Source organism: Tachypleus tridentatus, chromosome 2 (assembly GCF_004210375.1).
Source record: "Tachypleus tridentatus isolate NWPU-2018 chromosome 2, ASM421037v1, whole genome shotgun sequence".
In the NCBI taxonomy this organism is placed as follows: Eukaryota; Metazoa; Arthropoda; class Merostomata; order Xiphosura; family Limulidae; genus Tachypleus; species Tachypleus tridentatus.
The window spans coordinates 124,019,280-124,307,637 of record NC_134826.1 but is presented as its reverse complement, the minus strand read 5'-3'; the positions used below and the strand labels follow the sequence as shown (position 1 = coordinate 124,307,637).

Below are 288,358 nucleotides of genomic sequence, written 5' to 3'. Positions count from 1 at the left end.
GTAAAAAACGACGGCTCAGTTGTAAGTTTGAATAATCATAATGCATAAAACTAGGTTTCAATACCTGTGGTAAACATAGTACATATATCATTTTGAGAAGTTTTGTGCTTAACAAACAAACAAACCATACAAAAATATAGTCTGTTGACTAACATACTGAGGTCATAATTCATTTAAGTCAATTCTGCTGTGAATATGTTTGTTACATCTAAAAATAAAAGGATATTATAAGATATATTACATCAGTCAAAAAAAGTGATGTTCATGCACCCCATTCACCAGTGTACCTTAACCGAAGCCTGTTTATCTCTCTTTAGAATACCCAAAGTGCAAATTTTCAACGCCAGTTCAAATCCTAATTTCTGTTATTAACAAATCCAATCAGTGATGTTTTCATTAGCTGAAGAAGTTATTCAAATATAATTTGCGAACCTTCAGCAATGAAAGAATTCTTTACAATTGAACCTATTAAAAGGTTGAGCTCATGAAGCTTCTAATCAATTTTACTAACAGCCTGAAATTTAAAAGATAAACAGTCATCTTTTTATATGCCTCTTGCAGAAATCAGAGATTTAAACCTGTAATTGGTAAAGTGACAAACGCGTTCACAAAAATTATGTATTTAAACTAAAGTATCGAGTGTAGGTAAGTTGTTAGCGTTTCTGGATTGTGAATTCGATCTTTCACGGCTCATAGCTTCTTGTTTCGAGAACGCTTTCCGTCCGAAGATCCAAAGTTTGTATCCTGTTGCTGTAAAAATATGTCTGCAGTTTGTAGTAGCATGTGTGCTACAAAAGTGACGATCAAATCCCACTATTCGATTAGGGTAGCCCAAAACTTGGCTGTGGCACTGTTGAGTATACATATATATATATATGTTTTTTCTAGTCTCTCAGCTCAAAATTACCTATGAGTATCAGTCCTTGTGAATCTTTGAGCAAAAAGTTTAAAACAAAACCAGCAATCGGACCTACTCATCTTACTTACCACGACTTTATGATAATCAAATCTCTGAATCTCAAGATGTCATTAGTAGGGTTTCGAGGATGATTTTGTTTTCTGTTAAATTTCACGCATAGTTATACGAAGGCTATCTGCACTAGCCGTCTCTAATTTAGCAGTAAAAGACTAGTCATCATTTGGCTACTATTTTACCAATGAATAGTGAGATTGAACGTCATACGTTTCACGGCTTACAGAGCGCAGATAACTGGTGGGACGGGAATTGAAATCCGTGACCCTCAGATTACGAGTCGAGCGTCCTAACCACCTGAACATGCCGGACCTAGAAACGTTTCAACTCTGACAAATTGATAATGATTTTATTGTCGTTTCCATAGAAAACTTGTTATTATAAACTATATATTAAAGGCTTTGGAACACTAAACTTAATTGTTGTTTATAAATACATCATACTAAATAAATAAATATATCGAAAAATCAGTTGCGTGGCACTGAAGTTTTAAGTAGTTATCGTTTAGATTAACATAGAAATAATTATCGTAAACATTTATTGAAGCTGGCTTCTTCTTCTTGGTCGTAAACATCTGTAAACAGATGTGTTCAAAATAAACTAATAAAAATAAAGGGAGTTGTTGATTTCTGAAACTTGTAAAGAAGGACATCTACGCAGGTGTTATTGAAAGTGCGTGCGTTATGATCACATTAACAAAACTTTTACGACTAATTATATTTATGAAGATTTTTTTTTGTTTTGTTTTCAAAAGCAAAAATAGATTTCTTTCTTAAATAATCTAAAAATATAAGAAAGATTCGAAATCTCAAAAGGATAAAGAAAAAAGTTGTTCCTATTCATACTCAAACTACACGAGATTCCTATAAAATCAAAATACTTCTGACATTGGAGGCTTAATATCGTGTCTTCTCCCTTACCTTACAAATCTTTACTTCAAACCAATTCACAAAATTCATTACTCGTGGTTAATCACATGATGTTTTATTCTGACTAAAGTGTTCTGCATATTGTATGTAGGCTTTGGTACACCTGAGAGATACTGTATGTTAGCTTACAAGACTCGAACTTCCGAACTTTGAGCAGTGTCATGTTTTACAATTCACGCTCTTTGTTCAACTCGCTAATGTTCCTAAGTTACAAACCAGATAGTTAAAAAAAAACTGTATAGTTCTGCTGGTTTCTAGATAGCCATGATAATGTTGACAACAGCAATTGTTCGTTCCCGAATTTTCCCAGTAAAACGCTGAATGAAGCCACGTGACTTAATTCATTCGATGTCGAAAATACAAGTGCTTTGACGACGTCTTTTCAAATGTAATGACCCGTATTACCATACATCTTTCATACTGCCTGGTCTTCAATTGAGCCTATACATATGACTATGTTTTCTCTGTGCATTTTTATTAAGGATGTACATCTGCTTCAGTTGGAGTTTAGGAATACAAAAACAAAATTCAGACGTTAATAATCTCTAACCCTGCAATACAACTTACCGAAGTCGCCACTGTAGTGTTTGTTGCTTTAATTTCTGGACATTTTAGTTACTTGAATATTTAAATACTTAAGAAGAACGTAACAAAATAATAGCAGTCATTTCACGATATTAATTTTTATCACGTGTTACTCTGCGAACACTAATAAGTCAAACATAAAATAATATTATTTTTGCTTAACCTTTCTTTGCCATAAAGTATAAAACCGCGTAACGAGATATTAGTGCTATATATATCCCTTACGAAAATCAAACCTTGAATTTCAAATATAAAGTTCCCAAGCTTATCACTGAGCCTCTAGAGGACAATTAAACCGCGTATTTTCATATTAATGTAGAACGTAAAATATGTTTGAATTAAAAAATATAAAAAGGAAAACTACCTAATCATACAGTTTGTTTGTTTGTTTGTTTTGAATTTCGCGCAAAGCTACACTAGGGTAATCTACGTTAGCTGTCCCTAATTCAGCAGCTAGTCATTACCAACCACACCAACTCTTGGGCCACTCTTTTACAAACGAATAGTGGGATTGGCCGTGACAGCTGTGACACAATAACGCCCTCATGGCTAAAAGGGTGAGCATGTTTGGTGTGACGGGGATTCGAACTCGCGTCCCTTTGGATTATGGGTCGAGCGCCCCAAACTCCTGATTATGCCGGGCCCTTATCATACACAAATTCTCTATTGTAACATTTTTTTCATACAAATCAAAAATACCTTTTTTCTATGGTATTAAATTTTGTAGATTTTATTCTTATTAAACTAATTAGACAAAATTTAAAGCCTTCCATGTTCCCCCGTAATCAGCGAAAACTTTCTGAATTGCCAGTGATAAAATCGGGCGTTCGTTTTCTAGCGATGAATACAAAACAGCTGATCTATGGTGTAGCTTTTTACTAAAAGAAAAAAAAAATCCTTCTCACAATTAAGTTCAACTCGATATCGCAAACTCATCAGGTAGCAAATATAAACAATAAATTTCCATTATCATAAAACAATTTGAATATAAAGTCATGAACTTAGTTTCATTTTTATTCTTTATTCTATGAAGTTCGTGAAATACACACATAAAAAATTTCCATCATAAGATACAGAGAGTGTATAAGATTGTTTTTAAGTATATAAGATTGTAATTCAATTCGAAATCACTATCCTAATTTGTTCATTATATACTTATATTGTCTGCTTCGGTTTTAAGTTGTTCCACGTGTGCAGTTCACATCGTAAAGAGATAATGTAACGAAGAATCAACAATGTTCTCATCATTATCACAACATATTTTGATGTAAGAATCTTCTACCTATAGAAATAAAATCAATTTTGAGGCATCTCCACAAGCAAATATATCACAGTACCCTTTGCAATTACGAATGGATTGGTTTTCCAACATGTTACCCCAGCTAGGATGATTAAATTCAAATTTAGAACTAAGATATATATATATATATATGAACATGAATTACATAGAAAATAAACATAAAGTTTAATGCAAAAATAAAACAAATGGGTATTCGTTTGACATTTTACAAGTCATATATTCTGTTCTTAAACCCAAACTGAGAAAATTACTTTGATTGAAGCTATCCTTGTTGTTTCGGTTCCGCCGTTATTAAAGACGCATATACACAAGGCTTCAAGAATAAAGCGTTTATTCTCATAATACTTAAAGCACCATATGTCATTACTTTTTCTTTTGCTGAATAAAATAACACAGCCATACTCTTCTCTATTACAAATTTCTCTTTCGATAACGACCATTGCACACCGTTATGTTTAGCGAACATTTAATGTCCCTATTTTATTTGTTAATATTTTAACGCTGATCTGAATGTAGGTCATTTTCATCTCCCTCTGCAGGCTTATATATGTATCAATGTTATTCGTTCAGCCCTCTGTCATTCTAACTCGTTTTCCATTTCTCATTTTCCGTAATCTTGGTTAATTATTACGTATACATATATATATATATATATTTAGTTTTATCTTTTGTGTTGCTTTACGTTCAGAGACTTTATTCGTAACAACGGTTTATCTTTAAGCGCAAAACTGCACAACTGAGTAAATATAATGAGCCAACTACATGGTACAAACCTTGATTTTTCACGTTATCATCTCTCGAACTTACAGCTGAGTTCACATGGTGGTGGTAGGGTATACAAACGAAAGAAATTTATACCTACTGCTGAAAGTCACAGGAAGTCTCTACTCTCATATCTACTGATTTTAATTGAAGTCATTGTTTAATAAATACGAAAGTTCAGTCGAAAGATCAAAAGTAATATCCAAGTGTTTAATTTCCCTTTTATATATTGTATAACTGTCAATTTACTTGCTTTACTGTATTGTGTAAAAACTATATGTAATCTTGGTTCTCTGTAACTGGAGAGCAATATAACCGTATCTTATATCAATTTTTGTGGCTCTTTAGTGAAAATAATTCATAACTATCTATACTACATAAATTGAAAAAATATGCAAAAGATGTCGCTATGTGTAGTAATGTGTAAATAAATAAAAAAATTTTTTGTTAATTAATTTTGTTAATTTTTAAGCACAAAGTTATAAATTGTGCCATCTTTGCTCATTTTGAGTACTTAAACTTGAATTTTAGTGTTATGAACAATAAGATGTACGGTTGAGAAACCAGGAGGAAATAAATTTAGTTTCCTCTAATTTGATTAACGATCGAAGAATGTTTCCCAAGAATTAACTAACAGTATGTGTATGTTTGTTTACTTAGAGCAAAGCCACATCGGACTATCTGCTGAGTCTACCGAGGGGAATTAACTAACAGATGTAATATTTCATTAAATTTGACAACTAAAATTCCTGATTCATTTTTATTTATTTAATATAACCCACCAGTGGCACAGCGGTATGTCTGCAGACTTCAAACTTTAAAAACCGGGTTTTGATGCATGTGGTAAGCAGAGCAAGATAGCCCATTGTGCATCTTTGTGTTTATCTAACAAACAACAATAATTATTTAATAGATTGTTATATATAAAATGAGCTGGTTTAGAACAATAAAACAAATTTAATTCGTACACATAGGGTCATACTTAAAGCAAAAAGTGCTCACTTATTTTAATTGTGTTTTGAAGGAATAAAAGACCACTTCGTTCAGATCTGGCTTCCTATTGTTAAATTTTCTGTAGCATTCTAATCCCGTCCAACCAATCAACTTTAACATGTCGGCGTTCTTGGTTCCTTGCGCGTTGATCAATAGACTACTTAAGCTAGCAGCAGGAAAAAAACTCCCCTTACAAGGTAGCCGATCAGGCCAAAATTAAGTGAAGAGCATACTCCTTACTTGCAGCAGCCTCATCTGAAATATTCTTATCCCGAAAGTAAATGACATAAGACTTAATTAGTTTAACCTCATTTAAAAGTTATGACAAAATAGAGACCGTACATTCAATCCGTTGTATTTGAAAACACACAAAATTTTACTTTATAAATAAGATGTTTAGTTTTCCTTTGAACGCTATCTAATTACAGAACAGAGTGGTATTTTAACGTAACGCTCTTTGTTTTCTATAGTAAAATATAATTATGCACAAGAAATTTCTCTCTTATCCCGTTTCAATTGGTTTTGCAGTAAGTGTTATTCCATTAGAATAATTGGCTGGAATAAACATTAACTGGCATTTCCCTTGGAAGAGAATAACAATAGTGCAAAAGGTTTACAGCAGGTGTTCCATAGTTCACAATGAGCTACATGTCTGAAATGACTACTCAGCACAAGTGACGCTATAAACATCTCTACGTGCAACCAAGTGAAAATCGTGGTACTAAATAGAATCTCATTCAATGAGGTAGAACAAATACACGATCTGGATTTTATGTGTGACTTCAATCATTGAATGAGAGAAAGTAGTATTAGCTCTTACTGTCGTAAAATTGAAGTATAGGTGAAAGTTTTTTTACTAAAGGCTCCTATTTCGCATCATGTAAATTCAAGTATTATTATAGTTTAAGAAAAAAGGGTCATCAAATATACCTACAATATTCTATTCTAAAATCTCTATTCTCAGCGATTTAAAGTAGGACACCATAAAGTGAGGAACTCTTCAATTTGTATTCAAAGTATCAAGACAATTATTTTAATAACGACTAAATATTTTGATTTAATTCATAAATAAGGTCACTAATTTTTTAAAAATATTTAGGTAGCCCCCACGCGCCAAAATTTAAACTGATATGTGTACTTCTGAATATGATGTAGAGATAAGCTGGAGATATATATATGTGCAATTTTCAGATTTATGTCATTTTTGAGGTTCTTCTGAAATCAAGCCATTCAAAATAATTTGCAATGTAAAATGTTGAACAAATTGTTCATTCTATGTCTTTTTTTATGTTCATGGAAAATTATTTATAGCTAATTGTATTATTTTAAGCCAGATTTAAATTCGTGATTCGTAAATTAGTTTGAATTAATACATTTGGCCTGACACATTTACTTAAGTTGTTCGATCACATGGATTACACCCCCCCCCCCCAAAAAAAAATCACACCTTTTATAGTAACTTTTTCATCGATTCTTTCTAGGGTAAATGTAGGGTATGCTAAATTTAGAATGCTTTTTGAAGTGCCTGCTTTCTAGTGGATTACATGAATAGATAACTAGTTTATATAATTTCCGTCGTATGTGTCTTTTCTATGAATGCTACTAGAGAAGACTCGGGGTGATTTAGTCATGTTAACGCTTAAGAAAATATCGTATAATTATTTTCAATTTACACTATGAATTGTATGTTTTTATGTAAGGTATTTATGTCTTGAAAAAATTTGTTTTTCATCTTTAACACTAAATATCAATGCTTCACTAACGTTGACCAGTTCCCCATTATAGTACTTACAAAAACTATTAACGAATTCAAAGTACACACAAACAAAAGACACTTAATAAACACACAAAATAAAATAACATCTCACAAAGCAAAATAAACTTAATGACTTGCACTGTCCCGGCCGGCATGGCCTAGCGCGTTAAGGCGTGCGCTTCGTAATCTGAGGGGCGCCCGAGTCGCGCCAAACATGCTCTCCCTCTCAGCCGTGGGGGCGTTATAATGTGACGGTCAATCCCACTATTCGTTGGTAAAAGAGTAGCCCAAGAGTTGGCGGTGGGTGGTGATGACTAGCTGCCTTCCCTCTAGTCTTACACTGCTAAATTAGGGACGGCTAGCACAAATAGCCCTCGAGTAGCTTTGTGCGAAATTCCAAAAACAAACAAACAATGCACTGTCCCAAGCCCCCGCTAGTACAGCGGTATGTTTCCGGATTTACAACGCTAAAATCAGGGGTTCGATTCCCCTCGGTGGGCTGAGCAGATAGCCTGATGTGGCTTTGCTATAAGAAACACACACACGCACTGTTCCATAAATAGAAAATATTAAGATACCCCTAAGTAGCTACCCCCTCTCTCGCATGTTACGTCGAAAGAGTTCGCCAGATATGTGTCAAGAGAAGGGAGAGGGGATGATATCATCAGAGTTACCGAGTTAATAATACAAAGTTTTGTCATTAGATGACATGTCGTTATGGACGCGTTGATAGATCCCCATGGCATATTTATGTAATTGTAACACAAAGTAGAGAATCTGTGTTTAGGCCACCATGACTCATACAATATATGTCTCGTCATATCGATAATTAATTGTTAGTTAATTAAAGGCCCTAAAATGTTTGCACACTTATTCACTTACAACTAATTCGATCTAAAAATATTGTCTAACACTAATTAGTTAAATCACTTATAAGTAATCGTCCTAAAGAAGATACTTAACACTAATTAATTGAATCATTTATAATTACATTGTCGTAAAAAGGAACACTTAACACTAATGTATTTATAATTAGTTAATCCTGAAAAGAATAATACAATAATTAAAACTTATTGTTTAAAATATTTTAGTACTAAATTTTAGTTAATTAATACAATTATAACTGATTCACCCTCAAAAGGACAAAACAGTAGCTAAAACTTAATCAACCAGGTATTTTCAATCACATGAAATATTATTTATTGTAACTTGATCACAACATGCATTTTACCAGACACATAATACATGCCTGTAGGTTCAAATAAATAATATGATGCAAAAAATAGCACTTATTCAACAAACACCTTATTAAAACGTTTATTAGTTTGTAACAAAATACTTTACATATGTTACACGAAATATCCACATGTCAAAACCATTATTTTGATAACTGTCCATAGATAAATCTTTAAAATTTAGAATTAAATAAGTTAAAACAATGAAGCCAAATAAAAGTAATAAATAAGTGACTTACTTCGACCATTTTCTATATAACCATTGATCACTGGTGAATGTACACTGCTTTACTTTCACAAATCAATCATATTATAACCAATAACCACCCTACAGCTAAATATAATAAACAAATGGCTAACTGATTATTAATATTCAAAATGGCCACTATCATGAAGCACACATACAGATTTCGACACGTAATTTCTATTATAATTTTAAAAACTAATGAACCCATATCTGACGCCAAACTAGAACACACATGTAAACAGTTACTGTGATAACACGTAATTAAATATAAAGCTTTCCTCTATGACACCTCGGAAATACTGACGTCACAAATAAACAGTTTACAAATACTGACTCATTCAAAGACACTGACCATCGTGGTTATGAAATACAGAAGTTTAGAACAGTCATCAAATTAGAATTGTCAAACCTTGATATTGTTTAACTTTACTCACATGCATACAATTTGGTAAAGACTTTTAAGAATTACATGGGTTAGCAAGTGGTCTCATACACACACATATATAGCACACAAACACACTACCGAAATACTGATTTCATTATTATCTATACTCTAACAACCTAGAAAGAGAGGATGGTCACAGTATGAAGTGTTTGATATTCAAGGCAACTGAACATCTTTGTTAAGAAAATGTACAGAATTAAAAAAAAAACATAATGTTAGAATAGCCAAGTCCATTTCACAATAACAGGCTAGCTAGTATAAGGGCCATAAATTATAAACCAAATTATTAAAGTTTTTGGTAACATTAATTACATAATTCAGTGTTTGTTTTGTATTATTATACGTAGAAAACATTAGCAATCATAATAGAAAAGTAAAAAACAACTCTACATAAGATTAACACTCACTTTTGCAGATTGATAAATATATTCAATTAAACAGTAATTATAATTTTTATCTTTGAAAACTAAAAACACCATGCACTTTACTTACAGTTTAAAACTGACCTTCAATATACAAATCAAAGTTTCTAAAGAGTCACACGTTAGGAAAATGTTAAATGTTTATTTATATGGCAGTATAGATAAAAAATCTATCAGACATAAATAGAGAGGAAATGCACCATAAACAACATGTATTTCGATCATTTATACAAAATGGACAAACAATCTACAACTTCTATTTCAGTATCTTTTAAGTTTGTTATAATAAAAGAGAATACATGCTTTTTCTTTCACGTTTTATATATCCAGTATGTTTAGAATCCAAGTAAGCTGTTATGTCCATTGTACTGAGTTTTGATGTAGAACTCATGTATTTGTTGTTTAAAGATAACACGCATAGCTAGATGCACGGTTTTAACATCTTGGAGGTGTAATCATTAAAGCATATAAAGAAACATCAGTTTCGCACATCTTACACTTTGAACAGTTTTTATCTGACACCATAATATCCTCAAATGAGGATGGTTCAAATTAGTTTTCATACTTCTTTCGCTACTTAGAAAAGTCAGCCTGCTTAGAATAAAGTGAAAGTTCTATCTCCTTAAATGTATGACATTTACAACATTATTGCCATGTACATATTAACAATATGTTTAATAATTACATAAAATGTTTATTAAAAGTAAATTACAATACTGTCTCTATCTATGTATTCAGAATGTACTTAGAATAGATGGTTCACTTTACAAAATTTAAATATTTAGTGACACATATTAGTTAAAGACAACTTTTACGTTTAATTTAAACTGTACGTTTTTAAAATTTAATTATTAATGATGAAACATCAATTATAGAATACAGGGTATGGCATACAACAAATGGTCAGACTACATCAGTTGGCTTAGTACGTGCGATATGTGCAATCATATCTTTCTCTTTTCTCATAATTTGATGGGTCCTAAAAAAGACCTTTAATTTTTTATACATTTGAACTATTGTTTTCTTGAGAAGAATAGACTTCATCTTCACCATTTTCTATCTGAATTATTATCTAACATACATCACGTCTACATTATGTAAATGGCTTAGTGAAGTAGTAACTGGGGAATATTTAAATGTTCAATCATAGGACTACGTAAATAAAATACATCTCAATAAACAAAACAAATAGGATACTCATCAAAATGATTAGCTCTGAGATGCTGACAACAGGATTGATTGGGTTTGGTTTGTTTTGAATTTTGCCCAAAGCAACTCGAAAGCTATCTGAGCTAGCCGTCCCCAATTTAGCAGTGTAAGACTAAAGAGAAGGCAGCTAGTCATCACCACCCACCGACAACTCTTGGACTACTCTTTTATCAACAAATAGTGGGATTAACTGTCACTTTATAACGCTCCCACGGCTGAAAAGGCGAGCATGTTTGGTGTGACGGGGATTCGAACCCGCGACCCTCAAATTACGAGTCGAGTGTCTTTACCACCTGGCCATGCCGGACCCATATGATTGAACATTTAGAAAATATTCTCCACATAGAATACACTCATAATCCATGACTTTGTCTATTTTTGTTTATTATTTCACACAAAAGCACACACACGTATATATATCCAGAACAAAGAAACTTTCTGAAAAGAGACACCAAAGGATGACCTTGTTCATTAGTCACACGTTGATTAATATCTTATTTAATAATGTCGGCTGGAAATAACGCATCTAAGCTTAAGTACCTTAATAAATTATGTAACGTTAATAACAGATATTGTGTTATCGCATCTAAACGTAAATATTTTAACAAATGATGTAACGTTAATAAATGATATTAGGTTTTGACATACATTTTGATTGAGAAAAACAAATAGTTCGTTCGTATTTTTATAAAACTGACAAACAAATCAGAAATTCTATTTTCGTATCTTTTAATCTTAGTAGGATTAAAAACGAGGAATATTAATATACTCTTCAAAAAAAGAAACGCAAAAGGTAAAATTTGAGACGTATTGTTAACAAGTTTATTCCGGGTAGTTCTGTATGACATGTGTGAAACTTTGCACATTCACTGCTGAACATCCAAAGTCTGCAAAGGCGAAGTCCACGCTCACCAGTTGAAGTTTAACGTCACTCAACGTCAATAACGAGTATGACCCCCGTGAGCATCAATAACTGCTTGGCATCTCCTGCCCATTGAAGCGATGAGATGACGAATCACATCCTGTGGAATGGCTGTCCACTCAGCCTGCAAAGCTACTGCAAGCTGAGGTAGAGTCTGCGGTTGAGGTTGTCGCCGTCGCAGACGTCGGTCCAACTCGTCCCAAAGATGTTCGATGAGGTTTAAATCTGGTGATCTGGAGGGCCAGAGAAGAACGTTGATGTTGTGGTATCTCAAGAAGACAGTGGTGAGTCGGGCTGTGTGAAGACGGGCGTTGTCATGTTGAAAAACATCGTTGACGTTCACCATAATGGGTTGCACATGGGGCCTAAGAATCTCGTCGACGGTTGCGTACGGTCTGATCGTAAATCCTACGCAGCCCTAGTATGGTTGAGGCAGTAGACGTCGCAGTGGTGGTCCTATCCCGAAGGTGACGTAACCGGATGTAGCGATCATGTGCGGGCGTGGTCACACGAGGTCTGCCAGATCGTGGACGGTCACGAGTTGATCCATGTTGTTGGTGACAATTCCATAGCCTTCTGATGGTGCTTGGGTGGACATTCACAGCTCTGGCAACATCTGATCGAGATTCGCCTGCTTCCAAGTGACCAATGGCGTTGTTGCGTTGTGCTTCAGTCAGTCTTGGCGTAACTGTATTGCGTGTCGGTGGCTTAACACTGAGCTGTGGAAACCGAGAACCCGTTACTTTTATAGAGATTTTGCACATGTTGCACTTTCAGAACATGCAGATCTCTCAAACAAATTTATTAGACACGAATGCGTTTTGGCGAAAAATCCGATGTTTTCCTCCGTTTTCAAAGTGCACAACTTTTATTGTCATTTTGGTCTGACAATCAGTGCCTTAACACGTGTAACATCACATACTCTGAGCTTGTAACGTTATTACATATATTTCTCTTTAAAATAACAAAAATATCCCTTTTGCATTTCTTGTTTTGAAGAGTATATATTTTATTACACATTTTATAAATCCAACATGTTTGTATTCCAGACAAGATGTTCAGTTAATGTACAGTTATTGCTTACTGTGCCCAACATACAGTAAATGATCAGACTGTGTTTTTTGTTTTTTTCTTATAGCAAAGCCACATCAGGCTATCTGCTGAGCCCACCGAGGGGAATCGAACCCCTTATTTTAGCGCTGTAAATCCGGAGACATACCGCTGTACCAGCGGGGGGCAGACTGTGTCATTCAGCTCAGAATAATTTTCAGAGTAAACGATTGGTTCAGTTCTCATTTATAATATTTACTTAGATTGCAGTAACACGTAAAATGTGTATGATTTAATTATACATTATGTACTTGTGTGGTAATAGAGCTAGTTGTTTCCATGCAGTATTGATAAATTCATTCACAAGTTACAGTTGACAAATATAATCGCAAAAGAACCTTTAGTTATAAATCAAGTTATTATTCTTCAACAGTTAATACTTCCTCACATGTGTTTTAAAATTGTCATTCATTTACACTTTATTAAATGTCTAAAATCAACAACTGCAAATAAGATTTCAGTGATTCTCTTATATGAAACATTATTCTCATCGTAGACTAATATATTATATTTAGTATATATATATAAAAACTCATACTTAATTTATCATACGTATTGAAATATTCATTAACCAAACTTCAACATACACTAAGACACTATTTACGAAAACTTCTTAGTTATAAATAATTGTCAAGCCTAGTATTTTATGGTTAAATTACACACCACGAACATTAGCTTCTAACAAACCTTATTGTGACAGACAAAAACTTATGCTTCATCATAACTCGAATTAAATTAGTTATTGTATGTATGTAAAATCGCATATTTAACAAACTTACTCAAAACTTCAAGATATATTAATATGTTATTTAAGAAAACTCCTTAGTTTATGAAACGCACCTCAAAGTAATAACGATTGTTAATATAGATTACCATAAATGAAACATAACGGACAAGAAGTTAAAATTTCTTTATTTTAGCCATTATACAAAAGATTTCGTAGATTTGAATATAAACTGCTTCTCACTTGCTAACTTTAAACACTAGGTTGATAATTTATGGTTATTAGACTAGCTAACCAGTTATTGTAAAATAGGCTTGGTCATTCTAATCCTAAGTTGTTTTTTTTTAATTTTGTATATTTTCTTAATCAAGGTGGTCAGTGACTTTGAATATCAAACACTTCAAACTGTGACCATCCTCCCGTCATAGGTTGTTAGAAGTGTAGATAATAATGACACCAATATTTCGCTTTTTGTGTTTGTGTGCTATGTGTGTGTGTGTAACCCACGTAATTCTTAAAAGACTGTATCAAAATTGTATGCATGGTAAACTATACGTTGGTGACATCAATATCTCCAAAATGCTGTAGAAGAATGTTTTACATTTAATCACATGTTATCACGGTAACTGTCTATATGTGTGTTCTAGTTTGACGTCAGATAGTTGACGTCATTGGTTTTTGAAATTAGAGTAGAAATAACGTATAAAAATGTGTACGTGTGTTTCATGATAGTGATCATTTTGAATATTAGTAATCAGTAAGCCATTTGTTTATTATATTTAGCTGTAGGGTGGTTATTGGTTATAACATGATTGATTTGTGAAAGGAAAATAGTAACTGTTTTACAAAACATTGAAAGAAGTTATATATTTCATACTTTCACAAGCTTTTCAGTACATTTTTCAATAATCAATGGTTATACAGAAAATGAACGAAGTGAGTCACTCATTTATTATTTTTATCAGACGTAATGGATTTTAACTTAATTAAATCTAGATTTTGATAACTTTGTCTGTGGACAGTTAATAGAATAATGGTTTTGAAATGTGAAAACCTCATATGACATGTGTAAAATATTTTGTCGCAAATTAATAAGTTTTAATTTTACATAATAAATGTTCGAATAAAGATTTTGTTGTATAAGTGTTATTTATTGCATAATATTGATTTAAACTGACAGGCATGTATTGCGTGCCTAGTAAAATGTATGTTGTGATCATGCTAAATAAATAACATTTCATGTGATGGAAAATAATTGATTGATTGAGTTTACTTATCATATCATTCTTTTTAGTATTAATTAATTATAATTGTATTAATTAACTAATAATTTAATACTGACACTCTTTAAACAATAAGTTTCATTTAATTATAAATAAATTAGTGTTAAGTATCCTTTTAAGGATGGTTTATTAATTAATAGTTAATTATCGAGATTATGAAGCATGTACTGTATGAGTCATGGCAGCCTAAAAATACGTTCTCTACTTTGTGGTGCTATTATATAATCATTCATCATGGCGCCCTAGAAACGCGTCCCTAACGACATACACCACTCCCTCGACATGCGTGTGGCGCTCTCTTTTGATATTCAGTGCAACTTTGAGGGTAACTATTCCCTTTTTAGAAATTACGAAAAGACTATGACATAATATAATCTTAACATAACTCTTAAATTCGTTTCCACCATTGGAATGAAAATTAAAACGTGCTAATGAGTCACCCTACCCAAAAAAAAAGTTAAATGTTCATTTAAATACCAAAATTTTATATACCGTTAACAATTGTGTAATTGAGAATGATCGCAGCAGTGATTGAAACGTGTTAAATTTTCCTGTGGCACAACAGTATCTTTGCAGACTTACAACGCAAAAAACCTGCTTTCGATACCTGTTGCAGGCAGAGCAAAGATAGCTCACTGTGTAGCTTTGTGCTTAATTCAAAACAACAAAAACTTCCTGTGAAAGCTGTAACTTGCAATAAAATAAAAATACTTTGTTTGTTTGATAAGCTCAAAAACTGTACAAGGGAATATTTGTGCTCTACCTATTTCGGGTATCGAAACTCGAATCTTAACGTTACTTCTGAGTCATTGGCGCCAGAAAAGAAATAAAAATTACACCGATAAAATTTTACGGAAATGCACGAACAAGCAGTAAATAACTACAAATGTTTGATTAGCTATCATCATGCTTCCTGTTAAGATCATGGATTTAAGGAAACGAAGTAGTAGGTGAGAAAGCTAGGCTTGCCTCACATTCTACTGTAGATAGTTTGGGTTACTTTTTGTATATTATTTCCAAGTGAAATATTGAAACTCTTAAAGTTCAAGAATATATATATATATATTATATAAAAACAGTTCCTATGTAACTTTTGATTATATTCAGTTTGTCTTATATAATAATTACTGTTTATTATTGTTATTACAACCAAAATTATATTCTGAAGATATCTGTTTAGTTTCTGATATGTTGTTACAATTGCTGATGTTTTATCATTGTTTGTAACAGGACTGTGGCAAAGATAGCTTTAAAATTATTAGAATCCACAGTTGTCAATCGTCTCAGTCCTAATACCGACTTGTATGACACCTTGTACTTGGACTTCCTTCCCTTCAATTGTACTATACTAAGGGACACACATTTTTGCATAGTTAAGAAATGTGAAGCATTAAAATGTAACAGAAGTACAGCAAAAGATAATTATAATATTTACATGAAAATGACAAAATAAGTAAGAAAGTAAAGTAAAAAGTTTTACGTCAGAAATATTCTTACGCAAAAAAATACTCTTTAAGTGTGCTTTTCTTGATCAACAAAAAAGGGTTATTTATGTTTTTTTCATATAAAATGTATTTTGCAAATTGCTCAGAACATTAGATTTTTCATAAGTTCGATATTACAAGCACAATTAAATGTTTCACATTAATCTGTTTACTATTAACAGTTTATATAAAATGAAAATAAAATTTCCGAATACAGAACAAAAGCCTTTACAATTGCTTGAGATAAAACAGCAAAGTGTTTGAAGGATTTTTTTGAAACACCTGAACAGATTTTATTATGTTGTTTTCCCGAGATTATTCACTTTTCAAGTTCAGCTAATACTAATTTACAGCAACACGTGTTGGAATATTTTAGCTGAATAAAATAATTTGTTGACTGCGTGGTTTATTAAATGGTTATTGACAAAAATATTAGGAATAACTTTATAATAGTACAATATCATGAAATAGTTTAATATAACAATGTAATTTAATGTCACGTTACCGTTCATTTCTCTAGGCAACAAACTGTTTATTTCAATTGAAATGCAATTCCCAAGTTATGTTGATTGGAATACAAATACTTTGTTCGGCCTGCCATATTTAATTTGTTTCTAAAACATTCTGAAACTCACGTGACATTGCTTTAGTACTTTCATGGATTCCAAGAGTTCCTGAAGCTGTTTTGAAGTTAGTTTGTTTGTTTTTTTTAATTTCGCGCAAAGCTACTCGAGGGCTATCTGCTTTAGCCGTCCCTAATTTAGTAGTGTAAGACCAGAGGGAAGGCAGCTAGTCATCACCACCCACCGCCAACTCTTGAGCTATTCTTTTACCAACGAGTAGTGAGATTGACTAACATTATAACGTCCCCACGGCTGAAAGGGCAAGCATGTTTGGTGCGACGGGGATTCGAACCCGCGACCCTCAGACAACGAGTCGAACGCCTTAGCCCACTTGGTCATGCCAAGCCTTTGAAGTTAGTGTAGAAATTTAATAACAGTGTAATAATCATAGATTTCAGCACAATGCATATTAAAACTTTGTAAATAATACAAATGTATTTAATCATTGATTGCAAATATATCTAACCAAAATGAATATGGATCAACTTGGAGCACCAGGATCATGCACAAAGAAATGTACAATAAGTCGTGTCCCAGTCGTAGTAAAGTGTAGTATCGTGTGACAGGTGAGAAGCCACAAACATGAAGATCAATGGCAAAGTCCATCCACACACCCAAGGCAACAGTATGTAGCATAATAATAACAGTAAAGAACCTCTGCCAAAGATGAGACACAAGTCATATTTATACAAGCTGCCACCACGACATAGCTATTGCGTTGTCGTTTACCTTAAGCAGATGGAGAATGAAACGAGTTTCTGTCGTATTCTATAAAAAGATATACTGTCCAGTTCCAGATGAGGCGCCTATGTATTTCTGTGTGAGTAGCCTATTGAAAAAAGGCACTACAAAATTGCCATCCTTTCTATATTAGACAGCTGGAAAAGTGGTCCGTTTTGGACGCAATAGCCTTTTGCAAACAGAGATTATATTGCAGGAGTATTTTCAAGATTCATGGTTGTCATGTAAAGCATAATAGGATTGTAATGATATAATGAGATTCCAAAATCATTTTAATAACTCACTTAACTTCTTTAAACTATGTGTCACCTTATTTTTTGAAGGTTATTCGAAAGTTTAGCATATACCATTAGAACAAATTCTCAGTTTTGCTGATTCAACTGCTCATGGGCAATTTTTAAGTAAATTTGAATAACATGAGAAACAAGTGTCACTATTATCTCAGTATCCAATAATAACAATAGAATAAAGTGATGTCCAAATGCAGTGACAACAACTCATATATGTTCAATCGATATCTTAATTATATGGCAACAATTCCTGCGTTAAACGAACGTTTACGTACCATGGCAACTACAGATTCTTTGGTAGATATTAAAGTAGCATGGTAACAGCACTTGTGTGTGTCAATTGATGCCCATGTCTTCAGTAACTGTTCAAGAATCATGGAAACAACTCCTGCGGATTTATAGTATGTGTGTGTTTTCTTATAGCAAAGCCACATCGGGCTATCTGCTAAGCCCACCGAGGAGAATCGAACCTCTGATTTTAGCGTTGTAAATCCGTAGACTTACTGCTGTACTAGCGGGGGATAGGCTTATAGTGATGTCGAAGTGTTTTATTTAAAGAAGTGATTGAACACTTTAAATATAGTGGCAGTAAACTGATTTTCTTTCGGGTCAGGACCAGAAACCATCTTAAAATGTCCTTACGTAAGAAGGAAAATTGAAGGGTACTAACCAGTTCGAAAGGAACTTGAAAGCTTATTGTGACGAAAATCTTAAAACAAAACATTGTTTGTTAAATACTTCTATTTATTTTTGATTATTTAATGATTGGTGTAGGTTAATGGGTAGAAAATAATAATGGAGGGAAAATGTAAGATAAACAATGCTTTGGAAATTACTGTTTATTTGAAAAGTGAGAGAGGAGGGTCGGTAAGCGTTAAAAAAAGAATGTTTTAAAATTATATGCGGAGGGATATCTATCAAAATTAGCATTCAAGAAATAATGGGTACTACACAGAGAGAGACAAATGTGTAAATAATGTTGTAACATTGTCCTTTTAATGGAAGGGTTTTCTTGAATGGTTAGGTGAAAATAGTTTGAGCTCTAGTTTACGTAACGATAACAAATTACTTTATTCCTCCCTTGACGATTATACAAACTACCGTCATTTGTAGGCCTAAGGAAATATCACACTATTTGTACTATCTAATGTAAAAATAAACTTACTTGTACAGTTTCATGACTGATTTATCAAATAACTGAATATACATGTTCACTGACACGTATCCAAATACTTCACTGAATCGTAACTGAATTATTGAAACAAAGATAAAGTCAGTACTCGTTCTCTATTCATTAGCAACTGAGAGAAAAACTTAAATACTTCAGTGATTCTTGTGCTTATAACTTATGCTCGTCTCTCGACATTCTTGAAATCTATTAGTTTTCCATGACATAAAATTCATAACTTTACAGGCATACTCTTACGAAGTTGCTTGAATATAACATCACACTCCCTTTAGCTAACATCCGAGTTAAAACACTAAAAATATGACATGATAAGTGATTAATGAAGAAATCGATATAATATAGGAATTAATTAGAACAAGAACAGATTGATCTTGATTCATCTCCGTTATCGGCAAAATATTGTCTGTTTAGTTAGCTTGTTGACTTCATATGTCTGTAAAGATATATTATGAATTGTTAACGACGACTAACATATGAAATTGAAGAAGAGAGATACGTTTTCACAGTTGAATTATATTTGCTCCATCAAGAATTCCAGACATTAAACCAACAGCCAATGAGATAATCTAATAATTGTGAATAATTTTCAGGTGTTTTCTTACAACTGCTATAATCCGAGGCTACAATTCAATATTTAATCGAATTGCTGCTGTCAAAGTTTACTTTTTCAGTTACAGTTTTTAATCTTTAGCTCAGGCAGAGTACTGTAAATGTAATTAGATAAAACGCAATAACCAACACTTTTTACTTTGAGCGTAAGCATTCCACTTCTCTTCTGCACGTTTTGTTCTTTTATGAGTTATATTTCTTTCAGCCCAGGCTTGGAATATTATTAATAATAAAAATTAACTTCAGTTCAATAAAATGAACTCAATATTTCCACATGATAGTTGGGTGCTTATAGCATCCACTGTGACATCAAACTTTTTAATCAAGTGTGTTAAGGCATTCGACTCGTAATCCGAGGTCGGGGTTCGAATCCCCGTCGTACCAAACATGCTCACCCTTTCAGCCGTGGGGGCGTTATAATGTGACGATCAATTCCACTATTCGTTGGTAAAAGAGTAGCCCAAGGGTTGGCGGTTGGTGGTGATGACTAGCTGCCTTCCCTCTAGTCTTACACTGCTAAATTAGGGACGGCTAACGCAGACAGCCCTCGAGTGGCTTTGCGCGAAATTCAAAAAACAAAACTCTTACAAACATCCAAATTTATTGTTCTTTCATTTTATATCACTGGATTGGCGAGAAGTTCGATTTAAAAACAACATAATGCATTATCGTATTTTACTCTAGTGTCAATCTTAATTTCTTAGTGACAAAATTTAAAAAGTATATAGAAGCATTATCTAGTTAATGATTACTATTAAAGGAATTTGTTATAGTAGTACATTTGTCACTTATAGATCGATATATATGGCTTCACACTTCGTGTTTACTTTAAGCAACGTGATGACATCATGTTAAGATTAATTATAACTTTAGAGGTTAGCGTGTTGTCAGGATAATGTAAAAAGAAAAACATTTCTCGCTACAAAGAACTTTCAGTCACTTTCATCACTCACGTCCATATATAGATTTGTTTTATTCCAATTGTCATACAGTTTCTTACTTTCATGTCCATGGACATGACTTATTTTTACAAGGACTATCCGGACTATTGTATTAACAGCAACTTTATAATAGCCATAAATTAGTTAGTACGTGACCAACAATACGTACTGTTTTTACTTACATAACACTACCATAAAGAGTATTTCCAACCACAATCGAGGTACCAAATTGTAGCTAGTTTTAAATTAATTTGGAGCTATTATAGGTCACTTATACTAGATTTCCAGCTGGATAGCGCTAAATATTTTTAATTCCATATGTCTTCTAATCAATTATGTTTTTAACTGTCTTGTCTCTTTTTTAAGTAACATATCCAAACGGTGACCATAGTCTTGAACACATCTTTTCTACTTTAAGCACAAAAATTTCTAATGTCGATACATTTATCCATTTAGATAGACTCTTGACATAAGCCAGCCTCTGTATTGTACGGTTCTTTCTTTTTCCTTTCCAGTTATGACCAAAATTTCAATTTTTTCTTTCCTCACAACGTGTTCGAGAAACTTCAACTATCTTTTTTTCTGATGATAGACAACAGCTTCCTCCTGCAACCTTGACAAAATATGATGTGCGACTTACCTAACATGCCTTCAAGATGCGTCCTAAGTATCGTAACTCAATTGCTTCAGTTCTGTTCCTCATACCTGAAGATATTGTCAAACATTCTAATGCATATGTGACAATTAGCATAACATAGCAATTTTCAACTTTTTAACTTCTTCCCCGTAGAAGTATTATTATTTATCAATAAATTTCTCATTTTCAGAAATGTGTTTTTTGCCATTCCTATCTTCAGTTTTATTTCATGATCACATTTACCATATGACGTTATTCAGCTTCCCAGGTAGTTAAATTTATTGACCTGCTTTATCTATTCCTTATTTACTTTGACAATGAATACAGGAATGATCTTTGTAATTACCATACATTCTGTTTTGCTATAACTATTATTGAAATCCTTCTTCTCTTTCACTAACAGCTCTGTCTAAAATCTTTTACAGCTTCTCTCCTGAATCAACTATTAAAACTGTTATTAGCGTAACGCAAGTTGTTCAAATCCCATTCGCTAACGATCATCTCCGATAAATCCTCAATCTCCATCAGGATTTTCTCACTGTACAAGTTAAAGTAAGGTGGTAAAACACAGCCTTACCTCATGTCTCTCTTAATTTGGATGAATTCATTTCATTTTCTGTCTTAACTGCTAGAGTTTAGCCCCAATATACCTTTCTTAAAATTCTCAAATATTCATTATCAATCTTCAGTTTTTCCCGAATTTTATTAACTTCGTATGCTTGACTATGAAAAGCTTTGGTATAATAAATAAAAGACGACGTATTGTTGGGGAGCCCAATCAAGATGGATTACTGAGATCCTTAGGTATTTCCCCACTTTCATAAACCTCATTGATAATAGTTGAAACCTTTCTATACCAAATTCTTTTATTTGTTCTACATCAGTTTATCTTTATCTAGGGATTTTCGGTTTCTTCTGCCTTAATTTTAATGAAATAACTACCTTGGCTGTTTCAAGTAGCGCTTCTTTAAAAGAAAAATCCTATTTTGACATATTTCATTCATTTTAAACTTCTTGAAAAGGTGTTTAACTGCAACTGTATACCTTTCTTCAATCCGATGTTTTCGAATTAGAATTATTTAAGAGTTTCTTACTCTTCTATGGCTTCTTAAAGTTCATGAATCCTATCTTGATGTTTGTTTGTTTTAAATTTCGCGCAAAGCTACTCGAGGGCTGTCTGCGCTAGCCGTCCCTAATTTAGCAGTGTAAGACTAGAAGGAATGCAGCTAGTCATCACCACCCACCGCCAACTCTTGGGCTACTCTTTTACCAACGAATAGTGGAATTGACCGTCACATTATAACACCCCACGGCTGAAATGGCGAGAATGTTTGGTGCGACCAAGATTCGAACCCGCGAACATCTTGATATTCCATATTGCAGCGAGTGGTCACTCCTGCAGTCAACTCATGGATAACTTTTTGATCGTTTTCTTGCGTTACTGAATTTTCTACTGATAGCAGAGTAATCAGTTTGGTTTCTAATATTACCTCAAGGACTCTTCGATACACGTCTCCTTCGCTTTATCAAGGATTTCAGAGAAACGATAGATGTCAGTTGTTTTGTCATTTTCAACCGTTGGTGCATAGTCTTTTATTATTACAATGATGAAAGGCTTAGCCATTATTTTAAGAAGCATCGCTGTAACAGATATTGCCCCAAATCTATTTAAACACTTTGAGATTTCTTCGTTTAAATCAAACTTAACTCCTCTTTCATACATCGGACCTCTTGGATAAAATATATAACAATAGTTCCATCTCCTTTCCTCATTTCTACTAGAGACCCCTTTCATGCCTTTGTAATTTTTTCTTGGCTATTGAAAGACCATATATGTTTGGCCAAATAATGTAGTAGGTTGTCATTTGTTGGTGTAGGTTACAGTGCTCAACTAACTTGAGCAGACCTCTATCGTTGTCCTAGTTGCACCAGACTAGATGTTACACTGTTCTGTGACCAAAGTAGCTTCGACTGTAACCCTAGTAATGGAGACTAATGGGTGCTACTCCTTAAGTAAGTAAATACTTGTCTCATTGTAACGATAAGAGATAAATGTCCTATTGCTGGATACAGTTTAACGTCACACAAGAGAAAATGTTTTGCAGTTTCTGATAAATATTATATTACCTTAATATGAGATATCATAAGCCCCGGGTGGATCAGAAGTAAGCTGAAACACTTATAACACTAAAATCCAGGGGTTTGATTCCCGTAGCGAACAAGTAAATAGCCTAATGTGGCTTTGCGCTAAAACAAACTTAGAATATATAACCTATCGAGGTTCCGAGTAAATTCCATCTCCAACTGAGATTTTAGTGTATTTTAATTTGTAGAAACTTTACTATCTCTCTCCCACGGATACAGCGATAAGTCTACGGATTTATAACGCTACAATCAGGAATTCGATTACCCTCGGTAGACTTAGCAGATAGCCTAATGTGGGTTTGCTGTAAAAAAAAAAAAACTCACCATTTACCATCTTCGGCGAATTAATTGTTTTCAAGTTAAGTTCGAAGTAAAATCAACTTTAATTTGATATTCTGAAGTTTATTCTATGTTTCATTATTGAGATCTTAAATAATTTATGAGCAACTTTTGCATTTTATATAACAGAAATTCTGATGAGTTAACAGTTTTACACTTTTGTTTTAAGTAGCCGACGTTGTCTCACGCCCACAATAGGTCAGCGATATATCTGCGGACTTACAATGCTAAAAACCGGGTTTCGATACCCGTGGTGGGCAGAGCACAAATAGCCCATTGTGTAGCTTTGTGCTTAATTCAAAACAACAACGTTGTCTCGTGGATAGAGTTTCCTAATAATTTAAAACTGACAGTGCCAATTTGAACATTACACGTGGTATGTAAGTTTTATCAACGTTGAACTAGTAAATCAAACTATTGCTACCTGTTGGAGTGTTTTTGAACTACAATAACTGACACTATATTATTTTATTTATAATATTCCGTTGGTTTGTTCTTGTTTGTTTAAACATCACTGAATACATACGACAAAAGTATGACTTACCTCGCTTATTACTGGCTTATTTCAGTACTTTATGACAACTTTATTCTTGGAAATTATAAAACAAAATCTATAAAGTGGATATTTTTAATAAGAAAAATATCGTTTAAAAATATTTTCTTTAAATTCAAATTCATGCAAGCTTTCGGTATCTTTTGAATATTTCTCATTACAGTAATTATGTTTGAGAAATTAACTCAATACTAAAAGCTTTTAGAAAACATTCTCCCGAGAAGCCCAGGATGACCAGGTGTTCAAGTCACTCGACTCCTAATCCAACAGTCGCGGGTTCGAATCCCGTCACACCAAACATGCTCGCCCTTTCAGCCGTTTAAGTGAAGCACAAAGCTACACAAACTGTACTCGGCCCAAGTAACAAGTCCACAAGTGTTCTGTCCCAGTGGGGTAGGGGAAATGTTTATTATTGAATTAATAGGAATCAGGGAATAAAATGAGACTTCGAAACTATCTTGTCTAAACCAGTTATTTCTGTTCTACACAGTAAGAAAACTGCTAAGGGTTTCCAAGCAGAGTTATCACCATAACCAAAAGATTTATGTTACTACATTCCCACCATCAAAAAACATGCTTATCATTGAAGATAAGAATACTATTATCTATAGTACGAATAAAGCACTCGGCAATTTTAAAAAAGTACAAAATCTTTGATACAAAATTAACGTTTTCTTCGTGAATGTTATGCATCAAAATAACTAAAATAATCGTGATGAGAGATGCTAAGAAATGTATCGTTAAGTCATTAAAAATAAGAGCACAAAAACACAGCAGATCGGAAACAGTTTCTGATAAATATTGAAAATACAAAGCAACTAATTGAGGCTATATGCAATATTTAGAGTAAATTATATTGTCATACAATAAAGACAGTTTCACGTGAAGGAGAAGTACACAGGTCATCGATTAAGAATAGAACGACAGCAATAAAAGATATAGATCACTATGTTGTCTACACAGGAAGAAACTAAATGCAATTTCATAAAACAGCGACACCTCAAATTCCAGGATATCATGGTCAGATTTGACATCACAGATCTATTTACCAACGTTCCAATCTCAGAAACCCTTGACCCACCAGACAACGACAACTGAATGACAACTCTTTACCACACAGAACAGTTATGATAACAGACGCCATGATGGAATTAACCATTTATCTACAATTAACCTATTTCCAATACAACGAGGAATTCTACGAACAAACAGGTGGTCTAGCAATGGGATCACTATTCTCTCCAATTCTAGCAGACATTTTCATGGAAGACTTTGAAGAAACAGCCCTTTTATCCACACCGACAAAATCAAGTTTCTACAGACGTTATGTCGACGACACCTTCATGATTTGGCCCCACGGTCATGAAAACTTACCAGCCTTCTTAGAACATCTCAATTCCATAGACAAAAAAATCCATTGCCCCTATGAAAATAGAGGAACAAAACAGTATTGTTTCTTGAAATACTCATCAGCAAACCAACAAGACAAATAAACAATTGTATACAGAAACCCCAACCACATGATGAGATACCTAAAATTCCAGTCCCATCATCCAACCCCAATAAAACGTGGTATAATCCAATGCCTAAACAAGAGAACAGAAAACATGTGATAATATATCCATCGAAGCAGAACGCCAAAAACTCGTAGTTTTAAACAGAATGGTTACACTTCCTGCTTTATCAAAAACACCTTGAAGAAGACTATGACAAAGAAAAATCAGAAAGTCACCAACACCATTTACCTGTCATACCTACAACATTTCAGTGAAAAACTCAAACGCATAGCCAAACATTTTCAACATAATTCTGGTGGATTTTCTACTATACTTTAAGGTCCATTCTGGTAAAAAAACAAGCTGTGACCTACCAAGTAGAATCTCGAAAACGTCATCTATGAAATGCAACGATGCATACATTTGCGAAATGGGAAGAAAATTCACAACAAGCATAAAAGAACATAGATTGTACAAGAATAATGAAAACAAAATTCAGCCATTGCAGAGAATGCCATCTCAACTGGACACAGAATAATCTGGGAGAAAATTAGAATAATCGACACAGACAAAATCTGGAAAACAAGAAACAAAGAATCATTTTATATTAACACTTAAACCTTCACAGGAGAGATTCCAGATTAGAGGTGAGTAACCTGTGGCTGCCATTGGTGAACATACAAAAAATCTCTCCTCCAACCAGAAACAGTAATAATCCAACCAATCACAACACGTTTTCCCACAATCCACAAAGATACAATAGAAGACCGTCAGCAACCACACACACAGAGAGAAAGCCGACCTATTAGCAGACTACTACAAATCCTCCTTCAATTACCTAAAAATCGACCGACTTTGACACACAACACCAACAACATGTTAACTACACACATACAAATCGATCTTCCTTCACACCATAATTTCTCGGTAAGATACTAGAAAACTATTCAAGTTCAATAAATAGGAAAATCACCACCACAGAACTCAAAATCAACATTAAAAACTTAAAAAACACTTTCCCCGGATATGATCAAATACCTAATATTATTCTCAAAGGTTCCAGTCTTCTATTACAACATCTCGCAAATATCATGAACATCTCACTAACAACTGGTTATTACCCCGACACATGGAAAGAACCATTATCACCACGATACCAAAGAAACAAACAGGAGAAATCGTGATAACTTCCGATCCATCAGTCTGTTAAGTTGTCTTGGCAAATTGATAGAGAAAATATCAAATCGCCTCCTTCATTTCTGCGAAATAAATATCCTTCCGAATCTCAAAACGCTTCTCGAGAAAACAGACAAACAATAGATCACCTCACACGACTCACTGAATCAATTTGCAAAGCATTTAACAACAATCAGGTAACCATAGGTGCATTTTTATACGTTAAAAAAGCATTTCAGTGTTTGGTATAACGCCATTAAATATAAATTAACTTATCTGAAAATAAATCACTGTTACTGAATGGATATTTCTTAACTGATAGAACAGCCCAAGTAAAGGTCAATAAAACTATCAAAATCTTTCAATATAACTGCAGGAGTGCCCCAAGGATCCGTCCTGTCGCCACTCCTGTACATTATTTTTGTCAGTGATATACCTTCCCCAGTTTAACGTACACTTACAATTCACAGACGACATTGCAATCTGGAGTATATCCAGAAACCCAGTAATGGCCATATCTTGCGTTCGAGAAACACAATAATGTAACGAGCTGGAACAATAAGTGGAGAGTAGTTTTAAATCTAAGAAAAACGCAAGGAATCACTTTGTATAGAAATTTAAAAAGACAAACTGACAAAAGTAAGCATCACACTTCGCAATACGCCTATCATCATGAGCAAACATCATATTCCTTGGCATCATATTTGACAAGATTAACACGGAAAAAACATGTCAACATACACTCATCCATCAAAAAACGCATTTCACATGTAATGACCATATCCAGCAAACATTCAAAACTGCACACCAGAGACTATCCGCCAAATATACAAAGGCTTACATCCGCCCGTTAATAGAATACGGATGTCAAGTTACATATATATATCTAACAATACTACAAAAATTAAGTACAACAAATTAAAATACTAAGAACAGCAGACTACAATCATATACACCCGTAAACTATATATACCAAATCAGTAACCTAGCAACTCTTAGGAACAGGTTCAAAGAAATATTATACAAATATTTAAAAGCAGAACACAGAAATCAACTGCATTGTTATGCAAACTAGCCAGTGCACCTACAAAATACATTTCATCATGTAACATTTCAACAATCACAAACAAGAGATTCATGTTTATATTTTTATTTTTCAGATTCGGACATAGGGCAGGTAAAAACTTTCGGCGCCCGTCCTGTGAAAGTAGGTTTTCTCGGGGCACTCCAGTTCCCCCCCACATCCAAATCTTAGGCATTGGATATTTAGATCCCAGCCAAGACTATTGCCCAGCCCTGAATCGGGTCCTTTTGTATTGATATTTGCATTGACGTCTGCTTGTCTGGCTCTGGCCTGGCTAACTTCTTCGGTGCCGTCTTTGTTTCGCTTTTTCTCTCCCGACAATTTTATAAATGTCCCATTTTCACTTAATATCTCAAACAAGCAAAAATTAAACACAGGCAAAGTTTCAAGTACATCAATCTATCATGTGGTAATCAAGAAAAGGAAAAACATTGCAGTATCTGACCTTTCTTGTCCAAAAAGGGACTCAAATAGCAAGTGGCTGACAGCAACATCGAGTTTCTGCGGATATCAAGACTTATGTTGCCATTTCCACTAGATAATGTTTTTAATGAAGTATCTTATAAGGGTGAACAATCGAAAAAAAATCTCTTACCAAAGGACATTAAACCTATTGTTGGAAGTGATTATACTAATAAATCAATGTATAACAACTCGCGTAACAACAACACCGTTCAACATATTTAAAGTTTTACCGGAAGTGTTTCTACAGAGCAATGTAGATGTTTGAACATAATAACAGAAACAATGAAGGAAAAAGGAAACAGAAGATTGTGCCATTTTATAATATACATGTTTATTAAATTTAAAAATGCAAAAATGTTTGTTAAAAGTCAATATAATTAGTATTTTTAAGAGTATATGCTTAAGGTAGAATTTGTGCTATTTACATGTTTTATAATTTACTTTCTAAAATATTTAAGCAAAGATAACAGTAAATAAAAGGTAAAATATGCTTCGTGCCTGAAGAAAACAAATTATTATTACAAATTGAAAAACATGGTAAATGAGCAAGATTAAGCTAATTTAAATTATCGTGAAAATGTGATGATAGTTATGAAATGATACGCAAAATCCATAGCGAAACCTAATATCCAATGGATAGAAAAATCTCTTATCAGGATGCTCTTAGCTATCTAAAACCACCAAAGCCGAAAGTTTAAGATGAGTTAGGGGATTCACGGTGGCTTAGCTTTGTGCTTATTAAACATTAACAATTAAAACGAAATTATAATTATCACAAAAGACGCAAAAACGCGGCCTTGTTTTTGTAAACAGAATTTTAAACAAGCGGCTATGATGACGCATGCTGAGCAATATTTATTTAACTAGGTGATTTAGAAGTAAAATAAGTTACAATGGCTCGTGTTAAGTTTGTTTATATCACAAAGACAATAGTTTTTATATTATTTAATACTTCTTAAAAAACGCGATATCTATACATTCTCCCCCTTTGTATATATTTTTGCAATTCCAGTGAATATGTTACTGGAGACATTTTCCGATTTTAAGTGTAGCTATGGGAAAATGTGAGAGACGGATATATAGCTTATTACAATTCTATTGGTTCTAAGTTATATCTTCAGTTCCAATGGATATTGTACGAACCTTTATTAAACAACAGCTTTAAGAAAATATCCCTGATACACATTACGATACTACTGTATAAAAAGACATAATGGCTTAAAATGTACAGGTTAAGGGAACTGATATCATAATAAAGTTAACTAATGTTTTCTTAAGAATTTGAAAAGCTGTGATTAAATTATTTCTTGTTTAATTACCCTGTCTAGTAGTGCAAGACTACGGTACCGATAGAATTTTTTTCTAAACCGTTTCCATTGTTATTTAATATCTCTGAATATAGATTACAGATTATGAATAATTTCATTTTGTCCGAGAAACAAAGGGCTCTAGTCTAAGATCGAGTTCTGGAATCAACACAGGTATCCTGAGTGGTACAAACTGTGTTACGTTTCTAGAAGAAATCCAATCGGGATTAGAATATAAAAGAAACTGAGACTGATGAAGAAAACCAAGTTCATGAAAGGAAACAGTTACTGATCACTGTAGTAGGTATGGAATGTTCATGACACCAAAAACTATAGATATAGTATACAGAGGATGAAAACTGAAAGAAACAAAAGTCATGAGCCATACAAAGACAGAGCTTGTACGATCTTGGGATCTTGTTTCGATCCTTCCTGGAATTCCTGCATTGATAGCTTGTTGTCTTGATTCTAGGGTAGAAATACAGATTTTATCCTTGTTTGAAAAAACGCATTATGTGAAGGTTAAAATCTTATAAATATTAAGTTCAGATCCAATGGTAAATTTTCAAGCATATTTTACGAATATTACTAAGAAATAGATCGATATTATGCTTACCGTAAAATACTTATTTTCGTTCGTTCAAACAATATTTCAAGATATATCCATGAAATACACGAAACATCTAGCCTTAACTATTCACACCCTCACTGAAGTAAATCAACGTTTCTTCTACTTGTATTTTCTTGTTTTTATAAAACAAAATTTGAATAAATATTTGTCATCCTACTGGAGTACTTTATCTTGAAAATATTACATGTAAAGTTAATGACTAAGTACGACGGACTTGAGCGAGTTTAGATTTTTATGTTGAAGTCTTGGTACCTTTGTTCTAGAAAATTAAGTCAACTCGAGTTTACAAGAGTTCTTTTACAACCACAGATTTTAAAAACATTCTTGGTTTATCCGAGCAGCAAAAGTGTCATGATTTAATGACGCAAATCAATAAAGTCCCTAATAACAGGCGACAAAAAAGGAGATTTTTTTGATCAACCAAACCAACATATATCAAACGTTTGGAAACATAACTGTACTTTGTAGTGTTCACGTATTTCATGGCTGGTGTTACTTCTCTTTACTTCATTAACACACATGTTAACACATCAATAAATACACTTAGTCCTTCGTGTTTTGTATAAATAGGACAATTACACCTATACAGTTGAAAATAAAGGTAGTAAGTTTTCTATTAACAAAGTATGGTAGAAATGTTAAGTACTCATGTGTTTTAAAGCGTAAAGAATTTTTCTTGTATTTTCCTTACCTTATTCAGAGCCACATTCTCTATTATATACTTACCTTGTCAAGCTGTTCAAATATCTTGTCTACTCTTCTTTTAGGGTTATCTTCATCGTCTTCTGGTTGAGTTGTGCTACCCTGGAAATTGTAAGTTTTGTTTGAAATAAAGATCGAATCAATTCAAAAACGTTTAATCGAAGCTTACAGCTCTACAAACTTGAACTCGGATAGCTGACACCCTGCAAACAGTATGTTGGTTTTGCAGATAGGCTAAGAAACAAGTCACAGAAATAAACAAATTAAGTTAACTAACGAACGATAACACGATAGTGAAGCAAAAACAAATCACTGATGTTTAATAATCTCTAGAAACCCTCAAGCGTTTTGTAAGATGTCTAAATACTTCCAATGGTTTACAAAACTGAACATCAAATTATGGGTCAAGTAAAATATAAATTAATTCTCAAGTGAAAAACAATAAAACCACTAGGTGGTCTAGCTTTTTATTATTTGAAGGGAAGGAATGTGTCAAGTAACTGAACTCCCAAGTAAATAAAAATGCAATTGGGCAGATGCTTCGGTCAAGTTTCCAGGAATTTACTCGAAAAATAGGGAGAACTCTGGGCGATCAGAAGAGTCACACTTATCTTCCGTGAGCAGAATGAAGAGAAACAAGGCTTTAAGAGGAAGATTTGGGTTAGATGATGTTTGTCATTTGATACAATCTCTCGACAGTTATTTAAATCGTGAATGGGTGATTTAATAAAATTGTGATTACATGCGTGTTTACATGAATCGAATTATATCAAAACAATTCCAAAAGCTGTGTATGCAAGCCGGAAATAGGACAAGAAACTGGAAGGAAGAAGTATGTTGTTTGCGAAAAGAACCAAGGCCATAATAAAGGTAACAAAGTAAACACGCGATCTGCAAACAAAAAGTTACAAATTTGTATAATTTAAATTTTGTGAAATTCTGACATGACTGAAGTCCCACTTTCCAGTCAACCGATATTTATTCTAAATATTATCGTCAATATATGAGAAGGGAAAAAAAATCAAATCCCTCATACACGCCAGAAAACCAACTAACTGATTTTATAAGGAGTTATATTGCACAGACAACAGAACACTTAAAAAGGTATGTTTAACACTTAGAAAACTTTGTATACCCTACACTTGCTAATTTTCAAAAGATAGCGTCAATGCAGTGAACAAACTGCATTCAGATACTTACCAACATCTGATAGATAGCGTCTACGATACTGTACATTTCTTCTCTTGTAATGAATCCGTCACTATCGACGTCATACAGCTTGAACGCCCCTGTCAGGAAATATTCAGGTTAAATTCCACAAACATTTTCTCTTACGAAAAAAAAATCTTTGCATAATCAAAATACTTGATAAACGTTGTGATTTCAGAGAAATTACTAGTACGCCTTTTATAGTACTTTGAAATCGTTTGGGCTCTTATTTCAACATTCGAAAAAAGACGCTGCCTTATGATAAATAAAAACACTACTGTAGATGGAAAACTCAAGTAAAAAAACAACAAAACAGTTTTATATAATCAAAGACTCATTTACTTACACACAAGTTTCTCATCCAAGTTTCCTCGTGATGTCACGGAAAGTGCCCGGATGAATTCCTCAAATTCAATGGTGCCATCCTGAGAAGACAAAGTAATAAAAAATGTATTTCAATTCTGATTAAGAAGTCTGCACAGAGGATCACAAACGTTTAAATGGTTTCTGAAAGACCTAAAACTCAAGCCCTTTCGAATAGTTCACTATTACTATTCTTCAGATGTATTTCAACTTGCATAACATTTAAAGAAATATGTAACTGTTGGAAAACATGGAAGAATGTGTGCAATACGGTCGATTGATAAACCATTTTGTGTTCACACGTTAGTGACAGATAACATTTTAATAAACCCTTACATTTCATTCGTTTTTTGCTAATTGACTGTAGCTGTTTTATCGTCTTTGAGATTTCCTGAAAATATTCTATTTTAGGCATTTGAAGTTAACAGGAAATCCATTTTATTGCTTTAAACAGAATCGGATTTCTACTCTATTATAATAGTCTACAAACTAGAGTGTTGTGAAGTCTCGATTTAAGTAAAGGAAAGAGCTATTAAAAGATTGTTTTGTTTGTTTTGGAATTTCGCACAAAGCTACTCGAGGGCTATCTGTGCTAGCCGTCCCTAATTTAGCAGTGTAAGACTAGAGGGAAGGTAGCTTGTCATCACCACCCACCGCCAACTCTTGGGCTACTCTTTTACCAACGAATAGTGGGATTGACCGTCACTTTATACGCCTCCACGGCTGGGAGGGCGAGCATGTTTAGCGCGACTCTGGCTCGAACCCGCGACCCTCGGATTATGAGTCGCACGCCTTACGCGCTTGGCCATGCCAGGCCACTATTAAAAGACAGATACCTTTAGAATAAGAGAAATGAGATTCAAATTATCTCAACTGTTTTAATCCAACAACATTAAGAATTTAATTTTCTACGTCAGTACGTTTGAAGTTAAGACAGTAGAATAATGTAATAATAAAACTGTTTAATAAAAGTTTGTATAACACTTGTAAAAAAATTATATACTTCCGATAAGAATTGTATAAAAGCAGATGGCGCTACCAAAAAGTAGTTCATAATGTAGATATAAAAATGTCGCACACATTACACGAATGTTGTTTTCAGTAATCCTAATAAAGTAACGTAGTAAATAAATTACATATATCTAAACCTCGAGTAGAAAATGTTAGGAAAAAAATACAATCTTATAAAATTTGTCGCAGATAGGAACCACTAAATAATGACATTTTGAAACTCAATTTAGTAGACACAGCATATTGAAAAACCGTCAAACTCTTATAGGACTATTAAACTACCTGATTCTTTGTGCTACTTATAGTACCGAAAACAGGCCAATTACATTAAATGCACAGTCAGTCTTCAAATCTTACCATTACTTAAATTATTTTATTTAGTATTTTGTACAATTTTAGAATAACTAATTTAGCTAAACGGCTAGAAAGAACAAATTTTTCTAAAATATATTTTAAGAGCCTTAAAACTTCCAAACATAATAAAAACATGGTCCAGTGATTACACCTATAAGTTAAATCCGAGTGCTCATGGTTCGAGATTCACCGCCACAAAACCGTCTCTACGCGCTTGTCACTTTGAAGTCGTGGTTGCGTTATAATAGTGACTGTCAAATCCAATGCACTATTTGAACGAAAGGATGGAAGAAGTGAAAGTTTGTGGGCTAACTTTCCCTCTACTTCACCTGTTCAAAATGAAGGATGATTATGCGCAAGTAGGTCCTGTTCAGCTTTGCGCTAAATTTCTGAAACAAAGTAAATAAAATCGAGTAGTATAAATATATTTTCATTTTACAAAAGTTCAATAATATTAAATCACTAAAACCCGTGAAATCATAAAGATAGCATATACTCAAATTTATAACATACTAAAACACGTAAAATTATGTTATAAAATCGTTGGGAATAAAAAAAATATATAACTTGTTTCTTTCTCCTCGAAGATGTCACAAGTATAACACTAACAAACTCCAGTTATATCTCATCTCGATATAACAGCGTGTCGTATATGGGATCACAGTACTAAAGATGTACAACAAAAATCACTTATTTTTGTTTGCTTGTTTTTTAAAGCGCAAAAGTATACAATGGGCTCTTTGTTGTGCGTATATAGAACCTCGGATGTTTGCGTTATAAGCCGTCCCCCGCTAATACAGCGGTATATCTACAGATTTACAACGCTAAAATCAGAGGTTCGATTCTCCTCGATGTGCTCGGCCGACAGCCCAATGTAAGCTTACTGATGAGCAATAAGAAGGATAACCTCTTTCAGCATGTGATTTATCTATCCCTCGGTGACTAGCATATTTTTCTCAATACGCATGTGGAAACCTTAGAATGTTTCATAAGGAGACATTAGAATGAAGGGCGTTAGACAACGCAATAATTTAAGCAAAAAACATACATGGATCACAAGAAAACTTAACATGGATCAAACATTCAACTGCACATTTAAATAAATTTCTTCAATTACTGGTAAATGTTATTGTATTAAACAAACGGCTTCAGTATGAAGTCTCATTATCTGATCGTCGTGTCGTTTTCTTCACATCCACTGACAACAACGGCAAAAAAGACATTAAAGATGATGCAAGTTATCAAAGAATTCTTTATCCAACTTTTATTTTACTATAAACTGATACTATTCTGTCAGGCACAAGTTTTTACTGTTCATATTATTACCAAAAACTGGCAACTAAAAAACGACTTTTGCAAATATTGTTTCTTCCACATTGGCTCAACGTCAAGTTTGAGGACATAAAAGGCCAAAAATCTTGCTTGAAACCAGCAGTGAGTAGAAAAGATAGCTTATTGTGCATCTTTTTTACTTAAGGACCAAACGAACAAAAGACGTACATCTATGAACATTAACAATAAAAACAGCAAAATAATTCAATTTCTTTACGTTTTAGGGAAATAAGCAGCTTACACAAACAATATCCACATTTCAAAAGGTTTTGGTTTGGTCAACAGACGACCAAATAGATATAGCAAAAACTTGAAACCAAGCAACACAAGTGGAACAAAACACATTGGCGCCAGAATTAGACAAAACTAAACATTGTTTTTCCTTTTACAGACTCAAAAGCATCACAATACAAAGTGGCCCAAAACAAATTGTACCCATCCTTTAAGTTATGCAACTTCTGTATATCGATTCTAAGTTGTTTTTTTATTCTTATTTTCTGTATATCGATTAAGTTTTTTTTATTCTTATTTCAAATAATCTGGGGTTGTTTAAAACTAAGCCCCAAACCATTGAAGTAAAGTAATATGTTACCGAACGTTTTTCATCAAATCAGGATTGAATATTGTATGTGTACAGCCAATTTCTATGAAATATTCATAAGATACGTTTGCTGGTCTGTGGATGCGTTTACTATTTATTGTCATTTCAGCACTCGAAATATGGATACGCTTTGTTGGGGCATCTTGTATAGTCACAAGGCCCAAGTTCTACAAAACAATGCAGTAATAAAATATTGTACGTAAACTCCAATGCCACTTAATGTAGCTGGGTCAATAAGAACCTATAAAAAATAAGTGACCATTCAGAAGTCCCAGAGAAAAGTCCAAGCAACAAACTGAGAAGGTCAACTTAAGTTACAATGCCACTGCGACCCAGTAATTAGACGACGACTGAGACACCCTACAACAGTGACAAATAACTATTTCAAAGATATTGGCCATTAATTATAGAATATTCTAAATCCAGTTATTTCTACGTTTTATCTAATATTCCTTAAAGATATAGGGCAGTTAATACGATATAAAAAGCTTCCTGACATATTATAATTAGCGTTCCTGTATATTATATAGTGCAAGTTATAATATATACTGTGTTTTTGTGATTGTTGGGATAAGGATTCTTCTACAGTGAGTCACTTGTTGGTAGTAAATTAGAAAAAAAAATCAAACAACTTTCACTTATTTTGAAAATATTTCTTCTGAATTAGGTAAAACGTATGAATAGCTACTTTACTATATAGAAAATTATAGGTATGTCATAAATACAATACATTTTTCTTGTCAAGAAATCCACTCAGACATATTCAATTACTTTAGAATTTCAGTTGACAAGCCGACCTATTTCACTACATTACCATCGCTAAACTAACCGAGTATGTGAACTCGCGTTTCATTCAGTTACCACAGTTGTGTCATACTTCTAAAAGTGTCTGCTCCTCTTTCGTATTTTACTGGAAGTGGCCTGAAGTCTTTTTCTCAAAGCCCCGCCCCCCATAGGTAGGTTCAGTTTGTTTTAACTCTGACAAATAATTTTATATACACATGTTAATCGTTCGGCCTTCCTCTTTCAAAAAGATCCTTTTACGTGAACTTATTTTGTTTCTCGTCTACTATTTGTCTGTCTGCTGTTATCACCTCATACTTATGTTCATTACTAAATAGTCTGCTCGCTATACATGTTCGATATCAAAATTTATACGAAGTTCTATAATCTCCATATTAGCGAGTTAAACACAATGTACGACTCCTACCGAATTATTCAACTAAACTTGTCATAACATTTACTTTAAATAATTGCTTCTACCTCTCTTGTTATGAGCAAAATTAATAAAATATTAACTAAGTTAATAATATCTACACTAAACATTTACCATCCAGTTGAGAATACGTTCTCTAGAATTGATAATGAACCAAACAAAGTTAAGCCATTAAGGAAATCATTTATTCATTTATAAGAAACACGTCTAGAAATATAGTCTTTATTAATGTTCAATGACAACAATGGTCTTTTCAAAACTGCACACTTTTTTTTAACAAAAAAGTCAACGTAAGAGTATTGGATCATTCCCAGTAAACTTGGATGCCCATAAAAAAGATTAGAATGTGGGTACAAGTTTGAGAAGCTAAAGGGTGTAGCCGTCGTTAAGTTTCCTAAATTTGTAGCTTACAATAAACATTTTAACTGCTTATCTGTCATAGTATGTGTAGCACTAAGTGCTAACAACACCTGACGTGTTACGAGAGAGAGGACTGTACTAACATTTTAAACATTAAAAAGAAATGCGTTTTAAAAATTCATAATTTGTCCTTTATACCTAGTAAAGGTATTTTGTTCATAACGTTTCCATATACTAACAGTTCATTGATAAATTAGTTTTCCCAATCACTTAAACAGGTGCTTGTAGATTAGAATCATCACAAATTAACTTTTAAAAAATAACGTGAGAATCTATCATGAAGTGATGATGCCAGGTAAACCTGGTAAAACATTGTAAACAATCATTCTCGAAAATTGCTTATCTTCGAAATCGTCTTCCAGATTAATTATTCAACAAAAAGCAAGCCGATTAAAATATGTAACAAATTATGTAAGAGTTTGGACTTCAAAACTGATGGGAAATTTAATGTTATACAAACCAAGTACAAAAGTGAAGATAAATAATTCAGCAGTTATCCAAATAAAAACACTGCTTAAAAGTACGAGTAAAAATCTAAAACTACTAATCAACTTCTATTGCACGACCCCCCGCTGGGATTGGATTGTTTTAAATTTGGCACAAAACTATATCGGATCTGTCTGCGCTAGTCATCCCTAATTTAACAATGAAAGACAGGAAGGCAGCTATTCATCACCACCCACCACAAACTCTTAAGGTAGCGTTTTATCAACGAACAGTGGGATTTCGTTAGCTCTGAAGTCAAGTTCTAGATGAACAGTTCACTATATTTTAGTTTTAATTTACAAACTCAAATTCCAGAAACTCGCAACTTGCTCACAACCTTGGTATCTGCAGCTATGTAAAGCCACTAAGCCAACACCCAAGCTGTCAACGCCACTTTGCAAAGTCAACTATCGTTTTATTTTTCTCTTTTTTCGTCCTACAGCTTTCTCCCAGTGCTGCACAATTTTAGTTTAGACAGCCTCTAACACCCACTTTATCAAATAATAAAACTCTATGCTCAAGAATATCTCAACTGATTCGGTATGCATCATACCCACCTATTAATTTCAATATTTTTCATACCCAATAGAACCAACCTTAATTCCGCGTGTGGGGCTGAAAAGACAAAAGGTTTTTAGTGCCTCTGGTTGTTTCTCAAACTCCTTCGGGGTTGGTTATTAAAGCCTAAACCATTTCTAATTACTTACTACTGACTGTCACATTATAATACTCCCACGGCAATCAATATTAGGAAACTTAAAGACATTTCATTCTTTGTTTTGATAAACTATTTTTTTTTATAAACTATTGCTAATCACATTCCGCATTTCTTTACATCATATCTAACGAACAGAAATTAGAAAGTTTGTAGCACTTGCATCGAACTTTTTATTATTATTCTGAAAATAGTAATTAAACGAAAGCGCTCGAGTTTTGGATTTCATATGAAAACAATGTGTTATTCACTTCCCATGCAGTTAGTATAACAAAAGTATTAATGATTAAAAACATTACAGAATAGTCCACAAAATTGTGAATTACAGACTTTCTTGAAGTGCAGAAAAAGTAATATGAAGTTCATAACTTATTTACCTTGTTTTCGTCGAACACCCTAAACACCAACGAAGCAAAACTAGCTGGGTTCCCTTGGGGGAAAAACTGCTTGTATATACGCAGGAAATCCTAAGAATAACAATACAACTTAGTATAAAAGGTCATTATGAGCCAGATGTTAATGTTGTAAGTTATACTCTAATACATTTATACAGACCTAAAATATTTGGTTACCATGACACCGTAGAGCGTGTTCATATATTTGTTAATAAAGCAAGTCAAAATTTGCAGTTACTGTTCCTTGGGTACACATTGCAATTGCTAAGTGCATAATATGCTTCAACGTCTACAGTATTCGTCTCTTGACTACAGAAGTATCGGTTGACAGGTTATGTTTAATAATAGTGTGAATAATTTACTATATCTATTTTAATATCGATGTTTAAATTTTATTTAGAAGTTTGCATAACTTATGTTAAATCTGTATTACGAAATCAACCTATTTACTAAAAGTTGAAGATTCGAGTGTAAGTATCAACAGTATGTGTTTACGTAAACACTAGTGAAACGTCAAGAACGTTTATAAGTTTCGAACATTACAAGTCATTTAGCTCCAGCAAGTTAATTTCGAGTTCATTTTGGTATAATTTATTTAACAGGGAGCTAAGCTAGCTTTACGTTCTTCGTTCACCACTTGTCGAGTTCTTCACCGCTAAAGGTATATAATATCTTTGTAAAGATACTAATGCTAAACATGAATTTGTTAAATTGTAACTTAGATTTAAGTTAAATCACTCGATATGTGTCCAATTTATGATACTTGCCGACAAGATTATTAAAAAGAAACCATCGCAAATGTATCTTAATGTACAAACGGTAACAAAATTAACAGTAACGGTTATTACAATGTGTACAAGTTTTATAAACTTGAAGTATCGAGTGATTTAACTTAAATCTAAGTTACAATTTAACTCCGTTTCAGGCTATCTGAAATTGCAATACATAACAGAAGCATGTACCTGACAAATATAAAGACAAGAAAGAACAAAATGGCAAACATTTATACGAATATTAAATTTAAATTAATATTTTGAAAAATACCCAGTGACAAAAATTTTAAACAAAGAATACAGAAGGTGTCGCTAGGTGCTTAAGTTCGGGAGCTCGAGTCCATAGATAAGACATTTTTGGTTTAGTATCATGTCGATCAGATTTTAATTGAACTGGAGGCAATTAGCATCTAAAATGACCTTAAAAGAATTTATGTTTACAAAACTATAGTTAAAAGATTTTTGAAAAAACAATTTAGCAGAATTTGGTTACGTCGCAGGTATGACGCGAAAAAGATCGTACTTGGTTTAGACTGTGCGCGGAGTGAAACGAAGTTACAAACAGGTTTCAGCCTCCGTCCCTTAGGTTCAATTGAGGGACTTATTGAATGTTACAGCAAACTGAATATGCGAGTTTCGCGATTCTTTGAAGGAGCAGGTGAGCGTAGAAATGAGGTAAAAGTTGTGCAAATAACTACAATTACATGAAGAACAAATAGTGTGTGTGTGTGTGTGTGTGTGTACACCGATAAAGTCAATGTTTCAACTTATGAGAATGTATGCATTGTATCCATTATCCCATCTAAGTAAACTCAATTACACAGTATAAATATATTATACTGAGTTGGTTGCATAGTATATCACAGTGCTGATAAATTAATCACATTAAGTAGTTATTGGAGTAATTTTGATTGCCTTTTCGAAATCAACACCAAACTACCTCGAATGATCTGAGTTTTCTCCAGTAGCAAATGTTTATGTTGTCTAGTTGTATTTTTGCTGTATGCTCGTGACATACCTATTCCATTGTTTTTGTGAATACATGAAAAAGAAACTGAACAGTTAAATATGTAGACTTCCTATATTTTTCAACAAAGAGTAGGAGATTAAGACAAAACACTGTTTATGAATGTTTTGTAACTTTGTCCAAAATACTTTGCGTAAAATTTCTAGAACTTATCACTCGGTTGGTCATTTTTAACAGTAAACATTTTAAAGTATGCTTACTTTTCTCTGTACTGATTCAGAATACACGTATTTTGGTTCAATATCCGGAATACTGACAACAAACAAGTATCAATTCAACCAACCTGTTCTGTTAGCTGGCCGTCAGGACAGTCCTTAAGAAATCCTTTATACCTGCAACCAAAACTAAAATTTAATTTTGCAATTACTGCAGACATTGGATTTGTTAAAGAGCTTTTCTAATTTTTCAAAGTCTAAAAATTGAGACGTAAGCTATATTCCAACATATTAATAAATCCCATATTTGGCATTTCTTTTAATTATAAATCAATCTTTATCGAAGGCCACTTGCTGGGGGATTTGGAAATTTTGCAAAGAGCAAAAAAGTGTATATTCCTAAACTGGGACCTTAATTGCAAGACAATGTAAATCCTTAGTGGAGGTTTGAGATGTACTTAGCAAATGATTTTGACATACAGGTTACGAGTATTTGTTGTGCTCGTTTGCTTTTTCGACATCTTATTGCCTCTCCCAAACTATTCTTCCCTACAACTGTAGGGCACATTCTATTCATCTGTTAAATTATTTTCAACGTAGTCCCCACGACTGAAATCATGAAAGTAGCCTAAATTAATAATGCTAAATTTATGTTAGGGCTTGAAGTTTAGTTTGAAAGGCTTGCATGCTGTATATTGTAGCTTGACGATTCCTCACATTTAAAACAACGTAAAAATGTTTGTAGCATTTATTTTGTATCTAGACCTTACAAAATAGCTCGACAAGTACTAAGCATATATTTAAGATTCGCTAAGCATTAACTAAAAATTATAACCGAAGTTTATTTACAAAAGTTACATAGAAAAACGTTGCAGCAGTTTGTATCTCAGAACGGCTGGTATTGGTATTAACACTTATTGATAAGTAGGTAACAACGTTTCAAGAAGAATTGGCTGGTTTACATAGATTATATATCCGGACTCAACCAATCTTAAAAACACTAGATGAGTTGTCCTATCAAAGTAGAAGGATCATTAAAATAGACGTCAACTGCCATGGTATCCAAGTGCAGATAGATACAGTCGTTACAGCACATGCTCGACTTCCATAATTGATAGAAAGAATATTACTTGGTCCTAATTTCCAATATTGAATCTTAAATCTGAAGTGGTCGGTGATAGCCAGCCAGCAATTTAAACGTAGGTTGTCTACGCTAGTGGTCCTGAAAACACGTTACAACGAAAGCAAAAAGGTTGAGAATTTTCTCCTAATTAGACATCCCAGAAGTCTTAGAATTTATTGCTCCATTCAGAATGTTATTTTACGAGAAATTTGGCTCTATAATTCATATAGTAATTTAGTTCATATTGTAATTTTAAGGAATTTACATAGCTAATGCCTTTAACATTGTTTTGAACACAGGGAACCTCTTACCATTGAACTGAATATTGTCAAATCCTGGCAGGTTGCTGCTTATTTTTTCTTACCTTAACTTACTGCTGCATGGGAGGGGGGCATTATGTATGGCACTATCATTAATACAAATGTTTTCTTATGGAGGCTAGGTTTATATTTTATATCTATGAAAAAAGGGTATTCCTTCACGTAACTTTTCAAAATTTACTAGTTTCACATAAGTAATGATATCTTGAAAAAAGTGTATTTCTTTTCCATTGTACACCTACAAATAAACCAGTAAATGGAAAACTGTCCATAAATACTCAATAGTCAGAGCTAAATAGTTCCTGAACAGTAACAATTGACATCTGGACCAGGTTTTACAAAGGTATTAACAGCATCTACACTTAACGCAGTCATACTAGAATTCATATACACAGATCATTTAAATTAAAATTTTCAAATAAACAGTCTACGAACAACAATGCGAACATCGGTTTAAACGTTATTAGAAGGAAATTATAACCATTCGTAATACTTGTTTTATATTTCTTTCCAAATATGGCATGATTAATTCGTACTTTGGATTTTGGAGTATTTCGAAATTTACAAAATTAAAACCATAGTACTGGACAATGATGTGGACATTAAGTTCGTAAAAAGAATTATAGTTTTTCAAAAGGAAAGCATAAAATGTTTACTTTTCATCGACAAATGCAAACATGTAACACTTGGTCTGTTGTTCTCTCAAGCTAACAGTCTAATGCATGGTACCATCAACTGCTGCGGTTTAACGTTAACTTTTTGTTTTTTAAGAAGTTACCTTAAATTTTGCATTGTTTAAACATTAAATTAATTAATCTTCAGAAAATACTATTGTGCTATTTCAGTGTTAAGTCATACTACAGTACACTGGGTTATCCAGTATCTGAAGTTGTTAAGTGTTATTTTACATTATTTAAACATTAATCTATTCTGCAGTCTTTAGAGTAATGTTTCGTATCTCATTTTTGTGGCACATATTTGGGGGTATGAAAGACGTTAATTCTGAACAAAAGACCTACATCCCAAATTTTTATGGGTTTTTAACCGGACACTAAAAGTTGTCCTTTACAACTTCTCCAGAAGCTTGCCATTAAAAGCAAACATTCTCTAACTGACAGTTCAATTGGTTTTTTAAAAAGGAATTCGAATCGATTCTACACCATGCGTTGACATTATGTAGTAAAGTTTATGGTTGGAAATTGAATTTGTTCTTTACAGTAAAAAGTTCCTACTGAGGATAACAGTAGAAATAAAACGTTAATGATAAAAAAATTGCACATTATTCAAATGTTAACCTTTGTAACTGTTAATCTGTTATCGTAGTTGTTGGATGAAAATACCTTTAAAAGTCATTTATGTGTGTAATTCATGGTTGTGTTAAGGATTTATACATAGAAGGATATATTCATACCAAAAGTTATTTAGCTATGATTAGTTCAAAGTGAACCTGTGTTTCACTCACGTTGTAAAGTTACTACATATGATGACAAAAGCGTGATGGAGTTTATTAGAATTCTTCTATACAGTAATTGAAGATTTGGACTGTCAGTTGTTTTGCGTTTTCCTGAAGTAATGCGAAATGTTGAGCGTCCAATAAAAGGAAAACAAAAAAGGCTTAGCGTTAAAGTTATTTCTGGAATAACTAAAACGTTAAATTGTAATTCCTAAGGTCACGAAAGATGTTACAACTGTTTAAACATTGTTAAGTCGAACTAATCTTTAGACGCACAATTTTACACTGTTTAAAAGTCAAGACTTCAAGTTATTCATTTTATGTTTGAATAATTAAAATAATGTGTAAAGTTTAATGTTAAATTGTACTTACAAATAAATATCTCCAACTTCGGTACATTAACGTTTAACTAAATATACTGATTGTGCATATTATGAAGCTAAAAATAAACATGGTACAATACTTATAGGGTTAAAAATTAAGTTTTATAACATTTAGAAGTTACTTTGGATTGCATACGGAGTTTAAAAGGATAATTTCATTGAAGGTTAAATTATTGGTTATACAAAATTGACAGAAAAGTTCAAGTGAATTACTGTAAAGACGTTAATGGTTATTCAACAAGTTTATAACTTAATGAATATATATATGAAACTTAAGATTTAATAGCACTTTAAAAACATTTAATATACGTTCATTTTGCAATAACGTAAACTCAATTTCATTCAACCAGCAAAACAAAAATATCTAACTTACCATTGTTTAATTTCTTTTTCTGTAACTGAAATGAAAACCAAGTCAGTAAACAGGAATAACTCAAAAACTTAATACTACGGATACACAAACTTATATTTTATGTCAATTTATTTAGCAACTCAACGTGTCTCATTCTGTAATAAAATGAAAACAAAATATCTTTAACATGAAATTGAGTATCAGAAAATACTCGGAATTACGCAGATGAGGAAAGAAACGTAACTTTTAAGCTGTTTTATACCCTCCGATAAAAATGCATAAGGTCTAAGGTTTGCCTCTATCACGTAAATGATTTTTGCTTTTGAATGACATGACAAAAAGTTAGTTTGTAATAATCTTCAGCATTGCTTTAATTCTTGAAGTGATATCAGTGGAAAAACACGTACAATTATGCTTTTATATCATTGCAAGTTAATTATACCCAAAATACAACTTTTTTCTATTATAATCATCTATTTTCCTTTCGATTAGTGAAACCAAAAATACAATAATAGCATCACCTTTAAAAAAAACTAACCTAAATAACACTAGTTTCTTCTGCATCACGGTAAACATTTTAAGACTAGATAGCAATTTTTGTTTCTATTTCAAACTTAAATTAATGTAAGTCTTTACTTACAAAAATACTACTAAATTTTCTGTTTCATTGTAAGTTGTTCTCTGCTCACGTTTTAAGGTACGTAATTTCACGAATACATGACCACAGTTTTGCTTAAAATGAAAAAATACATTTGAAATGAATTTAAATACATTTGGAAGCTGAACATCCTATTTAACTGAAGGTGTTGTATAACTAGTTTTAATAAGAATAGTCCCGTATTTTTAAAATATACACCATTTTGTAAATTAGAGATAATTGGTTAAAGCTCTACGACGTGCCAGTAATATAATTCTATTTATGAATCTAGAGAAGATGCGATCTGAAAGTTGTTAAAGCATGTTAGGTTGACGTAATGAGAATTTGTATTTTCCATAACAAAGAAAGAATCCATGCATGACAAAAAGGTCACGTAAGGGTTAAAATAACTTTATATACCACCTATTACCAACTAAACAATCATGCTCATAAGGTGAAGCATGATACTTGATATTTGAACTCGCAAAACATACGCGTTGCAAGAAAGTTGCGTATCAGGAAAAGTAGGGTAAAAGTTATTTGGCGTGTTTTGATATTATCTAGATTAATAATTCTCATGACTGAAACACATAAGCCCAAATAGAACTATGAAATTTTTATAGCATGCAATGTATTAGGAGAGCAAACAAAGCGTGAAACAGACTGGAATGATACAGTGTTGAGTAATTGCAGAGACAATTTCGCTACGTGTTTGTTAAAGTAATTCATTTATGTTCATTCTCCTAAGTATTGTTATAGAAAATTTTTCGTCCGCGATTGATAAATTGCTAAGAGGCTCTTAAAATCTAAAGTAGCTTCATTTTACCAGGATGTTACCATAGCAATATCAAGTGGTGGTTAAAGCACCGCTTATGTTAAGTTAACCCAGAATCGCATATTAAAGTTACTGTTAATCATGAACATTACTTCCCGGAAGAGAACTTCCCTCCCACGGAACGCTTCTATTTCCCATCACTCCACGCTGGTTAATTCATAAGATCCGAAATAAGTTTACCAAAAAAGGCCTTAATCTCCAAAATCCTGAAATTACAAATTCGCTGTTTATTAATACAACTTAAATGTAAAAAAAAAGAATAACAACAAACCCGAAAGTCATTTTTATCCAAAGTATGGTTTTGAATTTGGTCAATGGTGACTGGTAAAATGTCTTAAGACACCTTCAGCACCGGATGTTTGTTATATAAACAAATTGAGAAATAATCCGAAACTAAAATTAAAAAAAAAATGAATTTTTTATTTTACATATTTGCTCTCCCTTTATTTTCGGAAATTAGTTATTCACCCCTTTTTGTACACTTTTTGAATTTTTTCATTAGTTATACATAATTCAATCATTCAACAAAACCTGTCGTTACTAGTGGTCTATTCTCAAGTATTATGTTAAAAGGTCGTTAAATGTTTGGAATATTCGAGCACAGCAACACAAGTCCCTACCAGTCTTAACTTTGAAATAAGGCCAGATATTTATGTATGGAAGTATGTTATGCTAATAAAATTGTACATTACCAAATAGCTATTTATGAGCGCAATGAAAATGTTATATAGAGAACAGAGATGTTTAAATCGAACACACCTGAAGAAAACTTATTGAAAGATTAAGAGGAAGGCAGCTGGTTCACAGTATCCACCAAATATCTGGCTACTTTCATCTGATCGAATAGTTGAATTTCAGTCACTCTTACAGTACACCAAAAGTGTGAAACGTGTTATTTGTTGCTGCGAAGAGATATAAACCAGGCCATCAGATTCACAGTCCGGATACATAAACTAATAGGCCATATTCTGGAAACGAATGGCTGTTTTATCACTCATTCTTACTTCATGAAAGTGAAAAGTGACTTTTGTTTGAAAGTTTCGTACCTACCAAGTTGTTAAGAAGTGAAATCGTGGAAAAAAAACAAAAACGCTATACGATGTGGTTGTTCTCGCTTATCTCTAAAGCAGTACCGTTGATTTAAACTTTGTACTCTCAAAAAGAAAGAAAAACAAATAGTTCCAATACAAATCATAATATCGTAACGGATAACAAAAGAAATATTTTGGCACAACTTCCACTAACATGTAGCAAGTAAATTAGAGTATAGTAGTGTAAAACATGTAGAAGTGTATACCGCAAATTATTAGGAAACCATGGGTTAACCTTAAAGACCTGTACGGGATAAAGAAAACTTTGCGATAGCGCGTTGTAATGCTAAGCACAAAATGTAAAATACGTCTTTCTCATAACTTCATTTATATGAATAACAGAAAAAAACAGTTGAGGAAGAAAAACTGTACTAGTATGAAAAATATGAAGTCTAGATAAATGAAATAAGAAGACAAATTATCCTCAAAGTTAATATAATCACGCTTACATGGATAGAACGCAAGGGAATGCCACTGTGCTGAAGTAGCATTGTCAGTTCCTGTTTGACATGCTTTTGCTGAAGTAAATAGGATTGGAAACAAACGTGATTTAATCCAGTTGTAGGTACCTGGGCACGGCCTTATTGTTACAAAAAACCAGCAAGAGTCGGTACGTATTTATAACAGACTCCCATAAATGAAAAGTGAAATAGGGAAAATTGAAGCCAGATTAGAAATCGCTTTTGAAAACTCATGGTGGAAAAGGAATGATTGATGTGACGACACTTGACATTTCGTTGACTGCAGGAGTAAAGTTTGACTGATGAAGTTTATCTTCAATATACAATCTCTTACAATTCAGAAAGTTCTTAAATATTTATCTTCACGTATATAGCATTAGTTTCACAGGTGTTTGATTTTACAGTTCTAATGTTTTGTTTTCGTAAATAAGCAGTTAGGTTTCTGCAAATAATGGACGTTTGTTATTTTTTGCATCACTTAAAACGTATTTGAAGCTAAATTAGATAAAAAAACAGCCAAATACTTTCTCTAGCAATGCGTGTACGACGTACAAAAGTAATAAAAATACAAATGTTATCGAATGTGAAAATGCAAACAATTTCAGCAACACAAGCCACTGAAGAATAGCAGGTTAAATGTGCAACTCAAATTTAACGTTTATTTATATTGCTTTGTTATATTTAACTTGTTTGTATTTTAAATATGAATTTTACCATTTTGCATTTTTTCGTTATTAATTTAATTACGTATATTTAAGTATCTGCGTAGAAAGAATTTTCTATTGTTTTTTTTTTCCCCAAAATTTTCAATCAACAGCCATTCATATTCCTTCATTTCTTAGCAGACTGATTTGAAAGTTAATAAGGTTATACACGTTCTAATACTACCAAATACCTTTTTCAGTTTTTTGACGTTGACGTAGATTAAGGTATTTTATCCGATCAAAGACTGCGCAGGAGCCAAACATGTACATTTCTGTATTGTTCAGTCATATTTAGAGCAATAAAGATAAAAATTTGTACAAAAACAATTTTAAATTCCTAATACACCGTTATACAAAAACGTTGAATTTCTCCACCGAATCTTTATGGAGTTAGAGCCTACAAAAAAAATATTGGGTCAATTACTCATCTATATTTTGACAAAATAACACGGAATTTAGTACAAGGATAATTTTATATCTTGCATATATGCAAACAAAAATGGTGGATTTGTTCTTTAACTATTATAATAGTTTAAATGCCATAAAAAGCACAAGTTTGGGATTTCATGACGATTTCTCCTCTGTTTCGGTCAATATACAGGAAATTTGGTTTGTTTGTTTTTTTTTACAAGTCCAGTAACTATATACAAAAACGTAGGATATAGCTACTTTTAGTCATTGTAATCTTTTAGTCATTATAATAGATCAAAAGGTCAAATGAACTCGGTTTTCAGAGTTTATCCATGTTTGACCATATTTATAGAATTCCCATGTAAATTGATTGAACGATTCTTTGCAGGTCCAAAAAAAAAATTTCGAAATTTGTCTTTTGACCAATTTATCACCAATGAAAGCACAGTGTGGGGTTGATGAATTATACACGAATATTTCAACGAACTTGCATAGGATTTAGTGCAAAGATACGTCCTTGCCGTTCCTAAGTAGCGATGTAAACAACTCGCTATTTTTCTGTATTTTACACGATTTATGGTGTCAAAATCGGCCATGATGATATTGTTTGATGGAGACGTTGCATTCGCCAACACATGTTAGCCTCTGTCTCGTATGTTTGGTTTGAACTGCACAATATTTAGATAATTATTTGCGAAAACTAAGTTCAGTACGCAAGAGCTTTCCACTCTTGATATGCAATCTTTTCATGTTCTGGAAAGCATATTCATAAACAGATAATTTGAATTAAGTGTGCTTCAGTGTTCCCTTAAGTATCATTCATAAAGTTCCGCATTTCATTATGATACTGGTTAACTCGGGAACCTTGACAGATAAGTAATGAAAACAAACATGTACTCTAAGCGCTAAGTATTATTCTGCAACACATACACCACTGTATAAACCTATTGCTAGTTTATAGCTTAGCTCTCGTGTTTAAAATTTGTTCTAGGCACTGTAGAAATTCCAACAATAACAAAAAATGTTACTAGCTAAATTTCACAAAGAGGCATTGTGGTAATTATGTTTGACGAAAACTACTTTTACAACAAACTTAAACTTAACATAAGTTTTGTAATATAATGTTAAAATAATATCCGTACAAAATATTTTAATTATGGATAATCATATTAAAGTTAGAAGATTATCTCAAAGCATACTTTACGATACATAAAAGTACAGAAGTAGTTGTGAGTAATGCAGCTTCACTTTCTCTGTCAAAATAACAAGGTGTTAAACAAGCATACACAGGTTATCCTCTTCACAGCATAAGTTTAATATTCGGTGTAAACCTATAAGAATTACCATGTTCAATAGACCCATTAAAACGATACAGAAGTTTCCACTTATACCTCACTGGTTATCCATCCTCAAAACTGAATAACTTAGTTCAAGAATTTCGTTCAGAACATAGCTGAAAGATTAATAACTTTGATCGGAATTTTTCATATTAGGAAGTGTAAAATCAAGAGTCTACATAGTAGTAACTTGTCGCTTTAATGAGAATCCTTCAACATTCAATATTTTTTCATTTATTTAATAAATTTCAAGATTTTGCACAAGAGCGTGGAAAAATTTCATTACCGTGTAATTTCTTGATGGTATATATAAAACTGTTTGGAGTTCAAGTGATCACTAGCTTTGGGATTTTACGTTAAGAAACAAGGCAAATCTGACGATCAGCTTTGGTGTAACGCTACTTACTTTTTACAAAAAGTAAGTTTAACGACAGATCAGTGTAAAATTAGCTGTTCTATTTTGATTTTTCAAATATATGTAAATATAAATTTGTTTTGCTCCTTCGTTGAAGTCAAGCATTGCGTTATTCTTAGAGAAACAAGACTGAATTCGTAGGTTGACATCTCATTGGTGCAAAAAAATGCGCTCCGCATTCTAAAACTGTGGGTTAACCATATAAATGATGGGTAAATCCGATTGTTCGTTAAAACAAAAACACAGAAGAGCTGTTGATTTGCTGCACTCTGTTTACCAATCTAATAGGACGGCTATGTGAAGATAGCTTGTGTTGTTTCGCGTGAAATTCTGAAGCAAATTAAACATGCTTAATTTTTCGGCTTATATATCTTTTAAAAGTTGTATATATGACATATAACGAAGAGACTGATTTGGTTTGTTTCGAATTTCGCGCAAAGCTACATGAAGGCTACCTGCGCTACCCGTTCCTAATTTAGTAGTATAATAAAACTAGAGAGAAGACAGCTAGTTATCACCACCCACCGCCGACTCTTGGGACTTCACTTTTACCAACGAACAGTTGGATTGACTGTCATTATAACGCCCCCACGGCTGAAAAGGCAAGCATATTTAATGTGACGGGGATTCGAACCCGCGATCTTCGGATTACAAGTCAAGTGCCTTAAGCCACCTACCATGCAGTACCAATAACGAATAGTTATTCTACGATTTTCTCTCATTTCGATGAAATTAGTTTATGGATTTGTTTGTTTTATCGTTCCCAGTCGCACCAAACATGCTCGCCCTTTCAGTCGTGGGGCCGTTATAATGTGACGGTCAATTCCACTATTCGTTAGTAAAAGAGTAGCCCAAGAGTTGGCGGTGGGTGGTGATGGCTATCTGCCTTTCCCCTAGTCTTACTGCTAAATTATGGACGGCTAGCGCAGATAGCCCTCGTGTAGCTTTGCGCGAAATTCAAAAACAAATAAATATTATACAGTTAGCCTCAGATATATAGAATAGGCTAGCTGCGCCCACCACATATATCGGAAACTATTTTTAGTGTCAAGTCTTTATGACTTAACTCTTAGCCACTAGGGGACTTAATTTAGAGGAAGTTTTATAGAGGATCACTTGATTAAAAAATAGTAGATATACAACATAATTGTAAGATGTATTTAAAAACATGGCTTATTCATATAGTATACGGCAATAGCTTTTTTACTTATGTCGGCAAAAGGTGTAAAAGCATTATAACAAGTTATTGTTAATTCTGTAGTACAGTAAGAACTATAGTAAATTAAGCGATTTTTACACTTGTTTTAATATCAGTGATTATTTATATGCTACTCAGTTTTCTTTGCTGCTGAAGTTTAAGGAAGCCGAATTGCATATTTCTTTCGGTAGTACATGCATGTTTGATTTAGTAATGCAAATATGCTTTAATTAAATTGACCACCCAAAAACTGAATAGATTTTTAAACTGCTAGTGACGTCACACGCCTAACAGATTTTGGCAAGGTTCCATCACTTAGTTCAAGATATAATTCAAGTAAACCGTAAGTCAAAAAGATCGTAACCCTAGCCAACTCGAAGGCAAGCAGAGTCCGCTGGGAACAAAGTTCAACCCTTTGCGATTCTTTGAATGATTTTTCTAGTGAATTATGACGCAATAAAATTTAAATTTAGATGCACCTAGTGGCCGCCAGCTACGAAACATGAATAGACCAACTAAATATTTATATTTAGATGAACATTAAATCCCAAATTGGATAGAGAGGCATATACATAGCCGTTCCCTCTTCCAAACTTCACTACCTATCTACGTCGTTTACATCAATAAACAAACAGAATTCCACTGTTTAACCCATTCTATGAAACAAGTTTTTATTTCAATAAATATGCAAGTTTTAAAACAATTTGATTTTAATTTGAATAATGCAAATAAAAGAACATTTTTTTAAAAAAACTTATTCTACTGTTTGTCAACATATACAGTTGAGTACGTTATACAAAAACAATTTTGAAAATGTAAATCAGCCAGTTACATGTTTATAACTACGTACAATTAAGAGCACGCGAACAAAATTTTGACGCTCATTTCGTACGTAGTATGATGCACCGAAAATTAATCGCCTTTGGAAATGGTATACAACAGCCTCTTCTAATATTTATACATTCAGCTCCTAGAGGCGTGTACATTTCAGATGTTTAACATTTCTTAGACCTATATATTTTTTTTATATATATAACATTGGCAAACAAAGTTATATGAATCAAGTTGGGGCAGCAGGAACATCAACAAATTGTACCTCTGCCGGGATAAACCAAGCGCGGCGGCTTGTAACACAAAAATCCACAAATACACACACATGGCTCAGGTAACAAAACATACAACACAGTCAGACAGAATTTCCGCCTGTGAAGCGAAGCTAATAGACTACTGGCTCACAAGGCTACTTCTCATATCTACCATCCAACTGTTGCATACCTTACGTAGCTTGACAATGAAATAAGAATTCTGACTTTTCCATAAAAAAAGCACGAGCACGTCACCAGATGCAGTGTCAGTACTTTTGTGCAACCGAACTGTTGTAAAACGTTAAGAAACTATTGTCCTCGAACACTAGATAAATTATGGAAAGCATATGGGGAGTTGTGGCGTGATCTGCACATGACAGTTCTACAACAGAGCCTTTTGCTATAAAAGCTACACTGCAGAGCTATTCAAGATCCATGGTCTTTAAACAGCAGAAGAAAGATTGAATAGTTACAGAAAAGAGAAAATATTACAGACTATTGTGATTAGGCTACGATAAAAGCATTATTGGCAAAAAGAAAAAGATGTCAACCCACAGAAATAGCATACAAACAAGCGTGGTGACATGGACTTTAAGATGTGACGATGCTTAAAGACAATTTTAATATAACATGCTAATAACAATAGTACATATCTATAATAAAACAACGAGCGACGTTTAGTGAAACAGACTGCAAAACGTAAGGCAAGATTTGATCCTATAGTGTAGTCAAAATTAAAAAACTGAGAATTAACAAATTTGGTTGTAATATTCAGACAATAGTTATTCATGCAACTAACGGCGCAAAATTTTATCAAAGTACGACGAAATAAATAATTTTATAATTAATAACTGAATGAGCAAAATCGAGCAAAGACTTTCCGTCTCTTGAAAGATATCTCGAATTCCAATATCAGATGCTTAACATTAAAATCTATTTCAGTATTTGGATTCTTGAAGTTCTGATAATACCAGTTTTCACTTGACTAAATCTGCTATTTAGAAAATAAAACGTTATTAATTAAATTACTAGTGAGGCCATGAGGATTTTTCTGCCCTAGGCAAACAATTTACTAATGAACTAATGAATACATACGTAGCAAAACATCTGCTGAAGCACATACTGAGGCATGAACTTACCTCTAACAATAGAGGTATATATATATATATATAGCTCCAAAATGATGCTACTAAATTACAAATAAAAGTAATAATTCCTAATAGTAACAATTCTGCAACCATAGGTTACAGAGCAAAAATTTACTTTGTTAGCATCAACTTAAAATAATTATTCGGCAGTCTCGATAATATAAAAAGTATGCATAAAAAATACTTTAGGATAAAGAGAAAGCATATTAATTCACTGAAATACAAAAGGGAAGGAAACATACTTAAGAAAATTAAATTCAAGAAGCGAACACTTTAAATATCACTATCGAGTTGACGAACAACCAGACTAACCCTAATGTTGATATTTAAAATAGTAATTGATCTGTCCGTGAAGTTGAAGTGGTAAAGAAAAGCAGTTAAAATAATTAAAAACTTCTCAACAATGGTTTGGTAAATAAAAATAACTCCAACGCACAACACCGTTTTTTCGAAAGTGAAAAGGTTTCTGCATTTTCAGACAATTAACATCTTACTAAATATTTAATTAATATGAAAAGAAACACCAACTGCATAGAAGGATAATTAAACTGAGATAAAGTAAATCACTTTTTTAAAACACCAAAACAAGTCTTACTTGGTAGATATTTGGATATGAACAAAAGTGAAGATTGCCGGAAAAGATGCCGTCACATGTTTGTGACTTCAGCTCCATTGAAATGTTTGTAGCGTTTAAAAACGAATAAGGCAGCCACAATTGTAGTTGTATTTATTACTCTAGAACTCAGGTTAGCATAGGTTAAAAATAATTTGCTTGACAATAGAGGTCCTATGCTTTTTTTTTTTTTGGAATTTCGCACAAAGCTACTCGAGGGCTATCTGTGCTAGCCGTCCCTAATTTAGCAGTGTAAGACTAGAGGGAAGGCAGCTAGTCATCACCACCCACCGCCAACTCTTGGGCTACTCTTTTACCAACGAATAGTGGGATTGACCGTAACATTATACACCCCCCACGGCTGGGAGGGCGAGCATGTTTAGCGCGACGAGGGCGCGAACCCGCGACCCTCGGATTACGAGTCGCACGCCTTACGCGCTTGGCCATGCCAGGCCAGGTCCTATGCAGTAAACCTCAAAGAAATACACTTGATTTGCTCAAAAAATCCAGGATCATTTTCTACCAGCAAATACAATAAGCAAGTCTGTGCTTTAAGATAGTTTTAACAGCATAAAAGCAGCCATTTTATAATTTGATTTTCCATGTTAATTTAACTATTTGACGTACTCTGTACATTTAAGTAATGTTTCAATTATTGTATCAGCGTAACAGTGTGAAGTCACAACACATTTGGAAACTAAACATGCTAACGTTAACTAATAACAGTATTAAGTTACAAAAATTATCATTATGTACGGATGCCTATGTAATTACTAATGTTTAAGCCTTTAAGATATCTGTCAATAATAAGTAATAGTTTAAAAACTTCACGACTATCAAAGAGCGTCAAACTGATCGATAGCTCAAGCTTCATCGCACGAGGATTTAATCCTAAGGCTTGTTTGCTCCCAAGAGCCAAGCACGTCATTTTAAGCTGATGCATGCTAATTACAGCTTTAGATTCATCGACCCACTTTGTTTTCACGTGAACACTATTCGAAGTAGAAATTACGATGGCTAATGAAACATCTATACATTAAAATAATTATTCGATACTTAAATTAAAAACAAGGTATAAGAGGAATAAGTCAGTTGAAATAAGATTAAGTCTACTGAAGTATGGCCATTTTGCAGAATTTTTAGATTTAGAAAATACAATTTAAAAAACAGTGAATAAAAATAAAATAATTCAACACTCATGAAAGAATGTAAACTTGGGTGTCTCCTCACATCCTAACCAACCTCACTGAAGTGGCTCTCAGATCCTTAAGTATCCAAAACACTAGAAAATTTGCAAAGTATTTTTCTTAGCCGCTTATACAATAACAGTGTCAGTGAAACAAGACTTTCTTGTAGCTACTTTCGAATATTAGAAAAGATAACACAATAATTAAGTCATTTTCCTACAGCTATAACAACAAATACCCAAGCAAAGCATCCAGGTCTAAGAAACTAACGACAAAAGAAGTATTTTCAATGTTTTTTTTCTTTCATTTGCAGATATGCTAGATAAATTTGCCATACATTTTGATTCGTAACTATTATAGATACACACTTAAGTCAACCTGTATCCAATGTAATAGCCATTTGATTCCTACACAACTTGTTTCAAAACATTTTCTATACAAAACACAGAAATAACTGATACTAGAAAAATGCCATTCTTTCTCTTATTCTAAATAGAGACTGTTTAGAATACCGAAACTGTCAAAATATTCAGATCTTCACAAACAAAATCCATTTTAAGCAAAATTGTCTTAATTTCGAATGCTAATTATTCTTGGAGACAAAGTGTCCCCCATTTATATAATTGAGCATTCTCAAATACTTTCGCTTGTTTGGCGTTTATTGGAGCAAAGAAACTAGGCTATCTGTGCCAAACAACTGGTAAAAGTAATTAATAAAATACGTTAAAAGGAATCATGTTAAATGAAATCAAAGTTCAATTGTCGAATAAAAAACTTAATTATAAAGGCCAATGGTCCTTAAAAATTTCAAAACAACTGAGATCGACAGTGTCGCCGCCAATGGCACTGTCCAACGTCAAGGATGAACATATAGTAAATACAAGTCTAAAATGATGCAGTCACTCAGGGCCGTAACGACGTCACGACATTAATGCATGGACTAATGTGAGTTTAGTATCATATAGACTACATATTGGTATATCAGTCCCAGATTAAAAAAAAAAAAAAAGAATAAATTGACCAATACGTAGCCTAGTCAGAACAATTTCCTTGTTCCGATCGTTACTGACGCAAGTCGGCCAAAGAGCAATAGAAGGTTTAATTTGGAAAAGTTTTTTACCACGTTGCTTACTTCAAGTCGACTGCTAACTGGTCTGGAGCCGAGCCTTGACTACAGGACCAAAGATAGTCCATGTATGGGACAGACAAGACTTAACTGCGATGCCAGCGAGCTCGTTCCCGCGAATACCAATGTGGCTTGGTATCCAGAAAAACTGGATAAAAGATAGAAATAGCCAGTCAGTTTTAAATATCGACGAGAAACAATTTCAGGACAAGTAGAGAGCAAAGCGAGTCGGTATAAATAGTACAATTCGTGTACTGCATAGCTTCTACGTGATTCAGAGCAATAGATGTGGTGTACAATTCAGCACAGAACACAAACTATAGAGGGAATGATGTGTGCAACTAACGAACTATAGCAAATGCTAACAGAGCACACCCAGTCACCTAATTTCAAACCACCTGTATAAATGGGAATGTAAGAATGGTTCAAAATGTCTGGCAAATAGAAGTCAGTACTTCCAATCAGGAGTATCCGCTTTCTTCAGATGACTCAAACAAACGTCACATTTGAAGATAGTAATAAGCCATGGTGTGATGGGCTGACAAGTGGATACAGCAATATTATCCAAGGATAGACCCAATTCATCTAACTATGCCTAGATACAAAGGTCAAAAAGAACAATAACGGACCATCTATTCTGAAAAAGCATGGCCCACTGGAAGAAAAACAACACGATGTAGGACGCTGCAAGAAGGATTGAAGTTTTGCTGGATATACTAAAGACAATTGCAAAAGTACAGGTGGAGAGAAGGTTCATGAAATTCAGTGTACAAGCTCTAGACTGGAGAAGTGCAGAGAATATTTAAGGTCAAGGTCCAAAGACCCATAGTCCAGTTTGAATCAAAGGAGGAAATATGAACAATGATCCGCTCCTCAAGAGGTAGAAGTTAACACAGATGTTCGGTGCCCTTGTACAATCGACACAGCTGCTTGATGTGTAAAACAAAGGTAGCCTACGTTCAAAAATAAGCCCCAAAACTTGCCTCAGGGACGTTTGTAAGTACAACTTCAAGATGGAGCTCAGTATCAGGGTGAATACCCCATTGGCAACAGAAGTGCATGCAAAGAATTTTAAAGCGAGAAAAGGCAAAACAAATCGCTGTGATCCACTTTATTGAATGAAAGCTACAGACTGCTTTCAGTTTACTAAACCTCATGCTCGATGACTGAAAACGTGGAATTCGTCGACATAAAGATAATTTGCAACTGTAGAAGTTGTCCATTGATGGCATTAGTCTTTATAATGAAAAGTGTGGCAGTCAAGGCAGCCCTAAGGAACTCAAGTTCCTGTGGGAAGGAACGGGAAGTGTTGAACAAACATGAACTTTGAATTGCCAATCCATCAGAAAATGGATAATAAATATGAGCAAATGACTACGCAAACCTGTATGAGAGGAGGTCAAGCAAGATGCCATACCTTCACATAGTATCATAAGCTTTCTCTGGTAAAATTACAAACAAGATGTTACTTGAGAAAGGCTTCCTCGATTGACACCATTTCAAATCAGGTGGTCCACGGTAGAGCACTGTTGTGAGAACCCTCTCTGGGTGAGTAAGAGGAGGTTGTTTGATTCGAGGAATCAAAACAGGATGAGCATTCACCATTATAAGATCTTTCAATAAACAGCTCGTCAAAGTAATTGGGCGGTAGTTTGAAGGAATCTTAAGATCCTTTCCTGGCTTAAGGAGAGGAAGGACAATAGAATGGCGCTAAGCATTAGTAAAAACCTTCTCCTGCCAGATCCGGTTAAAAAGAACTAGAATAACAAAAGCAGCAGGAGAGTGATGGCGCAGCATCTTATAATGAATATCATCAGGTCTGACCAATGCATTGTCAGACCAATGAACAGCCATCAAGTTTTACCAGTGTAAAGGGGCGATTAGTTAGAGATAATCAGCCCAAAAGGAAAGAGGCGATCGCTCTGTCTTGATGGCTAGGTACGTGGGGGGGGGGATGAAGCAGAAGTGCTAGATGCACGAGAAAAGCTTTTGCCGAAAGTATTCGCAATGCTCAGGGCATCAGCAACTTCGTCATAAGAGCAAGATCGAAAGGGGTATAAGTATACGGGCTCACTGACCTTTCGAATCTTGTTCCATACGACTTTGAAACTAGTAGCAGAAAAGACGTTACATGTGTATTTAATGCAAGATTTCGCCTGGCTTTGACGTCATCCTGCCAAGCATGTGCACAGGCCTGCTAAAAAGCAAGGCAGTTTAAGAGAGTGAGGTACCCATGAAAGGTATCACAGGCTCATTTTTGAGCCTTCCATGCCATGTGGCAGTCAGAATTTCACCACAGATGAGAATATTCTGAAAAACGTGTCGAGGTATCAGGAATATGCTGAGCCACTGCCTCAACAATACAATCAGTCGCCGCTGCTACTCACTCGTCTATCGATGGCTCACAGACGACGGCTGGATCAAAATACGAGAATAGTGAAAGAATGGTTGCCTTGGTCTAACTTCCATTAAAACACAAGGATCGGGCGATATCGACCACAGCCAGTTTCTTAAAATGATAGGAAAATGATCACTGCCCCGTATGCAAAGCAAGAGAAAAGTGAAGTAGAGGAAGCCAATTAAAGATCAACTGCATTAAAAGACTGACTAGGGGCATCCAAACAAGTATAAGAAACAGTATTGAACAGAAAAAGGTTGTAATCTGAGAGCATATACACTACGACGGGATTATGTCGATTAAAATTCTCCAGGATTAAAGAGACAACTACTCATTGAGGGCATCAAGGTCTTACTTATGCCACTTCAGAACCCAAGTACAGAGAAGAAATAGTGATGATACGACCCAAGAAAACAGATGGTTACAGCTTTCAAGGGTGTATCAAGTGGCAAAGACAGGGTGAGCACATGCTGTTCAACCAGTAGTGCCCACCCCTCCAAGTTGTCCATCACACAACTTGTAAGTTCTATACAAAGAAAACTGCCAAAGGGCTATTACATCAGCAGATTTCAGTAATGTTTCCTGTAAAGAGAGACAGGAGGGTAAGAATAAAACCCTTAATGTCACCTATATTCGAACGAAAACCCCAATAGGTCCACTACATCAAAGCGGCCATTTTATTTATGTGGAGGAGAATGAGGCTGGAAGCCCTTCTGATTTTGACCAAGTTATTTTATTTATTGTACAAAGACTTATCGACCTCCTGGGACGAGCAGGCAAGTTTATGTGAACAAAGATTCCAGCAACTGAAGGCACAAAGGAATAATCGTTTTGCATCTCGGGCTGTAGAGGAGGATGGATCCGAGGAAACACCTAAATTAGAAGAAAGTAGACCTGGGAAGTCACTGAAAGGAGTGATGGAACAGAGATGGAAGTAGATTAGTCAACTCTTAATCACGGAGGGCAAAAGACTTGATACTTTGGAAACGACTCTGCTGGAGGCATGGAAAGATCTGTCTGCACTTCTACTGTGGCAGTAGGACAGAGTGCAGCAGCCTATGTCTGAGATGGAATAGGGAACAATAACTTCCAAGCCTTTGGGTAGGAGATATTGTTTGTAGTCTTCAAGCATTGTACTTTTCTCATCCACCCACATAAGGCAAAAAATAGAGTAAAAAGAGTATGAACTACTACAACTAATACAGTGTGGTTCCAGTTCACCCTCATAGTCATCATGGTCTTTGGCACAACAACGAGCATGTATTAAAGAACAACGACAAGATCTCTTTAAGTGACTAAACTTAACACTGGAGACATCCGAGAGGATTGAGAATGTGTGGCCGTACCTTGTAGCTCAGATAACCTGCTTTGATTGTGGCAGGAGGACGTGATGTAAATGTCTATCAGAACATTAGTAGGCATCATAATTCCATCTTTGCGACTGGAGATTTGGCGCACCAAAGAAACACCTTGGCTGGAGAAACCAGCAAGGATATCTTACTAGGTAAACTAATTCCTCTGATAAAATTCAAAGCTGTATACTCGATGAGTATGTCTCCAATGGCCTTCAATTTCAAGAGGAGTTTAGTATGTTGTGGTAAATCTGTTTACATCAAAATGTCTCCAGGTTAACTTCGACCTAGGGAGCCAGCAAGATCCTCTAATCTCTTTGAATAAAATGTGAGGCATCTGCTTTAATTTCTTGGATTAGGAATAAATAATCAGAAACCAAGGTACAGAATCTGACTGTACAATGGAATCGCCCATGCATTAATTTTCCTGATAATGTTTTTTTCAATTTTTCATAAATGGAAGCATCAACAACAAAAAGGCAATACATGTCAGTGCCCACTGACCTCGCCCACCATGGAGCCCTATGAAGGAATGCAATACAATGCCAAACAAGGACACTGCAGCAACGCTATGGTTTTGAGAGTATTATACCCAAATATTAGCATCAGATAATGTCCACAACACCGGTTGAGAACATCCAACACTGGTATTCGGTTGACTCTAGCCCAAGTGGACCAGCCAACTGACCCTGGGGTGGCAATCCCAAGGCTACTTCTATAGGAATTCAAGGCCAAAACAGTGTGTTAAGGTTAGATCCCTAAACGGCTAGAATCCTCTCATCCCATTCACGAGTCGCTAGCAAACACGTAAGGGAAGTGTACATCCCAGATAAGGTAAACCAAAAGTGCAGAACTTAGTCTGGGAGGTCCCCCACCACATACAGGAATTCACCTTGAGGAGCTTAGTTTCGATTTCGTATTTATTTCCTGTAGGCAAGTCACTGCATTTATGTTTTGAAAGTCTGAAAATGAGGTCTTCAATTTTCACTAACAACAGTGACCAGCCATGTAATTACACTCGGGCAAGTAGGACAACGTTATGGTTTTAGCGTATATAACATTACATTCTATTTCCTGGTAAATCCCCCCCAACTGTAAGAAAAATACAAGAGCTGTCCATCGTTTTCTTGCATTTATCTTTATCTTGTGCTACAACTCAAACTCAATTTTAAACCTGCATGACATTTTCTGCAATCTCTCATTATTGCAGTAATATTATAATATTACTTCTAAGATACTAACTCCAACCGAAAATACCACCAATTAAAGCAATGAGGTAACTTTTTGATGCTGTGACTACAGGATTTGTTTTTGCAGAGTTTTTCTACTTTATGACAGGTACACTGATAAAACTTGGAAATGGTACTTTAGACAAGGCCCTTATATGTCACATACATACACACACACACAAGGAGAGAAGTCATGGTTGGGTGTTAGATTTCAGTTGCAAAGAGTATAGATTTAGAAGTTCTCTATTAGTGTCTGTGCTAAAAATGGCTGTTTGCTACTTCGATCTAGCTACAAACTAAAGAATAAAAACTACAACCTGCGATCTGTAAAAGGTGCTTAACAAAATTCTACCTTTAAATATTACCACTGACTCACAGAAAACATAGCTAAGATCAGCACAGTTGCTTGTCGATCATTTGAATGAGAAAATACAGGATACTTACTGTTGTTGATCACAGCAGTTAAACCTCAACCCCGCCAATTACTACCCACAACCAAATGAGGGTAAAAAGGTACTACCACTGATGGATGAAATTGCAAGTAGGAGTAAACATCAAGTGATGTCGTCGGTACCCCACGAGGCAGGCAGACGTTTTAACTCAGATCTCATGAAGTCCAATGAACCATTTTGCCACGCAAAGCTAAAAGGTGTTTTCTAAAGCAACCTTTCGTTCTTCCAAAGACCAGGAATCAAGTATTCATCCAAACATCGCGAGCCTTACAAAACCTATGCTGTATCCTGACATAAGGGGTTTCAGTCCAGTGGCGGGCGAGACATAACAAGTATCTTGTTTTCACAACACATCTGTATGCAAGGTGAAACATATTTCTTCTTCCATTCAATAGTACAGCCAGGGAGACCCGGGCTGTTTCTTTAACTAATACTTCAGGTAGATTCCTTTTTAAAATTGATTCAGGAACATGGAGTGTAATGACGGTATTGAAATAAAGGGCAAGCAAAATTCCACTAAACACATGAAAGAGATAACTGCCAGTAATACGGTCGTAAGAAAGCTACAACAACGTTTCAATCAAAGGAGAACAGTCATCCATCAGGCTGAGTAAAAGGTTTGTAACAGTGATTCCTCAAGTACCCTGGACACTAATGTGGATGATACAAATCATCCACATTAAAGACGTACCCCATTATGGCATCAGAAGGTCATGAAGATATTATGGATAATTTCAACAATGGACATTCAAGCAAAATAATGTAGCATCACTTTGGTATTAAAAGGAGTTTACTCCAAAAAAAGCAGTGTCTACGATGAGAAGGTTCGAAATGAAAACGAAGTAGTTGTAGTGACCACACCTCAAAAACATTGCCTTTGAGATATTACAAAATGTTCGTGTTTCGCCGAAGGGTATCCAGCTACAAACATATCCAAGTACCACCCCACAGCCCTATAGATACTGGTGGGCAGGTATATCTTACCAGAACCTCCCATAACGGTCCTCCTGCAGTAAATGTCACTAATTCTTCCACCCAGAAATTATTCTGGGGGAGACCCAAAATACCTACTTTGATTGGGAGCTGACAGAACACTATTCATGAAACTGCCCAAATCTTTCCATACAGGAAGAAAAGCTATAACTATACGTTCCTTCTACTTGTTCAGCAGATGAGATTCATGGGCAAGCTTAGCTGCTGTCGTTTTTGTTCTAGAAAGATAGTGAGGCAAAAGTCGAGTATTTCCATCAATCTGTAATATTAAAGATTGAGTACTCAGCTTTGTTTGAAAGTTTAATGGTCAATCAGTTCATTGATGGTTTACTAGTGCATGTTATATGACAATAAAATTACACAGAAATGAGAAAATTTCTGACTGATACCAGTGTCACCAGAACTCTGATCTACTTGTATTGTGTGAAACAATCTTAATTACGCTGCCTGTTTGGCCGGTTGGAACCGACTTCATTCTAAAAAATGGTGATTGACTAGACCGTAATGAAGAAGGACGTCTCCAACAACACACGGGTAATATCACCCATGAGTAGATAATTATGTCAAAATATGGTACAATATGGTGGATTACACGAGTGATTGTTGAAGAACGTATAGTTGGTATTATGTATTATCATCGCCGGCTGCAGTGATGAAACTGGTGAAATGCGCTGTTTCTTACCCACAAATAGGCTGCACTTTTTTGAACATCTGCGAGAGGTGGCATTTTCCCAACAGTGTAGTACAGTAATTATAGATACTCACTTGGCTTCCTACTAGAATGGTTAATGGCATGGTAAGCAAAATAGAACTATGCATAACTAGGGTTGTTTCTGCTACTCTAAGACAGAAAACACCAGTACTATAACACTTGATAATTTGCTGATGATTGTGCAAGTGACTGCATTCAACAGAGTGAGAAGAAATCGGTGTATTGCTGGTTAGATACGTCAATGTGTTCGTAGAACCTGAAAGCCATATGGGTTCAACAATAACTACCACACAGACATGATACACGTCGATTAAATTAACCCTTTCAAAGGTTTTGCTGAGTAAGGAGTACAAGCAGTATGGAGATACAATGGATATTGAATGATGGAATCATATAGCTTTAATAATGTGCTTGATTATCACCAGAGGCAATTTTCACGAAGAACTAAGTTATGCCAATAGCGTTTTGATTTTATAAAAGGTGATGTGATTAGTTGCACTGAATTTATTTATTTATTTATTTATTTATTTAATTTATTTTTGCTTCTGTGAACAAAGAATATCATTCATTGGAAAGAGCCCATTCATTCATCACTTTAGACCTAATTTTCAAATACCGGTAAGGCGAAGTGTACGACAAGTTCCAAACTTCTTTCAACATCCGAAACTGTCCATACGAATTTCGAGTTATGGATGTACTTGCTACTTTCAAAGGGCTTACGAACCATACACTGATGAGATCACAATAGAGTTGACTTTTCTCCTTGCTAATTATTAGTGAAAAAATATCCATCTCAAAAGTCTTCTGAAAGTGTATAGGAGGATAAATAGCATAAATGCAAAATAACTTTCAGAAAAAAATCAACTGAAAATTTAAAAGAAATGTTGATAATGGATGTGGAGTCCAATACATTGAAAATAAAAGAAATATAGGGTTCAAGATTGTGACGTACATAAAAAGAACTGTGCTACCAATCTCTGCAACAGTTCTTCATACCAGAAAAAGAGCATACACTAGCATGTAATAGTGTAAATAAGACACTAACGGATTTATTATTAAACATTTAATATATACGTTTGTTTCAGTTTAATGCACTCAACGAACATCGTTAAATGTGTATTGCGCAAGTTCCGCCTGTTCTCAAAGTTGGTAGAAAATTCTTGATCGTGAGAAACAATGTTTTACAAATTACAAACTGATCTTCGAATACTGTTGCCAAATGAATTTGAGAATCTCGCTTAATAAGTATAGATTTTAGCAATCACAACACGTGGAGAAAATAAAATATTGTTGGTATACTACAGTTAGTAGAAGACTAAGCCTCGGAGAGCACAATTGTGAAATGCTTATTTATCGGAAAACATTAGACCAGGAGTGTTTGTTTATATATTTAACAACCATTCAACTTAAGAAAATTAGCTTCGGACACTAGCATTTCTGCGAGGACATTAGATTTGGTTTCCTCTGCGAAAAGCTTTTAAACAGTGTTTGGTCAAATACGAATAAAAATAGCTAGCATTCATATCAGGTAAAAAAGTGTGTATAAACAAAATTAATTCACGCATAGTGGTAGACCTTGACCGTTGAAATATTCAGTTCTAGGCCAGATAGTCTGAATGTCGTTTGCAAGTTCGTAAAACTTCTATATAAATTTATTTGTAATAACCATTACTATAAATTGTACTGTTTGTATATTAAATATTTGTGTTAATGAAAATTGTGCGTATCAACCTTGGTGGCAAATACCATATATTTAATATAGCAAGATTTAATTAACTTTTAAATTAAAATTTCCGGCTATTTGAAATCCTAATACATAATATAGATAACATAAATTGGAGAGTCGTTCGATATAAATAATACGTAACAGCCACAAGATACAAAAGGGGAGATACAATCCCCTAAATCCACACAAATAACACAAGTTAACATATTCAGCCCATCTACCATGAAAGTTAAAACTTGTACAACTTCACAGGGCCTGGCATGGCCTGGCGCGTTAAGGCGTGCGATTCGTAATGTGAGGGTCACGGGTTCGCATCCTCGTCGCGCCAAACATGCTCACCCTTTCAGCCGTGGGGGGGGGGTTATAATGTGACGGTCAATCCCACTATTCGTTGGTAAAAGAGTAGCCCAAGAGTTGGTGGTGATGACTAGCTGCCCTCCCTCTAGTACATGTTGTAGTACATACTACAACAATACTGACATGCAATTAAATATTATATAATATATAATAAAATATAATATAATATAATCTCGAAATTATATCGGTTGAGGTATTTATATAACAATGTTGCATGCCCTAAGATACTTTTATTTGAATTTCGTATAATGCAGTTAAACACGAAACCGAAATTTTAATTTTATTTATACTTAAGTATTTCTTATGTAATACTCACGTGGCATACATTAAAAGTTTTACGGCGAAAAGCTCTTAGGTAGATTATACATCTCCATTTTCCATCCTTCCCCTAGCAAGAGAGTTCGCCTATAATGGTATTACGTTTATTATACCTTCGCGTGATGCACATGATTACAGTGATGTGAAAAAGATGTTCATGGTAATTTGCGTTCAAAAATTTTGATTGGTCGTGGTCAGTACATAGGGAACATTTTATATAACAAAAAGAATTTAGATTTCAAACACATAAACGACTTTAAATATCCTTGCTTACTTGAGTTTTCAGTATGTTACTAGTAGTGTACGAATTAATTTTAACAAATAATTCGCAAACAATACTAAATGTTGCGTGCATTGGTTTCTAGTTTGTTTTTTAATAGGGCAGTAATTCATAGTTTTTGAGAAAATTAAAGTAAAGTAATGTATAACTGAAGATAAGTAGATAAAAGCTTCGTGCTATAAACGACATGATGTAAAACAGAAAACTGCATTCGCTGAGTCATGTGCAATTTTCCCGTATTTTCAGAACGGTGGTTTGAAAACACTATTAGAATAACAATGTTCCATGTGTCACAGCAGCACGTCTTCGGACTTGCAACCCTACAAATTAGGATTTGATAGTCCATTGTGTAATTGTGTTTAATTACGAACAATAATGAAATTATATTAATAGAAGTTATTCTTTCCTGTACTTACAGTAATAACTAGAATCTCGTACGGATGATTTAATACGTTAACGTTACCCCTTTACGCGAGAGAAGGTGTACCTCACACTGAAGGGGAGAAAAAAAAAAGTCAAACTTCTTTAAAAGTTATATTGTAGATGAAATATTAAAAAATAAGTTTACCATAATAACGTACTGTCGGAAAGTCCTGTAAAATTTAGCTTAAACGGTTGACCGAAATATACATTTCATATTATTCAGTTTCAGATAAACGAGGTAGATCAATCTAAGAATTTTCTTACATATATACAAACATGTTACTTTCATGGTGACATTTACCCCGATCCTGAACTCCGTGTAGATGAAATTATACTTCATGAAGTCCGTGAAGCAAAATTCTTATCTAACCATAATCTCACTTTTATACCACACGGCTACGAGTCAAAGGTACAAGAGCACTGAACATCCTTCATATTCTCTCCCACCTCTTCAACAGATCGATGTTCTATGCTAAAATTCTATTGTGCCCTCCATTGAATGGACTATGGCTCTGCCAGAACCTCGACCTTGAAGATGCTGGATCCCACTCATCATCCGGGGCTTTAGCTCTGCACTTCCCCAGTCCAGAATTTTTTACAATCTCATTAATCTCCTCTACACTTCAACCATTTGCAACTGTCTTTACTGTATGCGTTAAACCTTCAGTTTTTATTATAGCATTCCACCTGGTGTTGTTTTCCTTCCTCAGTGGGCCATGCTTTTTTGGAACAGACGATCAGCCTTTTTCTTTTTGGCCTTTTCCAGGTGCAGTTTGATGAGTGAGGTCTGACCTTAGATGACACTGCTGTATCCACTGGTCAGCCCATCCAACACTGCTTATTACTATCCCCAAATGTGACTCAAGTCATCTGAGAAAAGCAAATACTCCCGACTGGAAGTACAGTCGTATTGGTAGAAGATTTTTCAAACCATCCTTCCATTCTAATTTTTATGGATGGTTTAAAATCAGGCGACTCTTGACTGCCATGGTTTGTTGTGGTTCGGTGGATGTACACAGAATCACCTCTACAGTTTGTGTTCACTGCTGACGTTTATGACATCTCTCTTGCCCTGAAACACAGAAGCTAAGCAGTACTCAAACTGCACTATTTATACACACTCGCTAAGTTCTCTGGCTCTGGAATGGCTTCACGTTAGTTCTCACCTTGTTCTTGCAGATAGTCACAACCGACTGGTCCCTTTCTATTTAGCATCTACTTCATTCAGTTCTTTTGGATACCACACCACGTTGGTACTCGCGAAAACGAGCTCGCTCACACCATAGTTAAGTGCTTGCTCTAGTACTACCACTGCTTTGCATGCTACACATATGGACTATGGCCCTGTATTCAAGGCTCGGCTCTGTGCTAGTTAACTTAGAGTGAGCAACATCTATTGGACAGATTCTTTTGGTTGGTTGGGTGTTTTATGCTGCAAAGCATCTAGGTTATCTGCATCAAACATCCAGTAAAGAAAAAGTTAATTAAGATTCGTAAAACAGAATTAGGGTAAAACAAAAAATTAATTTCTGAATGAAAAACATAATTAGCATTAAATCCAACGTTTATCATCTAGTTTACAGCATCAAGAGAATAAATACAGTAATACACGTTTTAAAGGACTTTCTGCAGCATAATTTTTAATCAAATCACAAATTGCCAGGAAAATTAACAGGTAAGTTAAAACATTTAGTCACCTCAAGTTGACCCTTCCAGTCCTGGTTATTTGATGTTATTCCCATTTCCTAGTTTCAAATCGATCAAGTTGTACTTTAATTCTTCAAATGGAATTATATTAGAAAGGTCTAATTTATGAATTAAAAACAAATAGTGTTAAAAGGTAAATGGTTTTTAAAAAACTAAAATATTTGTAAAGTGGACAATGTCACCATCGCCAATGACAGTCTGACGTTATGGGTAAATCTTAAGACAAAACGTGTAAACTGATGCCATCACTGAGAGTTAATGACAGCAAGACAGCAATATGTGGCTTATTGTGATCCGAGTTTCACGCAGACAGCACATTGGTGCATCAGTTCCAAATAAAAGAAAACTGAGTTAAAACTTATAAATGTATAATCTAGTTAAGACTACTTCCTCTTTCTGATCCTTATGGAAGTAAGGCACCCAAAGTCCAACAGAGTTATTTGGAAAAGCTTATCACGACGTTGCTCACTTCAAGTTGACTGCTAAATGGCACAGAGCCGAGCTTTGAATAAAGGACTACAGTCCATGTATGGAAAAGCCACAGAAGTAATAGTGCTAGAGCAAATAGATTTATCTGTGGTGTCAAAAAGTCCGTTCCCGCGAATACCAATGCAGCCTGGTATCCAGGAGAACTGAATAGAAGTAAAGTTTAAAGAGAAACGGGCCAGTCGGTTTTGAATATCGGTGAGAACAGAGTGAGTACTAACGTGAAGCGATTACAAGGCCAGTAGAGAACTAAGCAAGTTAGTATAAATAGTGCAGTTTGAGTACTGCTTAGCTTCTATGTGATCCAGGGCAAGAGAAATGGTGTACATTTCAGCAGTGAACAAACTGCAGAGGGGATTCTGTGCACAACCACCAAACCACAACAAACCATGACAAAGCGCACAGAGTTACCTGATTTTGAACTATCCATATAAATGGGAATGGAAGGATGGTTCAAAGTATAACAGTACTTCCAATCGGGAGTATCTGCTTTTCCGAGATGACTTAAAGAACGGTCACATTTGGGGATTGTAATAAGCCATGGTGGGATGAGCTGACCAGTGGATACAGCAATGTTATCCATGGACAGACCCAATTCATCCAACTGTGCCTGGATACGAAGGTCAAAAGGAACAATGATAAATCGTTTGTTCTCAAAAAGCATGGCCCACCAAGGAAGGAGAAAAACTCTAGGTGGAATACTGTAGTAAGGATCGAAGTTTAGAAGCATACAGAAAAGATAGTTTCAAATGGCAGAGGTGTAGGTATTGTTCATGAAACTGTATAAACTCTGGACTGGGAAATATGGAAAGCCCCAGAGAAGAGCAAAAGTCCCTGATGATGAATGTGGTCCAGTATCTTCAAGGCTTGAGGTCCTGCCAGAGCCATATACCAGTGATCTAAAGTCTAGTTTTGATTGTACGAGAGCACTGTACCTCTTTAGCACAGGACATCGATCTGATCCCTAACTGGTGGGGGAGAGGACACAGGATGTTCAGCACTCATTTGACTTGTAGGTTATTGATGTGTAGTATAAAAGATCAGCTCATGCTCAAAGATAAATCCTAAAGAACTTTGCCTCAGAGACCACAGGTACAACTTCACCAATATAGAATTCTGAATCAGGGTGAATACCCCGTTGACAGCAAAAAGTGTGTGCAAACGGTTTTAAAGAGAAGTTAAAACCATTATCTGTGGTCCACTTCAGTAAACGATTCAGGGTAGTCTGTAGCTGCCACACAATATACCTAATTTTCAACGACTGACATGAGGTGTGAAAGCCGTCGACTTAGAATTCACTTGCAATAGTAACAGGGAGTTGTTCAGTGATGACATTAATCTTTATACTGAGAAGTGCGATACTCAAAACAGCCCTGATGGACTCCAAGTTCCTGTATAAAAGAATGGGAAAATGTCGAACTTACACGAACATCGAATAGCCTGTCCATTAAAATATTAACAAAAATTGGCAAATAACCAAGTAACCCATATATAGACGTCTTACAAAATTCCATACCACCATGTGGTACCATAAGCTTTCTCAATGTTAATGAATATTGATGAAAGATGTTTGAGAAAAGCTTCTCTGACGCTAAGTCGAATCATGCGGTCGATCGTGGACCACTGTCATCGGATCCTACACTGGGTGGGTGAAAGGAAATTGATTTGAGGAACCAAACAAGATTAAAATTAACCATCCTCTAAGATTTTTCAAAAACAGCTCGTCAAAGTAAATGGACGGCAGTTGAAAGAAATATTGGAATCCATCCCAGGCTTAGAGAAAGGTAAGATGGCACCAGGCATCAGGTAAACATTCTCTTGCCAGATCCAGTTAATCAGAAGAACAGCAAAAGAAGCAGGAGATAGGTGGTGCAGCATCTCCTAATGTAATCATCAGGTCAAACCAATGTACTTCCAGACCAATGAAGAGATAGTTTGAGCTACACCAGTGTAAATAGGCTATTACAGTCAATCAGCTTGAAAGAAAAGAGTTCATTGCTCTGACGGAGTCTTAAAGGCTAAGAAGGTGGAGGATGAAACTGAAGCACTAGATACCCAGCAGAAGCTTTCACCTTGAGTATTGGTGATGCTCTGGGTATCAGCTACTTCATGGCCAGAGATCGAGACGGTGACAGTTATATTGGTCACTAACCTATTGAATCTTGTCCCATATGACTTTGGAACTGGTGGTAGAAGAGATGCTGGTTTGAATTTTATCCAAGATTCCTTGTCTTTGATGTCTTACCCACCGAGTGGGTGCACATGCCTGTGGGAGAGTGATGCAGTTCGAGAGTGAGATACCTACAAAAAGTATCCCAGGTTCATTTATGAGCCTTCTGTGCCATGCGACAGGCAGGATTCCACCATAGACTAGAATATTGTGGAAATGTCGGGGTTTCAGAAATACATTGAGCAGCTTCCTCTATAAAACAGTCAGTTACTACTGCCATGCAATCATATAACGATGGCTTACAGATGATGAGAACCAAATTCAGTGAAAGAGGGCCAGATGGCTTAATCTGGCTTCCACTTCGACACACAGGTCAGCTTGCATCGACTACAGTCAGTCTCTCAAAATTATACGAAAATAATCACTGCTTCGTGGGTTATTGTTAACCCTGCATGAAAAGTGGAAGAATAGTGAAAGGAAGCAAACTGAGAAATCAATAGCAGTAAACAATTGACGAGGTGCATGAAAATAAGTATAAGAACCAGTATTGAAAAAGAAAGGTTGTAATGTGAAAACACGCACTCTACAGAGCAACCCCTCATCAATATCAATACTTCCTCAGAAGGGATTATGCCCATCAGTCTCCCAGGATTAAGAAAGGAGATAACTGTTCAACGAGAGCATCTTATTGATGCTGAGTATCTCCAGAAGATGGGTAGAGAGAACAAGCAATGATGGTACAACCAAAAGGAAACAGATGGCTACGGCCTCCAAAAGTGCATTGAATGGCAAAGACAGGTTGAGCACATGCTGACCAACCAACAGTGTTACCCCTCCATGCACTCGTCCATCACACAGCCTGTCATTTCTGTATAAAGTAAACTGCCGAAAGGTTACTGTATCGACAGGTTTCAGAAATGTTTCCTGCAAGAAAAGACGTACAGGATGGTAGAAAGCAAATCAGTGCTTTGATGTCATCCAAATTTAAGTGTAAACCTCAATAATTCCATTGAATCAAGGCGACAATTTTCATTTATGTTTAGGCGAATTATGTGGAGAGCTCTTCTGCTATCGATCCATCTTTTTTATTTGAAAGAGGTCTATGGAACTCCTTGGATCATGCCCTGGGTCGATTGGGCAGGTCTTTGTCGTTAGAAGAGGATTTTAGCAACTGAAGATGTGAACGAATTTGCATCTGAGGGCGTGAGAAGATGTACCTCGGGAAATAACTGTACCTGAAACTAAAGGAAGTGGATCTTTGAGTTTGCTAAAATGAATGTTAGGAGCAGAGATGGGGGTTGACGTTGATTCGTCAACTTTAACCATGGAGGTTAAGACTATGATTTGAGAACGATTTTTTTAGAGGCAGAGATCTGTCTGTACTCCCACTGTAGTACTGGAGCCTCAGGATAAGTAATGTTAGAATCGTCTTCAAAACACTGCACCTCCTTTTTCCTACCACTTAGGACAAGAACGAAAGTAATATGGATGAGACACATTGCAATGGACGCAATGAAAGTTTGTTTCATACTCAAGCATCGTGGTCCTTACCACTACAACGAACACACGTCAATGAATCACAATATGATGTCTGCATGCGACAACTACTGACACTGGAAACATCCGAGTTTGGAATGTATGATCGTACCTTGCAATTTAGATAAACTGCCTTGATGGTGGCAGCGAGACTGATGTAAATGTTAAGATGAGGATACTGTTCAGCATCATAATTCCATCTTTGTGAGTGGAGATACACCTCATTGCAAAAACTTTTGGTGGAGAAACCAGCAAGAATCTTCCGACTCTGGGATGTTCTTCAAATCCCTCTTAACAGTAACTCCTCATAGCGAATTCAAAGTAGCACGGGCGTAATCTCTATGTGTACATCCCCAATCGCCTTTGATTGGAAGAATTGACTGCATTTAGATGTGGATGTTACTGCCAATATCACCAGAGCAATGTTTTCTGACTGACTTTGGAGAGTCAGCGAGTCCCTTTAATCCCTTCTGAAGATAAGGCATTTGCCCTAAAAATTTGTCTTAAAGAATGTAATAAGAAAATGAGGTACATGTCACGAAGTTGAAGATTGCTGATCTGGATCTTCAGGACATAGGCCTATGAACTGTTTTACTATTTATTGAAATTTATTTGGAGGATCCATAATAAAGAATATTCCAGCACCCACTGACCCCACCCACCATGGAGCCCTACGAGAAGACGCATTATAATGCCAAAAAGGACACTGCACAAACGCCAGGGTTTCGTAAGCACTCTACCCAAACACCAGCAGATACAATGTCCACAACAACTGTTAAGCACATCCAACACTGGTACTTGGTTTACCCTAGCCCAAGTGGATCAGCCAATTAACCCTAGGGGCCCACCCCAAGGCCGCCCTTGAAGTTCTCCCCTTCACGAATCACCACACACGACAGACATTGGGGTAAATGTTTAGATCCCAGAAGAGGTAAACTGAGAACAGAATCTTCCCTCGGAGGTTCCTTTACCAGGTACAGGAATCCACACAAAGAGGCTGACATCTTTTTCCCGTAAAGATTGGAAAGTTGTCCTAACTAGACCATGCATTGGTCAAAATATATATATTTTTTTATCTGGGTCTAATGCGCCAGTGTGGATGTGCGACAGTCAATTCACAATAGTCCACATTTTACTGTCATGCCGTTGTCACGACTCTCAGCGACGGGGCCATTTCAGATACGTTTTGTCTCGAGGTTTACCCCCTGATGTTAGACAGTGTCACCATTGCCAAATTTTTAGTTTAAGGGCCATAGGCTTTTCTAATACTACACGTTTTCAATTCAAAACTTACCGTTTTATTTTAACATGATTCCTTCATAACTATCTTAATAATCTTACTTTACTTTTAAAATTTTTACCAGTAGATTTGAGTTTTACGGCGCAAAGGAACGACGCTATCTGCGCGAAACAAACCAATCAAGCTTCTCTAGTTCAGTGTTGCTAACTCCAAAGCTACACAATATATCAGAACCAGTAAACAATTAGATTGAAGACAGTTGTAGCCAGTTAAATAGAATTTGTACATTTATTTTAGCTGAACTATGCCTAAATACACACACACACACTCGGAACTATTTAAAAACATATGAATCAGTTTACGTACAGTCATGTGAAAAAGTTAAGACACACTATAAAAACGTGTGTATTTTTGTGACATTTTTGGATATATAGATATTTAATCTCACTTTCAACAATACTGAGAGATAAGAATCTAACTAAACAATTAAAACTGAAGAAATGACTAAGATCACCTGTAAAGGTAGTTCTACAAAAATGCATATTCTAACTGAGGAAACTTTAGGACACTTTAGGTTGAGCATGTGGTCTCTTGAGGCTACCCGACCCCACGCCTCCTCGCAGCAGCGGCCACCGACATCCGACCATCGTCGCTGCACGCGAGGGACATCCGGACCAAAGTCCGGGAACATAACGGGCCTGCAAGGTCTCCGCACCTCGCCACTGTCCTCACTCAATCCAGAGAGACAGGGAAAACCAGGGAAGTCCAGTATACTCATGAACGAGCTTGGTGACAGCAGCTCGTCCAATGTCGGGGTCTGAACCTCGGGGGAAGGGGCTGGAACAACCACCAACCCCAGAGCCAGTGCCAAGGATCCCTCATAACCCCCAGCCTCAGCATTACCAGCAGTGGAAGCCACAGACTCCTCAGAGTCCCCAAACAGGGGCCAGGACCCTCCACAGAGGGAACCTCCCCAACACTTATGGGGCAGTTGGATCTTGGGCACCCACACAGCCCCAACCCCCACACCACCCGACAGGGAGGCCAGAGCCCCCACAGAGACGGGAGACGCCTTGGGGTTACCCGAAGCCCACCCTGAACCCCCACAGGGTCCCGAAGAATGGGCTGAAGCCCCCTTAGAGGCCCCCACCACCCGATCAGCACCCAAAGCACCATCCTCCACCACAGAGGACACAGCCTCCACATCCTGGGTGAGCGAGACACGGACCCCTCAGAGGACTGACCCTCCCCAGACGCTGCAGCTGTCGGGACAGGCGCTCCCTCGGGGACTCCACCCACAACTGCCGCAGACGACGCGGGAGGAAGAGCTGCCGCCCCAGCCCGCTTCGCCCTTGCTTTCTTGGGCCGCGCCACAGTCGGCAGCCCTGCAGCCACTGAGGCGTTTTTCGCCACTCGCCTCCGACATCGCGAGGGCGTGTGGCCACCACAAGAAATACTACACTTAATAGCACACGCAGCATCCACGTGTCCATACGCCAGATATAACCCGCAGTGCGGGGTCTGGCATTCGGCCAATAGGTGGCCCTCTTGGCCACAACAGTGACACATTTAACGCATTCCCGGGTAATTACACATGACCCGAACCCGTTCACCACAGTAAAGTTTGGGACCGGCGTCCGCATGTCCAAACATACACGCCGGTTCCCCGTGCAAACACTTGGGCGAGACTGCTACGCCTCATGTTCTATTTTCCTGACAGTCTCATACGCCGACAACACGTCCTTGTCGGCGTCATGGGACATTTCAAATGGAGCTGACTAGAGGGGATCCACTTAATTTTCTGCCCGACTGGCTCCATGAGCAGACGCTAGTCCCCCAAGGGAAAGTCCCCCTGGTCTAGTAGGCGACGGGCATGAGAGGACGACGCCAGCGTCGCCACCTAACGCCCGCCCCCAAAAGAGAGGCCGACGCCAGCGTCGCCACCTAACGCCCGCCTCCAAAATGCTGAAGGCATTCAGTGTGCCTACCCCCGACAGCGGCGTTCGAGGCGTCATAACCGCCGACGGTAGCGAAGCCGCGGGCACCACGAAGTGGATAGACTGCGACCGAACAGGGTATGGTCGGATGGCATTGGCCATACCGACCTACACTGCACAGTCCACGCACACACACGAAACGGCTGCAAAGCAGCACGGTACCAGCACACCACACGACCAAGACACATGGTCGACGGTAAACACGATACAGCACCCGGTAACAAAACACAAACACCCGTAACTGGGACGGCAAACCACTCAGTGAGCAAGAACAAAATAACAAGACGTGGCGCTCACTCTCACTTCAACAGGCAAGGGCACCAAACTAAATTTCTGAGGTTTAAATGGGGCAAACCCCATTCAAAATTCTGAGTAACGATCTTCTAATCATGTGCACCAAGTGTGATACACCTGAGTGCGAGTTGAACCATTTTAAGTGGGAATAAATATGGGGGTGTCCTGACTTTTTCCTCAGTATATATGTATTTTTGTAGAATTACATTTACAGAAGATCTTGAAAAGTCTTCTCTTCGGTTTTAATTTAGTTATACAGTATACCCTCACCTGTTCGTGGTTCCCCATTCGCGGCTCCGCATATTCGCGGGTTAGGCTCTTAACCCTATCGCATCGTATGACGGTATACCGGGCTAGCGTCATAACGTCATAAAAACGAATGCTCGGTAAACCGGGTTTTTGTAGGTCATAGAGACTAAAAGCGCTTTTCGAGGGCATGTCTGTATTTACTCTCAAGCAGTTTTATCGATTGACGTCTTTATCGAACAATGGGCTGAGCTGCTATTGGCTGACTGCCTCAGCTTCCCCCCACAACGCAAACGGCAAAGCAGAGCCGGTAACGCACTACACACGCACACACAGCGCTCGGTCCCAAGGAGGCTAGGAAATAGGTTTGAATTTAGCCAATGGCTGACAGCTTTAGTTTCTCCTTGCTGATTGGCTGCATACGCGTGCTGCTGATCAGCTGTTTCTCTCTTTCATTCGCGCGTGAATTTTCAACGTGGTTTTTTGGACTGTAAATTCAAGTGTTTATTTTTACAATATTATTTACACCCTACAATGCCATTCAAACGCCCTACACCTCCAGCTTCTGGCAAGGAACCTAAGCGCCAGAAAAAGGTTATGACCCTGCATGAGAAGGTACAACTGCTTGATATGATAAAGGAAGGAAAAGGTTATGCTGCTGTAGGACGCCATTACGGAGTGAATGAGAGCACCGTGCGTTACATAAAGAAAAATGAACAAGCAATCAGAGCTAGTGTAGATACGAATTTTTTGTGGAAGTGCTAAGATGGTGAATGTTGTAAGAAACAAGGCAATTGTGAGGATGGAATCTGCCTTAGCATTGTGGATACAAGACTTGCGAAAGAAAAATATCCCTTTGGACACCAAGATCATTCAAAAGAAGGCATTGAAATTATATTCTCAATTCACTGAAGGACAACCAGGACCATCAACAGCAGCTTATGCCCAAGAATTTCATGCCAGCAAGGATTGGTTCGATCGTTTCCTGAAACGTTACCAACTACGATTTGGAAAATCCCACGGAGAAGCTGCATCCGCAGACACAGAAGCTGCAGCAAAGTATCCTGAGGCCTTTAAGAAACTCATTGAGGAGAAGGGATAGAAGCCAGAGCAGGTCTTCAACATGGACGAGACTGGGTTGTTCTGGAAAAAAATGCCTTGCAGAACTTTCATCATGAAGGACGAACTGAAAGCTCCAGGATTCAAAGCACAAAAGGACAGAGTGACACTTATTATGTGTGGCAATGCTGCTGGTTGGATGATGAAACCCGGCCTCATTTATAAATCTGTAAAGCCCAGGGCTCTGAAGAACAAAAATAAAAACACTTTGCCTGTCTTCTGGATGCATAATTCCAAGGCTTGGATTACGAAGCTCCTGACATCCAACTGGTTTCATCAGTGTTTCATCCCTCAAGTGGTAGAATACCTTTGCAAAAAAGAACTCGAATTTCGAGTGTTGCTGATCATGGATAATGCTGGCGGTCACCCTGTGGATTTGTATCATGAGGGAGTCCAGATCGAGTTCCTCCCTCCCAACACAACATCCCTCCTCCAGCCTATGGATCAAGGAGTGATTCGTGCCTTTAAGGCACTTTACACTGGCAACTGTCTTCAACAATTAGTTGATGAAATAGTCGAGAATGAGGACTTCCAGTTGAAAGTGTACTGGCGCAATTTCACAATTGCATCGTGCCTGACAGTCATACACAAGGCACTTCAAGACATGAAAAAAGAAACATTTAATGCATGTTGGAAAAATCTGTGGCCAGAATATGTTCATGATTACAAAGGGTTCTCACCAGATGAAATTCAACATGAAGCTGTCAACAAGTCAGTTAAACTATCAAAGTTAATCGGTGGTGAAGGCTTTGATGACATAACTTATGAAAGAGTTCAATGACCTGATTAACGCCCACTCTCAGCCTCTAACGGACGAAGATTTGGCAGAGTTGACGAAATCTGCCAGTGAAGAGGAAACAGAGGGCCAGGAAGAACCATCACAAGAGGAAGAGGGTCTAACTCTAGAACGGTTGGCTGAACTCATGTCAAAAGCAAAGGATTTGCAAGAGACTGCCAAGTCATGGGACCCTTACATGGTTCGTTCGCTGAAATTCTCAAATGCAATTAACTCTACCATGTCGACCTACAAAATTCTATTCATCACTGAAAAAAACAGCGTAACCAGCTGCCAATAACCATGTTCCTAAAGAAGGTACCCAAGACGTCAAACTAAGCCACACCCGAAGAAAGTACGACACCTCCTCCTGACTCTCCTAAAGAAATGGAGCTTTCTCCTTAAGTGCCTGAAGAGGAGGAGTAATTACCTAAAGTGCTGTAAAGCAGCAGCTAAGCTGTGCAATACCGTACATTAGTGTTATTATCATCATCGTATGGCACAACAAATTTCATCATCATTTTATTATCATTCATTATTGGTGAGTGCACAAACAATATTAAATTTTTTTCAATTATTATTGCAATACAGTACGTATTTTTTTTATAAATGCATACACTATGTACAGTGCATATTTTTGTGACCGTGTATTAATAATGTTTTTAATTGCATATTATTACTGAATTGTACTGTACTGTTACTATTACCTGAACTGTACGTACTGTATTTATCTGTCTAAGTTTGCCTTTAAATTTGTTCCACTTTTTGTCAATTCTAATACACGTGTTGTACGCATAGAAAATGACTTTACGGTACAGTAATACAGTATGGGTACTATACTATACTATACGGTGTTACTGTCCTCTTGTACTTACGTTTCTTTTTGATTAAAACATTGTTGCAGTACAAAATTAAAATGTGTTTACATTATCATTACTACATCAGTGAAATACATGACTGCATGCAATATTACTACATTATTACTGTATTAATGAGTAAGAGTGTCTTTAGAAAGTGTCTGGGAAGCATTTAGTACCGTATATAATCTCATACATAGAAGTTTTAAAACTGCATCCAATATTCGCGGTTTTCGCTATTCGCGGGGGGTAAAGAACGTAACCCCCGCGAATAGCGAGGAAATACTGTATTCCTATAATCTCAGTATTGTTAACATTGAGATTAAGTATCTATACATCCAAAAATGTTACAAAAATATATAGGCTTTCGTAGTGTCCTAACTTTTTCACATGACTGGAGAGATCACTGCATATCAAACACTACGATTCATTTTTTACTTTCAAAAATATATTAGGACTAATCAATTGCTGCAGAATTTCAGTTGACGAGTAAACTATTTTTCTCTACCACTATATAATAATTTTGACAAATCCTAATGGGCATAGCGCTTTAGAGGTAATTCTAATCTTTTTGAAATTCGAATTACTTGAAATTTACACCTAAAATTATTAATTTAACAATGTCTTGTAACATTTCTGATACTGAATTTTATAACAGCATAAAAGTTAATCCAATTAGACAATGTACTCTAACTTAACACGCAATTTTCACATTGATCATGATCGTTGAGCAGGAACACCATCTAATTACCTCGAAATTTTGGAAAAACAAACAAAATAAAATGTAAAATTACGCAAGGAAAAAATGTTTCTCTTCCATTTTCAAAGAATTAAACATTTGAAAATGATCTCGTCACACACTTCCCGTGAAAGTTTCCTTTGTACATGCATCATTTAGGCCAGGCGTTGTCTGCTTACTACCATGTCCAGACTTTAAATACAAAAATTCGTGGTTCGCGACCTATTCCGGTGAAAATACGCTTTCAATTGCGGCCAATAGTACTATAAAAAGAGTAAAATTCCTTTATTCTGCAAGACAAGAGTATCCCAAAAAGTAATGATTAATACTCTTGACTAACAGCTTTTCTTCCTTATGTTTTTGTTCATAATTACGTGCTATTTGCAAATAGATAGCGTTTTGGGATATAATTACGAACACACGTACACTGATAGATTATGCATGATATTTATTCTTACCACGATAGTTTAGAACTGCAAATATTTATTCAGTACTATAAATAGAGAGAAGATATTTCACCTTAGTTTCAGTAAGTTTACTTATTTTCATCAAAAAGCGAGGAAAATTAATATTTTATAATAGTAATTTGACAGGATCAAAAGTGATTAAAAGATGTATGGCTCTTTTATATTTTTCTCGTGTTTTTGAACACAGTTCAATAGTGATCAATTGGCAATTTCATTTTTATCAGATTTATAATGATTAAATTATTTTAAGATATACTTTGAACGTTGTTGGTCTAGTTTTATAGTAGTGAAACTTTCTTTCGCAGTGTCTGATGGAAAATATAAGGGTTAAACATAACGTTACGCAAGTTACTCAAAAAGGGCATAATGAACAACTACTAAAAGTTCACACAAGGAAATGTTATTTATTATTTTAAACCTTAAGTATGTTCATAGAATTTCAAAAAATCATTTAATGTTAACCGAGTCGTTTCGGATCCGATTGATTCACGAAATGAATAGTAAAGCAACTAAGCATAGAAACTAGAAAGTCTAGAATGAGATTTATTTAAAGCAGGGTTTTTCTTATTTGAAATAGTTTACCTAAGGGAAAAAAGGGTAGGAATTCGGTTAAAATTTGCACAATGTTTATGCAATCATGTAGCCTAACTACACTAACTTTTTCTAACTTCACTTTAAAAAATCGCCTGTCATGTTAAACTGCCAATTAATCAGTCTACACATGTCTAATTATCTCACGTAACTTGTACTCGATTGGTCACCCACATAAGCATTGCCAAGTGAGGACTAGAACTTTCTACAAACTGCTAAGACACTGATGTAACATTATTCACTTAAGGCAACGAAAAAATAAAGGTTAGATTAATATGACGTCAATTTACAACTGAACTATACAACGTACGACTCTTAGCGAGTTACGTAACTAAATTTTTCATAATTTTCGCTTTTGAAATAATTAACACTTGTAAAATCTGAACAATGATTAAATATTAAATCAAACTTATTTTATATAGTTTTGTTTATCCAACACTATTTTATAAAACTTTCCCTATGACACAACTGAGTGACATGTTTATCGAAATGGCGTTTTGAAATTGGAATGTACAGAGTCTGTGCCTAGTCTCACATTAAGAGACTATTTTAAACTATGTAGCGGATTTACTGTTATACGTTTATTTTAATAACTACACTCGTTTCAGTAGTTTTTTTTTCATGGGACGTGTATTGTTGGCTGTGTATTGCTTAAGTCCTGCCTGTTCTCTAAATTTTCCACAAATTGGATTTTCGAAAAACTCTTGTGGAGTCGTATAAAAGCGGTAAGGCGCAAAACAGTAGAACATTATTAGTAATCTGCTACCTCGGAAGCTATAACTGATTAATGCCTATTAATACGAAAACTAAAGACTTACCAGGAACGTTTACAAATTTCGAACTGTTTACAAACTGTGTACAAACTGTTTAACTTCTGCGAATTATTTTGGACTTTATTTCTGCGTGGGCATTGGATATTGTCACCAATGAAACTTGCGGGTGAATCAAGCTTAGCCAGCCATCAAAAGAATAGTACAGGTGTATTAAAGAATATGCTCCTCGTGAACCTGGACTGTCAAAAGATTTAGTTCCAAACTATATACAAGACTTAGTATTGTTCGCAAGTTCGTAAAACTTGCACATAAAACCAACATTTGTAATACCTATTAATAATAATCGTTATTATAAATACTATTTTTTGTATATTAAAATACGCGTGTGTTAAAAGAGAAAGAAAATTGTGTACAATCAATTTTCTTGGAAAATAAACTTAAAACATTAATATCTAACTTTTAAATTCAAATTTCTGAATATTTCAAATCTTAATGCCTACTATACGTAATATAAATCCGAGACTGTTCAAGATAAATTATAGTACGTAACAACTAATTTGACAAATAAGAATAGTAGAACAACATGCAAGTGCGAGTTCAACTACTTTAGAACACCCTTTGAAAAAGAAAATTATTATTCTCTCTTCCTGTAATTACAATAGAAGCTGTGAAACTCACGTTAATCATGGATAAACTCAAAGTTAGACTAACTCTTTTTACTTTAAACTTCTAGCGCTAACGTAGTCACCTACATGTATGCATAAACGTCTAACTTTCTGCAAACTACGAGAGGTTATGTTGTAACACTTAAAACAAAAAAGTTTGAAAGGTTCGACTAACGTGACGTCAGTTCATAACTGACTTGTAAGTAGTTACGTAAGCAAACCTACACAAAATTCTCGCTTCTATTTGAAACAAATATAAACAATCACATTTTATAAAAAACTTACCCAACTCTTAACCCCCATATTAAATTTAAATGAAACAAACACGTACATCTAACACCTAATTAAAATATAAAACGTAATCTTTATACATCTAGTTATTCGTTTATTAGCTAACACTATATTAAGTAATGACCATTTAATGAAAATTTTCAGGTATTTACATTGTATATTATCATTCAGTAAATTTTCTTAACATTAACTAAAAGCATGAGCGTTCGCATACATTTCTTAGGAGCGGGGCAAATTATTGTGAAATCATAAGATGGCCTTAAAAAAAACTTAAATTCATACAAGTATGACAAATGAATAAAGTTATTTTTCTAGTTTTCCGGGAAAAAGTGTCCCCTTGTCAGCCCGAGGACCACGACAGGAGGGTTTATTCCCTTTGACGAACGATGTACAGATCACTCACCGAGTAAAAACAAACATTTACCAAGCTTTTTATTTTTCCCTTGAAAATGGTGCATTTTTTTCTTCGTTCTACTGACTTATATTAAACTAACACTCTTCTTCAGTTTAACTGTTTACTGGTTGAAAGTATTCTTGTTTTCTTTACATTCACAAGTAACTAATTAATTACTAAAACATAACCTCGTTTTCTTAAGATTGACTACGTAATATTTTATTTATTGAGGTCGTATTAAAAAGTTTGACGCTTCAAGCCGACTCGAACTGTACAATTATAGGGTGCATAAGGTAACCTGGTGTATTGTATGTAAACACAGCCGAAACATGATTTAAGAAACAGTATTGTTGTAAAATGCCATTCTTAGAAAACGAGATTGAAATTGTTACCTGAAAGAACAGAATAACGATAGTGACTACTGTGCGCTAACAAAATCTCATGATCAAATTTGAAAGTTCTTTTTTATACACTCAAAGTCAAGAACATTAACAGATACATTTTATTTTTTAAGCTTTGAAACAGTCCAGATGACAAATTCTGTCTAAAACTATAGTGTAATCTCGTTCACATATTTCTTCAATATTATTTCACAGTTCGACTACTGTATGCAAATTTAAATATTAGAATAATACTATGCAACAATTTTTACTTTTTCTTGTTCCTGGGCAGAAAGTGTTATGTCCAAATTACTTATGCCTAAATTAGAAAACACCCATTTTTTTCTCTGCAAACTTTGCTTTTGTGACCTGGGTAATGAAATTTAAGTTTACCCACTTTCCAGAACACTTCAGATAAATTCAGTACTGAGTAGCTGATAAATTATTGCAAGTTCGAGAAAATTCTTTCTAAAATGTAGAGAAAGTAAGAACCTTTTAGAATTTTCTAGAACTTTCCGTAGTAATATAATTAATTAATATATTATTAATATATATATATATTAATATTTATTTATTACACACACACACACACACACATACATACATACAGGGGATTACCATTCACCATTTAAGTTTAGGTCTAGCTGCCTAAGTGAACACAGACCTATCTGATTTTATCAGAGATTGCGTCAAGAAGCTTCAAGTATTCTCCAGACGCATTCTGCTATGTATATGGCTAATTTATCAAGACAAGAGCGAAAAAGTACTTTGTGACAGCATTTGTCTTGAAACATGATGAGCATGTCTGGGAGGTTACTGGGGACTTCAAAATGGTGGCATTCGTGATGGTTCTCCAAGGAGGATTTACCAAGTTTCCCTGTTATCTTCGTCTTTGGGACAGCAGAGACACCGCAGCGCACTGCAACAGGAAGCACTGCCCACAACAGACAAAGTTCTCTGTGGGGAGGCACAATGTCAGGTGCGAGCCACTAGTGGACCTCTAATAGGTGTTGTCATCACCATTGCACATAAAATTGGGTCTTCTGAAACAATTTGTCACAGCTCTTGATAAGGACTACAAACTTTAAGTACCTTCGAGACTTTTTCCCTAAGCTGTCTGAGGCAAAGGTGAAAGCTGGTGTCTTTGTTGGACCATAAATAAAGAAGTTCGTGGAGTGCACAGAATTTGCCAAGAAGCTCAGTGGGAAGGAAAAACATCTTGGGGCAGCTTTATCGCAGTGGTTCAGAGATTCTTGGACAAAAGGCCAAATATTATGTGGAACTGGTTGAGACTACTGAAGAACTACGGCAAAATGGGCTGCAGGATATCCCTAAAAGTCCATACCTTGCCATTGATCTTGATAAATTCAAGATAATGGGAGCATACTCAGAGGAGCAAGGCGAGAGCTTCCATAAAGATATACTGGACAAAGGAGCGTAGAACGAAAACATGATGGGAGATTATATTTGAGGGCTGATACGTGAAAGTGATTTACATTACAGTCGCAAATCTCGAAAAACTAACCACTTCTAAACATTTTTGTTCATTTTAGTATAACTTTAGTATAAATACATGTAAATCTTAATTCATATGTTGTTTTATTCAGACCTTATGTAAATGAAAATGTGCAAGTTTACCCGATTTTTACATAGAAAATAGGCTAATTTCCAAATTTCATTATCCAGATAACAAAAGCAAAGTTTGAAGGAAATAATGGTCATTTTCTGAACTTTTATAATATAAGCAATTAAGAAAGAACATACTATCCAGGAACAAAATTTGTTACATAGCCTAATTAGCTTGAAGCAAGTTCTCTGAAAAAGTCCAAAACTGTATAATGTTTGTAAGTTACTTTACATTTACTTTCTTGATACAAAGTTGAAAGAGTTTAATTTATATTATGTAGCTAATTAAATCATAAAATGATTGCTACAAGTCTGAAAAACTTAATTCATCTTGTTCAATATCGCACCATAAGCACTTAGCCTTGCTCATTACCAGTAAGTTGTCTTTAGGTTATACAAAGTGGAATCATTTAATGTTATCTACTTACAGTAAGTCTCCTTAGCGAGTGTTTCGACTACCTCACTTTTCAATTTGCTGTGTTTCTTCCCCATTGACGGAGCCAGTTATGCTGGTTGATAGCAAACTTAATCTTACCGACAACAGATTTCATAAGTTTACTCTTCCCTAACTCTCTCACCTTTAGGCAATTACGTCAAGAACCACACTCGTCAGCATATATACCTGATATTTATTTGCCTGCCATCTACTGGCAAGTAAGAAAGATAAAATTCGTTTTGAACGTTTAATTTTAAGTTTTCGATAAAACATTTGATATGATAAAGAAAAAAATACTTCGACTGAAAAGTTAGAGATGTAATGTACTCAACATACAAAAAAAGACCAAGAAACGAATAAAAATACAGTATTATAATAAATTACATTTTGTTTAAATGTCAATTTGTTGGGAGATAAGAAGATAAACAAGACGAGAATTTACCATTATTTGTTTCAACATGTTAAGGCTTCATGCAGAAAAGCTCTCCTCTCACCCTACTTTTTCGCTGCTTCTGTGTTTCACATTCAAAAGTGGTTATTTGTTGTATGTTAAGATACTACATGCCATGAAGAAAACTACATCTTTTAAAAATGCCCCTAGTGGCTCACCAGTAACTTATAATGCTAAAATTGGGTTTCGATACTCGTGGTGTGAAGAACACAGACATATCCCTATGCAGCTTTGTGCCTAAAACCAGCCCAATGTTTTCTAACTTTCCATTTGGTTTGTCTTTATAATGTTAGTGATCTATATATACTTTTTTCTTCTTTTTTTACAATATCAGTTTTTATAAAACTATTTTTTCCTAAGTTTGTATTTTTGCTTTTCTCGCAAAATTAAAAAAAAAATGTAATAGGGTATTTTCATAAGATCCAAAGTAATAAAACTCAACAAGACAATTTAGTAAGTCGATCTTTCGCAATGGATATTGTGACCTGTACAACACTAAGGATAGTGCTCCGAATATTCTGGCATCAGATATATAGCCATTGTCAGCACTTTTACTACTGCTTTGTGGTAATTCTAGTCCTCCTGGTTTAGGCATAGTCACTTCAGCAGCACACAAATGAAAGAATAGATTGGTTTGCATTCTCTTTTTTTTTTTTTTTCTTTAGCTCCATATAAAACGTCCGAACAGATTCAGAGACGAATTCTATGCTTATTTCGCCTACCACCACACTGGAAAAGTTACACAAGAAATGGATGGATAAGAGACTGAAAAAACATACAGACTCATACATACAGCAACCCCATAGTGCTGTGTTGGACGCTCCAAGGAACTATATTACCAAAATAGTCATAAACAATTCGTTGACACGTAATCTTGGTAACTCCTAAGTCACAGCATCGCCACAAACATCCTCAAATCAGAACTGACAAGAGGTTTGAGAGTCAATTACGAAACAGTTTGTCAGTAAACTTTGTCTTACAATTTCTATGTATGGCAACTACATATACGGGTGTGTTCGGCTGAGGATTCTTCTACAGTAGTGTCTGCGACTTGTTGGCAATAAATCTAAAAACCAAAAAGATGGCACTCAATTTTTATTTTTTCAATATAATAAATACACAAACGTTCACACATATTTTTGGAACTATTTAAACGTATGAACAAAGTTTTCACAGAGATCACTGCATATCATAAAACACTATGCGGTTCTTTCCTCACTTTTCAAAAATATACTAGGCCTAATGAATTGCTTCAGAATTTCAATTGACGAGCTGAACTATTTTTCTATACCATTATACCAAACTATCCGACTACAATTCACTTACTTTATCATCGAGTTACCACGTTTAAAATCGTCTGCTCCTTTTTTCTTTCTTTGTATTTCTAAGAATCAGTCTACCTATTTATCCAAGTCCACTGGGGCTAGTTTAATAACTTTAGAACTCATGCGAAATAACTATTATTCTTATCTCTTACCGTTAACATCACTCTAACATATCAACCCTCAGGCCTTTCACTCCCACGACGATTAACTGAGCATTTTGCTTTTCTTAGGTCTAATTCATCTTCTTCCTCCTCCACTCTGTCTTTTCCTTCCAACAACCCCTCCTACCTTACGCTAGTTATACATTGATTAACCCTGCTTATTATATACTCGACTATCGATAAGCTCGACATCAATGAGTTACAAACAACATATGACTAAACACAATGTACAACTCCTGCCGAGTTACGTTATAAACTCAATATCAGGGAGTTAAACACAAGATTTCCGTGAAAAAATCGAGTACTCTTACAAATGACGCAGTTTACACATTACTAAGTAATAAAGCAGTGGTTTTTATACATATTGCATTGTAAACTTTGCATTTTTATGTAATATACAACTAATTGATTACTTCAATTGAGTTTCCGTTGGAAATGGTTTAAATTAATAATCAATATTATATACATTACAATAATTTATTATTTTAATAGTTTTCCTATAATTATAAGGTTTTTAAAACAATCAAGCGTTTTGGTGTATCATTTCAGTAAAAGTTATTTATTGCTGAACCATTTGTATAAAAGTATTCTACAACTATGTAAATTTCAACCCAATAACAACACTTACGATAAACATTTACGAAAGGTGAATCCTGTCCCGAAGGAAAAACTGTACCATTGTATTAAAACAATTAGAAGAAAAAATTTGCTGCTTTCCACATATTTTAAAGCACTTTAAAGTTGGAAGATTTAATCAAAATGTTTTATTTAATTAAATGTATACATAAATAACTTTTAAAATCGCAACCTTTGATTTGTGGTTGATTTCAGAAAGCTACAAAGGAAAACATTGATGTCTACTCATTTTCTGAATTTTTTTTCTGAAAATTATATGACACTCACAGTCTCCCAAGAGGTAAGTAAAACAGTCTCCCAAGAGGAAAGTAAAAGATTTTAGCAAAATAGCACTAATTTGAACATTGTAACTTCAATACACTGTATTTATATCTATTTTTTGACAATCACAATTTCCTAAATTCAGTTGTTATGGGGAAAAGAAATTGCCTGTATCTCACCTTTGTGGACCCGGCATGGCCAAGTGTGTTAAGGCGTGCGACTCATAATCCGAGGGTCGCGGGTTCGCATTTCCGTCGCGCCAGACATGCTCACCCTTTCAGCCCTAGGGGCGTTATAATGTGATGGTCAATCCTACTATTCGTTGATAAAAGAGTAGCCCAAGAGTTGTTGGTGGGGGGGATGATGACTAGCTGCCTTCCCTCTAGCCCTACACTGATAAATTAGAGACGGCTAGCGCAGATAGCTCTCGTGAAGCTTTGTGCGAAATTTAAAAAAAAAAAAAAAAACAATCTCACCTTTGAAAAATAATGTTTATGAACAACTCCCACTACAGTTACACCTCTGATTTTTTTTCAGAGCTTGCTTTATTATTTTGTATTTCATTTGAGCTGTAATACTGATGGAAAAATCGGTAATTTAAGTCTACAACAGTGAAGCATTTATTTCAATTGCTTGTTTATAAAAGCATATTACAACGAAATATTAAATATTTTAAAGCTACTAATTCGCCTACATATCATCCATAAAAATAAAATGTTTTATTTTTAAAGGTTACGCAATCCATAGAAAGGTCAATTCAAGTTTCATCCATTATTGTTTTTTAATACAATAAAACAAACACATACAAGAAATGCATTACATCGACCCGACATGACCAGATGGTTAAGGCACTCGACTCCTAATCTGAGGGTCACAGGTTCGAATCCCCGTTACTCCAAATATCCTCGTCCTTTCAGCTGTGGGGAGCGTTATAATCTGACGGTCAGTCCCACTTTTCCTTAGTAAAAGAGTAACGCAAGAGTTTGCGGTTGGTGAGGATGACCAGCTCTACTCTAACACTACTAAATTAAGGATGGCTAGCACAGATAGCTCTCGTGTAGCGTTGCGCGAAATTCAAACCAATGCACTGCATCGACGCATAAAGACGTTTTAAAGTGCTTAAAAATTATTGTATGTATTTGTTTGCTTACTAACTGTACGAGGAATGAAGGTTATAATTATGACAAGTACTGAAAATCAAGGCCTTAGATAACTTGAGTAAATAAGCGTGATGATTATTATGCCCAAGTAGACGTAACATGACAGGTGCATCTTAATGGCTTTATTTTCATAAAAGTCTAGGAAACGATGTGATGCCAAAGAGAATGAGTTAAGCTACAGTATATTGATAGTTTATTATTAAATTAGTTAGTGAAGTCTGTTGATGATCAGTTATTAAGTATCTTAGTAAGTTACATTGAATCTGAATAACTAGGAGAATTGATTCAGCTTGGTAGTCAGCACTGTGATTTTTGTGATTACGATAAATTAATAGAACTTCGTAAGAGTGTCGTTTGTCTGTGATTAAGCACAAAGCTACGCAATAAACTGTCTTTTCTCTTCCCGCCACGGGTATCGAAACCAGAAATTTAGCGTTGTAAGTCTGCATACAAACCGCTGTGCCACTGGAAGTGGTGTACGTAAATACGACAAAGAATTAGCAAATAAGTGGAATTACTGTCTTGGCATTTACTTTTAGAAATTGTCGTGACTATACGTATACTCTTCAAAAAAAGAAATGCAAAAGGCAAAATATGAGACACATTGTTAATAAGTTTATTCCGGGTAGTTCTGTATGACATGCGTGAAACTTTGCACATTCACTGCTGAACATCCAAAGTCTGCAAAGGCGAAGTCCACGCTCACCAGTTGAAGTTTAACGTCACTCAACGTCAATAACGAGTATGCCCCCCGTGAGCATCAATAACTGCTTGGCATCTCCTGCCCATTGAAGCGATGAGATGACGAATCACATCCTGTGGAATGGCTGTCCACTCAGCCTGCAAAGCTACTGCAAGCTGAGGTAGAGTCTGCGGTTGAGGTTGTCGCCGTCGCAGACGTCGGTCCAACTCGTCCCAAAGATGTTCGATGGGGTTTAAATCTGGTGATCTGGAGGGCCAGAGAAGAACGTTGATGTTGTGGTATCTCAGGAAGACAGTGGTGAGTCGGGCTGTGTGAAGACGGGCGTTGTCATGTTGAAAAACATCGTTGACGTTCACCATGATGGGTTGCACATGGGGCCTAAGAATCTCGTCGACGGCTGCGTACGGTCTGATTGTAAATCCTACGCAGCCCTGGTATGGTTGAGGCAGTAGACGTCGCAGTGGTGGTCCTATCCCGAAGGTGACGTAACCGGATGTTGCGATCTTGTGCGGGCGTGGTCACACGAGGTCTGCCAGATCGTGAACGGTCACGAGTTGATCCATGTTGTTGGTGACGATTTCATAGCCTTCTGATGGTGCTTGGGTGGACATTCACAGCTCTGGCAACATCTGATCGAGATTCGCCTGCTTCCAAGCGACCAATGGCGTTGTTGTGTTGTGCTTTAGTCAGACTTGGCGTAACTGTATTGCGTGTCGGTGGCTTAACACTGAGCTATGGAAACCGAGAAACCGTCACTTTTATAGGGATTTTGCACATGTTGCACTTGCAGAACATGCAGATCTCTCAAACAAATTTATTGGACACGCATGCGTTTTGGCGAAAAATCCGATGTTTTCTTCCGTTTCCAAAGTGCACAACTTTTATTGTCATTTTTGTCTGACAATCAGTGCCTTAACTCAGAGTAACATCATATACTCTGAGCTTGTAACGTTATTACATATATTTCTCTTTAAAATAACAAAATATCCCTTTTGCGTTTCTTATTTTGAAGAGTATATACACAGGAACTTAAAATTAATAATAAATGTCGTAAATATACAAACTGATATATAGAGATGGATAAGAAGCTTAATATTTTATATAGCAATCTCTTTAACGACCAGGTTAATTATTCTTGTCATGGCTATTTTCATGATAATGATTATAAACTTATTTATTTTATTGTTTCTGGCAGCTCCTCGGTAAGCCTGAGGATTTATAACGCTAACTGCAGTGGACAGAATAAAACAGCTTATCGTGTAACTTTGTGGTTAAACACAAACAAACAAAATTATTTTCGTAATATTTTGTTTTTTAATAAAAAGTTTGATTAATGAGTACCAATTCTAGTGAAATTATTAATCCTTCCTTTTAAATCTAATTTATGTTGGATTTTACAACATTGGATTTTCAATTCCAATTGGTTTTTGTTTTGGAATTTCGCACAAAGCTACTCGAGGGCTATCTGTGCTAGCTGTCCCTAATTTAGTAGTGTAAGACTAGAGGGAAGGCAGCTAGTCATCACCACCCACCGCCAACTCTTGGGCTACTCTTTTACCGACGAATAGTGGGATTGACTTACATTATAACGCTCCCACGGCTGGGACGGCGAGCATGTTTGGTGCGACGCGGGTGCGAACCCGCGACCCTCGGATTACGAGTCGCACGCCTTACGCGCGCGGCCATGCCAGGCCAATTCCAATTGCAAACTAGCCCTTTACAAAATGACTCAAGTTTTTGTTTATATGCATCTCATACTTTATAAGTAAAACTTCGCTTATTTAGCAACTATGGTTTGCTCAATATATCTGCTGAAAGTAAAAGTGTTTATGTAAATTAGTAAAAGTCATTCTTTCTTCAATAATTCATGATCTGAATTAATAGTTGGGTAACATTTTTCCTGACGTTTTGCGTAGCACTTTCAATTTAGTGCAGCTTTAGCGTGAAGTTTACTATGTATGACATAGCTAATTGCAAAAGTTTCAAACCATATATTTCAGCAATGAAAAAATTAGTGTTCTCACCAAACCTCGCCGATATTTAGTATTTTAAATACACATTTTTGTATTTTGAATATTCTTTTGGTATTAGGTTGTTTTCCATAGTTGGATTATCAGATGTGTTTGAAAGTTTCATATTTGAAACAGCTAAGAATTGTATCATTCCATACCTAGATTGGAATATATCTTAAGTCATATATGGTTAGGTAATTCTACACGTAATATGATATTATTGTTAAATGAATACGGAAAGGTAATAAACATGTGCTAATTCTTTCTCTTTGGTGAATATTGCAAAAACCAATAGCTAGAAACCCATAATACTTTGGCCCTGTCTCTGTTTCCCCTTGGGAAGTGAGCCCATCTCAACTGGTATACTCATATGTGTACAGATTTGTATAAGTTAGGGTTTTTTCATTCCATAAAAGTTATTTGGAATAGCCAGTAACGTTTTAAGTATTGGATTACACTTTAGAATTCTTGCACGTGACGTAACAAAGAGTTTCATTCAACGCAGGTGTATTGGACTTTAAAACATTTCCTTCTATCAGTCAACAACAATCCATATAAATACAGCATTCAGTAAAGCTTTACATGTTGTCGATGGCATACATATCGACAAATGATAGAGATTTGAAAATCCACTGCTATTCAGTTTCTTGATATATCTTTTTATATGCACATCAGTGTAATGACTTATAGCACCTAATATTAGAAGACGCATTTGTTACTTTTCACCTAAGACTAATGCAAAATCTGTATATCACATTTTGAAGTTTTCGTTGAATTTGGGTGGTAAATCATAATTCTTTTTATTTCTGTCACATGCAGACAAGTTGAAAACTCTCCGTTCCTAGCAGAATGTTTATGTATAGCTAAAAAGTCTGACATTGAATAAAAATGTTAACACAATCATTATAAATAAACATTTTGGTTGGTTATTGCAAAACACAAAACAACACAATAAGCAATTTTATTGTGTCCATCACCAATATCAGAATCCAATCTGAGCCAACGGAGGATTAAATATTTTGTCTCTTTCATCCATGTGTGGTTGTTTCTTTCCTTTATATCAGAGTTTGCAATCATTCACTGCAATACGTTTCCAGAAAATGCATTCCTATGAATGAGTTTAAATATACTTGGTGGAAATCAGTGTACCTGAGAAACAAAAGAGATGATGGGGTGCTATCACTGCAGTTTTTTTTTCTGAAATTTTATTTTTTGCAGATTTCTACAGTCAGTAAAATTTATCTTAGTTGTTTGTGGTGAATTGTGCAATTTCAATTCAAGTATATAATTTGTTGTATTAAGCTATTTTTCCAATGTTTTTATTTCAGATTTTAGGTAGAGATTGCATGAGTTAAGGTCGAGAAATGTAGACGAATATTCAGATATTGGTACAATAGTTATAAATAGAAGTAGGTAGTAAACTCAGTAAAGTATCCATTGAGTGATAACTGAGAGTTCAGTGAAATATTGAGTTTGTGAAATATGGAGTATCTATCGATTAAGAGATGATTTACCGAGTGAAATTAATAAGTACGTTTAGTCTGTTATCAATCGAGAGTAAATTTCGGTTGGACATTATTACCGCATTAGGCTTTTAAGAGTTTCAGAATTTGTCGAAATTGTGTTTGTGAACTTAGGCCTACTACTGGCGTCAAAATCAATGCAACCTGTAACGAATGTAATTGAAAAAAACGTATTAATTATTTATTGTAAGGTGGACAGAACTTGAAATTGCTTTTGCCAGAAAATTCAAAATTGTCCACCCAAAGATAAATAAGGTACAAACATGTTTATACGTGAAAGAAAAATAGTACCATTAATAACACTGAGACTTTTGATTTATCATTTAAAGCGTTAAATTGAGTATAATTAATTAACTTGAATTACTTTAATTCGAGCATAACGTGTATATATATATATATATATATACATTCAGAACTATACTTGTTTGTTTGTTTTTCTTATAGCAAAGCCACCTCGAGCTATCTGCTGAGCCCATAGAGGGGAATCGAGCCCCTGATTTTAGTGTTTTAAATCTGTAGACTTACCGCTGTACTAGCGGGGGGGGCCAGAACTATACACTGTATATTGACTGGAAAATACGGGAATAAATTATATCATTGTACATTTATAAATGCAAAATTGTGTTTGAATTACATTTGCTTTATTTTATCTTTTATTTTCATTTCATCGTATTAGACTTTTTTTTTTTCGTATAAGATATTTTAACTTATATTTATTCATATTCAGAAAAAAGGATAGACATTTTTTAGATAATGTTTTTTGCCAATAATTAAGGCATTGCGTATTTAATTTTAAATATATGGTAGCTATGTATAATCTTACACGAAATTATTAAATAACTTGTTTCTGGAGATTTTTATCCCTCTATCACATGGCAAGTAAAGGTGCTGTACATGTATATTGTTTTCACTTGTTTATCAAAGCAGTCACCACCAAAAGGGTATTAATTATATTCATTGGTTGTTAAGAATTTGTAAATTATAGTTATCAACGTAAATATAAATAGTTACAAAATTAAAAAATCTGCCTATTAATTTCTTATACTATATGTTGAGTTGTAGATTTGTAATGCTGGTGAGTGTATTTATATTTTCGTGCACACATTGACCAATAAAGTAATAATATTAATGTACTGTACCCGGTACAATCACTGGTGTTATGAATATTATCACTGTTATTGATACCGTAAGTATAAGATGAACAATTGAAGTTGAAAGATGATTTGTCTTTTATTACATGTATTTGCAATTTGATGTTGTTTTTGTTGTATTTATGAACAGTTGAAATATTAGCATTTTTTACCCTTTTGTTAGATAGTAGTATAAGCAAATAAGATCTCTCGCACTAATTATTATTAGATATATTGCTTTACTTAATGTTTTAAGATCAAGTCTGTAATATTAGTTACAAGCTATAAAGTTACTGGAGTAAGTTTGTAAAGTAAATGAAACTGTCTTTAATTTTGAGTTAGAAATAGTTGGTCTAGTTATCAGCAATGAACTAAATTTTTAACTACTCATTAAGTTTGTATATTGATATTTGTCACTTTCTTCAGTCCTGTTTTCACTTTATGCATTTCATGTGATGTTTCTAATGATATTGTAAACTTTGTATAGTCATGTTCATTAAACTAAAGAATTTAATAGATGGTAATTAATTCTATAACCACTCCTGTCTAGTATATTTAGCTTGGTATTAAATTTGGCAAAAATAGTTTATTCATTTATTTAGTTTTATATACACATAAAGAAATATATTTGATCCTTTGAACATAAGAGTGTGCAAAGTAACAAAAAGTAATTTGCCTTGTAAAGGTTACCCTTTGTACCTACCAGTACAACCATCCAAAATTAAATGTAGCCTTTACACACTTAACAAATAATAGATTTGAACACATTTATTAGTTTACATCACTTCATCAGTAAAACAATTGTCCTTGTTTATAAATTTCATGGAGAAATAATTGTTACACCAAACAAAGTTGTTTCTAAATTTTTAGATTATACCATATGCTTATCATTCCTACTATTGAAATATACAACTCCAGTATTTTATTTTGCTGTTTTTTTAATGAATTTTCACAGACAGATTACTTAAGTTCTTTTCAGTTTTACACTTTTGAATCAGTTCTTTAATGCGTAAAGTTCAAGACATTTTTTAAGAGGACAGAAGTTGAGTGTACAGTGTGTGTGTGTAAGTTATCACACAAATGAAGAAAGATGTGGAAAGACGCTGTAGGTTCATATTGATAACACAGACCATTATCCAAATATTATAAGTTAGAAAGGATAACAAAGTAACAGTAGTGTAGAAAACTTCTTCGGATGAAAAATGTAAAGTATATATATGTTTAATAGAGGAAGTAACAGTAGAGTATTCAGTTGTTCCAAATGGTTTGACCAAACTGTACTTTCAGTGGGGTACTTTAACATTAAGTATCCCTTAAAGATGGTTTGTTAAATTAAAAAATCAGTCTTAATCATTAATGTAGCCTTTATTACCTGTGTGTACCCTAAGCATTAGCAAATCTTTAAAAAAAAAAGTTCACAGTAAAAACATATCAGTTGCATAAATCATTCAACCAATGTGAGAATTAACTTTCAAACCCTGCTAATAACAGCTCATTTCTACTAATAACCAAATTATAAACAACTGAAACAAAAAGTAGTGAAAAAAAACATGGAACCTTAAATTTCCACAATGTTTTATATTCATTAATTACGTGAATTATTTTTGAAAAACAGAGAACCTTATTGGCCCTCTTTGTTCCTTTTTTGTGTACTTGTATGTTTTGTTTATTTAGATGTTTTCTAAAAAATTATAATTCATTAAATGCAAGATCAAAAATCTTTTAAATCAAAACTAGTTTTTTAGAGTTTTAAACTGCTATTATTGTAACTTTATTGCTAAGAAAAATGAAATAAAACTTTTTTTCCTGTTCCTGTAAATTAGAGGGACTTTGTTGTAATCTATTAGGTCAGATATTTTGAGGAAAACTAATTATTAAGGTATTAGAAAATGTGTTAATGGTAAGTTGAAGATGGTGATATTGTTTTTTCAGGTATGAAATTGTTTTGTTGGATATCACATAAAACAGTTTTTAAACAATAATGGATTATACTCCCCCATCAGTTTATTTTAGTTATTTAATGTCCTTTTATAGTAATCTGGATAGATTTTATTTTAATCATATATAACCTAATAAAATATTATTGTAACTTGTTTCAAAGAAGTTTAAATGACCTCAGAAAAAAACAATCTTTATTTAGTATGTACATTTTTTGTAGCCATATTGCATTTACAGGCAAGTCAGGCATATGAGTGGTAGTCTTATACTTGTATGTTAAGTCTTTGATTCAAAAGGAAAAAAAAAATTTTTTGATAAACAATGAATAATTAATATCTGTTTTACATTACACTATTTGTTCATGCACTTGCCTCTGTTCTTGTTTAACTTTTGTTCATAAGTGATTTTTTTAATGGATAAGGTTTTATATTAAAATAAGTAAATATTATTTGTTTATATATACTGTATTAGTCAATGTGTGGAGTTATTTGCTAAATAACCAGAGTCCTGGTGTAACATTGGTGCGAGATCACTAATGAGAACTGGGAAACTACACTGGCATTCAACTTGTGACATAAAATTTTGACAAGAGAGATTAATATGTACATTTGTGTTAAAAAGGGACTGTAGTATTTTGGTTGATCAACCTCTTAAGCCCTCCAAGCAATGTGCTTTTGTTAGTGGCAGGACATGTAGGATTTTAGGTTTTATATATAAGAAATATTGAATACAAGCCTAAAATAGAATAATTTCATTGGTTAGACCATACTTGGAGTATCATGTTCAGTCTTGGGTGTCTTACCTTAAGGAAGGGATTGAATTGTTGGAAAGAATTCAGAGGAGGGCTACTAGGATGCCTTGGATGGATAAGAAAGAGTTAAGAGAGGATCTGATTGAAGTGTTTAAAAGTGTTAAGGAGATTGATAGTGTTGATACATAATATTTTCTGTTATTAGTGATTAGAATGGTAGGACTAAGGAATACACATATTTTGTCAGTGTATGAGCCATCCTCAGCTTTGACAACTCTATTTTTGTAACAGGATAATTGAGCTTTGGAACAAGTGGCCTTCAAGTGTGGTAGATGCAATTAATTTAAGGGAGTTTAAAGGAAAGCTTGATAAATTAAGTGATAAGAACTGTGTTTTAGTTTTTTACTCTTGAAATTTAATGTAATGTCCTCTTGTCATCCTTAAATTGTGTGTGTGTGTATATATCTTGGATTCATAATTACACAACATGTAGGATTTGAATAATATGGTTATACAGTAGTGGCTAAGAATTATGCTAAAATAGATTTATGTGTTAAATACTGGCTGAACTCAGCAGCAACTCAGTCTGTTGTCTCACTGTTCTGTGGACTAATAGTGATGGTCTTGTTATTGTCTGTTTTAGGTCTAGGTACATTACAAATACACATGTTCATATGTTTGTTTTTATAAGTTATATGTAGTTTGTCTTTCAATTAATCTGATCTCTTTATCATTCACTTGTCTTTAAATTAACTTTACTTTTATAAATCTTGCATATCCTTTATTTTTATATATGCATGTCTACACACACACACACACACACACACACACACACACACACACACCATTTTCTTTTTCAGTTCATCATCATCTTCTCTGTTATTCCAACAGTACCATACATCTAGCTTATAGTTGTTCGTACACTTACATTTCCTTTCATTTGGATGTATGTTCATTTAGTTATCTCACTTGCCTTTTGCAGGGTATCTTTATTTTTTATGACTTACCATAAACATGTTTAAGGAAATTGAATGAAATACAATGTGACTATTTCATCTTATTTACATAGCAGCCTCGCCTCTCTTTCTAAGGGTTTTGTCTGTTTAAATTTAAGGTTATCTTATTTTCTGGATAAGCTTTTTACCATTTGCTTTGGTATGCAGACAATAAATTTTGCCTAATCAAAAATACCAATGCTATTGAAACCTGGCTGATTGCATTTGAAATATACTGCAAAGTTCATTATATACGTGCATGCAAAAAAACATTAGCTTCTGTTCATAATATATTAGTTTTAATATTGTAGCAGGAGAGATAATTTCAATAGGCTGATTTGACAATTTGTAATCTTAATCTTACACTTTTCATATGTGCACCTCATACCTTAACCATACTCTTAATTTTTTTATTTAACACTTCAAAGAATCTGCATGTTATACATGCATATACATGTATTTTGTTAATATTTCATACAATAATTCTTGAAAAGTATTATTTACTTTTATAAATATAGTTACCAAATTTTTTTTTTTTAAGTGCTTATCATACATCTATGTTGTCGAACTAATCGGTAGTTACTAACAACAAAGATAATGGTACTAGCAAAAGGATATGTCATTTATTGAATCATTCAATGTTTTTCTTGTTTGGTGTACTGGAAATAAAGCTTGTAAGATCTCATATTATTTAATTTTATAGAGTTTAAGAAATGGAGTAATGGTTTCTTAATTTTTAGCATATATTCAATAATTAGGATGTTACTAATGTCTTTCAAAATGAATTAAATGTGATTGTGTTACAAAATAGGTAGTAAACATTTATTGCTATACTCTGTGGTCAAATGCAGTAACATTGTATTGTACAGATGTAAAGTGATTTCTATTAAATACTGAATTTAGAACATTGAATGAATTATTAAAATTCTTCTGACAGTGGAGAAAAGTTAATTCTTCATTTTCTTTACATGATGATATTGTGCTAGAACTAGTATTTGTGAGTACTTTATTTCAGGATAGTTTATTACAATTATATTTTATGATAGTGGTTCCCAGTATTTTTTGCCAATTACTCCAGTAAGTTACTCTTTGAATCAGCATTGTGTTTCTGATACACATAATTTCTTAAAAAAAACCAACAAAGAATGATTTGTATTAATGAAAAGGTAAATGAAATAGTTATCAGACAACAAAGATGAACATTGAATGCTGACTAATGGAATATGGTGGTTCTCTCCAATTTTTACACATGGGGATTATTTTCTAGGGATACAGACAATGTCTCACCAGGTTTTGGACAAAAAAAAAAGGGCAGTGTGTCTCACCCAAATATTTTTATATAGTCTTTATTTTTTATTGGTTTTTTTAATGCATCTTGAAAGTTTGTTTGCAATTTTAGGTTTGTTTGATTCAAAGTGGGAACTTAATTATGTCAGGAAAATTACTTAGTGTTTGTTTTTAAGTCAGAAACTAATTAGGTAGGTAATTTGGTAATTATAGCTTGTATTTTTCAAGATGAGAAATGATATATTTTTGCAAAAAAATTCAGCACTTTGTTGCATCAAATTGGTGTCTCATTAGAAAGAAATTGTTCTATTTCAATAAAACAATTGTGAAACACATTTTCTAGTCTAACACAAGAGACAAGTTTTCAAAAAAGATCAGAAAATGCAAGAGACATACAACAAAATTGTCTGAACACAAAAAAAATTAACAATTCGATTCATGTAAAGAAGAACTTAGAACAATTGAACATTGCTTTAAAACTTCTTGAATATTTATAAAAATTAGAGAAATGTTGGCAGGCAGTTTCATTTTGATTACTGCATTCCAAGTCTTACAGTTACAATTTTTCACAAAGTATGAATCTTAATTTTTATCAAAGTAGTACCAAATTTTTGTTAAACTCTGTACTTATGAATAGGAATGCAGCATCAAAAGTTTGTTTTAAAACAAGAGTCAGTGATTAGAGATAAGACATTGTCCTTTATCCTGTTTTCTTTTTAAAATTTTCAGAGGTGTAGTTTTTAGAATATACTTAACATTTCATAATAATTAGAAAAGATAAATGGTTGCATTATTTTTTAAAGCTTGATATATATTTGTAATAAAATAAAAATTCAGAGTAACATTTCATAACTGTAACAATTATTACAGGGAAAATAATGAAACGAATTAGGCTTGCAACTTTTGATGTTACCAATACATTGCTTAAATTTAAAATTTCAATTGGAGAAGAGTACTCCCAAACATCAAATCTTTATGGTATTCAGAGTGATGCAGCTCAACTAAATGCAGCATTCAAAAGACAGTGGAAGATTTTGAATGAGCAACATCCAAACTTTGGAGCTACTTCAGGAATAGAACCACAGACTTGGTGGACTAATATGGTGGGAAGAACATTCCATGATGCTGGATATGATTATTTAAATCAAACACAACTTCAGACGTTAGCTCGTCACTTGTTTAAAGCATATAGTACTAAAACCTGTTGGGAGATTCAGCGTGGAACACACACACTTTTGCAGAATCTTGCAAAGGCCAACATACAACTTGGTATTATTTCTAACTTTGATAATCGCTTACAAGGCATTTTGTCTGAGGTGGGTCTTCTACACAATTTTGATTTTATTATTGACTCTTACTCAGTAAAGGTCAAGAAGCCCAGTCAGAAGATTTTTGATTTGGCCCTGAAGCATGTAAAACACTTGGAGATTTCACCAGACCAAGCTGTTCACATTGGAGATGACTTGGAGGATGACTATCTAGGAGCTAGAAATGCTGGTTGGAATGCCCTTCTCTTGACAAAGAAAGATAACCTCTCATCAGAACAACTGAAATTTGTTAAATCAAGCCATATTCTAAATGACCTAAGGGAAGCTGAGAAGCACATCCTGGAAACTGATATTTGAGCAACTAACTCTTATTAAAGATTGATAGCTCTGATATTTCTCTAGAAGACAAACTACATGCTTGTATTTCTTTTGTTTATCTTTATATTTTTGATGTGAAAATTTGGATCAATTTTTCCCAGTGGCTTTGTTCATGTAAGCACAACTTATTGATTACTACCAGAGTTCTACATAAGAGAACCAACCACCTTAAGCAGAACTTATCAGTTACTACCAGGGTTTGTGTAAGAGTGCCAACTTTTTCTTTCTCTTTAATACTATACAGGACCAATTGTTTGACAAAATATTGATGCTATTTGTTACTTGTATTTTTAAACTCGTGTGTACAAAAACAAGACTACTATTCATAGTAGTACACCTTTAAATGAAGAACACTGTAGTTTTATAAAGTCCGAGCAAATTATTGCCAATTGAGATATAGGTACTGGCAATTCTAGTATATTTACTATTTGAATTTACAAGTCAAGATTATTTACATTATTAAGGTTTAAAATAATTACAGTAGTTACTACAGAGTAGGTGTGAAATTAATTGATATAGTATTGGTAATCTTAAAATAGAAATATAGATACCTTTTCCTGTTATTTTACAAGAATATCATTAGAATTATACAATTTTAAAATCGCGTATGGACAACGTGCATAACTTTGAAATGTCTATTTGTTACAGTAAAACTATATTTATCAAGAAAAAATGGAAAGAAATTTTAATAGTATAAAGTATCCATAAGCTAAGTTGTTCTAGTTTTGAAGTTCTTTACATGGTGGTTAATTATCAGTGGCTTTTTTATATAAATATGGATATCTCTTGTATAACAACAGATAGCATATATTCTTACCATTTGTATTATATAAGAATGTTTGATTTTGTTATAAAATAGAAATTAAAATTGTACATCTTAACATTTGTTTTCATAAATGCTTTTAAATAAAAGTATTGGTAAAAATTGTATGTATAATACCATGTAGTTGAATCCTGATCTTAAGGAAGTTATGTTTAAAAAAAACACAAAAAACTGTACCAAATTCTTCAGAAATATTTTTTTTAAACCTAATTTCTTGCAAAGTGTTTTTACATATTTGAAATTTGTTTCTTTGACATGGAATCCTGAAGTTAGCATATGACTTTATGATGTTTATTGTTATTTATGTTTCCCACATTCAACTTTTAATAAAATGTTTTGATAGTGAATAGTGAAGAACTAAAGTTTCATTTAACTCTTTCTGGATGATTTCGTGCAGTTTTTTGATATTCCGCGTTGTGTATGTATATTTATGCTGACTGCTCACCTTGTGAAGAGGTAAACATTAAAAATTTCTTTAGGAGCAACAACAATAGTAATTTTGAAGAAAATGTCAATCGTTTGATCTAGTTACTTCGCAGTTTAATATTTAGTGTGTATGCAGTTTTGTCAGTTATACTTTACATGAAAATTAAAATGTGTTTACACTTTTATAATTAACATCCTTCATTCAGCTGGTTTCTACGATTTACATTAAATCTAAAAATGTTTTATAACCGCAGCCTTTTGACGGTGATTTGGGTCAACTTTCATAGTCATTAGTGTTCAATGACATAGTGCTAAAGAAAACCTTTTAATTCAACACTCAGTACAAATTATCTAATACATCGTTTGTGATTTTGGACAAATAATTGTACGTGGTTATAGCTGAGGAGTAGTTGCAATCGCTGATGCAATAAAGATGTGCACCAATTAGAATAACAATATTAGTATTGATGAATGTACATTCACGCGCAGTTAGTCGTACCATAATAAGATTTGTCGAATTACTTTTATACTTTCTTGCAGTATCTTTCTTATTTCTTTGAGTCTTTACTTAAATTTTTGGCAGAGGTCGTTTGGCAAAACAAAAAACAAACAATATTTTTATAATTTTTCACACAACCAGATGATGGACTGAAAAAAGGGTTCAGTTTAGTTATTTGTCATCTGTTTGTGAGCTTATTTCTTTTTCTGGCCTATTTATCTACCATTTGTTTAAAATATCCATAATCTGTTCTAAAAAGTAATTTTATTAAAACGTTATTGTTTTAGGGTATTCTAGACAATATATCAATTTTCAAAATATGCGTCCTTGATTTTCCTTACGATGCTTAGAAAAGGAAATATGTTAATTTCGTTGTGTAGATTTGAGTTATTCTATATCATAATAAACCTTTCAAAATTATTTATAAATATGTTTAGTAACAAATAAAGCAAAAGGGTGAGCTAAATAGCAGACGACTAAATCCCGAGGTCTGTTACTTGAAACCCAGGCGTGGATCAAGTTATTATAGTGCATAGATAATAAATCCAATATTGAGACGACCCTTTGAATAAAAATAAGTGTGTTAATCATTCACTGTGGAATTCCTTTACTCACCAGTAAGAAAAATGTGTTCAAGGATAATATTTTCAGTTTGGCTAAAACGCCCATAAGTTATTATGTTATGATTAATAAATACGAAACAATAAAGTGTGGTAGCAATAGAAATCGCTGTTTAAAAGGTAATTAGGAAACAGATGAACAAAAATTACTGTAATTACATATAGCTGAAAATTGTTATAAAAATGTTTAATGAACGTTTGGTAATAATTTCAAGTCGTGGGTTCGAATCCTCGTGGCACCAAACATGCTGGCCCTTTCAACCGTGGGCGTTATAATGTTACGAGTAGTCGCACTGTTCGTTGGTGAAAGAGTAGCCCAAGATTTGACTGTAGGTAATGATGACTAGCTGCCTTCCCTTTAGTCTTGCACTGCTAAAATTAGGGACTGCTAGTGCAGATAGCCCTCCTGTAGCTTTGCGCGAAATTAAAAAAAAAAACAAAGCAAATAATTTCGATAATGCTGAACCGCAAATTTTAAGATAAGTGCCAGTATTTGTGAATTTCAACTAATATATACTAATTAGAACTAACTCTCGTGTATATGTATATTGTGTATGCTGTTGGCGAATTACAGAACTCTTGTAAATATTCAAAGTAAAATGTAAAACTACACGAACTAGCAACTTTATCAGAACCCCTCTACACACTTACCAGTATCCGATTAACACTTTTTGTTTTAATACAAATCTATATTTATCGTGGTGCAGAATTTCCAAGATACTTGAATGTATTTTGCTCTATAAGAGGCTGATAAAAGTTTATTGAAATGATTTCAGAAACGTCGGTAAGACAGGTTCGATTCCCCTCAGTGGACTCAGCCTGATGTTCATTTGAAGTAAATGTAATTTTGTCTGACGGAATAGTTGGCATTCTCTTTGTTACATTTCTGGTTATTAACTTATCAAATCATAAAAGTATATAGCAGTGAAAGTTGTGAAAGCAATAACAATAGAAAATAAGAAAGAAGTTATCTAAAGTTAGGTTCGATATTTGCATGTAAAAGTAGTAGCAAAATACATTCTTGCTAAAAATATAACACTATAGTAGAACGTTAAACGATATGAAACGTTATCACTGTTCCCGTTTCTGATGTCTCTGCGGTAAACGTAATAGGTTATAAAGGCACAGTTCGGATATACGATACCTGCTGTCGACGCAACACAGATGATCAACTGTGAAAATCCGCGCTCACCAACAAATACTTAAAATCCTCTCGTGATTGGTACCGAATGATAAGATAAATCTCGTGGACATGTTCCATCGATTAACAGAAGTTTGTGTTTAATGTCTTGTTTACACGGTATCTTTTGGTCCTTGGACAACCGACCCACATCTTAAGTGTACGAAGGTTGGTAATGCAGGTGTTTTTGACAATTTTAAAAATAACTACCTTTATCATAAAGAATAAACAATTGTTGGTTGATGTGTTTTAAAAACAAAAACGGGCACATTAAGAAGAAAACTTTGTATGCTAGTGTATACACCTGTTCGTTCTGGTGAAATTCGGAAAGCGAATGTTTCAAACTTCAGTGAAGTCCAGAAACCTCTGTACAATTTCTAAATATAAATACATATTTTATGAAATGTAAAAAAAAAAAAAAAATCAGCTATTGAGACAAAAAAAAAGAATTCCAAAAAACATTTTCATTCTTTCATGCTGAAAAAAGTGTTCATTTATGTGTGTGTGTTAATAAGCACGAAGCTACATAGTAAGCTATCCGTGCAGTGATTAGAACAGAAATAAAAGTCCTCGGGCTTACCATTGTGCTACCAGGGGTTCTTGTTTGTGACTTGTTAGTTTATTGTTAAGCACGAAGCTATATAAAGGGCTGTATTAATCGAAACCTGGTTTATAGCCTTATAAGCCTTAGGACTTACTGCTAGGCTAATGGAGGTGGGGTGGAATCCTTGTCTGTGATAAAAAAATTAGTCATATTATTAAGTTACGTAACTATCGATCATAAGCACCAATATAAAAAATACTAAAGAGATGAAAAATCAAATCATATCGATTGTTTTGACCACACAAAGAATTAATATCAGTTTATGAACATTTCTTACTACTGAATTAAATATAGTTTCCGTTACTTGTTTGTTGTTGTTGTGTGTGTCTTCTTAGAGCAACGCTACATCTGCTGTACCCACCTGACTTTAGCGTTGCAACTCCGAAGGCTTTCCGCTGTACCAGCGGGAAACTGTCTCTTATTAAGGGCAAAAAACAACAACAACAAAAAACTATATAATGGACTGTCTGTGCTTTGCCAGCCGTGGAATCGAAACCGATTTTTAATATTTTAAGCCCTCAGACTTACATTTGTAGCCTCCTCTAGTACAGTAGTAAGTCTGAAAACTTGTAACTTAGAAAAACTGCTTTGTGTCTATCATATGATAGACACTTTTAATCCTATAGTCGATATCTTACATTTAAATTTATGATACTGAGCAAAATGTGAATCATAAGTACTTTCAAAATCACTCAAGGCTCATGTTTTGCGAAAAAATTAACGCCATTTGTCATACATTAAAAACAAAAATAACCTAATCTTGTATATATATATATTATTTATTTATTTCTAATTGCATTAATTTTAATTATTATGCAAATTATAAAACAATTTATTTTAGTTTTGCGTATATATATATTTCATAGCTGATAATTATTACTGTGAACATTTCATTGTTCTGGAACGAGAACAGTCGATCCCTTTTGGTGATTATAGCGATTTTCGGTGTTATTCGAACGTACAGCTGACTTGTTGAAAAGTTATGTCATTAATCCGGTTGTCATCGTGTTTGGCGAGAGCCACGTTTTAGTATCAGCTTTTCTAAGCCCATCATAGGGACCTCGAATGCCAAAGAAACCATTAACGCAATGCCGTAGGACCAGACAAGGAAGGCAGTGAAGCAGGAAACCTGTAAGCAACAACAAATTAGTTTCAACTTTCAAGTTATCGCCATCTTTACCCACTGTTCGTTACAGGTGAGTTTTATTTATTGCACCATGCTGAAAAAATCTTATGGATTTTAATGTGTTACAAAATTCAATTTCAAACCGATCAATAACAATGGGTCATTTTTTAGGTGAAGTACAAAGGAGACCTCGACTATAAATAATAGGATTAATTACAGTATTGATAGTATTTTTGTGTGTAATTTATATGTCATTAGGGACCCCGTGACAAACACTTATGACCTCACAGTAATAGCAAAGCAATTTGACGTATAAAAAAAATAGATAAAATGTGTATAGGAAGAGGTATACGGTCTCCGTCGGTAATCATAAAATTAAGCCTATCTGTTGAAAGCAGATAAATCATTTCTGGCAATATCTGAATTGTAAACTTACAGACGTATTAATTTTGTTCCTTTCTTTTGTGATATAATACTTACGCAAACTTTGGGAACAAAAACAACATTAAAATAAAAATGAAATGGCAGTTAACTAGTTGTATAATATTTGAAAACATTTTTTTCTCATCTCCCTGACCAGAATTTTAAGTAACTGCAGTAATAAGGCTAAACAATATCCCTGTTTTACCAGCGGGATAAAGTGTCATTATATTTCAAGAAGAGGAACCAGTATGTTGTTTGTATAGATTAACATTATCAGACATTTGCAACTTAAATCGCATGATTGTCCTGTGCCACTAAAATCTCTCTCTTTTTCGTGTGTGTGATTACAAAAAAAAAATATACTTTTGAAACAATTAGTTTTGGTTTTAAACTCCATTATACCAGCAGATTTGTTTGATGTAAGTTTTTCAAAGGATATTTGCAATAACATTTTAAATAACTCATATAAGAATGTTCATTGTTTGGGTGATTTTTAACAACAAACAAAACTTTCAAACATGAAGTGCAAGCCTTCGAACAAGACTGTAGAATCTCTAATAATAATGATGTTTTTCACTTCTATTTGGCACTAGTTATATAAATGTTTTGTGACTGAAGAAACAAACAATTATTTTTTTTAGTTTCGTCATTATATTATCTACAAGTTGTAGATATATCGTATTCCGGGTAAGCACATCTGTATAACAAAGAAAGAAAATACATTTTACTTACCATTGTTTCGTGTGAAAAATATAGCAGTGAGTTTCTGCTTTGAAAGTACCAAAATAATATCAATGGATGTATCAAATAAGCGCAATAAGACAGGCGACTTAAAGGAATCCAAAATCCCCAAGACAATATAGTGTTGATAAAACCTAATGGAGAAAATAAAAGGTTGTAGTCATTAAATGTTGTCACGATATAAAACTATAGTATGACAATATTTGGAATATGAATAAAACTTCAGAATGGTGTCACTTCTTCAAACTTCATAAATATTAAATTATGAGAGAGGCACGGCATGGCCAAGTGATTAGGGGGCGCTTGACTCCCAAACTGCGGATTGTGGGCTCGAGTCCCCGTCACATCATACATTCTCGCCCTTTCAGCTGAGGGGGCATTATAAGGTTACGGTCAATCTTACTATTCGTTGGTAAAAGAGCTAGCGGTGGGTGGTGATGGCCAGCTATTAAATTAAGAATCGCTAGCACAGATAGCCCTCGAAAATCTTTGCGCGAAATTCTAAACAAACAAAAGTTCCATAATCACACTAACAAGGATTATCATAAAACCTCGAAGAAGAAAAGTTTAGATAAATTTAAAATTGTCAGTCAGAAGAATGCTCAAAAAACAAAATACTTAATAAAATTCAAACTGGTCCTTAACAGAATATTAAATTATTTTTGTAATAAGTTGAAGTTTGAAAGTATTGAAGTATTTTAAAAATACATTACCATATAGTAAAAAAACAGTAAAAACTGGCACACGAATGGGTGTTCTGAAGGGGCGGGTGTGTTTTAGGATGCAACTCCCTATGTAATAGCAATAAAAGTGATTGAAGATAATGATGGAACGGGATGGTACATTGGGTCCCCTGTAAATCATGAAGGGATTTTGAATGACGCTGGTAGTTTGTGTTAATTGCAACCACATAGTCAAGTTATTTATCATTAAGAATGCATCTTTTTTTTATACTACATAATTTTTTCAATGTATGATTGTGAAATATCGTTCCAAATGTTCTGCACTACTACTCGTAGTTCAACTAAGTTCTTTGATTTGCGTTTAACCTCTTCAGTTTCCATTTAAGCCCATGAGGTCTGATTGATATTAGCATCCCAACTTTGTACAAGCCAAACTATGGTTATGAGTGCTCCATCGGCCTCAGCGGTAAGGCAAAGAGCTTACAATACTGAAAATCGAATTTCTGTACAAGCGGTGGGCACAGCAAAAATTTGTTGGGTGTGTAGCTTTGCGCTTAACAAAAGCTTTTTCCTTGTAGGTTTCAACATTTTCCTGAGAGACTGACACGATGAAAATAAAATTGCTGGTATTTGTTAGCAGTCAGGAAATCATTAAAATTCAAACCACACTTTGCTACTGAATAAATTACCATGCATTGTTTTCAAACAATTATAAAAGTTAACGTGTAGATGACCTAGAAAGGTCGAAATGTTGTTGTCTGCTTAAAATTGTTAATACTCATACCAGCCGTTCTGGTAAGTGAAATAAAGTTCTCCGTGACAAGAAACGAAGATGAAACGGGAAAGTCGTGACCCTATTGTAAATCTACGTGCATATAAGATAAAAATTTCGCGAAGTTGGGGATTAAACAACGCTAATAAGAAAGTTTTTTTCCAGTATCATATAAGCAAGAGTTCCATTATAGTATGGTTATGCTGATATGGCATTGTTTTATTGGTTTGATGGAAGCCAATTACAGTGTAAACTATCAACATGGTGCTTTACTCTATGCAGTTCATTTTCACACAGTAGAAAGAAGGCAATATTTCAGCATTTTATTCACCGTTTCCATAATTTTATACAACACTGTATGTCACAATGGGCGTTAACAAAACAAAGTAAAGAGAGTGTTGAAGCCAAACATTGCAGGATAATAATATTATAGTAACATGTAAATACTCAATGGCATGTAAAGTAATTTACACAAATGGAACAACACCGAATTTAAAAGAAAATTAGTCGTTTCACATGTTTTTTCCAGTCCAACATAGAGTCCAATACAGATAGTTTTCCCGAAATAATTCATCCATATATTCCGAGAGGGAACCAAAGGAACTTCATGCGTTAGTTGGGCAAGGTTTGTTTGTTTCTACTTTAAAACTACACTATGGGCTATCCGCATTCTCAAGGCCCGGCATGGTCAGGTGGATTAAGGCGTTCAACACTAACTCTGAGGGTCGCGGGTTCGAATTCCCATCGCACCAAACATGCTTGCCCTTTCAGCCGTGGGGGCGTTATAATGGGATGATCAATCCCACTATTCGTTGGTAAAAGAGTAGCCCAAGAGTTGGCGATGAGTGGTGATGGCTAGCTACCTTCTCTCTAGTCTTACGCTGCTGAATTAGGGACGGCTATCGCAGACAGCCCTCGTGTAGCTTTGCGCGAAATTCCAAATTCAAACAATTTGCTCTCTCTCAACCGCGATATTCGACACAAAGATTCCATGAACCGTGGTGTCTGTCTGAATGTTCGTCTCTCTCCCATTTGAAAAGCTGTGCACGCAGGCGAAGCTCAACATTCACTTTTGAATTGACGGAAGAAGAGTCGTGAATAATGCTTATACTAAATTGTTTCGCATGCAGAATATTCTACACAACGTTTTTACGAATTAATAACACTACCATTCACATTTCAAAATGTGACGTAACTTATAGAATAAAATGTAGATTTACCGTATGTTATTGTTGAGCGGTTCTTGGTATGACTGAAATGCTCAACCATTTCCTCTTATTGTATAAAAAATAACTTACTTAGTAAAAGGTAATTTTATACAAGAAAATTAAATAAAATTCAGGAAACTGTGTAAGTAATGTTTACGTTTTTATGTACGAGAAAGTTAGTGAAATTTAAATCCTCAAACGCGTTCGCCGAAAATCCCGATTTACCTATCAGATCATGAGAGTTTGAGGGCCCGCATGGCCAAGCGCGTTAAGGCGTGCGACTCGTAATCTAAGGGTCGCGGGTTCGCATCCCCGTCGCGCCAAACATGCTCGCCCTTTCAGCCGTGGGGGCGTTATAATGTGACGGTTAATCCCACTATTCGTTGGTAGAAGAGTAGCCCAAGAGTTGGCGGTGGGTGGTGATGACTAGCTGCCTTCCCTCTAGTCTTACACTGCTAAATTAGGGACGGCTAGCACAGATAGCCCTCGAGTAGCTTTGTGCGAAATTCAAAAACAAACAAACAACTTCCTTATTGTTAGCTTATAATTTTCCACAAGATGTGGTTCCTTTATTTTTTAATCTAAGAATGTCGACGAATCTTGCAAGAATTTTAAACATTTCTGTTGTATCATACACTTTTATCCACTTTTGTATTATTTTTGTCCCAAATGAACATCCCCGAAAATTTGAAGCAAACTTCGAAAAATTGTAATTTCAAATAGCTAATACAACTGTTTAAAAAGCAATAGGTAATATGCTCAACATTATTTATTTTTACTAAACCATGTACAAAATCTTCCTATATAGTAGAATTAATTCGAAGTCAGTGATTTCTCATAATGGAACTACTGAAACTTATACCTTTGAAGTGGCAACAAACGAAACATTTTTATTTTCAGTCGAACATGGTTTATCTCTTTAAGAAAAGTGAAAACTTTGTTCTCCCTGTTCTACTTAACGACATCAATAAAATAAACAAGATGTCTTCCATACACGCACAAAAAAACCTATTATATAGTTTCGGATGGAAAATTAAAAGTAGTAAACCAAGGAATGCTTATACCAATGTCAATAAATCCACGAAAGAAGAAAGTGTTGTTTAAACAAGAAACGAACAACACTTGATGATATCTTATCTTTACAACTCTCCAGTAGACAAGCTATGGTTTCTTGAAAACAACGCAGATAATAACGTATGTAAAGAATAGACACGTAGTCTGTAAATGAAGGTAAAAGCATTTTGTTTAATTTTCAAGAACACTTGGTGAGATATAATGTTAGAAGAAAGGGAAAAGTTTAGATAACGTGAAACATGACGAAAATATTGTGATTAATAACAACAACTGTTTCGAAGGCAGTCGCACGTAAATATGTGGATCGTCCATAAGACACCAACAGTTACGTTAATTTCAATCGAAGAACTATAACATAAACTCGAAAAGAAGCTATAATATATGACATGAGCAATCGAACATTCCAGCTTCTCTGATTCAACAAATAAAACCTTCGTATAAGCGAATACCAGAATCTTATGATCTCCCAAAGACGCATAAACTCAGGTTCCTTGTAAGGCCCATTGTATCAGTGTGTGAATCAACTACAGAGAGTAAACATCCATCATCAAACTTTTAAAAAAATCGAAATGCTAAAGGTAATCTCGAATTATTGACTGATCTAATGGAAGCAGCCATCCGTCGTACTCTTCCTGACATTTACGTCTGCTCTGAAAATGATATTTAATAACGAATGAAAGGTATATGTGTGAGTAATAAGGTTATGGTAGTTGTTTCTTTTGTGTCCATGAACTTTCTTGGAAAGGAAAAAAAAAGCCATGCATGACTAGAAACAAAAATTAACATTTGTTCTAAAGTCTGGTATTATTATTATTATTATTACGAACACCGAACTGATTTACACAACCATTTCAATCAAATGCACTTCAGAATTGTCTTCACTCTTGAAATCTCGATAAATATGGTCAAACTCACCTTCCTAAACATTCTGTTAATAATGGAAGATAAAACATGTACACATTTACACAGCAGAATATCATAAGAAATCGATAATTATAACATTTTGAATCAAACCATTCGCCTTCTGTAAAGATTGTTTGTTTAGAAATAAGCACAAAGCTACACAATGGGCTATTTGTGCTCTGCCTACCACTGGTATCGAAACCTGGTTTTTAGTGGTGTGTGTCCATAGACATACCTCTGTGCCACTAGGGTGCCCTTCTGTAAAAAAAGCAATGATTATGAAATACCTATATAGGATAAAACTAATATACTCGAACACGGAAACACATTATGATAAAACGGCTAACCTTAAACAAATTCTTCTATAACACAGTTTTCCAAATACACATATAATATATTTTTAACAATTGGAAGAAATAATTCTTCAGCTACATGAACGATACATTATGTCAATAATAAACTAACCAAGCAAATACATAAAGCTGTATAAAACATTCGATCTCTTATTTAGATTAATACAGAAACTAAGTTTGGCATTAAAACAGAATAGTACTCGATGTGCTTTTTATATTAACTAAACACTTCAAAATGAAAGTACTGTTTCGTAAATTCGTCAAATATGAGATGATATGTTTAACAAATAATGCCGTAAACTAAATAGAATGCATAGAATGTAAGATCAACTACATTGAATAACGGGAAGCTCTTCCATGAACATATCAATGAACGTACTTGGGACATAAGGAAAGTTGAAATGAGAATAAAGTGAAGTTGCTAAATATTATATCTTGAATCAAGATATACCAAAGACATGTAAAATCTCACAAGATCCAACATCATCTTAAATGTGAAAATTAGAGAACCACTTCTAATGAAAATGAACAAATATAACAGGCTGCCCCTCTCTTTAATGTTACTAAATTACTTTTAGATGATAACTTAAACATTACTTGCTCAATTTCTTTACTTTTATTCACCTTTCCCATATAGGTTTCCTTGTTTGCTTTGTATTTTTTTTTTGATAATATATAGTAACAATTATTTTCTCTTCGTAACACTCCCTTTGTCTATAACGCTTGGCTCTCTGTTGGTGACGTTCAACTTGGCTCAGTCGTTTGTTTCAAGCTAATGTCTAGAGTGGAAATCTCTGTCTGACGTTCACGGTTTGTTTAATTTATTCATTATTACATGTAGTATAATCCAGCCAGGATAACCTAATTTGAAAAATGTAAAAGTATTTATAATATATTTTAACCTACCTCCGTGACCTGTCACACAGGCAAAAATCAACCAGGCTAAACCAACTGCCCACATAGTACGTGACACTGAGAAGTAAAAGGCACTGACTTTGACCCCTGGATTAGCATGGTACATGCCATACAGAATACACATACATATTCCTGTAGCTAGCAACCAGCCGACAAGAACCAACCACTAGAAATAGTTAAAGTCAGTAGAATTTTATACACGAAAAATGAGCCAATCTTCACAGACATCAAATGTTATATTAACTACAATACTTTGTATACTAAAAAGTTTAATTATTATTATCATTTTTGAGTCGAACTTGATCATTTGGAGAAGAAATTTTGTTACTTTAAAAATCGTCTTAATGTCAATGAGTCTTAATTTGACTCTATAGAATTAGTATTTATTTTATACTAGCACACATAAATTGTAATAAAAATATATTTTAAAGACAAATTTCTGGGGACAGTGCAGTAATTATTTTTAATTATACGATATTGATATGTCAGGCTGATATAATTATCAAATCATCCTTATGTAACTTAAAAGAGACAATCAATAAAGGGTTAGAAAAGAGCGAAATTTACTTCTTTTTTTTTTTGGCTGTGGGCCTTTTTGGTATACAACCAGTGACAATGTACTATTATACCTTGTTAAGGAAATTTTTCTTCTTTTCTAATCTGTACAGTATGTATCCGAGTAAAATGCCGACCAGATAAGCACCAATCCGACACCAGGGCTTTTGGTAAATTGTATTGAAGTAGGCTTCTATAAGACTAAAGATGGGTTAAAAGTAACACTGTTTTGTTATTCTATTTCACCACAAATGCAACAGCAAGTTTCACTGAAGACAATTTAAGAAGAAATGCTTACAGAAAATCTGTGTGTTTTATTATTAGAGGTATTAAGCATGGGTAGATTATTGATTATAGAATAAACTCAAAAATCAATAATGTTCACCATTAGTTTACTAGATTATATAATTCGTGTTTTAATGCATCTGCTATTATGCGAAATTACATTATTGTATTATTGTCGCATTTGTAAATGATCACTTAAGTTAAAATTTTAAACTCTTAGTTGAACAAACAATTAAGGGGTTAAATTACCAAATATTATGAATTTTTGTCTTAGCATAAAACAGTGTGCAGTTAAAGAAGATCCATACTAGGTGTAATTCAAATGAAATAAACAAAGTACATTTGGTTAACATTCCCCTTCATCTCTAGTTGGAATGGCAAGTATATAAACATAGCTCGAAATGAGAGTGGTTCTTTATGACCACATATAGAAATAAGACCCAGAGTTTAATGCGATTGCGCGGAAGCAACATGTTTTTAATAATTTATGTATGACTGCATAAACAATGGTTGATTTTGATATTTTTGTCGCCTATGTGGTTTTTAACTATATTTGTCTTTTTAATATCAAATGTACGTCAGTTTTTCCAGACTTATAACTTTTGACTTCGGTCTTGTTCACTTTATTTGTTTCAATACGGTTCGGCTTTTTGAAGGACAACGTGAACAATAAAGTTCGAATGAAACCGAAATGAGTCTACCAGAGAAGATCGTCTCGGTTCATTTTGTTTGCTTATAACACTTTAATGTGAAAAGTGAGAAGTCTCAGTAAATGTTAATAAAACACTCCCATCCCCGTACCACAGTGGTATGCCTGCAAATACATCCGTGGTGGGCAGACCACAGATAGCCCTTCGTGTAGCTTTATGCTTAATACTAAACGGAAGTAACAGCTAACAAAACAAGAAAGTGAAACATAATTAAGAACTTCTGTTAATTTCTAAATGAACTCGACACATTTGTAAATAAGGCATATGCGAACAGTTAACTCACTCGTTATAGCAAACGAATAGAAATGAGGACATTAGGAACAAACGCATTGTGAATGCTGCCTTGGTTACAAGTTAGTTTATTTATTGTTGCTTGGAGAATGGTATTCACTGACCTGTCAAAATGCTTCTAAAGTTTAAAAGTGTTTATTATTATTAAGAATAACGTTGATGGTGTAATTGCATTAATAAAGCCTCACGTCCTAGTAAGTGTTCATTGTTTTAAGATGTTTACTTTAGATAAGGTTGCATAACTTTCATTTTTCTGCATAAATAGCAATTTTATGGTGCAAAATTTCAAATTGACAACTGGATAATTTTATTTTTGATGCATAATAATCAAAGTCCTGAACATAAATAAATATTATAGTTGTTTATTTCGTCACTTATAGTTTCGTGATAGTAAGCTAAACAAGACTATGTGCTCTTTCGGTAGTTTAACAAAACTGTTTCTTTATTAGTGTCTTAAGACAAGTAGTGAATTCTCTTATTTTAGGGCCGAAATTAGCCTGTAGTTAGCGTTTCGGGCTGCGTATTTGTAGTTAGAAATTTCGAGTCCACATTATACCCCTAAAAACACTGCACTTTCAACTGTAAAAATGGTAAATCATTCCGCTTTTCTGTTAAAAGTACCAATATAAGCGGTAGGTGTTACTTATGAGCTTCCCTCCCTTCGATGTGCCATTTTACATTGAGTACAGCTATGTCTGATCCTTAAGGACCCAGACTTTTTTTGTCATTTAGGCAGTGTATCGCTTAAACTGTTGTTTAAGTTAGAAATATTGAATTCACGCATGAGTTTCAACTGTGCCCTCGAATCTTCTGGTCAATCTTCATGTCAAAACATTTCTAACAAAATTAATTATAATTTTATAAATAACAAGGTTATCATATTCGCACAGAAGTAACTGAAAGGTATTTCTTCACCATCTTTTCAGTATTTAATTTTCTCTTTATAATTCACGTTTTATTCGTTTCCGCTTTTCTGCCACGGATATTTATTGTATATTTCTCTAAGTATCTTGAATACCTATGGTATGCCTTATAAGTTAATTTAAATGTTTGGCTTTATTTTTACTTAACTTTAATGATGAAATAACAATTACAATTTTCAATATTTCTTACGCTGCTAATTTTAACTGCTCATTGGGTCCAGACTGCCCTCCACGTGGTGGTGACGCGAAGAATCCGTATTTGATGGACAATAATCCCGTTATTGTAGAAGAGCTCAAAATCGACGCACAGGTAAGTATGATCCCAAAAAGGGGTTGACTAAAATATTTAAAATAATCGAACTATACCTGTTATGTTTGCACATATAAAAACAATAATCAATACAAAAACAGGTCATCAGTTAAAGCTTCAAGTTATGCTTTACTTAGAAAAAAATCACGGTGGTTTAAAATTATTAGAAGCAATAACAAATTCATCTTATAATACACCAGGTATACGTTTTTAAAGTTTCTTATAATGTTTGTGTATCGTTGTGAATAAAACTACATGTATGAAACATCTGGTCCACCTTGAAACGTAGAACTAAAGAACTTACTAGAAAATAGAGACAAGAAATATGGGAGAAACCAGATACATTTGCATGTCGTTGGCCAGGTACCAGGTTGGACCTAAACACTGAAAAGACAAATGCAAAAGACTGCTTTAAAAAATAAAGGAAAGTGGTAACTTTCTGTCAGTACGTAATTCTAAGTTAATCTATCCCTCACAAATTCTTAACACCAAAACATGCAGTTTATTTTTTAATAAAGAAACATGTACATTCAATCTAATCATTTTCGTACTTGCATACTCTAATTAATTATAACATTATAATGGTAAAATAATAAGTATATTACATACCTAATGTAGTATTTCTCTTGAAGCGTCGCGTTATAAATAGATACACAAGCATATTCAACATGGGCTCTCTGTTGAAATGGAATTGTATAATACATACACAGAATAGCTAACATGGGCTCTGTGACTGTAGAAATACAAGATATCTAACCTGTTCTCCCTGTTTGTTGAAGTTGTTAATATATAAGAGGTTGTACCACCAATTCTTTTTACACTTCTCTCCATCATATCCATCCTCTGACCAAAAGGGTCCCGAACTCAGGTGTTTCCAGAGAACTGCATCGAACGCTAAGACCATCATATAAACTGGTGTTAACCTGAAAGAAAATGAAAAAAAATAAGATACAAACGAAAGTTGCATTCGATGTTTGAATAATTTTATGGAGGTCAGTGTAAAGAACATCGGATGAAGTGAGAAAGGTGGGAAGGCGGAGGACGTTTGGTCAGTTCTTATGTGGTCAGGGAACTATAGCAATAAGTCGTCAGAAAATGATGAACAAAATAGCAGATTTCATTGTTTAGCCGCAATGGAAATTATAGATTTGTTTCTTTTTGAATTTCGCACAAAGCTACTCGAGAGCTATCTGCGCTAGCCGTCCCTAATTTAGCAGTGTAAGACTAGAGGGAAGGCAGCTAGTCATCACCGCCCACCGCCAACTCTTGGACTACTCTTTCACCAACGACCCTCAGATTAGGAGTCAGGTGCCTTAACCATCTGGCCATGCACTTGGTTTTGGAAAAAGGGATATTATTACATATAATGTAAAAGATGAGAGAAAGAACTAACTTAAAGATGAGGGAGTAATATGTTGCCGATTAGTATCAAAATTTAGTTTGAAATATGTGTTGTTTGTTACGTTTAAACTGTTTTTAGTTAATTCCTGATAACAACTTGTATATCATTGGTATAGATTAAAGGAAAGTGAAGTATAAATATAGCACAGTCTACAACAAATGGTATCAATATGTGATCGTAACAAAAACTACAGTGACTTCGTGCTTTATGTATGTCAATGAAAACGAAATGTTTTTATATAAACATTTAATTTCCAAAGTTACATCTGAAAATAAAATTCACCTATAAGTTACAATTGTGCAAGAACAGCGAGTAATTTACAAATATATTGGTGTCGCCACTTTCCAAGTTTCGACAAAGAAAAAAGCAAAACCAGGTGTATTATAGTAAATTTTAAAACTTACTAAGATCAGATTAAATAATTTAAATACAAGCTAGAAGTTCGAATAAGAAAATGCCACTAATGCTAATATTATATAGAACAGACACAGCGAATGAGTAGAGTGCCAGGTTTGTGAATCGAAAAGTTCTTTGTTCGTATCCCCTAAGTGCCAAAAAACAAAAAGATTAATATCCATGAGTATACTACGACTGTAATAGTCAACTCCCAGTATTCAGTCAGGCAAGAGTTTGGGTGTTTGTTGATCTGATCCATTCCCCCCAGTCGGTCAGTTGTAATTCAGGGAGGCTGTTGTTTAATGTGAAAATTATAATGACACTAACAGACTTAGATTGTATTTTAAATACCATTGTTATTGGCCAAACCTAATAAAAGGCTGGTAATATTTTCAAACACAATATTTCAGTAACCATGAAATAATTAATGAAGTTTCATTTATTCTTTCTTGTGCTATAGTACAGTAAGCTTATAACCCTACAATGCTGAAATCCAGGGCTCAATTCCCCCGGCAGAAAGAAATATGAAAGCTAACTGTACAGTTTTGCACTTTAAAAAACGTCATTTATAATTAAACAAATACTTTAACGTTTATTTAAAGTTGCTAGAAAATATTCAAAATGAAAATTTTTATTTATATGCTACTTAAAAGTTCAGCTTACCTCCATATCCGGTGTATATAAAAATGCACCCAGTATGAAACAGTTTTTCTATTTCCAACCGAATCTTTGAAGAACAAATAGGCCAGCAGTAATCCACTGAAGAATAAAGGTAGAATTAATATCTATTCAATTAGACAAAAATAACACAAAGAGAACGATGGGAATTTTAATAAACGAATAAACTGGGTATTGATAAAGGTAGAAAAATATATTTGTCGTTGAGCACAAAGCTAAACAGTTATCTTTCTGTGCTGTGCCCACTACGAGTACCAAAACCCGGTTTTTAGTGTTAGAAGTATTCAGACTTAACGATGATCTAGTGAGGGGCGACAGAAGAACAGAAAAATAAACTAGAAAGATTAGAGGTCGCTGGAAGATAGTGTCATGTTTCTCTAAAGGACACGATACAAACATAGCTACTGAATACTTGTACAGTTACTGTAACGTTCATTGTCATATTTATATAATTAAAGATCACCTTAAGAGGAAAAACGAATCCACAGAAAAAGAGAAGTTCGATACAGCTGTGAAGGCGAAAGAGTCTTTGTCCTTAACCGCTTCTAGTACGTTTCCTAGGAGAAGATAAAATGTTAAATATTACTAAGTAATAAATAAAAAGAAGGTAAAATATTTTTCTTTATGTATGAAAATTAGTGGAATGTATCATTTCAAGTGTATTAATTCTCTTACATTAAAGCATGTCAGTATAATGGAAGCTTATTCTTCTTAATATTATACATAGTAGTAATATTTAGTAAGTAGGTTGAATAATAGGGGAGTTAGGCTAAGAATTCTTCTACAGTAGGTGTCTGTGACTTTTTGACGATAAATTCAACCATAAATGAACAGGCACTCCACTTGTTTAAAAGTTACTTTATGCTTCATAAAGTATCATGTGCAGGACTTTTAATTTTTCTTTTGTGGTATAAGAAGTACTAAAACAAGTTTACCAAGGACATTATTAGTTCTGCGAAAGAATAACAACAATATACTTTTCATATTATTAAAAACCCTCCGTTCTTCATTTGGTATCTTTGCCATTTTTAAGCTAACAAATATTTAAAGTCATATTGTAAACATATCTGACATAGGGTCAAACTGGGGCGTAACGGTTCGAAAGATTCGACCCATTAACGTTCCTGATCTTCTAATTGGAATGTCAAGATTGATCATAACTGTATCTGACTATTAGTATTATTACTTACTAGTTTATTGTAATAACTTATTTTGTTATGAGTTAAGAAAGAAGAATTTAAAATATTTATTATTGTACATCAAGAAACAATCTGAAATATAATAATCACATTCTACTGTATATGAGCAATAAAGAAATGAAAAGAAATATTTGAAATATTTAAAAGAACATTTGTGTTTACTTAAATATTGATGTTTATCATATAATCAGTAACGATTCATAACACTGAATTTAAGAACGATGTTCTATGTATTTTGCTACCTATGAAACTACTTCTTCGATTGTCTAGCTAGTCAGATAACTGGGCACCATAACGTATATTGTAACACATCAATACAAAACTTCTCCAAACTATAAAAGACATAAAAGTCTATTGGAGCTGCAGCGGAAGACATGGCAGGTGCGTAGTCGAATGAAGTTGTTGTGAATTCACTTGTTCATTTCTTCAGTGTGTTTCTGAAAACTTGAAATGTTTCTTTATCATCTTGTTTAATAGGCTCAGCTTCGTCGCAATAGATTTTAGATCTGAAATTATCTTTCTTAATCACATATTTCACTTTGCGAATGGGTTGCGTTACTTTCCTAAGTGTTCTATTGCGATAGTTTTCTGCTCTCTCTGAAGAACATTGAAGCATATTCTTTACAAAACGTCTCGCCCTTTAGCTCTACTTCGTGTAACAACATCAAAAGAATAATATAATTCATCGGAAAGAGTTTTGACGTCCTTCTCCAGTCGATTGCTTGAAAGTTTGCAGTGAAACAAATACTTCAAATCTACACAGAAATGTCACTGTATCAACACATGAAAATCATTTTAATAAATTGCAACTAACCTTCTTCACTTGCAGAAAAATACAAGCATCGATGTTCACTAGATGTTGGCAGACAAAATTATTTTTAAAGAAACATTTAGCTAGTCATTAAAAATTGTATGAAATCTAAAATAATACTAAATAATATTTATTGCGTTTATATCTAAGAAACATATATTTCATTATATATCATTACTCTTTTTACGTTCTAGTGATATTGAAAATTTATAGCAGAACTAAAACAAAGACTACACGTGCAGTGGGTGTGTTATAGCATGCGTGTTATTAATATCAATCTATCTATACCTATATATACATAATTATCATTAACAATTACATTAATGTCGTATAATGGCATTTTTATACCTTAAGGGTAAAACATGACATGTGGTTTCGGTTTTCCGACTACAAAAAAGTATGTGTGTGTGCGTGTGTATGAGAAGAGGGGTGCTAGATACCTCGTTTTGTTTGTTTTGTTTGTTTTTTTGAATTTCGCACAAAGCTACACGAGGGCTATCTGTGCTAGCCGTCCCTATTTTAGCAGTGTAAGACTAGCGGGAAGGCAGCTAGTCCTCACCACCCACCGCCAACTCTTGGGCTACTCTTTTACCAACGAATAGTGGGATTGACCGTAACATTATGACGCCCCCACGGCTGAAAGGGCGAGCATGTTTAGCGCGACGGGGATGCGAACCCGCGACCCTCAGATTACGAGTCACACGCCTTAACACGCTTGGCCATGCCGGGCCCTAGATACCTCGAAGATGGAGTATAAATTACTTTTATCCTGCAAGAAAAAAACAGATAATACCAATTATTTTTAGGCATAATTAATGTTAAGCTTTAGTCCAGGTATAAAATGTTTCTGAAGTTTTACGAAACAAATCACTATATTATGATTTTCAAACGATGGCCATTTGCGTAGTGTTTTAATCTTGTTACCACATCAAAACATTTCTTATTTTCAAAACTTTTTCATAAGATCAAGAAAAGGACTTGAAGCTGCAAAAAAGTGTATATTGGCTGTGTGAAGAAATTTAATTTATGTATAAGTAAATCTACAAAAATCCAATCCATATTTTATTTACTTTTATAATTAATGCAACTAAATTTTTACCAACCAAATCTGTTTCATCTAGATTCAGTGCTACTGTAAAGTTCAGTAGAAGAACTATTGCTCTGTGTCGTTTTGGTTACTTACCAACAACCTGCATTGAAAATCTGTAAGTGTGGCCCAAGATAACCCAGGACATTGTTAAGAACCGAATTCCATGAAGGCAGTTTAACTGGCCCTTGCCTGGAGTGGTGTCTAAAATTCTGGCCCCATTTGTATAGACAGAGAAGCACATTAGAAATTTGGCTTGGTTACCTGAAACAATAACAACTCTTTTGACAAATATTTTTCAGATCTCCAATAATCATGCAAAATACAGACACTTATTTTAGTTGTTAAAGGATAATAGTCTCTCACAAAAGAGTATCTCCATGCAAAATTTTAAATGAAGTAAAATATCTAACAAAGATTAAAATCGTCACAAACATGACCCTAAACCTGAAATGAAACATAAAAACATAATGGAATTACATCATACGTGCGAGATAATAACTTGTGGTTATGAGATACTATCACATTAAAGACATGTCTCTTTGGCATCACCACAAGACAGTAACTGGCACCTCTCTCTCTCTCTCTCATACCAACTAACGTTTGCTGGCAGAACGGTTTAAAAATCTTCCTCTGACATGAAATACTTTCAGTTAAATACTGGCCTAAATTAAAACTGGTTTAGTTGTGAAAGTATAACAAATTTTTGATGTATATATTTAACGTTGTATGTATATTTTTAATATAGCAACACGTCACTTACCTTAGTACGCACGTACGACTTTTTATCGCGTATGTACCAAATAATCCTTTATGTCCTTTTCTTCACGCCTTGTGGTTCAAGGTTTAGGAAGGCATATGTGGAAAAAATCTTTGGGTTTTTACTCATATGGCACAGTATACACTTTGCACGTAGGAGGTCGAGGATTCAATCCAATCTATATCCTTTATATTTATTTATTTTGACTAAATATTGTTTTGTTTTGGGAATTTCGCACGAAGCTACTCGAGGGCTATCTGTGCTAGCCGTCTCTAATTTAGCAGTGTAAAACTAGAGGGAAGGCAGATAGTTATCACCACCCACCGCCAACTCTTGCACTACTCTTTCACCAACGAATAATGGGATTGATCGTACGGTAACATTATAAGCCAAACATGCTCGCCCTTTCAGCCGTGGGGGCGTTATAATGTGACGGTCAATCCCACTATTCGTTGGTAAAAGCGTAGCCCAAGAGTTGGCGGTGGGTGGTGATGACTAGCTGCCTTCCCTCTAGTCTTACACTGCTAAATTAGAGACGGCTAGCACAGATAGCCCTCGAGTAGCTTCGTGCGAAATTCCAAAACAAACAAACAAACAAAACAAAAAACATTATAAACCCGGATGAAAGGACGAGCGTGTTTAGTGTGACGGGGATTCGACCCCACAACCCTCAGAGTCGAGTGCCTTAACCACCTGGCTATGCTGGGCCAAACATTGTTTTGTTCCTCAAATAATTGTAGTACATACATCGTACGTGAAGCACGAGCTTATCCCTTGTTTCATATATATTATAAAATTAGTTGTTAAGATCCTATTTGGAGGGACATCATTAGCTTCCTTACTTTTTAATTATAATTTGGTAATTATCATCATCTTGGAGACAACTAGTAATAACATATTTACTCAATCGGAGAAACTCTTATTACCTTCCATCCACGATGATTTATTGTTTAAATCTATTAGAAGATTGGATGATTTGGTTTCATTGGTCCCGTACGTTAAGTTGTCAGTCTTCCTTGGTTCGGAAGTTGGTTCTCCGTCATGAGCAGCTGATTTCTCTGTTGTTGGCAAGTCTTCCTTATCTCTTGTAATTGGCTCTTGCTGAGCACTTGATTGAATGATAACTGGCAAATCACTTGATTTCCACCTCTTAATGATGTCAAATAATGTACCCGCCACAAGAAAAACTCCAAACAAACAATACAAAAACCTGAAAAACGCATAATATCAGTTTCAGAAAATGATTTACAAATTACAGAGGGAGTCGTTTCACGGTTTAAATATATTAATAACTAAAACCTTTCAAAATACATCTTTTCTAAATAGTATTTGAAAACCTATATAGAATCTTCATATAAATGTTTAAACGTTATGAGAACAAGAGATTGATTACCATTTCTGAAAAATTACTGTCATAATTTTCCTTATTTTTAAGAAAACTGTTTGTAAAAGTTTCTAAAAACGAAAGTTGTGCAGTTTTAAAAAAGAAAATCACATCTCAAGATGTCTGTAGCGTTAAATATCATTTGATAAGTGTATTTACCATTACGTTGTGAAATAATCATTTTCATGGCTTGAAGGAACTTTCAATGTAATATACATATATATTCTAAGTTTATTATACAAGCATATAATGTAATATTACATTGTATATTTGTATAATAAAATTTTTAGAGATACTGCCGATAGAACAAATTTTTTAACGTTTACAGAAATCACTTTTAAAATTATATAAGTGTAAAAAGATCATTTTTTCGTTTGATATTACAAACCAAATTCCAAATCTGTTCTTGTGAAAGAAATCTTTCATGAATGTTTCTTAAAATATGTTTGAAATTATTCAAGAAAAACATAATAAAACTGAATATTTTCAAAAATATACCACTAGAAATTTGTTTGTTAATTATCGTTCTATGAACAAATAATTTGTTCTGAAACTTAACTCAATGAATCTTGTGTGTATTTCTTAGATCTAATTGTTTCGTTTTCAGAAATGTACACTATTCATAAGTATGAAATCACTCATTTATTCTGAAATGTCTTTTATATTCACTGAAAAACTAACTCATTTAATTCATTTAAATAAATTAACAAGTAATACCAAGCAAAAAGCTCTTAAAAACAATAGAGCTGAAAGTTGTTCAGAGTTCGTATTAATTTAAAACATAATAAACCTAAGCTGTTCATTAATGTTGTCAAACTAATCTAGTAAAATAAAGAGTAAAAACATTTCTTAAGAACCACACTTGTAACGGTTAAAATTTATTTTACAAAGCTTTTCATGCAAAACATGTTTTATTGATAAAAAATGTCAGACGTCAGTACTTACAATACGACAATATCTTTAGCTTCCCAAGGAATTTCGTCTGATTTACACTTTATAGAAACAGGAGTTAGACTTCCCACAATAGGCGGTACGACTGTCAATACAAATTATGAATATGAGACCAAAATTAAAAGAGTTACTTAAAAAGTCGTGACACTGAATAAATAACAGAACGAAAAGAAGTAAAAAGACTAAAATGACGTTTTGTGCATCAGGTTTCTAGGGGCATTTGGCCAAAGTATCGATATGAAAAAAAAATTAAAAAGTGATTTTTCGTTAGATCAAGCACACTAATGAAGAATTTTAAAAAGAAGTCCATAAGACTCATTAAGTTATCAATTAACAAAACAACTGGTATCAGTTAAAATCCATACGTTCAACTTGATTATTCATTTAATTATTTTGATATAGATGAGATGAGGAGAAACTGTTGTGAGTTAGAATAAACAAAGAAATGCTGTAAAATAATTATAATGGCTTCTTAAAACACTAAAATAATTACCTTACTAAATCTAATTCAAAACAAAAAGTATCAAATAACGTTAGTTTCGAACTTATGAAATCGACAATTGAATAATAGCTTTTAAAACTTTATTTCAAGAATCTGTACATAAAATAATGCAATCAAAAACAAACAAACTTCAAGATAAATGATAAACATCTGTTTCTTGGGCAGAGAATATCTATAACTAAACCTGTTACAAAAATAATTTTCAAAAAGAAAATCTTTCATTAAAGAAACAACAGAATGTGTCAAGTGCTTACTGAATGAATTGTTATCTGCTAAAAACTTGAGGAATTCTTCTGCTGCACAAGAACTCGGAATACAGACTCCTATCGATACGTCAATTATTTTCTTGTGTATTTAATATAAAAAGAAAACAAACACAGTTTATAACCAGTAGTAACAAAAGAACTAATAAAATTAATAACATTTTGATAAAAGTTTGTAGATCATATGTTTTTAACGCCTTATTTAAATATATATATATATATAAACCTTTATCAATTTACAAAATAATTATAATTTATAACATTTAGAATATGATAAAATGTGAAAGATGAATATCCACTATAATTGCCATAGAATAATCCTTTAACAACGCATTCATTGATGTTAAGGCGTGCAAATTTGGAATTTCATTTCCAACAGCTTTAAGTTTACATCAAAAGATCGAATGTTTGTTTCAAATTTCGCGCAAAGCTACATTAGGGCTATATGCGCTAACCGTTCCTAATTTAGCAGTGTAAGACTAGAGGGAGGGCAGCTAGTCATCACCATCACCGCCAACCCTTGGACTACTCTTTTACCAATAAACAGTGAGATGGACCGTCACATTATAACGTCCCCACGGCTGAAATGGCGAGAATGTTTGGTGCGATGAGGTTTCGAACCCACGACCCTTGGATTACGAGTCGAGTACTTTCACCACCTGGCCGTACCGGGCCTTTACATCAAAAGAACGAAAGACATAAATGTGAAATTCGCACAATAGAGGTGAAAAATACATTCACGTACACGCTTTTATAAACTGGTTCTGTAAATTTTCCCTATTAACTGTCATTGGCGTCCACAGGAAGAAGAAAGAGAGGAGTATTTCCTACCCCTTGCATTTCACAAAAAAATGCACGTCTTATGACGTAAACTTAAAATCGTAATTTGTATTATAGCTGTAAATTTATGTTTGCGTTTAAAGCGCATATAACACATATTATTTTAGACTGTTGAGTTACACGGTAAAAGCTGATCTCATACGTATATATTTTGCCCCTCTCGAAAATATTTCCGTGGACTACCATGTTAACTATCCATTTTTCTCTGACAAAAAAGAAAGATATTACCTAAAACTTTGGTATCTACGGAGTACAAAAGGTGAAAATGTAAATATCGCAATTCTACAGTCGTGACTGGTATTTGGACTAATTCACACATTAAAGTAGATTTACAGATCTATAACTATATGCATTAATATTAATCTTAAGTTATTTCAAAAGTGAGTAAAATTAACATAAATATTGCATAAAAATGGCCAGATCTGAAAGGTTATTTACATTACCAAGTTGAAAGCAGCCAAACATATAATCGAATCATTGTTTTGTGTTTGAGCACATAACTGCAGAATAAGCTATCCTGTTTGTGCCAATCAAAGATATTGAACCCCAATTTTTAGTGGTATAAACTCTCAAGCATGCCGCAACGTCGCTGGAAGCTGTTTATGTATTCATAGACATTAGATAAACAGTGCTTAAAGCACGAGAACCGATGTTTAAAATGAGTATCAGTGAACAAAGATCATATATTAGCTTTATGTTGGAAACTTTTGCATAGCATTGTTAAACCTTTGCTAAGTATCTCCAATATAATTTAAGATTTCTAAATACATAAAAATAAAGAAATCCTAGGCATACAGAAACGGAGTTTTTTTTCGGAAACACTAGGAATCACGTTTTTCTAAAGTCAGAATTCAAGTCATAGCTTATTTGATTATTTTTTGGTAAACGACCCAGTAATAACAATCCAACTGACGAATTGCATATTGTTGTGTGCATTGGATACTATTCAGCAGTTAACGTTCATGCTTTAGAAACATAATATGATATGTATATTTAAATTTAAAACGTGCTCAAGCTATCAGTGGTTGGTCGGGAGGCTTAAGATCCAAAAAATCGGGTTTCGATATCAGTGAATAGTAGAACACAGATGACTTTATGCTTACAAACAACCAAACCGATTGGACAAAAATATCCCAAGAGTTGCCGTTGAGTGCTTTTGACAGACTGTCTACCTTCTAGTCTATAATTCAAAATTAGGGACAGCTATACGCAGATAGCCTTTGTGTGTCTTTCCTGAAAATTCTAAAGCAAGCTAACTCTTTCTTTAACTATTTAAAACATACACTGTTAATAATTACCACCTAAGACTGATTATTCTTTTTCTTAAGTAAGCAAAGTTTCATAGTGAAGTCACAAATTTTAAGATTAATTCAAATGTTTTATCCACAAGTTTAACTACAAATAATATTTAAATCATCTTTCAAAATACAAAATCTATTTTGATCTAAAGACCTATTACTTACCCTAAGCGTTCCAGGATCGTATGTAAATATACATGTGGTGGCTTTAATGCCATTAAATCGGCAAGACTGTAAGCTAATTACACTTACAAGCCTGGAAACACATGGAAATATCAGACAGAACTATTGTAAGAGAAGATGAAAATATATCCCCCCTTTTCATTATAATGACACCATAATATGGTAGATAATGTAAACACCAGTGACGGTAGTAGAAAAATATTAGGTTATAGTAATCTTTCTCTTAAAAAGAGTGGTGTCTAGTTATTTTTGAAAAGCTAGTTTACAAAGCAAGCTCTTCTCATACGTTATTGACATATCCAGAACTGTTTTGATAACTGATGTTTCTATCTCGCCGGGTGTTTTTCGTTTTTGCGATAAATTATTTTATTTCATTGGTGACTTTTACGACGTCTTCGAAAGGTATTTTCTTTAGATTAAAATAATTAAATTCAACAAATGGTTCTTTTTTGTTTTGTTAAACAACACAAAACTGCACAATAGGCGAACTGTTCTCTGCCCACCACCGATATTTAAATCTAAACTTTAGCGTTATAAGCCTTTGAATGTGTGTGTGTGTGGGACAAATGGAAGTTTCAGTTTTTGATTGATATTTTAATGAAACTGTGTGTGTGTGTTTTCTTGTAATAAAGCCATAAGAACTATCTGAGGAGCCCACCGAGGGGAATCGAACCTCTGACTTTAGCATTGTAAATCCCTATACTTACCGCTGTACTAGCGAGGGGCTAGCAAAAGTGACCTTCTTATATGAATCATAACTACAAATCAACCCGGTAATTGGTATAAACAATTAAGAGTACTCTTCTTAGATTCTTGCTTCTAAAGGTTAAAATGCATTGTTTCATCAGTCAGGGAAGCCTTGCTGTTAGCGAATTTTGACTACAACTCCAATAATATCTCTTAAGACTTGACCCAGTTTAGGAAATACGGATTAGTTCTAAATCTACATACTAAGCTAATAATGTGTAAAAATCTTTATAATAAAAAATTTAAAATAATAAGAATTAAAATGTTAAAAGCTTTAACAAATTATTTTAATAAAGTGGCATTAAATCTACAAACCCTGATAATACCATATTTACACTTATGTTTTAGAAAAAAACAGATACGTAAAAGAATACGTTGTAACTCACATTTTTTTCGAGATCTAGTTTCCATTTTGACATACAGTACCGACCATTAAAACCTCCTGGTAATAGTAGGTCTGAATCTGGCTGGACAATTTTTTCTTTATCTGAGGTAACTTCGCTACAGGTGCAATAATTTCCAAACACTGACGATAGTTTCCAGGCCATGTTGTAGCACCACGAAATATAGAACTGGGTGGTTTTCCATAAGAATCTATCACTTGATTAAAATATATTAACTAGTTATTAGAAAAAGAAACAACGTGCCTTGATTATTGCCACTTTAAAACAAAATAAATTGCTTGATTCTGTATTAAATGTCCTTTATAAGAAGTTTGAAGAAAATCGATAAAAGTATCAATTATAAATTCGTGTTTCATTGAAAAGTGTAATAGCTTATAAGAGTTTAAACAGTGGAATTGCGAGAAACAGTTGTATGATGATAAAGATCATAGGTAGAGGTAGTTATTAAAACATTTAACTTATCACTTTTTATTTGCATTTGAGACCTAGTAGATCTAATGGTTAGTGCATTCGACTTGCAATGTGAGAGTTGTGGTTTCGAATTCCATCTCTGATCATGCTCGTTTTTTCAGTTATAGGGATGCCATATGTGACGCTTGATCTCACTATTTGTTGGTAAAAGAATGACCCAAAGAGTCAGTGGTGTGTAGTCTTGACAAGATGTCTTCTCCCTACTATCTCATTTCTAAATTACAGATTCTAGCCCTCGTGTGGCTTTTGCGAAATCTACTACAAATTTATGCACCTGTGAAAATCATAATGCTAAGTAAAGCAACAACGCGAAAAATATTAATATAAAAAGTTATTTGCGCTTAAAACGTAGTAGTAGAAAACTCGCAATAAACTAACTAGCAAGGAATCTCTTCAAACCCACCTCAAAGAAACGCTTTGGCTGATTCTTGACGTTCTATGGAAGCAGTGTCACACTAGGTTAATAAAATGTGGCATTTGCTTGCTGATAGTTTTGTGTGTGTGTGTGACGCAACCATAATTTGAACCTGCAACCTTTGAAATGGTAAAATAGATTTTTATAAATTGATGGAACAAGTACTCTTACTAATTAGAAGACTTCATTACATTTTTTAAATTACTTCTATAAATGTCCCTCCAACTCCAACTTGGTGAATTACGGCTTTACCTATTAAAACTTTTTGTTTCAAGATTTTACTTGACTGTTGACCATTCACATTCAGCTGTTTCAAAAAGTCATTCCGCAGGTGTAATGAGAAGCCTCGAACTCAAACTTACAGTTTCACATTAAAGGCTTGGTTTGTTTTGAATTTCGCGTAAAGCTGTACGAGAGTTATCTGCGCTAGCCGTCCATAATTTAGCAGTGTAAGAATAGAGGGAATGCAGCTAGTCATCACGACCCACCGCCAAATCATGGACTTCTGTTTTACCAACGTCACGTTATAACGTCTCCACGGCTAAAAGGGTGAGTATGTTTGGTGCCATCGGGATTCAAACCCACGACCTTCGAACTACGAGGCCTTAACCACATGGTCATGCCAGGTCAGCCACAGTAAAGGAGTTTAAAGAGAATTCGAGAAGAGCCGAAAAAATGGTTGTAGTCTAGTGTAATGTTTATCACTATTATTATTAAGTATGTAATTTTTATTGGTTTATCGGCTTTTGGTGCTTAAAACTGTATCCAAGCTTAACTTTCAAACAACACACGACTTTTGATCGATATTGTTTTTTTTTGTTTAAAACTGAACTTATCGACATGTCAATTAAAAAATACTGCTACGAAACCGATTGAGATGAAACATTACCTAGCTCTCGAAATCTGTTATCTTAAAAAAGAAATTTGGTTACAATCTGATACAATATTATATTGTAAGTTTCTAAGAAGAACTGTCAAAAATTAATTTCCAAAAAAACATTATGAGAATTTGTATTGATATAGTATTTCATTGAAATATGAAGGAAAACAATGAATTTTTAACAATGATTGCACGTTAATGGGTTAAAAACAAACAACGTGGTTGATGTTTATATTTTGTCTGAAGAAGTTATTAGTTTGTAAAAAAGACATTGCATCTCAAATACAATGATTATTAAAAAAGTAGTTTTAGCATATTTTACCACTCTGGCTATAAACTAAGTTCATATATATTATAATTCTATTTGAATATTTTGACTTTTTTATGGTTTTGCTTCTGTGCATAAAATAAAAATCAACCTAGTACTGAAAAAAACAACAGGAATTTCGTCATAACGAAGAAAAAAGTTTAAATGTTGAAACAAACAAATAAATATATTCATATTGTATTTCACTGCTTAAAATATATCTAAACAATAGAAGTTGAAGAGAGGTCAAAATATATGAATTAAGGGTCAAGATACATATAGTACTGTACTATAAGAGGTTAATTATTTTCATGTATATGACTTTATATTTTTCTTGTTATGCACTCCATGTTACATTAAATTAACTTTATTTGATGAGGGGATACCTTTAAGGTCATGAAGGTCACTCTGTAACCATGGAAGGAACTATTATTGGTTTTACCAGGTTTTTTTGTTGTTGTTGTTAACTTGCTTTTATGCTTTTATGACTATAAATAACATACAGCAAAGACACCTACCCACCATATTTATATTAACTATAAGAAAGAAGTTTCTTATTAGTAGTATTCCTAAAAATAAAGCATAAATGATTAACATGAAAAAATAAACAAAACACGAAAATAATAGACCAAAACAAACGCAATAACCAAGTGACAATTCATAGTGAACTTTACACCTCCCAAAGTATCCTCAGAAGAAATAAAACTGATTTTATGCAGTATAGAACATAAAAATAGAGAAGAAGAAAAATCATATAAACGAAAACACTTATTAAATACCCAACCTCACCTCGTACATCACAGTTACGGTATCATATCTTTCTAACTACGTTCACATAAGAATTTTAAATCCTATATTTCAATTCCTATTCAACTTGTAATACTTAACTACTCTACTAAGCCATGAAGTACTGTATGAAGGTCTCTTCGATTTAAAACTAGGTCGAATATTCAAACTATTATGAAAATAATAGAGTAATGTGGCAAATAAAGTGGAAATTTAGGCTTTTTTTTTCTCCCGATGGTAGTTTTGTTGTTGTTGTTTTCACAAATAAAACTGTAAAAGGGTAAAATATTGAAATAAAATTATAATTTTAGTAATTTTTTTATACCAAAAGTGACCAAAGCAGGCCAAAAATGACTTTTAATAGTTTCTCGTATCAATTTTATTAAATGTCTATATCACACCACAGCACTCTATTCAGACAGGATGTAAACTTCTCCATTTGTGTTTCTATTGGCCCTACTGTTTGTTTGTTGGGTGGTCTTGGAGCAAAGTAATATTGAGCTGCATGCTGTGACTACCGTGTGGAAACGAACCCCGGAATTTTCTGTCTATTTGTTTATTGTATTATTTCAAAACAGTCTGAGTGATATAGTTGAAAATTTATGCAGAAAATAAATAGAACTGTTTTTTAAACGAAATTACAAACAACAGACGAACCAGAATGTACCTCCATCGTATATGTTCATATAATTTATTTATTTTGTAAGGCATTGGAGTCAAGTGTTAATAGTGAAGTGATTTAAAAACAATTGTTCAAGAATTTGCGTCATTTATAACTAAAATTTTATTTGAATTTATTATTAAATAATTTCTTTTTTTATGCACAAATTGCACGTGTAATTGCGCTGCGATTTATTTTATAGGCCTAAGTCAAACATACCATAGATAACTATTATATGTATGACTTACTGAAGCCTTCCTATCGAATCACGTAATTATAGTGAACAATAGGATTGGAACTTATATTGTACTTAATTTACACACTTGAAAAGATCAGGTGGTCTGACTGCTAAGGGTAACATGTTCTGACTCAGGGATGATATGTATCTTCTAGAGCATTCAAACTTTGTCACTATTTAAATATTTCCGGGCGAAGATAATTAACAGGGACGTCACTAGGAGTAAATTGGAAATATATAGGAAACGTTGTCCCCTTCCTGCTAGTGAAGTTCTTGGGACTTACTCCAAGAAAGTTTTGAACTTTATTTCTGAAATGGCGCATTATGATTACTTTTTTTAATATATAATATATGGTTATAAAAATAACAAAAACTACTGTAAAAATTTCTTCCTATTAGTGATTACTATTTTAGCAGATTAAGATGATTCTGTATATATTTCACGATACAATAAAAACAAGCGATCTTTTTTCTGACCAGGCGGCGCTATTTACAGAAAAGCTTATGTTCATCCGTTAACCTTGTCTTCCCTTAAATATTATTTACATTTATACACTCTAAACAATAAGTATCTTTATCATCAATAATTAACGAAGTTATTAAATAGTAAATTTGTAAAATAAAGTTGAGATTCACTATTATCAAAACTATTATCCCTTTCAAGTATTTTGAGAGGTCAAAAGCCAACACATATTGTACAAAGCATGAGCAGCACGCAAAGTATTTTAATATTATGGAGGTCTTGTGGTATCCCCCTCCTATAAAATTTGTGGTAAATATATGCTATGAGATTAAATCTGGAAGCAATATTGCATGAAATACAGCTGTTCACATAAAATCCTCAAACATCCAATGAAAAGTCAACAAATCACATTTTTACTTCAAGTGGGTTTCTCGTTATCATGAAATCATCATTCTGTTGTAACACTGCATGGGGAGCTAGAGCTAAGTTAGCACAGATATGTATGTTTATTTGTAATAAGTACCGTACTATCTGCATGCAGAGTAATTATTAAGTGTTAAATTACATTACTATTTTAATCAACTCTTTAGAATAATAGTATATCACCTATTTTAAGAGTCATTGGCTATCATATACGTACTTGTATGCACTACTTAAATAAGGTATTAACATGTATCAAAGCTAGAGCACTCAGTGTTTCTCCAATTTGTGTACACGTCAAGTAATTATTCAACCGGCAGAGAACAGATGCCAACTGTTCGCATGAACACACTCGTGTACTCTTCAGTTAAGGCCTGACATGACATCGTGCATAAGAAATTCAACTCGTAGTCTGCTAGTTGCGGGTTACAATCCCTTCACCGACCGTACTCACCCTTTCAGCCGTGTGGCGTTATAAAGTGATAGTCAATTCCACTTTTCGTTGGTAAAAAATCAATGATGTATTGCCAAATACAGAAGTGCCGGGACACGAAATTTACTCCTTTATCATGTAAGGATTCTTTCGAAATAGTAGCGGTAAGGCATTCCGGATTTAAAAAATATAGGTATGTTGTACCCACGCGTTCCCGCTACACGTTTGTAAAAAAGAGTCTCTCAAGAGTTGGCGTTTGGTGGTGTTGACTAACTAGCTTTCCCCTAGTCTGTCACTTCTAAATTGCGGCCAGCGCAAACAGCTTTTGGGTAGCAATTTGCAAAATTCAACAAAACAAACAAGCAATAGTTTCCAGTCCAACAAAACACATGTCAGGCTGAAGAGGACACGTAAATGTATCAAAACTTCTATCCATTAAAATTTGATAATCTTTCATAATAAAGTATCGTAACTTTACTTTACACATTCTTATACATATACCTAACTTACGTGAGACTATTCTAGTGGAGAATAAATAATGAAACCTAGTATTTTTTCTATTATTCTACTTTATGTAGTTTGTTGTTGAACAAAACCTTGTAATTATTTTAGTTTGTACACAAACTCTTGGAATTGCACTTGGTACAAGTAGTTTTCAAAGACTGCTTTGTCATAACAACATAATACCTAAATATCTGACGTTTGCATTTGATATAAAATTTGTACATAGATTAATTGATTAATTATGGAAATGAATTTACTAAACGACGACAAAAACAGTTTAATAGTTTTTCAAAACTTACTTTCTACAGCCCATCCATCAACGTTCGTAAAATGTTCATAGGTGTACGCCAAATCTATTTTACATTGGCTAATGTTCTTAGAGAACGTTTCAACTGAGTCTAACTGACCATCCCGATAATGTAAATTCTCTTGTACAGCCTCCATAAAGGCACGTTTCGGGCACCATATGTGTTTCCCAGAGAAGGTGTTCAGAATGTGTTGAGAAGAAGCTAGATTTAGATCCGTCGGAGCTGATAATAAGGCTAAACACATTTCCGGTGACAAATACGTATTCGGGGATTTTTTTACATCAACATGTAGGGCCACAGATGACTCAGCATCGCTTTGATAAAATCCTTGCTTGTCGTCTAAACATGCGCCAAAATATCGCAGAACCCAAATTACTTGTATTATAAACTGTCTCATGTTGAATCAGATATTTTACACGAAGTATTAGAGAAGAATAATCCCAGTTATACTTGTGGAAAGCACTTCTTCTATGACTAAATTGTAATTGCATTACGTTTAGAAAAACACAATCACGTTTTATCTTCTTGGAATTTATTCTTTACGTCACACACTCAAGAGCTTTTAACAAATAACAAAAAAAAAATCTAACCTTTCATGATACTTGTTAGGTAGACGTAAATACTTTAATCAAACAATGGCTCTAACGGCGAAAAAAATCATATCTAATCTAACTAAAAATGTTTTTAATAATAACATACGCTATAAACCTTAGTTAAAAGCAATAACATAAGATTTGATTCATAGAATAAAAACGAATTAGATCTAAAACTTACCGAATATTAAGTGACAAACAGGGGGCTGAATTCTCATGATGTGAAAAATGATTAACATTACACTTTCCTTGTTACGTGGCAGAAGCAAATAAAACACACACACACACACATATAACGTTTATTCGAGGACATCTTGACGTAATGGACAAAATTCACGAACTTTATTTATATCAATGGCAATATGTCTTTTTACGAAAATATTTTGCCCAATGGTATATATATATATATATATATGTATGCATATATAAATCACAAAGCAAGAAACCTAACAATCCGAGTTTTTTTTCAAAAGGTAGCTAATTTTTTTCTTGTTATCATGTCTTCTAAATTCTCTGGGGTTATCGATTTTCTTTTTTGTATGTCATGTATCTACATGCATTTGTGTGCCTGTCTAAATGTTAACATTTATGCGTGAAATATTAATCAACAAATAAAAAAGCTTATGTACAAGATTTACGTTTCACCTATTTTTTTCAATTAGACAACTATGTAAGACTGCAGTAAATATGCACAATGGACAAGTTCGTATATATATATATATATATGTACGTATACGCACTCTCATTGGCACAGCGGTATATCTGCAGACTCACACTGCTATAAGCTTGGTTTCGATACCCGTGGTGGGTAGAGCCCAGGTAGCCCATTGTGTAGCTTTGTGCTTAATTCCAAACAAATAAATATATGTCTACTTACAAGCTACGCATACCTTTATGTAACTGGAAAAGTTTTTAGAATATTATTTACTTGTTCAACAGATGACGCTGTATGATCATTATCTCTCTATTTCTCTATTTCTATGGTAACTATAGTTACCATAAATGTAAAGTTAGGATTAATCCTGATCTTTCATTCGTTATATTCCACCTATCTAAAGTCGCTACATTTACTCGATCGTATAGAGATAAGCAACGTTGAATTATCAAAATTAGTTACGAAGCTCGCCTAATATGCACTCTTCCTCAACGCCAATTACTCACACACTATGAAATATAGAAAAGTTTCTTACAGTGAGGGTAACTTCTAGCTTTTCTCTTGTTGAAAAAATATATATCCACTTACTATTAACATCACTCCTCATTTTTCTTTATCACAAGAAGCAATTTTTGCACCGTTCATCAAAAATTGGGTCAAACTGTTGTAACTGCAAAATCAGTGTTGATCAACATACAGCTTCTCATCATGATTTGGTTGCTTTAAATAATGTGTTACTTATCTCATTTGGGACAGCTGAATTTTGTTTCATAAATCCAGCTAATTCCTCTTTCCTAATGTATGGTTAATCCTTTGTTGGTCTTTAGATCTAGATTGAACCAAATGCTCATCCTTGGGATATTTTCCTTTTGATGTATCAGCAGCTGTTAACCTCCCACAGTATTAGCTGTAATTACCAAGTCTCCTACCTCTATAATAAATCCCCATAAAGATCTATTTTCTTGTATTTTACTTACTCTATTCTTCGTAACTAGTTGTTTAACTAATCCTTTTAATTCTTGTAGATTATCGTCAGCAGGAGCTGATGTTTCAATAGTGCTCTCCGTCATGATCCATTAACATCGAAATGACATCAATATCTATGACTTTAATGAATTCTAGTTACACCAACAAGTGCAGAGATTATTTTAAGGAAGTACACCTACTTTGCTACAGGCTAATTCTCATGTCCTTCTCTGTTATGGAAACTAAAATTGGTCACATGAGAACAAATCCATAATTTTATAAAGATCATCTGAGTAAAATAATTGTGTAAGCCTTTCAAAATATTTTGTAGGCTTGGCTAATGCCTCTTTTTTCCTATATTCCCTGTTTCAGAATTTTTTCCTGAATACTTCTTTCTGGTTTGTCACTTTATGTTTGTTGGATAATACAACTATCAATGCTTAATAGATATTATGGCTTTTAGTTGTAAAGTTATTTAATATAATTAAAGCTGGTCCTTTTAAAAGAGTAGCGAGATGAATAACATATGTTCACCATTTCACCTGTTCACTTTGGAAAGTATTTCAAACTGAGCATAATATACTTCACACTTTTCATCCTGGTCCTTTGGTTTTTAAATTAAACAATGCTATTGAATTGGCTAACTAAATTATGAAATTAGATGTTGTACTGTCATGGTTGAAGCACTACAAAGAGACCACTTCTGTCACAAATGGCAGTAGTGGTAATAGGTATACCAAAGACATTCTTCTGTTCCATATTTTATTGCTAATGCTATTTTGGGTTGAAACTGACGTTTATTTTTAATTTACTTCGCTTCTTCTTCGTGGGTATTATTTGGGTATGTTGAATTTTTTGGCCCTTTTTTTTCTCTCTTTTATTTTGTTTTTTTCACTTTTACTTTTGGCCCAGCATGGCCAGGTGGGTTAAGGCGTGCGACTCGTAATCTGAGGATCGCGGGTTTGCATCCCCGTCGCACCAATTATGCTCGCCTTTTCAGCCGTGGGGGCGTTATAATGTGACGATCAATTCCACTATTCGTTTATAAAAGAGTAGCCCAAGAGTTGGCGGTGGGTGGTAATGACTAGCTGCCTTCCCTTTAGTCTTACACTACTAAATTAGGGACGGCTAGCGCAGATAGCCCTCGTGTAGCTTTGCGCGAAATGAAAAAAAAAAAACAGCACCACAATAAACCCATTTGACAACAATGTTACAACATTGTTTCTTCACTGGGATCATCGTTTTTAATTACTTGGTGAAAATAAAGCCATATCTAGTCCACCTAATAAAAACAATTCAATTTAATTTTTCCTTGTTTCTTCTACAAGGTGCCTTCACGTATATGCTGTAATAAGATGTAGGTTTAAGTTTACAAATAATGATAAAACAGAAATAATTTGCTTGTAATACTGAGACTAACCCAAAAAATAAACTTGTGCGAATTTTACAGTTAATTGATAATTACAGTGGTGTATTCAGTCAGGAGATAGAGGGAGCTCAGCCCTAGGGCTCATGGTCTTAATGGGGTCCTTTAAAAAAACTGATTGTCTCACTACTTGCTTGCTCGACTATTCTTATACTTTTAACTGATGTCTTTCTTTTATGTAGCCAAGCGTGTTAAGGCGTGCAACTCGTAATCTGAGGGTTGCGGGTTCGCATCCCTGTCGCGCCAAACATGCTCCCTCCCAGCCGGGGGGCGTTATAATGTGACGGTTAATCCCACTATTCGTTGGTAAAAGAGTAGCCCAAGAGTTGGCGGTGGGTGGTGATGACTAACTGCCTTCCCTCCAGTCTAACATTGCTAAATTAGTGACGGCTAGCACAGATAGTCCTCGAGTAGCTTTGTGCGAAATTTAAAAAAATACAACAAAAACAATCTTTTATGTATTAATCTGAAGTTATTCGACTTTAGTGACGTCATCTGGAACATTCTTGGTATTTTGGGATTTACTTAATCTTAGCTAACATCTGAAATAACACAATGAAATTATAGCCTCGATAGTATTCAGCTTTTCAACTCTTTCAGGATTAGAATTTGCTAGTTTATAAGGCTGAGCCTACAATGTTCACGAATTTCAATAATATTGCATATTAAGTTAAATGGCCTGAAAGTTTTCTTGTCTTTTTATATAAATAATTAGTTGCATCAAGTAAACGAGACATTTGAATGTAATGTAAAAACCGGATTTTTTAAGAGTAGAGAATTAGGAGACTGGGAGAAATCAAAACATTTGGATTACTGATGGTGATATTTTCAACGTTTTTACCTCCTCGTGAACTTTATTTAGATTTTATTATGGGATCTGATTTACTTGCTTTACAAAAAGGTTGTGAGAGTGAAGTGTAGAGGCGTCGGGAATTACTTTAAAGATTGGGGTTCGGGCCCATAGGCGCAGGAATTTTCGGAGTTTCAGTTTGATTTTGATAAGGGTTTTCATTCTCGTTTTTCATGACACCAACTAAGGATTCGGGGCACGGAGCCTGTATACCAATGCCCATTGAAGCCTCTGATGGGTTGTTGATTTCATTATTTAAGATGAATAAAGAAGACAGAAGCTTGTATTTAGACAAGAAACACTTATAATTCATACAAGAAGAAATCAAAAGGTGATTTATCCTACAGTGTTAGTAATTGAATTCAAAATAACCTAATTTAAATAGCAGATTAATTTAAAAACAGCAAATCATTGAGTCTGTTAATAAACAGAACTCGCTTATTTTTTTATTCGACTTCAAGTTTAGTCGTTCTTGACTATCATCATTCTTTAATGTGACGGTCAATCCCATTATTCGTTGGTAAAAGAGTAGCCCAAGAGTTGACAATGGGTAATGATAACTAGCTACCTTCCGTCTAGTCTTTGGCCTAGCGCGTTAAGGCGTGCGCTTCGTAATCTGAGGGTCGCGGGTTCGCGCCCGAGTCGTGCCAAACATGCTCGCCCTCCCAGCCGTGGGGGTGTTATAATGTTACGGTCAATCCCACTATTCGTTGGTAAAAGAGTAGCCCAAGAGTTGGCGGTGGGTGGTGATGACTAACTGCCTTCCCTCTAGTCTTACACTGCTAAATTAGAAACGGCTAGCGCAAATAGCCCTCGTGGAGCTTTGCGCAAAAGTAAAAAAAACAAACAAACTATTCGTTATCGGGATTTTAATCTTATAGACCAGTTAAAGTAATGTTCACTTAGACTTGTTTTTCACCAGTAGGTTTATAAAGCAGTTTTAGACAATGAGTCACGTTCAGGACAAGCGCAGAAAATGTAACTAACTACAACCTTGTGCAAATTAATTGACACAAATGGTTATTTTACAATATTTTCAGCATGGCGGCCGATGTAGGCTCGCTGGACTCGCTGATTTCCTTTAATGGTCATTTTTTCACACAGACGGCGTCATTAGCTGTGTTTTGCAGTACGGTTGATCTATTTTTGGGGTATATGACGAAATTTTGAGGAATATTACGTCATTCCAAATTGAGTTAGAAGGGCAAGGAGACCAGTCAAAAACAGCTTTTTACCGACTCATTGAAGAAAAAACGGTATCAGTAGGGTCTGAAATACAAGTATTGGACGCAATAACAATGGAGGAAGGTGTTATTCAGTGACGAGACTCATTTCTTTGTACAGGGTCAAAGAAGTCTGCATGTTCGCAGATCTCCAGGTGAGAAACTTCGAGAATCTCACATCAATCAGTTCGTAAAACATCCCTTGAAGAAGATGTTTTGGGGCTTTTTCAGCTACTGTGGCATCGGAGGCTTACATATCGTAGAAGGTATTATGCGAGGACTACAGTACATCGAAGTTTTGCAGAGAAGAGTCGTTCCAGAATTGAAAAAGAGATTTCCAGATGGATCTGGCTCCGTGCCACACATCGAAACTTGTGAAGAATTTTATTACTACAACGTGAATAAAGGTGCTGGACTGGACTGGAAATTCTGCGGATTTAAATCCTATTGAAAATATTTGGGTGATTTGTAAAGAAAGATTTCGGGGAAAAGACTGTACTACGAAAGATAAGCTGATTGAGGCCATAATTGAGGTGTAGTACCGCGATCCAAAAATTAGTAAAGATTGCAGTCAACTTGTGGACTCTATGCCAAAGCAGATTAATGATCTTCTGAAAAATAAAGGCGGTCATATCGTGTATTAATTTGTGAGTAATTTTTGGACTCTCAGAAATAAAACGCAAAAAATTGAAAAAATCGTAATTTTCCGTCTTGTTTCAATTAATTTGCATGAGGGTGTATTTCCATGCGATGGAAGTTACTAATGTTTGTATATCTTGTAGTGTAGTCAGATTATATCGTATTTATGCTGTATTTCTAATACCTATTGCTATAAGTATTATTGCTGTTAGTTAAACAAAGTTTGTTAGTATTGCTCTAAATGTAAATGAAGTTGTGTTCGATCATACCAAGAGAGATAATTTGAAAGTATATTTATAGGCCTATAAACTGTTTGCTAAACGATAAATAGATACCATGAATGAAAAAAAAATGGCAGTGAAATTGTAAGTGTTTTGCTTATTTGCCGAAAGATAAAAGTGTTATAAAACTTAATAACAGGAATACTAAAACTCAAAACTTTCGTAAAATCAAATATTAGGGATTAGGGTTTAACTTTACATTTAATAAATGATATGAGAGGTTAAAAATTTTAATCGTATTAAAGGCTAAACTTCTGTCACTAGAATGTTCTTACCCTTTTAATGTTTTTTTTTTAAAAAGATCAATGTATGTATGTGTATATATGTTTGTCTTATCAGAGAGAAAGATAGGTGTAATATACTTCTCTAACTATAAGTGTAGTATTTACTGTTTTATTTAAAAATAGTTTATTTTTCCAGAGTAGGAATACAAGTTTTTTCTTGATTTTCTCAAACTCTGAAATTACATACATTATAACATTGTAAAACAATGGCTTTTAATGCTAAAAATTAGGTTTTGATTTGTGTGGTGAGCACAGTACAAATAGCCCATTATGTAATGTTGTGCTTAAAACACAAGCATGTGAGCAGACAGGCATTGAAGAAATACAAACTACCAAGTTAAAAATATTCCACATAAAGATTTTTGTGGTATGTGTTCTCTATAACTGTCTTATATGAAAATTTTAATTCTACATTGGAGCATCAGTTTTTCTGTTTATTTTCAGAATTATCTCTTAATATTATCTGTGAGCAAGAATAAAAATTATGGCTGAAACATGGAAATTCTCACCATGGAAACATCCTCCAAAGTTTCAGAAAACAATACTTAACAATGGAGTAGGACTGAACATTCCTCAAGAAAGAGCTGTGTGTAGTGTAACACTAGAATCTCAAGATGTTGTTTTTTTACCTCTGGTTAGAGGAGGTGGCCCAGAAACTGTTGTGTTAACCATAGGTGAAGCTGATACTGAGATTGAGCAAATTCTTCATTCTTGTGTTCAAACCATGAAAGCTGGAGAAGTGTGTGTACTGCAGTTTTATTTAGACGATGACATAATACGTAGGAGAACTGGAATGCAACAGCAGTGTCCAGTTGAAAACACAGAAGAAAGTTGTAATTTAGATTTTCCCCATGCAGGTCATATAAAGTTAGAGAAATTTACAGAAGTTCCTGGGATTTGGAAGCTTCCACCAGAAGAAAAGTTGCAGCGAGCAACTCATCACAAAGATGTTGGAGTAAATCTATTCAAGAAACAAGAGACCAAGTCTGCATTCATAAGATTTAGTAAAGCAATGAAATATCTTATCTCTCTAGAACATGATTATTCATCACAAAAGCAGCAATTTTTAAGTGATAAAGATTTCAAAAATTTAAAACTGTCATGTTATTTGAATATGGCTGCTTGTCAGTTAAAATGTAAAAAATTTGAGTTGGTAGTGAAAAATTGTACAGAAGTGTTGAAAATAGACTCACAATGTGTTAAAGCATTGTATCGTAGAGGTAGTGCTCTACTTCAGTTACAAGACTTTGACCAAGCCAAGAAAGACCTTGAAAAAGCTCATGAACTTAATCCAATAGATACTGCTATTGTGAGGCAGCTAAATGCATTAAAGATAAATGTTAAAAAATGTGACAATAAACTTGCACATGGATTAAAAAAGTTATTTTCTTGATAATACTATCATTAAAAATGCTGTAGAAATATGTATGTAAACTTTCCTAAGTTAAAGAAAAAATAAATTCTGCAAAGTTTTAGTTTTTAGGAAAAATAATGCATTGACTTGTACCACTAACTGTGTTTAGAAACAATTTTCCAATTCAAACAGGAAGATTTCTAGAAAAATTGTGTTTATAGGAATAAACATTGTTCCAAATAAATAAGGGATAATCAGGTTTCTTTATATTAGCTACTGTTATTAAATAATGTCAGTGGCACCTCCTAAATTCATGTTTAGGTGAAATAAATGTACAGTAACAGTAATGTGATGTGATATGTACAGTTCAGTTGTACATAAAAGTGAAGGAAAGTATGTATTCTCAAAAATTTGAACAAGAACAGTATAGGCATAGAGAGATCTGAATTGATGGGTGGAAATACCAAAACTCGAACAAAGATACTTGGACAATTCAGTGATAATGAAGACAGTAGGTTGGCTATAAACTGGTCAAACAACATAGGTCATTGCTGAATGGATACAAGTTTTACATGTTTTGGTTAACAGGGTCTAAACTTCTACTTAGCCAAAGATCTGGACAGAGTAGAATACTGTCATTAACTCCACTAGAGGACAACTATTTGACAACATAGTATGAGTATCAGCTCTCAAACTGAATAAACTGTTCAGAATTGCAAATATATAACATATAACCATGCCAGTGGACATAAACTGATTTCATAAGGTTTGGTCTATTTTTGCCAGATGATCAGTAATGAGGATACTCTAACTCATTGTCACAGAACAACTGAGTGCCTAAAACTAGACCCAGCTTGTACTTCAGAGGAAAAAAAGCATAGCAGTGATAATATACTAGTTGGTTTGCAAGCAGTACTGGAAACCACACTGATTTTTATGTGCTACAGTCTATTCTATAACATGGTATTATGAATGTAATAAAATTTAGAGTTTCAGATATATAAGCATTACTGTTGCCATATGCAGGTGTAGTTGGTCAGCAGTTTCTTTTGGTGGATATTAATGAGTACTTTTGTTTTCCTTAGAAGCCTTTAAAAAGAAGATATATTGATTGGCAATCATGCTTACTTGATTTCAGTTTGATTGAATATACGTGAAATGTTTTTCAAGCAGTATGGTATCAAATATAAACAGGTTTATCACAACATTTTTGAAAAATTCATAAAAACAAAAAAAATAAATAAATGCGTAAATAAATATTAATTAGTTTTGTGGATAGGACTAAGATTTATTGTCTTATTGCTCTCTTGGTGTACAAACACAAGACATGACATCATGTGATGCTTTAATGACTGCAGATAACTTGTAATGAGTCATTTTGGGTCAAGTTTTCGTGAAGTAGGAGAGGTGGTTGGTGTACCACACAATATATTTATTAAATTCAACATGCTTTTGGTGAAAATAGGTTGTGAAACTCTACTCCAAGAAAATGCTTGGTAACTTGTGATTCACCCCAAAGCTATATTGATAAATTGAAAACAAGTTTGGAAGAGATGTAAGCCTTATTACCCTAATAACTCATTGATTCAATCATTTTAAGTTTGCTGCATCGCTGTATGTCATGAAATAGTATCTGAGGTGATCTTGCACCTTATTGTTTTTTGGTTTTTTTATCAGTTATTTGACTGCAAAGCCTGTAGTACCAAAAGATCATTTGTGAATATGGACTTCAGTGGTAACTCATTTATATACCAAATAATGTGACTGGTCACTTCACACTTGGTTTCCAAAAAAATAAATTGGGGATGGTATTGACATTATTTAATAACAGTAGATGTTCTTTATGATAACTAGACAATAGAAAACTGATTACCCCTTAATAATTTTGAATAATAATTATGAATTAGTTTAATTCATATTTGAGAATTTTGTAAGATCAAAATATTTGTTCCAAAATCTTAAAAATTACTCCATGAATCATATAAGTATTGTCAGAAAATTGTTTATACTGGTCAGAAAGTCGAGCATTTTAATGCTTTTGAAAAAAAAAAATGATAAATATCATTAAAGTTCAGAACTTTTAACAGTATTGTATCTTTTTCAGACATTAGTTAATAAATAAGTTAAGTCTGTAGTTAGAAAATGTTAAAACTTTTTTGTTTCTAATTTCTTATTTTGTATACAACAAGATAAAATTTTTAATTGGAAACCTGAAAGTAACGCATTTGCTTAATTTCAAACATGCTGCTGAATGTTAAATACAACTAGTAGGTGATTGTGATGTTTATAATGAAGCAGTCTGTCCATATCATTATAGTTGAATGTGCTAAATTATGTAGTAAATTACTAAAGGGTTTCATATATATATACATTAATAAAATGTTTACTTGTAAGTAACATACTGTACATGTAAAAAGCTTGTATATTTTACTTATTTTGGTACCTAGCAGTTTTTATCAGAGGACACTGTTGTAACTCATACTGTAAGCTAACTTCTTAAGTATTTTTTTCAGGTAGTTCAAGTTACTGACACAATATTTAAAGGCATCAAGTACTGTATAGGTACTGTTGGATCAAAATAGTTAGAAAAATACTGGCAAAAAGAGTGTTTTAATACTTAGAGAAATATGTTCAGAAATACTAAGTTTTTAAAATAGTTCTTTTTTCAAAATACTTATACTCTAATGGGACAATGGTAAATATTCAGATTTAAAATAATAAAATGAAGAGCTCAATTCCTGTTGGTGGATATAACAGATAGATCTATGTGGCTTTGCTATAAGAAAACACACACACATGCACACTTGAAATACCTTTCCATTATAGTTCATAGCCCCTCTCTGGTACAGTGGTAAGTTTACAGATTTATAACGCTAAAATCAGGGGTCCGTTTCCCCTCAGTGGACTCAGCAGATAGCCCAATGTGGCTTTGCTGTAAGAAAACATTCATACATTTATAGTTTACAGCTTAAAGTATGAGAAACACAAACTATGTAAAAAAATAAACATATCTAAAGTATTTTAAATACTTTTTAAAAATACTTCCAGTTGTGTGTATAATAGGCCCATCCAAGACTTAGGACAGAGATATCTAATGTAAATAAGAGTAACAATTTGTTAATGTTTAAACAAGATCTCATTTATATTCTACTGAGATCAACAACCACAATTTGATACCACCTGCTTTAGAGGTTTGTAACATGAACATTTTCTATGAAATGACCATTTTGTGGTATACCTGTTTATCTGGTATCAGTTCACATTCATTTTAATGTTCTTCTTGAAAAATAAATTGAATTATCATGTGGTAAGAAGATGTTCAACAACATTGTAAAATAATGTATATATACACACACACACATATATTTGTTGTAAAACAACACTCTGCCTTTGTTCATTAATTTACTGAACAAATACAGCTCAACTTTGTACTGAATTCTAATTTACTAGTTAATTTTCTTTTCCTATTTTTGTGTACAGTTTGTCCCCCATTTTTTTAATATACAGATATCTTTCAAAAATTCTCATCCAAACATAAGATATAATATGGTGCAACACTTACATTTTTTTCCATTTGTACTTAAATAACTGGTCTATTAGCTAATTGACAATCAGGAAGTTAGATATAGTGCTATTAGTGCTACAAGCAGTGAATTTAACTTTAATTAGCCTACTCTACTGAGCAACAAGTTTCAGCCCTAATTTCTGAAGCTGAGGAAGTTTTGGAAGGAAAAAAACCCCAAAAGGGTCAGAAATGGATGTGAGTGATAATGTTATAGGTGACTTCTTGGCAAGTCATGTGGATAGGATTGTCTGTGGTGTAAATAGGGAGAAAATAATCAGATTTTGCTTCCCAGGTACACAGATAGAGGATATAACTGACAGAGCAATATATGTAATATATAATGTAATGATGCAGTTTTTTATGGTGCATGTAGGGTCTGATAATGTAAGGAAAACTAATACAGAAGAGTTAATTAATAAATGCAAAGGGTTTATAAAGGTATTTAAAGAAAAAGGCTATAGCTTGATTTTATCAGGAATACTGCCCAGAATTAACTGTGGAGATGAAGTTATAATTATGTCATTAGGGCTAAAATTTAGGCTTAGGTTAGTATGTAAAGATTACCATATTGGCTGATTGGGCCTGTGGAATTAGCTCAGTGGAGCCCCCAGTAGCTAAGCGATATGTCTGTGGACTTACAACGCTAAAATCCAGGTTTTGATACCCATGGTGGGCAGAGCACAGATAGCCCATTGTGTAGCTTTGTGCTTAATTGAAAAAAACAAAGTTCAGTGGAAGAAGGGAGTTTTTTGAATGGATTGTTTACATTTAAATAAAAAGGGAGGTGCTTGTGTGCTGTGGCTGTTAAATCAGCTTTAAGGGAAGTTTTAAACTAGGACTAGACAGTGGTGAAGGCCAGGAAAAACTAAATGCAAAAAAGAATAATAGGCAAAAAAATAAGTTTAGCATAGGAAATGAGAAAAGAAGTAGTTACAAAGGTAAGTTTAATTGTCACTATTGTAATGCTAGAAGTATAAAGAATAAATTAGATGATCTTAGAGCACTAGTAGGAATATAGGATTTAAATATAGTCAGAATAACCGAAACATAATTACATATAGATGATTTTGAGAGCAGAAATTTCTTTGAAATACACTACTTTAGTGCTCTATCCCTGTATTTAATAGCGATTGAATTACTAAAGATGGAGGAATTTATATGTAGAATGTGCATTACATCTTGTTGAAGTTGAGGATATCAAAGATAATGGCAAAGAAATTAAATTCATTTGGGTGTCTGTTAGTGGTTATAAAGGAAAGATATTTTCTGAAAATTTGTTACAGTTCACCAAATGATACAATAACATTAATATAACAGTTATTAATGAGGTCATAATTATGGGTGATTTTAATTTCAAACATATAAATTCTATGCTAGAGTTTTTTAAACTGTTCAAGATGACTTTCTTGCCCGATTATTTAAGGAACCTACTAGAATCAGTGCTATTTTAAATTTATTGTTAACTTGTAATCTAGAAATGATCTAGAGGGTGGAAATTAGGTGACATCTTGGTGCAATTGATCATTTCTTTATTAGTTAGGTTTAATGTTTGCAAGATGTGAAGATCAGGAATATTGGTATTTTGGTTACAAATTTCAAAGAAAGCTAATTTTGAAAGAATGGAACAAGAATTACCTGTTGTGAATTGGGCAGCTGAATTAGTTGGAAATTGATCAGATATAAAGAATTTAAAAACAATAATTTTTTAAATATTCAAAATAAATATTCATTACAGAAAAAATAGGGTAGATGCATCTTAAAAATCAGGTTGGCTTACAAAGACTATAAAAGATTAAATTAAAGAAAAGCATGATAAATTTAAGAAATTTAAATGGATTGTTAAGACAAAAGATTTAAAATATTAAAGGAGATCAAGAAAGTTGGTAAACCTGAAACTTTGAACTCCAAAATGATGTATTAGAAAAGTTTGGCTGAAAATGTTAAAATTAACAGTAAGGAGTTTTTTTTTTTAATACATCAAGGGTAAACTAAATCTTAGGATGGGGATATGAATTTTGAGGGATGACTAAAGAAAGCTCATATATAATGATTGAGGTGGTTAGGTTATTAAATTTGGCTTTTTCTTTGTTTTTTTACAAACAAATATCTAAGCACTATTCCAAATATTGAACAATTAATAGATGGAAACAAGTTGACTGCACTTAGTCTGAGCTAGTTAAGAAAACATTGGGAAGTTAAAAGAACAGTAAGGGTCCTGGACCAGATAATATTTTTCCAACAGTTTTGAAGGAGTTTAGAGATTGGATATGTGAGTCACTTGCTACAATATATTTTCAGTCTTTGGATAGTGGACAGGTACCAGAGAATTGGAAGTTAACTACTGTAACTCCTCTTTTCAGATGAGATGAAAATTATCCTAATACTTAATTACACTATGTAACCCAAATTTTGTTCCTAGATAGTTTGTGTTATTTCTAAATTGCTTATATTGTAAAAGTACAGAAAATGGCCATTATTCCCTTCAAACTTTGCTTTTGTGACCAGGACAATGGAAATTTAGAAATTAACCTATTTTCTATGTAAAAACAAGCATTTTCATTTACATAAGGTCTGAATAAAACAACATATGAATCAAGATTTACATGTATTTATACTAAAGTTGTACAAAAATGAACAAAAAAATGTTTAGAAGTGAATAGTTTTTCAAGATTTGCAACTGTAATGTAAATCACTATCATGTATCAGCCCCTAAATATAGTCTCTTATCATGTTTTTGTTGTATGTTCCTGGGTCACAAAAGCAAAGTTTGAAGAGAAAAAAATAGGTCTTTTCCATTTACTTTAGATATAAGCAATTGGGAGATAACACTTTCTGTCCAGGAACAAGAAAAAGTAAACATTTTGTTTCATAGTGTTATAGACCCATTAGTCTTGCATCAGTTGTAGGAAACGTTTTGGAAAGTCTGATAGAAGATACTTTGAAAAGTCATTTAACAAAGTTTAGAATTTTATTGGATAGTTAGCATGGTTTCAATAGAGAAAAATCTTGCCTTACAAATCTTTTCGCATTCTTTGCAAAGGTTACTGCACATTCAGATAAGGTTAACAATGTAGATCTGGGGGCAGGTAATTTCAGTACAGTGGCATGGTTCCTTTGAAACCAGTATATGAGTCATTCATGCTTTGTTGCAAGAATAAATAACTTAGAAACCACACTTGAATAAACTACCTCTGCACCTACTCACTCTTGTCAGTAACTCATTGGTAAGTAGGAAGACTTATAATGATACAAATAAGGCAAAGATACCCATGGTAAACACAACAGAGCACTGTGCTTAATAAAAAATACTATTCCTATATGTTGACTTTAGTTTCTAACACACGTGCATACAACAGGTTTTTCCACAGTCTCTGTATCGTAATGCTTTAAACAAGAATAGAGAAAATAAATGTATTTAAATAAACAAACAAACAAAAACTGAAGGTGCCACACTTATTCGGTAAAGAAACGTACTGGAATTGAAGGTTACATCTTATATGTTTAATTTCTTAAAAACAAAAACCATTTCTCAATAAGCATGGGTATTTATAGAGTATATTATAGAGGGGAGGAAGAGCAATATGATATCGGAGATCTAACTAACTAGGGAAATGCAAAATTGATCCCTGTATCTTACTCGTTAAGTACAATATTAGTGAAACGACTATGATGCTAAATACTTTTGGTACATGTAATTTTTCATACATTTTAACGATCAACTTCACTGAAGCTGAATCTATAGTATTCTGAGATGCAACTTAATTGTCGAATAAGTTATTAAACCACAATAACTGGAAATAAACAAAAACTTGGCACTTCTTTATTTAATAGCTAAATATTCTGTAGTTAGGACTGAAGTTTAAATAGATCCTTTCAATAATTAGGAACAGTAGAAACTTGACATTAGTTAGCAAATTTCACTACTAAAACGCCCCCACGGCTGAAAAGGCGAGCATGTTTGGTGCAACGGGGATGCGAACCCACGACCCTCAGATTACGACTCGCACGCCTTAACCCACCTGGCCATGCCGGGCCCTGACTACATGTTTGAAGGCGGTTGTGTATTTAAGTGTAGGAATGTAGAGGGCGTACTTAGATGTTGGATATATTTATTAATATATAGGTATAAAGGTGTTCCTTTGTATTGGTTTATTTTGGACTTGAGTTGTTGTATAAGTAAAGCTTCTCTAATTTTGTGTTTGTTAATGTTTCGTTTCTTCTTTATTTAGTATTTGGGTGTTTTCTATGGTTATATTGTGTTTATTTGTTTTGCAGTGTTCGAAAACGTGTGAAGGTGACTTTTTGTGTTCTTTGAGTCTAGTTTCCATTTTTTTACTTGTTTCTCTAATATAGAAGTCGTGGCAGTTATCACATTGTATTTTATAAATAATGTTGGTGTTGTGTTTGTCAGTGTAGTTTTTACATAGTATAAACCTCAGTTTTGTGCCTGTTTTTTGAATAAATGTGGTATTAACTGGAATATCATATTTTGTAACTAGTTTTTGCCAAATGTTTATTTTTCTGCTGATGTCGGGAATATACGGTATGCAGCAGTATATTGTTTCATGACCTTTTTAAATCGTGGGGTATATTTACTTTTGTTAGTTGATTTTGTTTTTGTCTAGGTGTGCGCGTATAATATTTTCTACGGCTGGTGGAGGAAACTTCTTGATGTTGATGAAGTATTGTTTTATTTTGTCTAGTTCGTCATTAATTTTATCTGGTGAGCATAGTTCTATGGCTGTGTTTATTTGGTTTCTTAGTGTGTTGAGTTTTTGTTTTGTTTTATGTGTTGAGTCCCAAGGAATGTATAGTCCAGTATGGGTGATTTTTCGGTGGATTTCTGTTTTAAATTGTGCATTGGTTCTTGCAATTTTGAGGTTAAGAAATGATATTTGATTGCTTTCTTCCTGTTCACATGTGAAGTTAATGTTGGGATGTATAGATGACCGAAGAAGGTCAAAAGGTTGTTCGCTCCTCCAATGCTTTCTCTACCCATACCAGTCGTTTTAAAATATATAATGTATTTTTTTGATTAGGCTGATATAAAGTAGTATAAACTATAATTATTTATGTATTGTATATTCTTATATTTTGTGTAATTATTTACCTTCGTGTATATGTAATTATTGTATATAATGTTATGTATATGCCTTCGTACTTCATTATGCCAGCTTTTGCTGCCCGACATTCAGCTGACTAGATCTGCAAAGATGTCGTGTTGGACGTAAGATATACATATAAAGTGTTGTTTTGTGCATTTGTTTATAAGATTGTTATAATTAGCATATACTTTTTATATATTCAATTTAATTTTATGTAAAATTTTAATTTAGAAGTAATGTTAAATGTTTTATTAAATTTCTGAGCTGGGCAACGCCAACAGATTCCTTTCTTGGTTAGCATGTTTCAATTGATAAATACAAGATATTCTTATAAACCAGCAAAATATTAATTTATATAGGATAATTAATTAAGAAAATCCTAGAGATATACATTTTTGTGAGTTAAAATTTTCATTTTTAACACTATCCACTGATAAAAGAAAACAAATCACGTCAAATGTCAGTTTCAAAAGTATCGATAGTAGTAGCGATAATAGCGCGTCATTGAAGGTTGTCCAGAAATAAATCTCGTAATTTTCACGATGACATTTAGAAGCTGAATATTGAGTAACTTATCATTGGTTGGTTGGTTTAATCCAACGTTTGTTGGTTACAAGGTAAGACACCTTAATTGTCTGCTGTTTCAACTCTGCTCAGAGTAAGTTTTGCAACCCCAATGCAGCATGGATAAGGACTTTCGTCTGATATTTCTCTGCGATTTCAAACTTGAACGAAAAGCTACATGAAACATCAACGAGGCATTCGACCATGGATCTGTCACTGAACGTATACAGTTCAGCATTGGTTCCAATGGTTTCGATATGGAGATGAAAGTCTTGAAGATTGTGGAAGGAAACCATCCTTAGATGAAAAGACGTTAAGGGAAGCAGTTGAGACAGACCCTGGCACAACAGAATGTGAACTTGCAGAAAAGCTAGACACAAGCACATCAAGCATTTTAAACATTTTAAAATGTTCAAGCACTTTGACAACTTTTTGAACAATAAATGTTTTCAAAACCAAGCAGTTATAGAAGAAGCTTTCAGGCAGTTTATTGACCACATAAACTCTGATTTCTACAGCACGGGCATAAACAGCATCGTTACACGTTGGCAAAACTGTATTGAAGCAAATGGTGATTACTTTGATTAAAGCATGTTTTACAACACGAGTTTATACTTTTCCAAACTTTGCAGTTCGAAAACGACATTTATTTCTGGATAACTTAATAATTAACTGATACAATAATTTATGTACCTTAATAGACGTTTTTCATATAGTTCATTGGAAAAACTCAAATAAAAATAGCGCAGTTAAAGACTGGACACATATTTACATTAATCTAAAATAATGCAGATTTAATTATAAAATTAAATTATATAAATAGATATATTTATGTACAATGTTATAAAATAATATTTCCATATGACATAACTGAGTGAAACGTCAATCTCTAAATGCGGTATTTTGAGTTATGGGCAAGAACAGACAAAGTGCCTGTTCGCCCACATTTCTAGAGAGATATTTTTAAAACTAAATTTTAACATATTTGGTAAAGTAAAGAAAAGGCAGAACAAGTTATGCACATGTAGATCGTTGTCATGTTGCTGGTAAGGAAAAAAATTATTTAAAAGTATACTATATGAGTGAGTCATTTTTGTCAGTTTCTATTAAAGAGAGAATAACGTATATACGCTCATAACAAAAATTAAGCTCATTATAGCTTTGCCTAAATACAAGCTAGAAAGTAGATAATGTATTAAATTTCTCCGTCATTTTTGTGTCTTGGCGTTAGAGTTCATATATTGCAGACGAAACCAGACTTAACTACTGTGTATATATTAACTGACTCTGCATAAGGCCTTTTTATGAACCATAATCCCTGAAAAAGGCTTAAAATGAATAAATCCAAATTTTTGTATGTCAGTATATTGAAGAAAAAATTATATTTTGATAATTTTCATCTTTATTGCTGTAAATTTGACACCACAAACAAAAGTTTAAAATATGCATTTGTATGCTGTTTAATATTTGATTGCATAAATCCTTTAAAACGCCTAAATCAAAAAGATAAAAATAAATCTATGCATATTGGATTAAGGTATAACCCTACCAAGTTTCAAATCAATTCGTTGAGAAATGAAACAATGGAAGTTGGTTGAAAAGTGTTTTGTAGCAAAAGAGACAACAACAGGAAAACAGTATGTTTCTCTGCAAAGTCGTAACAAGAAAGCCTTTGCTTCATTGGCGACTAATCAGACTTCTTTCATTATTCCCATCAGTGTGGATTCCTGTACGTGGGCTCCCCGCTAGTGAAGCGGTATGTCTACGGAGTTACAACGCTAAAATCAGGGGTTCGCTTCCCTCGGTGGGCTCAGCAGATAGCCTGATGTGGCTTTGCTATAAGAAAACACACATACACTCCTGTACGTGGTGAGGGGACCTTCAAGGGTAGGTTCTGTTCTTTCAGTATACCTCCTGTGGGATCTAAACATTCACCCACGTGTTTGCCTTGCATGGCTACCCGTGAAAGGGAGGAGAAGATCTTGATGGTTCAGGGGTTCAACACTAATGCACCACTTTGGCCTTGAATTCCTGTAGAAGGGCGGCCTTGGGGTGGTCCCCATTGGGTCAAACGGCTGGTCCACTCAAGCTAGGGTAAACCAAGTACCAGTGCTGGATGTTCTCAACAGGTATTTTGGACATTATATATGATGCTGGTGTTTGAGTATAGTGCTCACAAAACCCTGGCGTTGCTGCAGTGTCCTTGGTTGACATTGTAGTGTGTCCCCTCGTAGGGTTCCATGGCGGGTGGAGTCATTGGGCATCGAAATTTCCCTTTCTTTATTATGGATACTTCAATTAAAAATCTTAATAAAATAGTGAAAAACAGTCTATAGGTAAACGACCATGCCTTGAAGATTCTGAGCAGCAATCCTCATCATTTGTGCCATCTGTTGTAACCTCATTTTCTTATATTGCATTCACTTTCATACAAACCTTTAGGGCAAATGTCTCTCTTTTTCATTCAGAAGGGACTAGAGGGACTTGCTGGCTCTCCAAAATCAGTAAAGAAGCTTCGATCTGGTGACATATTGGTGGAAACATCCACATCTCAACACAGTGAATTCCTCTTGCATTCAAAGGCCATTGGGGATATACCTATTGAGGTTACACCTCATGCTACTTTGAATTTATCACGAAGAGTTATTGTTGAGAGGGATTTGAATAACATCCCCGAGTCGGAGATTGTCGCTGGTTTCTCCACCCAAGGAGTTTCTGCAGTGAGGCATATATCCACTCGCAAAGATAGAATTATGGTGCCGACCAATGTCCTCATTCTCACATTTACGTCACCACGTTCGCCTGCCACCATCAAGACAGGTTATCTTAATTGCAGAGTATGGCCATACATTCCAAACCCTCTCCAATGTTTCCAGTGTCAACGTTTGGTCACTCAAAGACATCGCGTCATGGTTCCTTAGTGTGTGCTCGTTGCAGTGGCAAGGACAATGATGCCTACTAGTGTGAAACAGACCCTCATTTCATCAATTGCAATGGCTGTCACCCGTCCTACGTTTGTTCTTGCCCTAAGTGGTTGGAAGAAAAAGAGGTGCAGCATTTGAAAACATTACCTATTCCGAGGCTCAAATATTGCTGTGCTCAACCTCATCTCGGACGTATGGTACTGCACTTCGTTTCACAACTACTGTGGGAGAGGAGATAGTGTACTTCCTAAAGAATCGTTCTCCAAACAAATGAAATGTCTTTTGACCTCCATGGTTAAAAAAGATGATAAATCAACTTCAACACCTATCTCTGTCCCTTATATACATTCCAACAAACCCCAAGATCCACATCCTTTGATACCAGGTACAGGCTTTCCTCAGATACATCCTCTTTTCCCACCTCAAGATGCAAAACAATCATTTTTTCACGTCCTCAGTCTCTGGAATCCTCTTCCAACGGCGAAGATCTGCTCAATTGACCCAAGACAGGATCCATGGAGGTCGATAGATCTCCTTCGAATGAGGTTAGTAAGGAAAAAAGATGTTGTCGTAAACAGAAGGGTTCTCCATCCGTATATTAAAATGGCCACCCTGATACAATGTAACTGTCGAGGATTACATTCTAATCTGGATGACATCATACTGATTACTTCCTACCATCCTGTTTGCTTTTCTTTACAGGAAACATTTCTGAAACCTGCTGATACATTCACCTTTCGGCGGTTTTCTTTGTACAGAAATGACAGACTGTGTGATGGACGAGTGCATGGAGGGGTGGCACTGTTGGGTGATCGACACACCCTTGGAGGTAGTAGCCATTCGTGTTTCCTTAAGTCATACTATCACTGTCTGCTCTCTCTACCTGACGCCTGGAGAGACATATGATCAATCAGACCTTGTTTCTCTCATTGAACTGTTTCCATCTCCCTTTTTCATCTTGGGGGACTTTAATGGGCATCATCCCTTCTGTGGAAGTGCTGATATTGATAGGAGGGGTCGCTCTGTAGAGTGTATGCTCTCTGATTACAACCTTTCTCTTTTGCATTAATTGTATTATTAATTTTTGTGTGCTTGTATCTTTTTATAGCAAAGCCACATCGAGCTATCAGCTGAGCCCACTGAGGGGGATCGAACCCATGATCTTAGCGTTGTAAATCCGTAGAGTTACCGCTGTACTAGCGGGGAAGGGGGCTGTCGTATCTAATAGACAAACAAGAAAAAATCCTGAATCGACGCGTCTGTAAATATATCTTAAAACTACGAACTGCTGGGTTGCCACTAAAAAGGAAAAGTCCTATGTAAATAATACTAATTAGACGACTAGGTTCCAAGCAATGAATTGCCCTGGTGGTTAATGCGCTAATCTCGCAAATTGCAGGGAGTGGGCTCGAACTTCATTACTAAACATACTTGCTATTTCATTTGTTTGGCGTTTAATGCAACAATCAATTGGTTAGAGTAGCCCAAGAATTAGCGGTGAGTGGTGTTGACGATAGCTGCCTTCTCTTTAGTCTATCGCTTCTAGATTTGAAATGGATAGCATGGGTAGCCTTCGAATAGGTTTTCGACCTAGACGAAAAGGAAAATCAAATAACAAAAGTAAATATACCTCACGATTTAAAGAAGTCATGAAACCATATACTGCTGCATACCGTATATTCCCGACATCAGCAGAAAAATAACCAACATTTGGCAAAAACTAGTTACAAAATATGACATTCCAGTTAATACCAAATTCATTCAAAAACCAGGCACAAAACTGAGGTCTATACTATGTAAAAACTACACTGAAAAACATCACACCAACATTACTTATAAATTACAATGTGATAACTGCCACGACTTCTATATTAGAGAAACAAGTAGAAAAATGGAAACCAGATTCAAAGAACACAAAAAGTCACCTTCACACGTTTTTGAACACTGCAAAACAAATAAACACAACATAACCATAGAAAACACCCAAATACTAAATAAAGAAGAAAAGAGACATTACCAAACGCAAAATTAAAGAAGCCTTACTTATACAACAGCTCAAGCCCAAAATAAACCAATACAGAGGAATACCTTTAAACCTATATATTAATAAATATATCCAACATCTAAGTACGCTCTCTACATTTCTACCCTCAATTAACAACCGCCTTCAAACATGTTTTCAACTATCGGTCACTTACCTTTTTTTCTTCGTGAGCCTGACGGTGACTGAAGAAGGTCGAAACGTTGTTCGCTCCGCTACATAGTGCTTTCTCTATCCATAACAGCCGTTTTTTACATATATAATATGTCACCAGCATAACTCCGTTTGTTCGAATTTTGTTTCTGAATGAACAGCCCTGAAAAATTATCTTCCTGTAAAAAAAAAGTTATGTAAACAGATGTTTCATGACTTTCTTAATTCTGATGAGATCACTTAATTTATTCCTATCTTCACTGCTGAAGTTTGTTCCAAATAGAGGTTACTTAAAATCGTGAAGTTTAATGTTCTGCTTTCCAACATTGTCATTAACTCCACGTGCTTACCTCTATCAAAAGCAGTTTTGTGGGATTAGGGGCTGATAATTTTTGTGGGCCCTACATCCCACGAAATTTTACATAGAATAAAATTATCAATGGGTCCCCTCTAGACCCTTCATAAGTACACCACTGATCAAAAGCTTTGTCGTAATCAATAAAACACAAGAAAATGTTCTTTTTTAAAATTATTGCGCTGTCCAAAATTAATAACATCATGAAGATAGCTTTTCTTGTACTATGATTTTCAATAAATGTACACTGAACCTATAACTTTCTGGTCTTATTCAATTTCATAGCTCTCGTCATCAATATTTTTAATAAGATCTTTGTTACGTGGCTTATTAAACTAATGGTTCAATAGTGCTCACATATAAGAGCTCTAGCTCTTTTGGTGAGAGCAGTAAAGATCAATTTACTGATATCTTCACGTGTATCACAACTTTCATAAATCTCATTGGTAACAGTTTACTCTTCTGTACCAAATTCTTCCAAGCATTTTGTTTGTTGTCCCACTACAATTTCATCTGCCCCTGTAGCTTCATTGGTTTTCATTCTGCGAATAACTGTTCTTCTGACTTAAGAATTTTTAATCTTCTTAATAGATGACTTTATATTACGATTGTCGTAAAATATAATCTTTATTATATCCTATTCTCAACACTTATTCTCATTTATCACCATTCTTGGCTTTTATATATACATACACATAATTCTATTTTGACAAAAATACCCTTTCAAAATAGATGTACGTGTTTTTTATTTTGGAATTTCGTGCAAAGCTACACGAGAGCTATCTGCGCTAGCCGTTTCTAATTTAACAGTGTAAGACTGGAGGGAAGGCAGCTAGACATCACCACTCACCACCAATGAATAGTAGGAATGACCGTCACATTATGATGCCTCCACGGCTGAAAGAGTGAGCATGTTTGGTGCGATAGGAATTCGAACCCGCGACCCTCAGATTACGAGTCGAACGCCTTAACCCACCTGGTCATGCCGGGTGTCAGATGTACGTCTACACTAAAGAGTCAGCTTGCCTAGAACAGTGGTTCACAGAATCTGTTAGTCTGAAGCAGCCTTGATGTGGATATTACAAACAAAAAATTCCCCTTCCTCCACTACTTTAGCATGACGATTGGAAAAGTTGTGTAATATAAAATAACATCTCCTTTCGACATACAGTATCATTTAATTAAACATAAATTGTATAGGCATATTTTTATTAAGAATTAAAATAAATTCAACATTTTTGGGAAACGCTGGCCTAGAACTCAGTGTTCTTAACATTTAAGAAAATTATATGTGCAAATCCACTTAGTTTCATTAGAAACTCTAACGCTTGTGTATATAGTTGAGAAAAAAATACGGTTATAACTTCAAATACAGTACCACAAGATTAGCTTTCAGAAAGTTAGAAACAACAAGCTGACAATATGGTTACGTACTACTCAAAATAATACATTATCATTATGTAAAGACAACGCTCATATATGTTTTCATCACAGGTTTGACTACGAAAGATACTTATTTTTTTTCAAATAAAAATAGCTTATTTCAAAGTTTTGTTCTAAAATGATTTCAATGAAGTTAAAGCAAATTCTTGTTGACGATCCAACACAGCAAATTTGTACATATATACAATTTTGAAATTACCATTCCACTGAAACGTGATAGGGATCGCTTTTTTAACTTTTGTACCAACAGTTCCATCAAACGTATATGCAATTCGTATTACTTCGGTTAGTAATGTGGATATAAGGTAACTTGTGTACAATGTAAAATCATTCTCATAGTTATACCAGCTGTTTTTCACACATACAATACCTATTTTGTATCGTAATCTCTTTTCGAATTATAAAATTTCGCTGATTTCAGCCATTTTTCCTTTCAATTCTCAGAATTGTTTGTAACTAGACTATTTCCAATAATTAATGCAAGCGTTCTTTACATATATAGTTGGGTGTCCAATTTCTCTTCGGAGTGTGGAATGTATAAAGGTTGTATGAGAATTTTAGTGTACTTTGTGGTTTCAAAAGAACATTTATACATAATTTAAAGTTTGATGTTCCAGACTGTAATTAGCTTCATTTCTGGCAGAAGCAGTCCTGTTACATTCTTATAGCTGTACTACACAAAACACACTAGGGTGATGCATAACAGTGAACAAGTTACAGTTTATTTTCTTTATTAAAAATCGACTTACTTAAAAGCAAAGACTTATGATGATTATACAGATAATGTGGATTTTCTTCCTCAATTAAAACAACTCTAGTTTTCATAATAGTTCTGAACCAATATTCACGTTTCTAGCTAAATTATGCTGAAGGTCAATTCTCTTGAATTGAAAAAAGTGTTTCTTTGGTGTACTTGCAATTTTGTTGTTGTTAGAAAGTTGACAATTATTTCAAATATCTTTCTTTTACATTTTTTATTTTATACACTGTTACACAAAAAGAATTTAAGCTTTAACAGCATATTTTCTCATTGGCCAAATCCTCAACTTTCTCTGCTCCTTCTTGGTTTTCAGATTTTTTTCATATGATGTGAGGGCACGTCTCATAGCCCTGGTCTTCTTGGGCCTCAGGTCCTTTGGCTTGTACTTCTTGCCCTTGTGAAACTTTCTCAAATTTTCCTTCTGCGTTTGATGAATGACAGTCAGTACTCGAGCAATGGATTTTCTCACAACTCGGCTGCAAAATAAATTTCACTACATTAATTATTTTATACAATATGAAACACAAGTTAAACACATTATTAGAGCATATCAGTCCTATCGATCCATTATTAATCCATCAGGAATCTGTCAAAAAGTATACTCATCCTCCATGCTCTAAAAGTATTTTGTTTAAGAATTAAAATTAGGTTTGGTGTAGTTCAATTTCAGTTAACAAAGAGAGGCACTGATAAATCACATACATTTTTTACAATGCATTTTAGAAAAAATTAAAAACTTATGAATTGCAAACATAATTTCTAACTGCTGTTTATATTTCACAGTATACTCACATTTTAGAAAGTTTAGAAGCAGCTCCACCTGTTACTTTAGCTACACGTAAGGCTGCAAGCTCTTGTTTCAGTTCCTCAAGCTTTTTCAACAATTCTTCTTTCTTTTTTCCTCTCAGATCCCGAGTCTTTACTTTCGACTAGAGAAAACCAACATTAATACATAGTCATTACAGATACTGAAAGTATTCTGACTTTAAGATGGAATATTTTCAATAACAGATACAGCATCTTGAATTGTTAATTTTTTTAAAAGTCTTTTCTCCATTTTAGCTTATACACACCACCATAATTTAGTTTAACAATCACTCGATATCTGCCTATTCATTTCAACTATTAGATTTTAACATATATTTAAATGATTCATTACTGATCTTTAACCAGTAAGTATACAGTTTGACTTTTATGATTTGAATCAATCTTGAATCTAAGAATTATACAGGGTAGACCAAAATTCTTTACTATTTTAAAATTTAGTAATTAAATAACTATGGAAACACAAACATGCAGTTTTCAACATCTTGTAGCTCAACTCAAACAGTTAAGGATAACATGTACATGGAGCTAAAGACAAGGACAATGGATGCCACCATCACTGTAACTGTAGACATGTTCAGCAAAAGGGAAAGGAAATCAAATATTGGTTAGATGTATTAATAACCATTAATGATTGACACATATGAGTCTAATGACAGGTCAATAAAAACTGTTTAAAATGAGCAACAAGATGTGGAAATTAAATAATAGATTGAACAATCTTGGTGCTATCAATGAAAAACAAGGGGCAAGATTTTATCAAAACATCAGGGAAATGGGTAGGAGTTACCAGGGAAAGTGGAACATCAGCATGATAACTTACTATTGCTAGTGACTGAAACAATATGCTCCACAATAAAAGTTTATAGAAACTAAAAGATGTACACTTCATACACACACAAAATCAGGATGAAGGAGGATGGACATTCTTTTGACATCAGTGTTCTTCCCCTTTCTTCAGTTTGCATTTTTGTTGATAAACATAATAATAAAATGTTTACTGGTGTAAACTAAATCAATTTGATGTAAGCAAGTTTTTCTCTGCCGAGTATGTAAAAAATAAAACTAATTTTTAAAATTTGCTTAGCTGAATTACAGGAAGTTTGTTATTAAAACCAATATAACTTTTATAAAGTTCAAATTTGCAGACCTGGGTAATCAATTAATCCTTGGCACATATGAGACCTTGAAAGTTGGAATAATCAAAAACAGTAGCAATTAGAAATTTCACGTGATTAGTTAATCATTTTTGTGAGCTATTATACAAATCAAGAGAAACAATCCCAAATTAAATCAAAAAACGAAAAATTATAACCACCCTATTTTGCCTACTTAGAATAATTGAAAACAATATCATTTAGTTGACTATTTTTTATGCTCATAGCTAATCAAAGTCTTACAAGTTAATTGTCCAGATCTGTTTACAAAGGTTTACAAGGTACAAACATAGCAAATTCTACACCCAAGAGCACATCAATTCGAAAGCAATCACTTGGAATTTGAATAAAATACTGTGTAACATGCTGGACTTTTGATGCAACTTTGACAATTATTTGCTAAGAAAGTTGTCAGCAAGTTAAATGTCATTATTCAGCATAACTTACATATTAAAATCTAACTAAAGTATTTGAACAAATATGATTTTACATGACAATGAAATGTGATGCTGGTTTAACCACTTAAATAGGCCTACGTTTTTACTTGTTCACATGAATAACTTGTATTATGCATTCCTCCCCAAAATATTTACTGAAACTGAAGTTGTAACTTAATCAGACTTACTTTTCACATCTCTTTTTAAAATTCTAAAGAATAACTAAACTAAATATTAATTGAAACAAAACAGTTCATGCAAAACTAATTGTAGCAAGATTACTATGCTTTAACTAGTAGTAGGCATATAAACACTGGAACATCATTTACCAATGCATCCAATATAATTCACATACACTGCTGGCCAAAATCTTAAGGCCAATGAACATAAAGAAAAAATATGCATTTTGCATTGTTAGACTCGACCACTTATTTGAGTAGAGCTTTGAAAGATGAAAATATAAATAAACTTTTTTAGCATTTAATAGGGAAAATGTGAACACTATGAAATTAGCCTAAATACTAGCTGGTCAAAAGTTCAAGATCATACCAAAAAGAAGACCTAAACAGGGTAGGAAATGTCTAACAAGAGGTCTCAGTAGTGAGTTGCACAGCCGTCATTGCAAATAACTGCAAACATTCACTTTGGCATGGTTGATATAAGCTTTTGCAGAAAACTGGCCGGAATGTTATTCCAAGTGGTGAAGATGGTTTCATGAAAATCATGCACTGTTTGGAATTGATGTCCATTTCTATATACTTCCCTTGCCATCTACTCCCAAACATTTTCTGTGGGGTTCAGTTCAGGCAAACATGCTGGATGGTCCAAAAGAATCACATTATTCACCATGAAAAAGTCCTTTGCCCTGTAGGCATTGTAGATTGCAGCGTTGTCCTGTTGAAAGATCCACTCATTTCCAAACAAGTGAGGGCCTTCATTCAATAAGGATGCTCTCTCCAACATGCCAATGTAGCCAGCTGTTGTTTGATGCCCCTGTATAACCTGAAGCTCCAATGATCATGGAAGGAGAAAGCACCACAGATCATGATGGAATCTCCTCCACTGGGTCATGTAGAAAATGTCTCCGGTGGGATATCCTCATCGTGCCAGTAACGTTGGAAGCCGTTTGGACTATCCAGGTTACCTTTTTTTCTCATCAGAGTATAAAACCTTCTTCCACTTGTCTACATCCCATGTTTGGTACTTCTCAGCAAAGTTTATCCGACTGTTTCATGGTATGGAAGGAGGCATTGCGTTTGAAGACGTTTACAGTTTTTAAAGCCTTTCTCTTGTATATGCCATCTTATTGTTCTTGAGCTGCATTCTGTGTCTGTAAGGGCCTTAATCTGGTTCGACAATCAGTTGGTATTTTGCTGGACAACTCGTTAAATCCTCCTGTTCAACACCGACAAAATTTTCTTGGGCCAACCACTTGAAATTTTCCTTCTATATTCCCCAGGGTCTTTTAAGAAATTTGCAACTGCAGTTTTATTACGCCCAATCTCACCAGCGATGGCATGTAGAGAAAGAACTTGCTTTTACAGCTCGACAATTCTGCCATGTTTAAACTCTGCCAACCCTTTAGCCTTTGCCATGTTTTTACCTAATGTAACACAGGAGGTGTCAGTGGGAGATGGTGACAATGCTAATGCTTGAACACAAATGACTAAATTTCATTACGTGTTTACCAATTAATGCTTCGTTTCAGTATGGTCATAAACTTTTGACCAGCTTGTATTTAGGTTAATTTCAGTGTTAACATATTCCATATTAAATGCTAAAAGTTTATTTTTTTTCCCCTTTTTATTTTCATTTTTCGAAGCTCTACTAAAATAAGTGGTTGAGTCTAACAATGCAAAATGTATATTTTTTCTTTATGTTCATTGGCCTTAAGATTTTGGCCAGCAGTGTATACAACTTAAATGTAACTTTGCACAGGTGTTCAATTTTGATTTTTTAAAGTACATTATTATTTTATAAATGTATAACTTATACAGCTACCCAGAAGTTGTGTGTATGATTACTTTTGATCATTTCATTATTCACTGTAGGTTGATTTATGCTTAAATCATTCACCATATTGAATCACTCTATTCTACAATATGCAGATATATGTGCAAATTTTTTTATTTTTTTTTAAACAAATAGATCTAATATGTAGTGGCATGGTATTAGAAAGTTCCAGAGAATTTTAGTTCCCAGCCAAGAAAGTGTGCAAATGCAAAATTGCAGTTGTGAAAAAACAAAGCTCACATACATAAAATTTGAATGATGTACACCAAACAACAAATGGAAAACATCTATAGTAGTAATATATACTAGTTAAAACTGGCTTTAAAAAATACTGTGATTACAGATGAAACCACTGTCCACCATTCCTCAGCAACCAGCAAATGAACATTAAAATTGAAACCAACATCTCAGTTCGAATTAACCTGACCAATAATGATCAGTGATTCAAACATTAGTTCTTCTCAAACTATTATCTTGTACTTTGGTCTGTCCAGTTTTATTGGATCCAAAAGTATTTACAATTTAAAAAACACATAAAACTTTAAGACCATATAAAATTCTATTTAGCCACTGAATAAACGAAAGAAGAGTATGCAATAAACTTGGGTGTTGCAGATTACATAATGCATAAACTGATACACACGTGTCTGACCAAGTCAAACAAACAGCATGTGGAAAAATGAATTGGGATTGTAAACACCCTATATGTTAACAAAAAAATGTTTAGAGCCAACAAGGGACTCTTTGATCCATCCTAACTGTCCCAGCCTTGAAGCCAAACTAAAAGTATTAAATAATAATGATAAAAATTAAAGCTAGCTCTTATTCATATATCTATCAAACTTTTTTAAACACACTCAAATTTACTACTTCCACAAAATCCAAAGGTAACCCATTCCATAAATCTTGCTGCTTAGTATGAAAAAGATGATGCATCAACATTATTAAGTTTTACAATCTTAAACACTTCAATCAGATCCCCTTTAACTCTTTTTTTTTTTAGTGACCTATATAATGAAAGAATAACCTCTTTTAGACTGTTAATTTTTCTATATATATAAAACTTAAAATTCTATTTGCTCTACCACTAGCAACACTACACTGCTTGGATGTCTTAAGAGACCGATCAACTATTACACCAAGATCCTTTTCCTTGTAATTCAAATTATAACCCACATGCAATATCTAACATTTACTGTAATTAAAACCCACCTGCCACTTATTTGCCCAACTCACTAATTGATATAAATCTTTTTGTAAAGCAGAGGCATCCTCTTTACAGCCAGCAAAACCAAAGTCCTTGATATTATTAGTAAATTTAGGTAATTTACTTACCATCCCTTTACCTGTGTCATTAATGTAAGTGAAAAAGAGCAATGGTCCTAAAATTGAGACCTATGGTATACCATTTGCAACATTAATCCAGTTTGACTGAACCTCACTTATAACAAAAACCCTAAGCTTTCTTCCACTCTTCTAATTAATTAGTTAACTCATCCTCCACACCTATAAAAATAAGTTTCTTTATAAGCTTTTTATATGGCATCTTGTCAAATGCTTTCTGAAAATCCACATGCAAAAAATCTACACTCTTACATATGCAGTAACATTTTCAAAGCACATCAAAAGATCTGTAAGGCAAGATTTTCCCTTACTGAAACCATGCTGACCGTCCAATAAAATCTATATAACTGATTTCACAAGGTATATTTTATTAGACTTTCCAAAACTTTTCCCACAACTGACAAGATTAATATGTTTATAATTACTGGGAAAATTTTTTATCAACTATTTTGGAAAGAGGAGTTACATTAACTAATTTCCATTCCTCTGGTACCTGCCCACTACACAAAAACTGAAAATAAATAGTAAAAATTGACTCTTATATTCAATTTCTAACATCCTTCAAAAGTGTTGCAAAAATATCTGGTCCAGGAGCCTTACTGTTCTTTAAACTTCCCAATGTTTTCTTAACTAACTTAGAATAAGTGCAGTAATCTTGTTTCCATTTAAACTGTTCAAGATGTGGAATACTGCTTAAATCTTTGTTCGTAAAGAAAAACAAAACAAATAGAAATCAAAAATTTAATAACCCATCCATCCCATAATCATCAGACACAAGCCTTCCTTTCTTATCTCTCAAACTTCCCCTCCCAACATTTTGTTTACTCTTGATGATTTTAAAGAAATCCTTACTGTTAATCTTAAAATTTTCAGCCAGTGTTTTGATCCCCATAGTTTCTGTTTCACTGTTTGTATTTTTCTTTAACATTCTAAGTTTCCTGTTATACAAGTCAATTTAAATTTCTTACATTTATGTTTGTATTTAATTTTATTTCTTATAATCTTTATGAGCCAACCTCATGTTTTACTTGCAGCTACTCTATTTTTATAAAGAAATATAAACCTTTATCATAAATATTTAAAAATGTCTACATCTCATCAGTATCTCCATATAATTCAGCTGCCCAATTCACAACAAATAAATATTGTCACATCTCTTCAACATTCACTTTTTCAAATTTGTAACCAAAATATCATTATTCCTTATCTCCATATGCAACAAAATATTGAACATAATAATGAAATGATCACTTGTACCTAATTTGCACTTTATCATTTCTGTATTTGAAGTAAACAACAAATCTAAACTAGCATTCTTTTTAGTAGGTTCCATGACTAATTGGTGAAGAAAGCCAGCAAAGTGTAGACAAACTTGTATGTATTATACTGAGCCTATAGCAAAAGGGTTAAATGGATATGAAATGCCACACAAAACTGAATACAGGCCATAACCTTAATGCAATCTATGCATCTTGGTGAATAATCACACAAACTTTCGTGGAAGAAGTCTTGAAAATGGTTTTTCATCTTTGTTTCAAGAATTAAGATAATTATCACCAATATCATAAAATTGAAACATGTCTACATATAATAAAAGCAATATTGAAGAGCAGATAACATTAGAATGTAGCATTACCAAAACTCAGTGGTTTTTTTACGTCAGGAATTGATACTGATATTTACCAATAATTATTCTATCAATAGGCCAACAGTGTTGCTAAATCACTAACATTCTCTTAAGATTGTTGCAACAGGAAAGTAGTGCGAGGTGAATGGTTGATTTTCAAATATGATTTTTTTTTCATTTATTATGAACTAAATAATGGAACTTGCAGTTTAACAACCACCATATATGTTAATGAGTCTTCTCGCCAAAATAATCCCTACAAATAAACTAAACTACATTATATTCAGTTTTCAAACATATATGCTATTTATTTATATCTTTAACTTACTCTTTATGGAAAGTTGCGTGTCCACGTATTTCATTAAGTATAATAAATTTCACATGTAAAATCTAAAGTCAGTTATGTGAAAATATAAAGAATTGACACTTGTTGACTACTTACACAAAATAGCTTATCTCGAACCGAAAGATTCTAAAATAATATTTACACAGAAAAATGTATCCATTTTATTTAATATGAATTCTACCTATGTAATGTTTGAAAATCATACTTAGGCTTAGAACACTTGAAAATGTGAACGCATGACAATATAGTAAAATAGTTCTTATTTCGATTTTTTTTACATAACAGTAAATTAGTTCATTCAAAGATTCACTTCTTGATAAAATCCATAAAGTAATTGACACAGCACAAGGTAGTTTTTCGTAATTAATACTTTACATTAAATAGGATTACACAGATTTAACGAAACAAAAAACAACTTACCATCTTGATCGCCACAAACTTTCTAGGGAAAAGACTTGCTTACACGAAAACCCGATATTGTAATATTTTAAAAACTAGGAAATGGTGAAATATTAATAAAGTTGAGACATATGATAAAATATTTGCATATGCAAAGAAATGAAATAATTTGACACTCAGTTTTTTCACATACCATTAATTTTATAATCTATTAAATATAGTGCCCTCTTTAATATCAATTACTTTTTAGGAAAAGTTGTTTGTTCGATTGCTATTCTCTTTGGCACTCACAATGACGTTTATATGTCGTATTAGCGTTAAGGGTGGATATCGAACACACTAGCAGTATTAAAGTGTAGAAGAGGTGTGGCAGGTATAAGTATAGTTGTGAAGGCGAAATCTTGTATTTGTAGATCTTGACGTAACTTTATAATTTTTCTCCTGCTTTTTTTTTTATCATTTTTGGTATCAATGTCAAGGTCACTTTCAGGTTCGGTGTCTGCATTTAGGAAAATTGATGTTGATCAGTATAATGAAGATTATTACAAGGATGACGAAGGAACTGAGGTCTCTTCTGTTACTGGGCCTGACGAAGCAGAAGTGACAAATTTATTGAACCAATATCCTTTAAGCCGGTCGTATGTATTTATATTAATATCAACTTTTGGCCAAAGCAACTTACCTAGTGGTACTAGGCATATAGACTATAGCCAAAATTAAAACCAACCCAGTAATTAATAATTTTAACTAATGAAATACACAGTTTTAACGTTCATAACTGTACTGTTACACGAATTAGAATATACTGTTTCTTGAAGTGATATATACCCACATACATACACTAGCTTTTATTTCAAGGAATAACTGTTTTGTTTTACTATTTTACAAAAGTATTATTAATAGCTACCTTACAAAACTATTCATAGTATTGGTGTTTGAATATTTATTAATAACATATAAGTAGATACTAGTGATAATATATAGACAACAAAGGGCAGATTCTTTCTCTAACCTGTTTAGAGCTTCTCTTGAATATCACCTTGAGGTGGGGAAAAATCAAAATTAAGTTGCATTTATTTTAATGATGAAGAGCCCGGCATGGGCAGGTGGTTAGGGTACTTGATTTGTAATCCAAGGATTGTGAGTTTGAATCCCTGTCATGCTAAACATGCTTGCCATTTTTGTTATGGGGGCATTATTATGTGATGATTAATTCCCCTATTTGTTGGTAAGAGTAGCCCAAGAGTTTGTGGTGATGACAAGCTGTTTTCCTTCTAGTTTTACACTGTTAAATTAGGGATGGCTCGTGCATGTAGCCCTTGTGTTGCTTTACACAAAAATTAAAAAAAAACAAACCAATAATGAGTTGACACTTTTTTTAATAAATGTGATAAAAATGTAACAATTATTAAAGAAATTACTTCCACAACATATAGCACATTTTGCCTCGTACAGTATGATGCAAATACAATCAGGACTCTTTAATTAAAGAGTGTGTCAACAACTATAAATATTATACTAACACTGAAGTGGACCATGCTGTCACACAAGACTTCAAACAACTTGGCAAGTCTATTAATGTGATTCTCGTAGGCATTGAAACTGGCTTCAGAACTAAAGCTGATAGAGAAATGAATGAATCCTATAGATTGGCACCTTAAATACAGTTCAATATCGTGGAATAAACCTAGATCATGGAATTGGTGATCTTCAACCATTAATTAGTTTCCTGCATTACAAATAAGTTTTTTTTTTTTCTTATGTGGTATAAATTCTATATTTTTACTCCTAATTCTTCTTAACATATTTATTTATGATAATTTTCAACCTTTGCTTTCTGTCTTTTCAGTTTTACATACTTCTTGTTAATTGAGTTTTGTATTGCATATTTATTTTGCCTCATTAATATTTGGTAGGTATTGAATTAAACATTCATGATGTTCTAAAAACACATAGGTCCAAGAAGTCTTTATAAAAATGAAATAGAAACCCTATAACCCAAGTGCTTTTGAAAGGTGAACCTTTCTTCTTCAGGGGCAAACTGTGCATCTTTACACAGTCATTTTTAGTTTGCCTCCTATTGAAGAAGGATCTACTTCACAAAAGTTCTCAGGTTGTAGGGTTTCATAGTTTTATCTATTATTAATTTTATGAGCCTACATATTTTCCCAGCACTGTGAATTCTTCTATATCAAAAAAAGTGTAAGGGTTATTTTGAATACCTGAATCAGACCTTTCTCATATTTATCTGCACTATACAGAAAACTATTTACAACAACTCTTTTTTTTTTTTTCCATCTCTTTTAGTCAGTTTTTAATCTTTTCACCTTATCTCCCATACCCACAAATATAATTTTTTCACCAGTTTTTTTGTATGATACTTTATTAAAAACCTTCCAAAATTTGAGTATTAAGAAACTGGCATTTTTCTTAATTTCATTTCATATTAATCCAGTTAGGACAGTTTAAAAATAAATTATACAGAGCAGAAGTTATTTGTAATTATGGACTCTTATTGATTTTCTTTGTCAGCATTTACTTACTTATCACTCATGATGTCAGAAAACACATAGGTTCAGGAAGTCTTGATATAATGTATTAAAAACCCTATAACTTGAACACTTTTAAAAGTGCTTGGGTTATATATTTTTTATCACTTAGTTTTATACTTTCACTCATAAATAGCTTATGAAATCTGCTTTACAAACAATTTACTAGAATACCAGTGAGAAAATATCTTTATTATCCAACATTTTGCTTCTATAGTTTCATCAGAGATTCAGCATTGTAAATTAATTCAGACTAAATAAAATGTATATAAATGTAAAATGTGGAGAGCACTTGTACTTAAATTTACTTATCTTTAGTAGAGATTGCACTGAACTAATTCTCATAATAGAAATGTCTTGGTTACATTTTCCATGAACAAGAACAAAACTCATTACCTTTGACTGGATTTGTGTTACTCACTTATTTTCTTAGTTGAGAAATTCTCTGACAGTATGTTACCTTAACAGTAACAAAGGAAAAAACATTGATGCCCTGAAAGTTGTATTCACGTCTGCTCCTCTTGGCTCAAAAAATCAAACTGTGAAGGTAAGCCTATATTCTATCTTATTTTTTTGTGAAGCATTATTTTCAGAATATTCTCCTAGTTGCCAGTTATTTCTTTATCAAATAGAATTTGTAATTATACATTACATATTCATGAAACACTGCAAGATTTATACAGTTTTTAGCAAAAATCAAATAAGCAAATTGTCAGAGGGCATTTAACTAATCATAGTCCCTTCTTAAATGAAAAATAAACTGATAAAAATACAGAAAATAATGTACTCTATATCATCTTAACTTTTCATTCATAGGCATATATCTGTACAACAAGACTTAAAAAAAAGAACTCAAAATCACATAATAGTATAAACCACTTCATGATCTAACCATTCCAGAACTTTGTGTCATATCCAAAATAAATGTGTTAAGAGTAAGTTTGCTTTTAACACTTAAAACCATTATCCATAATAGTTTATGTTAGTGAATTGTTTTATTCCACCATTCAACCCATAAGGAGACATTTCTGACCCCACTATTAGTTTTAATTACCTGAATTAAGCTCCCTCCCCCTTATTCTTGAGCAATTAACCCAAAACAAATAGTGTTGTAAGTCTTTCTTCACATCTCAAATAATTTAAATCATGAATTCAGGTTAGTGAACTAAAACTGCTTACAGTACTCCAGTTGAAATGTCACCAGAATTTTGTACAAAAATGTAGTAATAGGGGTGTGTTTCAAGTAGTGTCTCATTGCAATGCATTGGAAGAATGTTTTTTGACATCAGTGTCAAGTGAGAGTTATCAACAGAAACAAAATGCTAAACATTTTGTCTGGCAAAAGTAGTGTTATATAACAAAGAGTTATGCATATGCTAATAAGAATATTATAAAAAAAGTAAGTTTATTATAATTAACCATTCCATTTCTAAGATAATTCCATGCAGCTTATGATTTTGTTTGAATACTTTGCTTTTTCACAGTATTATTTCTGAGAAAAAAGAATTTACTACTGAAAAAAAGCAAATTTTTCTTACCATTTGTCATGATTGGAGATCCACAGATTGGAGTGTTCATATTAGTTAACAGAAAATATCCTTGTATGGCACTTCATGACATTTGTCAAAATATTAAAGAAGTAAATGTTGGGGAAATAATGAAATGTGTCGAATCGAAGATAAATTTTATTTCTTTTTTTTTTTAGCAGAACAAAGCAAAAATAATATTGTAAATATGATATAAGGTTTATCTGGGTTATTTAAAATATTTTTATGTATATTACCTTGCAATATCCTTGTTGCATGTTCCAAAGTGCATGAAATGGAATTTATTTCATCTGGGGGTCACTTTCATATCCTTAGAAATCACTCTGAATGAACACTGTTATTGTACCAGGCTTGGTCTTGTTTTGTTATGTATTTTTAGTTGTTTTTTTTATTATTATCTACAATATCAAAAAGCTATCTGTTGACCTTGTTTATGCCAATGGTATGAAAAAATTACTCAAAAGTTAAATAACTGATTATATAAAATATTAAAAAAAATGACGAAAGATCTTGCTGATTCTTCTTTTCACATTCGCACTGTGTAATATTAAACTTTCAATATCAATACTCTTCCATACTCTAGCTCATTTACAAAAATTGTGTGCGACCTTTCAGATGAGAAGTGCATTTTCAATAGAATTAGCTTTTTTAAGCATTTTAGGATGCATTACTTTTCTAAAGTTGAAAATAAACTAAAATATTCTTAAGAGAAAGTACAGTAATATTTTCTTGTTTATCATAAGATTGTTTTTCTTCCACTAAGTCAGTTTTCATAAATGTTAATCTCTTGCAAGATGCTTGATCAAAGGGATTTTAAAAGTCATTGTTTGTATAATCAGTTAGGTGTAAGGGTACAGTATTAGTTGAACAACTTATTGGAAAGTTTTTGAAAAATAACTTTTTTTTTCTGAAACATCATTACAATTTTATTTTTTTTTCACATAATAGTGTACTGAAATGTATACATGCAGATTTATTGGTGATGGTTAAACTTGAAACAAAATAACATAAAACTCCAAGTATTTGAATCTATTAGTTTGTTGTTACATAGTTCAAAAACATTCAACATATATGCTGGGTATATAAGAACGTGTTCCCAATGAAAATGAGGATTGTTTACATGTGTTAAACTTGTATTTTTCTTGAAAATCTGGTAAAAAATTCTTTGTTTATAACACATTTCTACATTAGTCAGATTCTTTTTTGACCTTTTTTTTTCATAAATTTCTAACAAACAATGTTTTAAATTTTTATGAATTTGTGTTCTTTAATATTATAACGTGATAAACATCTTTCTTCTAAGCTAATAAAATGAACATATACACACATGATATAGCTAGCTTGATGTTCTTTGGAAATGCCTATTATTGAAACACCATTTTACATAGTTTTAACAACTTTCTTTTTAACAGAATTCAGCCTTAAGTCTAGTGATGAAAGTACTTATGTCATTTAAACCTAGTGACATCGATAAGGCTGTCAGTGCCCTTGACAGTGAGATGGTAGACACACTGATGAAGTATGTTTATCGAGGATTTGAGATACCATCAGAAGGCAGTAGTGCTGTTTTGTTGCAGTGGCATGAAAAGGTAAAACTTGTAACTTTACGTTTAAGTTACTGATTTTAGCTGCTAATGCCCTAAAATCAGAGGCAGAACTAGGAATTAGTCATAACAAAAGGCCTATCATGGCCAGGTGGTTTGTATATTCGCCTTGCAACCTGAGAATTGTGAGTTCAAATCCCCATCACACCAAACATGCTTGCCCTTTCAGCTATAGGGCTGTTATATTGTGATGGTCAATCCCACTATTTCTTAGTAAGAGAGTAGCCCAAGAATTGACAATGGGTGGTGATGACTGCCTGATTTCCCTCTAGTTTTACACTGCTAAATTAGGGATGGGAAGTGCAGATAGCCTTCATCCAGCTTTGCATGAAATGTCCAAATAAACCAGATCAAACCATAACAACAAGGTTATGAAGTAGTTAACTGAATGATATGAAGTCTAGATGAAGCAGTATGCCACATAAATAATTAAATTTTTAATAGTGTTTTAGTAGAACAAATTCTTCTAACTGGCTACAATTCAACAATTTATTCTACATTAACAGGAACGATCCCACGTTATTAGAAAAGTGAGTTGATACTTATTTTATCTATCATAGTTATTAAGTGTTCAGGTTAAGTAAGTCTGAAAGAAACAATATAAAACTAAAATTATGCCTTTTGTAAAACAAATTATATAGCTTGTTAAAAGTTAGCACAGTGTTATTCAGTAGAATCCAGGTACAATGGATCTAGTACACTAAGTAAGTAATGTGTAACACTCATCTTGAAATATAATTTACAGCATATCTCAATATTTAGTTTCCAATTACTTGTCTTCTTTAACACAGGTTTCCATCTTAATCAGCCTCTGTTGTTTTACAGAACACCTTTTATCTACAGTGTATGCAACTATTCTTCTCACTCATATTTTGAGAGATTGGATTGCTGCTACATATTCAAGCAGAATTTAATTTTTTTTTTTTAGGTCTTTGCTTCTGGTGGGCTTGGAAGTATTATGCGTGTACTTACAGACCGTAGAGAAGTGTAATCCCAGTTTTGTGATGGTGCAAGTTGTCTTATGGTGCTACTACATCAACTGTAACATTCCTTCTACTTTACAAATCTAGTTTATATATGATCATAAAACTACTTCCAAAAAATGTATGAATATCTATCTCCCCTTTATTTCTAAAAAACAAATATTTAGTGTTGTTTCTTAAATTCATATTTTCATTCCAATCATACTTGTTTGATATTAATTGTTCAAAATACTAGTAATCATATTTTGGTTGAGTTTTTGTACTATTTACAGATAATTAAACTGATTTTGAACAATGTTGATATTTCTGTGGTTATATTTTACCAATATAATCTTTATAAAATAGCTTTTTACCAGTGTTGCCATCACACTAATTTGCATTTCTTGATCAAAAGTGTTATTTAACTTCAAATGATACTTCTATGATTATAAACAGTTAAAACTATTTTGGCTCCAGTGTAAAGAATTATTTCAAGTTTTTGTGTTTTTTTACTTTTCTTTACAATGTGTAGTGAAATAACATCTTTTTGGTAACCTGACACAACATTCTTTTCAACATTTTATGAAATTCCTAGCATTGATTTTTCTCATTCTTGATGTGACAAATTTTATTTGGGTTTTTGTATCTTGGTCTTTTTTTTCTCTTAACGTTTACATTATTTGCTTTTATCTTTCAGCATTTTTATAATATATTTTGGTGCTTTATTTTTTAAGTTAGTGAAATTATGTTTGTGTCTAATGGTTGAATCCTTTTAGAAATTTTACTTTAGAACTAATTTTTTAAAATTGGGTTAAAATTGTCTCCTTTTTAGCTTAAAATGAAACTCCTCCTTTGCCATTCCAATTCATGAAGTCTGCTCTCCAATGAGTAAAATTATATATATATATATATTTGAAAGGTTTAAAGGGTTAAATGCTTTCTCTTATCAATATTTACATCTTTCATTAAAAGTGTTACCCCCGTCAAATATACTTACTATTATTATGACTGTTGTTTAGTCTGTAAATTGTAGTAATTCTGGGTTTTGATACTTCTTTTTGATAAGTTTGTTTTGTTTTTCTTATGGTATGATAAATATAAATAAACTTGAATCAGTATCTCTGTCTTTTACTCTTATATCATATCCTTTATGAATTTTTACCTTCAATTTTTTTGAAGTAAAGATTTTTTTATGAATAAAGTAATAAAATCACATATGTTGAGTTATTCATACTTTTCTTGGACTTGAGTCACAACTGGTCTCTTGACTGTCTCCATAATGTTTTGACTTTCCGTTATTGTTTTGTGTAAATGTATGTACCTGTAAAGGTAGTTTTAAACCGTTAAAGAAGCTCTATTTTATAAATAAATGTTAGCAATCCTATGTACTTATTCTTCCCTTATTGCATGTTATGAGGCTTCAAGTGAAATCTTAAGAAAAGCTGTAAACTGATATTGGGATAGATCACATGTAGGGTTAGTTACTGCAGTAATGTTCTGACACTTGAATATTTTGATATTCCACTCTTTCTGCTATTGCATCCTTTTTCCATGAGCCAGGTATTGCCTAGTGAGTAACATGCTATACTGATTCACTGATGTAGAATCAATCTGTACTTTAGGTTTGTAGGTGTATTATGAGGCTATTGTCAAATTGCACCATTTAGTTAAAGCTGAAGAGTTGGTATTCAGTGCTGTTACCAAGCTGGAATTTCTTCAAACTGTTATTTCATAACTAGGATTGGCTGGCCCTTTTGTAGTTTTGTGTGAATATGTAACACAAATACAATCCTCTTGCATAGTTCCAACTCTCAGAGTTATGTTACATGGGGGAAAAAAAGATTGATTTATAATGGGACTACAAATTGCAAAGTTAAATCAAAATGCTGGTGCTTTGAGAGTGTAATGTGCCAAGTCATACAAACATTTTCTTATGTTATTATCTGTGCTCATTTAAATTGCATTTTTTTTTTCACATCTGATCCTCAGGCTGGATTAACGAAGAGCCAAATAATATTCTAGTGTCTTAAGGAAACATGACTGTTATTTTGATACGTTTAGCAGTTTTGAGACAAGCCCTTGCCAATGTGCAGTATTGGTAGTGTCCTGAATTCGGAACAACTGGCCACTGGGAGCAACAACTACTTTTACTGTTTACCATTATTTACTGGTTTGTTTTTTTTTTTGTTGTTGTTCATTTAATTTGTGGTTTACACAAATGTAGTTTCGACAACAAGTACCTGACAAGTAAGATGATTTTAATGTTGCTGCTTTTACCAATATTATGCACTTATGGTTTTGGCACTGGCATGCATCTATCTCTTAATGATTTTACCAGTATTAAATTTGATGCAAGTAACATTCATCTTGTAACACACTTTCACATTTCCACCCTTTCTTCCCAGTGGTAATAAAGACAAGGGCAAAAAATACAATGAAAATTGCATACAGATGAAAAAAACAACACAAATATTATAAGAAAGGATAAACAGAATGTGTTTAATGATGAGCATTTAACAATAATTGGAAGCCATTGATTAGAATATTCTATTGACAACATCTTAATTACACTATGTAACACAAATTTGTTCTTGGATAGTATGTGTTATTTCTTAATTGCTTATGTTGTAAAAGTACAGAAAACAGCCACTAATTCCTTCAAACTTTGCTTTTGTGACCTGGATAATGAAATTTATAAATTAACCTATTTCCTATGTAAAAATGGGCAAATTTGCACATTTTCATTTACATAAGGTCTGAAAAGAACAACGTATGAATCAAGATTTACATGTATTTATACTAAAGTTATACAAAAATTTTAGAAGTGAGTAATTTTTTGAGATTTGTGACTGTAATGTAAATCACTTTCATGTGTCAGCCTCCAAATATAGTCTCCCATCATGATTTCATTATACGCACCTTCGTAGTGATGTTCAAAATCTAGTATATCTTGGTGGAAGCGCTTCCCTTGCTCTCTGAACTTATGAAGATGAGTGTCAAGGATATGGACTTTCAAGAACATCCTGCCTCAACAAGTTCCACATAATTTTTAGCCTTGTGATTGCTCAAGAAGCCCCAAACCACTGTGACAAAGCTGCTCCAAGCTTTTTTTTCCTTCCTACTGACCTTCTTGGAGAATTCTGTGCACTCCCAGATCTTTATTTGTGGTCCAACAAAGACACCAGCTTTGATCTTTGACACAGACAGCTTAGAGAAGAAGTCTTCAAGGTACTTATCAAGAATGGTGACAAATTGTTTCATAAGACCCCATTTTATGTGCAGTGGTGGGAAGAACAACTACTGGAGGTCCACTAGTGGCTCACACTTGACATTGTGCCTCCCCACAGAGAACTCAGTCTGTTGTGGCCAGTGCTTTCTGTTGTAGTGTGCTGCAGTGCCTGTGCCATCCCAAAAGCAAAGATAACAGGAAAGCTTTTGGATAGATCTATGTGTTCACTTAGGTAGCTAGAACTATATTGAAGTAGTGAGCCCCTGTATATATAATACTATGGAAAGTTCTAGAAAATTCTTGTAAGTTTGAGAAAATTCTCTATCAGCAACTCAGCACTGAATCTACCTGGGTAAATCTGAAAATTTCATTACTCAGGTCACAAAAGCAAAGTTTGAAGAGAAAAATAGGTCTTTTTCATTTACTTGAGGCACAAGCAATTGAGAAATAACACTTTCTGCCCAGGAACAACAAAAAGTAAAAATTTTGTTACATAGTGTTATTAACTTTGCTAACTGTGACTGTTTTCCAAAATGTTTTTACATGGTTGTATAATTTTCTTTACATTTTTTTTTCATTATCCTTTTTACTTATCTTTTGAACACAGTTTCACTTCAAGTGGGTTTGGGTTTCCCATCATCTTATCTTCATTATCTAAATTTATTTCTTCCAGTTGACCATTGTGCCCTCTATTTAATTTTTCCTTCACTGTATTTGTTATTTAATTCATGATGTCAATTGGAATATTTATCACTTTGTCCATTGGGTGTGCTGTATCGGCTAGGATTTTTGAGATTTTTTACACTTTCTGATGTGGGGGGTGGGGTGTCGCTCATATTCTCTTATAAAATGAAACCAACTCTTCATGATAGTTACTTTTATCTAGTTCTAATAAAATGTATAGAAAGTGCTTCTATTCAATGAGTTCTTGTAAGTACTTATCCAATGTCACCTAAATTAATAACAACAACACAATTTTAGAACAAAATATTTGTACAAATGTCAGGAAACTAGTGTTAAAACTAATTTTTGTCACTAAGTTTGTTTTTTTCCATTTACTGTTATTCCAGTTTGATACTGAAATGTAAAATTAAAAACAAAAGATTCAAATAACGTTGCGAAGTAAAGTTTTTTGATGAATAAATTTAAAGTTTTTTTTTCCTCTCAAACTTTCCTTTGCAAAAATGTGTTACAAATAATACCTGCAGTTATTCACTTGAATGAAGTTAGTGAAAATTAGGGACTACACTGCCTCGCTACTTTAAATTTATTTGGATTGTAAAAAAATAATAGCATTTCCTTAGTTATTCTATTAATCTGAACAAACATATGATTCGTTGGAATTAAATAATAATGTTTTATAACTTAAAAGTTAACTTGTACAATTAAATATGTTTATAACTTTCTTTAATATTAGCAAAATATAGTAGTGACAGAAGAGTGAGTTTATGATATTTACTATGTTGACCCATGACTTACAGCATTCAAACTATATACATATATATATATCTTTCAATCCATGGCCCGGCATGGCCAAGCGTGTTAAGGCGTGCGACTCGTAATCTGAGAGTCGCGGGTTCGCATCCCCGTCGCTCCGAACATGCTCGCCTTCCCAGTCGTTTTACCACTATTCGTTGGTAAAAGAGTAGCCCAAGAATTGGCGGTGGGTGGTGATGACTAGTTGCCTTCCCTCTAGTCTTACACTGCTAAATTAGGGAGAACTAGCACAGATGGCCCTCGAGTAGCTTTGTGCAAAATTCAAAAAAAAAACAAATCTTTCAATTCTATAAGGAATGTATGGTTCATACAATTGCGGGATTCACATCTACAGAACAAACTTAATTTTTTCAATCACATTAACTCTATACATCCCAACATTAACTTCACATGTGAACAGGAAGAAAGCAATCAAATATAATTTCTTAACCTCAAAATTACAAGAACCGGTACACAATTTAAAACATAAATCTACCGAACAATCACCAAACTGAACTATACATTCCTTGGGACTCAGCACATGAAACAAAACAAAAATTCAACATACTAAGAAAACAAATAAACACAGCCATAAAACTATGCTCACCAGATAAAATTAATGACGAATTAGACAAAACAAAACAATACTTCATCAACATCAACAAGTTTCCTCCACAAACTGTAGAAAACATTATCCGCACACACCTAGACAAAAACAATATCAACTAACAAAAATAAATATGTTTTTTGAATTTCGCACAAATCTACTCGAGGGCTATCTGTGCTAGCCGTCCCTAATTTAGCAGTGTAAGACTAGAGGGAAGGCAGCTAGTCATCACCACCCACCGCCAAATCTTGGGCTACTCTTTCACCAACGAATAGTGGAATTGACCGTAACAATATAACGCCCCCATGGCTGAAAGGGCGAGCATGTTTGGCGCGACGGGGATTTGGACCCGTGACCCTCAGATTACGAGTCGCACGACTTAACGCACTTGGCTATGACGGGCTTTGCAAAATATGACATTCCAGTTAATACCACATTTATTCAAAAACCAGGCACAAAACTAAGGTCTATACTATGTATAGACTACACTGACAAACACCACACCAACATTATTGATAAAATACAATGTGATAACTGCCATGACTTCTGTATTGGAGAAACAAGTAGAAAAATGGAAACCAGATTTAAAGAACACAAAAAGTCACCTTCACACGTTTTCAAACACTGCAATCAAATAAACACAACATAACCATAGAAAACACCCAAATACTAAATAAAGAAGAAAAGAAACATTAACAAACGCAAAATTAAAGAAGCCTTACTTATACAACAACTCAAGCCCAAAATAAACTAATACAAAGGAATACCTTTAAACCTATGTATTAATAAATATATCCATTGACGTCCATTCTTACTAGGACTAATCAAATTGAGTAAAGGTAGCAGAATTCTTCACACCTTTTCAAATGAAGACCCTTCTTTGTGGATTCTTCTACGTAGTGAGGGGACCTCCAAGGTAAGGTTCTGCTCTTTCAGTTTACCTCCTATGGGATCTAAACATCCACCTAAGTGTTTGCCGTGCGTGGCAACCCGTGAAGGGGAGGAGAGGATCCTGATGGTTGAGGGGTCCAACCCTAACACACCACTTTGGCCTTGAATTCGTGTAGACAGACGACCTTGGGGTGGCCCCCTAGAGTTAATCAGCTAGTCTACTTGGGCTAGGGTCAACTAATTATCAGTGTGAAATATTCTCAACATGTTCTGAGGACATTGTACTTGATGGTGGTGCTTGGGTATAATGCTTACGAAACCCTGGCATTGCTGCAGTGTCCTTTTTGGCATTGTAGTGCATCTTCTCGAAGGGCTTTATAAGTGGGTGTGGTAAGTGGATGCCAAAACATTCTTCCAAATAAAAACTTCAATAAAGTAGCGAAGAAACAGTTCATATATGAACAACCACATCTTGAAGATTCAAAGCAGCAGTCTTCAACACCTGTACCTCATTTTCTTATATTACATTCTCTTTCAGACAAACCTTTATGGCAAATGTCTCCCTTTTTTATTTCAGAAGAGATCAGAGGGTCTTGCTGGCTCTCCAAAGTCAGTCAAAAAACTTCGCACTGGTGACATCCACATCTAAATCTAGTGATCTACTTTTACATTCAAAGGCAATTGGGGATATACCCATTGAGGTTACGCTCCATGTTACTTTGAATTTGTCACGAGGAGTCATTGTTGAGAGGCATTTGAAGAACATCCCCGAGTCTGAGATTTTCACTGGTTTCTCCACCCAAGGAGTTTGTGCAATGAGGCTTATCTTCACTCGCAAAGGTGGAATTATGATGCTGACCAATGCCCTCATTTTAAAATTTACATTACTGCATCCCACTGCCACCATCCAGGCAGGTTATCTAAATTGCAATACATTTGAAACCCTCTCAGATTTTTTCAGTGTCAACGGTTTGGTAACTTGAAGACGCTGTAACGTGGTTTTTGACGTGTGCTCGTTGTGGTGGCAAAGATACTGATGGCTATGAGTATGAAATGAACTCTCATAGCGTCAATTGCAATGGCTCTCACCTATACTACTCTCGTTCTTGTTCTAAGTGGTTGAAAAAAAAGAGGTACAGCATTTGAAGACGATTCAAAACATTACTTACCATTAGGCTCGAAAGTTGCTGTCTGCCATTTCATCTCGGATGTAGATGCTGCACTTCATTCCACTACTATAGTGGGAGTGCAGACGGATCTCTCTATGCCTCCAAAAGAATCGTTCTCAAACCATTAGAAAAGTCTTTTGACCTCCATGGTTAAAAAAGTTGATTAATCAATGTCAACACCCATCTCTGTCCCTAACATTCATTCCAGCATACCCCAAGATCCTTTGGTTTCGGGTACGGTCATTTCCTCGGGTACATCTTCTTCTACCGCCTAAAGATGCAAAACAATCATTCGTTTACGTCCTCAGTTGCTATAATCCTCTTTCAGTGGAAAGCGGGGCAGTATCCATGGAGGTCGACAGACCTCCCTCGAATAAAGAAAATAAAGGAAGACATAGTCAAAAATGGAAGGGCTCTCCACCCATTTCGCCTACACATAAATAAAAATGGTCACATTGATAAAATGGAACTGTCGAAATTTATGTTATAATCTGGATAACATCAAAGTACTGATTGCTTCCTACAATCCTGTATGTCTTTCCTTCCAGGAAACATTTATGAAACCTGCTGATACAGTAACCTTTCAGCAGTTTTCTTTCTACAGAAATGACAGGCTGTGTGATGGACGAGTGCATGGAGTGGCACTGTTGGTCGATCAGCATGTGCCCATCTTGTCTTTGCCATTCGATACATCCTTGGAGACCGTAGCCATCCGCGTTTCCTTTGGTCATCCCATCACTGTTTGTTCTCTCTACCCGTCTTCTGGAGATACTCATGATCAATAAGACCTTGATGCTCTGGTTGAACAGTTATCATCTCCCTTATTAATCCTGGAAGATTTTAATGAACATAATTCCCTCTGGAGAGGAACTGATATTGATGGGAGGGGTCGCTCTTTAAAGCATATGCTCTCAGATCAAACCTATTTTCAATACTGGTTCTTATACTTATTTTCATGCACCTAGTCAGTCCTTTACTGTTATTGATTTCTCAATTTGCTTCCTTTGACAATTCTTCCACTTTTCTTGTTGACAATAATCCACGAGGCAGTGGTCATTTTCCTATAATTTTTGAGAGAGACTGTCTGTAGTCAATGCAAACTGACCTGTGTGCCCTTATGGAAGTTGGATCAAGCCAACTAGGCCTCCTTCACTGCTTTTACAGAATTTGATCCTGACGTCATCTGTAAGCCATCAATAATAGACAACTGCATGGCATCATTAACTGATTGTATTATACAGGCATCTGCTCAAAGTATTCCTAAAACCTCAACACGATTTCCATGATATTCTCGTCTATGACGGAATTCTGCCTGTCATATGACACGAAAGGCTTATAAACGGGCCTTGATTACTTTTCGTAGGTATCCCACACTTACGAACTGCATCGCTTTCTAGCCTGTGGACATGCTCAGTTGGTAAAACATCAAAGACAGGAGGAGTCTTTGATAAAATTCACAACCAGCATCTCTTCTACCTCCAGTTCCAAAGGTTATAAAGCAATATAACTTTGTCCCTTTCTCGAGCTTGTTCTCTGGCCAGGAAGTAGCTGATATCCAGAGCATTACAAATACTCTAGGTGAAAGCTTTTGCTGGGTATGTAACAGTTCTGCTTCATCCTCCACCTGCTTATTCAACAAGACTCTGGAAGAGCAATCATCTCTTTCCATTCGAACTGATTGCTTCTATGACTATAATAGCCCATTTTCACTGATTGAGCTCAAACTGGCCCTTCATGGGTCTGGCAGTACATCGGTCGGACCTGATGACGTACACTAGAAGATGCTGTACCATCTATCTCGTGCTTCGCTTCCTATTCTTCTGATTGGTTTTAACTAGATCTGGTAGGAGAATATTTTCCCTGATGCCTGGTACCAAGCTATTGTCCTACCTTTCTCTAACCCTTGAAAGGATTCCAAGTTTCGTTAAAACTACAGTCCAATTACTTTGATGAGCTGTTTTTGAAAAATCTTAGATAGGATGGTTAATGCTTGTCTTTTTTTATTCCTCGAATCAAACCTCCTCCTTTTGCCCACTCAGCATAGGTTCTGACGACAGCCCTTCAGTGTGCTCTACTGTACGTGGTGAGGGGACCTCCCAGGGAAGATTATATTCTTTCAGTTTACCTCCTCTGGGATGTAAACATCCACCCACGTGTTTGCCGTGCATGGCAACCCGTGAAGGGGAAGAGAGAATCCTGGTGTTTGAAGGGTCCAACTCTAACACACCACTTTGGCCTTGAATTTCTGTAGATGGGCAGCCTTGGGATGGCCCCCCTTAGGTGAATCGGTTGGTCCACTTGTGCTAGGGTCAACCAAGTCCCAGTGTTGGATGTTCTCAACAGGTGTTGTGAACATTATATCTGATGTTGGTGTTTGGGTATTGTTCTCACGAAACCCTGACGTTGCTGCAGTGTCCTTGGTTGACATTGTAGTGCGTCCCCTCGTAGGGTTCCATGGTGGGTGGGGTCAGTGGGCACCTAAATTTCCCTTTCTTTATTATGGATACTCCAATTAAAAATCTTAATAAAATAATTTAAAAAACAGTCTATAGGTAAACGACCACGTCTTGAAGATTCTGAGCAGCAAACCTCACCATCTGTATCACCTATTGCACCTCATTTTCTTATATGACATTCAATTTCGGACAAATGTCTTCCTTTTTCATTCAGAAGGGACTAGAGGGACTTGCTGGCTCACCAAAGTCAGTAAAGAAGCTTCGATCTGGTGACATATTGGTGGAAACATCCACATCTCAACACAGTGAATTTCTCTTGCATTCAAAGGCCATTGGGGATATACCTATTGAGGTTACACCTCATGCTACTTTGAATTTATCACGAAGAGTTATTGTTGAGAGGGATTTGAATAACATCCCCGAGTCGGAGATTGTCGCTGGTTTCTCCACCCAAGGAGTTTCTGCAGTGAGGCATATATCCACTCGCAAAGATAGAATTATGGTGCCGACCAATGTCCTCATTCTCACATTTACGTCACCACGTCCATCGAGGCAGGTTATCGTAATTGCAGAGTATGGACATACATTCCAAACCCTTTTCGATATTTCCAAGGTCAGCAGTTCGGCCAGTTAGAGATATCATGTCGTGATTCCTTGGCGTGTGCTCGTTGCAGTAGCAAGGATCATGATGCATACGAATGTGAAATGGACCCTCATTGCATCAATTTCAATGGCTTTCACCCATCCAACTTTCGTTCTTGCCTTAAATGTTTGGAAGAAAAAGAGGTGCAGCATTTGAAAACGATTCATAACATTACCTATCCTTGGCTCGAAAATTGCCGTGCACCACCTCATCTCGGACGTATGCTGCTGCACTTCCTTCCACAACTACTGTGGGAGTGCAAATATATCTCTGTGTCCTCCTAAAGAATCATTCTCCAAACAAATGAAAAGTCTTTTGACCTCCATGGTTAAAAAAGATCATAAATCAACTTCAACACCTATTTCTGTCCCTTATATACATTCCAACAAACCCCAAGATCCACATCCTTTGATTCCAGGTACAGGCATTTCCACAAATACATATTCTTCTCCCACCCCAAGATGCAAAACAATCATTTTTCACGTCCTCAGTCACTGGAATCTCCTTCCAACAGCAAAGACCTGCCAAATCGACCCAAGACAGGATCCATGGAGGTCGATAGATATCCCTCGAATAAGGGCAGTAAGGAAAAAAGACGTGGTCGTAAACAGAAGGATTCTTTACCCAATTCGCCTACACATAAATAAACTTGGCCACCCTGATACAATGGAACTGTCGAGGTTTACGTTCTAATCTGGATGACATCAAAACACTGATTGCTTTCTACCATCCTGTATGTCTTTCCTTACAGGAAACATTTCTGAAACCTGCTGATAGTCACCTTTCGGCGGTTTTCTTTGTTCAGAAATGAGAAGCTGTGTGATGGACGAGTGCATGGAGGGGTGGCATTGTTGGTTGATCTGCATGTGCCCACCTTGCCTTTGCCATTCGACACACCCTTGGAGGCAGTAGCCATCTGTGTTTCCTCCGGTCATACCATCACCCTCTGTTCTCTCTACCTGTCGCCTGGAGAGACATATGATCAATCAGACCTTGATGCTCTCACTGAACAGTTTCCATCTATTTTTTTCATCTTGGTGACTTTAGTGGATATCATGTCCTCTGTGGAAGTGCTGATATTGCTAGGAGAGGTCGCTCTGTAGAGCGTATGCTCTCTGATCACAACCTTTCTCTTTTCAATACTGGTTATTCTACTTATTTCCATGCGCCTAGTCAGTCATTTACTGCTATTGGTCTGTCAATTTGCTCCCCTTCATTATTCTCTCATTTTTCGTGGAGAGTTGACAATAATCCCCGAGGCAATGATCATTTTCCTGTAATCTTGAGAGAAACTGGCCGATGCTACTCGACCCGTGTGCCCCGTTGGAAAATGGATCAGGCAAACTGGCCCTCTTTCACTACTCTCGTAGAACTTGATCCTGCCATTGTTTGTAAGACGATTGTGTGGCAGCAGTAACAGACTGTATTATACAAGCAGCTGCTCAATGTATTCCTAAAACCTCGACACGTTTTCCACTATATCATCGTCCATGGTGGAATCCTGCCTGCCACATGGCATGGAAGGTTCAAAAATGGGCCTGGGATACTTTCTGTAGATATCCCACACTCTCGAACTGCATCGCTTTCCAGCGGACCCGTGCACATGCTCGGTGGGTAATACGTCAAAGCCAGAAGAAATCTTGGATTAAGTTCACAACCAGCATATTTTCTATCACCAGTTCCAAAGTCATATGGGACAAGATTCGAAAGGTCAGTGGGCGATATAATTCTGTCCCCCTCTCGATCTTGCTCTCTGATGGCCAGAAAGTAGCTGATACCCAGAGCATCGCTGATATTCAAGATGAAAGCTTTTGCCAGGTTTCTAGCACTTCTGCTTCTTCTTCCACCTTATTAGCCATCAAGACTCGGGCAGAGCAATCACGTCTTTCCTTTCGAGCTGATTGTCTCTATGACTATAATTGTCCCTTTACACTGGTGGAACTCAAATTGGCCCTTCATCAGTCTGGTAGTACGTCGGGTGGACCTGTTGACATACACTATGACATGCTGCACCATCTATCTCCTGCTTTTCTCGGTATTTTTCTAATTGTTTTTAACCGAATCTGGTAGGAGAATACTTTTCCTGATGCCTGGTGCCAGGCTATTGTCCTACCTTTCTCTAAGCGTGGGAAGAATTCCAAGATTCCTTCCAACTATCGTCCAATTGCTTTGACGAGCTGCCTCTGAAAGACTTGAAAGAGGATGATTAATGCTCGTCTCATTTGGTTCCTTGAATTAAATAACCTCCTCTTGCCCACCCAGTGTTGGTTCCAACGACAGCATTTCACCATGGACCACCTGATTCGACTTAAAACGTCAATCAGAGAAGCCTTTCTCAAACATCTGGTATCAATATTCTTTGACATTGAGAAGGCTTATGGTACAATATGGAGGTGTGGCCTTTTACGAGACCTCCATATATATGGGTTACGTGGCCATTTGCTCATTTTTATTAATTTTTTTTAATGGACAGGAGATTCCAAATTCGTGTGGGTTCGACAATTTCCCATTCTTTTCTACAGGAACTTGAAGTCCCTCAGGGCTGTTTTGCGTGTCACACATTTCAGTATAAAGATTAATGCCATTACTGAACAACTCTCTGTTGCTGTTGCAAACAAGCTCTAAGTCGACGGCTTTCACATCTCGTGTCAGTCATTGAACATGAGGTATGTTGACAACAGCAAGTGGTTTCAACTTCTCTCTTTCTCTAAAACTGTTAGCATGCACTTTTTGCCACCAACAGGATATTAATCCTGACCCTGAACTCCATATCGGTGACATTGTGCTACCTGTGGTCTCTGAGACAGTTTTGGGGACTTATCATTGAGCATAAGCTGATTTTTATACTACACATTAAGCAGCTGTGAGTTAAATATATAAGATCACTGAACATCCTCTATGTCTTCTCTTCCACCAACTTGGGAGTGGATTTATTTTTTATGCTAAAGATATATAGTGCTCTTATACAATCAAAACTAGACTGTGGGTCACTGGTATATAGCTTTGCAAGGACCTCGACCTTGGAGATACTGGACCCCATTCTTCATCAAGAACTTTGGCTAGGAGCCAGGGCTTTCCACACTTCCCAGTCCTTAGCTTATACAGAGTCTCATGAACATCCTCTACACCTCTGCCATTTGCAATTGTCTTTTCCGTATGCTTTGAAACTTCAATCCTCACCACAACATCCCAGCTGGTGTTGTATTTTCCTTCCTCAGTGGACCATGCTTTTTTAGGACAGATGATTTGCCATTCTTTCTTTTGGCCTTCGTATCCAGATACAGTTGGATGAATTGGGTCTGTCCTTGGGTAACATTACTGTATCAACTGGTCAGTCCATCCAACCATGGCTTATTACAATCCCCACATGTGACCTTTATTTGAGAAAAGCAGATACTCTCAATTCGAAGTACCATCTTTTATTTGCTGAACATCTTTTAAAGCATCCTTCAATTCCTGTTTATACAGATATTTCGATATCACGTGACTCTGTGGGTTCTGTCATGGTTTGTTTTGGTTCAGTGGATGCGCTCAGAATCTCCTCTACAGCTTCTGTGTTCACAGATGAACTGTATGCCATTTCTCTTGCCCTGGATCACATAGAAGCTAAGCAGTACTCAAATTGCACTGTCTGTACTAACTCAGTTCTCTATTGGCCCTGGAATCGCCTGACATCAGTTCTCATAAATAGTCAAAACCGACTGGCCCATTTTTCTTTAACATCTACTTTATCCAGTTCTGGATACTAGGCCACGTTGGTATTTGAGGGAACAGGCTTGCTGACACCACAGATAAATCTGCCTGCTCTGGCACTATCACTGCTGTGCCTGTTCCATACATGACTACAGTCTTGTATTTAAGGCTAGGCTCTGTGCCAGTTTGCAGTCGACTTGAAGTGAGCAAGATGACAACAAGCTTTTCCACATAAAACCCTGTATTGAACTTTGGTCTTCTTGCTTCCGTAAGGATCGGAAGGAGGAAGTTGTTCTAGATAGACTACACATTGGTTACATTTTATCTCATCATTATCATTTTCCTTTATCTGGAACTGATGCACCAGTGTGTAGTTTGTGTAACACTCAGACCACAATAAGCTACATTTTACTTTCTTGTCATTGTTACGACTCACAACGACGGTACCATTTCAAGCATGTTCTGTCCCAAGGCTTGTCCATAACGTTAGACAGTGTTACTGGTGATTGTTACACTGTCTACTTTGGTAATGTTTTTAGTGTTTTAAATGCCATTAACCTTTTTAATGCCATTTAAGTTTTTTTTAATTTATACATTACACCTTTTTAATGTGGCTCCCTATTAAAAATCACAGTTCATCTAGTTCAATTTGAAATTAGAAACTGACCGTAACATTAAACAACTCAAAACCAGGACTGAAAAGGCCAACTTCAGAAGACTGATGGTGGTTTTTGTACTTACCTGTTAGTCTTCCTAGCAAGTTATGATTATTACAGTTAAGCTACAGAAAGTCCTTTACAACTTGAATGACTGTAGTTTTTCTCTTGACGTTGTAGACTGGATGTAAACATTGGTTTTATACTATTTATGTTTTTAATTAAAATATTAAACTTTGTTTTTTTACCTTGATTCTTTTTTACACATTTTAATAATGTTACTTGAATTTTAACTTTTTACTGGATGTTTGGCACAGATAGCCTAGTTGCTTTGCGCCATACAACACCAAACCAACCAATCAAATGACAATGTACTATTTGTCACTCAGTAGATTTGAAAACTTTAATGTGCTGCAAAACTAAACAATATTTTGGCTTTTATACTAAGGCTTGAAGAAGGCCTCAGTATAAATGCTGAAACTTCTTTTCTTTCAATAGTCAGTTGTAATCCATGAAAGTTCTCAACCTTATTCTGCCTAAAATTCTACTGAGGCAACATTTATCACTCATACTTTCATCTAACAGCAACTCAATCACATGGATATGCAATCAGGTGACCTTTCAGTTTAGTTGGAGAAAAGGGACAGCAAGGGAAACAATTTCTCCTTCCATTCTCCATAAAAATATTTGAAAGGGTTGCATTCCCAATCTCTTATGCTAACGAGGCTTTCCAAATCCTGGGATTTATAGAAGAAAAACCCAAGATGTTTGAGATTTTATTAACTCTAACTGGGGGTGTCATCACTGATATTCCCTGATTGATTTATCACAGTGGTAATACTTAATCAAATTACATTAAAACTTGGAGCAATCTTACCAAATACTACCGAATTTTATCCTTTAAAAAGTCAATTTTATTTAGTATTCTATGATTTTATTTTCCTTTCCAATCTTAAACAACTTGATCAGATCCCCCAAGCTATTCTAGTTTCAAGTGACAATAACTTCAAAGATTTCAACTTCTACATTTACAACAATTCCTTCATCACAGGCACCATTCTAGCTACCCTTCTATACATAATTTCCAAGAATTCAACGAATTATTTTGCATTTATTACAATTAAAACTAATTTGATTACCTAACTCACTAAATGATCTAAATCCTTTTCTAAATCAGCAGCACTTTCTTTGTAGCTTGCAACACCTAAAGCCTTAATATCATCTGCCAATTTAAGTAATTCATTGACCATTCCTTCATCTGTGTAAATCAAAAACAGCAAACACCCAAAGATACAAGCTATTAGCTACTTCACTTGTGGCATTAATAAAGTTTGATTGAACTCCATTTGTAACAACCTTCTGCTTTCTTCCATCCAGTACACAACTATATTTTTTTACAAGGTTTTTACATGGCATCTTGTCAGATGGTTTCTAGAAATCCAGATATATCAAATATACACCTGGGAAATATCTGGCACCACAATCGTTATTGTTCTTTAAACTTGTCATTTTTTTCAACCATCTCAGAATTAATGTAGTCATCTTGTTTCCATCTATCAACTATTTAAGACATGGAATCTTTATTATTAAAAACCAAAGAGAGAGCAAAATTTAATAACCCAGCCATTTCATAATCATCAAATAAGAGCCTTCCTTTATCCTCCCTCAAGGTTCTTACCCCCATCCTAACATTTTTTTACTCTTATTATATTTAAATAAATCCTTACTATTAATTTTTACATTTTAAGCCAATTCAACCAACTTGTTTCAGACATCCTTTTTGGTGACAAAATTTCTTGTTTCTCTAGCTTTCTATATTTCCTGTCATACAGGTCAATTTATATTCCTTACATTTATAGTCTTTTTCTTTAATTTTATCTGTTATAATCTTTATGAGTCAACCTCATGTTTTACTTGCAGCAACTTTACTTTTATAAAAGAATATAAACCTACATCTTGAATATTTAAAAATTTCTACATTTGATCAGTATCTATATATAATTCAGCTGCCCAATTCACAACAAATAATTATTGTCACATCCCTTCAAAATTTGCTTTTTCGAGATTTGTAACCAAAATATCATTATTCCTGATCTCCATATGCAGCAAAACCTAATAGTGTGTTTCTTATAGCAAATTCACATCAGGCTATCTGCTGAGCCCACTGAGGGGAATTGAACCCCTGATTTTAGTGTTGTAAATCCATAGACTTACTGCTGTACTAGCAGGGGGCACCTAATAAAGAAATGATCACTTGCACCCAGATGTTCCCTAATTTCCAGCCTCTATCATTTCAGTGTTTACAGTAAACAATAAATCTAAAATAGTATTGTTTCCAGTAGGTTCCCTGACTAATTAATAAAAAAAACCAGCCTTTCTGTGGCACAGCTGATTCTCTGCAGACTTGCAATGCTACAAACCAGGTTTTGATACCTATGGTGGGTAGAGCACATATAGGTTTTTGTGTAGCTTTGTGCTTAATTACAACCAAACAAAGCCATTTTGAACAGTTTCAAAAAACCTTTCTCCCTTATGATTTAGCTTTAACATTTCTAAATCTATAGACCTGAAATTAAAATCACCCATCATTTTAACTTAACAACTGAAATCTTAATTTCATTGTAAAGTTTCTCATTAATTTCTTTTATCAGTATCATTTAGTGGTCTACAACAAATTCAGATTAAAAGCCTCTTCCCTTTATATTAGTGGATACTAATAGACACCCAAATGGATTAAATTTCCTCACCTTTGATATCCTCAACTTCAACAAATGTAACTCTTTATTTTATAAACTCTTATTTATGTAAACCATTGTTCCATTGCATGAAAAATCTGAGGCAACAACTATAAAATTTCACAACATACCTTATTTATATTATTTATGTGAATTGAAAGTTTTTATCATGGTGGGGAGGATAACAAATTAATTTTTTAAAAGTATTTAAGTACACCAAGGCTTTACCCAATGTGCAACAAATTTCCATATTCCATGAGGAAGATGTTTTTCTTCTTTTTCTGCATTTTATGTTGGAAACAGCTTTATCATTTATGTTTTTTAAAGGTCTAGGAAAAAGAATTAATTTTTTACATAATTGTGATACATATACTTTGGTAACAACCATTTAATGGGTGTGGTTCATGGCTAGCTATCATGCAAAATTTAACAATGAAACCAGTAATCTCACATTGTGCTATTTTGTTTCGGTTGTTTGCAGTTATTATATTTGTGGACTGAGTTTTAGGGCAAGTGTACACAAAATTTATTAATAAACAGTAATTTTACTAATGATTTATATTTAAACATGCCAAGAGAAATGTTTTATTGTTTGGTAATACATCAAAAAGTACTTTAAATTCAGTAAATAATAGGTTAAATTAACATTCAATCATTTTCCTCTCTTTATATATTAAAATACTTATCATTTAAAAATTTTCAAAAACAAAATATGACATTTAATAATTAGCATAACAGTAAAATTCATTATTACATTTTAGTTACCTACATTTTAAATTACTTCACAGCAGCTTATCTCCAAACAAGTTAATTTTGCTGGGCTAGTGCTACCTAGTGACAAAAAAAAAAGCTGCATTTAAAGTTACTTAAAAACAAAACAAGTATAGCATCAGGATGACTCATCTAATATTCAGATCACAAAGAATAAAGTCTCTATACGTCATTTAAATTTACTTTTTTTTTTAAGAACTGAGAGAATAGCTGTTAAACTACAAATGGTAGTTTTGAAGTATTTGTAACTTTCATACCACAATTATGTAAAGAACATAATTTAAAGAAGTTCAATATCAATATTCTCCTATGTAAGATATGCATTTCCCTTATGAGTATGATTGAGTTCAGTTTGCATTCAAACATATATCAAAATTATCATACATACATTTTTGTAATTATGCATTTTTCTCAAAAGTTCAAGAATGAGATAATTACTGGTGAAGATTTTAATTTATAGGTAAGAAGAAATATAGAATTCTGGTCAAACAAAAATTTTTTTTTTAATTTTAAACAAGAAAATACTAAACTGTAAAGTTAGTGTTTCATGCTTTACAGACACTATTTACAACCACATATTAAATATTTATTTCATAGAATGTAAGGTTAGAGATCATGAAATATGCAATACAGTTTAATCTTACAAAATATAATTTTCACATACAAATCTTTAATACAAGATCTACATAGCCATCTCCCAGTATGTAGCTTTTGATGAGCATATACATACATTGGGTAGGAAATATTTGTAACAGACAAAATAAATAAAGGACATCCTTTAAAACTAGATACCCAGAAAACTAAAATTAGCATAAAATATTACATATATGAGTGTGTTAAAACAAAACAACTCTTTGTATATGTAGATTATTATTGTTTAACTCATGAAAAGCAGATTTAAAACTAGAAGAGACATATATCTGAAGCATCATTATGGTTAACTGTTTTACACATCATAAACCTTTACAAATCATAATCCTAATAAAGAGAAACATATGCCCTGATCATTAGAGGAATAAAATACCATGAATTAATTTTGCATTAAAATGCTTTCTTAATTCCATTCATTCGTAACTACTACATTATGTGAAACTACATGCAAATAGAAAGCAATACCATTTCCTTTTAGTTTCAAACTATACATTAAAAATACTGTCAACCAAGGTTTAATTTACATCCTCTGCCTTATCAAAGAGATAGCCCTTAAACCACTGAAATATAAATAACAACCTTGTCTAAAAATTATTTTTAAACAGAAGAGTAACATAAATACTCACCTATCTAAATGGAATGAGTACAAATTTCAAAAGAGGATTTTTTTCATTTTGATAAAACAGTTTGTCTTTGTGAATTTTCTCCAAGTGGCTAACAGAGAAATAATTTTTTATCAGATGTATCAGAGCATCTTTCAGGTGGTGCTATTTTTAACCCATTAAGGGCAATAACTTCATCATTTTATTTCATATAAAATTATATGAAACCATCCATTAAGAAGTAGAAAAGTGATGCTGCTAGTTCATCATCATGTCTAGCTATAATGTAGTTGGATTGCCATAGAAAAAAAAAAAAGAATTGAGAGCACAGTAATTCTTTTATTTAAAATGTATTATTCAGATGTATAACTTGTACATATTATTATTATATTATTAAATGTATGTCACAACAGCATATATGATGGTTGTGTTATACTAAGCCATATATCACATTCACAAGGTTTGATAATGCTTATAACGGTTTTCCTAAACAACTTTATAAACTGAATATCATAAACACTTTTCTTTATATAAACACACATCTAGGGCAGATATAAGCAATAGAAAACATATTTATTTCTGAAGTGTTTTATTTACAATTCATGAAAATGTATATGGATTGTTGTCCATTAGAAATGAAGCAGTCTGCCTCTGAAGGGGGTGTCTATATGTTATCCAACTTTTCTTTATAATTCCTATTTATAAGTATATAATACAAAATGCAAATCATATTTTACTGCTTATTCGTGAAAAAAACCAAAATTTTGTGTGACATCATCTGAAAACGTTGAGTTTCTAAATATCTAGCATTACTCTCTAAGCTTCCCCTTCTTCCTTATTAGTATAAAAAAACATTTTCCAAAGTCATAGATTTTCTACTATAAATTCACTCTATGACTGGTTCAAAATTACTGCACAGTTTAAGAACTGTAAGGAAAGTTCACAGGAAACCTCTACAAATAATGTTACCAGATTAAAGTACTTCAGTTTATGGTAATGGTTTGGTTCTATTATGATCTTAGGAGTTTCAATGCTATATTTCAATAGGATAGCTAAGATTAAACTTAAAATTGCCAGTGGAGTACACATAAACCATATTAGATTTTTGGACACATTTTTCTCCATGATTTATGTTAGTGAGTTCACAACTTTGTTGGTAGCTGATAACTAATTAAAAATGAGTCACACAATAGAAAAATAATAACAATATTGCCAACACAAAAAATGCCTGTATCCCACACAAAAAAATGATCGACTTCACTATATTTTTTGGTCAATTCTTCATGTGAACTGTTGCATCAAAGAGAAGAAAAAATGAATTAATATGATGTAATATGTAGATTCAATCAGTTGTAAATGTTACAAAAAGTTAGTAATTTGAATGTTAATATTAAAATACTTGTATCTGATAAAATTAACAGTTAAAGGCTGTTAATTTGGAAACTGGACAATGCAGCTATGTCAGAAAAGTGCTTAATAGTACAATACTGGTGAACAACCATTTCTAAAAGAAACACACTAAATTATAATAAATATGAATTTAATGAAGAAATTTAATTATTTATTCAGTTCAATAACATTTGGTTCTTTCAAATAATAAAATATATTGTGTTACTTGTGAACTCATACTGTATGACATAATAAATGGTGAATCTCTAATTTAGCCTATTTATCATTCCACTCTTAAATATTTAGCTTTTTATGCATGGATCTTAAAAATGATGTTCAATTTTAGTTCATTTTACTTAGCTTTAGTTTTATCTAAATAATCATATCTATTATTCTTACATAACACAAGCAGTCAAGTTTTAATTACTTCTAAATTTTAAACACTGATATTATAAAGATCTAAATGCTTAATGACCTACACTTGTAACAGCTTCAGATTCACTGTATAAACAAAATACAAATGATTCACTTTGTACAAGCTACCAGCTGTCATCTATTAACCTCTGCTATGAAACAAAGCCATAGTTAAATAGTTAATTTACTAATGTGGAAATGAAAGACACTTTAGCTTAACCAGTAAGACTTTGAAGACTGTATACAAGAATATTTTAAACATGTGTTGGAACCTTTAGCCTGCCTATTGTGTATTATATTCAAATTTCACCAAAGTTAACATTGTCAATTAAAGGATACTTACCTCCTATCACAGTACAACTATTACTCAACTGCTAGGGTAGCTATACCTTTACTTATCTAAGCACTGGTCAGATGTTTCCTCACTTGTTCCAGACTTTTATTCCACACTTAATTGCCCTTGGTGATATCTGTCTTGTGACACTCTCCAATTATGTCAGCACACCTTTTATCGTGGTACTGTGCATAAATACTTCCTTCAGATAATACCATCATTTTTTAAAACTGACCAAACCCACAGTCTCTAAGAATGTTTTTTATGTGGGGAGGAATGGTGGGAAAATGGAAATGGAAGTAAGTATTATTAGAAATACATTTTCAATTTAAGAAAATGTTAACTTTATAAACATACTTATCTTTTCACACACTACAGCTAGAATCCCACAAGAATAAGGAGGATGGGCCAGTGAGGGTTTTACCCATACAGAATGCATCTTCAAATATTGTGGTCATGTCAGTGGAACATTAGCACCCTAGAGTGGAAAACCAAACTACATCCAAAACAGGTATGCTCTTCACCAAGAACCTAAATCACGCACTGCAGGTAGAAATTGATGGGATCTGTCATCACCATTTGCCAGACCCTAACAAGGTAGCTGAGGTCCCACTGCTCAGAACTGGAATTACAGGAAGAGGGCTCCAAGATCTTGCATTTGTGGCTTAGGCATTTGGACTGAAAGAGATATACTTGTGGCCAGATCCCAACTGTAGAGTAATGAATTCTGAGCCACTGGCATCACAATGAGAAGGTAAGCAACACCAAAGTGGACAAACTCTGTCCTCAACCTGGAGAAGTCCAAAAGGCAACACCCCAGATGCAGAATGATAGGATCCTTTCTGCCATATTCAACCTATAGGAATAAAACTTATCTGATCTGAAGTTATGAACAGTCATTTTCATTTCCCAACACTGTGAGCAAGAAATACTCCACTTGCCTCCAGAATTATGGGGAAGATGGGGAACAACACATGCTCAAGCAAGAACTCATTATGGGACCTCCCTGCATTCAGAATTACAAGGAGAAAATGGACCATCTTTCATGAATAATATGTAAGCTTGTGCTGATCTTACCAATATCTGGGAAAAAACATATCTGTGGTCCTAGGTAGGAGGGCCCCCAACTTTTCCCTTTTTTCCAAGTCACTCAAACACTCTGGAGAAGTAACACAGGAAAGAAGAAACAAAATTAAGAATGAAAATACTCACCCCTTCTGTATAATCTACCAGACAGGTGCAAGGGGTAGTAAAAACCCTTAGAGGAAGAAACTGTCAGATCATGCAAATAATGATATAAAAAAAAAGTCCATATAACAACCTATACAATATCCTCCAGCAGGAATTCAACAAAGCCACTAATGACAGAAAGACATGACTCACAAAAGTATTACCTCCAAAGATAGCCAGAATAAGCAATATGGATCAATTTCTGTACCTGCCTCATCACGGTGATTGTGGATCTTGGGAAACTGAAGGGTCACAATGAATGAAAAGCCATTGTCTCTCACCTCTAAAAGCTTAAGTGTATGCAACATTACACTCTATGGCCCTCAACAGACATAACAAAAGACAGAGATCCAATTGGTCATAGAAGTGAGAAATAGCAGTCATATGAATCTGTAAAAGGAATTCATCCTCTTTACTGGCTGCCAATGTCTTAAGTAAGGTGGACCTGTCAGGGTATAGAAGTACATTGGTAAAATGATAAAACATCCTGTGCATGTGCAATAACAACAACTATAACCCACAATATTTGCAAAAAGGTGACAACAAAATAAACCTTAACCCTTTCCAGGTGGATCATGCATCAAAGTCCATATCATCATGTTTGTTGATTCACATTCAAAATTTTATTGATCTTCTATTTTATGAACACATGTCTTTAAATCTAGTACCACACTGTAGATAATATTTCAAATTTTTCATATTTATGCATTATTTAATTACTTTATTTAAAAGTAAATATTACAAGACACACCTAAACATTGATTTCTTTGTGTCACTTGGTATGTTGAATATGATACTGGTTAAAATTAGATGTTTGTGATGTTAAAATAGAAATTCTACAGTTTTGTATGATACTCTAGTTTTGCAAGTTACTGATACTGACAAGATACAATATAAAATAAGAACCTTCTGTCTTTTCTATTTGCTAAAATACTGCTCATATTCTGAATCAAACATAGTGGCCCCACCTACTTCTTTGAATTTTTGGAAATGGTCCCTCATATATACTTTTAAATGTAACATCTGGATCACCAATCAAAATCTCAAAATATCCCTCTACTGGCTTTCTCAAACATTTTAAAATATAACAGCATTATTTCTTTCTTTGGAAACAAACCTTTGTGCTGATAAATTGGGTCTTTAACCCGTTTGAATTTATTTTTATCCAAATACATTTCCTTTAGTACATTCAATAGATTATAATGGAATTATACAGTTTCAATATAGTAATTTGTGATTTTTTTCATTAATCAAATATATATAAACATAAAAAAATTATTTTGTTTCACTATTCCACATTCAAAATTTCTTAAGGCTTAACAAATTATGACAAGCAGCAACCAAGTACAAAAGTCATAACTAGAAAAAATAATTGTTTGTTTCACTTCTCCATTTACAGTTTTATGTTTTAATAAATATAAGTTTTACAAAGTACCAGTCCATTAAAACACAGCCACAACATGTGACTTTGTAAAGACTAAAGATCAGTTTTATATTACTGGATATGGTAACATGAGTGCATGGTGTGGTGCCCCATTGCAACTTCTGCATTGTCAGCTAGGTATAACTGCAAAAATAATAAATATATATAAACGTATAATTATATTAGATTTAAGCTATTTAGTCTAAATATTTGCATTTTTGTGTTATAATATGTAGTCATTCTAAAAGGAGAAAAGCATAACTTATAATTATTTATTAATAGTTTATGGCAATTACAAAATTGGTCAAGTCAAATGAACCCGCACAGATTCATGAGTGAAAATAACAGATAAAATACAGTTTTTCTTTAAAAAATGTTCATAACTATCTGGATAGTATAAGGATTTCACATATGAAATTTGAAAATTTTGAGATGCATAAAAGTACTTTAGATGAAAGTTACATTGCACATTGGACAGAAAATGTGTGTCAGACTGTTTGTTTCAGTGTGGAGCTGGATGGGTGTCGGTTGAACCCTATTAAGATACATGTTGAAAAAGACATCCAGAAGGGTGATATACTGGTGTTGGAATGAGAAGAGATATTTTGGTTTTGATAATAAATCCTGTCTTGATTGCTTTGGAAAGCAGTATTTGGATGACATTTAATCAACTGATGAGATGATGTCTCAGTAGCAATGGAATGGTGTGAGCACGAGCCCTGGAAATGAAAGTGATGAGAAAAGGTTTGTATGATTCAGCAGCACATGTGGAGTTGATGCTAGTCAGAAGGGCAGCAGCCCTGAATTGCAGCACCATATTCTTGTGCACAAAATTCAGATAAAAGTGGGGCAACTACACTGTAAAATTGAATTTGGTCATTCACAGTCCTAGCAAAAAAATACTAATCAAAATGGGAATTACTCCATTGTGAATTTTGAATGGTCTAGGAATTGATTTAGATGAAAAAAAAAAATAACCAGACACTAATATGCTCTGGTAGAACAAACAGTTGGGAATAAAACCCAGGAAGAACTGGAATGACAATCACCACTGCCCAGTGATATGTACACCACTGCCCAGTGATATGTACACCACTGCCCAGTGATATGTATAAATACCAGGATAAAGCTTATTTTTCATTTGATAGATTTGACCTTTAGAAATAGCCAGTCTTGTGATACCACTTCACAACACTCATTAAATACAAGTTAAGCTACTGATAATGAACTGTGGCTTGTATAATCTATGCAAGTTATTTGAAAAAAATCATTAATGTGCATGAAAGAAACATATACAGTAGCGACCAAAAAAAACATCTGATAGCAGTGGAACAAAGTTCTGAGATCTGATGATCTTAGGTAGGTTGAAATACAACAAGTTATGAAGGTAAGTGTGGAGGTGGTAAATATACGAATGACTAATTTTGACAGAAAGACCTGAAGTATCCACAAATCCACAGAAAAGGTTTTCCACACAACCACGAACTACTGAAGTCGAAGCCCCAGAACCCCCAAGGTCTTATGATAGTCACTGCCACCACTGGTGGTATTCCGACTGAGCAGAGAAACTTTGTGGATATAGGAAGAATTTATCTTGGGTAGATATGGATCAAGGGGTTGAAGTTAGGGTTGGGACACTTGAATATGGGTGGAACTATGACTTCCTGTAGAAGCCAAGGAAAGTTGTAAACCTAATGAAAGATGAATGCAGGTGGATGGCACCAATCCTCAAATCCAAAGACTATATAATGCCTGCATTAATTAAGATTTGGAAAAAGGGCTTCATGTAACTCTTGGAGAAGAGCAGCAGGTAAACAAAGGTTTTCTAATAATGCATCTCTATCTGAAATTTTAGCTAGTGACAATTCATTGTTATAATCAGATTCTGAAATTGATGCTGAGTCTGAATTTGATATTGATAGTTTAGAGGGTGAAAGTAGTCTAAATTGATGCAGCTGTGCACTTGACACCTGTTTGATATTATTTCAGAAGTAAAAAAAACTACTAAACTGCATTACCAATACGTAGCCATATAACCAAAACATCTAGTAAACAATATAGAATAACCATAAAAGAAGAAATAATTGCTCAGATGAGATAAAACGGCCTCTCCATTTCAGAACTTGTCAAGTAACATCAGGACACATTAACTCACTTTCTCCAAGAGAAACACAACATGCAGAAGCTGATTAACTATTCTAAATTTGAGAGTATTTGGTTAAAATAATTCCCTGTTGACTGAAAGTTTAACCACTGAGTATATCCCTGATTAAGGGGTTAATTAGGGACATATTTATAGGTCTTAACTGCATCTCTTTGAAACCAGTTTGAACAAGAATTTTCTGGGACACTTAGTGATATTTTTGATGGTATCCCTTAGAGGCTCTCTTTTTTGCATTTTGCACTATATAAATATGTATTTATTATCAATATTATTAGGCCTATTATTAAAGCTAGCACTTCTCTTTTTTTTCAGCAATTGAGATGTGGAGTTATAAGCAAAAGAAAACCAAGCACTGACCCCATCAGGTATCTTAAAATGGGCAGTAAGAGAAGCTTTGGTCAATTATAGAACATGCCATGCAGTTGTGAGCAAGTCTGAAAGAACCCACGTCATCTTTTGAAAGATATGTCTTTAAGTAGCATATCAATCAGGATAAGCCTAATATTCCCACAAATAATGTATGTGGTTCCAATGTCCAGAATAATGTCCCTAAGAATAACATAACCATTCCACATAACGGATATTTTAACAACTGTGCTGTGTTCAGCTCCAACCAGAAAGCCTTGCTTGCTGATTACCTCAAGAAGGTTGCTGCATTGTTCTATCTATGCACAACCAAAATTAGGAGACAAGCCTATGAATACATAAATAAACTTGAGAAAAAAATGCAAACAACATGGCTGAGAATCACAAGACAGGTAAAAACTGGCTGTATGGGTTCTTGAAGAGGAACACTACAATTACATTGAGAACTACATAGGCAATATCTATGAGTTGTGCTACAAGCTTTGATAGACACAATGTTAATACTTTTTCAAGAACTTGCAGTTAGTACTTGAGACAGAGGATTCACTCCAACAAACATTTAAGTAGCCAAATGTAACAGATATTTCTTCAAACATGCATTATATACTTCATTGTCATGACTGTTACATAATATAGTTTAATAACTACTTTTAGAACCACAGACTAAGAAGTGATGATACAATCACTTTTAGATTTATTGACTAAGGTGCAACTGGACACCTTACTGAACCACTGACTTAGATGTAATTAAATATCTATTTTTAGAATCACAGTGATTTAACAGTAACCACAATGTAACTAATTAAGCAACTTTTTAATTATTCAGTAAGATGTAACTAATCAACTACTTGTAAGGTAACTAAAGGAAGAACTTCAAGAGGTGAACTGATTTAGATACATTCCATCATTCGATGTGGAAGTTTAAGCCTTTTTATATAGTTAGTTTACTTCATTTTTCTTCTAGCATCGTAGCTTTAAAACAGTTTTGAACCAAAGACTCAGACAAAATGTATGTGTATCAAATCCATGTAAAAATGTGCTTCCTATTCAAAACAAATAATTATTACAGTTTTTACCACATCCACCCGCTTTTCGCTATACTTTCATTCAAGATTGTATTTGCCAGTAGTGAAAATGGAGGCTTTCATTTATTTCAAATATTAAAATATGGAGAATCTAAGGTACCTGTAGGATATCAGCAAGTTGGTACAGTTTGAAAATGCTCATCTGAATGAAATGACGTGTTCCAGGACAAAGGAAGGGAATACATTCCCTAAACTAAACTGTACAAGCCTGTTCAGTCTCACAAAATTACATCTTAAAATGTAACTGCATAGTAACTTTTAGAAATAATGACTACGGATATTACTACACAACTATTCTTAGAAATGCTGAATCTATGACGTAACTAAAAATTCCTTTACTAAGATGTAACTAATTATCTACTTTTACAATCACTTACTACAAACATAGTTGTTTAACTGCATGTAAATCACCATGTAACATGTAATTACATAACCACTGAGGATTAATATGCCATTTATAATAGTGTAACTACTTTTGGAATAATCAAGAAATATAAGTAACCAATTAAAGATGATTTTTAACCAAAAATTATGCTGAGATAAATGGTGGAGTGAATTCACGTGATAAATAAAGTAGTTTGAATATGCTTAGTTTGATATGTTTGAAGTCTTCTTGTATTATCTTAATACTTCTTTGTACACACTGTCATGCTAACAGAAGAAAACACTAAAGTTACATGGTACAGTACTAAATAATCACACAGTAATATTAACTTACACAGTGGTAAGCACATGTGCTTAATAAGAATAGGATTTATAGCAGAATAATTTCAGGATCAAGAGAAGATACAACAATAACAAGGATTAAGTTACACAAAAAAGAAAATACTCAAACATGAAGTTAAGAAAATTCATGAAAACATGAGGAACATGTTGTAACAATTAAGTTTTTTTTTCTAAACGAATGTTTAAACAATAAAGAAAGCAAAGTAGTACGGTTAGATATCAATAACATTGCTCAGGAATCAGATTAGTTCAATCGAACAAGTACAGTGAAAGATTCTTCAATATACAGAGTCAAGTAATTACAAACAGAACACAATTAATTCAGTATATACAGCAAGTAGTATGGTCAGAATTCTTAATCAATAAGACAATTCAAGTAGTACGGTCAGATTATACTTCAAACTGCACACTTAAGCAGTAGAGTAAGATATCATTTCTAAAAACAAAGTTCCATTGTCAGATTGATGTTCAAAACAGTAGAATCAGTCAAATAGTAATGTTAGAGTACTTATGTCAACACAGTCAGATAGGTAAGTAAGTTTATAGAATATTTCAAGTAATATAAAAACTTCTGTCAAAGTGCATCTGTTATAAAAGTGATGTTTGCCCAACCTACCCTTCTTGTAAAGCAACATTACATTAGAGTACTTATGTCAACACAGTCAGATAGGTGAGTAAGTTTATAGAAGATTTTATTTTAAGTAATATAAAAACTTCTGTCAAAGTGTATCTATTATGAAAGTGATGTTTGCCCAACCTACCCTTCTTGTAAAGCAACATTACATTAGAGTACTTATGTCAACACAGTCAGATAGGTGAGTAAGTTTATAGAAGATTTTATTTTAAGTAAAATAAAAACTTCTGTCAAAGTGTATCTATTATGAAAGTGATGTTTACCCAACTACCCTTCTTGTAAAGCAACATTACATTTAATGCTTATTATTATTATTATTATTATTATAAGTAACTTTTAATATAAAGGATGCTAAAAAAGCATAAATAAATATTATCAGCCAGAAAAGAAAGAGCACAAAGAGAAACCTATCTAGTCTAATAATTCTTAAGTATATCTATTGCTTTTCTGTCTTAACAAATCAATGCTAGCTAACAAATCAATACTTTCACGTAAGGGTATTATTTAACTATTATTGTGACTACTGACAACACAATCATGTTAAGTAAGTGCACTTAAAAGTAGACTAGAAATATGAACATTTAAAAACTGAATAACATAAGTTGTTGCTCAACCATCACCTGCATAACTTTCACAGTCTGAAGCTTAAATAAGGAAACAGTGTAGTTTAACAATTTATTTTAGCAGCTTTTTTTTCTTGCTACACTGTTAACTCATCTTCAAATTAACACATTTACATAAATCTAATCAGTTCTTGTATTTTTCACCCTGACAACAAATTCTCACTTTACATTATTGGATCTACTTAAAAACAAAGTAATAACCAAAATAAATGACCACTAATAGTAAACTGAATGGCTTAAGGCACTCAAAACATATCATACATTTAACATTAATCTTACAAGAGAAAAAAAAAAGGTCTTAAATGCCATAACATATAGAAAACGTTGTATAATGTATCTCTTCTAAACAATCATGCACAAATCTTTATAACTTTCAACCTAACACTAAATGTATGACACCCTTTTTATAATCATCACACTTTTCAATGTTTAAATTCCAGAGTGAAACAGTCTTATATTTCTTCAGATATTTTACTAAAATATAAAACAGTTATTAGAATGAAATTGGTAATACTTTCAAGAATGTAAATTTTATTTCTTTCTAGTAAAAGTATCTACCAAATTTAATTTGTACATGTTTGGACCACTGAAATTCCATTGCTATATTTGTGAAAATGACAAAATACATATTTATGATTTGAAACAAATGTCATGTAACAAAACAGCAACAAAAGGTGGGGATAATTAACAATTAAAACACAAGCATACTAGTTAAATGTAGGACTATGAAGGTACAGACACCCTAGTCTTGAGGCAACCTTTTGGTAATTCAGGTTTGGTCCCAAACCATGACATCTTCCAGTTGAGAGTTTCTTTTATAAGTCTTTCTTCTTCTGGGTTAAAATGCAGTAGCACTGAGACAGCCCTAATGAGATGTTGAGCCTAAACTTAAAGAAACAGAACAAATACCAAGATATATTAGTTAGTTCTAAATACATATTTACAAAATCAACCATTAAGTAAAAAATGTGCTAATTATAAAATTCAGAGCAGAAAAATATGCTTTATACAAAAGAACACACACTCATAATTTTTTAGCATGTAAAAACAGAAGCTTAGATAATCAAATTAATAAAATTTAAAATATCTTGAGAACCTGAATAATACATGGATACGCTAATACTACGTCAATGGTACAATCAAAGATATAATCCTTCCTTTAAAGTGGATCTTCTCAAAAAAAGGAAAAGTTACAAACAACCTAGCCTTTTGAATAAGGCATTAAATGAACTTGAGTGATTTGACTCCTGTGCAGTGTTTCAGTTGTTTGTGTTATACATTTTTTGTCAGATAGTGAAGAAGTCTATGCTTGTGTTCAATAACAGAAACACATCCTATAAAATATTTCATGTTACTCAAAATTAATGTATTTATATCAACTCGACCACTACTGGCTACTGACTTTCCTCATAGCCAATGCAAATCTTGCTATAATTCGTTCCAATAATAAAACTAGGAAATAAAATTTTTGAAACTTTGTACGAACTTCCATAAATGCATGTAGATTAAAAAATATAAAGCCAGTTACTTCTGAAAAATTCAGTTCCAGATTTGAACTTCTTACTTTTCATGTTTTAGTACATTATGTTAAAATCTCTAAAATGTTTTCATCATCGATAAATTCAAATTTTGTCTAGTTCCAATTTTTTAATAATCACGTACTCTCCTTACAGTTTCATGTAATGTACGAGACTGAAAATAGTTTTAATTAAACAATACATGAGTATTTATGTATTTTATCTAGAATTTCATGTATATATATGTGCAAAAAAAACATTTTAATTTTGTTTCATAACTTTGTTTTTCAAGTTTATGCTTTATTGCAAACAAACTAATTGCTACTACTAGGGAATGTATATAATAAGTTACAATACAGGTGGTTTGAATAACACTGCCTGACCTTAGTTACATGATATATTCTATTAGAAGAGATTACCAAACGATACAGACATCATAAATTACAAAGAAAAGAAAATCACTTTACAGCACTAAAATATTAGTCTTGGTCACATTATAGACAAGATTGATATTGAAATTTGAAACTTAAGCCCTTCAGTATATTGACACCTCAAATGTGAGAATGTCACAGCTTCCACTGTATTACTGAGATGAATGTGTTTATGTCTGTTTCACAACCAACATATGGGTTTTATTGTCATCACATGTACACTGAGTTCTGAACCCTTTAAAAAAATATCACAATAAGCTTTTTATATATCAGTTAGTGTTTTAATTATAAAGCAACAACAACAAAAGTGTAGGTCTTACTACAAAGTAAAGATAAGAAGGAGGAAAATAATAAAATTCTTACACGATATTAGTTGTTGTACATACAAGTCAAACAAGATAATTATTTTAAATATTGAATCACATTTTTATTATGAACTAGGTATAAAATTACTCTAAATCATTTAATTTAAAACTGCTTATTCAAATAAAAAGAATATAAAACCACACACTCTTTCAGTTCAAAATGCTAAGTCTAATACACTTGCTATTCAGTGGATCTTAATCCTAACATTCATGGAACTTCTTTCCTAAATATATATATTTCTTTTGAGTTAATTTTTCAATATAATAATTAATATAAATAGGTACATTATATAGCATGATTTATGCAATTAAAGCAAAGTAATAAGAGTTGCATACATTCCATGAAGTTTTTTTCCAGATGCAAGTTTTCTAAGGCTTATAGGAGTACTATTGCCCATTATTATATACAACCTCTATATAAAATGGCTGTTAGTAAAATATGCACCATCAACATTTACAGTGTTTTACACCTTGTAAGATGCTACATTGTGGAAGACACACCCTAATTTTAGAAAGATAATTATAAGAAAAAAATGTTTCAACTCAGCAACCAACACTTTGATGTAAACTTGACTTTTTTTCAACTTACTGAATAAATACAGTCAAATATATCATATTCTTCACAGTGTATCAACAATATTAGTTAAATTAAATGTTTTATTCTTTTTAAAATACTTGTAATTGGTAGGTAATGAGATTACGATTTGTATGAGAGGCTGTTTCAAGTAGACCTTAAGCTAACCTCTTGCCTTAACCCATCACTTTTGTCTTGGAAGACATATGGTGATTTTTCAAGGTGTTTGTAAAGAAAAAAGGTGTAAAATATGGTATATTGTAAAACACATAGAACATAGCTTAATCATGTGCTTTACTTATCATCTAATGATCTTGAAATGTGAAATACAGAGAATGGAATAACATAGTATTGAAATTGATACCTTTGATTAGGATTTGCTAAAAGTTTTACAAGTGAGATTTAACATGTGAAGATGCTGTTTTTTAAAGAAAACAGACTAGAAAATGTTCAGATACCAACCATTTATGGCAAAACTAGTGCTAAAGTGTTGAAAAAAAACTATTTTCTAAGTGGACCCTTATTTGTGGTCTCAAATGTACTTTGGAATTTTTAAAAATTAAATTTCTCTTCAAATTTAATTAAAAATACAATTTAGTACAAATAATTGAATGTTATGCTACTATTTACAAAAATAAAATATAACATCTAATAAAAAATAAGTATTATTTTTTGCAATTCTCAAATGTGATTTTACCCTAAGGATAAAACAAAATGGTCCCAGCAAGTAAGGGGTTAAATAAACAAAAAAAGAATACTAGTTCAGAAAACAATGAAATGGACTTAAACATAACTGAAAATTTCTCATTCACATTTTTTTTTTCTGTCTGTCAAATTTAGTACTTTAATGACAAACATCTTTTAACATTTTACTTAGATAACAATGTTTAACTGACCTCATACTCCCTGCAGGTCATGAATTTGAAGACAACATGCTTTAAATACTTGAAGTTGACATCATCATCATTATTCAGATCCAAATGGTTTTGTTGATGGCTGCAATCTTGAAATCCACGTACATTTATGTGGGAGGATGAGCCAATTTCTGTGGTGTCAGTTGTTTGGAAACCATCAATGTTTCTTTGAACCCGAAGTTCTTTCTGCAGAGTTTTCTTCATGTCTGTGATCCTCTGCTGCTGTAACTTAATGGTCTACAAATTTGAGAAAATATATTTAATAGCTGATTATAAATAATCTATTACATTCCCATGCTATACTAATAAGATGAATTAAAACTTTTTAGTTAATAAAAATAGAAACACTATGAAATTAAAAATGGGGATTATTTCTCCACTAAGAAAATTCTTCATGAATAAACCAACAAGTTCCTCAACCCATTAACAAACAAAGTAAATAAACTGTTTATACATTTTTTTCCACGATTAAGAGTGCATTATCTGTTACTATATAAATTATGACTTCCAGCAACTTTCAAAATGACAGAATTTACCTTCACAATTTCATTAGTTCTCTTTCACACAGTACAATGATTACTTGTGTTTCTTCTGACAAAAACTACAAAATATGTATTTCTTCTTGTTAAGCATGAAATATTAGGCAAGAGTATGTTTTATTGATAGTAGTTTGTATGATATCATAACATAATTTATTATATCAAAGTTAGTATGGTTATATTTCAATAATAAATTTGATTATTTTGCAATTTAATGCTCTCATATTTCTCAACCATACAGTTACAGAAGCAGGTGTAATAATAATAAATTAGTAGTCTTATTGTGATGTAATATTATACAAACTATTGAAAAGCAGATCACACCTTGTCAACCTAGACATTATGCACTATGCCATTACTTGTTTAGTAAATGACTAATATACAAATTTGAATCCAGGCTTTATGTAAACCCACTGGATCTCATGAGTCCTGATGGTAAGTAATGTGTGCAGCATTCCATTATATACTCTTCTGGTTATATAACAACTAGAACTGGTTAACAGGTCATGGCTACTTAAATGAAGCAACTTAACTTGTATATTTCTAGCAGAGTTCATCTGTAGTTTTTTCATTTTTAAATTCACAAAACTTTACTTTCCCATTTCATAAAATACATTACTTAAGCATATAAAGCAACAGGTTAATTTAAAACATTCACCTTGGTTTTCTCAGTTAGTTGCACTTTAAGGTCTTCTACAACTGATTTTAGTTCTGAAACTCTGGTTGAATTTTCCACATTCTCTGTGACTTGCTTCTCTAACTCAGTGATCTGATAATTAACAGTAAATACAGTAATACTAAAATAAATTATGATAAAATAAAACTTATGTTTTCCTTAATCCTTATTTATGAATTTTCAGGATTTTTTTCAGTAAAATAGGGCTAAATTTAGTACTAAAGCATAACTGTTCAAAATACCTTTAGTTTACATCTATACAAACAATGGTGTGATGTAAAGATAGCCTGACAATTCTACTGAGCCATTAGTATATACTTATAGATATCAGCATATATGAGGTCCATGTAGTTTAAAAAAAAATATGAATTAATGGAAATAAAAATGTTTGTAAAGCATTCTCTGATAATTACAATAAGGATAAATCAAACACATTATTGTAATATCTGTAAATCATGCTAAGTGATGAGTATAGTATAGTAATAAGGCACATGTTTGAAAAGATACAGAGTTCTGAAATTACTATTTAATAAACTTTTTATTTGATTAAAAACGATCAATTCAAAAAAAGAATTAAATATACATGACATTGAAACTAAATGTAAAACAATTTCACACTGATGGCATTTTGTCATTTTATATACTTATGTTGAAAAAAAAATATATGGCACAGTTACTTATTTCTCTGACACAAAACATTCTTGACAGTCACACTGAACTGACTCTAACACAGATGTATGACAATTACCACTTAGAAACAGCAAGAAATCAAATACAGACTTACAGAATATATGACATTGACCGTTAAGGTGAGAAACAATTAAACTTTGAATACAGCCACACAAAATGAAGGACACAGATTGTTTAACATTTGAAAATTGGCAGTTAAACACTCAATACAGCAGTACAGCACAGTAATGCAGATTTTGTATGAAACCTACTGCTAAGCTACAATTCAGGACTAGTACACAACATTAACTAAAGACTAGAATACAATCTTGTACAGTACAGATTTTGCATGAAATAGTACAAATATCCAAACGTAGTACAGTATTTTGAGCAAGCTGAAACAATAATACAAATGGTAATCAAGAGTTACCAAAATAAGCACAAGTGCCTTGAATAAGACTACCACATATGCATGAGATACTTAAAGGAAGTCAACACTAAACATTATGAAACATAACTGAATATTTTTTATTATCTATGTAACAAAAACATCACCATTCCTACCAATAAAGTTAGAAACAATTTAATAATAATTCATAAAAAAAGTTGTTTTAATTTTATTTAAAAAAAACAACACTCACACCTTCAGGTACTGAGGTACATAAACATGGTCAATGCAACACAGAAACACTAAAAGAGTTATCAGATGGGTGCCCATTATGAAACACAATGACATATTCCAATAATTACCATGGATACTCAAGTTACAAAACTCACACTCCTACTTCCTAGCCAATGTAAAAAATAGCTAACAACAAAGGATTGATAAATTTTATTCAGTATGGGTCTTAAATACATTAAGAAGCAATTAAACAAACAGAGCCAAATTAGCAAAGAAAGAATTTCACTATTTACCATCAGCATTTATTCTAACCACAAAAACAAAATTAAAGATTTCAGTGAAAAATAATGAAAACTTTGACTTGAGTAACCTGTGTGCTACTCTTAAATTTTTAAGTTACAAAATAATTTCCTCAGTAATATCCAGATCTTTTAAGTGAAATTACACTAGGTTATTGCTTTGAGTTAGCACACATAAATGTTTTGATAGTAAAACTATCCTAAAATATATACACTCAAATTCTCACAAACTGTCATTTTTTATTTCACAACAATTTTACAATGGTAAAAGTATCAAATATATAACTTTCATGCTCAACAAATTCTTACAAACTGTCCTTTTCTTTACCTCACAATACTTTTACAATTTAGAAATGATGTCATTCAGCATATAAAAAAAATTACCTATAGTAGGTAGTTTTACTCTACAATTTGAATTTGTTTGAATTTCAATGATAATGAACACCACTACAAAATAATTTAGAAAAAATGTTATACATTTGCTTTAAGTATTTTTCAATTTTCTTGCTTTAAATTTTTTCTGCAAAAATAACTGTTATAACCTTATAATTTTCATTGAATATTTCAAGAATTGAAAGCAAAATTTATTTAAAGCTTATTACTATGTAAGAAAAATTCGACACTAAAACCAAGATGATGAAACAAACTGATTGAATATCTAAACATGTCACACCTTTTCTCTCGTTACTTGTAGTTCAACTATTGTTTTATCTCCTTCTTCTCTCTCTTTTTCTCGTAGTATTTTTTCTTCTTCAAGTTCTTGTCGTAGAAGTTCTAGCTGATTTGAATATTCTGCACTCTTCATCATCAGATCATCCTTCTCTGAACATAGTTCAAGGTTGATTAATAAAATTATTATGTCATTATTAGACTGATCAGAATATTAATAGCATAATAAAGCAATTATAAGTTATTGGAGAACTATATCTTCATTATACTGATCAAACCTTTCTTTTGTGAACTTTTAAAGTTTAAAGGATCTGTTTCCAGGTATGGTAATTACATTTAAACAATTCTTTTTTAATTATCTTTCAAGTATATTAAAAAAAAAGAAGCATAACATTCAAGGAGAAAACAGTAATACTAATCAACTGACTACATATCATAGGTCACAACATACTGTTGTTTTTGTTCTCTGAAGTAGGATACACAGAAAAAGTATTCAAGTATGGAAGATAGTATACAGCAGATAACTCCAATTTTCAATCTTCTGTATTACTTACTGATGAAAACAGATCCAGTTTATAGAAATCTAAAATCTTCTCTAATATTCCTATCAACCATGCAAATAAAAACAAAACTGTCACAAAATTCGTAGATATTTTACTAAAGAAAATTGCAGGATTCTTGATCCTGAAGTGCAGAGTTCAACTTGTATTTTTCTACAATTTTAAGTCATCAAGCACGCTCAGAAGTGGAAATTGCAACATTCATGGGTCTCACATGGCATGATGTTTACAAAGGCTAGAATGGAACATAAATAAAAGAAACTTTTTGTTTGCATGATGTTTCTAAATTATGCCACTCGTTTTATGGGGAATTTCCTTTAAACAATTTAAATTTCTGGACTTTTTCAGGATCAAACTTAAAAACAGCTGTTTTTTCAGGATTTCTGCAACCTGAAATTTTTAGGCTCTATTTTTCATGACTTTTCAGGACTAAAAGGACATGTGGAGACCCTGACAACAGAAACAATTTTATTTAACAGTATAAAGCTAACATGTTACTTAAAACAATTCTGATATATTACCACCAACCTTGTGCTGTATTGTGCAATTCAACTTCTCGCTCCTTAAGAACTTTCTGGATGTCTTCAAGAGAATGCAAGTGAGATGTTATCTTTTCTTCTAATTCCTGAACCTACATTCAAAATGCATAAGATGTATGAAAAAAAATTGCAGGAAGAAAGTAATCAAATCCCAAGCCATCTTAACACTATGTAAATAACTAACATGACTGCTTATCTAATATTTGGCAGAAATACCTTGTTAAATCCCTTCAGTATGTAACAATTTCCAATTTATTCCTGAAAAAGGCAGATTACTGGATTTCCTGTTTTACATGTTACTCTTAAGTATCCTGTAATACAAGTTAATTTATTCTGACAGTGAAGCACACTAGCAATGTTTGGTCATACTTCATATGTCTGAAATACTTGTAGCAGAACATAATACAAAGATAGTTTGCAAAATATTTTCATATATAGTTAGAAGAAAGAAGTGGAAAATATAATCATGTTTTAAAATGGCATAGCTTTAAAAGATCAGTGTCAGTTCAATTTTTCATGTAACATCTATTTTTAATTTACTGAACAAACAGTCATCATTAGGTGAAGGTTTAAAGATCATATCACTAGCATTAAATATTAGACAGAAAAACATAATCAAGTACATTAAGGCAAATTAATAAACAATGGTTAATCACTTATACCAATACTCAATTTTTATAGAATTGGAAGTTTACATCTTCCTAAACTGAAAACGTATTTATGATAAATACTTGTCTCCTCAACTAAAAAGTTTTCTCAGCTTGTTCCATCCTTTATCAGTGCAAATTTCTGGTTGCCACTAGCTTTAATATTCCCACTTATTTCTGTATCCTAAAATGGAAATAACTATGCAGCAACCCTTCATCAATAAGAAACCAGACCAAACCAGAAGTGTGGAGAATAGGTGGGAAATGCAAAAACAGGTACCTATCAGAAATACACTAAGTTTAGAAAAATGTTATACTTTTAAAATGATATCTTCTCTCACAAAAAGCTAGAATGTCATGGAGTGTTAGTGAGAAGATAAACTCCCTTTAGAAATTACCAAAAGTAAAACCATGTGGTACAAGATGAAATTAAAAACAACACACGTGTGGGAGACTGTACCACTTCTGAACCAGGTATGCTCTTTGCCCATTTGTAATATTGCTAAAAGAGCAGTAACATTGAGGAACACTAAGAAAAAAATATGAAAACAAAGTAACCCCCTAGTGAAGAGTGGATGGGGTGTGGCAGACCATAAATGAGAGTTTGACATCAACCAACACCTGGTGGTATCTGGAACTGCATGTCAGGCTTGCAGTAGGAAGATGGTTCTCCACATTTCATCTCAAAAAAAGTATCAGTAGTGAAAAAGGAGCTTTCATACTAAGAATCTGTCTTCACTTCCAACAAAACCAACATCAGATCCACTGGGAACCAAAATTTGGCATATGATAGGAAGGTGGAGAGCCTAGATGGGTGTTCCTCTCTAGTTCAAAGCCTGGTAGCATTGGGAATTTTTCATCTACTCCATGTAGGAAAAGGTTATGCAGCCCTATACATGTGGAAATTCAGGTGTCTCATCCAGTCACAACCAACACAAGATCCACTGGGTGATATACAGCAGACAGTAAAAAAAGGGACCACAATTTGGGGTTATATCTCCAGTCAAAATGTGGCAGTATTGGGAATTTATAGTGCAGGAGGGCAGAATGCAAATACAGGCAAGGACTTATGTGGCCAGTCTAGATTCAACCAACTACTGCTCCCCAGGAACTGACATCTGATGAAAAAAGGGTACCTCAGCCAAAGTGGAACACAACTACAACAGATGGTGGAGTGTTTCATCCAACATCTGGCAGCACCTATAATTATACATTAGGTCCATGGTAGGAAAAGTGTCATGCCATTTACACCAGCAGAATGCCAACACCCTACTTTCAAGTGAGTGGTACTGAGCATACATACAAAAACAAACATCTATGGTCCACCATTTCAGTGGCTACAAATTGATACATGGTAAAGACTTCCATACTCCACTATAAAAAGGAGGGAAAAATGTGTTAGAGAGTCCAGAAAATAACAGCACAAGAGACAGTGTAATGGCAATCATAATGTATAATTTTGAAAAAGAAGGTGATGGGGTTGATTCAACCAACACTTGGTGGCATCTGGAAATGTATATCAGATCGATGGTTGAAAGAGCCTCAATGATATAGATCAGAGATGAGCAGCAATTCCCGTTTACTCTAACCATTCTAGTCTATGAGACAAACATTTTTATGAGGCGACAAACTGCAAAGGATATCTATGAGTGGTTTTGCAAAGCATCTCATCTCAAAGGTATGTGTTACAATACTGTATGTAGATATATAGAGGATACATTAACACAGTCAATCAACCAACACCTGGTGGCATCTGGAATTATACATCAGGTCTGTGATAGAAAAAAAACTTAATATCACATCTAAAAGGTAGTAACTTCAAGGAAAGGTGATTTAAAAAAAAACAAAGACAAAAGATCCAGCAGAGAACAGGGAAGAGCAAGAAGGACCACATAGAGATGTAAATTCATAAGAAAAGAGGATGGGGAGAACAGGAAATATAAAAGAACAAAAAACATGAATAAGATTGGCAATTGGAAAACACAAGCACAGTTGTTATGCAGATAACACTGCCTACATCTTACAACAGATGAAATCAGAATGCCCTGTTAAAAAAAAACCAAAGCAAAAAAGGATGGCATAAGAGGAACCACAGGAGGGGGAGGAAGACAATATCAGGACAGATTAAAAGCAGTACACAGGTAAATCTCCATGAAGGAAGAACAAACACGACAGAAAATGAAGGAAGTTATAATGAAAATTTGGCCCTTCAAGTGAGAGACTGGAAAAAGCCATGTGTGCAGACAAGATGCAGGTATGGTCAGATGACACACTCAACAGTGTGGCTGATGAAAAAGCATCAGAGATAAAGGAACAGACAGGGAGACAATGTCTAAACTTGGCACAGTAGTGAAAACTATGTGTTAGCCAGCCAATACATAAAAACCAGTGGAACACTACACAGTGTGGTCTGAACTATGAAGAACATGCAGAAGTAAAGAATATGAGGATATATATAGATATCAAACATACTAATTCCAGCTGAGAGCACTGATTGTTCCTGTCAGAGGATGAGAAATATGATGAAAATTGGAAATGTTGTTTACTGAAAAAATTGGCAAAATCATTCAAATCTGGACATCCCACAGAGCACTGGATACCTCAAAAATGGGTAAATATGAAGACCACAGACCACTCCCCACAGAGAGAATCTTTTTGAAATAGGATAACCAAGCTGCAACCAGAGTGCTCCATACCTAGTGATGTATGAAATGAAGCAAAGCCTGATGAACAGCAAGGTCCAAGAGATTAATATAGAAAGAGAAGTCAGAAAGGGACCCCTGAGATAAAACCTCCTGAGTGCTGAGATACACTTCCCAACCGAAAAGAGAAGCACCTATAAAAGGTGACATTCTAAATGACGAAGAAAAACACCCATGTTAGTACTGTTCTGATGTAACTGCTAGTCTGTAAGAGAGGGAGGGAGGGTAAAATGGGTAACTCACAATCCCAAATGAGGTTCTATTTGTCTATCAAAATCTGCTGATAATGATGCATTAGAGCATAACCACAAGGAACAAGTACTTTGTGAGAAGTTCTTGTTCCTTAAAGTGTGTGAAAATCTGTAACATTAGGAGAAGGAAGAATGAGATACTGCATACAAGATATTCCATTGCTTGCAACTGAAGTGGAGTATGTAGAGTCCAAAAGAGGAAGGGGTTGGAAAATTTTCAAAGGTGAAATAAAACATTGTGGTGTGAGGAAAAACCTCTTTACATTGACAAACCAATCACCATGACAATGTCCTGGAAATGAAACTGAGGATAGATGACTGAGTATTCTTGTGAAGAGGCAAGAAGCAGCTATATCTCTATAGAAGAGTGGAAAGAAAGGCTTCCAAATGAATCTGATGGGCAAAAAACTGGATCCTGAGGAGGAGGGAATGAAACAGTGTTTTGAAAAAATGATATACTGGACTTATTGAATGACTGTTAGAAAATATAGATTGACCACCAAAGACCCTCCCAAAAATGGACAAATTTAAAGAGTTTGGCTCCCACCAGCCCTAACCACAGATGAGTTATCAGAAAGAGACAAATACGGGAAAAGGTAATCAAATTATTGAGGTCCAATCCTAACTACAAGCTACACCAAATGCTGTGAGTCTAAGGGAAGTTGGAATGATGATAATCAAAAGCATGATCAACCACAGTATGTGGTGGTTGAGACATACCAATTCCTGTATGCAAATAAACCCCAATATCAGTGCAAGGAAAAAACACTAAATAATGAACTAAAAGCTAGTCCTTGAGAAGGTCAGAGGTGGAATATAGGAAGGAGGAAATATGGATAGAACATAACATACCTGAATAATTAAATCCACCAAAGAGGAAAGAGGTTTGGGCAAGTCACTTGAAATGAAACATGACTGAGAGGAATATTCAGGAGGGAGAGGAGATACTGTTCAAATTCAAAGGTTTTTGATCACTGAAAAGCATAAAAGAACAAACCTCAGTTTCTTCTGACTGTTACATAAAATTGGTCAACATCCAGTGAACAACAGCCATCACTTCATGGGCCAAAAATCATGGTTCTTACCCATTGGATATGGTCAGTAATATCACTGCAGCAGTTATAGTTGCAACCACCTGAAACTGTAAGTGCACAAATCATGAAAGTGAAAGAGGAGAGAAAACAAAATTATTCATAGCTCTCCTTAAAAGACCAAAGAACAATGTAATTAACTTAGAAAAATTTAGAAGATAAAACAGCCTGTGGATAAGTGAATTAAACCATAAGTAAAAAACATCTATTCAATAAGACTGCTGATTAAGAAGTGATTAAAAGCTGCAAGATTAGAGAGGGCATTAGTTACAACAAAGGTACTGTTACACTCCTATTGCAGAAGGTTGCTGCACAGTCATTTGCATGTTAGTAAACAGAAATAAGCAGGAGTATAGAGGCAAAGAAACAATTTGTGCCAATAGAGGGCAGTGTAAATTGAGATAGTAGTTTTGTGAGATGAAGTTATATATCGTACTAGAAAGAGCATTTCCTTTTAACTTACCTCACTGTCAAGCATTTTACTGCAAGACTTATGATTACTTTTAATTAATAATACTTTTTACAGATTATATACCCTTCTACTGACCTTTTAAAAATGTTAAGACCTTGTTTCTTATTTTTTTTAAGTTTTGAGTATTTGTTGATGTTTTTTAAATAGAATATCCTTACTGTGGCTGTCATCTTATTGTACTCCTCTCTGGATGATTGTATGTTATGACACAGGATTGCACACTCTTTTTCCTTCTTTCCTAATTCTCCCTAAGATATAATATTGCAGACACACAAGCAAACAGAAAATAATCTATCAGGTACTACTTCTGTACTTAGCATTTGAAATACATTCATACTAACAAATATACACAGTATTACAGCATAACTTTAAATTTTTCATATACATACAATAATGGGCATATTCATGTATTAATTTCACTATCTCCTTAACCTAAAATAGCTGTTTTATACTCATGAATCTTATTTTATAAAAAATAACAAGAGAAAATAAAATTTAAATAATGAATATAAACAAATAAATTACCATATCAAAAAACTGTATTTTAAATAAGAAAAAAATCAATAGACTTCATGACCTGAACTAAATTGTTAATATTTTACATATACATTTCACAGAACTTTTAAAGAAAATATAATGATATATACAAGTCAATCACCAAATGTTTAGTTAAAATATTAGGAAAGAAATGCTACAGTGAATAAAATACAGTTTTTGTTTTCTCTTAATAACTAATTTCATTTAGATATTCATAGAAAGAAACTTTGCTGAGAGATAAAATGTTTGTTTATATTGAGCAGTGTTGCTTCTAGGATTTTTCTCAAGTGGGTCAAATCCCCCACTAATTTCCAGAAAGTGGCCTATCCATGTAGTGAAGTAGGTACAAACTTCATGAGTTACAAGAGCATAACTTGATTAATTTTATTTGAAAAAACAGTAAATTGAATTATTGCAATTTGTTTCATTTGTGTTGAAAATATTTACAAATTACTGACAAAACTTATATTGCAGTTGTCTTCTCTACATCTTTTCCTTTACTTATGTCTATTTTTATATTGTTTAGATGGAAAAATGTAATTCTTTGAAAATTAACTGCTTCTTGAATGTTTTCATACCTTTCATTTTTCCCCGTTTTCAATGATCGACACCTCATAACATCAAAGATTTCTCCTAGAAAACCATATGGTGTCATAATGCAGCCAATCACATTTTTTGCATATCTAAATAAGCTAATTAGTTAATTAGTGTTTGGAAGTTTCTGGTTACAATTGCGATCTATCATTATAAAGAAATTGTTAACACATTTCAAAGGGCAGATGCACATACAAAAATAATTTAAATTCATACTTTTTTTTTTGTGTGTGAGCTCATATGCAGACAAATAAGTATTTAACATCAGTGACAATAAATATAGTGTACCTATGTATCCTAGAAGCAACACTGTAATAAATAACAAATTTCATACCAAAACTAAACTGAGATCTATAATAGCTGGATCAGTGATAGAGAATGCTGTTCAAATGAGATGTTTATGCCTTTAGGAAGACAGCACAGAATAGAAATTGTATGTAAAGAGAGATTTTTTATAGCAAAATAATTTTTAAGATTATCTTAACATCCATATCAGACGAATGTGTGTCTCTTCTCTCATACACACACACACGTGCATTTATATATGAAGGAATGTAATTCATTGCCATCCAATTCAAATATTTAATCTTAAGTATAAAGGTACAATCATATTTCAGTAAAACTACTTTGAATATTATCTAACATGCAGTACCATAAAAAGAAAAACACATGAAATTGTCAGTTACCACAAAGTGGTATGATTCTTAGTTTCAGCTACAAAAACTCTAGTGACATTTGAGACAAAATATAAATAACAACAGAGACCAAAAAACTACTTTTGTAAAAGTGAAGTTTTAAAGCATGTTCTTTCAAAACTAACTTTAGGGAACTGGAATAAAGGCAATACAGTCAGTATTTTCTTATCAAGATTTTTCTGAACATTTCTTACCGTACCTTTATTATGTAAACTTAGATCTTTAAAATAAATTGCTGTTTCTAAAAATATTCACCTAATTTTGATTCCTTAAAGCAGAAAAATAACATGAAAAAATTTCAACAATATCTTCAAGTCCTTAATAACAAAACAATATTAAAAAATGACATTTCAACTATGACACAAATTTGGGACTTTGGAATAAAATAGATTATAAAGTAGACTGTATCATACTATGTTATGGGTATGATACTTTTACAACTGATGCATTTTTAACAAAGTCTGTATCTTCAAATTAAAGTACTGAGTAAAAGAACCTAAATGAATTGATAACTTATACACAATAAAAATGAAGATATTTAAGTCAAATCTTTGTGTTTTTGACTGAGACATGATTCTGAGTGTGTAAACTTTCAACTTGAGACATCAAATTTATAATTTAAAACAGGGAGAATTTGTTCATTTGTAGTTAAGCACAAATTACACAATGAGCTGTTTGTGCTGTGCCTACCAACCTTTTGTTATGCCACTGGGGGTAAAGAAAAAAGAATTTTTTGCATCCATTATAAAAGGAAAACTTAAGATATATGTATAAAAATTTATGGCACTGTTATGCAAAGATCTATTACTTGAAAATTTTGTGCTTTTAGAATATAATTACCACCTTCAAATTCTTACCTTCAACTTTGTGTTTTCATCCTCTAAAGAAGTCATTTGTCTCTCTACTTCTATCTCTTTTTCTACATATTCTGTCTGAACTGCTACTAGTTCATTCTCATCATTAAAGAAAAAAAAGAACAATACTTTAAAAAGCATAAAGGAATATAAATCCCCTTAACTAAAACACACTTTGATCAAATCACTTAATATACTTTAAAACCACATAATTTCCTTGAAGAGTATTGTGCACAAATCCTATTCATTTCCCAATAAAGCTTGAAAGTCAATACAGAAACTAGTGTCAGTAAAACTAACCAACTAGCACCTCCAACAGTGTATTCACAAGTTTTGGGCTCACAGTCAGACGGCTGAGTTTGAAGCTGCCTATGTCATGCAATTGTATCTTTGAACAAGACACTTTACCTCATTTGTTTCAGCCTACCCAACTCTAAATAATGAGTAATTAGTTTTCAGCTTGGAGTTTACTTATGAAGAACTGTCATATCATTCATGATGAATGAATAACCATTCTCATCTGCCTGTGACATTGGAATTTGAAAGCATCAACCTTATGTGCCTTATAAATGCACATTAAGGACTTAACTTTGAAATCTTAACAGAAAATTTACAGCTGACCTGAAATTATTGTTAGCAAGAAACTTAAGGTAATATTACATGATGAAAGTGAGATATTTTTTGTAGTATATATTAAAATAATTACTTTCATAAAAAAACTAATTCAAAAAATGTGTAATCAATAAATAAAATATTTAATTATGAATACTTTTCAAGTATCTACTGAAACAACTTGGTATCAATTATGTTACTATAAATAAGGCCCATGAGTATACACTTTTCTAAACTATTTATAAACTAAATTGTAAAAATGCATCTCAAAATTACTGGTATAGGTATTAACACTTTTATCGATATGTAGAAAACAAAACTTCGACCTATCTAAGTCATCTCCAGGTTTACCTCTTTGTTAACCTGCAGATGACCTAGAAAGGTCGAAACGTTGTTTTCTGCTTATCGATAAAAGTGTTAATGCTGATAACAGCCATTCTGACACATTTTTATTTCAAGTGGGTTTCTAATCATCAAAAGTATAAACTAAATTGCTTAAAAGTTCATGATTTTGTTAATTTACAGTCCCAAATAACACAAGTCACCGAGAAATACAGCAAATCTTTCCTCTAATTACTGCTGAGGTTTCCTTACATGTCACTTAAAAACTGAATGATTCCACTCAGTTTTTTGTCAGATCATTATGAACTGGTAAATACTTAAAATCACTTATTATCTCTACAGCAGACAAATTTCTCCTTATGTTTTATCTTCTATCTGGTTCTTTTTTAGCAGCCAAGAGACTCATATTGGAAACCACAGTATACAAAAAGTATCAACATTTTCTTTAATTTTCATTAATCACAAGAAACAATAATTTTCATAGATGGACAACTTAGTAGAGTTGACTGCTGAAGTTCTTAAACATACAAGACACTTCTTATTGAAAACAAAATATGCAAACCTTGCTAGATGTCATGATATTTTACTTGGAAAACATTAAAGATCTATCCTAGTAAGCTTTTAATTCACACAAATTTGTTTTTCTCTTCCTTTGTATTTCTCAGTGCTTAAGATAAACATCTGATATAATGAATACTTTAATCCCTGAAATACATTGCAATGGTGAAAATTTACATAATTTCACATTTTAGCAACTTTTTGTTTGTCATTCAACATCTAGTATTTTGGTGCTCTTAAATACAAAACTTTCCTTATCCCTGTATTAACACTCCATTAACAGCCATTACAGGAAATTACAGCAAAAATCCAAAACAGAGTTGCATGCATTGGTGATTTCAATTGATAAAATTAAATTGGTGTAATTTTCAGTTCAACAATAATCTCATATTACAGGTAACTGTTACACAGTAAATGCTGTATAAATAATTTGTAAATTTTTATTTCCCTCACTACATATTAGAAAAAATTTGTAAACTACATAGAGGCCTAATCTCTATTTTATATGTTATTCCATCAGCAGTATGTTATAGTTTTGTTGATGCAAAGTTATTTAATACTGCTTGGAGCACAAACCAAACAAGATAACATAGGAGTGTGACTGAATACTGAAATACAAAAAATTTGCAGGATTTGATGTAAGAAACAAATAACATAAACAGTTGTATAACTAAGTAATCAGTTTATTGTAAGAATTAATTTTTAAATTTGTGTTTATTAATAATACAGGTTTTTGTTTTTTTCATACTGGTAGTTACAAACACCTACATGAACAATTTATGTCTTAGCAAATAGTAAGTATATTTGGTACTTACAGTTGTTTATTTGTAATGTATTTTTTATCCACAAATATACACATTTATGTGGATAAGCATTTTTTCTGGAGTACTATATTTCATGTTTCAGCACAATGTATGTTGTTAGCAGAAACAAAAAGTACAAGAGATCTATAGAGATGACTTTGAGACACAACAAGCCAATCCCATTTGGGAGTTCGTATATTCTATCAAATAATAAGAAATATTACTATTCTCCTATGTGCTTCATCATTTTCTTTCTCTCTTTCCTCCACCATCTTTGAAAAGTTAGACTCTAACTGTAAGATCTGACTGTTTAATTCCTGTTGTTTTATCTGGGAATCTAATATTAGCTTTTTGACTTCTTCTTCATTTTGGAGTTTCTGCAAAAACAAAACAAAACACAAATCTTGTTTGTCTATTTTTTTAGTGTCAATTAAACCAGAAAAAAACACTTTAAGGCTATAGATAAATTTAAACAAAACAGCTTCATTTCATAACTAAATTTATTACCTATTTTAACTGGTTTTTGATATTGAAAATAAAACTGTTTGTCTCATTTCTAGTTTGCTGAATAAAAAAATTCAACCTTCTGCTTACCAGTCCAGTTAATTAAATTTACTTGAAGCCTGCCAAGGAAAAATTATTTCTAAATATGTATTACTCTGTAAAACAAAACATTAAACTTTAAAAATATTTTTTCAGTTAAGTATATAATAATAGTTATAAAATTGAGTTGTAAAGTTTTAAATTTGTATAAGTTATTATTCATTACTAAGAAACTAGTCTTAAAACATTTAAACATTATATAAGCCCACAGTTAATTCTGAAGATAATTTAACTGAAACAATATAATACCAGAAAAAAACAACAACTACCTTTTATCTCACTTTGGTTTTATAAAAATACCCATTTTTAAAGATAGTCCATACTTTTACAGTAGTATGTTGCACTTTATATAGGTTTTAATGTAACAAGTTTTTAGCTGTAGAAAAACAGTAAACACAAAGAAAACACAAGTTCATTTTCATTGTAAAAGAAGTTAACACCTTCCTAAACTGAAAATGTATTCCCAATAATAATTACTTCTGCTGACAACATAGCAAATTTTTAACATTGGTATTGCCAATCTGAGCATTGGTCTTGCATGTTCCAGTCTTTTATACTCCATTTGAATGCCCTTGGCAATATCTAATTTGCAAATTTCTCCATCCTTGTCGCTGTGCCCTTTATTATAGTTTCATATATAAGCACCTCACTAAGATAATAATTTTTTCGAGACATACTGGTTCCTAGTGGGTAGGCAGAGCAGAAAAGTTTCAGTGGAGATAAGTATCATTAGAAATACATTTTCAACAGGAAAATATTAACTCCCAAAACATATTTACCATCAGCTGAAAATAGAGCTAGAATTCCACACTGAGAAAAAGGAGGGGGCCAATGCAGGCACGATCTATAGAGTAAGCATCTGCATAGAACAGTTGTGTACCAAAATAAGTGGCACGCAAATAAGGTAACCATGCTACATTTAGAACTGGTATGCTCTTCACCTGTAACTCAACTCCTGCATCAAGGGTGGAACAGTACATGAGTAATCATCATTATATGCCAGCCCCAACCAGACAGCTAAGATTCCACAACTTGGGGTTGGAATTAAGGGGTCTTGGTCCCTATATCTCACATTGGTAGCTAGGGCAATTGGACCACAATGCTACAGATATATATATATACTTTTGATTGGATCCCAACCTATAGTCATAGAGTGATGCATTTTGAAGCACCAAAACCATAAGACAGTAAGCAATGTAGAAGTACACAAACTTTCTCCTCCATCTGAAGAAGTCTGAAAGGCAACATTTCAAACCCAGAATGATGGGACTGTAGATGCTGTACTTAACCAAAGGAACATAACTCATCCAATAAGCTCCCACAGAGGCTGGTGCCACTCTACCAACATCTGGTAAAAATACTGTCCTCTTCTACAAGAATGGAAGAATACATTCAAACACTCTGGAGGAAAAGCCTCTGGTCCACCACCACAGTGGGTGTGGTAAGGGCTCCATAGCTCCACAAATAAAACTTGGGTGATAATGCATGTTAGGAGTTCTGAGAAATGGTGCAATGTTTGTAGAAGAAAACTGACCCCAATATATTCAATTAGATAATTGGTAAATACAGACAGAAATCCCTTTAGGTTTACCCATGATAATCTACAATAATATGGTAATACCATTTGATAAGTGCCTAAACTGTCTTGTGGAACACCTTATTCCTACAGAACATGTTACAACCAGTAGGAAGAATTATCAAATCAATTGTTTATGTAACACTGGATTGAAAGAAGCACACCTATCTTGGTAATAGCTGCCACAAAATGGGATCCAGAAGCAAGATGTTAGAGACTTTGGAAAATAAAGAAACAAGATTATGATAAAAGTATCCTCTCTTCCTCATAATTCAGCAAAGGTTAAAAATGGTCATGAGGGGAAACTTCTAATAGAAAGGTGCCTGAGTTTGTAAAGGATGTGAAAGAAAAGTACTGGGAGAAATCTGAATACTGTAAAAATTACCTCACTGGATAAATTAAATGGTCAGCCAAAAAACAAGTATGCTGAATCTGATAAGAAGCAACTTGGAAGATATTTACTCATAAAGAACAAAATAAGCAAAACAGAAAGATGGGAATCTATCTCTATGGAAATAGGGAAAATCAAGGGAAACTGAAAGGCCCCAATGAATTGTTGAGATAATAACCACAAAAGGAGGTAAAGTGGGTCACATAACACTTCCAGGCCTGACAGGTCAAGACATATTATCAGATTACAATCGATTGCAGAGATGAGATATAGGTGATAAAAGAATAGCAGAAATGGATATATTTCCTTCCCTATAAATAAAAGACCTATCAGGATATAGCAGGACCAGAGGAAAGAGAAGGTCTGACAAGCATGTTAACAACTGTAACTTCTGGCATTAACATGTCAACAACTAAAAAAATTACACTTCCACCAGGAGAAAGAAATCCAAGGTAAACAAACAGATGTAGGAGGGTACAAGTTCTATCTATCCTGTCACATAAAAATAAATCAATCTTCCAACCTGAATGTGAAAAATCAGGAAGAAGAAGAAACAAAATAAGTCTCCCCCTTCCACCAAAAAGAAAGAAGTAGATTGAAATCAGAGAAAAAAAAGCCAGCAAATCTCATAAGTCCAAATGCCAAATTGGAGAAAAGGAGTGGTAGGAAGGTCAAAATCAGACTCTAGAGTAGTCAACTTTGTAAAGAAAGGTGTAACAAAAAACAAAACAAAACAGAATCCAAACTCTCCCTAGGATCAACAAAAAAGATAACTTCTGAAGCTCTAGGAGAAAATACTGTAGGCCAAATGAATGTCTCCATCTCTCACCAGATAAAAACATGGACAGTACCAATCAAAAGTGACCCCCCTCCTTTACCAGAGAAAGGTGCTAGATGGAGTATTAGAAGTTGTATTAGCAACATTGTTGAAAACCATAATATTGGAATTTATACCTGCAAATATCATATCTAATTTGTTTGTTTGTTTTTTTAACTATAATTATACTGAAATTCACAAGGCGGCTCGAAAATAACAATTCATAAAGGGATGACACGAAACACCTCATCAGATACTAATTTCAGCGTAAAAAACTAGCATGATATGAAAAAGTTTTCATATTCATATGGAATCATTACAAAGTTTTGCAATTATGTTTCTTTGTGTATTTATTTTACATCTGGAACATCAGAGATACAATATTTAACTTAGTTAACTATGAAATACAGATATGTTTACCAGTCTTGCCAATGTCTGATCTTTTTGTTGTACTTTCTCTTCAAGGCTCCACACTTCTTCTTCTGTTTCTTTTAGTTTCTGCTGAAATTCACAGACTTGTTTTTCTAGCTTTGTACATTCTTCACTGTCTTCTCCCATTTTCTTATTGAGATGGAATATCTGTTTATTCAAAAATGAATTTTTGAAGTATGAATTTCTTTGCAAATAACTTAGTCATTGCTAATCTGCTACTATGCACACCTAAATTCAACACTTTTTTTTAGCTTGCCATTAAAATTCAGGCCTTTATTTTACATCATAGATGCACCATGTCTTTAAACCAATCCATGAAAATATGTTATACAGAGTTGGTATTCCAAGATAATTCTTAATTATGTTCAACAACAAATCCTGATGATCATAAAATGTTTTGTTTCATCACAAAATAACTTCCTCCTTTGTGATATCTGCAATTGGTAACCATATGATGTATAAGCAAAGTCTGTTTTTCCAAATTATTTATCAAGAAGTATTTAGCAATCAGCATGCTTACTTATGAATGTTTTAATAAACCTTTAGAAGGAACAAAAATGATCAAATTTATGAAATAAAATTCAAAAGTTTATCTTCAAGCATTGCAGTTGAAACTGATTCCCTTTTCAATTATGCACATATAGGCCTAAGGCTAATATTAGATGGACATGACCAACTAAGTCCAGAAAATACAGAAGACACAGCTACCATGAGAAAAGTGGGAAAATGTACGAATTAAATAGAACATAATAAGGATAACTGCAAACAAAATTTTATGATAGTTTTGATAATTATGAAACAAAATAAAAGTAAATGAAATAAGGCTGGTTTTGCTCTGTCAAGGTCAATATGAACTATGAATAGCAATACATACCAGTGGTGTGTGTGCGTGCGCACGTGTAGCACTTAGGCATTGTGTATGTATTATGGTGTAGTAATGTGTAAATGTTCAAATGCAAGCCTAGTCTTACTACAGGCTGTACTTTACTGTACTTAGTGGGTAGGTCAAGCTGATTAAAATAAAAACATTTTACATGATTGATCAAAGCTGCTGTTGTATAAAAAAGTTTTAAGAGATAACTGACTGTTTGTTGCTTTAAGATGCTACGTAACATTAACAAGGTTTGGGCTTAACAGATGTGGCATAGCAGCTCACAGACTGGCTCCAAGTTTTCAGCTGCAGTACAGCAACTCATAGAGTGACTCCAAGTTGGTGTTTTCTTTCCAAGTACAAACTTTTAGCTCATAGCTCCATCATATCGTGATCAATCTGAGATCTAATTACACTTTCGACTGATGTATTTGACCACGTTCAAAGTCTCCTAGGTTAGTTTACTCTAATTTTGCTTAAAATAATTTCATTTTGAGTATAGGCCGACAGAGATTCTGATGATGAATAAATTAAATTTGATATACAAGTGCCCCAGGTGCACAGAAGTATAGCTAATAAAAAGGGGGAAAAATCTCTCACATTAATTTATTCTAGAACTTTAAAGTGCAACAGTTATTGAGAATTCCTGTTTGCTTTTTTACAATGTAACAAAAGTTCGTGGAAAGTAAGGTGTCAAAAATTAGCTAAATAAAGATTCAAAATTGCAAACTTAATATTAACTGTACTTTTTGGAAATAAATAAGATACAAAAACACATAAATTCTAGTAACTGGGTCTTTTTTTTTGCATGTCAGGTTATCCAAATAGAAAACTGGAAACTTCCTTAATATCAAGACTTATTAGATCATTGTTTTTTTTAATGTTCATACGTTATGTTTCTTCTTGTGTATTTGAAATAAATAAAAATTATGTCCTACTACTACCGTTGTTTCAAAAAGTAGGGTTAAATTACACTGGAAGGTAAGAATACAAACTATAAGACAAGTCAAAGTATTAAACTTCTGTTTTTTATATATACTTTTTATTTGTTATTGTGATTTTCATGTACATTATTGTTCATTATTGAATTTTCAGAAATATAAAACGTGATTTATCTTTACAAAAGATATCATCTTTTCAGTAACTAATGAATCATCATATATGCTAAATAACAATTTATAGTTGACGTAAAATGGCAGGTAGTGAATTTCAATACTTAGATAATAGTTGGTAAAATATTCCATTAACAATGAAGATAATGGAGAACTGAAAAAGTCTTATTACAGAATATATGATAGTTTAATGAAAAAACTAAAACTGAAACACTAGAAAGACTTCTGAGTACTATAAAAATGTCAGAAGGAATAAACTACAATACAGTTATTTTTATTCTTAAAAACTCAGTGGGTTAAGAATACTTCAATATATTTAAAGTTTTGACTTATTTTAACACAAACCACAAAATATTCTTACACCTATGAATGTAAAAATAGATAAATTATTTTGAAAGGTAAAAGAAAGCAGGCAATAGTTTGACTATTTACTATTTATTGAGGTTCAATGTATATCACACCATAACTGCATTTATTTGTCTACTTTTTGACTTTTTTTCTGTACAGAAACAAAAATATAGAATGAAACAGTTATAAACTACACTGTAGGATGCATAAAAATATACATACCAATACTGTCTTTAAAAACAAAAATAATCTTACAATGATATAAAAAACATATAGTTACACTGCAACATTATGTTTAACTGCTACTGACAATCTCAAATACAAAACTATGACTGACAAAATACAAGTGCTCTGTCTTAATACATAATATCAAACTTGTTATACATTAAAGGAATAGATTTTTCTTTCTTCAATAATCCAAACATTACAAAAAATGATTTGCTGAAGTTAAGTTTTCCAGGAATCAAAGCAATCACATTTTGAAGTATAACTACATTATTCACATAAAATTGTTTAGTAAGAAATGTACAAGAATAATAATAGTTAAATATATAAATTTGCAAAGCATATTTCTGTATTTGAATACCATGCTCAGTAGCAACTGGAAACTAAAAAAATTTCTGTGTGTGTGTGTGAAAACTTTTAAATTCATAGAATATGAGTTCTTGATTAACAGTGAAAGTCTTCTTGGGTATCACCTTTATGCATCGAGACTTGTATAACCTTATAAAATCTTGCTAGAAATTTTATAAAACATTTTAAACAAAACAATGTCAAACTGCATTCAGTCAAAATCTTTTTAACTATTTCATTACATCTTATGTTTCAGGTGGGTCAAAGTATCCATGCAATGACTTTTTACAGTTAAATTTACAATGTAATTAAATTTTATTATCAACGTATGGTAATAGACTTGCCATGAAAATGTAGCTTATAATTTAAATTTTTACACAAGTTTCGAAAAAAGAATATTTAAAAAAAAATCCCACTTTTCTTTTTGTGTCTTGTGTTGTATCTGAGCCCCAATTTCTCTAATTCATAATTTTCAGAAATAGACTAATAGTTTCCAACCAATTATAAACACAAACTACACAAAATTATAAGCACTATTTTAAAACTTGAATCTTCTGCATTCTTGGTTTGTTAAGATATCAATAATGTTTAAAACTCATTTCAGGAGCCCTGCTTGCTATTTATGAATTTTGAGAATGATTGTTAATCCACCTTACACGAGTGAAGAACATGTTTATAACCAACAGAAAGAGCAAATTCTCTTCTTCTAGATATAATTCTTAAAATTATGCATTAAATTTTTCCTCCACAATAAATTAGTCAAACGAAATTACCTAGTTTGTACTCACTGGATTTGGTACTTTAAACAGTAATGAAAATTGTTTTTAATTTATTTATAGTTTACTTAGAAAACCAGATACATTATGGTAGTTTTGGAACATTATATTCTTGTACCTGATATATTTCTTTATGTTCTAAAATGCATATTTAAAAGCTACATGAATTTTTTAGAAGAATACAAATTTGTGAGACTCAGTGAGTCTTGGGAAAGAATGTTACAGATTTATACTCCAATGCAAACAGTGTAAGTACAGTGAGTACTGAAAATCATTGTTTTTATGAATTTTTTATTTATTGTTTTATTATATATCTAACATGCTATAAATATACATTTCTCAGCTTAGCCTAACAAAACTTTAGCAAAATTATACAGCTCTAAAATTTCATTAGTCTGAGTGTGCTGTCAAATAGATTACATTCTATATACACTATCCCTATGGGAAATAGCTAAATGACTTCCAGTGTGATTTATTACTTTTGACATGAGGATTACAGCTCCAGTGGACAAGAATTACAGGAATAAAACGACAAAAGTATAAGACAGATAAATATGAAAAGGTTAACAATTGAAATTGTTTAGATAAGTAACCTGGAATTTTTGTTTTTTATCAGTACTGCAGGGAATGTAAAGGAACAAAAATGGTATTATTTATCTTATTGAAAAATATTTTTATTTCAGTTTTTGGCAATAAAATTAGAAGAGAAAAAACATCTTTTTTTCTAATTTTATTGACAAAATGTCCAAATCCATCAAATATGCACTATACATGTTGAACAGCATAATATTTTCATTATACACTAATTATTTCCCTATAATTAGTGTTACTATAGAGAAAATGATAGAGAATGTTTTATTTAAAAAAATTCATATTTATTAAGGAAGTTCTAGTATTATGTAAATAGTTTTATTATCAGATTCACTTTAGGCTTTGAAAATAAGCAACTGAATCTTTAGCAGAAATGCTTCATTAACACCCTGATCTTAATTTAGAATACACGTTAGTTTCTTTTTTCTTTTGTTAAGGAGTTTGCCAAATTATGTGGAGAGACACACAGAAAATTTAAAGACTAAACGTGTTTAGTTTCACAGTCCAAGTTCTTTCAAATCAACCAACCTCATGATTATAATTAATCAACACTTGAAACAACAATACTTATCAGTAATAATCTTATAACTTGTGATGATCATTAGTGAAAGTGTTCCACAACAATGCCATATAATTACTGCAATTATTTTTATTTATCTAATAATTTAGCTATTTGCTGAAAAAAGATGGAATATTTAGTAACTCACTCTATTATGCTTTTCCACACAAAGTGCTCACTCTAAACATCTTATTAGACAGAAGTCTAAGGGATCAGTGCATTTAAAAATTTGTTTATTTTATTACTTTACAATAAACAATCATGACTGTATAACAAACTGTGTAACAATAAAACAAAAACATTAAAAACAGGCCAGATGACATCATCAGCAGAAAAAATGGTGTGGAAAATTTTATTACATTGTATTAAAAAGGCAACATATTGTCATTCTCATGTGTAAAACATATTCTGAAATCGAAAGTAATGAATGCTTCTCATATTTATAATCATTTTTTGAAGATAGTACAATCTAATGACGCCTTTACTAACAAAACGACAGCTGTAAAAAGTGAAATTATTTTTTGTTTTCATCAATTCTGTAATTATGGAAGTTCACCTTTTATCAATGGTTTCAAATATTAACCATTTCTCTTAGGCTACTATAATGTTTATACTATCTTAAAAATAATTCTCCAAGAAATGTAAAGAATAGGGATAAGCCTTAGCTTTTCTGTTTATTTTTTAACTTAGACTTAAAATTTAAGTTTTCAATTTGCTTTTCTGTTATTAAACTCAGTAAGACAAAATTGAACACAAACTATTTAGAAAATATACTTATTAGGTTCATGTACATTATTACATGTACTTAAGAAAGAGAACTGTCAAATATCACACAGGTTATTACTTACTTGTGTTTCTAAGCTATTTATCTTCTCACTCCAAGTGAACTTCACTTCATTCAAGTGTTGCCGAGATTCTTCTAATTTCTTTTCTAAATGATTCCGCTGTGTGATATTAACATCAAAAACAATAAATTATGGAAAGTAATGGCTTGAATGCCAAAAGCTAGTGAAATATGTGAAATCTGCAGGGATAATATTTTGAGTAGAATCAATAATGTATTATTTACTTTCTTGATTTTCAAATGCAGTGTAAAGCTATTTGATCTATCAAACTGTGCAATGATATATAGCTTTTATAGTAATATATACTAACATACAAAAGACAAAGGATTAATACTACTAAAATTGTAATAATTCACTTGCTTCTAATATTCACGAACATTTACAACTCATTTTAAGGTCTTAATGTATTAGTGTTTTCTTTAACAAAATGTCTCTCTCTTTGAAACTTAAAAGAATCTTTGTAACAGAGGGCATTAAAATATACATCATCAATATCTAAGTTGATTATTTCCTGTATGTAATTAAAACTGACACAGATTGTAAATAATTTTACCATCTACCAACCTTTAACACATTTGTACTTAGGAAAAAGCTGAATCAACAATGAAAAATTGTATTGTCTAGGCATAATTAAGATTTAAAATTCATTCATTTTTTGTTGCAGATAATAAAATGTTTAAAAGAGAAGAATATCAAAACCAAATTCTTCCACATGCACATATGCTTTTCTATATTTCTTGTGAAAATTATGATAATTTTACAAGAAAACTACAGTTAATTATACTAAATTACTAGAATTGTAAATGAAATTAAAATAATGGCACACTGTTAATTAAATACTACAACAATTAAATATTGTTAAAGGTTGCCAGTATTTTGTACACAAAGAACAAGTCTGTTTTAATTAAGTAATTTAATTAAAGAATTGTTATTTTTGTATTACAGTTATTTTCACCGAGATTGAATATTTCAAGTATTATGATCAAAATATTGTGCAGTGAAATGTTTAAAATTAAAACCTGAAAAAAAGTAAATATTTAATTTTTGTTATGTAATCTTAAAAAATTCTTAGTTCATACTTTGAGTTTTTACTTTTTCACAAAAAGTTTATCGATGTTTTATTTACAATTACTCTCCTTATGACTATTACTTATTGTGACACACATCAACAAGCATACTCAGGATTTCATTGGCAGTGATAATTTGATACTTGAATCATTGTTAGAATATTGGGACATTTCTCTACTAGACTAAACCTGAAATCAAGGCAGTTTGTCTTATGATTTAAAAAATTACAAAACCTCTCTTACAGCATTTTAAAACATAACTAATGCATAATTAACTAAAATATAAAACTGAAACAGAATTAAATGTAATTCTGTATCAAAACAATATATTTATAGATAAGAACTAATGCTATAATGCTAGCATAGATCCAAGCAGCAACAATGCTAAGAGCATTTGACAAGTTCTCTATGCAATTCTTTTCACCAATTTTAAAATAATTGTTGAGAAATAGTGTTTCAAAATGTGATCTTTCTTTTGATTACAAACACCTAGCACAACCAAGTATAACCAGTTGAAAAATTGCAAATGAACAGTGTAGGCATAGCATCTATCATGAATTCCAAGAAATTTATTTATCTTTCTTTCCAAAGTCTCAAAAGTGGCTTGAAAAAAGAACGCAAATAGAACAATTAACCTAGTTTTTGTCTACTCCTAAAATTAGAGTACAAAAGGAAATCTATGTTACACAGACAAAAAGTTAAATTTTGGCAAGCTTTTGCATCAAACTAAAGAGAATGAAAGTCATGATTCTGATAAATTAATTAGTAACTTACAGAAACATGAAACCTACACTGGTAATCTGAAAATAATTCAAATGAAATGCAGGACTGAAGTAAGTTTTTTTAAATTTTAAATTATTATTCTCTTTCTTCTTGATGATCTTAATTCCAACTAATTTGGTGTTGGCCAGTGTTTCCATAAGACGAAGTTTTACACCTCAGTGACCAGCCCAGACAGCAACACGTTCAGTGATAAGGATTCAAACTTACATCTCAGATTAAAAGTTGAATGCCCTAACCCTCAGGTCAAGCCCAGCCCTCTTTCAATCTGAAACTGGACTTGTGATATTTAATTGTTATTATTCAGTCACTGGTAATCACTCAAACATTTGTCCCAAGGACATTATTAACCCTACATACATGGGTCAGTCCAATGGAAAATGAATTTTACTGTAATTTCAAAGTTGCTATATGTATCTTTACAAAAATTTGTAAGCTTTTACTAAATGTGAAAATATGTAGACAAAAAAATCAAATATTCTAACAATTTATTTTTACTAGTTGTCTGTGAATGTATGAGGCTAGTTTGACTTAAATCCTAACTAGTATGAGTTGAAAGGAATTTTCATGGTAAAAATATTTTTTATTTTACTCTTAATGACTAATATTTCATTGCATAACCTCTAGCAAACTCCTTAAATGAATATCAAAAATTTCTTTTTTAAAAATTATACTTTATCTCTTATTTTCTCCACTTAAACAAACTGTGAAAGTTAAACAAATATGAAATGGAATCTAAAATATATTGTTTTTTCAAGAACGACAGACTATGACAAGAAAGTTACAATTATTTATCCTAACAGTTTTAGGCCTCTTAACATTTTATACAAATGCTTTCATTTAATTGATTGCTGTTTAAACTAGCATAACAAAGCAATAAATTACTCAGCAAGAGTATTGGTAAACAAAGTACTGGATTATATAATGCACCAGAAGTTTCTGTGCATACCTTGTGGATTCCTTTAAGTTTTCTTATCTAACCTAATAAATTTAAACTTTTAAAATTTTACATTTTAGTTCTTTTACAACTATCAATAAAAAATACATTGAAAACAAGAAATGTAGTCCTCAAGTTAGACTCATGCCCTTGACAATCTCAATGTTTCATCAAAACTTAACCCCATATTATGGTAAGGTTGTTCTTAGTAAGAGAAATTATTTTTAAAAAAACAAATACCCAATTTATAATGCAAACTATTCTCATGCAGAACAAAGATCATGTCTTAACACTATTATTCTTTAACTGACTTTTTAACTTGGTTATAGAGTTATAACAATTCTGTTAGCTGGCCAAGGTGATCCCAGTAATCACAACAATGAAACTGTATTTGAATAATTCAAAAACTGTTGACACAATGAGTTAGTGCTATAAGGAATTCAGTAAAATAGAATCATCTCTTTATATAGATCATGAATAATCTAATAGAAAATGTAAAAGATAGTCATTAACATCTTCTGAAAAACTGGATGTGGGTTTTGACTTTATGGCTTATATCTTAGCAAAACTGAAAATGCTAGACCAGTGTTTCCCAAAGTGTTGTCTGCAACCTGATACTGCCCCATGAAAAAAGTGCTGGTCTGCAGAAAACTAAAAAAAAAATTAAATTAATTTTAACCCTTTCAATACCAACTGCCATTTTAAAAGTTTCTCCAAGCTTTTGTTGTATATTAAAGAAAAATGTAATTACACCAGTTAATATAAATACATTCTGAAAATTTAATATTTTCAAATACATTACAATTTAAATTTTCATTTCATCTAATTTGGATTTCTCAGTATTTCAACTCACCTACAATAGCAGAAAAGAAAAGTGAAAGTTTGTACTTAAGGCTACGAAACTATAGAATCTACAAGTTGATGATTGCCTTTATACCTTCAGTCCCTTAGAAATTGAAGTGTTCATTCAGTACAATTTAGAGAATCTAAGATTAAGTTTTATGGTGTTGATAACACAAGTTGATGATTGCCTTTATACCTTCAGTCCCTTAGAAATTGAAGTGTTCATTCAGTACAATTTAGAGAATCTAAGATTAAGTTTTATGGTATTGATAACCTTGAGATTATTGGGAAATGCCGTAAACTGTAACCACATTAGCTAGACATGTACTCTGCTAAGTCCAAGCCAATCTTCCACTGTCTGCAGATGAGATCAAATAAGGGATTTAACCAATTCTTCAACACCAAAGATTTAGAAATTTTTCAAAATGTGTTAAATGTGCTTACTCTGTTAATGGAAATTGACAGACATGCAAGACCTGAGTCTTATGATTGACAGCACCAGGTGGCAGCAAACAAGTTACTGGTGACCAGTACTAACTATAAATTTTTTACGTTGTTTATTTTGGGGAAAAACCCTCTCCAATATTGATATATGGTTGAAGAAACATGCATCACACAATAAAAACTCACGTGATGTGCAAATGCAGCCTAGTTCTAGTGAAAATAATATGCTTAATTAAAAATGTTTAAGTGATATGTAGCATAATAGCAATGAAAAGAAAACAAAGACCTACTGGACTCGACAGTATTGTGATGAATATTTGAAGTATGGTTTTACAAGCAGTGGTAGCAATAATGACTTGCCACTATGTGTTCTTCTTTGTTCAACATTATCAAATAACTGCATAAAATCAAGGAAACTGAAATGTCACTTGGATACCAGATATCCAGAATACTCAAGCAAGCCAATATATATTTTTTTTTTATAAGTATGAAAAATGAAAGTTTTTTTTTTCAAACAAAAAATTTCACACACTTTTTCCATGAGATCTTCCAATGAAGACTTGATTATGGTCTCATATGAAATTTCAAAGCTAATAGCCGAGACCGGTTATTCGCATACTACTGGTGAAACATTAATACTTTCTGCAGTAAAAATAATTAAATCTTGTATTTATTAAAAAACAAGAAAATCATTTAAATTTACTGTCCCTATATAATAATACAGTGGAGCATAGAATTATGTACATGACAAAACATATTGAAGAATCTTTTATACGTTGAGTTTGCTGTAGTCAGTTCTTTCATTACAAGTGTATGAAAGCACAGACATAGCAGATAATGCCATTTTAACGTGCTTTGTAAGATATGATTAGAAGGATGCAATCCATAAAGATTTGTTTTGTAAACCACTTCCAATAAAAGCAACAGCTAACAAAATGTTTAATTTAATAAATAATTTTGTAATTAATAATGGTATTCAATGGAACAAAATGTGTTGAATTAAGTACCGATACAAGAGTTTTCAAGAAAATCCAAGCAATGGCAGTAGATTGTGAAGGGGTACATTGCAACATTCAGAGAGGCATCAACTGTGAAGAAAATGCTCTTATACTTTTGAATTTAACTATGTAAGAATGTATAAAATTCATAAACTATATAAAAATTAGATTGTTGAATTCCAGAATCTGTACTGCTTTGAGCAAAAAATCAGGAAGTGAACACAAGCACCTCCTCTTACACTGTAAAGTTCAGTAATTATCAAAATGAAATGTCTTAAAAAGACTCATTGAAATGAAGAATGAAGATATCTTGTTTTTAGAGCAACATCTCCAATCAGCAAAGGATGCAATATTTAAATTTAGAGACAGGTATCTTAATTTACATTGGTTAATTAAAGTGACCTATTTGTGTGACATTTTTGCCTTCTTAAATGTATTAAATCTAAATTTACAAGGTGCTAATATAAATATTTTTGAAGTCCAGGGGTTCTACCCTATCCTAACATTTTGTTTCCCATTAATGTATTTAAAAAAAATCTTTACTGTTAATTTTTTCATTTTGAGCCAACCTTCTCCATACATTCTTTTAAATATCTTAATTTCCTGCTTCAGCAACGTTCCTATCTTTCACATCTTCTATCATAACAGTCAATTTAACTTTCTTAAATTTGTGATGCTTTTAATGTTTTCTTATGTCCTTTGGGAGCAGACCTAGATTTGTTTTTACTTTTAACCAACTTTTTCTTTCTATAAGGAATATGTTTATGCAATGAATACATGTACAAGTCACAAAAGAAGTATTATGGCAGAATAAGTAAAAAACATGAAGATTCTACAAATTTTAATAATAAAGGTTGAAAAAGGAATAACATGGTAATTATGCCCTTCAAGGTAGATGTTAAATAAATTGGCACGTTGCCATGAACATGTGACTAATAACATTATCTCCATGCTTGTTTTTTTCATAAAATTGCTTATGTTACTCTGTCCTGTTCTGCTGTTTATTTATTATGTTGGAATGGTAAGTGTTAATTATATATCTGTATTGCTTAAACCAGCTGCAGTTCTTTTAAATTAACACAATAGGGTACTCTTACAATGGAAGCTTACAAGTATTCCACCTAACATCAACGTGTAAGTAAACAATATACTTCTTTTAAAGTTAAAACATAACATATATTTCAATTAAATGTGAATATTTTATTTCATTTATATGAATAAATCAATTACACATGAAATGAATGATTTTCAAATAATAATAAACCAGTATTTATGGTAATGTAAATGGTTAAATATTCAAACTGGTATTAGTCAAGTTTCAAGCTTTCATTTGGTAAAGTATTCGAAACCTTCAGAAGGTCTAAATATAACCCCTATTACAGTCCACTCACTTTTTGTTATTACATTCTGAAGTCATTTTCCAAGCAATTTAAACATTTAACTATCTAAATTAGTACTAGTGTAAGTTAGCATGCAAAAAAAACTTTGCTTTTCCTGATAAAAATCAAATTTTATTGTTTAACATAAAAATGTATCTCATGATTTCTAAAAACCCAAAATGATAAAATCTGTGTAATATTTTAAAATACAGTTTTGTGTTGTTTTTTATCTTTTTTACCTCTGTTAGAAGAGATTGCGTTTTCTCATCATTAGGAAGAGATGAATCTTCAAGTCTTTTCTCCAAAAGAGTTATTCTCTCTTCTAGATGAACAATATAACTGTCTTTTTCTTCCAGAATACTGCTTGTCTATTTACCAAAAAAAAAAAAAAAGACAATTCATGATAATGACCAAAAAAAAGCTTAGGCTTGTTAAACATTTGCAATTTTAAATATGCTAGTGTCACCACATGAAGTACAGACAAATCAGACCCAGTTGTCTTATAAAAAAAATCACAAAGCTCATCTTAACAGTTTACAGGTACACACTAATCAAACACTTGCTGTTTAGACAATCACAAGAGTTCACTTACACTATCATAAACACATTTTTCACAAACATGTGACTTATAAATCCATTAAGTTAATTTTAAAACTAAGTTAAGTCAATATGATGAATGTATTTACTAATCAAATACTTGTAAATGAGCATTTTGTCCTTGTAAATTACACAAATAAGGAGAAAAGAAGAATGAGAATTTGTAATCAGGTGAAAAATTCCAGAAAAATATTGATATATTATACTTTTCCTACATATTTATGTTCACTAAATATTCCTTACGTTGTTTATTTTAGATAGTAGTAAAAAATGGCATAATATCGTTTGACTGAAAGAACAAATGTACATTTCATTAAGAGATGCAGTCATTTAATTACAAATACACTGATGTGCCAGTTATATATTATTCATATACATATATATCAATTTACTGTAAATGAAATTTTTTGATAATTTTGAAAAAACATAATTATTATATATTCATTCATAAACATCAGTCACTAGTGAAAAATGTTTCCATTAAAACTAATGTGCTGTGTAATGAACTACTGAATGTTTTTCAGCATAATGGATAAGTTTACATATAGTTACATATTCCTTTTAATTTAAGAAACACAATTTTTGGCTTTGTTTTTGGTGTTTTAATCTTGAACAAATGTATTAAAGTTCTAAATGTAACAAAATCTTAATATTTTTTAAGCTTTTCATTATTGCATAATATGTTCATCATAAAAATGTTCAATAAAAAAATTCATCAATATTCTGACCCAAAAGGCTCAGTAAAACTTTACATAAATATTACTAATGGTCATTTCAACTAAATAATTTATTAAGGGAGAAAACATTAAGGTTTACATTTTCACAACAACGACTCATAAAATGTATTATATCTTGATAAATAATATTCCTTGCAGAACATATATACACTAACAAGTTCGTTTTTACAGAAAGTATTCTTTCTTTGTCACTTTCAAAATAAGTAAGTGAATGAAGCTAATTAACTGATTTGTTCAAAACAAATTAGCTTTTCACAAAAAATACTCTTTGTGATTAAAACAGGCAAATGAATACTATTGAATTTTTTTATTTCAATATTAATTTTTCAAAATGTAAAAAGTTGCTAAATTATTAAATAATTACTTTTAAAAACAAACTATTTATAAATATCCTATGTACAACATTATTTTACTGTAGGATTATTTATAATGAATCCCAACCACAGGTACAACTTAAGAAATTGATACATTACTACTACTAATAGGACTATTGCATAGCCTAATGCACAACTGAAAAATAGCATAAAACATGTTCAATTATCAATAATTTTTATATTGATAAATAAGTAAAGATTTTCAACTAGTATTAAAAAAAGAAAAAGACTAAGTATATGTAAAAAAACAGTCAAACAAAAAAAAGCAAAATACAAAAACATAATATGCAACACAAATGAATGCATGCTTTTTCAAAAGATTATATTAGTTCTGTACAACTAGTAATTTATTTTAATACTAACTGGTGATAAGCTAAAATACTAAAGCACTCATGTAGATACAACATATTCATGTATGTTTTAGTGCAGTACAGCAACTGACACAGCTAAAACATGAAAAAAAAAAGGAACCAAAACTTAGGATCAATCATTATTAGTTTTATGTCACACACATTTTTAACAAAGAATCATCAAAATGTTACAATTTAAAAGTATATCAAACCACAATAATTATGCTAACATTTATAAGAGCAGTAAAATTTCTTAATGCCTGCAAGTGCAAGAGGATTAACAAATCATGGCAACTTCTTAATGTCTATGTCTTGTGCTTGTAGGTCTAACATAATGATAGATTCCCTCTTTCTTTGTTTACAAGAATGTTTACTTAGTACAACTGAAATACATCAAAGTTTTTAAATTATAATTATTAATGAAGATTCCATGCAAAAAGTTAATTGATAGTAGGTGTATACTAATCATCAAGTCAAAGGTAACCTAAGTTAAAAAAAATAAATCCATAGTATAAACTTCAGTCATATATGTTGGTACTACATATAGTGAATACATAATGTACACACATTAATTTCAGACAGAGAGATCAGACTACTTATATCAGTAGCTTCTGTTGTTAACATCCACACATCAAGCTTAAACAAAAAACAAACTGTATGTATTGGAAGGCTTCAGTGAAAGAACCAGTAAAAAAATAAATAATAATATAGGAGAATATCATTATGGGTTCAGAAATGAAAATGATAGATAAGAATGAGTAAGTGATTTAAAAAATATCTATGAATGTTGTATCAAATTATTCAGATATTTAAATATATTTCACTGAGTACCAATAGGAGCTTGATATTGTAAAGTATCAAGAATTGATATAATGACTAGAAAATATTATGAATGGAAATATCACCTTAGTGTTCAACATTTACTGGGGACTTGAGCCTGCAGTGAGGATAAATGGGGGATTAACAAAACAGAAGTAAGAGAAAAAAGTGTGTTGTCACTAGGTTTCTTTGGCTATTATTCCAAATCCACCTTCAAAATAATAAGTAGAAAATATGGCTTACAATATGGTATACAATGGTATACAGATGATAAAACATTATAAAAAAATGGTACTAAAAGTGCACAGGTATTGGTGGATTAGATAAAAGTAGTAAATGAAACTTTTGTGATACAGTTAAATATGAAGAAGATAACAGAGGAAAGAAATCTCAAGAGCATGAAATAAAATGAATAAAAAACATCTTGGAACAGGTAAATCAGTTTCCTTATTAAAGACATCTATTCAGAAGATGGAAGGTCTCACAGACAAGAAGTGAGATAGAAAGATCATTTTTATTAGTATTCAAACAGTATCAATATAACACTGCCAAAGAAGTCCTACTAAGAATAATGAAGTGTTACATGTGGTCTGCTTTCTTTAAGGGGTCGGAAATAGTGATAATAGATAATATATCTAAAAAACACTACAGGCTTTAAAAAATGTGGTGCAGAAGAAAAGTGATGCAATTCAACTGGGCAGGGAAACTAAATATGATGCAGTAATGGAAAAAGCAGGGACTAAAGAGAAGTTATTTTACATCTATAAAAAAAAAGTACAGTGGATACATCATATGTTAAGGTACAGTGTAAAAATCATTGGACACAAAAATTTAAAGAAAGACATCTCCACTATTAAAGTAAAATTGCAAAAGATAGGGGCAGACAGAGAAGAGTGTGAATGGGTAATGTCAAATAATGGATTTATATTGGACTGTAGCAGTGACAGAAGAAAGGAAACAGCAGAGGATAATGATCTTTAACTTCTGTGAAGGGAATGCATCATCTGACAGTACAAAGTTGAAACAAATAAAACAAGTTTAAATTTAAAGGTTATGTAAAAGTTCCATACATTATATAACCAACATTATCAGGGTAGCACATAAACAGCTAGTAATGGTATGTTTTCACTAATATTAATGTAAATCACATGATGCTCTACTGCATAAGGTGTCCAATGTTTTTGTAAAGATAAAAACAAAACTATTTAATGTTTAATTCTGAGCATTATATAAACAAATTGATAATTTAAGAATCAATGGTTGGTGCAAATGTAACAATTCATAAGGTGTTTTGCACTATACATATTGGTAAATTTCACTGTTAACCCTATCATGATGGGTCCTTGGTCAAATATCATGTCGTAGCATTTGCTGACTTGCATTCAAAAGTGAACTGATCTACTTTCTTGTGAATTTATGTAAGTTTAGTATCAAACATAGATTATAAATCAAATTTTAGTATTATCTATTAGTTAATTTCTTAACTTAAAAGTAAATATTAAAAGAACATACCTAAATGTTGATTTTTGTGTTTCATGTGGTATGTTGAATGGAGCATTGGTTGAAATTATATGTTTGTGATGTCAAAATACAAAGTCAAAAGTACCATGTGAATTATAAACTCACATTACCGATATTGAAAAGCTAGAACATAAAAACCTCACATCTTTTCCTTTTGTTGAGATATAGCTTATGTATTGAATCATATACAATAGCCCCACTCACCTCTATACAGTTTTGGAAATGGTTCCCTTATATACACTCATTTCAATATATGATATTTTTAGAAAAAATATAGCTTAGTTACTAGGTGTGGTATATCATAGTAAAAGTCTATAGTATCAATATAGTTATTTATGACTTTTTACTTATTTCAAATGTATATGTAAAACAGAAAAAATATTTCATATTCTCCATGTGCAAAATTTAAAAAGGCTTAACAACCTACAGCAAACAGTGAATGGGTACAAAGGTATTCATCCATACAGCTATAATAGTTTTTTTACAAAATGAGAAAGATTTACAGGGAAAAAATATATATACTTTCTAAATATTGAAGGTTTATAAGACTTAAAACAGCTAATAAATATTTATACTAGTGATTGAAGAAATAACAGAACTATTCTTTTTTTTACAACTACATGTAACTGACCTAGATTCTTTAAAGATGGTGATGACGTACTCAGTACAAGAAGTTTACCAATCAATTCACTGTTCTATTGCTTACTATTTTAGTTCTGAGAAATCAGAATTATTAAAGTAATTTATACTTTTCATAAAAATATTATCAAAACTGAAGCTAGAAAACATGCAAATTAGATTTTTATATTAGCTTACATAAGTATATTATTGACCCTCCAAAGCCTCTGGTGGTTAAAATATACATTTTATTTTTATGTAAATTGATTGAAGTACTCAACTGAGATTTAAACAGTCACAATAAGTATGCTGTAGCATAACTACATAAAACATTTTGCATTTTCATATACAATATCAATAGTCAGCATGTAGTAAAATATGTTGAAATTTTTATCTTTGCACACTAAATATGAACTTAAAAACACTGCAATAATGCACATGCAACAATAAATAAAAGCCTAATGCAAAATTGCAAAATGCAAAAATAAAAATAAAAAAATAAAAATGAATGAAAAATGTTGTGCAAATGTTCGGCAGCCAGGAAGCAACACATTTAAAGGCTTGACATCTTTTGTTTCTAATGTTTTGTTTCTTTACTTAAGAATTCTACCTTGCTTTTGTAGAGCTGATGAGTATGTATAAGGGCATCGTGCTCATCAGTCAAGTCACTTAAAGTCAGCTCCAAGTGGCCCATTCTGTTTGCACTCTGTTGATTGGGGAAGAAAAAAAAATCGAAACTTCCCAGGTTCAACCAGCAACATATTAAAACATTCACAGATATAACCTACAATACATATACTTTAATATGATATTCTACTTCAAGTTAAGCTTTTTGTTTTTTTCATAATTAGAGTTAAATTTGAGATGCAAAAGTTTGAAAACAATTTCTTGAGTGACATGAACTTGTAAACAGGTCTAATGAGTAAAAGTCCTTTACATTTGTGGATTGATTGAGACAATAATATGAAAATAGAGAGTACACTATGAATACACAATAATATGCAGCCATGAAACGAGGTTAGGAGAAAATTCAAGTACTATTTAGCATGTATTCTCAATGCATTTCTGTAATAATGAAAAACCCAACACTGTTTTGCTTCAAGGAACATTGTTTTATCTATATCGATATAAAACTTTGGGCTTCATTAAAAATATTAAAGATAATTAGTTTTTTTTTGTTCAAGGAATTGAAAAAAAGATACTAGTCAGTGAAGAAAGTACAAGAAAAAGAAACTAGAAATTGTATGTCCACAATTATTTAAAATAGGAAAAACAAACTAGTAAAAAACTTTAAAAAATTAAGAGAGCTATCTGGAGAAATAGGTAGGGTAGAAAAAATATTAGTTTTTGAAGAACCCTGGTCTTTATCTTCTGAATAAAGTAATTTTAATTCTCCTCTTTTTTTTTTTTTTGCTTAAATATGTTTTGGCAAGTTTGCATGTTTATCTGGATACAACTGCTTTCTATGTTATTATCTTGTAATGTCTCTGTCTGAAAACAAGTTTTTCTCTTAAGCATTAAGTTCTGTATTTTAATTTTAACCTTAACAGAATTCAATACCGACATTGTTTACTACATCAATATTGTACATTTTTTTCTTATTCCATAAAAAAAAGATAAACAATAAAAAAGTAAATTAAGACTTCCGTTTAGAATGTTTTATAACTTATATAATAAAGCTGAATACTGTGAAATATTTATATCTTATATACCTGAATAATAGTTGAAGAAATAAAATTAATTTTCATAAAACTAAAATTTAAGAGGGTTTTACTTCACTAAGGCTTGCTGAGATTTAGTAATCAATGATATCAATTATCAAAAAATAAGTGCTATAGTAAACTTCAAATTATGAATATTTGTGTAAATAATGTCATAAACAAGGAATTCTCAATCACTGCAGCATTTGAAATTCTTTTAGGCAGGGTACAGTAAATTAATCTATGAGAACTTGGGCATCGCCAAAGGCATCACCTTAAAATGTTTGATTTTCTGAGTTCAAAACTGAAATTAGATTTCAAATTGGTCATAGGATGACAGAGCTATGCATTAAAAGTTTGTACTTGAAAAACTAGAACCATTCTATGAGTTGCTCTGCCACACCGAAAAAATCTTACAGTAACAAATCACATGTGAGAATCAAACACCTACATGTACTTTTTCAAGAAAACAAAACATAAAAATAAACAGATATGAAAGTAGTTTTTAACAAACATGTCAAACAACTTTAACAGTAAACACACACAAAAAATAAACATTAAGCTTTCCTTGGAGTAATGTGAAGCAAGCAGAAAGAACATGCTGTTAATGAACACAAATATATATCGGTAGGACATGTGATAACAAAGGAATAAAAAAAAAGTCAATTACATCCACAGCAGATAAATGGGGGAGAGGGGTGACTTGAGAAAGTTATGTACATTAAAATGATCTTGAATATGTAAATTGGTAAGTCACAAAAAAAGCATAACAGATAAATTTGTGACAGAGCGGAATGTATAAATATAATATTTTAACAATGTTTACCCTTTTGTAGATAGTGTGATGGCACCAAAATTGCACATTTTTGATAAAGTTATGCAACAGCCCTTTGTGAAGTAAAATATTTATATCATATAAATGTGTTCATATCAGGAATTTAAAGTTTCTGAGATGGGAATATCCCTTGTACTTAATGACTTTGGAAAGTAGAGGAATACAGATTATCTTGGAGCACCACAACCACCCAGAAAGAGACCACCAATAAGTCTTACTGCACTGTGAGAAACAGTGTGTCATCTTCACCATTCATTAATAGTATTAATATACACAAGTAATGAAATTACATTAACTGTTTCCATTATATGATCCATGAAATCAGTAACTATAGCTCAATGACAGTGTAAGTCACAGACTTGATATTATAATACATCTAAATCCCACTGACATCAGGTGCGAAGAGCACAGTACTTAGAATGATGACCCTGAATGACCAGCTCACTGCCTTACAATCACAAAATGCAAAATGAGAATGGAAATTCCAACTTACTAAAAAAAACATGCCCATAACACCACTACTTTCCAAAGCAGGAAGTTATTCTGGATGTTCAAATCCAAATATGTCAGTCCAGTAACTGTTTTGTCATGAAATAGGAATAGAGATCTTCTGTTGTTACATATGTTCTTATGTTATATAGCTTGTCATCACATTCCTATATTGAACAATTTTTTCCACTGACTATTTCAAAAACTGGAATGCTGACACAATAATGTGATAGAAAAGAATATCATAATCTGCATAGTTTGGAAAAAAGGAGCTTATAATGAGTTTATTTTTATAGTCTTAAAGAAACTATTGAATAATATTAATATTTTATGTATAAAAGTTCATAAGCATTTTTTTTAACCTTAAACACTGATATGTCAAGTTCAAGGAAAGTCCTCTTCACATATTTTTTTAAACACACTGAAAGGCTTCCGTTACTAAAACAAGTCTGTTTCTCACTTTATTGGGTTATCCAATGCATTTATTAGAACACATATATCCCATTTATTTGGATGTTTAAACCATTGCTTAGTTGCACTGTTTGATTATGTCCATCCATAAGAGACTTAAAAATGACATAGCATGAAACAAGGTATTTGAATTCCATCTACTGTACCACATAAAACTCTCCTTTTTTGCTGAAAAGACACAATTTTGATACTTGCAATATGCATGTACATGATAAGTTTTCCACCATATTTGTTAATAAAGCAACTTGTGTAATCTTTCATTGAGTCCATTTCTATGTAGCTCTCACTTAAATGCAAGGTCCATAAAACCACTGAAATAGATTTGTTGTGCTGGATAGCACAATCTGTCTGTAAGGATGTTGTAGCAACTTTGTTTATTGGTGTAGGAATGGGGCAGTAATTTCAGTGACCATCACTGACCAAGTTGATGATGCCTGGCTGGGTGCTCTATCCAGCAAATGCTATGATAAAATGATCAATTAACTGGTGACACTATTGCAAAGAATTTGTCTGCTTGTTGTTTAACACAAAGCAGTGAAATGAGCTATCTATGCTATGTCCACCATGGCTATCAAAACCTGGGTTTTTTGCATTCCCATATACTACTGAGTTACTGAATGCAAATGCAAAGGAACGATACAGTGTTTCCTTTATCAGTACAGAACCTAGGTACTTTCAGAAATCTGCTTGATTGTAAAATATATGGTTTTCTAAATATTCATCTCAATGGAAGAAATATGAATATCTCTTTAAATGTTTATGCAAGTATACATCATATTTTTTGCTTTGCCTGTAAATAAAAATTGATTCATTTCACATCATTTTCACACAGTTGAAGATCTAGTTTTAAAATTTGGAGACTACTTTTAATTTTCCTGCTCAATCCTACTGTTATTAAGCAGACTTATCTAATACTTGCAAATAAATTTCCAAAAAATATAATATGCACATTTCACAAATACTTCCATCTTGGCTGAGACAAAAACTTGTGATATAAAAACAAAATTAAAAACACAAATTAGTCTAAAACTTGTATATAATATTTAAAACCAACATCTAAGAAAAAAAATCTAAATATTATACTATTTTTGGCCTGGTCTTAGTAATTATTAGAAACCAATTATGTTAACTTAGTACTTTGGATATAAGCATAAATTCACACTATTCAACAGAGAGTAATTTTATAGTAAATACCAACTGTGTACTTATTTTTCTATTCTTAAATGTTAAATATAATTAACACTGACTAAATCAGTCCTGTTGACCAATATTGTGGACTATATACTTCCAAGAATAACTAACTAACTCTGAAACAAATGATAAAAGTTATGTTTAGAAAAAGTTTCAAATACAGCAGTAGTTTCCAAACTGAGGTCAATGAGATAGGCTTGAGGGAGAATCAGCAAATGCAGAAATGTTTTCCATAAAATTTTCCTGACACAAAACAAAGCAATATTTGCTTTAAATATTTTTTTATTGTCATAAAAATGACTAACGTCACTGACATTTTTCAAAGAACAAATTGCAATGAAAATAAGCTATATCAGAGCAGTTATCTCACATTTCTATTAAATCATATGTTGGGGGTCTTTATTAGGTCTTGGAGGAGGGTCTCAAGTTAAAATGTTTGTGAACTCCTAAAGCAGAGTATACAAACAAACTCTGTAGCTGTAATGCATAATATTCTTTACTTCCTCTTTATTTTGTTCAGCACAAAGCTCCACAGTGGACCATCTATGCTGTGCTCAACATGGTTATTAAAATCTTGTTTTTAATGTTAAGTCTTTTTGGATTTACTGTTGAGCCATTATGGATCTAGTTGGTTCAGAAGAAATCACCTACTAAATAAACATTCCTCTGTCAATATGCATACTGCTGTTAAGAATCAGATATAACAAGTTAATAGTTTCTTAAATAGAAAACATATTTCCAATAATACTTACCTCTACTCAGAATACAGCTATTACTCAACAGAGTTTTTTCCTTTATCCTTCTAAGCATTGGTCTGATTTTTTTCTCATTTGCTTGAGTCTTTTATACCCACGTAATTTCCCTTGGTGATATTTGTCTCATTGACACTCACCACTTACATCAATGTGCCCTCTATCTAGGTACTGTATAAAAGCACATCATTCAGATAATGTTATTTTTTTGAGATTGACTCAATCCACAGCCTCTTAGTGAGGAGAAAAGGTGGAAGAATGTGAAATACATTTTCAATTTAAGAAAATGTTAGCTTCCAAAACACACTTACCTCTTCTCCTATTACAGCTGGAATCCAACACTGAGACGGTAGAGTGGCCAGTGATGGCATTACCCATACAGAAAGTGTGTGCATAGATCATTGGTGTACAAACAGAAAACTGGCACCCATACTGTGAGAAGTGCACCATGTTCAGAAGAGGTATGCTCTTCACCCAGTACTTAATTCACATACTGTGGGTGGAACTTCACCCAATTGATCATTGGTATTGGTCAGGCCTCAAGCAGACAGCCAAGGTTCCATTGCTCAGAGCTGGAATTATAGAGCCATGGTCCCTATATCACACATTGATCGCTAAAACAACTGGACCATAATATATATAAACACACACACACTTATGAGTGGATCTCAACCTATAATTGTAGAGTGATGCATTCTAAGCTACTGGAATCAATTCAAAAAGGTAAGCAACACCAATATGAACAAACCTTCTCCTCAGCATGAAGAAGTGTGAAAGGCTTGAAATGACAGGATCTTGTGTGACTTACTCAGTCTAAGAAAACAGAACTTATCTGGTATGGATTTATCAACACTCATCCTCACTTCCCAACTGTGTGGAGAAGGCAAATTCCACAATTATGGGGAGGACATGGAACAAATTGTGCTCAACCAAGTACCAAAGATGGAACCACTCTATATTCAAACTTATAAGACAAAGAACCCTCTTCCATGAATAATGTACTGAACCAATACTGATTAAAAAAAAAAAAGGGTCACATTCAAATTATCCAGAGAGCCAAATGTCAAATCTGAACCAGTGCTATGAGTAAGCTTTCATGTTAGCTGGCACCTCTCCTACTGACATCCAATGACCCAGGTATTAGAACTCCCAACTTTGGCTTCTTCTCCAAGAGTGAAGAAAATACACTCTGTCCTCCACCATGTGACTGGAAACTGGGTGCATTTAGGACTTCTCCACTCCACTAATAGAATCAGAGAAGTAATGCAAGTTGGGGAGCCTTGAGGAACAATGCAATAAGTGAATCAAGTTCCCTCAACTTTTAAAAGCAAACCAACCCCAAATTATTCAATCCAAATAATTGGTATGGATGGGCAGGATCCCCTTATGCTATACTCATAATATTCCATAAGTGGTGGTCCATTATAGTACAGTAATACCACTTGGTCAGGCTCTAGGTGGTCTTATGGAACAACTCATTTCTACAGAGCCTGTTGCAACCCAGATAAAATGTATTAAACTAGTGTTTGCTTGCAAAAATTTGGTTTGATTAAAATAATCTGCCTGGGCAACATTTGCTACAGAATGGGATCCTGTGCTAAAACAAGGAAAGAGACCCTGGAGACACAGAATAGACAAAGGTAGCAAAGCAAATACACCTCTGTATAACATAATGGTAGTGGTTAAGAAAGCCACAGAGGACAGTTAGACACCTTCAGATGAAGATATTGTCAGATTATGCAAATAAAGTGAGATATTGAGGGTCAACCACATACCAGCCTGCATAATGTCATGCATTCAACTGGGCTCTAAAGGACATAGAAATGTGACAAATCAAATTAAACGAGACTCGCAGAAGATTTCATGACTTCAAAGAAAGCCCAGAATAAGCAACATGGAACAATCCTGTACCCACCTTGTCAATATAAGAGGGAATGGTTCTTGGAAAACTGAATATTCCCAATGAATAAAAAGTCATTACCTAACACCTCTAAAAACATTGATGCAAGCAACAAAACCTTCAAAACCCTCATTAAACACAACAAATTATTGAAACTGATTAGTCATAGAGGTAAAAAATGGTGATCAAATGAACCAGTGAAAAGGATTTATTCCTTTCCATGGCTGACAGCATCTTAGGGAAGAACGATAAAGCATCCTCTGGACAACCAGTGAAAATCACTTTAATCAGAGCCAGCAGCAATGAAAAATAAACTGTCAGGTAAAGGTGAGATATGGCACATGAAGTAAGGTCACAAATGGTGTGGAGAAAGGACATGTAATGTAACCTCAATATACCAATTAGATGACTGAAAATGTCATTTGGGACATAGGACTCAAAGTGAACTGAGAAAGCCAGAGAGTATTGTGGAACTGAAAGTTTGTCTTGAGTATTTCACAGTAGTCAATAAGGCTGTCTTACATGGAGTAATTGTGGAAGATGCAAAACTCTTGCCAAAGAACCATGTCAAGAAACAAGTTAAAGTTGGCATTTTTGACCAAAGTTGTTCAACCTCCTTTCAATAAACCACTTCCAAAATGTATGCCATTTTTACTGATAAATGTCTATTGCAGGATGAAGCAAAGCCTGAGAAAACCCTAGAAATTAAACTCCAACACTGTGCAAAGGATTGCATAACCTCTACCCTTGAAGGTTGAGCTTCTGGATAGTTTTGGTGTACCCTGTGAGATCAGAGCTACCTTCACAGTGAAGGTGAAAGAAGTGGTAGCCACTCTAAAAGGTACCACTGAAATAGAAATCAGGGAGTAGCTGCCAATCCATTGCTATCATCAAGACCTGACAATGGGTTGGAACAAGACTTAGTTTGTAACATGGGTAACATAAGACTTGGAGGGAATTTCTAGAGTTATAATCCTGTCATGGGTTAATGGAATGCATCCATTGCCAAAGCCCAAATTTCCAATAGTTGGTTGTTCCAATGTGTGGCCAAGTTACCAATCATCAGGGTTTCAAAATGAGAAACAATTCAACAGAAAACCTTAAGATGCAGCATATATTCTGTTGGAAGAATCCTTTTGGGATGAGACAGTTGATCTGTTACTGCAGTAATCACCTGTGGAACACAGCAAGCTAGAAGTGCAATATAGCATTGGTCCTCAAAAAGGAAATATAAGGTTTGAAAACAAGGAACCCTGGAAAATGCAAGGCACCACTGTGGAATTGTCAGAAGGAAGCCAAACAATATTCTCCTTAATAAACCCAGACCATGAGGTACCACCTTTTTGAAGAACAAAACAGACTGAAATGTTGTGTAGGTAAATCTCATTGTCCATGCTTAAAACTTGGAATTCCAAACTACTGGTACATAAACTACATCTTAAGGTAAGGTATTTGTGAAGAGATGTATCTCTGGATGATATGACAACAGAAAAGCCATATCTTAGTGTTGTCCTGATTTAACAATCTCTTCAGATCAAAAAATGATCCCGAATAAGAAAACTGAGAATCCAGTGAATCAGTGTTTATGATTTCTTAGTTGCATAAAGACCATTGAAAGGATCTCTTTTGTGCTCTTGTCCCAAAGGCACGAGGGATATGAATGATGCCCACATTCCAAAAGGAAAAAGAACCACCCATACAATGGGAGAAGAAGAGGGGAGTAAGAGTAGGCCTTCATGTTCCATAGGTAAGACCAACTGTGATACGTGATGAAAATACCCAGACTGATGACACAATGAATTGGAATAAGAAAAAATGTTTCAGCTCTGAGAATGAAGCTTGCATTGGTTGTTTCTGAAAAAATCCTTGTGTGACATTTTGACAATTGACAAGATGATGCCAGAAGCAACCAGTCATCTATTGAATGGTGTGCACATAAGACTAGGGAATGGAAGTAAAAATGGTCATACAACTTGGACAACCACAATCGTAGTAAAAAAATGACAACTCATATTGAAGAATGAGTCACTTGTGAAGCTTGAAGAGTCTAGGCATTAACTTGGAAGAGAAAGATAAATGATTGGACACCATTCTCCTGCCTTCTTAGGCCCCAAAACCAATAGGAATAACATCTTGGAAAAACTAGCATGACTCTCTCAGTCTACTCTCAGACCAACTTAACTCTGATAGCCATAGAGTTCTGAAATCTGAAGATCTGCAGAAGAAAGAAACCATACAGTGGATAATGGTGGTGAAGATGTGAGCTTAATGACTAATCTTGACTCAATGAATTGTAATGCCCATGAATCTGTAATCAAGGTTACCACATCCAAACATCCTCTCAACACAAAGATATACAACAATCAATGACATCTCTGGTGGCATTCTGACCAAGCAGCAGAAGTCTTGGATATGGAAAGAATCTATTCTGTGTACCAGTTTATTGAAGGGCTAATGTCAGGGGTCAGAACCCCTGAATAAAGATGGAACTATGATATCCTGTAAGAGCCAATGAAAGTCAAGGGTACAACGACAGCAGCAATGAAGGTAGAAGCTGACAACTGAGCTAATGTCCATGTTAACAATGATTCTAGCTTGTCATCACTGAGGCTGTTGATCCTGAAAGTTTTCCAACAAAGTTTGGCATTAGGAAAATAAAATGTTGGATTTTATAGATTATGTTCATAGACTTCCCTGGTGTGACAGCAGGGTACAAGCAAGAAAAAAACAAACATATACTAAAATGAGCAAAGGATGAAACCCTGGAAGTTGAGTAATAGTCATTTTGTGAGACAAGGTGTGCTTTGGAAATACAGCAATAATAACCAAAACCACAACTCTGACAATTAGTTTACAACAATTCAAGTGAAAAACTGAACACTTCTGATATCTTTGTTGCAATTATACTGAAAATTTTTATGCCACCTTATAAAGATGACCATTGAAAATATGAAATATTTTAACAATTAAAATAGAAAAAGCATGAAAAATATAATACATGCATGTTTCAAGTCAGTACAAAGATATCAGACTACTTGAATGAAGAGAGAAGATTTACAATAATCCACCATGAATCTCAGCTCTTTATGAGGAAGGTTATATAATGCACCTGTCGGTTAGTACAAAAAAAACAAAATTTAATTCAAATATTAAATATATACATCCTTTTATAAATTGATGGTTTATTTTTATAATACATAATCAGCATTAAGATATGTCACTCTACAAAATATATATCCTAACTAATAAGAAAAATGTATAGGATTTGACACTGAATGTGTATATCTATTGTCTGTTAACCATTTCAGTTAACTGATCTTGTAGCATATTTCTTCAGAAATTCTTCCACTAACCAAAATCAAAATTTTAATATTACCTACTGAAGGTGCTGGGGAACTCTACATAGACCTTATAGATTTCTGTTTCCATTAAGTTGTCAGAGTTATTGTGGAAAACAACATTACAGGTTATTTGTGTTTAACCATTCCTAGTTTTTAACTAGTAAACTAGAGAAAGGCAGCTACTCAACAGTATCAGCTGGGTAACAGGATTTTATCATCATTCGTAAAGTGCACTCACAGTTTAAAATTGTGAAGAATACTTCTGTGGCAATAAGCACTAAGCCATGAAACTTTTCATTCAGATCAAGCATGTTAACAATAAGACCATGCCTGTCCTTCCAGTAAGTCAAAAATTCATGTTAGAGGACCTAATACACAATATTAAATAAAATATGTATTCAATTATTAGACACTATACAGTACTAAAGTTAACATTTCTCTAAACTGAAAATATGATTCCAATAATACTTATCTCTGCTGACACTAGCTATTTCTCAGGCTCCAGGGTCTCTACTCTTTGCTCATCTAAGCATTGATCATGCTTGTTCCACTGTTTTATACCCAACAAAAATCCCCTTCTAAAAATCTAATTTGCAAAGTTTTCCACCAACTTTAATGTGCCCGCTATTTAGGTACTGTATAAAAGCATCTCATTCACATAATGTAACCACTTTTTTTGAAACTTACACCAGCTTTTATTAGAGAGGCAGGGTAGCAATGTCAATGGAGATAAATATTATTGGAAATACATTTTCAGTTGACTTCTAAAACATACTTACTATCTGCTGCCACTATAACTAGAATCCCACATTGAGAAAGTAAACAGGCTGATGTAGAACACTGATAGAAAAGTGGTACCATAGTGGGGGATATACTGCACTATATCCAGAACAGGTATATTCATCACCCAGAACCTAGTTCCTGTATCAAGAGTGGAATGAATAATCATTATTACAGGCCAACCCCAACCAGATAGTCAAGGTTCCAAAATTTAGGGTTTAAAGGTGTCTTAGTCCCTACAACCCACACTGGAGGCTAGGGCTATTGGACCACAATATAACATATACAAATATACTTTTAATTGGAACCCAACCTGTATGCATAGAGCAATGTTTCAAATCACTGGAATCACAAAAAGAAAGTAAGCAGCTCCAAATTGGGCAAACTTTTGCCTTCACCTGAAGAAGTCTGAAAAGCTACATGCCAGGCTCAGAATGATGGGATTGTGTATGCTTTACTCAACTAAAAGAACAGAACTTGTCTGGTCTGGAGTTATGAGCATTCACCTTCACTCAACAACCAACTGGGCAAGGAGCACTCCACTCACCTGGACTTATGATGGACATGGGATCAACTTCACATTCAGAATTATGAATATAATAGTGGACTTCCTTTAATGAACAATACATGATAAATTTAAGTTTTGAAGAAAAGGGCCATGTTCCCCAACTGGATATTATAGTAACAAATCTGAATTAGAATTATTAGTAGGTTACTGCAGAGCCAGGGATATGAGTAAGAGGGCTCCCAACTTCATCCTCTTTTCCAAGAGGGAAGGAACACTTTTCAACAGTGACTTGAAATTTGGTATGGCAAGGACTCCCACAAGATCCACTACTAGAAGCAGATGGGTAATGTACAATCAGGAGCCCTGAGAAACAGTGATCTGGAAATAATGCAATAAGGGAATGAAGTTCCATAATTTTTTAAAACAAACCAAGCCCAATTTATTCAATATAATGATAAGAAAATAACAGGCAGAATCCCCTTGAAAGTATATACATGGCAGTCCATAAAAATATGAAAATATCATCCAACAGATGCCAAGATGGTCTAATGGAACACCTCATTTCTACAGAGCCTGTTGTAACCTGTAGTAATTATAGTGAAAAAAGTGATTGCTTGTGTGGAATTAAAGTAATAAAGCATATCTGCCTGAGTAACACTTGCCACAGAGTAGGATTCTGTAAAAACTAAAGGGATCTTGGGGAAAAAAAAAAAAGATAAAGTTGCTCACTTTTGTGTTAAAATCTTGTGGATGTAGTTAAAACTGTTAGGTCATGTATGTAATTCAAGCAAGCAGCTAACAACAAAGAACTATGACAAATTGTGTGAGATGTAGATAGCTTTCAGAAGATTCCACTCCTATAACAACAATCCATTGTAGAAATGTAAACCAAATTGTGAAGCCACCTCCTTAAAGTAATGGGAGATAAATCACAGGAATTAAAAGAATCCCAATGAACAAACAAACAATTTCTAGTACACCTAAATGAGTAAGAATGTTTCCCATAACACCTGAGGGTCTGAACAAAAAATAACAAACAATCAGGATCTCATCAGTCATAAAATTGAGAAATATCTGGTAAATGGATTGGTGAGAAGGAATTTTCACCTTCTCTAGTTATCAGTCTTTAAAAAAAACGACTTGGTTAAAGTAAAACATAGGTAGATTGGCATAGAGTCCAAAGCACATGTACTGCAAATAACTTCAACTGGCAATGTCCACATGTCTATAACAACAAAATATATAATTTAAACAAAAAGTGATACAAAGAACATGATGCTAAAGGTTTGAAGGGATGATGAGCTAACACATGTAAAACAACATAAAATTTCTAGTTCAATAAATTAAAAGGCTGTTTATGCTAAAAAAATGCAAAAAGATTTTGGTAGATCAGATATCACTGGGGAATCAAAAATCTTTCTGTATTTGGAATACAAAAAAATAATTGCTAAGGGTGCCTTAAATAAAGCAACAATAGATGAAGGAAAACCTATGTCAAAAATCCAAGTCAAAAAACAGAATGCAGATATTTTAGTCTGAAGAGGGTTTAAATTCCATTTCATACAAAACTAATGATAAGAATGCCATTTCCATTGGTAAATGAACATGACTGGTCTATGGAGGGATTTAGTTGAACACAAAGAAACCTTGGAAGTTAGATCCTTATGTCTAGCAAAAAGATTGCATAATTTCCAAGCATAAATATTGAGTTTCTAAACACTTGGATGTAAAATGTATGATAAAAATTGTCTCAACATTGATGGCCAAAACAGAAATGGTGGAGATGGACATTTCTGCAGATACTGGCCAATAACTTGACAGGGAGTGGAATAAACCATAGTCAGAATTCTGGGCAGCAGACAAAATGGGGGAAAAGGCATACAGATGTAAATCCATCCAGTTCTGACTAAATGTATCTATTGCCAATACTTGAGGATAAGGTATAGGAGACCAAAACAACTGCAGTTGAGAATTCCACTATGTTACAAAATCATCAATCACTAAAAACATCTCTTAATGTAGCATCCATTCTGTTGGAAGAATCCAGTTGGATAGAGATAAATGATCTGCAATTAAGCTTATTACTCCTGGGACATGGCATGCAAAGACACTGATATGAAAGCAAGCTTAGTAGAGAAGGTACAAAGTGCAAAAACAAATAACTTGGGAATATGTACGCCAAGTTATTGAAACTGTTCTCTATCAAGACCAACCTACTAAAGGATTAAGCCAGAAAAAGTGAGTCTAAATTCTCCCCCATCAATTCTAGGTCATTTACAAAAGCCACATCAGGACCCAGGGAAAGGATCATATCATAAGCAGCCTTGACTGAGTGACCACTTCCTTGGCTGTTGACAAATGTAAGATAATAGATGTGGAATACATGAGGTCTGATTGCTTTCGTAGCAGAAACAACAGCTCAGAAATTCATGCCTGGTTAGTTTTTTTTTTTAATGCCAATTAATAAATATAACCAAAAATATAATTGTAAAAACACAAATAACATCAAAAGTTGTATATTAAAATTTTAATAATCACAACACTTATGAAGAAGCCAATGTTGCATGCTTTGTCAAGAAAAAGTGATCACATTATCTGAATGAGGCACTTATATACAGTACCTGGAAAAAGGACACACTGAAGTTTGTGGAAATTTCTCCAAATTATATTTTGACAATGGCATTCAGAGTGGAATGTAAGAGACTAGAGCAAGTGTGATCAATGTTTAAATAGGTAAAGAAGTGGAAACCTGGGAGACCAAGAAATAGCTACAATGTCAAAAGATGGTAAGTATGTTTTGGAAATTAAAAATCTTAAAGACTAGTTACTTAAGCTCTTACAATTTTCTCATTTCTTAATACGAACTTAATGTGCCAAAAGAGAGTATAGGTTTAATGTTTGAGAATAAGCATTCAAAATTTACAAAGAAAACCACTCTATTCTACTGACTGCATTAGAAGACTAACCAAACCTCATGAATACTAATAAACCTTTATATATAATACAAACATTAGGCTATATAAACTTTTAAAAAATTCTATTAATTGGAAAACTATCATTTTGAAATGTAACACAAAGCACATAGACAATTATGTAAAATTTTGTAAAGGTTTTTTCTATCAATATTTACTAAGTAATATTAAAAAAGTGTGCATTTCTTAAAAGAAACAGGTTATAAAAAACTTTCTACTTACATTAAATAGAAGAAAAGAATTATAAAGTTCCCTGCACCACAATGACCATTCTTAACACACTTTTATATGCAAGTTTGTAGGAACAGCACCAAGCCACTTCAAAAAGAACCATTTTTCTTACCTGCAGTGCTTCTTGCTTGAGGCGATCAACTTCGAGCTCTAACTCTGCCTTATCGTGTTCCATTTTCCGAACTTTGGCAAGTTCTTTATTACCTTGTTCTATTTGTACTTGAAGCTGATTTGCTCTATCTTCCATATCTCTAACCTTTTGGTGTGCTCGGTTCACTTCTTCATTCTGTTCCTTCAGTTTATCCTCTAAACTTCTCACTTGTTGCTGACTAATCAGTAACTAAAAATTATAATGATTATATCAGTTTTTAACAATTCTTTGCTTATTAGCTCATGAATCTCGCTGGTTCTAAAATTACTTAGCCACATAAACAAAAAAGCACTTTTGGAATTTACAATTTCTGATGACTTTCTCAAATTTAGCTAAACTTTTAGATACTCTTTTACTGTGTCTTGTTGAAGAACAAATAAATATATAGTTATTCCTTAAAAAAGCCTTCCTTTAAGCTTTTATAAATCAACATACATATAGAATATTCATTCTGTCCAGATGAGCTATACAATATAAACTATCGTTATATTCTTAAACTAAATATATTTGAGTAAGGTTAGTGGTTCCATTATGTATTTATTAAGAAAGTCAAAAATATAGTGAGTGTTCTGATGTCATTATTTAAAACCTATGTGTGAAGCTATTATTTCACAAATGCTTCATAAATGTATCCAAACTCTTTATAAGGAAACAGATTTTTAAATACTGCATGTCAGTGAATATTGATACTCATAGGTACTCCTTTCTCATTAAAACAATAATAATTAAATTCAGTACTAAAACATTGGCACAAGATCTCAGTTCATGACCACAAAGAACCATGTTTCACACCAAAGACTTGTTGGAGAAGGAAATGAGCCAGACAAAGGTCCATTAAATAAGATGGGTGGTAAATGTACTTGAACAAGAAGGGCATTCCTTTAAAAACAAAATACAAGCAAATGAGTACTTAAATGAGTAAATAAACAGCCAAGGAAGAAGAGCATAGCAAAACAGAAAAAAAGGAAGGGAAAGAGTGTGCACAAAGAACTGCTCAAGGGAACACTGGATTGCTTCCAAATGGAGAAGAATAGAGAAGAGATTAGAGAAAAAGATAATGAGAGTAAGGTGAAAGTGAGAAAACTACATCTGAGAAACACTGACAACAGACAATGGAACAACCTCATGCATAAATAAGAAACTCCCAAGTCTGAGAGTCTAAGAAAAGTGCTTTAACTAGATCATAAGCCACAGTATGTCAACCAGCTAAGAGGGATAAGGCATATGTATTACTAGAATTAAATTATTATTTTTTATTGATTCTCAGAATGGACTCAAATACGAAGGGAAGGAGGAAAAAACAATAATATTTTTAAGAAGGGGTTGAATGAAGAAGGGAAAGTGAAGAATAATAAAAAAAAACATGAGAGAATGCAGGGAAGTAACATATCCCAGAAATCATGGAAAAATACAGAAAGTTGAGGTAGATACACATCTGCACAGGCAAAATTGTTTGGAAATTTAGGTAGCAGCAGAACAGTACCAAAACTCCTTTCTTGATTGATGGGAATTATGGCAAAAAAGAAGTCCATGTTAAAGCAAGAAAAAGACCCAAGTCATGTGTAACACTCCACCATTGACCCATCACACAATGGACATCACATCCTCTGATAGACAAAGCAGCAGCCAACGAACTTCTGATAATCTGTCCAGGGTAAACAAAGGCCTAATGCTCAATCCTAGACAGTGTGGAAATTACTGTCTGTATGAAATTCACAGTGAGGAAAATAAGAGCCACAAAGTCTGCAGAGGCAAAATTCTTTAACCCTATCACGACAGCCATGGCATCGTGTTTGTTGACTAACATTCAACATTTTATTGAACTACTATTTCATGAATTTATGTAATTAAGTTTGGTATTAAATTGGTATCACTGTAGATTGTAATTCAAATTTTCATATATTATTTAATTTTCAATTTAAAATTAACTATATAAAAAACATACCTAAACTTTTATTTGTATGCATCACATGGTAAGTTGAATGCAGCACAGGTTCAGAATTACACGTTTAGGATGTCAAAAAAAAGTTTATAGTTTGATAAGAATTAAGAACTGAAATTACCAATATTTAAAAGCAGAAATATATAATAAAAACTTCCTATCTTCTCTATATGATCAGATATTACTAATATAATGAATCAAGCATAGTGGCCCTGCTCATCTCCTATAATTTTAGAGAACAGTCCCTTACATACACTTAATTTTATATATGATATATGAATAACCAATCAAAAGCTCAGAATGTTTCACAACTAGTTTTTCCAGCCATTTTCAAGTATAATGGTATCATCTCTTTCTTTTGTGACAAATCTTTGTACTGGTAAGTTGAGTCTTTAGCCTGTTTAAAATTTCATATTATTTTACCCAAATACAATTCTGTAAGTAAACTTGCTAAATTATAATGGAAGTTTTTGGTATTGATATAGTAATATATGACCCTTTTTTTATTATTCATATGAGGGTACAACATCTATATAAAAAATTATTTAGTTTCACATTCTTCATGTCAGAAACTTCTTAAGGCTTAGCAACTTATGACAAGCAGTAATTGTTTATAAAGATTGTAAATAGAAGAGATAATTGTTTGCTTTACTTCATTTTCTATTTTGTATTTAAAAAAAAAACAAGTTGAAAACTTATTTGTAAATCATAATAATGTATTTACATGTATAACTGAAATGTAATTGTATTTCAAAAAAAAACTAGTCCACTACAACATAACCAAGACAAGTCACTTTGTAAAGACTAAAGGTCAATCAAATATTCTTGGATATGGTAACTTGAGAGCATGTGCACTGTCTCATTCTAAATTCTATCAAGTTACCCAGCAATGGCTTACAGGTCCATATAATAAAAGTAATAAGTATATATTAATATAATATTATGACATTTAAGCTACTTAGATTAAATATTTGTGTTTCTAAGTTATTCTTGAAGAAAAAAAAAAGTATAATTTATATTTACTTTCTAATTTGTATGATGGTTATGAGCATTGCTCAAATCTATTGAACATGTACAAAGATTCCAATTTGATAGCAAAAATAATAGATAAAATAAAGTTTTTCTTTAAAATATTTGATAATTATCTGCAGGTTACAAAAATTTCACATATAAACTTTGAAAATGTTTTGATGCAAAAATGTATTTTCAAACTTAAAATGAAAATTACTCTTCATGCTGCACAGTCAACATTCTGAAGCAAAATCTTTAATGAGAAAATTTTTTACTAAAAAATCTTAATACTTAATCTAAAATTCTGATATTTTCTATATGAAAGCCTTGTAACATTTAATAATAACCTAAAATGTTGTATGTTATTTTCTCTACCATAATTATATATAGATTTAGTTGATTGGACCAATCTTCTAACCATTAAAAAGAAAAACAACAGAAAAATAAATATATTCAAATTACCCTTATTTCTTTCTGAGGTTATGAGTTGAATGGATTCCATCCAACGATCAAATATAAAAACAAAAAATATTTCCACAAGTGTCAGTTTTGTAGACACTTCAACAAAACATTGATAGTGAAGTGAGAAATTTTACATGTGCCACATTTGAACATACTAGACATACTAGCACCAAATCAAGAAGTGTCAACAACCAGCAGAGAAGAGGTCAGCTGCACCTGGAGGTGATGTAACACTTCTATTGGTGAAGAGTTGTCACAATGTTCATTTGCATGCAATAATGCAACAATATTACATAGAAATCAGTGAGATTATGCGAGAGTCTCAAGAAAAGTGACAAATAAAGTTTCACACACACAAAACAACTCTGAATGTGGAAAACTACATGTAAGAAGAGGTTATGTTTCGTATCAGAAATAAATTTTATCCATTTAGATAAAATACAAAATGACATTACCAGATGTTTAATTTTGGCCATTTCTTGGTTTTGAAAGTTCTGCAGTTCTTCCTTGTCTTCTTGTTTTTCTATAAACTTCTGCAATTTTACTTGACTTTCTCGTAATTTATCTTCTAGCCTTAACCTCTCCTAAAATGAATAAATTGATCAAATATATTAAAAATGTTTTACCATTAATTCAGTCTAAAATTTAGAAAAATTTATTCATAATATTTTGCACTGTGTTTTTTATGAATTTAATACACATATATGAATTTAGTTTCTCCAAATTATTGATGTTTTATATCAAATAGACTAACTTATAACATTTCAGCATACTTCATGTTTATAAAACATTTTTGATGTTAATTTGTTTATATTACAGGTAATATAGGCTTATGTAAGAAAGAAATTAAGTAGACTTCAGAATACTCATTACCTTATATCAGATAGTTGGATTTAGCAAATGTAATCAGACAGTTTATTTTCAAATTACTTTGGATCTTTCAAAAAATTGTTCATTCAACATAAACATGCAAAAAATCACAAGTAAAATGACATAAACTAAACTTTGTAGAATTACACTTGTTTAAAATATACTGTGACAAAACCGGTGTCATAAGTTGATTGAGAAATCAAGTTACCTTTAACAAGTTACTAATAATTTTTGCTTTCTGTCTATGTTAAACTCAATTCACAAACAAATTAGTTTTAAAATTTCACATAAGTATACCTAAATTTAAGGCTACAGCCATCCCATCATTAGTATATTGTGGTTTAAATCTTGAAGCTGCAACCTTGAATTCTAATCATTACATCATGCCTCAGTTAGTTATACAAAATATCAATTGTATTGAACAGCTTCATAAATTAAAAATAAAATAATAAAACCCTAAGTAATATTAATTTATTTCACTTGGGACTCTTTATAAAAAAAAATATGCAAGTGTAGCAAATTACCACAAGATTTATATTACTTTTTTACAGTTTAAATATGTTGACTTTATCTTTTACATAGCCTTTTACAAGTATACTTTTTCAGTTTCATGCCAGTTGAGATGAAACTTATCCAATACTTTTTAATTGAATGAAAATAAAATTTTACTTGTACACAAAACACTGCAAGTGGTTTAGCCATAAGCATAATAAAATTTAACTTAATTTTACTAATGAGTTAATAACAATAAAAAATTCTTCAAAATTGACAGTTTAACAATGTCAAAAAACTTGTAGAAATAATCATACTATTATAAATAGACAATCTTACAGTGTTGAAAATCTATATTTTATCAAAACTTGTAACTGCCTGAACATTTCATTTTAATATTACAAATAAATATAACAAATACAAGCTTCAAATTAATTGTATAGTTGATAGTTTAATGCATATTATACAATTTAAGAGATGAGAAAGCAGTAAAGGCATTACTGTAGGTTTTCAATAAAATTCTGGGGAGAAAAGTTAGTACAAGATGATAAACTCACAGTTAGATACATTAGATGTAATTGGGTTTAGCAACAATGCAAGGGTGGAGGTATCAGTTTATTTTACCATTAACTCTTTACATATCGTGGGGGGGGTTGATTGCTTGATGCAAGCATCATAGGTGTGAAGCCATGCTAGGGGACCCTGGCTTGCTCCCCTCGGGGAAATTTTTTAATAAAAACATAAAAGAAAAGCCTGAATTATGCATTCTGAGGTGTTTGTTTACTTTTTTAATTATAAATAAATATATAGGCCTATATATATATATAATATATAACTTAAAAGTTATCAGGCCCAGCAAAGTAAGCCTACAGTCTTGTCATCAACATATAAAATATACAGTCACTCAGTAGAGTGCAAAATATATCTATAGTGTCTATAATCTGTATTCAAATATCATGGACAGTGTATGTTCAGATTCACAGGATTTCAAGAATTAACTTCACAAATAAACAGTGGGTGGCATCATGGCAGACTGGCAACACCATGGTACTGTGAATGTGACGTTAACAAAAAGAAGTTGCGATAAGCAATCATTCACTATGTCAAGCCTGAAAAAGCAAAAGACACTGCATGGGTTCTTTAAACCCATTCATGAGGCTGAACCTGATCATTCTGCTGCAGCCAATCAGGTTGAATCAGAATTGTCAACTGAATTGTCAGAGTCATCACCGTGGCCTTTTACCAGTGCTGCCACTACCATCTCAGGTCCAGTCTGGGACATTGGAAATTACATTTCTGATGATGTCAGCATTGGTAAACAGGTAAGTTGACTCCTCATTATATTAATTTTGTATTAAAAATCATGCAAACACTCTGATAAGTTTCAGACTGAATATTCATTGCTGCTAATGATTGTAGGCCTACAGCCACAGGATGTTAGGCCTGCTCTGTGAAGTACAGCTCTAAGCTTTTCTCTTAAAGGTTATTGTACTCTCATAACAAACTTTCCTATGTGCAAAATAACTTAATTAGAACTATGTCTTTCTGTCTCCTTTAGATAAATGCCTCCTTGAGAATGCCTGGAAGCCAGGGAGTGATTATGTTTTCCCCCAGTGTGGTCTAAGAAAGCTGCATTTTCAGCATTCTTGGCTTTCACAGTGGAGATGGCTACTCTACAGTCAACATGCAAAGGGTGCTTACTGCAAGTACTGCTGTCCTTTTGCTCCTGATGGTGCTGGTGTTGGAAACCAGAAATTGGGACAACTAGTGAAATTTCCATACACAAACTGGAAGAAGGCTGTTGAAGACTTCAAGGTACATGAACTGAAACAGTACCACCAAGACAGCAAAGAAAAAGCTAACAATTTTCTACAGGTTGTAAACACAAGTTCATCTGTGCACTTGCAGCTTGATGCAACTTATAAGCAAGAAATTGAATAGAACCAGCAATATTTAATGCCTATTATTGACACTGTGTTGCTGTGTGGGAAAAAGGGTTTAGCTTTGAGGGGAAAATATGATTCTGGTCCAATGTTTGTTGGTGAAACTGATGAGGAGCCCATCAATAATGATGGGAATTTACGAGCAATTTTGCGCTACAGGGCAAAGGGTGATGTCAAGCTTTCAGCAAGCCTTAAGAGTACAAAGACGAATGCTACGTATCTGAGTCCTCAAATTCAAAATGAAATTATCAATGCCTGTAATACTCATGTTCTTGATGCTTTGGTCAACAGGGTTAATGCTGCAAAGTGTTTCTCAATATTAGCTGAAGAAACAACAGATATTTCAGGCATTGAACAGTTTTCGCTGTGTGCCAATGACAACTCTGTTGCAATGAAAGAAGATGTTTCGCAATTTATACCTGTTTATAATGTGACAGGCAGAAACTTGGCTGATGTTATCATAACCAATCTGACAAAATATAGTATTGATATGGCTTACCTGTGAGGACAAGGGTACAATGGTGCTGCCTCTATGAGTGGGAAATTCAATGGTGTCCAGAGACTCATAACTGATAAATTCCCACTTGCATCCTATGTATGCTGCAGTGTCCATTCCTTCCTAAACTTGGCAATTTCTGATACTTGTAAAGAAATTCCTGTGCGAAATTGCATGGGAGTAATTTCTAGCATTGAAAACTTTCTCAATACATCCAAACAAAAGCATGTTTTGGCTCTATCGGTGGAGAATAAAGCATTTGAATCGAAAGAAAAAAATTTGAAAGGTCTCTGCCCCACCCGGTGGGTTGAGAGGCATGACTCAGTCATTGTCTTTCTAGAATTAATCCATGCAGTTGAAGATGCCCTTGAGACCTTATCAGGTTAGCAAGACAGAGATTCTGTCATGCAAGCCAATCAACTGTTGTGTTCTATAACACAGCCAGAATTCATCATCACTCTACTTACCATTGCTAAATTGTTTTCCTTTAGTTTACCTCTGTGAAACTCATTGCAGCAACAGAACATTGATTTAGGTGCTGCGATGCATCATGCAGAAATAGTGGAAGATTTAATCTGTTCACTCAGAAATAATACTGTGAATGAATTTAACAACATTTTCTGTGAGGCTCAATCTCTGTGTAGTGAGCTTCAAATTGACATCATAATGCCAAGGCAGGCTAAAAGACAGATGTACCATGCTAACCCACAAACCACTAGCCCTAAGGAGTACTTTTGTTTTGTTGCATTTGTACCATTTGTTGTTCACTTTCTTGAACAAATATGTGACCGTCTGTCCAGTCACAAAACTCTCCTTACAAACTTCATGTGTCCACTACCATCAGGATCTACCACAGAATGGTCAGAACCTACAGCAAAACAATGTGACCAAATTAAAGAGTTGGTAAATATATACAAGGCTGACATTGACAGCACTTCACTAGCTGCAGTAGTTGAACTTAGGGTTTGGTACAAATCACTTGCAAACAACAGACCAAAAATGTCATGGATGCAAACGCAATGTGCAATTCAGAAATGTTCCCAGTCATTTCTAGACTGTTGAAAGTATTTGTCACGCTGCCTGTGTCAACATGCTCAGTGGAGCGTTCGTTGTCAACTCTCAGAAGATTCAAAACATATTTGAGAAATACCACCACTGAAAATCGGTTGAATGGCCTGGCCTCATTATACATTCACCGTGATATAAAAGTTGAACCAAACTGTGTTGTAGATGTCCTGGCAAGAACGAACAGGCATTTGAGCCTTTCATAGATATTCAATTGTATTTCTCTAGTTCTGACAAAACTTGCTGTATTAAAAGAGTCTCCAATCAGAAATTTGCATTTGACCATTTGTTGTGTATGAAATTATCTGCCATGCAATCACGGATCTTTATGAAACTTCACAGGTGGCAACTGAACTTGTCTAAAATGTTTGGGTCCATGGAGGGTTAATCCCTAAACCCCCCTTGGCTACGCCTCTGTCTCTGTGAGGCAATGGGATAAATCAAGATCTCTATTGCAAATCTGCATGCACACATGATAAAAATTTTGTGAGATTGGGGGTTACACATCACATAATAAAAATGTTTTTCGGGTATCATATAAGCAAAAGTTCTATTATAGTATGATTTCACAATACATGATACCGAAAACTTCTAGTACAAAAGACACTTCAAATCGAATGTTCAGTCAGAAATTTGCATTTGACCATTTGTTGTGTGTGAAATTATCTGCCATGCAATCACAGATCTTTATAAAACTTCACAGGTGGCAACTAAACTTGTCTAAAAAGTTTGGGTCCATGGGGTTAACCCCCCTGGCTATGCCCCTGCTTTGACAAAATTTGTCAAACTTACAAAAAATATAAGTATTTTTCTTCAGATTTTTAAATGAATATTTTTCCAACAATTTGTCTATGAAATTAAAGTATTGACTTTTCTAAGTGCAAAGTGTTTATATTAATTTTAAAAATACTTCTCTTCATCTACAAATTTTCAGGTTTCATTTGTAACTTCTAAAACATCCTTAATAATTATTTTTTTAAATATGTTATGTTATTTTCTCTACCATAATTATAAATACATTCAGTTGATTGGACCAATCTTTTAACCACTAAGAAAAAAGTAAAATAAGAAATATATTCAAATTACCCTTACTTCTTTCTAGAATAACTACAAAGTATAACATGAATCCACAATTGTTTATCCTAAACAGTACAAGTCTCATAACAGTTCACATCTTTTTGTGCTTACTTTTACTGCTTTATACCTTTTGTACCTGCATAACTAATAAGTCTGAGAAGGTTAACTAAGATCATTTGAAAATGTCAAGAACTTGAATGTAAAACAGTTGTAAGGGTGGAGGATAATATACCACACCCAATTTTGTTTGATGATGAACAAGAAGTGGTCAGGTTGTAAAATATGACACTAGCAGAAGTAACACACAGCCAAAATAGCCAATAACAAATGAGATTAAATTCTGAAACAGAGGTAAGAGTGAGTGAAGAAATAAATCATGAAATAACTACTAAAAAGAATGAAGAGATGACTTTTTAATTGCTATTAGGATAGAGATAAGAATTGAGAATGAATAATCAAATGGCAATTAGAAAATGAGAGTTGGAATAAATGCTGCAATGAAACCATGCTAGAAGAATTGAAAGTAAACTAAATGTGGGCCAAATTATTATTATTATTAACAGGAAGTAGCATTGAGTTAAAATTTAATGGAAATGATGTCACTTAGAGTAAGAATCAGAGTTCTCCCAAAGCAATGCAGACAGATAATGTTAGAGTATAGTATATAATTGACTAAAATGAAAAAATAGCAACACTAAAAATTATTACTAGTCAAGTATGTTTAGATATATATAAGCTTGTGTATGAAGCTGTTTAGCACCTGAATTATCTCATAAGCTGGGCATGAAACTACAAAAGCCCAATAGTAAACTTACAAATTATTAGTAAACCTTTTAACTCAGTTATTGCTGATATTATTTAATTACTTTCAGCACAATCAAAACAAAGGAATTGATATATTCTGATATATCTATTCTGATAGTGGTGTACTTTGTCACCTGATCTGTATGTAGTGGCATTGAACTCTACAGAAGCAATGAAACCATAATGTGAGAGAGGTGCTGCTAATAAGAAAATAAATACCTGTAATGGTTACACTATATTTACATTTGTGTGAGTCAGTTCCTGATAGTAATAAAGGCACAACATAAGTAAAGTTGATACACAAAAGAAGAGGACACAAAGTGAGAATATAACACTTCACATTTTAAACCATTTATTATGCCATAAACATACCTTGCAGAAACAAACTATTAACACTAAATGGTGCAACTTATTTTCACCTTTTCCAATGCTTGTACTTTAATAGACCAATCAGCATCTTTTTGGGAGATAGCTTGTTTCAGTTTTTCCATAGCCACTGTTTGGTTAGCTTTCAGTTCTTCTTTTTGCTGTTCCAGTTGTTCTTGCAGTTCTTGATAAGAAAATTAGCAAATAAATTCCTCTGTAACTATACCTAATGTAAATCTATCTACCTAACACAATTCTCAATTGTACCTGTGTATGTTTGTATACATTTTGGTTTTTAAAATGTTTTAAGTTCTCTTATGAATTTAGTAATGACAACTTTAATTTTACCTATAGGCTCTTGACCTCCATCCTCTCAACATAAAGGAATAAAAAGTTATAAGAAGTTGTAATGAGACCTCCAAAATTGGAGTTTTTTATTGTTTTTTTTAGAGCTTTCATGCTTAATGAAACCAATTTTCTTGAAGTTTGACCTTGGCAGTCAAAGAGAATTCTATGGTTTGTATCCAGAGATTTACATGAAAACAAGTCTACACAAAATAAGTATTTATGTTTATATTTTAAAAATTTTCATAATTGACTCCCCAAATGTGGGATAAGATTTTGGAAGTTCTCAGGACAGACTATATTAATTTATACAAAAATTAATAAGGATAAGTAAAATTGATCTATTTACTGTTTTAAGGGTCTACCAATGGCAGATTAAAAAAAAAAAGAGAGTTCAAAAATGATATGAGGATTAGCAACATAAGCATTATTTGATATAATTGCATCAAAATCTAAATGAGTTTAATTGAGAACCAATAAGTCAGATGAATCACTATTAACTATATAATAACAATTATACATAAATTCACTGAAAATGAAAATAACAAACTGTAAGACCAAAACATTATTTTAAAATCATTCTAGATATTCAATATATATCAGTTGCGATCATTGATCAAAAGTTACTGACAATTTAACTAAATTAGTAAAGTCTCCAATCAAAACCTATCACTATTCTACTAAAGAATACTATCTCAAGCTGCTATACTAATAATATATTAAAGAAAAAGCATTAGTATTTGACTTTTTTTTTTATCAAACACACACAGCAAAACCACCAGTATTTATTATCTTAATAAATAACAAAGAAAACAGTGAAAGAGAGAAGTACAAATAATTACTTAAGTATTTCTAATCTTATATGCATTTTTAATCCAATACACACACATTGTCAGTTTCTTCAAGATATCAAAGTATTATCCCAGTGTCTGGTTACAAAACAAAACTATCTGTACTGGAAACAACCATGATAAAGCTGAATTTTCACTTGCAAAAATAATTTGTTTATACCAGAATAAATCAACAAATAATTGTAAACATCTACAAAAAGGAAGCACACAGAATCAGATTTAACCATTCTGAACTCAGTAACAAGATGTAATTTATTATTCATACTTGTAAGTTTTTGTTTATGGCAAAACAACTAAGGCTGTCTACTGCTATCTTAAATTTTGAATTGTCAAGGAGCAACATACCTCCAACTCTTGGGCTATTCTTTACTAATGAATATTTGGATTGGCAAATATATTATAATGCCTCTACAATTGAAAGGAAGAGCATGTTAAACAATGGCTTTTCATTCCATAACTTGCAGATTGTGAATTAAGAGCCCAGGCCATTTATACAAGAGCTACAAATGCTCATTAATCCCACTTAAGAATGTACATACAATTATCTTTGGAAGTCTTTCTAGTACTACTAAATGCAACATGTGCTCAGCAATTTGTATGTTAAGTAACTGTTCTCAAACTGAGTTGCAACCTCTCATGGTCATGAAGGATCTCAAGTGGGGTCAGTCAAAAATGGTAAGATCAAAGTTTTTTCATATTTCTTTAACATGAGGGTAAACTATCTGCAAAACAACAACAACAAAACAAAAAAAACACGATTTATTCTTAAAATTATGAGAGTTATTCAGATCGATGAAAAACGTTTCCAATCCTAAAACATTTGAGAACTCCTGTCATAAAGAATATAAAAACTAGCTAATTAATCTATTTAAAAGTTTTATTCAAGTGAATGGTCTTCTTTTTCAGGATGACAGCTCTCAAGAAAATATATAAAACATCATCAAAAGAAATAAGTACTTAAAATAACTATTCAAAAATATTTCTAGAAATTTTTTATACCCCAAAGAGACTCTAATTTTTCTACTAATCTAACAATTTTCTTTCATTCATTGTTTTTTCTGCTTAACCTGAATTTCATTTTCAGGTTGGGTTTGTTGAAATGTTAACAATTCGATTAGATTTAGAAAATTTTAATTAAAATCTTTTTGAGAGCATCAATAATTAACTGTAAAGTTTATTTGATCATCACTGAATAACATTTACTACAAAAATGTATTAAAAAATTAAATCACAGATACAAATGTTGATTTCTTTTTTATTATGTATCACATCAATTACAAACATTTGTCAATATATAATTTGACTTAAAATGCAGTGATGATATTTTTACTTCAAGTTGTTAATATTATGCCTGGCTACTTCTAGTTAACCAGACTATTAAAACAAACTTTTTATGTCTTGTCAAAGTAATAAGCATCCTCAATTTTTTTTTAACTTGGCTAATTCTAGTTTTTTTTACAACAATAGAAATTATCAGACACTGTAATAGATAAGCCCATTTTATAGAATATGATGTGTGACCTTCTTATCTAATCATTGAAATTTTCTTGAAGTACTCAGGTTTCCTTCATTCACAAAATAAGCTCAAGCTAATATCCATGTTACTGAGTAAAATGGTCGTGAATGAAATGAATTATTAACCAACATAATATAAAAATGTTAATGTTAACCACCCTTCTAATTTTTTGCTCAAAAAGTTCATTTAAATGTTAGCAATAACAGCTGCCCAAGAACTTTTCAACTCAGAATTATAAAAATACTGAACTATCTTCAACACTCCAGTTTAGAAAAAAAATCTACATTATCATGTTGAAAATACATTTTCTTTGGCTTTATTAAAACATGAGGAATAAATAAATTGTTTTGAAATCATTCAGATGGAACCAAAATATTAAAGGTTCAAAAATATTTATATGGAGTTTTTTGAAAAGGAATAAGCTATGTAAATCAAGAATCAGATGTCCCTATTGTTCTATTGCAGGGTTGCCATGCATTTAGTCAGTGACAAAAGAACATCCACCTTCATGGTCATTTTAAAATTGATATTAAACAATAAATAAACTTGAGAACAGGAAATGGCATCCCACTAGTCTCTTGTTATATACCATGAACAACCAACACTGAATATAATATGGCAACTACATCCCAAAATCAACATCAGTACTTTATTTAGTCCACAAATAAGCTACTAATTCTAGAATATTTCTGAAAAAATAATTAAGAGATTTTATAAATATAACAAAACAATTCATAATATTTTGTATTTATGAAGACAATGACACAGAAACCTAATATACACTGCCTGTCTTGTTTAAGACAATTCAGTTGCAGCAAAGCATGAAAATATTGAATGATTTTATTCTATATTAATGACTATGTTACTGATGAAGCAAAGAATTAAAAATGATTCTCACACTAACATTTAGACATCAGACAAATTAAGTCCAAAAAATATCTACACACCTTTAACTTTACTTTCTAGTAATTTAACTGGTTCAGTTTTTTTCCTGATAGCTCCCAAATTCTTCTCAGGAGTCAACATGTCATCTTCCTAAAAAATAAAATAACAAAAAAAGAGATACAGTTACAATGATCACCATATTATTTAAGTGTTGACAACATCTTGGATCAGTTTGGTGAAAGAGAAAATAATACTGAGTGGTACTGAGGAATTACAAAAATGTTATCTAAAATGCACAAATTATAGGCTAATTGAAATTTATAATATTTAGCCTATTGTAAAGCAAAACCACAGTTCCAAAATACAGTGGAGCTCCATTAAGCCACGGACCAGTAAACTGCAAAATCGCTTAAGCTGCTGTAGCAAGTCTTGTGATCGATGTGAGCGAGGATTATTGCGGCTCACCGCTAATTTAAGAACGTTTAAAAACGAGGCTTACGAATTTAATCCTGGCTTTATAACTTCAAGGGGATATTTAAAAAGGATTTGCTTTAATTTGGGAAATAAATAAAATATATTACAATAGAAATCAACCGTTAATCTATCTTATCCGCTCTCTATGTCAGCTTTATAAAGGCCGCCATTGTTATCGAATCACACCTCTCCATACATTAAAGTTAATTCAAGTTAAATCCGTGAAAAAAGTGATAAATAATTAAAGTATTACTTTTAATTCGATAATCTGATATAATGATCACGCAATGGCCCAGATGAGGCTCCTCGGCGAAGCTGTTGGCAACTTCGGCTTTTCAGTCACAAAGGTTTAAGCCGCGGACCACTTAAGTCGTGGTTAAGCAGGTTGACCGCCCAAATACCTCAGCTTAACGGCACTCCACTGTAATGTTAAACACTTTCCTCCTCAGTCATTTTTTAAACAAATCAATTATCAGATGATCCACCAGATGATTAAAAAAAAGAATGATCATTCACCTTATGCTCATAAACAAGTATTTGGAAAGTTGGAATAACAGTTTTGATATTGATGTTCCACGTTAAAAATAAAAGTCACTTTTCTGACATGGCTGTTCAAAGTTGCTTTAGTAAGTGAAACCATTTCAGTAAAAAGTGATGTGTATGACAATGATTGACAAGAAGAATGTCCAGTGTACTTTTAGGCCACTTTCCTTTCTTCAAAGAATATAATGACTACTTTAACACAAAAGAACAAGTCATTATTTTTTGGTTGAAATCAAGATTATATTTGCCAATAGACAACAGCACAAACTGTTGTAGGATATATTAAATAAGCTGTGATATTAATTCTGCTCAATATAGAGATCAGTATATCTATCAATATTCATCCCTGCCACATCATACCTACATCAGTATCTATACCTGATTACAAGAGGTTGGTTCTTTGAAATTTTTTTTTGGCACAAAGCAACTAGGATATCTGCAATGGTTACAAAAGAATGTCTTGTTTGTAAAAAGAGCACTCACTTACATGTCACTGATTCGTTGGGCATGTTCTTTGCACCGTTGTATGCAAGAGAAATGTACCTCATCAGGCATATAGCAAACTAATTAACTTTATGTAAGAAGTCCTTACCTTAAGTATCTGTTCACTCACACCATATCAAGTTCTGACTATGAACATCCAATTCAGTTTCAGAGAAGGCATGTTAAAATTACTACTAGTCAGAATTGACAGATAGAAATGTCTTGTGTTGTGGATGAAGGTACACCTTTATCAGGTATTTGAGCAATTGCCCCATTCATATGGAAACAAATTCACAAACTAAGTCACTGGCAGCTAATTTGGAAAAGACGTATGATTGGTCAGATTCCATTCCTTCAATGTCTATTTCCCAGAATTATATATATTTTGTTTTAGCACTTTAAACAATGTTATTTACTTCAATGTACCAAATGTGAGATATTACTGTGTTTAGTATGGACTGAATTACTAATAATTTACATTTCAGGATGCCTAACTTGTATAGCAATGAAACAAAAAGAGGGAGGGAGGGGTAGCTTACATAATTTTCTAACAGTTGTTTTGTGAAATTAGAGATATAATGTTATAAATTCCAAATATCATTTAAGTATATTGTATAACTTAGTTGGTTTGTTTATTTTGGTGATTTTTACAAAAAGCTACTTCAGAGCTAAGTGCACAACTGTTCCTAATTTAAAAGTGACTGACTTGAGAGAAGGCAAGTAGTTAACACCACTCACTGCCAATAAATAGTGTGATTTACTATTACTTGCAATACAATACCCTCACAAGTGGAAGACCAAACATGCTAATGATAGGATTTGAACCTGTAACCTCTAGATTGTATTCCAAATGTCCTAGCGACCAGACTTTACCAGGCACTTTTAATAATTTTTTCATTATTAAATACAAAGTTATACAATGATCCATCTATACTCTGCCCACATGAACCCTAGAATTACAAGCTCTCAAACTTACTGCTGAACCATTGGGAGGCTTAGTTAGAAAAAACATGGTATGGGTGTCAATAATTATTTTTGAAGGAATGTTCTACAATTAAAAAGCTTGTCACATGTGAATGTTTGACTTACAGGTACTTCATCTATTTCTGTAATGTACATCTGGATTAGAGAATTTGCATAAATGAATGACAGTAAAAATTTCATATTAGAAAAAAAATTATTAAACCTAAACTACAAACTAAAATACATATTTATATACAGGGAAATTTAGAACTCCTTGACAGTAAAAAAAAAAAAAAAATCAGAAATGTAGAGATAAAGTAAAATAATCTGTTAATAGTCTGGAAGGAGGTTTGGAGATCTACTTTGTAACACTGTGAAGCCATTCAAGGTCATGCCCTTAGGAAGTTTTACCAATATGTATCATGTATCCCCGAAAAAAAAAAAAAAAGCAAATGCGTGGACAGCACAGCAACAAACAAAACAAGTAAAATTTCTCCACAACAACAATCACTCTAGACACAAAAAATTGAATGAGGTAAACATTTTTTACAGTATTACAAAATGGTGACAACTTTATCAACAGCTAGAAAATGTGATGAAAAAATACTAATAAAATTCTAAGATCTATATGTGTTTAAGCAGAATTTTGGTTTAGGAAAAAAAAGAGATTATTATTATACAAAAAATTCTGATGAGATTTTATTTAGAATAGTTAATGAAGTTTTATTCTCTCTATTATAGGAAGAATGCTGCAAATTGAAGACAGCGTTGAAGAAAGCAGAGTGCCAGAATGAGAAAAACTAGTTTTAAAAAATAATTAACAGTGATATGTTCAAAACCCATATAACACTTCTCTAAACCCTAAAAGAGCTAGAGATAACTTGATTCAAGTTTAAAATTAGAAAAACAGCTTACGAGGTATCTGTTTGAATGACAGAATGATACAATTAGAAATAAGAACTTGAATATCAGGGGCAACAAGTTTTAGCTTTGAAAGCTGAAATTACTTCTCTGTTAAGAGTCATTATTTTAAGAGCTGGCTTACTACCTAATTATGATGTATGTGAGTTAGTTTGTTTGTTGTTGTTTTTAAGTACTTAAATGAATACATATACTAAGATGTGGAAAGTTATACTGAAATCATATGATTACTTTAGTGGTTTTTATGGTTAAAGAGATGTCACTATTCTGTTAAATTGCCTTCTATCATGTTTTTCTTAGGTTCTTAAGCAGTTTTATAAGTAAATAATTCCTCAGCCACAAAAGGATATGACTTAAATTAAAATAGCATACCAATATTTTGCTCTATTTTATACACAAAATAAATGCAAGCCAAGTTGCTATGGCATCTCTCTTAAGCACTATTAATACACATCATATACATTACTGTGCAAGCTGTTCCTTGACTTGATGTTGACCCTGTGGGAGAGGCCAGCTCTGAGGTAGATATTCTTGAACTTTTATGGTTCTTTGATAGTACATTCACTGAAGAGGCAAACTGATTGTATGTTATAGGAAGTGAGGCATCATTTGATAAACTGCTTTCTGAAGCTGAAAGAAATAGTTTAAAAGTTAGTAAATAGCAAAATTTGTAAACTGAAATAGAAAATTTCAACAGATTAGACAATTTTCAAAAACTGTTAACAGTGTTAGAAGTATGAAATAAATACTAAATCAGAGCTTGAGATAATTGTTAGGATAAATAATGGAGTGAAAATGCACTTTATTGTTCTGAAGCAATAATACGAATTTAAATTGATTCTCAAAGTTAAAATAAAGTGTAGGTTGAACCATTACAAATTTAGTAAATCCATACTACTCTGGAACTATTTCATAACCATAAAATACTACAATGTGAAAGTATTAAGTGCAATTTCACAAAATATAGTGAACTTTTAGCAGACATTGCAAATCTATTGTACATAAAAAAATCAATTTTTTTAATAAAATATTTTAACTATAGGCTTTATGTGAATTGAATTATGAAACTTTTTTTTAAGTCAAAAGTGATTTTGATGGCAAAAATACTCATTTTCATCTTACAATTTTAATATTTCATTTGCATACTCGAAATGAATATTTTATCTTTTCAAGTTATCTCTTATTTTCTCTACCATGAAGTTACAATGAAAGTTCAGAAATATGAAAAAAAGAGCTGTTTGTGATGCATGAATTCTCTCAAGATTTTCAATTTACTTGTCTTCACACTTACAACTGTTAACCTTTTCACATCTGTATTCTTTAAATTTTATGGTTTCATTGCTTTACTTTTTATCTACTGGAGCAGTAATCCTAGCATCAAGAGCTCATCAGCTGTTTTCCACAGAGTGTAATTGCAGTAAATTTTAATGAATCTTACATATTTTGGTTCCTCAAAATTAATTCATGTAGCTTTTAGGAGAAAGGGTCATTGGAAATTGGGGACAAAGCCAAAATGTACCCAGTTTTATTAACTACAAGAATGGAGGAAGAGGCCTGGGTGTTTTCACTGGAGCTAAATGTGATTGGATGGTAAAGAAAGGGGAGGAAAGAGACTGTCCAGATCTTTGTCCTTTTGTTCATATGCTTCAGAGGCAATAATCTCAAAGCAACTCAGGAGTCTGCATGAAGGTAGCCAACTCCTGGTGTCAAGGCCATAACATCCTCTGCCGACAATTACTGACTTGAAATATGGCTAGTTGTAGCAGGAATAATAGTGGTAGTAGTTGTAACATGAAACTCAGAATTCATTTCAACTATGAGTGTCAAAATTCATATTTCAGAGTTAAATTATTATCAAAGAACAAACATAACACAAAAAAAGTACTAAATTATGCATCTATATGAAAAATGTCTTAAGGTTAAAGTAAGAGTCATTATTTCTTGTTTTTATATATTGTATATTTTTTAACAAAAGTAATAACTAATATGTAAAACTTAGAAACTCAATAGATTAGATAAAAGAGCTTAAATGTACAAAAAAATTAAAAGTTCTTAGAATCTCTCATTTAGGCATAGACTAGAACTGCCACCTTACCCAAGTGTTTTATTGCTTTATTATGCTATTTAAACATAATTTAAAAAATAAATAAATAAATTGATGTAGCTAGGATAAATAATTAGAATTGCTTGTTATAATCTGCAGTCAATCTGGAGGGGGGGTATTTTTTATTTTATTTCATATTTTTCAACTTTTGACAGTACAATGATGATTTTACCACAGTGAATGTCAGAGTAGAGAAAACAAAAAGATCAAACTTTACCAACAATAAATGTTTTCTTGGTTTTGCAAATAAGACATGAAAACTGTAAGATGAAGATTAGTAATTTTACAGCATACTTGTAATGCTTAGAAAAGCTTGCAAAATTTCATGAAGACACTTAGTACATTCAGAGTATGATATGTAGTTACAAGATAGTTACAAAATAAGATAAACTGATTGAGTTTACTTCCATTTGGCTAATTTCATGATGATAACAAACAAACCTAAACTGGTGTTTCTAAGTTACAACTATCCAAGTTATGGAAATATCATAATTTCTCAACATCATTTTCGATTAACTCAAGATTGTTAATCAGTTAGCATGTTGACTAACCAAAACAATTAAAAGAAAAAAAATAGAGCAAAATTTTTTCCAATGTAATTATTTCTCTTAAGTAAATAAAACAGATTACAATACTCAACTTATTTATCAGAGTAGGACAACATTACCAAATTTCTGGGTGAAGCTTCAGTTTATAAGATAGTCAAGTTAAACAGTACTAAAATTTGGAAGTCTGAAAATATTTTTGTCAAAAAAACAGACAAACCTGACTCCTTGGAACTATGGGAAGGTATAGTATTGGATATGACTGAGTTTTTGCCAACTACTGACATATTATTTGCTGAACCAGATAGGGAACTGCTAAGAGCTGCAACATTACTGGCAGATCCTGTAGCTGTCAACACTTTTGGTAATTCACCAGAATCCTCTTCCACTTTTTTCTTCAACTTAGTGAACATGATTGCAGTCTCACAATTCTGAGAAGCTAATGATTCCACAAACACTTTACTTGCTATTAATATTAAGTTATTTTATTAAAAATGCTCTCACCCACAGCAAAACATTCCAATTTAAAACAAGGTGCACATCTTGTAATGAAGTATATTCTGTAATAGATTAGAAAATAAATAATAGAAAATGTATCACAGTGAACATACTTAATTTTTAGAAAAAATTATAAAAATGCTAAGGTGTTCATTACAATTTTTATTGTAAAATTCATAACCATTGCATCTCACCTTTACAAATTAAAAATGGCATGTAGAAATTCAATGACCAAGTTAAAAATAAGTTATGACTAATAGATACTTAGCTCACAAAAGCTATCTTTATTAATACTGCCCTCTATTAATGCAAATTTTTTATTTGCCGTTAGCCTTGTAACCAGGCCCATAGGAAAGATTTACCTGCTGGGGGGTCATTACCCTACCCCTCTGAAAAAATAGCATCTTATATTTTTTTTAAGAATCAAAAATAAATTTAATATAGAATTACACTGGCCATTGCATCATTTCACTTTATTCACTGTTCAACTGTTTACTAACATGCATGCACTCAAGCTCTGGTGGTAAGAAAATTAGTGAAAAAAAAACAAAAATCAAATTTTAATCTTGATATTCTTACGGTGATTTTTCTGTCTATCCAATTCATACTTCTTCCCTATTTCTTGCATATTTTCTTTCCTTTTTTTCCCCCCTTTCGTTTTTTACTTCAATTTTCCTCTGAGAGAGTATGGTTTTCTCCGAAGTGGGAGGGTCAAAGACCTCCTGATTTCCCATGCCCAATTTCTTTCTGTATATCTATATGCAAATGATCATGAGCAACTCTCCACAAGGAGGAGTGAGACACTACCTCTATCATAATAGTGCTCTCTCTAACAATGCATCTGTTAACCACTTCACAATTAGCTATCAAGTCAACTAATAAACCAGAAGTGAGAAGAATGGATAAGAAATGTGAGAAAGGTATTTTTGTAAAATAAATTTTCAGTTTAAGAAAATGTTAATTTCCAACATATCTCCTTTCATGAAAAGCTAGAATCTTACATTAAAATGGTGAGAAGATGATCCTTCTTGAGAAATCATCCAATGAAAAACAATGTGATGTGGAAAAGGAATTAGACACATTACACCAGTGGAAGATTGCACAACTTCTAAGCTCTGATTAAGGTGTCACTAAAATGATAGGATGGAATCAAGGACAGACTACATAATGGTTTCAAACACAACCAGTAATGGATTCTTCTGGAAATCTATAGTCAGATGATAGTAAGAAGAGCTCTGAAATAATTCATCCCCAGTCTAAAACCTAGTAGAATTGAAAATATTCATTCATAGGTGGAACAGGGAAGCCATCCTTAGATGTCAGAATTCATGCATTTCATCCAGCCTCACCTAACATCAGATCCACTGGAACTGACATCCAGTAGACTTGATGAAGATGGGCCTCAAATTTGGGTTACATCTCCAGTCCAAAACCTGGCAGCAATGGGAATTTATTTTCCAGTCTGTAGTAGAAGAAAGGTACCAGCCAAACACATGAAGATTTATGCAGCAGGATCTTCTCCAACCAGCATCTCACTCAACTGAGAATCAAGACCTATAGGACGGTAGAAAGGAGAAATATCTCAGCCAGAGGGGTAAACTATAATATATAGCTATATGGTGAAGTGTTACAACTAACAGCCAGTGGCATCTTGAACTGTGTTTCATTCAGGAGAATTGGCTCACAAAGCCTGCCACCCCTGCAGCTTGGAACTGGCAAGTGGAAAAAACTCCCATATTCCATTAGAAAAAAAGGGTGACAAAATGTACTGGAGAGTCTGGAAGACTGTAGCTCCAAAAATAGTGCAATAGGTGTTCATGATATCCTATCTTGAAAAGCTGAGCTACGACCTGGATGGAGATGATCAATCAAACCTGGTTGCATCATAGATCGGCAATAATCCCTGTCCGCATTACCCATGAGTAATGGTCTACAACAAACATATTTATGAAACAAAAGGCTACAAGATATATCTAAAATGGGTCCCATAGATAACCCTATATCCATGATGTGTGTAATATGATCCTGTGATGTGTGATATTGTTTGAAGTATCATATATAATACTGATGCATAGGTGACAACTAGACAAAGTCAAACAACCACAAACAAACATCTGAAATTGTATATTAGGTCTACAGTAGGAATCACCTCAACAATGCACATAATGAAGATGAGAGTGAAAGAATCCTAAAAAAAATAGAATAATGGCCTAGAAATTTCTATTCAGGCACACCTAGGTGCTGATGTGACACGTTACTCGACAAATTAAAGAAATTGTCAAAATGGTGCAATTCCCAACAGAATATAGCCATCATGCCTGTGGCTGACACCAAAGTTATTGCCTCCTTAGCAATGAGTAAAAACAAATACGTATATACAGTAAGGATGCCAATCGAAAAGAAGTGATTAACAAGTGCATTACCAGAGAGAGAGTGCTAGTTACAATAAGAATAATGTTGCACTTTTATTGGTAAAGAATTGATACATGATAATTCTTATGTAGACATACAGAAAAAATTGAAAATAGAAGGCTAGTGACAAGCAAAAATTTATACTGCTAGAAGGCAGTACTAATAAAGATAGCTTTTTTGTGTGATGAGATAAAATAATGTATCAGAATAAAAACTTAAGTTTCTGTAACTATTGTTTTATGATATCAACAAACAGCAATCATAATTAGATCTTTAACATTTGGACACCTTGAAATCTTACAAACATTTCAAATTTATCATTGTTAATTTTAATTACTGTTCCACAATATATAGCATGCTCTCTTATAGTATAAACAGATTGCATGCAGAATATGTCTTACTAGTTAAAAAAGAAGCAAACCTTAATTGCATTTTACATCACCATTGATTAATAAGACATAATATTAAGTTATACATTATGTCCTCTTCTGGTACAATCATTTCTAGTTTCACACTGCGTTTCTTTCTAATATTATAAAATTAACTTGCCAGTGTCATCATGTTACTTTAAACATTTACAAAAAAACAAAAAAGGCAAAAACTGTGAAACAACAAATTTAAAGTATTATTATTACACCATGTTCTTCTGAAATCCAAATGTTACAGCTAACATTTTGTAAGCAATTAATTAGTAACAGTAACTGATCAATTTATATGCACTGACTTATCAAATTTTTGTAATATTAACAACTCATGCTAAAAGCATAAGATGCTTGATAAACATTTTACAATGTACAGAAAAGTATGTTTCTTGATTATAATCCACCACCCTTTCTTTTCTTTAAAAAAGCTATAAATTTCTTGGTATACTTCTACTGACACTAAGTTAGAAGGTCAAGGCACCAAATATTAAGTATGCATTATAAGTATTTACTAGGAAATAAAATAGCTGCTATTTAACTAGTGGTATCCAATATATATATATATATTAATTTAAAAAAAAAACTAAACAAGTAAGTACAAAGTATTTCCCATTAATACAAATGTGATATACTTGTTTTTGATCTCATGACTTTCATGTTTTGAACTTTGTATCCAATGTCAACATAAATGATCAATGCAGATGACCATAATTAATGTATTGCAAGTATAAAGTATGATTTTTAATAAACATTGGTCCTAATAAATGGAGATCAGTCAAATTAGATTTCAGTTGCAACTGGAGACTTCAGAACCTTGCTCTTAAAAAGTTACTCTTTCTGTCATGCATAGAATAATATTCATATGGACATACCAACAACATGGTCAGGTTTTCTAATAATATTAATGTTTTGGGTGGATTAACTGTGAGGGGGCATGTTATTGCTTTACAAAGGGATTTGTATTTGGGCACATAAATGGTAGGGGACAATTATACTACTTCAAGGTAGCAAGGTAATGCATGTGGGATACCTTAAACAATAATAACCACTCACTAGAGTTGTGAAAAAATAATCTTGGTGTTGTAATCAATCAATCTCTTAAGCTTTTCAGGCTGTATGTAATAGTTAGTAGGAAGACAAATAGGATTATACTTACATGTTGTACCTACAGTTGTACCAAATATAAAACATGGGAAGTTATCATTTCCCTGTACAGATTTCTTTATTTAAAGTATACTTTTCTGTTTTGAGCTCCTTATTTCCAGTTTCAGGACATTGAGTTTTTGGCTAAGGATGAAAGTGAAAAAGAGGGCTATTAGGATGATTGCTGGGATGTACAGGATATCATGTGAAATCAGAATGATATTCTTAAAAGTATTTTCTCTTTTAGAAGAAAATGGTTAGAGGGAATCTGAGTGTACTGTTCAAAATTACAAACAGAATATATGGTATTAATTTATCTTTTCTTTTTATGTTTAACGATAACAGTGCTAGAACTAGAAGACTGAAAAGACAAGTAATTTTTAAACTAGGATATGTTATTTTTAACAACAGGGTAGTCATGTGTGTGTTTTCTTATTGCAAAGCCATATCGAGCCATCTGCTGAGCCCACCGAGGGGAATCGAACCCCTGATTATAGCGTTGTAAATCCGTAGACTTACCGCTGTACTAACGGGGGGCACAGGGTAGTCAACCTTCAAAATAAATGTCTTTAACTTTTTATATTAATATAATAGTTTTATTGTATTTATACAAACTCTACAGTGTAGGCATACCTAAAAAACGCTTGACTAAAGTATAAAACAAAAATAGTTATTTCACTTATAGTAATAACTTAATTTTGAAAATACTAAAATATTTAAAGTCGATTTATTTCGTACCTTAGAGGTAAGACTAAAACTTACCGTAATTTGTGTAATATTAACATTTTAATTTAACTTTTAAGTCACAAATCGCATGCGGCATCGCACTTCATTAAATATTTTACAATGTATTGGAAAAAAAAATGGTCTTAATCAGCCTACCACGCTTTCTTTAAGTTCTAAACTTCCTCAATATACCTAAACTGAAAATATTAAATTTAATATTAATTATTATAGTACAATTTGACTATTTGAAACCTAAGCCTTAAAACAGATGACATCACAGTAAAAGCATCAGAGTCGTCTACGAAATGTATCAACTGCATACATAATTTTATTATTTATTTTCTTGTTTTTAATTGTTTCCATTTTGTTATTTGGTTTAGTTTTCATTTTTAATAGTCTGCAAAAATAATAGTAATCATGCATATTATATATCTATGATATTTGCCACAATTCTTATATATTCGTGTTTATTAAAGATAGTTACCCATTGTTTATATTTGCGTTTATACTCGATATTTCTCCAATGTAATTTTGTTGCTTCCACAAATTGTGCTAAAAGATCTAAGATTTTGCATGGAAATGCCGGATTTCATAACAGCATTTAATTTACTGTCGTCAGTCAGTAAGGCATTTTAGCGAAAGAGTAGTGAATTATGTTTAACAAATATTTTCCGGTACGTTATAAAACATTTTCATGAAGTACGATACTGCTTGTAATTAGAGTTCTGTTCAAATGTTCTTCAACCTAAAATTCGAAAGTAATTATTATTAACTCAAACCATTAGACAGTAGTTCAATAATAATCTTACATTAAATGCCATTTATGGAAAAGTTGCCCATTTTGTTCAAACAATACCCACTACACATTAATTATTGTATAAAAAAAAAGACAACAAAACGCAATAATGTTTAAATGTGTGTGTTTCCTTAGAGCAAAGCCACATCAGGCTATCTGCTGAGTCCACCGAGGGGAATCGAACACCTGATTTTAGCGTTGTAAATCCTTATACTTACCGCTATACCATCGGAGAACTTGGTTAAATGTTGTGGATGTATATTGGAGCAAGTAACTAGTTATGATCAAACAAAGGTACATATTTATTTTTAACCGAAGCGTTACTGTTATTTGAAAGGGCGAGCATGGTGAAGAGGAAAGAGATTTGAATCCGCGACCTCCAGCTTGCGAGTCGAGCACTTTAACCAACTGGCATGCTGTAAATATATACGGTTCTACGAGTATTGCATATAACATGAAATAACGTGTACATAAACAACATGAATTTTTAAAAATTAAAATATATGGTTATTGTTCTATATAATGTATTTTAAACTATATATGATTGTTTTAGTTCAGTCACTTAAATTACTTTTTAAATGAAATAATTTTCAATCAAATAAAAATCAGCATCTATGGTGATGTCACCAGAAAAATTTGCATATCACAAATATAGGAAGTACGAACCTTTGTTCAGTAATGGGTTATGTGTGTTTGTTTGTGTTTTCTTATAGCAAAGCCACATTAGGCTATCTGTGGAGCCCACCGAGGGAATCGAACCCCTGATTTTAGCGTTATAAACCACTAGACTTACCGCTGTACTAGAAAGAGGCAATGTGTTATGAGACTTCAGAGGTCAGAACATTTTGTTCGTACACAGCTCTGCAGTTAACCTAACTATATTATGAAAACAACAACAACAAATAACTTCTATATAACTTTTTGGATTTAACTCACAATATAATCAGGTATCATGTCATCGCTTAAGT

General features: G+C 33.2%; 8 protein-coding genes across 26 annotated transcripts; 4 read left to right on the top strand and 4 right to left on the bottom strand.

Annotated features, from left to right (window-relative positions):
• The first annotated feature begins 25,591 nt into the window (after window positions 1-25,591).
• Window positions 25,592-28,438, top strand: LOC143245600 (uncharacterized). Its single transcript, XM_076491957.1, has 2 exons — window positions 25,592-25,893; window positions 28,279-28,438. The coding sequence occupies exons 1-2, from the start codon at window positions 25,592-25,594 to the stop codon at window positions 28,436-28,438; spliced, it is 462 nt and encodes a 153-aa protein (XP_076348072.1).
• Window positions 28,439-29,796: 1,358 nt separating this feature from the next.
• Window positions 29,797-86,418, bottom strand: LOC143245019 (frequenin-1-like). Its single transcript, XM_076490772.1, has 8 exons — window positions 86,265-86,418; window positions 45,017-45,041; window positions 41,493-41,541; window positions 39,392-39,481; window positions 32,863-32,941; window positions 32,508-32,596; window positions 31,332-31,409; window positions 29,797-30,442 (listed from the first exon to the last, which is right to left on the bottom strand). The coding sequence occupies exons 1-8, from the start codon at window positions 86,326-86,328 to the stop codon at window positions 30,350-30,352; spliced, it is 567 nt and encodes a 188-aa protein (XP_076346887.1). The 5' UTR covers window positions 86,329-86,418; the 3' UTR covers window positions 29,797-30,349.
• An 8,972-nt stretch (window positions 86,419-95,390) lies between these two features.
• LOC143245018 (rhythmically expressed gene 2 protein-like) lies at window positions 95,391-103,692 on the top strand. Of its 4 annotated transcripts, none has more exons than XM_076490771.1 (2): window positions 95,391-95,579; window positions 101,592-103,692. In XM_076490771.1, the coding sequence occupies exons 1-2, from the start codon at window positions 95,553-95,555 to the stop codon at window positions 102,228-102,230; spliced, it is 666 nt and encodes a 221-aa protein (XP_076346886.1). In that variant the 5' UTR covers window positions 95,391-95,552; the 3' UTR covers window positions 102,231-103,692. The 4 variants fall into 4 exon arrangements, with proteins under 4 accessions (XP_076346886.1, XP_076346885.1, XP_076346884.1 ...); XM_076490770.1 differs by having other exon boundaries at window positions 95,395-95,690; XM_076490769.1 differs by having other exon boundaries at window positions 95,396-95,690; window positions 101,476-103,692.
• Window positions 103,693-107,161: 3,469 nt separating this feature from the next.
• Window positions 107,162-136,976, bottom strand: LOC143245017 (nose resistant to fluoxetine protein 6-like). 3 transcript variants are annotated; one of them, XM_076490764.1, is made up of 15 exons: window positions 136,458-136,973; window positions 130,563-130,776; window positions 127,100-127,190; window positions 126,338-126,428; window positions 124,935-125,218; window positions 123,345-123,512; window positions 120,615-120,708; window positions 120,137-120,232; window positions 118,433-118,598; window positions 117,980-118,059; window positions 117,556-117,702; window positions 115,231-115,357; window positions 114,593-114,767; window positions 108,685-108,827; window positions 107,162-107,532 (listed from the first exon to the last, which is right to left on the bottom strand). In XM_076490764.1, the coding sequence occupies exons 1-15, from the start codon at window positions 136,469-136,471 to the stop codon at window positions 107,404-107,406; spliced, it is 2,019 nt and encodes a 672-aa protein (XP_076346879.1). In that variant the 5' UTR covers window positions 136,472-136,973; the 3' UTR covers window positions 107,162-107,403. The 3 variants fall into 3 exon arrangements, with proteins under 3 accessions (XP_076346879.1, XP_076346880.1, XP_076346881.1); XM_076490765.1 differs by lacking the exon at window positions 117,556-117,702 and having other exon boundaries at window positions 136,458-136,974; XM_076490766.1 differs by lacking the exons at window positions 114,593-114,767; window positions 115,231-115,357 and having other exon boundaries at window positions 136,458-136,976.
• Window positions 136,977-142,481: 5,505 nt separating this feature from the next.
• LOC143245013 (uncharacterized) lies at window positions 142,482-147,153 on the top strand. 2 transcript variants are annotated; one of them, XM_076490752.1, is made up of 2 exons: window positions 142,482-142,826; window positions 143,828-147,153. In XM_076490752.1, exon 2 carries the CDS (start codon window positions 143,868-143,870, stop codon window positions 144,774-144,776), a length of 909 nt encoding a protein of 302 aa, XP_076346867.1. In that variant the 5' UTR covers window positions 142,482-142,826; window positions 143,828-143,867; the 3' UTR covers window positions 144,777-147,153. The 2 variants fall into 2 exon arrangements, with proteins under 2 accessions (XP_076346867.1, XP_076346866.1); XM_076490751.1 differs by lacking the exon at window positions 142,482-142,826 and adding an exon at window positions 142,898-143,183.
• A 14,691-nt stretch (window positions 147,154-161,844) lies between these two features.
• RpL35 (Ribosomal protein L35) lies at window positions 161,845-170,080 on the bottom strand. Its single transcript, XM_076490763.1, has 3 exons — window positions 169,817-170,080; window positions 162,440-162,576; window positions 161,845-162,123 (listed from the first exon to the last, which is right to left on the bottom strand). Exons 1-3 carry the CDS (start codon window positions 169,817-169,819, stop codon window positions 161,892-161,894), a joined length of 372 nt encoding a protein of 123 aa, XP_076346878.1. The 5' UTR covers window positions 169,820-170,080; the 3' UTR covers window positions 161,845-161,891.
• Window positions 170,081-170,125: 45 nt separating this feature from the next.
• LOC143245015 (actin-related protein 2/3 complex subunit 5-B-like) lies at window positions 170,126-176,777 on the top strand. 2 transcript variants are annotated; one of them, XM_076490762.1, is made up of 4 exons: window positions 170,126-170,416; window positions 172,820-172,891; window positions 175,304-175,480; window positions 176,424-176,777. In XM_076490762.1, the coding sequence occupies exons 1-4, from the start codon at window positions 170,267-170,269 to the stop codon at window positions 176,484-176,486; spliced, it is 462 nt and encodes a 153-aa protein (XP_076346877.1). In that variant the 5' UTR covers window positions 170,126-170,266; the 3' UTR covers window positions 176,487-176,777. The 2 variants fall into 2 exon arrangements, with proteins under 2 accessions (XP_076346877.1, XP_076346876.1); XM_076490761.1 differs by having other exon boundaries at window positions 170,126-170,433; window positions 172,813-172,891.
• A 17,787-nt stretch (window positions 176,778-194,564) lies between these two features.
• LOC143245011 (golgin subfamily A member 1-like) lies at window positions 194,565-287,768 on the bottom strand. 12 transcript variants are annotated; one of them, XR_013025426.1, is made up of 22 exons: window positions 286,631-286,879; window positions 285,882-286,012; window positions 281,614-281,953; window positions 279,211-279,374; window positions 275,423-275,510; window positions 271,817-271,947; window positions 265,106-265,234; window positions 261,197-261,424; window positions 246,525-246,620; window positions 241,138-241,266; window positions 234,454-234,549; window positions 228,764-228,922; window positions 225,181-225,333; window positions 222,645-222,740; window positions 220,120-220,209; window positions 214,788-214,890; window positions 213,704-213,852; window positions 211,423-211,533; window positions 210,208-210,462; window positions 207,133-207,306; window positions 196,061-196,148; window positions 194,566-194,843 (listed from the first exon to the last, which is right to left on the bottom strand). XR_013025426.1 is itself a non-coding variant. In XM_076490744.1 (21 exons), the coding sequence occupies exons 3-20, from the start codon at window positions 281,804-281,806 to the stop codon at window positions 207,148-207,150; spliced, it is 2,529 nt and encodes an 842-aa protein (XP_076346859.1). In that variant the 5' UTR covers window positions 281,807-281,953; window positions 285,882-286,012; window positions 286,631-286,879; the 3' UTR covers window positions 194,566-196,148; window positions 207,133-207,147. The 12 variants fall into 12 exon arrangements, 10 of the variants coding, with proteins under 10 accessions (XP_076346859.1, XP_076346858.1, XP_076346856.1 ...); XR_013025427.1 differs by having other exon boundaries at window positions 194,565-196,148; window positions 207,133-207,311; XM_076490744.1 differs by having other exon boundaries at window positions 194,566-196,148.
• Between the last annotated feature and the right edge of the window lie 590 nt (window positions 287,769-288,358).

Excerpts from the sequence above, each read along its gene's own strand:
- LOC143245011 (XM_076490743.1), bottom strand. The coding sequence starts at position 281,806 with ATGTTCACTAAGTTGAAGAAAAAAGTGGAAGAGGATTCTGGTGAATTA. Across the intron at positions 225,334-228,763 it reads ATCAGACATTGGCAAGACTG|AAACTCCAAAATGAAGAAGA; the intron begins GTAAACATATCT and ends TTGTTTTTGCAG. Across the intron at positions 220,210-222,644 it reads ATGAAAACACAAAGTTGAAG|GGAGAATTAGGAAAGAAGGA; the intron begins GTAAGAATTTGA and ends ATTATATCTTAG.
- LOC143245019 (XM_076490772.1), bottom strand. The coding sequence starts at position 86,328 with ATGGGGAAGAAACACAGCAAATTGAAAAGTGAGGTAGTCGAAACACTC. Across the intron at positions 32,942-39,391 it reads GGGTGTTCGACGAAAACAAG|GATGGCACCATTGAATTTGA; the intron begins GTAAATAAGTTA and ends TTGTCTTCTCAG. Across the intron at positions 32,597-32,862 it reads CTTGGATGAGAAACTTGTGT|GGGCGTTCAAGCTGTATGAC; the intron begins GTAAGTAAATGA and ends ATTTCCTGACAG.
- LOC143245013 (XM_076490752.1), top strand. The coding sequence starts at position 143,868 with ATGGCTGAAACATGGAAATTCTCACCATGGAAACATCCTCCAAAGTTT.
- LOC143245015 (XM_076490761.1), top strand. The coding sequence starts at position 170,267 with ATGTCAAGGTCACTTTCAGGTTCGGTGTCTGCATTTAGGAAAATTGAT. Across the intron at positions 170,434-172,812 it reads CAATATCCTTTAAGCCGGTC|TAACAAAGGAAAAAACATTG; the intron begins GTATGTATTTAT and ends TTACCTTAACAG. Across the intron at positions 172,892-175,303 it reads CAAAAAATCAAACTGTGAAG|AATTCAGCCTTAAGTCTAGT; the intron begins GTAAGCCTATAT and ends TCTTTTTAACAG.
- RpL35 (XM_076490763.1), bottom strand. Across the intron at positions 162,124-162,439 it reads GCTTCTAAACTTTCTAAAAT|CCGAGTTGTGAGAAAATCCA; the intron begins GTGAGTATACTG and ends TTTATTTTGCAG.
- LOC143245600 (XM_076491957.1), top strand. The coding sequence starts at position 25,592 with ATGGAATTAACCATTTATCTACAATTAACCTATTTCCAATACAACGAG. Across the intron at positions 25,894-28,278 it reads GAAAATAGAGGAACAAAACA|ATTCGGACATAGGGCAGGTA; the intron begins GTATTGTTTCTT and ends TTTATTTTTCAG.
- LOC143245018 (XM_076490769.1), top strand. The coding sequence starts at position 101,484 with ATGAAACGAATTAGGCTTGCAACTTTTGATGTTACCAATACATTGCTT.
- LOC143245017 (XM_076490764.1), bottom strand. Across the intron at positions 126,429-127,099 it reads AGCAGATAACAATTCATTCA|TCGTACCGCCTATTGTGGGA; the intron begins GTAAGCACTTGA and ends TTGTATTGACAG. Across the intron at positions 108,828-114,592 it reads CTGTGTGACAGGTCACGGAG|GTTTTATCAACACTATATTG; the intron begins GTAGGTTAAAAT and ends TTTCTCCATTAG.